The sequence below is a fragment of the Calonectris borealis genome, chromosome 9 (genome assembly GCF_964195595.1).
Source record: "Calonectris borealis chromosome 9, bCalBor7.hap1.2, whole genome shotgun sequence".
Classification (NCBI taxonomy): domain Eukaryota; kingdom Metazoa; phylum Chordata; class Aves; order Procellariiformes; family Procellariidae; genus Calonectris; species Calonectris borealis.
Genome location: NC_134320.1, coordinates 11,945,532 through 12,233,889, shown reverse-complemented (window position 1 = coordinate 12,233,889; position 288,358 = coordinate 11,945,532). Strand labels below are relative to the sequence as shown.

At 37.5% G+C, this 288,358-nt stretch overlaps 4 protein-coding genes and 1 long non-coding RNA gene across 23 annotated transcripts in view; 4 read left to right on the top strand and 1 right to left on the bottom strand.

Annotated features, from left to right (window-relative positions):
* SLC16A14 (solute carrier family 16 member 14) overlaps positions 1 to 3,659 on the top strand; it is a 12,382-nt gene extending 8,723 nt beyond the window's left edge. Inside the window, exons 6-7 of the mRNA XM_075158254.1 lie at positions 398 to 1,393; positions 3,175 to 3,659. Coding sequence (XP_075014355.1) covers positions 398 to 1,393; positions 3,175 to 3,323 — 1,145 coding nt within the window. The 3' untranslated portion in view covers positions 3,324 to 3,659. The remainder of the gene's footprint in view (positions 1 to 397; positions 1,394 to 3,174) is intronic.
* Positions 3,660 to 6,914: 3,255 nt separating this feature from the next.
* FBXO36 (F-box protein 36) lies at positions 6,915 to 39,665 on the bottom strand. Of its 3 annotated transcripts, XM_075158256.1 has the most exons (5): positions 39,000 to 39,310; positions 17,924 to 18,032; positions 13,932 to 14,013; positions 11,172 to 11,344; positions 6,915 to 7,244 (listed from the first exon to the last, which is right to left on the bottom strand). In XM_075158256.1, the coding sequence occupies exons 2-5, from the start codon at positions 17,996 to 17,998 to the stop codon at positions 7,053 to 7,055; spliced, it is 522 nt and encodes a 173-aa protein (XP_075014357.1). In that variant the 5' UTR covers positions 17,999 to 18,032; positions 39,000 to 39,310; the 3' UTR covers positions 6,915 to 7,052. The 3 variants fall into 3 exon arrangements, 2 of the variants coding, with proteins under 2 accessions (XP_075014357.1, XP_075014356.1); XM_075158255.1 differs by lacking the exons at positions 13,932 to 14,013; positions 39,000 to 39,310 and adding an exon at positions 39,330 to 39,665; XR_012674839.1 differs by lacking the exons at positions 6,915 to 7,244; positions 11,172 to 11,344; positions 13,932 to 14,013; positions 17,924 to 18,032 and adding exons at positions 25,857 to 27,000; positions 31,159 to 31,233; positions 31,377 to 31,447.
* Positions 39,666 to 39,793: 128 nt separating this feature from the next.
* On the top strand, positions 39,794 to 122,955 carry TRIP12 (thyroid hormone receptor interactor 12). Of its 17 annotated transcripts, none has more exons than XM_075158239.1 (43): positions 39,794 to 40,000; positions 47,625 to 47,716; positions 67,315 to 67,461; positions 76,376 to 76,501; positions 77,472 to 78,271; positions 86,088 to 86,193; positions 87,459 to 87,595; positions 88,557 to 88,640; positions 90,018 to 90,113; positions 91,104 to 91,252; positions 91,588 to 91,623; positions 91,711 to 91,806; positions 92,234 to 92,326; positions 92,460 to 92,621; positions 94,252 to 94,320; positions 94,441 to 94,606; positions 95,313 to 95,430; positions 96,190 to 96,346; positions 96,657 to 96,810; positions 97,352 to 97,580; positions 98,317 to 98,435; positions 99,063 to 99,270; positions 100,383 to 100,483; positions 100,609 to 100,783; positions 101,188 to 101,329; positions 102,276 to 102,467; positions 103,187 to 103,338; positions 105,690 to 105,862; positions 106,311 to 106,384; positions 106,495 to 106,694; positions 107,529 to 107,656; positions 107,951 to 108,102; positions 108,550 to 108,692; positions 109,999 to 110,155; positions 111,337 to 111,435; positions 111,965 to 112,079; positions 112,372 to 112,526; positions 113,035 to 113,199; positions 114,400 to 114,564; positions 118,136 to 118,249; positions 120,057 to 120,151; positions 120,357 to 120,460; positions 121,571 to 122,955. In XM_075158239.1, exons 3-43 carry the CDS (start codon positions 67,364 to 67,366, stop codon positions 121,765 to 121,767), a joined length of 6,201 nt encoding a protein of 2,066 aa, XP_075014340.1. In that variant the 5' UTR covers positions 39,794 to 40,000; positions 47,625 to 47,716; positions 67,315 to 67,363; the 3' UTR covers positions 121,768 to 122,955. The 17 variants fall into 17 exon arrangements, 16 of the variants coding, with proteins under 16 accessions (XP_075014340.1, XP_075014339.1, XP_075014348.1 ...); XM_075158238.1 differs by having other exon boundaries at positions 47,625 to 47,756; XM_075158247.1 differs by lacking the exon at positions 76,376 to 76,501.
* An 8,603-nt stretch (positions 122,956 to 131,558) lies between these two features.
* On the top strand, positions 131,559 to 133,772 carry LOC142085839 (uncharacterized). The gene is made up of 3 exons (XR_012674837.1): positions 131,559 to 131,738; positions 132,755 to 132,872; positions 133,514 to 133,772. It is a non-coding gene; the product is annotated as an uncharacterized LOC142085839 (long non-coding RNA).
* Positions 133,773 to 139,949: 6,177 nt separating this feature from the next.
* Positions 139,950 to 282,733, top strand: DNER (delta/notch like EGF repeat containing). The gene is made up of 13 exons (XM_075157633.1): positions 139,950 to 140,328; positions 200,495 to 200,791; positions 211,993 to 212,087; positions 214,486 to 214,652; positions 229,356 to 229,501; positions 236,415 to 236,568; positions 244,123 to 244,236; positions 253,998 to 254,222; positions 263,883 to 264,005; positions 267,296 to 267,409; positions 268,508 to 268,639; positions 274,449 to 274,695; positions 281,645 to 282,733. Exons 1-13 carry the CDS (start codon positions 140,062 to 140,064, stop codon positions 281,754 to 281,756), a joined length of 2,193 nt encoding a protein of 730 aa, XP_075013734.1. The 5' UTR covers positions 139,950 to 140,061; the 3' UTR covers positions 281,757 to 282,733.
* Positions 282,734 to 288,358: the final 5,625 nt, after the last annotated feature.

Below are 288,358 nucleotides of genomic sequence, written 5' to 3'. Positions count from 1 at the left end.
CTGGTCACTGATACAGTCAGATGCAAGTATAACAAATGCAGATATTTCAAAATAGGGTTCGTTTACCTTTGTCCCCATATTAACTGTCACTGATTCATTGTGGGATATTTGGGGCTTTCCAGTGGTGTCATGCTGAACTGAGGTAAAGGTTTTCTCTTCCATGTGTTTCAGTTTTTCCAGCAGTTAAATAGCAGTATTGTATTCTCACTGGAATGAGTATTGCAAATTTTGGAAAATACTACAAGACAGAAACGAAAGTTAACATGAGAATTGAATATTTATTCTTGGTTTTACTACTATGTTTGTGCAAAAGTTAGGAATAAAACTGGTTCGGTTTTCACTGCTTTTTATCTTGTTGGCAAAAAGTTCAGATTGACTTCGGTTTTTATTTTCATAGGCGTTGGAAGTGGCATGGTTTATCTGCCTGCGGTGGTCATGGTGGGGCAGTATTTTCAGAAGAGAAGGGCACTTGCACAAGGACTCAGTACCACAGGAACAGGGTTTGGAGCTTTCCTAATGACTGCCTTACTGAAGTACCTCTGCACCGAATTTGGGTGGAGGAACGCCATGTTCATCCAGGGTGCCATCTCCCTGAACTTGTGTGTCTGCGGGGCGCTTATGAGACCACTCTCTCCCAAAGACGTTGTTAGTGAAAAATATGTTGTGAGAAGTAATAGTGAAGATAATCAGGCAAAAGCTCTGTCCCATTCTGCAGAGACTATACAATCTAATGGAGTCCTCAGTGAAGAACTGGAAAAAAAAGAAGAGGCAATAAATGAAGAAGTGCTTGACAGTGTTCAGCACACAGAAATTGGAGGTAAATCTAGAAGCGGAAGGAATATGTACGGACTGCGCATTCTTAAGACAGTGAGCCAGCTGACGGTTACAGTCAGGAAGGGCTTTGCAATATGGTACTCCAGTTACTTTGGAGCTGCATCACTGTTTACCAATAGAGTATTTGTGGCCTTTATAATTTGGGCTTTGTTTGCCTATAGCAGCTTTGTCATACCCTTTATTCATCTTCCAGAAATAGTCAAGCAGTACAACTTATCTAGTCAGAACAATATATTCCCTTTGACATCCATTATAGCCATTGTTCATATTTTTGGTAAAGTGATCCTTGGAATCATCTCTGATCTCCCGTGCATCAGCACGTGGAACGTCTTCCTCATGGCTAACTTTACCCTGGTCACCTGCATTCTTACTTTGCCACTAATGCAAACATATGTTAGCCTGGCTGTGGTTTGTGCTCTAATAGGATTTTCTAGTGGCTATTTTTCTCTAATGCCTGTTGTGACTGAAGATTTAGTTGGAACTAAACACCTTGCAAATGCCTATGGCATCATCATTTGTGCCAATGGAGTATCTGCATTGCTTGGACCACCCTTTGCAGGTAAAAAGTTCAAATCTCTAACCAACCAACGTTTGTATAATAACTGTGTGAGTCGTTATATTATTAAGATTTTTTATGTTCTGAGCACGTGTAGTTAAAATTACAGCTGCTCCAGAATGGACCGTCACATCCAGCTTTACATTGTACAAATTTACAGATCACATCTGCTGGGTATCAGCTCACTATTCACACACTACAAATTACCATCCTTGCAAATAACCCCAAATCTATTGCAAGCTATCCTTTCAGTTTCTTTAAAATATTACCATATACGTTTTTAAAACGGAAAGGTTTAACCTATTTTTATGTTTTGTGTAGTATATGGACTATACATACTCATGCCTTTAGATGAAAAAATGATGAATAGTTTTCAGGGTAGGCAGGTGTTTGTACCATAGTATTACCCCCAAGAACTATAAAGTGTGTTTGGGTGTCACCACTCTAAGCTGCCAATGGATGTGTTGATTTAACTAACTTAGCTTTGCCTTCCTTCAGCCAGAAATACCTGCTTTGGGGACTGCACTGCTCATAATCTCTTTACTGCCATCCACAGCAGAAGGTAGAAGTGTAGGTATGTTACCCCTAAAGTTATTTAGGTTTAAACAAACATTCATTATAAATTTTCTCATAGAAAGAGGCAGGGAAGTACAGGAGAGATATAGGTACTGATTGTCAATACTATAGCCAGACTACCTCTATCTTTTACAGATATGCAAATCAGAAGAAAGCAGTAAGAAACCTTGTGAGTAATGGCCGTGGTCAGCCAGGGGTGGCACTAGGCTGAACTGGAGCTATTAGCAGCACAAGCAACCCAGAAAAGTGGGCATGCTCTCACCTCTCCCCACCGTTGAGTGAGCTGACACTATTTAGAAGAAAGTTGATTTACTGCCCTTTGACAAGCAGCAGTGTTTTACTCTACCATATATTCCTTCAGCACCTCTCAGTCTGTGCTGAACATGTCTTTGTATTTGGTCATTCGTAACGAAGCAAACAGCATGCAATTAGTTGATGTAAAAAAAGCTTCTGGTCTTGAGGTTAGAACACAATGCAACCCGCATGACATGAGGGAATTTTGCTATTTTGCGTTCTCAAACCTTTTTGAAGTAACTTTGATGTATTTTTGCAAAGGAATTAAGGTTGGAATGAGAGTCATTGCAGTACTGAGATGGTATCTCTTGAAAAGTCTTTTATCAATATGTAAGTCTGAGAAAGCTATTGTGAATGTGTTTGGTTGCACAAGTATCATTTTCAGCACAAATCCAAAACATAGCCTCATACTAGCTTCTATGAAGAAAATGAACTCTACCCCAGCCAAACCAGCACAACAAGGCACAGCATTTGAACCAGCCTGCAGTATCGGGCATTTTACAAAGAAAATAGTAGGGTGAAAGAACTAATCGGTTTGGGATTCCAAAATGTCTATTTTAAAATCAGACCTGTGATAACTTATTTGAAAAATGTACAGTTTTAGAGAGGAGGTTGCTTGGCTTATTAGGATGGCACATAGCTAGAGCCCCATTTTAAGACTTCCATCATGCTTAAGTGAGGGCATAGGTTTTGCACTACTTTTGGATTTTGGTGAATGAACAAGAGATTTTGTTAATACATTTCTATTTGTAGCATCCAGAGGAGGAGACAATCACCACCTCTTTTTTCCACAAAACATCTATGGATTTTACTGCAATGCTGTAAGAGAAATGTGCAGTATTTTTCACATTTTCCCACGCAATGTACCTTGTTTTCAAGCTTTGTAACAAACATGTTTTGTCCTTATTTTGCAGGGTGGATCTATGACATCACACATAAATACGATTTTTCTTTTTACATATCTGGCTTGCTATACATGGTGGGAATAATATTTTTACTTATACAACCTTGTATTCAAAAGAAACAACCAAGAGAAAAATCTACGGAAGAGGCACAAGTATAGAACAAATTCCAGAAGTTTTTTTACGGAATTTTTTTGTTTTCATGTTTCTATTGTATGACAGTATGAAGCTGTTTTTCTTATGGAACCAACCACACTGAGCTGTATCTAAGTCAAAAGCGAATGTGCTCCAAAATGCTAATAAATTGTTAGAAATATGCTTTCAAAATGAGTTAAGATCTTTTACTTTAGAACTAACAAATACAGCGATTAAAAGCACCCTGCCAGTCTTTTAAAATTGTAACAATGCTAGGAGCCTTTACCCTTGCTTCTCTTTTAACTTTTCACCACTAACCATTGGTGAAACTCCATTGACTGCAGTGCAGTTACTCCTGATTTACACTAGTGCTACAAGAGAATTTGATCAGGATATGAATGGTTTATAAAAGTCCTTCCTACTATGTATTCTGTCTGATAAAAGATTAGTTACTGAGTATGAGAAAATGATTGTATTTCTCACCTGGCTAGTCCGGTAGTGTTGAAATGCTAGTACGATAATTCAGTTCCTTCACTATATTAAAAATACGATTTCTGTGATGCAAAACTGAAGAAAAGTTCTTATATTTTTCTGAAACTACTCTCTACTGCAAGGATTTTTTATTTTATTTTTTTAAAGTATCAACTGCATAATAAAGTAGCCATCCTCAATACATAGGCTGCATTATAAATGCTGTGGCACTTAATGCACCTGAAGTAAAACAAACATAAAAGCAAAACCGGGCAACATATGGAAAATATTGTTATTCACAAACTGGAAAATGTTTCCAGAAACAGTTTGAAGTTTCTGGCTGCTTTACCTAATTAGAGGTATTGTAGAACGTTGTAACATTGCCATTGACTCCTTCCATGGGACTTGTTTGTCAAGTAAACAGTAATAAAGAAACAGAGTTGGGCAAAGCTGGCCAAATACAGTTTTAGAAAGAACTGGACTACAGCACGCTAAATTTTGTTACAATTAATTTAATAACAAAAACTGTTACATTATGATCAATCGTGTTGCTGCTCATAATGTACACCATGAACTGTCTAAGACTGGTCACATTGGAGATGTTTATTCACTAGAAAATTAGATAATGCAAAACATGGAAGAGCTAAAGGCCATTTAAAATATTCAAATAAATTTTCTTAAAAAACATTAAGCGTCTGGTAATCAATGCAGAATGTTATGTGTGGTGGTAGAAGACACACTTCTTTTCAGCTTTTAGAGGTGAGTCTGATGTTAATTTTCCTATATCAAATAAAAGTCACTGTATGTTTTTTCCTGCTAGCTTTATGAAAGTTTTTTCATGACAAATCAGGTTCTTAGTTTAATACCGATACATGCTGGTGGAATTCTTTAAAAACAATCAATACTATTCAATTATATTGAACAAATATTGGGAAATAGTTCAGTATGCAGCAATATGATTATACAGATCTTTTTTATAGCTGCAAGGTAACCTCAACTTGTATTGTTCTATATTGCAATTCACCAACTTCTTAGTTTCACACTTCTACAACTGTTGGTAGGGACATACTTTAAAACAGATCACTGAAATGAGCCAAGTTAAAAAAGAAAACCTTAAGAAAACCCCAAACTACTTTAAGATTTAGATCAGTTAATTCATATAGGATAGTTATGTATGCCTTTAAAATTCATATTAAAACAACTGAGATGGTAGTGAACTGCAACACATGGTGTGAACACGCAGTCAGTAATTTCTTAAAATCAGCTTTTTTGTTGGAGAAAATGTTAATGTAAACTACACTTTCACATCAGTTCTTTTGTTACAGGTTTAATGTCTTCTTGGTGTGAATGCTGCTGCTAGCTTATTTTAACTGCGCTATCTTTTATTGGTGAAATGTATATATATTGAAGTGATGATTTCTCTCAATTTCCTTTTTTTTCTTTTTGAAAGATATATACCCTTTATACTTAGATCTTCACTTCGTCTTTTGTCAAAATCAACTTTATTTGCGTATTACTGTAATGAATAATATGTTGTTCACTTATGATATCTGCAATATACCTTTCTATAGAAGTCCTTACTGGACCATAGATGGGAATAAACTTGCATTACCCAAAATTTCACTTTCTGTTCATTTACTAATTAAATTCATTTTTCTAAGCTTAAAAATGAAGATTGTCCTGCAAAATGATTGTTCTTATTTCTAGTAATGGAAGGGGCAGGTATGTGGTTGATCAAGGAGAAGGGAAGGTGGGCTGACAAAATCGAGTTAAATTAGGATTTTACATTAATATTCACTCAGTCCATATTGGCTAGCATGGGTTCTAGTTTTCCTAACCTGAAACTCCTAAATCTGTTATGAGAGCACAAGCTAAGAAAAAAATTCATTGGTGGTAAATTGACAGAAAGTGAGAAAAGAGGGTCTGTTGTTTAGTAGCCCTGATCACATACTGTAGTTCTTAAAATCATCTCTCTAAAGCAAAATTACATTTTATAGTGTTTTATTACACAACAGAAATTTTATGAATACAGTATTTTATGCACATCATGAAATTTTTATTTGTCATTGTCCTAAAAGGAAATAGTCACGAAGAGGAAAGAATATGCTTAGTGTTTCTTCATCTAAAGATCCATAATCACCAAATGCTTCAAGAATATTAGTATATAGTTGTAGAACAAAATATTCTAAATTAGCAAATATCTTGTAAGAATTAAAATACTGCTTTATAAAGAAATAGAATTATATAAGAACCCTGTATTCATAGTTTTTAATCAATTTATAAAATTCAAGTTTAATACTTGACACATTAAAAAATTGTAAACCTAATACACTCTTCAAATATTACACTATTATATCCAAATACTGCAATCACTGTTTTTAATACTCAGGTCTTAAGTCTAGTTAATGGCAAATGATACATTAATCAACTGGTACTTTCAGAGGAATATTGGGACTCTTAATTACTGAAGTTGATTGTTGGAGTAAGTCAGTAATGTCAGTAAGAACTGCCTTGATTTTACAACACACTTAAATAACCATTGTTACAGTCTTTTAGGATAGCAAATGTCTCTTATTAAATATGCAGCTCGAACAATGGAAGTCAGTTACTTTCAGAAGTTCCTACATCAGCAACATCAAGGAAAAATTTTGCCCATATACCATTCTGGCAGACTGCCTCAAACATGATTTTGAGGGATTGTCCGAGATGAGGATGATAATTTGATCCACACCCTCAGTTACCAAAGAAGTTTCTTCTGGGTGACAAAATTATTATTTGCTTGAAGTTTAGGTAATTAATTTAAAAACATTTTAACACACATCAAACTCTGGAACCAGCTACATGTGACTTGCCTGTAAACATTGCAAATTTACCATGGTGGACAGTAAAAACCTCAGCATTCATCAACAATTTTTGTAGTAAGAAATGATAGATGGTTTTCTACAAAGGTAATGATGACAATGACATATCACGTGATAGAAGACGTGGAGCATGCATAGCATATATACAAAATCGAGAAGTCAGAACGAAGAAGTACAAAGAAGCCACAACCTCTTCTATTGCTAGGAACTGTTATGATGCTGACTGTAATACAATTTAAGGATGCCCAACATGTTAAACTTTGTATTATTTACATGTTGCTCTGAGTAAGACATATTTTGTTTTTCCTCTTTCAATCCTTAAAATAATCTGCTTTCCCTAGTAAAGCAGAAAAGTCAGTATGTCTGACCTGATAAACAGCAAATCCACACCTTATACCAATTGCTTCAATGAAAAATGCATCTTTATTCAGTTAGTTTTTTGTTCTGAGCATCTTGTTTCTGCCTCCTCCTTCGGAGCTGCAGCTGTAGCTGAAGTCTGTTTGTGAAGAAGAATTGTTTCCAGCCCATTTCTTGTGCAAGTTCTTTCATTTCAGGTGTAATTGTGTCACACAAGTTCTCCACAATATTTTCCCATAGCGCATTACTGTTACATATCTAGTTGTAAGAGAAAGTAGAGGCTTAAAATCATAATTTGGCTTATTCATTGCTGATTATTTTACTACACAAAATGTGTTTAGACAACACAGATGCCTTGTATGAAGGTCACTTGCAGTGCAAGCTGCCCACCTATCTTGAAAAACACAGATTAGTTAAAACTCACAATGACATCAGTGGAAGTTTTGCCCAGTGTTGCCAACATAAGATATTGCATGTTCTGTGAAAAATTTGAGTTTTGTTTGGTATGATATCAAAGGCCTTTCTGCCACACTAAAAGCAGCTGTAATGCCACATACTTTCCTGGTATGTAATTCATACAGCCCCACTGAAATCAATGAAGCTGTATAAAATTATGCCAAAAAACTTGTCGGGATGTAGAAATCACATCACAAATACTAATCTGTTATCACGGTAAGTGAAAGAAGCACATTGCCTTTGGACTTAGAACAGAAATGCAATTTTAGGAAGCTTTAAGAACCACTGTAGGGATTAAGCCTGTTTCTCAGGAGATGCTTCCCTCTTTCAGAATTACTCCATAAATAGAATCAGGTGGAACTATTATAAACAGGAGGAAAAACTTATGTAATTTGTTAGATGACAGAACCATCACAAAAAAAAGAATTAGGAAGATGCTCTGTGTCAATGTATATTATCTGCCCATTGTAAGTTCTACCACAGCATACTAACATTTATTCTTCTCCCAAACGCTCCACTTTTCTAAATGTGTAATTGCAGGGACCTAATTGGAGCTGAACTGGATTACTCCAACGCAAGTGGCTGGTATGTCTGTCACAAGTAGTATTGGAAACAGAAAAGCAAAAGTCCTGGAATAACTTCTATTACATACTGCTGATGTAGCTGGATACCTTGAACTACTTAATTCACCACGGCCAAGCTGTATCAGAGTATATGTGGTCCTATTTCTGTTGTTCTTGAACTGTGAGAGTGATCGTACTGCAGGCACACACATGCTAGCATATTTTAGCAAAGGAAATGCTAAATGGGGAAAAATTGCTGTAGAAGTCCTGAAATGACAATATATGCATTTTTAAAGTTTTCTTTAAATTTCTGCTTGCTCTCTGCCTCTAACCATTCTGCTGTTCCTATGAAAAATGGACACCATTAAGTTAAAAATAGCGGAGACTGGTTTTCAGTATCATGTATTGGTATTGCCAAACACAGTGTTCTATTAAAAAAAAAAAACACAGAAAGAAAAAAGATAATCACTGTCATTATTGTGGTGGCCAATGGCTTCTGAACCGCGAAATGACGGCCAGCTCTCCCCTCCCCGGCTCAGAAGCAGCAGCCGCACGGCGGGGCAGCCCCCGGGGCGGCGCGGGGAGCGGGCTCTCGCCCTGCCTGGCAGCTGGGCTCCCTCTGGCGGGAGCGGCTGCCTGCAGCTGCGGGAAAGCGGCGTTCCTGCAGTTGGTTTTGCCTGGGTGGGCTATCTAAAGACCTTGTACAAAACAAACGAATCCTATCCTGAGCGTGCTGGGAGACATCACAATACCGAAGTTTGCTGAAAAAGTATTTGAAAACTGACACAGTGCTCCACCGGTGGTGTCCGCGTTAGGACTTCTGTACATTGTTTCTTTTGAGGTGGAGCTTCTTTTACGATACTTAAAAATAGTACCTAGTGAAAATCTAAAATACTTCGAAACGCATATTGAAAGCATCTGAATATTCTGGAGAGCGGGATTTATGCTCAGTTCTACACAGTCAGAGAAATGCCATGCTTTGGGTAACAAATGAAGATACCTGTTTAGTTCAGCCTACAAAGTGCATTGCACAGGATGGACGTACGCAGCCTTTCACACTCCACTTTTCAGTCCTGAGTGCAGAGACTGTTCTGTTTTTCCCTGTTTGAAAATCCGAATATGCTATTTTATAATTCCACAGAGAGCAGCATTCCAGCCTACACATAAAGTAGTCTGGAAGTGAAAACTCATAGTATTGGGGCAAATTTTTAATTCCTTAAAAATATTGCTGAAATGAGAGAAAGAGAGCATGGCATTACTAGTTGTGCCAAAACCGTATCTTTATTATTATGCAACTTAATTCTTTCTAGGGTTTCCTTAAATTCCAGAATACCCAAGGGTTTGTGTTAAACTAGTGAAAAGTTTACTGCCTTGCACAGTACCTCATCCTACTCCACTCACACTCTGCAAATGACAGATGGATTCCAAATATACTAATGAATAATTTCCTGACCTTCCTTCTACCCATTCTCTTCCTCTCCTTTAGCTGTTTTTGAATAAATCCTCTCATCCTCTACGGGTTGTTTCCCAGTCACAATATCAACTGTTTCATCTTCTAACTGCAATAAAGCCCAGAACTCAGCAAGCTTATCTACTTCCATCTGCCCTTCATCTCTAAATTCATGACATGCTCTATTTTGCTATCTCACCATTTTCTCCTGTGCCTTCTTTACACCCTCTCCTATTTCTTGTGCTCACTTGAGCTCACTCTCGCTAAAGCATCTATAACGTCTTTGTAGCCACACCACAGGAACAGCAGTACGGCCATGTCCTCTTGAACTGCCAGCAGTCTTCCACAGAACTTTTCTTGGAATCTTGGGCCACATAGCCTCAAAATAATACAAACCCTGTAAGCAATCTCATCCTGATACAATTTGGAGATGTACTCTGTACCAGACACGTCCTTTTCTCCAAACTAAAAGGTTAATCTGTCTCTCTGAAGTCTTTCAGAGAGTATCTAGCTGTAACGTCAGACTCAAGATGACTAAACCTGTTTTTATATTCCTCCTAAGGTCTCACCATTGCTTTTGTTTTCGGTAACCGTATAACCCATGATTTGACAGGCTTCATTCTAGGCTCCTACAGTACCCCTGGGGATAAGAATCAAGTTATTTTTCTCTTTAATATGCTTCTCTTCCTATTTTTCATAAGCTAAAACCCTTTTCTCCCCTACTTGAGTTACCGCAGCAGCCTTTTCTCAGGCTCTGACTGTGACAGAAAATGCAATTTTGAGGTATTCAGACCCACAAAAATAAGCTCCCTAGATCACAGCTCTGAACATATTATCTTTCCATCCCCCCAATCACCTCACCCTGCACAGACCAGGAAGTTGGAATAGACGACCTCTCAAAGGCCTTTCCAACACAGCCTAAGTTACCCTATGACTTTTCTCTTTTTGCACCAACAGATTGGCCCTCATTCTCCTGGGACTCCTGGGCTATCCTTCCCTATTTGTTACCCCTCATTCAGCACTGAGAGGCTACCCTTAGCTCCAATCAGCGAATAGTGGCAACTTCTGTTATTCACTCTTTAAAGTTTCAATTCAACATGTTCGTACTATTTCCCATACTTTCCTGATAGTTGTAAAGAGCTTCCTAGCAAGCAAGCATAATGTAATCTCTTTATCCTCCTGTGTTTCTTACAGTTCCTTACTGTGACGTCTACAAAAATCTTGAAAAAAATCTCTTTCCTTGTGCTCCTGTCTTTTGTCAAAGACTTAACACATAAGCTCTCTAGGAATGGCAATGATTTGTTGTTTGTTAACGAGTCTAGCATAAGGGGATCCTGGTCCGTGGTTGAAGTTTCTAGACATCACAATAATACAAATCATAATGCAAAGCACAGGTTTTACATTTCAAATACTTAATCCTGGAAGTAGTGCATAACACTCAACCATGGGTTACAATGGAATTATCTGGATCATTGTGTTTATTATCTGCAACAAAAATTTGCAGGATAAGCACAGTCTCTCTAACAGCCTTTCTAAGATCTAGTTTTTATTGCACCCATTCAGTTGTTCGTACACAGATGATTAATTTATTGTCTCAAACTCTAAGTAAAGCAGATCGATGATTATATCAAATGTGAGATGAATCAAAACCAACATGCACAGAAAAGCTAACAATTTTAAAATAATTTATATTTTTTTTTTTTTTTTTTTTTTTACCATTTCAAATCTGCGTGAAACTTGAGAAAGCCTGGCAATATCTTCAAGCTCCAGAAAGGAAATGATGTACAAGAGCAGTGGGACAGGAAGCCGTTCCAGGAAGTCATAGTTACCTCGGCACAGATTGAGGACATGTTCCAGAACTTTGGCACCAAACACTATAGCAATCTGAACTGTGATAAAAAAAAAACCAAACCCAAGAGACAACAGATTTGTAAAAGCCCGAAATTTCTTCCCAATAATCCCACATTATTCACATACACCTTAAAAAAAAACAATTAGAAAAGCCAGCTCAATTTTTTTTTAATGTTTTCTAGAGAAAATAACATATAATATCTTATATTGAACATTAGTAATTTATAGTATTTCAATGAATCTTAAGAGTTGCTAGTGACATCCAGGAAGCCTGAGCAGTAAAACAAGGCTTTAGTTAAAAAACTGTACATTGTCTAGTATACAGCAAACTCTTGTCTCAGCCGAGGAACATTAAAACAGCAGCAAAGCTGAACTGAAACTTGTCCAGATCCATTTTGTCCACTTTTCCACACACATATGTATTTATCTTCATAAAGACTGTGCTATTTACTCAGGAGGACATTAGTAAAAAAACTGGAAAAAGTACTTCAGTTGGATGCTTTGGGGAAAATAATGATGGCTCTGACATAAAGAGTCCCTGTAGTTCTGCTTCTTATCTTACGTAGTTAAGTCACTAAAATGAACATGAAGACAGTTATCTTCTACAGTGACATGACATTTATTGACTCGTTCACTTTGTGATCCAGTACAGCGCCAAATTTTTTTTCTATAGATCTTCTATAGATTTAGTGAGCTACTCCCCATCCTGCATTCACAGGCGATTATTTCTGCTTCAGTGTCCAACCTGGAACTTGGCCTTTTGAATTTAACACTGTTTCTTCAGATCATTTATCTATTTGATCAAATTGCTTTAATAAAAATACTAGTTCATTATAAAACAGGATCCTGAATTCAATTTGCTACACTTCTAATGAATGGCCAGTGGTAAATTTTGGAGCTGCACGTTGTTTCCTAAGATCTGACAACATGAATGCAGTCATCCAGGTTTGTAAAGGACTTTTTTTTTTTTCCTCCTTTTCATAGAGGGACACAGGGGTCAAAATTTACATTTAAAGCAGAATTACTATTTTTTGTGTTATGAAATTATTCTAATGCATCCAAAATGGTTTTTCTTGTTATTGTTGTTTTGGGGACTTTTTGTTTTGTTTCATTTTTTTAACCAACTAGAGTCTATCTTCTCATGTATGTTAAAGTAATAAAAAGAGAGAGAAACAGAATCATGGAAGTTGAAACTATACTGCCTATAGGCAGTAAGTGCATCCAACTTTGATGCAGCAGTTTTCCTTCCAAAATATTTTGTAGGATTAGTTACAAAACTCAAGCTTATGTGAATACATTTGAAAGAGCTTTCCAAATTACAAGATTTCACTGTTAAAATGTTAAGACTTTTTTCTTCTCTTTTTGTTCCAAATATTCCCAAGATAATTATATGGGAGGAAGCTATCACCTTCATGTCTTTGGGTAGATGGCCCAGTACTGTTCAAGCTTTCTTTTCTGTTGCTGTATCATACTGCAAGCACAAACAGTTTGCTGTTGGTTCTCATTTGCTTTTTTGCTTTCCAAGCATCTCAGTTCTATATAGTTGGTAATTTTCCTCAAATTCCTTATGCAAGTGCAAAAATGATCTACACAGTCAACTAAAAATTGTTTGGCTGATCTAATTCAAGCTGATACGTAAGAATGATCCAAATCTTCACATACTAGGAATGACGATAATAATGTTTGTAGTGTGCATCTATTTCATGTTGCATGATTAAGCAGGCTACCACATGAATATTTGCTGCTCCTTGAGTTTTGCTTGAAAATTATTTATTATAACATGACCTGGTTTGGCTATTTTAAAATATATTTAGCTGTATTTATGTTGCTTTATAAATGTATCTGCAGCTAATGATGAACTAACTGTGAAAGTATATTGAACTTCACGTTTTCTGCGAAATTTTCATCCTATGAGTGCTGGATACTACTTGATGACTTGTACTATTTGTTCACTCAATCAAAAATGTAAACAAACCCCTCTTCTCTTGACCTCCACTATCATCAATTAATTTCCCATCTTTGCAAAACCATAATGAAAACCTAGCCATATACAAAATCTTGCTCTTCCCTCTTAGCTCTATAGAGATTATGAAAATAAACTAATGATACCTTATTTCACTGTCCAAAAAGAAAAGAAAACATTTCAAAACAAACACGCATGTTTACAGCTGTATGGTAGTTAATATAAATTTACTAAAATGTAATGTTTATTATAAAATGTTTACTTCTTCCGTTTTCTATTGGATGCTTCAAATGCCTGTGTGGAATATTGATAAAATGTTTCATTTGCAGGGGGATCATTCTTTCTATGCCCATTAGAAATAATTTAAGTGCCCTTTTTTTTTTTTAAACAAATTTTCTCTAAAAATCTCCAACTGTGTGAAAACAGATAAAATCCTAGGAATGAGAACTAGGAGATAACAACAGGAAATACTAATACTTAACAACAGATAAACATTTTGCTGGTAGGGGTGTACCAAATATTTAGCGGCAAACCATGGGTCTGATGAGTATTCTTTTATTTGAGCCCTCATTTGACAAAAAATTCAATAAGGATAACTACAATATTATTCCAGTGTATACATTTGTGGAGAATTATTTAAAAAAAAAATAATTTGTGAACACTTAGGAGAACAGCAGCAAAGCTCCTCTTAACAGGAGGTGAGAAGGAGGTGTAAAAACATCTGATTGTGTAGAACAGCAAGAGCTATGGGCAGAAATAATATCAATATAACAATACAACTTCTCACAAACATCGTAATTTATATTCATAATACTTCTATTTATGTTAGCATTTTTCTGAAAACAAAATTTTACATTAAAATTTTACTAAAAACCAGAGGGAAAATCCCATTATGATTTTAAAGATAATTTTAGAAGGAGGAAGAAATGATTAAATGACTAAACATTAGGAAAGAATGGCAACTGTGGCTTTCAATACTTTCTATGGGATACAAACCAATAACCACCAATAACACTTTTCAAGAAAAAGCAGGCAGATCTTACTCGTAACCTACTGAAAACATACAGGATAGCAGCAGAAAACTGCATGTTAATAACAGTTTAACTATTATTTGAATCATTGTATCCAGGTAATGTAAAACAGATGTTTTATTGTGACATTATATTAATATCAAATGCCACAGGAAAATCTTACAGTATAAGCAGTAAGGAAAAAACCCAAGCTAAAATCCTTACCAATATATATTCATATACCAAATCTACTTTTATGAGGTAAATAAAAAAATAAATTAAAATTAAAATTTGAAAACAAAACCACTAAAACCTATTGCTAAAATTCAGCTATAAATTCTATGTAATTCTTGGCAAAAAAAGTATAGAAGACTACTTCTTTGAAAGCTCAAGTTTATAAAAATTCATAATCAATTTTCTCAAATTAAAATGTGGTGCAACTCTTTGCCTCAACTAAGGGAGTGATTAAAAACACCTACTGCAAAAAAGCATAGCAAATTTAAAGACTCCTTGAGCACTAGCCAAATTCAACAGGCAGTCCATTTTCTATTGGTTCATGATATATTCATTCCCCTTCTAGTCAAAACAAGTAGTAATAACTGGAATTAAAGATCTGTTCTGTTACAGACTGTGAGTGATGATTGAAACTTTTCCATGGTTTGTGCATATATCCAGTCACTTGAGCTCAGAATGTGCAGTCTTTCCATCGGTGGAGCACTAACAGCAGTCACTTGCAGTCTCCCTACCCAACTGCCTAAGGAAGTGTTATTATTTCAGTCAAATTCACTTGAAATTGGTCACTTGCAAAAGTTATAACGGGGATCAGAAACACAAATCTAAACACAGAAATGCAGACCACGTTAACTCACCAGGGCTAAAAATCTCTTGATTGTGCTGTAGGAAGTGTTAGATTTTAATAAGCAAAGCATAGGAAACGTGTTTGTCTTATTTCAGACCCTAGATTAAGATACACTAAAGTTTCCTCTTCAAAACAGTTATATTCTCTTGAGGAAAGTTTTACCCTCTCCCCTACCATCTGAGATTCATATACTTCTTGGGAAAGCAGTCCTCCTCTGCCTAGGTATAAATAAGATGATGTCTACCAAAGCGGTTGATAAGGAAAACAGGACTTCATTTGGAAATGACATCTTTCAAGTTCATCATAAAAATAGGGTAAATATGAAGTCACATCTGTAACTAATTTTTTTAATGCCTATACATAATCAGAATACAAAAAAAAAAATCTCAGTAATGCAGGGTATTTGACTGCTACCTAGTCTCTTGGGCTACAAAAGCCTCAGATCTCAATTCAGCCCCTGCAAGTGCAGTTCTGAAGTTCTCCATTTTCAGGTCATAGCTCAGACCTCAGCTATTCGCTGCAGTTGCTGAATTAATGTGTCTTTGGCTTAGTATTTTCAGGAGACTGTTTCCTCTGTGAGCCATGACCAACCATATCTTGTGACATGACATCTTTTAAAACTAATCCATTACTGAGAACCAAGATCATAAGAAAATGCAGAACAATAACTACTTGGGACACATAGTCCCATGGAACTTTGGCTCAGTGGCCAGTCTGTCAGGAACAAGTTGGAAAACAGCTTTATAAATCTACATTTTGAGGTTTATTTAGTGGTGTCCTCACTGCCTTTCTTTTTCTGGCTGTATGCTCCTAAAGTCATGCTGCACTTGTATAACTTGTTTATGGGGCCAGATGGGATCCACCCAAGGGTTCTGAGGGAGCTGGTGGAAGCGCTCACCAAGACACTTTCAATCCTTTGTCAGCAGTCCTGGCTAACCAGGGGGGTCCCAGTTGACTGGAAGTTAGCAAATGTGACGCCCATCTACAAGAAGGGTCGGAAGGAGGAACTGCGGAACTACAGGCCTGTCAGCCTGATCTTGGTGCCACGAAGGTTATGGAGGAGATCATCTGGACTGCCATCACGTGGCACATACAGGACAACCAGGTGATCAGGCCCAGTCAGCATGGGTTTATGAAAGGCAGGTCCTGCTTGACTAACTTGATCTCCTTCTATGACAAGGTGACCTGCTTAGAGGATGAGGGAAAGACTATGGATGTTGTCTACCTAGACTTTAGTAAAGCCTTTGACACTGTTTTCCACAGCATTCTACTGGAGAAACTGGCTGCTCATGGCTTGGACAGGCGTACTCTTTGCTGGGTAAAAAACTGGCAGGATGGCCAAGCCCAGAATGTTGTGGTGAATGGAGTTAAATCCAGTTGGTGGCCGGTCACGAGCGGTGTTCCCCAGGGCTCAGTTTTGGGGCCGGTTCTGTTCAATATCTTTATCAATGATCTGGACGAGGGGATCGAGTGCTCCCTCAGTAAGTTTGCAGACAACACCAAGTTGGGCAGGAGTGTTGATCTGCTCGAGGGTAGGAAGGCTCTGCAGAGGGACCCGGACAGGCTGGATCGATGGGCTGCGGCCAATTGTATGAGGTTCAACAAGGCCAAGTGCCGGGTCCTGCACTTCAGCCACAACAACCCCATGCAACGCTACAGGCCTGGGGAAGAGTGGCTGGAAAGCTGCCCAGAGGAAAAGGACCTGGGGGTGCTGGCTGACAGCCAGCTGAACATGAGCCGGCAGTGTGCCCAGGTGGCCAAGAAGGCCAATGGCATCCTGGCCTGTATCAGAAATAGTGTGGCCAGCAGGAGCAGGGAGGTGATCGTGCCCCTGTACTCGGCACTGGTGAGGCCGCACCTCGAATACTGTGTTCAGTTTTGGGCCCCTCACTACAAGAAGGACATGGAGGTGCTGGAGCGTGTCCAGAGGAGGGCAACGAAGCTGGTGAAGGGCCTGGAGCACAAGTCTTATGAGGAGCGGCTGAGGGAACTGGGACTGTTTAATCTGGAGAAGAGGAGGCTGAGGAGAAACCTCATCGCTCTCTACAACTACCTGAGAGGAGGTTGTAGCGAGGTGGGTGTCGGTCTCTTCTCCCAAGTAACAAGCGATAGGACAAGAGGAAATGGCCTCAAGTTGTGCCAAGGAAGGTTTAGATTGGACATTAGGAAAAAATTCTTCACCGAAAGGGTTGTCAAGCATTGGACCAGGCTGCCCAGGGAAGTGGTTGAGTCACCATCTCTGGAGGTATTTAAAAGACGTGTAGATGTGGTGCTTAGGGACATGGTTTATGGTGGACTTGGCAGTGCTAGGTTAGCGGTTGGACTTGATGATGTTAAAAGTCTTTTCCAACCTAAATGATTCTATGATTCTATGATTCTAATGCCAAGTACCCGTTGCACTTGGTGTTACTTACATTAAATGAGATTGGGAATCCAAGTGGCTCATGACATGGCGATAAAAACAAATGTGCTGGCACAGAGCATTATAAGGACTGAATTATCAGCAATAAAAATATTGCTTTCTGGCCTATTTTTGTTGCTAATACCTCTGTCATTGTCTTATAATGAAACTATCAATGTTGCTGGGATTTATCCTGTATTTACATTTACTATCATGTCTTTTTGTTTTTCCAGTATTCATATATTAATTTATATTAATAAATTAATACAAAAAAGCCTGTTAGCCAAAGCAATCACATCTTTCATGAAAGTTACTAGAGATCAATATTGCTATATTATTCCATTATATGCCACAGCAAATTTGTAATTATTATTGTCATCTTACTATGAAGAGATGAATCATCCAAAAAATCCTCCTGGGATTCTTTAATTTCTCCAGGTCTTGATTCACGAAATTCATTCCTAAGTGAGATTTTCCACCACCTGAAAATTACCTACAATCATGGAAGAAGAAAAAGAAAAATAAAAAAAGGAAGAAGAAATGAATATCAAGTACCATGAGATAAGTATGTTGCTAAGATTCAGGACTCTGGTTATGTAAATATCAATGCATTCCCAAAACAAAATTATCATAAGAGATCAGACCACAGTTACGTTACCAGCAGCCCCACAACATGCTTCAAAGCACAATAAACATCCCATAATGCACGTAGACAAGTGTGAAATGTTTTTACATACAAAGAAAATGTTCCCAACCCCTGCGTGCAAATTGTTCATAGAAATTAAAACACATTTAATGACATCTCAACTTGCAAAACTATAAACATTCTCTTTTTGTTTTTCATTTAGTCACAGAAACACAATTCATCAGGCATTAAATTATGTGGTTAAGTAGAAATACCCATTCAACTGCTCAGGCATTCGAAAGTGGCAGTATTAGAAGTTAAACTGTCATTTTAACATTTTGTTAAAATCAAAACCAATAGGACAGTTCAAAGCTCAGCACTTAGACTGCCTGAAAACTCTGGAAAAGGCTCTCCAGAAGTACACATTCCACTCACATTTTCAGAGTCAGAAAAAGAAAAGAAAGCCTGCATTACAAAGCATGCAACTGAGACAAAAGATTAATATGAATAGTAAGTTATGTAGCTATGAAATGATGGAGAACAAGGAGCTTTGGCTATTAGTAATTTTCCCAGAATTCTCTTAAAACATTACATATGTGCTTGAACAGTGTGTCAGCTTTTAATATTGACTTTTGTTGCTGTCACAGCTGGGTCTACAGGAGAGGAAAGTCATAATCATGTCTTTTCCTTCACACAAGTTGTTAGCAAAGATCATACTCCAAGCCAAAAGTAGGATTCAGTTGCTGCTGAAGGCAAGGTTAAAAAAAAAAATCTTATAATCTTACTAATATTAATCTTACTAATACTTCCTTCCATTTCATTGAGAAAAGTGAGGTTTTTACATTGTTACATGCATAGGTGGATTCCTGACACACTGAGCGATAAAACTGACAAATGAGAATATTAATGAGGTGTACATTTATAAACACACACATACACTCCACAGAGTCTTACTTTTCCTAGTGGTATGTAGAAAAGAAAAATTAAAATCAAGCCTTGAGTTAACTGTCAATAAGTCACAGAATACTACTCACATATACTGACTGAAGAACAGAGTTAAATTTACTGTTACAAATCTTGGATCTGATAAGAGTGGTTTACATCTCTCAATATCAAATTTAACTTTAGATCTCTCTGGTATTTCAGTGTCAAAATGTAGATTTTAAAGTTGAAAAGAATTAAGTATTTGTAACTCCCAATGAGTTGCATTCATTTTCATCATTAATTTTCAAATTAAAGCTCAGATTCCAGACTATCTGCCAAGGCAGGCCCACACCAATCATTTCTTTATTTTTCAAGTCTTGCTTGTATCCTGTTGGTATCTCATATACAGTAACAATAAATAAGTTTGAATAAAGGCTTAACATCTACATTTGAATGTCAAATACAGCCAGCTAAAATTTATCATTTTGATGTTTACTGTGGCTAATATATCATTATAGGAGGTAATCGGAATATTTCTGATAGCATACATACAAAATAGCTTCGATTAACTCTCAGACATATCCGCAATACTCTGTAAAATAACCCTTATTATGTGCATAAAAGAAAAAACATCCTACTCAGTTGCATAAGTTCCTCCTATTTTACAACGACACACACAATCTTTATTCCTTTGCAGTGAAACAGTTGCCTCTTTGAAGGAAAAAAACCCCATTCATCTGCATTCTAGAATTTAACATATGAAAAATAAATTGCATCACTGAAACCTTTTATAATAGCAGAGTTAACATTTCTGTAATGTACAGGCACAGTATAGACCGCCACATTGCTAAATAACACCACTTAATATACTAGTGGTAATAAGAGGATTCAATGCAAAAGAGATTATAAACCATTTGTCATTCCGTTTCAGTGATGATCTTACTACCTGGGAAGGCTTTAAAACTAGTATGTTTGTAGCCCACCGTGGGGATAATAGGACAGTGAATGTTGTACTGTACTTCCAAAAGCTCTTTTTATCTCTAGCAATGTGTGGAGAATCAGCATGTAAGGCTACTTCCATTCTTATTTGTGGAACACATGAGCTGAGAACAAGGTCAGAATAAAACTGATATGCAAATGGAGAAAGAAAAGACATCTTTCTATATGTTCCTCAGGTTGCACACCCTTCAAAATGGTATGCAAGAATACAGTATATTATAGGGGAAAAAAATAATTGTTAAAGGAGAAAAGAACCTGGTTAATATGCTTTCTCTCAGCCTTTTCATGTTACTGTTGGAAGTGACATTTCTTAAAAAAAAAAACCAACAAAAAAACCATTTCTCAGCACGGAAATGCCAAGTGTAACTGAAAAAGAAAATAGCTACCTGCCCCAAAACCACTTACTAAAAATTATTAATGATGACTGTTGCTTTTCAACTTTTGAACCTTAATACCTAACATCATTCCTCAGATTAATTTCCTGTAAAACATTACAGATTTAACTACACACAAATTTAGAAGTCTAATTCTTAAAAAAGCAGAACTATGTTGCACAAGATTACAATGTGTTGTGATCTGTTATAAAATACATTAAGAAATACTTTTCAGTCTGGGATATACATGGCTTCATCAAGGGCAAGTCCTGCCTGACCAGCCTAGTGGCCTTCTATGTTGGAGTGACTCCATCAGTGGACATGGGAAGGGCTACAGATGTCATCTATCTGGACCTCTGTAAGGCCTTTGACACGGTCCCCCACAACATCCTTCTCTCTAAACTGGAGAGATACAGATTTGATGGGTGGACTGTCTGGTGGGTGAGGAATTGGTTGGATGGTCGCAACCAGAGGGTAGTGGTCAACGGCTCAATGTCCAGATGAAGATCAGTGACGAGTGATGTCTCGCAGGGGTCCATATTGGGATCAGTACTGTTTAATGTCTTCATCAATGACACAAACCGTGGGATCGAGCGCACCCTCAGCAAGTTTGCAGATGACACCAAGCTGAGTGGTGCGGTCGACCCACCTGAGGGACGGGATGCCATCCAGAGGGACCTGGACAAGCTCGAGAAGTGGGCCCTTGTGAACCTCATGAGGTTAAAAAAGGCCAAGTGCCAAGGTCCTGCACCTGGGTTGGAGCAGCCCCCGGTATCAATACAGGCTGGGGGATGAAGGGATTGAGAGCAGCCCTGCCGAGAAGGACTTGGGGGTACTGGTGGTTGAAAAGCTGGACATGAGCCGGCAATGTGCGCTTGCAGCTCAGAAGGCCAAACGTATCCTGGGCTGCATCAAAAGAAGCGTGGCCAGCAGGTCGAGGGAGGTGATTCCGCCCCTCTATTCTGCTCTGGTGAGACCCCACCTGCAGTACTGCGTCCAGCTCTAAAGCCCTCAGCACAAGACAGACATGGACCTGTTGGAGCAGGTCCAGAGGAGAGCCACAAAAATGACCAGGGGGATGGAATGCCTCTCCTATGAAGAAAGGCTGAGAGAGTTGGGGTTATTCAGCCTGGAGAAGAGAAGGCTTCGGGGAGACCTTATTGCAGCCCTTCAGTACTTAAAGGGGGCTTATAAGAAAGATGGGGACAAACTTTTTAGCAGGGCCTGGTGCAACAGGACAAGGGGGAACAGTTTTAAACTAAAAGAGGGTAGATTTAGACTAGATATAAGGAAGACATTTTTTACAATGAGGGTGGTGAAACACTAGAACAGGTTGCCCAGAGAGGTGGCAGATGCCCCATCCCTGGAAACATTGAAGTTGGACAGGGCTCTGAGCATCCTGATCTAGTTGAAGATGTCCCTGCCCATGGCAGGGGGGTTGAACTACATGACCTTTAAAGGTCCCTTCCAATCCAAACTATGATTTTATATACAGTACAAGAAAATTAAGTGTATACAGATAGCCGATGCTCGCCCAAATTCTGCACTGCTATAAGCAAGACGAACTTTTCACAGTAAGGATTCTATATATTTTTTGTTTAGTATTTCGTGGGTATGAGTGTATTTATCTATAATATAAGTTTATATATACACAGGTGTAGAAGAACATATTTAACCCAAATACTAGAGTGCGCATATGTGTGTATAGACTCCTGAATAATATTTTATCTTTATACAATCCAACAAACCCTAAAATGTAACACGAAGTCAATGCTCTACAAATGAAATACCTCTGTCCTGTTTTTAAAGCAATTACAGTAGATGTTTTAACATGGTTATAAAAATTTACTTTCTTGTAGTATTGTTGTACAATTATAAATTCCAAAGCATTTTAATACTAACTGAAACTGCCAAAACTTCAAAAAATTACAGAAATACATATTTCAATAATCTCTCCTCTTCTTAATTGTTATACTAGGAAGCACACTGCAACAGAACTATCTGCCAGAATGGGAAGATCAGGCCAACACGCAGAGGCACAGGAAAAGTAAAATATTCAAGTAATTATATTAAACATCACTGTGTATTTCCTAAACATTATTCTTTGATTTACAGTGGAACAAACTGTCAATAGCACTATTCCATTTTAAAACTTCCTTATGTACAACTACCCAGGACAAACTACAGTTACCTTGGTAATTTGTTAGCACATGGTTATTTCAAAGAAAAACATTGCATAGATTTTGTAATACCTATACTTTTTGCATAGATTAAAAAGATGAGGAATGGAAAGTATTATAAATGTATCCTGGTTACCATGGACACATTTCATTCTCGACATTATTTGGAGGTGCAAGTGTTAAAGCAATTCACTACCACATTGCTTACTCCACTGGCATTTCTTCATGAAAAAAGAGAGAAGAGGAAAGGAGCAGAACCAAATCTAAACAGCAGCAACCAGCCGAGACTTTAGATAAAAAGTCATAGCAATTTTTTAAACAAATAAAACAACTAAAATATTTAAGTGAAAATTAGCAACAAATAAATTATTTAGGAAGTATCTATTGTCAAAATTAATCTGAACTGTAGATTACCAGAAGCATAGTACTATCTACATTGTATGAAGAAAATAATATTTGAAGTTTGTCATATGGTGAGCCACCTTTTAAGGATGCTGGGCTCAACCTTCCCTTAATTTAATCGATTTAGGAAGTTATAGAACTAGAGACAAGTCTCACATGACAGACTCATACTGTATAATGAGAAACTTCTGGGGGAAGCTGAAGAAAGATGGTGTGAATTGTGAAGCCCTGTTATAAAGGCACTGTTTCCTTCTCCAAAATACATTTTTAGGATTTCAAACTTCTCCAGACTCAGCTTTCTGCTTTGCTAAAACCAGTAACTCAAAATATATTTTCTCAGATTACAGGTTATTTGGAGATTAATTTCCCCTATTTTTCTCTTAAGTTGTTCTACTTTAAATAGTTAAACATTCATTGGTGACTCTTTTGTGTAGAGACAGTGAAGAAATTATTAGAAAAAAAGTTGCTATGTAAGTGTGCCAAGATCATGGTATGAGTATTTGGTAATATTTGTTAAATGTCATCTCTGTAACTATCAGTTTCTTTAATTGATTAAATTGATTTAATTGATTGAAGGAAGGTGACTCCAGAATCTAGAAAATAGTGCTTGCTGAGATCTACAAGATCTAGATTCAAGTATTCTCCTCTGTCTCAGATGAATGCCCTAAATCCCCAGTCTTTATTTTTGGCCTTGGATTTGTCACTGCAGTCCAAGCTCTCATTCCCCTGTGCAGTGAAGAAGCCATTGTGTCTTCTACTGAAAAAAGCAGTCACATTCTCAGTTAGTCTTAGTGACTCTACTAAATCCCTTCTCCCAGGCTGTTTTATCCCATATTCTATTACTTTTCCACAGATTTAAAAAAAAAAATCTCTGCTTTTGGCTGGGTTTTGTGGATTGGAGGAGACTATAAAAATGTATGTTGCCTTACTATTTGATTTCAAAATTAGAGTATTCAAATGCTTCTGTCCCTCATTTTATATAATTTTCTCTTGCAGAATATTGTTGCATTTTTGCTACAATTTCAAATAAATCTATTTTTAAAGCATTCTATTGTCATGCACCTCAGTATAGAAATCACCCATTTCACCCTCACATAAATCTTTACAAAACAGAAGTGCAGTAAGTATCAGCTTTACTGAAACATCTTCAAGGAGATAACTGAAAGATAGATGTTTCTAAAGATATGATCTGTATACCTAAATATCTTTCAGTTAATTGATAGCTTGAAGCCAGTATCAGCTAATTTGTTGCCTAAGAGTTTGTAAACCTAGGCTCAATTTCCAAGCCATGAAGAAGTCAAACACCTTCACTAGATATATAATTTTTTTTTAATTCTGAAATTAATTAGCACAGTGAAAACTACCAGCTTACCCGCTTCCTTCATCTTTGCAGTCCCTGTTAGTGTAGATGCAATTTTACTTATGAAAAAGCACTCCTCCTGTCATAGCTTTTTCTACTCTTATTCTAACATAGCCGCATCTAATTGAGAAGCTGATACTATAGAACGGTAAAGTTTTTCATGCAGTTGCAGCTACATCCACACTACAGCTTTGACTGCATAAGTAATAAAGGAAAATTTGAATAGGACAATAGAAATCTTTAGGCTTAGACAGAGCTATGCTCATTTTGCAAGTGAATGAAGCTTTAAAAAATGCAAAATAGGTATCTTAAAATTTTACTCACTTTTCGCCACGAAGAGGCAACTATGTATTATATCTAAACTATGGAACCAAGTAGCACCAACAATGCACAGGTATTTGCAAAAGAACTAAAATGAAATGTTAAATAACTTTATAAAGAGCTAGAGTGAGGCTATCCTTAAGCATTGACACTGATGCAGCTAAAGCAAATGCTATTTTGATACCTGTGGGATAAGCTGTTGAAGAGCGGTAACACACGTTGGCAATTGTTTCATGTAAGGCTACTAATGGCATATTGTGATTAAGTTAAAAGCAAGAATGCAGATCTTGTGGAACTGAAGAATCTGGAAGTCTCCTTTTTTCCTCCTGCCTCCAAAACCAGTTAGATTCTTGGCAATGAAAAGATACCCTTTGTTTAAATAAATATTCCCACTGTGCCTGCATACAGCATAACAAGCAACATACAGGTATCTCACAAGATGTTATGAAACAGTTAAAGAAATTGATAATTACAGAGATGACATTTAACAAATATTACCAAATATTCATACCATGATCTTGGCACAGTTACATAGCAACTTTTTTTCTAATAATTTCTTCACTGTCTCTACACAAAAGAAAATGGTACTCACTCTCATGTTTAAGTGAGTTAATGATGGTTACACAAAAATCTTGCAAAAATTAAGAAGCTCTTTCATATCCATTGCTTGCAGTGAGGTTTTTTTTTGTAGCAGGGCCTAAGCCCTGCAATCAGAGAGGCATCTTTTGCCAGTTTTATGAAATTCCATCAGCATCTCAATCTGTGAACACTGAGGTTTCTCTTTTGTGGCCTACTACTTGATTTTTCAGAGCCTTGCTACCATGTTGTATGGAGCTTTTTGGCAAGTATGATCACCTGAGGACACTTACCTGAAAATCCAAAGTTCTGCCTAACCATGCTTCTATAATATGTATGGATATAAGGTAAATGCTCAGCTGGCTATTTCAGTCCTTTGTAAATATAAGAATATGGAGAAGAGCCAGCAGAGGATGAGGATGGATGGCCTACTGTACACCATCATTACCTCACAGCGTTTAGCTTGACCTAGATTGTAAAAAGAATTCACGAGGAATTCACCATCCATCAGGAAAAACAGTTATTTCCATCTTCCTTATTCCATGTAAGAGTGAGATTTAAAAAACAAAACCCAAACAAAACTCTTAATATATATTTTTAAGTCTGCCTTATTTTGGATATTTTGGGTTGCTGTAATAAACATCAGAGCTGAAAAGCAGTCATAATCACTCATTGCTATTGAAGACGGATATCTTCCATCTTTATCTTCCAAGCAACAATAGAAAACCAGCTTAATTTTATAATTGGGCTTTAAGATCATAAACATGAATAGCTTAAAAGAACACAAAATGCTCCAAAACTATTGCTAAAATATTTATCTAAACACTTTAGATAAAGCGAAAAATACTGTTTGCACTAAACTATTACTTCCACATCATATAACTTCACCAGTACTATCCTGAAAGTGATTAATGCTCATATCTGATTAAATAATTTGTTCATTTACCAATGAAAAACAGAATAATAGAAGACTCCTTATAACACATCGTGGCTTTAGATCCATCTCCTTAACCTGATCATTCTGCTATTACAGAATTTAAAAAATGAATTATGTTTTAATGGACATACTGGTAAGTCTCATAAAATGTTCAGAGAAAAAACAATACTGTATGAGACAGGTAGAAGGAATAAGAAGAACAAATCAATACAGTAATATGTAACTCTGCTTTTCCCAATGGATATTGCTGTGAAAATAGTTGTAACTGAAGGGGATAAAATACAGTAAGTTAAACAACCTAACGAGCAAGACCACTCTCCCTCCTAATTACACTACATCAATAGAAAGACTTAATACATTCACCGATTAAAGCAAGTCTCCAACTGTGCTAGGCTAGTGAGCAGGCAAGCTTTTATTGCTGCTATGCAGTCACTTCTTAAATATTCTTTTACTTTCTGACTGGCTACTCAGGGACAACGTCCCACCTGTCCTCTGACTAATTAAGTAGTATCAGTATCAGTAGTATGTTACTTGTATATATTTGTGCCTCCTGCCATTTATAACAGGTTTCTATTAAAAAAAAAATCAGCACTCTAAAGTTTTAGATAGTAATCAGAAAACACAAGTGTATATAAATATGGATGTTAATATTTGCATAATAAAAGTAGTTCTTGTAAGTTAGCAGCAATTTAAAGAGAAGACTGGTTTATCTGGATTAAATTACTGCCTTCACAGTTCACCGTTATTTCTTCTTCTTGATATACTGAAATTCAAATGTAATAAAACTTTTCAGTTTATTGAAGTATATAGAATACATTTGAGTTAAAATTAGAACATTTATAATGCACTTAAAACTTAAGACCTACTTAAATTACTTTTAAAGTAAATCTCAAGGCAGTGAGGAGTAGTCACATAATGCTGTTAAGATACAACACATGTACAAACTGCAGACCTGCATGTTTCTTTGGAAAGATCTAGAAAGTAATAATGCTTCTCTAGCCTTTATAGCTTGCAGAACGTAACAAACCAGCTGTGCTACTTCCATTGCAACTGTTTTCTTTAACAAACATCCAGTGGTCTTAATTACAAACTCCACAAACTATTTCATAACTATTACAATTTATAGCACATTTCCTACGGTCTCAGAGAACTATGGATTCAGGAAGGGTTGTGTGATTTGAAGTTTTTAATCATCCAGAGAGATGGAAGTACAGAAGAAAACAGAGTTAATTGTTATGATTGTTTTGACCTTTTTTGTTTCTTTTTTTTTTTAAATAAAGCTTTTATTTTTCTGCTTGATTTTGAACATTTGCAGTTAAAGCTGTTACTTTTTTATGATTGGCCAAAGGAGATTATTTTGAGAGTCTTGATTTGGTTAATATGCAAGAACGTGAACAGTGTTCACTAGCAAATGCAGCCTGGCAGAATGAACTGGTTTCAAAGGGGGGTGTGTGTGTGTGGGGGGGGAAATACTACTTGTGTACCTCAAAACTGCTGACAGGTTTTGACCTGGATAAGAAGGTAAAATGGTTGCAGTTAATGAAGCCTTCATTTATTTAGGGTTCCCAGAAGTCTTTGAAGGAAAACTTTCTAGGAGTAAGAACAAAAAATGAACCACATCTGGTTGCAACAGTGCAAGAATTCATCAAACTGAAATTAAACTCAACTCGTACACTGATGCCATTCCACATTTCAGGCATGCACAATATGAAATCAAATAGGTACTAGTTGCTGCCTGTTATGTCTGTGTAATTGGATGCTTTTTGCTCTTCTTCTGGCAAATTATTATCTTTTTTCAAATTTAAAGTAGGGCTTGCAACACCTGTGCTTCATTTGACAATTGCTACAAAATTCTATGTTTGCATTTGCTATAGTACAGGAAGTTATACAAATTACTATTTTTTCTACACTGATAGGATCACATCTGTACAGGATAATAGTTTCTTTCTCATGTGCGCTCATGAGAAGAGGAAAAAAAAATCATGTCTCTCTGGCATTTATTAGACATAGTCTATTTTCCAATCTTTCTATGGGATGTCCAGTTCAGATATACCAAAGAGTCTGAAGTGCAAAACCTAATAAGCTGTGCTAAAGAAACTCTTCTACAAGAAAAAACAAAGTTCTCTCAGACCATCAGGTTGAAATTTTGGACAAGAGTGTGTACTTGCAAGTTTGTACAGATTCTTCTCAGGATCACAATAGTCATCATGCAAGCCCACATACTTCCCTCCCCTACATCTGCTTTGGTTTTGGAGAAAAAAAAAAATTACTATTAATAGCAAGAAAAGATAAAACCATTTAGTTAGCAAACAAAAATAAAACAGTGACTGCAGTAGAGTACAACTGTAAAGACAATGGCATATGGAAAGAAATATGACTTCCTGGTGTCAAGGCAAACTGTTTCATGAGTTGCTATTAACAAATATTTCAAGAGAAGAAGAGAAAAGAAATGTCACAATTCCAAAATTTCATATGTAGCAACTACGAAGCTTTTCATTTTTCCCTCTTTTTACTCATGCTCAGAAACATAACCCACTTCAGCTAAGGGATTAGCTCTATGTGTGTGTGTGCGTGACTACCAAAGGCTTCCACTCTCAGTTACAGACCTGGTTTATTTCTATATTAGTATCTTTCCTCATTGGTTTTCCCAGAGTTTGCAAGGGGAAAAAAATACAAATAACAAGGCAAGAAAAGAAGCAAAAAAAAAAAAAAAAAGCTAAAGATCTTTATCGCAGATGCTTACAGCACAGGTGCTTTGGAGCCTAACTTCTACCTTCATACAGACTTGTGCACACACATGAGAGGAAACAATACAAGAGCAGAAGAGTGAGAGACAATGAAGAAGGGAGCGGGGTATGTGCTGAGGGGAAAGCAACACTCTCAGAGGGAATAAAAAGTTATTCTTAAGGATCAGAGTCTTCAGTTATGAGCATGATACTTGCCATTTATTAACATGATTTAACAGGCAGACCTAGATAAGACTGCCACAAAAAGATTATTTCACTATTTAACAGAACAAAGGATGCTAGCTAAGTGCAAGATACAACATTTCTTTCTAGATGACTGAGACACTGACAGGTTTCATTTGAAACCATTTCTTTTAGTTTCATCCTCTTTACTTCAGTTTCAAGGTTCTCCTTGTTACAATTTCAGGTCTAGTCTATGCTTTAAATTCCTCCTCCTTTTTTTTTTTTTCTTTTTTTTTTTTTTTGTCTTCATTAGAGTAAAAAACCCAAACAACAGAACAGTAAGACTCCCTGCTATATATATAAAAGTGCTAAAGTACAGCAGTGTTACAATGGAAAATCCTTTTCTAGGGAATCTGCATCTTCTTTAGCAGGGTTTGTGCATATATCTGGCAGTCCTTTTTATTACAGATGAAGTCTTAGTTCAATCATACTACTGCTCCTCTCTTGAATACTTCTTATCATCCTGATTTGTATATATCTGCAACCAGTCTAATATCTACTGAAAACTGTTTTCCTATATTCTTATGTGGTCAGCTCACTTTCAGCACTGACATCTCTTACTATAAATTCTGAGAAACATCTATTGTGCTGGCCCCTAAAATCTCATCACAGTTTTTAAGAACAGACTAACACTCTCAATGTGTTTTTCAAAGTTCCCTTGCTGTCTATTTACAGCTTTAATTCCATCTGATCAAATGACAGGAACATTAAAGAATCCATCACATTGTGCATGCATTCTGATATACTTGATTCCCACCTGTGTCTCCAGTTTTCAGAAAAAGCTGTGGTGACAAGTATGCCCTTTTTCTCTATCAATTATCAACGCAGTACTACAGGTAGCATGCTCTCTGAAAAGGTTTTTTTTTGCTTTCTGTTTCTTCAAACACTAGTTCTGTCCAGTCCAATTTTAATTACTTGTTTTACATTAAACTTAACACTTGTTACCTGTAGGTTTCAGTCTCATTGTAAACTGCATAGGAAGACACAACTGCACAATTCAGCTCTAGCACCAACTTAGTGAATGCTGAAATCTATCCTTTCGTTATCAGCTGTCATGATAATTTGATGTGCATGTATATTAAAAACATATACTGCATTTTTTGTCACAAGTATCTGCTTGCTCTTTTGATGCTTTCCAGCTACACAGCTTCTCTTGCCTGCAATTCCCATCTGTTGTCATTCCTTTCACTCTATTGTTCACTATCATCCTATTAAGTTATTTAGAACTCTAGCTTCAGATACTCTTCTAGGCTTCTGCTTCTACAGTATCATTTTGCCTTTTGATTTTGATCATTTTACTGTGCACTAGCATTCTTTCTTCTAGTTACTACACTTCTCCAGATAATTTGTCTAATTCAGGTTTCATCCAACAAATGACATTTACACTGTTTGCATCCAGTGCACAATTTTAATCTAATTTAGTGAAGTCCATCCAAAAACTGCAGGCACTTTTACTTTGTTTTAATTTAGGCTTATTTCAGTTTAACATAAATTGATTTAGTTTATACCCAATCAAAATCAAGTAAATCTTTACAATAAGCATCCATAGAGCAGTTTAGACCAGCTTTAGCAAGTTTGTTTAAAAACAAATTTTAAATTACGCTGGTGCATCTTTACATAAGACATTCCATGGCCTAGCACACATTGAGATAAAAATCCGATCCTTTTCTAGCTTTGCCTTCTACTCTTCTTTCCTTCTTCCTTCCCTTGAACACATTACTGAGTGCATTTAATTGGTTTTTGGTAAATGAACAAAGTATAAATATATGGTACACCTAGTCAAGTAAATGTATCTAATAGTTCTTCATGATGAATGCTGCTGTGTATGTGGAAAATGAAATAAGGAAAATTGCTCTTGGTTAATAAAGGCAACAGAAGAGAAGAAATAATTATTTTCCTAACTTGAAGCAGGAAGGAGGGAAACAAGACAATAGATAGGAACACAAACTTACCTTGGGTAACACAAAAATAGAATTACACCTGAGGCTTCTCAAGACAGAGGGCAACAGGGATAAGGGCTGTAATACCTAAAGTAAGGCAAGTGAAGAATACAACTAAATGTTTCTCTGGAAGAACAAGCACTGACAATAATGAACATGTAAACAACAGACACGCAGGTACAGCAGGAAACATTTACTTAATTAAGCAGATGATAATGGTGATTGCTTACCTTGAGAAACTATTACACCTTCATGACCTGAAAATCATTCTTGGCAGGTAGAACTAGATCGAACATGATACCTTTGAAGAAAGCCATAAATATTAAAGCCATGCATAAAACTTAAAATAAAATGGGAGCTTAAACATTGCAATTCAGTGTGATACTGCTGTCTGTACACTAAAGACTAGTTACAAGTAGACAAAACCCAACCTAGACAAAAGAAAAAATTCATCTCTAGGCTACCAGTGATACAGAAAACCAGATTAATAGCAAATAATAGTAACAGAGAATTAACTAAAATTACTTTATTATCTTTAACATAGAATCACAGAATAGTTTGGGTTAGAAGGGATCTTTAAAGGTCATCTAGTCCAACCCCCCTGCCATGGGCAGGGACATCTTCAACTAGATCAGGTTGCTCAGAGCACCGTCCAACCTGACCTTGAATGTTTCCAGGGATGGGGCATCTACCACCTCTCTGGGCAACCTGTTCCAGTGTTCCACCACAACATACCTTAATTGAAATTGATATGACAATATTCTAATGCATCTTGAAATAACAGCTCAACCACTATTGAAAAAGGAATTTTATAAGCCCACATGACAGTACTGAATTATCATAGGCTCACAAACAATTGAACTTCATAAGGAATAACCACTTAAGGACTCAATATCAGTCTCTCTCTAATGTCACATTAATAAATTAACGTTTCACAGGGTTAAGCATTTAGTAATGTTCGTGGTGAAAAAAGCAAAACAACAACCCAAAAAATGACAGAATTGAGTCTTTTGGGAAGGAAAAAACCACCACTTATATTGCTGTATGTGATGCCTTCTGCAGAGAAACCTTAATCCACCAAGCCCTGAAATGCCAACATTGCTACTGCAACACATCACAAATTGCATTTCAATTGTTAAGAGTCCAAATTTTCCTATGTCAGCTGGGTTCTTGTGCTGGATTACATCTTCAATATTGCAGCATGATCAAAGAATTCCCAAATCTTCCCCAAAACCTTATGGGTAACATCTAGCAACTGCATAAATCTGGAGGTGGCGCATTATAGAAGAAGTGAGAGATACTATCAGGCATCCAAACTATAATACAACATTGCTAAACCAACATATTTGAGCTTTGGACAGAAACACCCGACAACAATATACAGTTTTGTATACATATGATGCTTTGGACAGAAACACCCGACAACAATACAGCATTATTTCCCCAGAGAAACCGTTTCCATTTTCCAAGCAGCTCTACTGTTTACTTAGATATCTGAATTAGAGACAGCAAAAAAGCAAAGGAGATTTCCGTATGTATTTTAGGCTTAACAAACATTCTCCTGATAATAATTGCTTAATACTGTGTGATACCATTACCATGAAAGTGTTGAATTATTTTGGAAATACACTTTTTCAGCATAACAGAGCATTTCCTGACCTGGAACAAAATGGCTTCCTTCTCCTGAAGTCATCAAACTATGCTTGAAATGATTCTAGTTTAAGACAATAACAACAAAAAGGTGCTAGTTTTATGCAATTAAAGTACTCTAGGCAAATAGCTCATAACAAAACTATCTGTTTTTAAACCCCCTTTTGAGAAATTTATGTGCTTTTTTGGTTTGTTAAGAACTAAAATTCTCTGTTTGAAATGTCAAAGAAGAGACTTGAATAGAATTGGTCCAGCTAGGCAATAACTGGTATGGCATCCTTCAGGTTTCAAATGCAAATAAAATAGTGTGACTTTGAAAAAGGTTCATCTCCCACAGATCTTTACTTAAAATCAGACTTATCTTGCAAAAAATTGTTTCGTATAACATGAAATTAATTTCAGCTTAATTACTATAACAACATCTGTTATTTTTTTTCCCCCAATCCATCTGGCTTAAGCACTTCAAATGGCATCTTCTGTCAATCAAATAGGTTTATATTAAGTGTCATCATTAAGACTTCAAAACAAGCCCAAGATACGAAGGCAACACTTAGTTAACTTTATAGTACCATTTTTCAAATGGAGGAACTATCCTTGCAGATTTCAATAGAGCCTGAAGGTACTCACAACTGAAAAACAACCAGCCCACAACGAGTAAAACAATCACTTATTAGTGTCTTCTAAAATTGAAATTTTATTGACAATGCAAGATTTATGTGCTGTAGGTTCCGAATTTTTACTTACAGCTAAAAAAGCCAGAAAACAACTTTATTTTTAAAATGAAAACAATTAATTACAGGATCTTTTAAGAAAATATTGTAGTTCTCAGCATCCAAAATAATACACAGTGATCAGAATATATTGATTTAATCAGAAACTGATTGAAGATGTGGAAGTGAACACTAAACAATAGAAGCAATGATGGATAAAGAACAAGAACAGTCATCAGAACTGTTTGCCTAGTTACTTACGCTATTTGCTCATCTAAATGTCCTGTATTTATTTGTTAGAGAATCTAGCTGCTGATCTCTGACCAAACATACAATTCTGCAGTTATGTATTTGACAAAATTCAATTATCCTGACTGTTATATGAGCAGATCATATATGGAATATTGCACAGGATGACATTAGTTTTGTATACATATGATGCCTGCCTTTTACGGGTAAGTAGCTAAACATTTTACTAACATGACAAAATCCTCTGATTAGTGCAGCATTCATTAAATGGTGACAGATGCTAGCATTAATTACACGTTGAGTGGATCATTTTCCCATTACGTTTCTTTTGTTACAGCCTCATCTTTCTAGTTATCAGCCTGTCCTATAAGCAGATTAAGTAGCAGACTTTTTTTTTTTGGGGGGTGGGGTGTGTGTGTCTATATTCCTTGTTTGACCAAAATGAGTGATCGACCTTTTCTAGACTACCCCACCATACGGATTCCCCTCTTGCACTTTTCAAAACCTGTACTTATCATCTGTTAGACAATTTATAAGAAATTTTATTTTGAAAGGGTATTTGTGTGGCTATCTCAAGTCATCTTATGTTTAATGTTGGAAGCCATATGATTTATTGCTTGCTTCATACAAACAGATAATGTCTATTGTTTGTGACAAACCTTGCCAAATTATACTTGGCATATCAAATATTAATTTGGCATTTCAAGAGTGATTGAAAAACATGCACAGTGTAAGGTAGATGGAAAGGCATATGTTAAACAAGTTGCCATCCTTGATGTCAGTTCTTGAGAGAAAAGAGATTCCCATTCTATGTAATATTACGTGCATTCACATAAAACAAAAACTATCCACTGTTCCCATGAATTCTAGCAGAATTCCTAGTACACATTTTATGGCCAAGCATGTTTTTCTATTTGGTATGTTTATTGTGACATGTACACCAACTTCTCCTCCAACAACTCAAAGCACTCCTGGAGGGAAAAAGGAAAAAAAAAAAAAAAAAAGAGAAATTGAAAAGTACAAATGGCAAAATCATTCATTTAGAAATAATTTGTCATAAACCAAAAGGTTATAAATTGAAAGTTGACAGAGGAGGAGAAAGACATTGGAATAATAATGACCAAAAGATGATCAAGAGTCACTAATGTGATTTTGGTAGAGAAAGATAAATACAATCCTGAAATTTAAATCACAGACTTTTCCAGAAGACACAGGGAAGTAACAATGCCTTTGCACATTGCACTCCTAAGACTTATTAAGAACAAAAGTTCTAATGGGAAGAAATGCAGCGAAAAGTTACTGAAGTTACCAGGAAGTAGAAAGTCTGTTTCACAAGTGGAGACTGAAAAAACAAAACAAATCCTATCAAGAGGGCATATTTATTAAATATATATAACATTTTTTATATATACACACACACATATACACACAAGGGCAGTATTCAAGCTAAAAGATATCCACACACAAAATAAGCTGTAAATCCGTCTGTATAACTGCATTTCTAACCACCAGAGAAGTGATGGTCTGGAGCAGTTGTTCTGTGTGAAGTAGCAAGGCAAAAAAAGCCTCACTACCTTTGAAACACATCAAGTCCCATTTATACTGTGAAGATCTATTATGTGGCTGGATGAAACAGCAGGGACTAGAACTTGATGACCTGAAGAAGTCTCTTTCAGTCTTATATTTCTGCAGTGGGACTGGTAGATGCCCACACGGGGGAAATATGTGGGATAGTTATGATTAGTTATGATAGTTATGAAAGTTATGATTGCAGCCTTAAAATAGCTACTTGAAAAAAATTCTTTTCACTGATGGTTCAAAAGATCTCTCCTTCTACACAATCCAACTGGTTGAACTGTATTCCGTGAATACTCACTAATGCATCTGTACCTCCGTACAGTCTACTTTTAGAAGAGTTATTTGCAATGAGTTACAAGGCTCTCCCCTTCTCCTTATGCTTCCTCCTTGAAGTAGCTTATGCAGAAACTAATTGGTAATCTTCTCTTCCTAACTTCTCAATGGAAGTGCATGCTTGCTGCTGAGTAGTCAATACCTTTGTTTATAAAGTCCTGATTATCGGCTCTAATTTTGAAATGTAATTGAAATTGAATTTGTATCTGGGATGGAAGCTGTCTCTTGCTGCAAAACGAAAAGTTAGCATCAGGGTCTCCTTGTCACATTTTGGACACAAATACATCCACACAGACAAATGGGTGTATTTCTAGTTTTTTTTTTCAACTACTGTTGCATTTGATTGGTTAGAAGAGTGCAAAGTAGCCTCTGCTTTTGTCTGCTTCCAATACCTTGTTTGCCCACAGCTGGCCTTGCTTTCCTTTTTCCAGGTGTCCTAGTTTCTCTAGATTTGAGTTAAACACAAACAAGCATGCTGAAGTATACCTTGCTATTATTAAATTGACAATATTGAAAGTAATAAATAAATATTTTCCAATTTATTTTACAGTAATAGAATAATTCACATGCTTACAGCTGAGGATGTGTGCCCTTGTAGTATCATACCCTAGGTAGTCTTTTTGTCTGTCTTGTCCTCTTTATTTGACTATTGTCCTATACTTAGCTTCAGCAAACTTCTTAGTGTATGCTTAAGTCTGCTCTCAGAGACGTCCTTTCTTTTAATTTACAGCAATTCCAGTTTGTTTATTTTTAGTTATACAATATACAATAGTTTGGGCCTACTGTACTGATCTTGAGGCAGTAACAGACTTTAAAAATGCATTCTGAAGAACATCCCTAACATATCAGGTTGCATGATGGAAGAAAGATGTCAATTCCCTAGAATGAGGGAAAAAGCTAAACAAAAGCCACAGACATTTCACATGGCTTGTTTGAACACAAAGCCTGCTGCCATGGACTTGCTTTCCCCCCCAGATATGGCCTCCTTGTCCAACTAAATTTTCTGCCCTAACACATTCTTAAGACCACCTGTATTTGTACAGGATTTCTGGTTGACAGTTTGACTTGATAGTCAGCTGATACCTGGAAATCCTGGCCATGACCACAGGTACATGTACTCTGGAGCTGTATAAGACATGCCCAGTAAATTAATAACTTCATCCTGAAGGAGCTGAATTTACTGCTCATGTAAAGCCCAAGTAGACCCTTCAAAGTAGGGCAACACTCACAGAAATATGGGACCCATCATGCAGCCACAAACTCCCTTTTTGTCTTTAAAGAAAAACAATGGACTGTTTTGAAACCATTGACTCTGAAGAATGGGACTATTCAAAGTAGCAAACTTCAGCATTCATGTAACTATGTGCAAGGTTGGAGGCTTAGACTGTAAGGTCTTTGAGGCAATGACTATTATTTATTAAGAGACTGTAAAATAGCATACTGGGAATGTGAACCAACAACTAGGCCTCCTAGATGCTAACATAGTATGGCTAAATATATTTTACATGATACATAACTTGGCACATCAGTGATGCATATACCTTCAATTACTATTTTTGACACAGATCTCTTCTCAGGAGACTCCATAGCCTGCAGAAAAGCCAACTAGCATCCAGAAGTTTTACATCAGCTTCAGAGGATATAGTGATATATTCAAATACATATGTTCACTGCATTATACTCAAATGATCTTACCGTCATAAAATCAAAATCAAGTTTTTCAAATAATCCAAACCAGTTCTTTTTCAATGACGCTAACTTCCTGGTAATGTTTTTGTACAATAAACATTTACAGAATAATTTTAACTTACTTCCACTGACAGTTACAAAGCTTTTTGCATAGTTTATGTTAACTGACTTTGGTTTGTTTTAAGGGTATATTTGGGCAGCTGAAAACAAAACCAAAAATAGATATCTGAAGTGTTTGACAGGAAACCGATACAAGAACCAAAAACCTTAAGATAATAATAATAAGAAACATCTTATTTTTATTACCTGAGTGCAAAAATGAATGGTAAAAACTCCATAACACTCAATTACATATTCCATGAACAAGCACAGCATTGATATGATTCCCATAAGGTCAATGGGACAGGCCCATTACAAGACTCAGCTACAGAAAAGCACGTATTTCCCAGCTATTGTGCAGCACCATAATTACTCTCAATTTTGGTGGAACTCAAAGCTCCCTAAGGTTGCCTTGTCAGTTCTACCTTAAAAAATTTTTTTGAGAACGAAACCAAAACCCCTTCTGAAACTGCTAAAGATGCTAGCGATTTAAAAAGAAAATCTTGGCACCAGAGGGACCAAAAGAAGGAGCATATAATATACAGAAGACAGATCATTTGGAATTGCAGCTGAACGTCAATCTGTCACCTCCCGCTCCCTCTAATTTCTCAATTACAAACCTGACAATTCCCTCATCCCTGGAAGAAAATATGTTCACTATTTTGGTTTACTTTGGGAAAACAAAACAAAATCTTCCCCCTAGTTTCAAAATATGTTGTTTTTTTGTTCCAGTGAGACAAGCATCTATGTTCATCTCTTATACATACAAAGTCAACCCACTCAAAAGAGGTCAAAATGAAACAAAAATTATAGATTTGCATTTTTATTTCATATCCTTATAAACTCATAATCAGATTTGTTAAATCTCATTTGTTTACTGTCAAATATTCCTCATCAATGATTACTATTAGATTATTCTGAAAAATGTTCATATAGCACATTTTGCAGTATATTTCCAAAAAAGTTCAAAAAAATCTCTTCCAGGATATTTAGCATTGCTTATTTCCCTGATTGGAAAATCAGTTACGTACACAGCCATAAGGCAGGACACCTAAACACCTTCAGGTACCATATGGAAAATACACAGTCTTCCCATTCCCATATGGGCAGTTTAATTTTATTTTCCTGGAATGAGATGTTAGACTATCGTTTCCCCCCACCTTAGTTACTCTGAGAGTGCAGTTAAACTTGTCTTTCCTCAGGAGAAATACAGTGACATTACTTAAGGATTTGTTATTTATTTAAATGTTAGTATCTCATTTATTTGTGAGGCATTTCTGAGAGTAGACTTAAGTTTGTTTTAAGGTTACAAAAACACAGATGTGTATATACTTTTTCCCCAAGGCTACTAACTTACCGTTTTGAAGGATCTTTTTTCCCTCCCTTCCTCTGGTCCTCACCCAAAGCCCCTTCCCACAGCCTCGGGATACTCTGTGTGGAATGAACCTCCCACATACAGAGGCTCCTCGTCCAGACACACTTTCACCTACGCTAGGAAATAACCCTTTTTGGCAGCAAACCCTTACCTGCTCCCCAGCTACTTACCAACACCACATCCCAGGGCTGCAGCGAGGCGTTCCCAGCCCTCAGGAGGCCAAACCACCAGCACTTGCTGGTAGCACCTCCCGGGTCGGTACCTGGCGGCGTTCATAGGCGACCCCCGCCCTTCCCCGGCATGGCGCTGCGAGCCCCTCCGTTCCTCACCAGCCCTTCCCTAAGGACGGGCCCTCACTAAAGCCGCTGCTGCCTCAGGAGTCGGGGCAGGCCCCAGCTACCTTGCTTCCCGGGCGGAGGAAGAAGCGGCGACCACGAGGTGAGGGGAAGAAAACTGCGGGGCAGACGCCGCTCTGCGCCCGCGGGCAGCCCGACACCCACCTCCCGCCGGGTGACGAGCAACTGGTAGAAGTCTTTGCTGGGGGCCGGGGCCTGCCCGCGCGTCTCGAACACCTCCTCCCGCAGCAGCGACGCCATTTTGGGACGCTGGAAGGCGGTGTCTATGGCAACCAGGAAGAGGCGGACATCACGCGGGGTCACCGGGAGCCCAGCCCCCTCTTAAAGGAGCAGAGCGGGCAGTAACGCGGTGGCCGGGCAGGGTCTTCGCCCCCGCCGCCGGCAGAGCCCCGCTCCCCCGCCGGCTCCACCCCCCTCCCGCGCCCCCCGCCCGCACCTGAGGGGAGACACTCACGCGGACCCAGGGGTGACGACCCCGGCGGAGGGATACTGACCGACGAACGCCGGCCCCGCCGAGCGCAGGGAGCGGGGCGCGCACACGGCGGCAGCGGGGGCTGCGTGGGGGGCGGCAGCCGGGGCAGGGGCCGCCCGTCGGCCCAGGGGGCGCGCAGGCCCCGGCGGGGCCCCGGCGCGGGGAGAAAGTAGTCCCCCAGCCTCCCCCTCGCGCCGCTGGAAGGGGTTCGGCGGCGGAGGCGGCGGACGAGGCGCTGCTCGGTGCTGCGGCTTCAGCTGATAATTGAAGGGAAGAGAGGCGGCTGCTGCCGGGAGGAGGGGAGGCACGGAGCGTCTGCGGAGGCCGCATCGGGACAAACTAGGTACCCGGGGCCCCTCCGCTCTTTCAGGGGGCGCCGGGGAGGCGGGCGCGGGGCGGCGTGGCGCTGGGCCCCTCGGCAACCGCCGGGCCGGGCGGCCGGGCCTGTTGTGTCATCTCCGGCATTAGCCGAGCTGCCCTTCCCGGCGGCCCGGGGCAGGGGGAGGGGAGCAGCGCCATCCCGGAGCATTGTTGCGGATGAGGGGGGTGGGGGGGTGGGGGACGGGGACGACACGACGCCGTACTGGTGAGTGTGTGTGTAGGGGGGCGCCCGGAGGTGTGTAATGGGGCGAGGGGAGGGGGCCTTCGCTGAGGAGGGAAGGGGTGGAAACGGAGCTGACAAAATGGCCAGGCAGTCACCGGAGCCCGCTCGGGGGACATCCCCTCTCCCCCCGGCGCCGGGCAGGGCTGCTGCCCGCCGCCTCGCCTCGCCCGGGCTGCCCGGCGTGTGGGGGGAGCGCGGCCTCCCCTCTGCGGGCCCTGTGTAGCTGCTGATACAAAAGGGCAGTGTCAGTGTTGACACTGCCGTACCGATTTGTATGCCCTTCCCCGTCTTCTCCCTCCCCCGCTCCGGTTGGCCCCCTTTTCCCTCATGGCTCGCTCTTTCTTTTTTCTTTTTTTTTTTCTTTTTTTTTTTTTTTTTTCTCTGAGGGAGCTATCGAATTTCTTAAAGGAAAAAATTGAGGATACTCCTCTTTCCTTCCCCTCTGCCTGGCTCGATAAAAATGCTAAATAATCGGCCGACGTCCATATTTCACAAGCTTTTGGACGGGGGGAGGAAGAAGGTGGGCAGAGAATGGAGGCGCCTGCAGGGTCAGAGTTGCAGCGCTGGCTACCCACAAGAGGGGTTATTTTCGCAGTTAATGCTTTAGAGCTGATGTTTTTCTTGCTTTCAGTCAAGAAGCAAGTTGCCTGGTCCTTGCGTTTGCTTGCATAATGCGTCGTACTTGGAGGCTGATCAAACGCTGGGTTCTGCCTTTCCTGCCTGGCTCTTCCTCCTTCCCCTTCCCCGGCGGGCGGGGGGGGCTGGGGAGTGGGAGAAGTTTTGAGGTGCTGGTAGCACTGACGCCAACCGCCTCCTGGTTACTGCCCTGGTTATCTGGGGCTGGGAAACAAACCGATACCGCGGCTTTCGCCAGACCTGTAGGCCCGTCTTCCTGCTGTTCAACTTTTTTATTGTTCCCCCTTCCCCCCCTTCCTAGTGCACTGGCTTTCGCGACAGCCAGGGGTTTTCACAGAACGGGAGTCCGAAAGTCTAGACTGTGAACCGGAAAATAATAGGGGAAAGAATGGAAAGTTATGTCAAGGGCTTTGGGGGAAAAACATCGACGTATCGAACAAAGGTCCTGCCTGTATTGGAGAGAGAGGCCTGCATGTGAGGCCTGATTGTGTCGCATTTACACACGGGGAAGAAATGAGTGCTTGGTACTGGCCTAAATTTATTCTGTAAGTCTGGCGTGCAACTTGGGAACATTTTTAGAGCATGTGCAGTTTGTTTTGAGGGTGGTTTTATTATGTGCAGCAATCCAATAATAATTTTAATTGGAATTTTTTTTTTCCAAAAGACTGTTTAGTGTGGGTTTTTATTTTTTTTCTTTCTGCCTTGCTCAGCAGACATAATATTGATCCAGAGGTTCTAGCACCATAACACAAAACTTTACTCAAACAGGATAACTTCCACAGTTTGTGTTGTGTGTGTTATGAATATTGAACTTCCTGGTGCTTTAAAGACTGTCAGAAAGAGGAGTTGAGTAGTTACCACCTGACAAATATGAAGTACATCCTTCACAATAAGAAAGAAGAGGAATTCTGATGACTTTAATTTTACAAGCTTTTCTTAGGGGAACTGTCATTGTGGATATACTTTCTTTGTAAGGCTTTAAAAGCTAGCAAGCATTGCTGTGATTACTTCTGTTTATCTCTGGTATATTCTCTTCTCTCCAGTTCTCTCTCTCTTTTCCCTCCCACCTCCAAGACTAGACTTCTAATTATACAGGGGTGTTTTTTTGGTATTTGATTTCTGCTCAAACAGATTTGTGAGGTTTTTAAGTTTTTCATTATGCTAAAAGTTTTAAAATGTATTTTATTTTATATATATTTAAAAATACGCATAATGAACATGGAAGCAGTACTTGAAAAAGAACTACCTTTCTACTGGTTGGTATCCTATTTAATAAATATTGATAGGAATGAAATGTATTTATGAAAATATTAGTATTTAATTTTTTGCAGCTAATATTTTAACAATTAATGTTACACTTGAATTAAGAAGCTTAAAAGCAGTGTTCTGGTGAGTAAATATTGTAAATAATAGTTCTAGTTTTCAGAAACTTACATGTTTTTAACTTGTAGTAGTTTCTATATTTGTAAAATGTAGCTGATTGTGAATTGCTTGGTTCTGTATATACACTGTTTTTGATCTTAAAATGGAAGGGTATTTTTAGTTTTTATTGTTTGTTGTATCCTGTTGTTGTGGTAGAAGTATAGGTAATCTTTTTTTTTTTTCCCCCCACTCCTGTGGTGTCTCTGAAAAAATTGGGAGTAGTAAGCTTGAATTGACAACTTTAAGTCTGAATGTTCTTCAGTCTCCAGATGGCTCCATAGGTAGGAGCCTAAACAGGTCTTAGCTGTTACTAGAAAAATTGTAGGTCATCCACAGTGTGACATTACTACTTATTAATATAGCAGATCTACTTCAGTAGGAGTGCCGACCTGTTGAGTAAGAGGCTTATGAAAATGGAGTCTTTTGATGTCTTGCAAAAGTTCTTCAGGCCAAAGTGACCATTAGGGAAACAACTTGTATCTTCCCAGTAAATGAATAATCAGAACTGTCATTCTGAATCAGGAATCATGCACAAGTTCATTTTTTTATTTTCTTTTTCATATTGCACTTTGACCATTTGTCTTCAAACCCAGAATGCAAATATTATAGGAAAAAAAATTGTAATGAAAACTTGTTCTTATAAAATCGTTCCTAAATTTGAGACCCAAAGCTATAGGCAACAAAGACACTGTAGTCCTTCTGCAGCAGTTTACCAAAAACGTAATACAACTGACTTTAATGTCATGAATGAAGCCATGACAAATTTTTGTGTGGGTCCTTACATCACTGATAAGTACAGTTACTTGCTTTGAGACAATCCAGGAAGGTAACCTGACTAAATTCCTTTTGTTTCTATGCAATGAAGCTGAAGCATGAGTAGGAAAGTTATTGTTTGACTAACCTACATATTTGTACTTAATTTGCAGCTTAAGTGAATCTCAGAACTGTCTGTGTTAATCTTACATTTATAGGCCATGCTGTATTTTCTAACAAGCTAATTAGTAAGCATCATGTAGAACACTTCTGATCACAGGTCTGTCTTCTGTAACACTGAAACTAAATTATTGTGAAAAAGTATAATTAAATCCCAAAGTCGTACAACATGGTGTATTATCACGTTGTCAAAAACTTAACCTGGAGTGTTTCTGGGATCTTCCATTGGCCTGTTGGATGATCTGTGCCCTGTTCATCGCCTATCAAATTAGTAACACTCCCTATAAAACACTTTGTGGATTCTATGACATTCTTAATAGTGGAAACTTTTAATCAAGCTGTCACTGCCCCGTTCAGTACTGACTGAAGGTAGTAGTACATCTGAAGTTTTTGGTAGGGTAACCTTTTTTGGTAGGTATTACCTTTGGGTCAGTTTGTTCTTCTGAAGAAGTAATGCTTACTTTGAATTTGCTCTTAATATTTTAATCTCTGTATAGTGTCATAGCAGATTTGTGGCAGTATATGAACCCAACTTCTTGCTGAGCGTTTTCATAGCCAAGTTTTAATTCGGGACACGAGGTTGGTAACTGCAAAACAAAGACACATTGACTCTTTCTTTTTCCCTCCTGATATTTTTTTTGATTTGCATGAAATAATGTGTTTCTCAAGGAGCAAAACTATTTTCAGACTTCTCGACTCTTGGTGGTCAAGTATGACAAAATACTTTTATGTAGCTGCTTGTTTCAGGATGTCTTTTTTAACGAAATGATTAACTTCAAAACATGAATTCAGCAATCTTCTGTAAATAGAAAATTTCTAGCTGCACATGATGTCAAGTGTACAGTCAGTGTGAAAGACAGCACTAAGTCAACTAGCTTCTCCACTGCATGCTTTCGGATACCAGTGACAGTTACTTCAGTGCGGAGGTTAGTTTTGAAGAGCAATTGTTCTCCTAATCCTGCCATGTGATAACATTTTTCTCATCAAGTTCGTAGAATCTAACTGTGTAAATATGCAGTCATATTCTCCTTTAATTCTGTCTGGCAGCCAGAGTTTGAGCACACATAACCAATCTGTTTACTCTCACTGTCTATAATAAGGCTTGTCTTGCAATGTACTGACTGTTGCCAGTCTTACTTGACTCATGAACATACTCAGTACAAATATGGCTGAAAACTGCCATGTATAAGAGCAATAGATAGTCAACTTTTGAAGTGAAGATTTTTATATAGGAAAAACTGGAAAAGTTAGGTGGTATAATCAACAAAGTTAATCACAGTGATCTAATACTGGATGTGAGAAGTACTACCAATGGTGTTCAAGCCCTACTAGCCTTCAGTTGCTCCAAAAAAGCCTCTCTTGTCATGATGAATAGAGTAAGCCGGTTTGGAAAGGACCTCTGGAGGTCACTTGGCCCTGCTCACCACTTGACTTCATCTACCCTTGAATAAATAGTTTTTCATTGGTCACTGTACTGCTAAAATAGCTCCATCTTCTTGAGTGATAAGAAAGGAAAAAAAAAACAACAAACCTACAAAGGTATGTATAGAGAGGAAACTGGAAGGATTCTATAATGGGTAGCAGTACAATGCTGTCACGTGGAGCAGGGGGAAATCACAGTTTCTCAGTTCTGAAGGGATTGGTCTGCTTTGTGATGGTGTTCACAATGAAGCGCACATGCTGAACTGCAAAGATTTGACCTTCTTAAAAGGTATGAAAGAGTCTGAGTCATTTCCTGGAATGTGAACCTTGAGTTGTAGGGAGCAATTTGGTATTTCAAAATGGAAGCTGAGGTCCCTGGTACTTCGTGAACAAGAAGGCTTTTTTTAAGCTCTGAAAGGCAAGGTATATTTCATGTTTATTCTGCTTTCAGAGCAACTTGTTGCTGACAACCGCTGTTTTATTGCATAACATCCAAATAAGTAAACTTAGCATGAAGAAGGGCAACTATTTGCTAGACTTTTGTAAAGGTGGAAGTGAAAGAATACAAATATGTTCTTTATTTTCTGATGTACATGTGTTATTTGGGTACAAAGGTGTTAAACTTTCAGAAGGCTGTCTAGTCATGAGACGGGCATTAGACTCAATACGAGCAATGTGCATCTCCTTCAGATTTGTGGCTGACTACTGTTGTGTGTTTAAAGCATGGTTAATATCAATCGTTATTAATGCAAGAGCAGTAACTATGATGAAGAATTTTTACTTTGATTGATTTTTAGGGATAGTTTTAAAGGTAAAACCATTAGGAAAAATAGGCCTGGAACAAACCTTCGTAGGTGATCTAGTACGTACTTACGCTCCAAGGTAACTAGGTTTAGTCTTACGCTATCTTTGCTTTTGGAAAGCATGCATGCTGTCTTGTTCTCCCTCATCTTTCTCCATGTCTAACTTCTATCTTATTTCCCTTGCTATGAGCTTGTTATGGTTTGTCTTGTCCACTCTGGATAGCAGAAAGGATCTTCTCTCTGTACTGTGGGTTTTATGTGCTTGAAGTCTGTTCTGTGCCTCCTCCCTTAGTCCAAGACTGCTTAGATGTAAAAGTAGGAGTACAGGTAAATAAACGTGGAAATCAGAAGATACTACATAAGAGTGTATTTTTAAGTTGAAAACATGAATTTTTTAGGAGCACTATAAATGAGTCGAGGCACCAAAAAAGGAAAGATGTAAACAGTGCATAGTAAAACTAGTGATGGTGGACTTCAACATCCCCCATGCCTGCCTCCCTCTCTCCCCGCGCCCGCCCCCCCCCCCCCCGCCCCAAAGAAAAAGAAAAAGCACACACACATACACACACACATTCCCCCTCCCAAACAATCAAGGGACTTGCATTAAATGTCCTTGATGCTGGTATAATGATTAAATGCTTACTTTAACTCCTGGAGTTAGTGAGGAGAAGCTGCGTTTACATCATATACCTTTGTCGAATATGAATCTGTGGTAGATGTCTATTTTTGGACAAGATAATATTGTAAAATGTGTTAACGTCAGGCTGGAAGATGGCATCTTATCCATATTAATAATTTTGTGTCTTCTAATGTCAAACCTCTTATGTAATTAGCTTATTCAGTATAGAGAGTGTCCCTTCCTGGAAGGTGTGTGTGATGTAACTGAGCCTTCTGACCACAGGTGAGATGGGGCTATGCATTTAAAGAGAACTACTGAAGAAAGTGAAGGTGCATATTAATAGGCTATATGCTGAACACAAACTTGGAACTCTTCTTTCCTTAGAGAGTGAATGTTCTCTTCATTTTGAGGATAGATTCCATTATAATCAAGTTCCTGACTGGGAACTGTAATTTCTCTTTAAAACTTCACTTGTTTTGACTTTTGCAGTTGTTTCAGGTATAATAGCCTGACGAACTCATCCATCATAAAGCAGTGAGGGGAAGGTGGGAAATTGCTAACTTGAACAAGAGCATGCAAACAGTCATAGTCTGTGTGAATAGGCCTGAGTGAATAGCATCTGAGAAGAAGCTGCATGGCTAGGTTTCAGATCTTTAACACCAGTAATGGCTTCAAGTAATGGAAGGGGCAGGAATACCATTGGTGTACATAAAAATGCAACTTGATTTGAAGTTAATTAGAAAATTTCTGGAGAAAACACCATTTCAACTGTATCTCATTTAAAGAAAGTGATGGAAGCTGCATAACTTTAGCAAACTTTAAGCCAGGATTCCAAGTGTTAGAAGTTGTGCTTTAAAGATCTGCTACGGTCTATTCCACAATGTTTTTCATGTTTATGTAATGACAATGCATGCTGCCATATCTTAATCTGGTAGTATTCTGCCTGATTTATTTAGCAGATAGCTTTCTACAGTAAACAGTGGTAAGAAAAATGAAGACCTGCATTATAGCATAAGATTAGGGATTAAAGAAGTTATTTTCATTCCCTTACTCAGTTACGAAAAACTTGGCAATACAAATATATTTCTTTGCCAAAAATAAGATAGCAAATATGCTTTCTCCAAATTTCTTGTATGACAACTTTTAAATTGATATAGTTCTGCTGCATACTCCTTATTTCTCATTTACCTCAAGTATTTGTAGACTTGCAACTGAACGTAGCTATGTTTTACAGTAGACTCTTGATAACAGGACTCCAGCTCAAAACTTTCATCAGCACTTTGTAACTAGAATTGGAAGAAGCATTGTTAAGAGAGATGCCGTTGCACATGTCGGTCTGCTAATTTAAATACTCTATGGAGAGTGGAAACTAAGGTCTCTTCAGGTTAACTGTGAAGAGGAAAGATGAATTTTGTGGAATTTAGGATGTGAAGGAACGGTACTGCTTAAATGCCTTTAATTGAAGTTTAAATACTCGAGTGCTATGGTCACAGTAGCAAGGATGGGAATTTTTTTCTTTTTTTAATAGCTTAGGGGTTCTTGACATACTGCAGAAATGGAAGTTGGAACAAAATGAGCACTGAAGATTCTGACTAAACTGCTGTATGCAGATGAACTCAAGTAAGCTAGAACCTGAGAACTGTATATTTGGAAACTTGAGGTAAATACAAATGTAGTAATGAGTTAATTTTTGAAAGCACACTTAAAATAAATGTAAAGTTGCCTATGAGACTCCATTGAAGTGACAAGCAACGTAATCTCAATCTGTCACTTTCAAAATACAATGCAATGAACACACTTGTTGCTATACTTAATTGCTTCCAGAGGTTGTTTGGAGTAAAGTACATTCCTTGGGTGCATCAGGCTTTTTCCTCTGTCACAGACTTAGCCAAAAGCTGTTAAAACTATTCTTGTAGTTTTAAATAAAGTAGATTCCTATTAGGTAACTTAAGTCAATGGATAAACTTAATGTAGTTGTATCATGTATCTTTCAAAACTCCTTACTTCATGTATTTTGTTCAGATGAAGTCTGAGTTTCTATCAGATTGAGATCTTGCACTTAAATTCTACCTATACTTCTTGCTGGCAACATCTGTAGTGTCACCACAACCACTTTGTCAACTCCCTCGACCTGTTCTTAGCATTCTGACTGCTCTAAACTAGTGTTGCTTCTGTATGTGGTATCTGTTTTGTTGTTGCAGTTTGACAGCCACTTGAAATTACTGGAAACTCTATTAGAACTCACCTGTACTATTAATGCAATTAATTTTAATCTTGTTTTAGTGGTGTAGGAACATTTTAAAAACTTAATCAGAAGTAAGCCAAGTAGGTTGCTGTGCATAGCAAAATTGCTAATGTGTTTTCATTTAAAAGCTGTTACCCTTCAACTAAGAAATAGTTTCTTCCTTACAGATTTTTTAGATTTGCAATATTGTTTTGCTTCAACAAAATTATGTCAGGCTATTTGGAAAGTCAGCTCAGTAAGACGGCAAATCAAAACTAGATAGCAGGTGATATTGCTAATTGATCTAACAGAGTTAAATTAGTATTTTGACTTTCTCTGTTCTGTAACCCATTCTGAAATATCAGTTGTCTTAAATGTTTTAATAACTCAATTACAAAATCTCTTGTTACACTTTTATAGTGTTCCTATGTTTTTGTCTGCTAGTTCTACATGGAGCTCTTCCCAAAAAATCAAGTAGCTGGTTTGGTTTTCTGAATGTATTAATTCTGGCATATTTCCCTCCCCCCTGCCCCGCCCCGTGCACACACATTTGGGAGATATCAAACGTGAACATATGGGCACAGGGTGACACAGCAATAGAAGGATCAAGCTGGATAAACAACCTCTGCATAGAATAACTCTATCCAAAATTGTGGTGTATGGTTTGTGGTTTTTTTATTTTTAAATCCTAGAACTCACTGCTTACTGCAATAGCTTGCTTTGTGGAAAGCTATCTTCTGCCTCCCAGCAGAAGGTGTGGGGACAAGTTTTCTTTCCTTAGTCACAACAGAGTTTCAGTGATAGGTACCATGGGACAAGACAAGAAAAACTTCACAAACTGCAGATAATATAGATTTGCTTCCTTGCAGTGTCGTCTTAGACTTGTTTTACCTTCTGAGGAAGAATGGGTGTTGTGATAACAAGAACGGTGTTCCAGTTACTTCCCTAGCAAAAAGATCAAAGCAGGGGTACTAGCCTTTTCTAGGAACTGAGCCTTTAAAGTACTTTTTGTACCTGAGTGTCTCAGTCCTGAGCAGCATGAGCATCTTGTATCTCTGGTTGGCCTAGTAGAACAACAGAACTTGGTATTTGTCAGTTGTCTGTAAGGACAGTGAAGTACTACTATCTAGGAATGAGCTTACTGAGAGACCTCGTAATGTCAAAAGTGTAATTTGCTAATATTGTTGGTACATCACTTAAATCTCTAACTTGCAATCATCTAAAAAGCAGCTAAGTGCATGCGTTGGTTTTGTTTTCATACTTGCTTTTTTAATTCTTCAGTCCTCCTGGGAGATTCTTTTGGCATGTTGTTTCTTGAAATTTAAGATCATCTAATTTCCAGCCTAAAAGTTTCTCATAACTATTTTGCCTGCAAACTGTATCAATGTTATTCTCTCATTTTAAGTAATTTTCTTCTCTTGGTGTTTTGCCCTTGGTACTTACAGAAAGCATTTATAACCTTCTTGTTGTCTGGCTAAATAATACAGGTTTTATTAGTCACCCCCTGGAAGAGCACTTTTCTGTTCTCTCAACTGGAATTCATCTCTCTTGACCAAGGCCAACTGTGTCAGGGTAGAGTATTCCAGGTAAATACTTGTTGTACAAAAGCACTGGAGAATTCTCAGTTACTCTGTAATGGTATATATACTTATGCATTGGTTCCTCCTCCACTCCCTGCCCTGCGCCCCCCTCCATTCCCCTCCAGTATCACTCTGTGAGTAACTGGAACATGTAGTCACTAATGCTTATGTCAACTGACGAGGGCTTGGCTTATAGCAAAACTTCTTGTTTTTAGTACTGAGGTATAGGATCTCTGTGCTGCTTGGTACTATTGTACTTCGTAGCATTGCAAGTGTCTCATTAGTATAATTTACTGTTCCGTATTTTTGACGCATACTTACTATTTCAGGGAAGGGAAGGAGGAGAGGAAAGGGAACTTGTAAGTTCTGATAGTTTTGGAAAAAATGGGAGGTTTGAGGGAACAGCTCTGGCTTTAGATAACCGTATCACCTGAGTAGTTATGTTGAAATAAGCAGGACTGTAACAATAATAAAGCTTTCATCTTATTTCATAGTTTCCTTTTATGGGTAATAGTCTGTTCATCATTACAAATACTTTCTGCTAAACTCATATGGTGCTGTATTCTATTTGGATGCTACTTAGCAGCAATTGGTTGTTTAAATAGCCTTGGAGTTAACAAAACAGAAATAAGATAATGAATGACCTCTCTTCTATAAGCCTGAAAATAGTAGCAAGTGTCCAGAGTTCTGCTGTGAAAAAAGTCTTTCACTTCTGGAATCTACTGATGTCCTGTCATTACTGAATTAGTGTTTCAAGATTTAATTCCATCACAAGTTTTAAGATTATTGTCTGCCTTCAAGTGTCACAAATGTTTAAGCACCCATAGTTTACAGAAACTGTCATTTCCAACTTTTTCTCAACACTGGGCCTTCGTCTGCACATTCATGTAGCTGTGAATACTTTAAGTCCAGCTATGTGTAAAAGATGGAAGTACTTCAGACTCTTGCTGTAGTGTTTGCTGTAATGCAGCTTTGAAACTGACGGGGTGGAAAGCTGTAGTTTAATAGTCCTCATCAAGAGTACTTGTACTCTTTTGCTAAACAGTGAGAATGTCTATATACATACATTCATAGAGTAAAAAAAATAGAAGTTCATGGCACTACTGACATAGTGAGGAAAGGTAGGCAGTCCTGTGAAAAATATTTGAAAGAACCAGTCTTAAATCTTAGTTTCTTGGGAAAGGAGAGGTCCTATTCCTGGAAATACTGTCAACACTAATGGGATCTCTTTTTAAATAGTAATTTGTCTTTTATTTTGGTTTTTTAAAGCAAAGGGACAATTCTTCCTTACTGTGTTTTTTGGATCACTTTTGATTGGAGTACTTCAAATGCCTGACTTCTAGCCTAAAATATCTAGTTGCCAGCTAAAGGCTAACAGGAGGAGAAAAAACAAGGCATGAAAGTATGTGTAAGTGTTCAGTTTTTATACCACTGACTCTAGCTGTATTATCATAAATGTTATAGCTATACCATGAAAGGTAGTTGCTCCCTGGGGGATCTCTATCCTTAGTTCCCTTAAGGGAAGGTGTTCTAAAGATATTAACCTGGCATGCTTAAGCTTTGAACAGCTGAGGCAAGGAATTCAGGGACCCAGAGCCTTGTGCCTGTTGACCCATTAATGCTGCTCTGAGATCACTGAGTGTGACAAGTAGAGAAGATGCAAACTACTGTATTTCCTCTGATTCTCAGATAGCTTGTGTGAGACATAGCTGAGCTGGGGCTTGTAAGCCCCTATCTTTGCTTTATGTGTATTATCTAACTTGTTAAAAAAGCCTACTTCAGAAGGGTTTGGTCTTTCTGTTGACAATATCAAAAGCAGAAAGTGGCTAGTGCAAGTCCAGACGTGTGGCAGCTAGAAGCAGAAGCTTAACCTATAGTTAAATATAGTGATTTAAATGTCTAAGTTTAGTTAGGTCAAGGTGCATCCAAAATCAAGGTAGTTTGTTACTACTTAATAGTATTCCAGGTTAGGGCAACAAACTAGTTGCACCTATTCTTGGTGTGTGTTTGCTGTGTTGGTGGGGAGGTTGGGAAGGCTGGTGGCCTGTCTTTGAAGTGGGAAGAATTTTAAAATACACATTTGTGACTGGCTGTCATCTAAGCTGCTTTGTTCTTTACACTTGCATAGACTGGACTAGCACTTGTGGTGGGAGAGTGGAGGAGAAGCTGATCTAATTTCAGGTTGCTTCGGCAGAATTTGAAAGCTTTGGTGACAATTGGTGATAGTTCCAAGTGTCAGGTTTTAAATTGTCTATATAAACTTGTACAGATGCAATTGTCTGTATTTTTAACCATCTTCCGAAGTTTGATGTCCTGAATTCTATCATAAAAATGGCCTGCACAGGCATTAGAGTGAAACTAACAATTGTATTCTATACCTTCTGAGGTATTTGTGTAAGAGAAGGGGCTTGAAATAATGACTTACTCAAAAGTAGTAACTTTGGATAAATATGTAGTAGTTGGAAACTATCTTCTACCAAGTACACGAGACTTTCACTTAGTTTCTGGATTAGAGGAACTAACTTTCCTTTCTAATTTATTTAACTCACCACACAGGGGTAGGATGTCTCCCAAGAAATCTTGTTGGGTTTTTAACTTCCATCAGTACTGTGGTACTCCTTGGAAGATGTAGTGGAGTTCGGCTGAAAAACTGCATAGTGCAGACTGATAGCTCTAAGGCCCTAAAGACTGGCTTGTTTAGGTTTTCTCTCCTTAGTCTGTACTGTAACTTTAGTAGTAAGTTAAATCTTGTATGAAGAGTATACGGAAGTGTAATCATTAACTCAATTAAGCTTAGAGTTAATGGAGTTATAAAAAAGGTGTGTTTGGCTCAGAATGTCTGTCATACTTGAATAATGTGTACAGAATGTTTATGCTGTCATTTTAATTAGAAAAGTATCCATTGTAAAACACACACTGCTATACCATATCTGATATCTTTTTCTTGAAAATAAAAAGAACATCCCTGAAACTTTCAGACTGTTACCATGCAGCAGTTTAATGTAATATTGTCGTATTAGTATATGCTAATGGCATATGCTGTCCTTGATTTTTGAAACTACGATACCAGACTGCTGATTTGAAAATTCAGTGTTAGAAGCTTTATACCCTCCACTTTCTAATTAGTCAAAATAGACATTTAATAGGAAATAGTTGAAAGTATTTCTTAATAGTTACTGCAAGTTTGGTGAGCAATGTTTTCAAACTATTTAATTTTGAGTTCTGTGGAAGAAGTTCGTGCTGGACAGATCAGGCTGTCTTCAAATTGCAGTACACAGTATCTATGTCTCAAAACTGTTCTGCCAGGGGAGTCTTTAAATACAAAGAAAACATACAAATAAAATTTGAAAAACATAGAAGAAAGACCCCAAGTTAGTACAATTAATTCGGCATCTTTGGTAGCTAATGGGTGTTGGAGGTGCTAGGAAATAATTGATGGGAGAAAAGATTTATTTCCAAGACTTGAAGTGTGGAAGTAGAGGTAGTAAAGATACTGTGATTACTAGAGCACTTCATTGCTCATTAATTGTATGTGGGATGGGGAGGTGCATGCTCCTAGCTGAGTATCTTTGATTAGCAAAACAGATGTAGGATTAAGAGAGGCTGCAGCCTTTATGAAATACCTACATTTTGCATTTGATATGATAAGATACTGTGCAGAGGGGAGCGAAGGAAGAAATTGTGCTCACTTCTGGGCCTACAGGTATTTTCCCTCTTCCTTCACGTCTACTTCATATTCTTTCTTTAATCTTTCCCTGAAGCCACTCCATTCCCTGTGTGTTTTTTACTCAAGTGTTGTAAAGAGAGTTGTTCTATCTTGCATCGTGATGAAGCTGCCCTCTCCAGTTACATATCCTTTTGTTTGTCTTGTCTCCCTTACTAGTGCATTTTATTAAATGGCTTAAAATAAATAGTAAAGAGGATAACATACGGAGTAGTTCTGAAGTTATATGAGTGTCTTGCGGATATTTTTTAAAGAAAAACAAAACAAAAAGACAAGACATCTTGCATAGGAGTTTTTAAGTGAAGTTTGCTTCCAGTTCAGTGTCGTCTTGATGGTATGGGATTTTTTTCATGTTTGCAAAAATATATTTCAGGAGCATAGCAAGATGGATGCATAGCTTTGCTCCAAAGTGTTCTATCTTTGATGTACATGCAAAGTACTTAAAACAAACACTGTCTTCCTTTCTTCTCTTCCTCGCCATATTCTCTTCCAATCCTAGACAAGACTAGAATCAATATGTGTTGTTTGGGGGTGATAGGTTGTAGGTTTGCTTGTAAGGCATAGTTGAGCATTAGTGTAGGTTAAAAGGTCACCCATATAGGAGGCAACTCCTGAATATTCTGATTGGGTCACAGAGCAAATTGCAAGAGCAAAGACTTATCAAATCAACTATTGTAATACCTAGTTCTTAAATAATAATTTTGGTCCTAAGATCAAGCTATAGAAAGCCTACAGCTCTGCTTATTCTTTTGTAAGTATCTCAGAGCTGTGGAGAAACTTTGTGTTCTTCTGGTAAGTGTTCTGGTAGTCTGTAAATCCTTTCAGTACATTAGAGAGCAGTAGTTTAGCTGGGAGGGTAACAAAAAGCATTGAACAGATTTAGGCAGCATCTATTGGAACACCGCCTTGCCAGGAAGGAAGTAGCCTTCCTTCCAACTCTGAAGTGACTGACTATCAGCAAGGAATTCAGGCTTTTGGCAAACCTGGCCATGCTATGACCCTGAGTAAAAATACCTTGTTAGTGTCAACTTGTTAATCTACTATAAAATATATTATTAATAATAATAATATATAATATATATTATAAACTATAAAATATGGTCATAATTACAGTTGTTGCTTGTGCAAGGAAAGTGTGTGGGTAGGCTGGGAGAGAGGAGGTAAGAGTCATTAGTGAGGTAAAGCAGGAAAAAAAGGGCTGGTGGTACTTGCACATATGGGAAGGAAAAGAGGAATTTGTCATAGACTTTTTTGTCTATATTAAAGTTTGTGATGGTGAGATCTTGTCTAGCTTAGAATTAAGACTAAGTCTGGCATCCTGCTAAAAAGCATTTGAAAGAGCTCTAATATTTAGATTTGCTCAAGTTCAGCATCTTAACTCTCTCTATTCAGGTTGTTGGGACACTCATTTGCCATTCCCATACTCTGTGATCCCCATGTACAATGCCTCGTTCCCACAAACTCGTTTTATTTGTCAAGTACTGAAGTACTGTACGCTGTGAGGAGTAGAGTAGACAGTCTCATCAATGAAGTGTGCCATAAAGTTGTTTAATTCTTTCATATATCTTGGTACTGTGGCTTTTGACAGCTTTTTCCGTGACTGTGAAGGTTGGAACCTTCCTAAAATGCAGTTGTGGAAGCTAATATTATATGTACTTCGATGTAGTTACCATGAAAGAATAGCTCTGAGCACTGTAAAGTCCTGATCCTACCAATGATAGGATCAGCTTAAAGACAGCTTAATCCTTAGTGTTTAACAGGTGTTTCTTCGGGTGTGACTTCCTTTTGTTCAGCTTTACACAGAACTTCTCTTCTGTTTCTCTATACAGATATTTGGTAGCAGTTTGGTTCATGATTTCATACAAGGTAGTTGTCTTTAATTCTGCCTGTGTCAGTAATTTGGTATACGTATTGGAGCTTGCTCTTAGTTACATCACTGCAAGGTATAATGGTGATGTATAAATTGTTTTTCTGTGGTCGAGAAGATGCATCTGTGGCACATAATTGAGCACTACCCAGTTTAGAAACCTTAAATGTGTTTTAATCCCTTTGTTTGTTGTTGCAGTATCCTTGTGATAGCTAAAGATCCATATGCAGATCCAGTGCTGAGGAAGCCGGAAACTTAACCTGTTTTAATTGGATTTCTTCCTCAACAACGACAATTAAACCGTTTCCCAGATTGTATCATGTGGCGTAGGAATCTTGCTATGCATTAGGCCTATGACCTTATTTGTGTAACATTTGGGTAGAAGTCTTTGTTCAGGAGAATAGCATAACCTGCTTGAGACAGCCTAGGAAAGGAAGCCTCAACAGACATCAGCTTGAGTCAGTGCTAAATATCAGCAATTAGAAGAACAAAAGGAAAATTCTTGGGATCTTCCTGATTTGTCCAAAACTTTTCTAAATGATATTTTGAAGATGCAAAAGCTTGAGACCCATTCTAGTTAAGTAGGTAACAAGTGAATATTCCCCCTCCCCCCCTTCCCCTGGAAACATAGATTATTTTTAAAAATTTTTTCTTTTAGCTTTAAAGTATTTCTCTTTAAGACATGCTAGTATGAGTGAACAGGCTTCTCAACTTTTGGCATTTCTGTATGTAAACTTGTTTCAAGCTGAAGCTGAATATTACCAAAATGAAGACTCAGTCTCCTCCCTCTTTACTTTGTTTTCAAGGTAGATCTACATAATGCCCTTAGACCTGTAATCTTGGGTTTATCTATGGCACTTGTGTAATCTGCTTGTACATGTCAACTGTTTTTTGTTTCTTATTCCAGCAGTAACTTCTGTAAGATCTAGTCTCTGAACTTCTTCATTCTAGTGGCTAATTAAAGTTCTGTCCTTTTTTGTTTCTACCTCCCCCCTGAGTTATCTGGAAGATTGCAGAGATCATCTTATGTTAATTTAGACTTTGGGTGGCTAAACCATGTTTTACTAGCCACTGAGCTCACTAGGTCTCTCTGTAATTTAAGACAGCTTGGCAAAAGTTGATTAGGAACTTGGCAGGGCTCAGGCAACCTACTGTGCTGCAACTAGGGGCATGTATTGTCTAACAGGCTCTGCAGGTAGGACATGGGTATGTACCATATCAGTATTTGTCTTGTAGTGCTATTGCACTTAATTTTACTTAAGGGCTGTGTGTGCCAGATGCAGGTGAATGGCAAACTGCAAATAAGGCACCATCTTGGCCTATGGGGTTAGAATAGGGAAAAGGCTTGGTGTTGTAGCAGTAGGTTCATAATGTTGAAGTAAATGGAGCTATGCAGCTCAAAGGCACCTGTGCATTAAGCATTGGGCAGGGCAGACTTGGAGTAGGTGACGATCTTGGGTACTTCTTGGTTCACTTGCATGACAATACTGAAATCAAGCTTCTAAATTGAAATTTGCACTAATTGCTCAACTGACTTTTTTCTTCACTGGTGATAAATGCCCCCTGCCCCAACTTTGCCACACCTGTTTACTTGGTCTTAATTTGACCATCTACCTGCTGGCTTGTCTTCATTTCTGGCACTGATCTGTACTTCATGAAGGATTCTGTGCTTTTGTTAATGTTGTCTCACAGAAGGTAAAAGCTCCTCATTCAAATTCATTCCTCTCTTCTGAAGAGAATGTTCTCCCTCAAGCTTGCCAGGCAGAATGTTTTTTTATAATGTTAGTGAAAGCTTAAGCCGCCACACAGATAGTGAATTTTGGCTCCTACTGTACAAGGGTTTCTAGAGAAGCTGAAAATGAAGGACAGATGAGATTTTACTTCTATTGCTTGTAATGATTTTTTGTTGTGAGTATGCTAGAAACAAAGAATTCACATCAATTCACTCTGGGTACAAATAGAGTTTTGGTCAGAATTTGGCTGCTGAAAAATATGTTCTTTTCCCTTGGAGATACCAGGTGCTTCTATTTAATTTAAAAAAGAAAAAAAAGTATTATTTCCATTGTTGCTAACAAGTTGGAACCACACTTGCATTAGCACCAGGTAACAGAATTGCATACTGAGGGTCTCATAGTGTAAACTTCCCTGTCTAACAGCTTGTCAGTAACAGTAAGTTTAAGGTTCCTGTAGATGTGAAGTCAAGCTCTTGCTATAGGATCTGGTTTGGCAGAGAGATTTTGCTCTGTGACACAAGTGTATAGAACAATAAACTTTGAACACACCTGTTCCTTGCTTTTCCCTTCTCTTTCCCATTGCTGTGCTAAAAGGGAAAAAGATCTGTCAACAGAGACAAAAACTCATTCAGTATTCTGCAGCTAATGTTTGCTATGTTTGCATGTACCTGTTCTCCATGTGGTATAACAAAACTTTCATGTTACTGAGATGGCTTAAATATCTCTGGGCTTCTCCTGAAGCTGAGCTGTTGCTGGCTGACTTGCAGCTATCCAGATCAGACTATTCTTTTACTGAAATAGATTGAGTCAGAAGTTTGTGGGTTCTTATGCTTTTGTTAATCTTTATATTTGTGAGCAGAAAAAAATTAACTGCTGCAGAATTGACTGAATTACACAACAGAACTTAATGTTTAGCTGGTTAAAAAAACAAAACAAAATAGAGCACTGAAGACTGAGAAACTACAGGTGTTGTAAACATGAAAATATTTTCTTGAAGTGTTAAGCCCTGGCATTCTGTCACTGAGAGAGCATTCCCTTATACACTGATGGCAAAACTTATATTGAACTAGTTTGGACGTGTTACAAATGGTGACAGGGAAAGGTAACAAACTTGGTTAATTTGGAGAAGAACAACTTAATTCTCTGAATTTTTTTACAAGGGCAGATTCTTTGAATTGAGTTGTGATCTACCCATGTAAATAAATGTTCTAAGAGATTGTTTTTTATAATAAACTCCATTGCTGATGCTCTCAAAAACGAGAGGAATAGTTGCTGTTGACAACACTTTTAATTTCCAAAGATACAGAATGCTAAACTATAGAGAAGCAAGAGAATAAAATTAAATGCTTTCTATTTTTCTTAACTTCTCTTTTGGATGAAGATCTAAATGATGCTTGTGTACTTTTGTGAACCAAAATGCAGTCCAAAGAAGAGTGACACAACTTGTAATATTTCTGTCCTTGATGAACATAAGAGAAAAAAAGCAGTGAGGTGGCAGAATTGAAGAGGGATGCCCTCAAAATTGCATTATATTTGTTCCATGCAACTCCTCTACTTTTCCTCCTCAGACTGCAGCTTCTGGTCTTCCGGGGGAAAGGAGTATAAGAGAAAAAGGCTTTTACAATCTTAACATTAGCTAGCCCCCTTAACCAGCTCGCAAGAATTTTGTTAAGCTTTAGTCCTGGTTTAATTTCTCAGTGCACCAAAATGGTGATTCTTTCTTCAGTAATGAAATGAAGCTATGGATTCCTGTGTACCATGAGCTGGGGACCCTAGTCATACAAACAGACCTGAGACACCTGAGCTCACCTTTGTATCCTGTACAACCATATACAGAATAGAACATGAGCAGTGTTTTGTTGGTTCCTTTAAGCTCTCCAGATGAACAGGAATGTTCTGCTGTCTAACTTCTGCAGGTGCTTTTTCTTTTTAAGCTAATTTGTGGCCCTCCCCTCCATCGATAAGTTTCTCTTGTTTCTTGAGCTGTTTAAATTCTTGAAAGTTAGTTGTACTGTTGACTGGTTGTAAAGCCACCTACCAGCAGTACCTGTGCTTCTCTATAGTTTTGAGTAGTGCCCCATTTGCTATTTCAGTTTGACTTTCCACAGCTCAAAAGGACTTGCTAAGGTTCTGGCTGAGGTGTATAGGCCAATCCACTGTTTTCTTTCTAAACCAATGATGGGTGCCAGGTCTCAGTAGTCTTTATGGAACACGGTTTTAAGCTTCTTTCAGGTCACTGAAGACATCTTCAGTTTGCTTTTCTGTATCAGGCCCAGCAAAAGGTCTCTGCAGTCTCAGACTTCAAATTCAACTGACCTGCTTGAAGCAGGGGAGGCTGTTCAGCTTCTGCAACTCAGAATGTCTTCCCACCATCACAAAACTGTTCTTATCAACACTGGAGCATGTGATAGCATGTATTTAGACTTTGCCTTAAATGATACTTGACCTCTGAATTCCCCAGACTACATACACATGTATCTTCCAGTTCTTTCACTAAATAGAACTCAGTAGGTAAGGGTGCTACTTTGCTGGCTTGGGGTCATGGCATGTATAACCTGTTGGATTACACAGTCCTAACAACCTGGGCATTCCTCTAGTGAGCAGTGTTGTGCATCTTTTCAGAGGCATTTTCAGTGTTCTTATCTCCTGTGGGAACTTGTAAATCTTCAGTTTGAGGCTGCCGATTAGCAGTATAGTTCCCCTAAGTCTGAACCATGAGATCACAAATGAAGATATTTTTAGCTCTTGTCCCTTCCTCTTCCATGCCAAGACTTTCTCTTCCCAATCCTTGTCTATAGGTCATTATAGACATATATACATAGATTGTGGTAGATAGATTCCCGACATAGATACAATCTACAGAATCTTAATCTGGTAGTTACATCCTTTCAAGTTCCTAGCCACTCATTTTGCTGATTCTGTGAAGGTAGCTTTCTGCATTGCCACTATCTCAGTTAGAAGGCTAGGCAAGGTCTAAGCTCTTGAAAGACTGTGTAAGGGAAAGCTGACTTCTTCCTAATGTAGTAAGGCCCAAAGGTTGCTATAATCTTCTGATGGCTGTCTGTTGCAAAGTCGGTGGAACAGGGGGTAACTCCTGCTCATTTACTGGTGTGTGTTTTTTTTTTCTTTTCCCTGTGGAGTCCGTAGCTTGAGTGTATTTATGGCCTACTGGTATTTGTGAAGTTTTCTGCAGTATCCATACCTCTTTTAATATATGGGGTATTTTTGAAATGGTTAAGAAATGCTTCCACTCTTAATGATTACAGAGTAGCTGAATTAAAAAGAACTCTTCCATTGTAAATTAATCTAAGAAGAATATTGTGCTGAAGCTTTCTTTTTTTGTCACCAATGTGGAAGAATCTGTCTCAGGTTAACAGCTTATGTATTGTCTAAAGTTACCCAGTGTAAAAATGGACATGTGAGTCTGTAATGTCTTCAGTGACTGGACTCCTTTGATATTTGCAGGTTACATGCCCATTTTGCTTACTTCCTCATCTTAGTCCAGGTTACTGGATTGTGTTTTTGAGGAACTGAAAGGGAGGGAATGCTTTCAGAGCTATATGTGATTGCAGTGAAGAACAGGCCCAGAGTTGTTTCTTCTCAGAGAGGTTGTCCTTAGGAGGGATGGGGAGTCTGTCCTTCCACACCTGTACATCCACACAGATCTGAGATCTCAGGTTACTTGAACTGACATCTATTGCATGACTTTTTATCAAATGCTTCTGCTGAAAAGACTACTTCCTGATAGTCTGTTAGTGTCTTCTCTGCATGCCTTTATATCTGGCATGATGTTTTGATATCTTATTTAATTTGGGATTTTTTCTTTCCCCTTTCTTCAGGGTATCTCTCATGATTCACCTTTTGCCTTTCTGCTCTTGCTCAGAACTCAGAATATATTTTGTCATCATGGTTGGAAATTGTCACTTCTCAGAATGAGAGAGTTCTAACATAATCTAAGGTCTTGCTTTCAACAGCAGGTTGGACCAGATGATCTTGACAGGTCCTTTCTAGCCAAGGCTTTTTTTAATGATTCTAAGTTAACTCTTGTACTCCAGTTGAACCCTGCATCGAAAAGGCATCAGGTCTGAAGAGGAGTTTGCCTCTGTATGCTGTTAAACTCTGCTTGTCTTCCCATCAATATCTTATTAATGTCTTCCAAGAGAACTGACAGAAGTGATGCAACATTAAGTTTGTAGAAATTCTGTGCTGGAAGAGGTGTAGAAATCTGTTTCCTTACCATGCTTGTTTTAAGAAGAAACTTCCTTGATACGTACTTGTCTGTCTCCCCAGCAGTGAGGTAATGTTACAGGACTAGGAGGCTGTAGAATCTTGTTTGTCCTGAAGATTTTTTGTATGTACTGAATTTGCTCTAGTTAGTGTGTCTGTACATGTATTTGTGTGTGTGTAGCTTGGTTTTTTTTCTTCAGCATTGGAGGGGGAGAATACAAAAAGAATATAGTCCAGCTTAATGTATGATTCAGTGCAATTTTGTGTGGTTTCTGTATCAAAAATAGTTAATCTCACAAAAGTCACCGTATGAATTTTGCATCATTAGATACAGTCCAGCAGGTAAGCCTTAGTGTACTCTAGCATCTTTAAGTCATGTATACAGCTTATGACTATTAATGGGGAGAAGATAGAAATGGAAGCAGATAAGAAAATAAGCAGTAACTTGCTCTTCCTATGTTGGAAGAAGAAAAGCTTGTCATTCCTTAAGGCTCAATGCTTTCATGCAGCTGAATAACCCAGGATTTGCATGAACGCCGCCAAAATCCATCCACCTTAATATACCTTACAGCACCTTGCAGCTCATGGGACAATATCTTTTTCCCTTGTTTGTGTATAGAAACTTGCTGTCAGGAAGAAGGGAGAGATGATGAGAATTTGGGAGATGTCACAGAAAAATTTTCTGGGAAATCTTCAGTATGTTGTTGTACCTACTCCCTAAATTATTCCATGAACTATTTCTACAAGCAGAAGGGACAAGAGGCTGCTAAACTGAAAATACAAGCTTCTGCCTGCATGGAGCTTTGACATGAAATTTATGTTTGGAGGTGAGGACTGCAGTGGAAAAAGAACTGGGGGGAGTGGATAACTATTGAATTTAGAGAGTACAGTAAGGAGGAGTATTGTGTCAAAATCCGCTGCACAAGACTCAGTTTAAAGCAACTAACTGGACTAAAAAGTTGTCTTAATGAATTTCTGAGTCAGCTGAGGAAGTAGTAGAAGTAATTGAATGAGTGCTTGCAAGTGCTTGCTTGCAAGGCAAGAAAATAGGTGTGTATGTTTGCAGATAAATGAGGAGAACCTTGTGAGCAAAAATGAGGTGCAGCTATGAGATCAGTTTAAAATGAAGTAATGTAGGTCCAAAACAGTTCAGCAGTTACTGAACCATATGCAGTAAGTTCTTCAGTTTAGTTGCAATTGAAGTTTCAACTCTTAAATGTGTTGTATGCTTGTATATTTAGAATGTTGCTTCTACCTTAACTGACTACATTTGTCACAGATACAGCTGATAAAGTAAGTGAATGTTAGCGACATTGAAGTGAAGGAATACAAATCTGAAGTCTTAGACTTAACATTTTCTGATAAGTATGCTGAACTCTGGGTTCTGGCTGGCAAGATGTGCAACTTACTGGAAGAAAATGTTCTGAAACAAGGCATATAAACATCCTCCTGTCTTTTTCTTCTCCCCCCCGCCCCCCCTCCTTTTGCCTAGTACTGACTTCAGGGCAGTAAGTCTTTGCAGTTTTGAGAAGCTGGCTTGCTGCAGCAGCATTAAGTAAGGCACTGTATTTTTGGGCCGAAGTACAAAAGAGAAAGTATGCTGACCAGTGTACTTAACTCCAAGCAGGTAACAGGCATTATAATGGAGTGTTGTAGGCAGAGGTGCTAGGCATATCCTTAAATATTCAGGAAATTGGAGTGCAAGAGCCTGAAAAATTCTTGTACTACTCTTGCAAAGAACTTAAAAACTCCCAGAAACAAACCACCAAAAAAACCCTGAACAGAACCAAACAAGTTCTAGAGCTCATCCAAGTAGACGAAGGGAAGCCCTTTTATTGCGAAAGTGTTCAATTCCATTTTTACAGGGTTGTTACCGGTTTGCCTTGTTGTGCTATTAGTGGCCCTAGAGCCTGTTGGAGTGCTTCAGTTTACTCGTTCTCTTTTCCTCTCTGTAGGCTACATCACAGTTCACAGTATCCTTCAGGGAGTGCTTTTGGGTGTTAAGTAAAAGCCGATACAGGCTTGTTCTGTAGTTTCCTCTGTTTGCTTCAAAAATATGGAAAAGTGTCAGTCACTTCCTGTTGACTTTTCCATGAGAGGAAAGGTAAAGGCTTCACTGCCAGTTGACAGGTGGTTTTTGTATCTTGTGTTCCTGTGGAACCTCTCCAAGTAGTATGTTGGCTATACATTAGCTACAATGTTTGTAATAGGTATGTTAGGTCTACAGAAATTAATTCTAGTTGCTTTCCTCTACAGTAACAAAGATGACTGTTAATGGTAATCAAACTGTTTACTAAAACTCAAGAATACTATGCAAGATAATAACAATTAGATGCCAGTGCTGTTAGATGTCTTCAGAAGATATGTTGTGGGTTTATTTGAAATGCTGGTTTTTAGTATTCATTCTCAATCTAAAGAGTCTGCTTTTGAGGAGAGCATCTGTGAGCCACTGCTTTGGCATCATTACAGCTAGGAATATGGAGTTGTGAAACACTAACTAAAATGGGTTGTTAACAGAAAACGTAATGCTAGAAGAGGACCTGAACTTAAAATTCTCAAATCGCAAAGCCTGTCAACTGAAGCATGGAGGTCTGATGTATAGTTGTAGCTTTTTCTTACTGTGGGGAAAATGCTCAATGTAATTGAGGAAATAGTCTTAAAACGTGACAGGACTGCACTGGTGCATTCAGCTGATCTACTGGGTTGCGCATCTCCTTTAAATTTAGGTATCTAAAGAGAGGGAAGAATAAGCCAAGTGCTGGGAGTGAGGCTTACAGATGGAGGGCCAAGTCTGAATGAGAACAGTTCAGTTTTAGGAACCTCAGGGCTCTTTTCTTCTTGTTCTAGCATGTGGAAGATACGTTGTGACCCACTAAAAAGATCTTTTCCCTACTGGACTAACTGAGCATGTGGTACTGTATGGCTTTAGATACTTGCAGTGAGACTTAATGTTTTGATGTTAAAGGTCATAGCCGAATCATGAAGCAGCATTGTATCTAAAGGCAAACTGGGAGTCATATGGTAATACACTACACAATAAGAAATGCAGTTAAGGTGAGAGGCTTCAGAACAGAAGGTAACTCTGGAGATCATCTTGACTTGACAGATGCCTTACAGGATAAAACAGCTGCCATTTTATTCTTCTACACAGATGAAAATATCATGTGTATGACAACACACTGCGCTGCATAACTTCTAAGCACAGACTACTTAAAGTGGCTGGCTCACCCAGACAGGTCAACATTAAACTAAAGTTTCCCTAGACAGCACCTGGATTGCCCATGTTCAGCTAACTCTTCTGGTATTTTGTGGAAGAACCCATGTACTGGCTCTAGGTGGGAAAGCATGGGGCTGACCTAGCAGAGCTCTAGAGTGAGCGCAGCTCCTTGCAGAATGAAATCTGCTGGAATGCACGTTCTTATAGTCAGTACAAGGTGATACGCTAGATCTATGGCAACCATTTCGTAGTATGACTGATAGTTTGACACTAGTACTCAATTTCAACCTCACTTGACCTTTGTACAGGAGGGGACACTACTCCCTCCTTTCAGAAAATGCACACAACATGCCTCCTTGCTGATGTGTGTGAAAAGATGGTTTTTTTCATTTGGTGTTTGAATACAAAGAACGGCATTTGACACTGCCTGTGATTGACTTCAGCTAGAACCCCTAGGTAGTGCTGGAACCTTGGTCAGCTTTCAGCCTGGTTAATGCTAGGCTCGTTGTCTTGCACCTGCAGTGTACTCTGCAGAGAATGCTACCGCTTACGCTCTCCTCAACCTGACTAATGTGGCTGCACCAGCAAGCTGGCATAATTTCCAGCTATAGCAGGCTTTTTCTGTTCCATTGTAAATCTTTTTGTGCTCTAAAGTATAAAAAGTTGTAGACTGAAGGTGTCGTGTTACTTAAAAGCTTTAAACCTTTCTGTTAGTGGGAATACTTGCTATGATTAAGGAGCTAGGATAAGAGAAACAATCATGAAGAAGGGAAAGTCAGCTTCGGAGGAGTAGGGTTTACAGTTTTCTCAACTTCCCAGTCATCAAGACTTCTAGCTATGAGGTTCGTTGAACAACTGTATTTTGTGGGATTGTGTATTTTGTGCTCTACTGATATTCTTTCAAGTTCCTAAGCAGAAGGTAAAAAAACAAGGTAAAGACAATAATTTGCTAATTAATCCTTCTTTCTGCTTTTGCTGTCTGCTGCTATGTTGGACCTCTTAGTGGAAAGAACACGAATAACTTTCAAAAGATGCTTTTGACTCCTGTGATGTGGGGATTAGGATGGGGAGCAATTCTTCTGCCTAACTTGTATTCTTATTTGATTCCTGGAGCTTATTTAAAATATTTCTGGCATGCTAACCAGGAGCTTTTAGTACTAGGTTGTATCATTACAGTGTAACAAGACTGAATCTGAGCCAGCAGAATCCTGATCACTAATTTCTTGTGCTGTACAGGTGTCTTGGTCATATACATGTTCCTTTTGGTATTGTACTAGGTATGTGAGGTAATGGTTTGCATAATACCAATTTATGTGCCTGATTTCTTATGGCCTACAGTAAAACAGAATAATTTAGAATTCTTTTTTTTTCCCCTACTCAATTTTGTTCACTTCTATAGGCTCTTTCACAGGAATAGATAATTATAGTCAAGTATTGTCTGGCTTTACTGACAGGTCTTGAGAGTTATTTTATTGGAAGCATTTGAATTTGAACTAAGCCTTAGTTATCTGCAGTTGAAATGTTTTAAACTTTTTTTCCTGGCAGACTTCTTGCTTACTGTGCTATAGATATAATAGATACTGAATCAGCATATAGACTATTGTATTCTTAAACTTTGGTTATTTTCCTTCTTGTGGCTTTTTTCACTTGCAAATACCTCTTTTACCAGATTCCACATGATTAGAAACAGTAAAACTGGATTTGCTGGTTGTGGTCCTGTTGCTATGCTCTCTGTATAGAAATACCAATTTAGCACAGGATACAGAAGTTAGCTCTCCTCACTGAGGAGCTAAGTGAGGTTTGATCTTGAAATACCTCTGCTTCTGAGGACTGCAGCTGGGTGTTATTGTGGACTTCTGTAAATAATTACCAAAATAATATCTGTAGACCTCTAGCAGTCACAAAGCAATTCCAAAAGCAGTAATACAAAGCCATCATATTGATTATTTTTTAAAATAATTGTGTACACTCATTAATTCTTCTGTTTCAAATACCTTTTCCCACTAATAAAGCTCTCATGAGCAAGAACTTCTTGCTTATATAGCTACATCTTTTTTCCTGAATTACTATGTATCTTTTTTTATGCAAATGGCAGTTGCATAAATCTGACTAGAGAAGGAAGCTGTTTTAAAAGCACAGTAGTTAAGTTACTTCTGTAATCTTGTGGATACTGCTCCTTATTCCTGAAACTGGCATTGTCATCTCTCACAATGAGAGTTAAAATATTTAATTACTATTGCTCTCTGTTAAGCATTGAGTTTTACTAGTTAGTGTGTTGTTTCCCTAATGTTGACAAATACAGGTTCTCATAAATTGCATTTGTTGTGTCGTCTTAACATAATTGTAGAAGCCTGGCAGAAAAGAAGCATGTCATCATAGAATCATAGAATAGTTTGGGTTGGAAGGGACCTTTAAAGGTTGTCTAGTCCAATAGGTCATCTGTATGCCATATATACTGAAAACTGGTTGCTGTGTATTAAGGATCTAAATGCTCTTGAGAAGAATCTTGGTCCGTGTGCCTTTTAACTAAAAATTTTTTAAAGGTTATTGTCTTAAGTTTTTGCTTAAACAATAGCATTTTACATTTGCCTCTTGAGGCATGGCTGTGAGTCTTCATGTCTCATGACTCTTTCTCTTGTCTTTCAGTGAATGATAGTGTCTAGAAAGGGTATGTCCCTTCAGGAGAGAGGTGCCAATGTCCAACCGGCCTAATAACAATCCAGGGGGGTCACTGCGACGTTCACAGAGGAACACTGCTGGGGCCCAGCCACAAGACGACGCAGTAGGAGGAAGGTATGACTGTTATCTATGAGTGTGTTTTAATGTATAAAAGCAAAATGGATGTGATGTAGTTAGAGAATGAAGCTTTCCACCCTGCAATCCAAGTACTGAAACTTGGTGAAATCTTTTTGCCCCTGAAATGTTATCTGTTATTGCATGGGATGAAAATCATGCATGTTCAGATAGAATAGCAGTAGTATATCTATGGGGGAAAAAGTGTAACTGAGCAATATTCCACAAATCACAGGTAGTAACAAATTCCTTCCCCCTTTTCCTTCCCTGATAACAAAAGTATGTGGGGGGAGACAGGGAGACTGGTGTGTGAAATCTAGGAAAATCTGTTAGAGAAGATTGAATAACTGGCACCTCTCTGTTCCCTTGCGCTGCATGTTAATCCTTGGCAGCTCTTGAATAATTCAAGAACAAAAGGTTTGCCATCCGTTAATATACTTGTACTAGTGAGCCAGTGGACCAGGTTGTATGTGTTCTGTAAGTGGTTGCCTCTACAATGCAGAACAAAGAAGATCCTTGAAACTTTTCTGTGGATGCTGACTGTGTAATTATTGCCGTGTCCTTTAAGGAGTGAGTGAAGCCTATATGGATAAGCCTTCCTTTAATTTTGTTAAAATATTAGTCTAATGAAAAAAGGTTATAGTATCATGGTAGACAGCATCTGTCTGTATTCTGTGTCCTCAGAGGTGTTACTGGCTTGAATATGTGTATCTTGGGCTTGGGATTTTTGGTATGAGAGTATTAAAATATCGCAGATCAATGGCACAAAATAAAAAGTTTTTTACTATGAAGGAATCGGGCTATAATGTGTAATGAAGACGAGGTGTATTTCTAACTAGTATAAAGTCTAACTGAGAACAAGGCCAGTGTTGAATGGATGAAGGAGGCTAGCTGTTCTTCTAAGGAACCTTGAGGGGAATAATTCCATCTGCAAAATGCAGCTTCACTTTTTCTAACATAGTCTCTACTGTACAAATGGAAAAGCAGGTGATAAACATAAGGCTTCTCTCCTGGGCTTCTGTAGCATAAGGAGGGGGAAGTTGATGCCTTTTGTAGCTTATTATTTTGCAGGCTAGAATTGTTTTTGGAGAATACTCGTCCTTTAACTGAGGCATGGTGAATCCTTCATTCCATTCTGTATTATCTCTACCTCTGAATGGATGTTAAATTAGATATTGCCCTACCAACTTTTTCCTTTTACACTGAACTTGTCCTGGGGTGAAAACCCTCTCCCTAGAATAAAGAACTAGAAGCAAGTTAGTTGGACATGGGGGATTCTTCTTCAGATATCTATTGTTTTTATTCAGATTTTATAGTAGAATGCTAGGGAGAAGCTCTTCAGTGAGTCAGACAAATTGAAGAATTTTAGGGGTAGCACTATTTTCTTATAAGAAAGTTCCTCATCTGGTGTTTTGGTGCATTGTGATCTGTTACTTATGCTATCACACAATGATATCACACAATGATTCAAGATGCAACTTGTCTTAAATGACTGGACCTCTTCCACCCCTCACCAAGTCTGTGTCAGTCAGACTTCCATGAACAGGAGTGTATTGCACTCCTGAACTATGTTAGGCCTTTATCAGAACCAAAGCTCTTTACTTAAGCAAAGAAGATGGAAGCTTACAGTCCTCTTTGAAAATGCGAGCTCTTTAGAACAGGACCTCCCCTGCCTTTCTACCTCTGAGCAAGCATTTTTGGCTGGTAAAGCATATAAAAAGGCCTGGATAAAGCATGCTGGTTAATATAAACTTGATAATTAATTCAGTTTCTCTTACTGTCTTGTGTGCCTCCTCTTTAGTAAGCTGCTGGGCAGAAATGGCTATTGTACAAGGAACAATGGAAGACAGATCTATCATGTCCTTGAAAAACTTGCATATTAAATGGAAAGAGACAGGCTCCCAGATAGCAGTTGCTTTTTCTTTGGTTGCCTGTCTTTAGACGCAAACCTCAGGACTCATCCTTCCATGCGTCTAGGATTCAGTGGGATAGTATGTTCTAGTTCTGCTGCTGAAAGTACATAGGAGGGTCTAGAGTTCACAAGTTGATGTATCTTCTTCATTATGCCTTGCTGCACTGTGGTGATACACACCGCTTTGGCTGATGAATTTCTTAAAAAAAAACAAACAAACAAAAAAAAACAAACAAAAAACCCAAAAAATCCCAACAACAAAACCAAAACCAACCAACCAACCACAACAACAAAATCCCCCCAAAACCAAGAAAAAAACCACAAACAAACAAACACCCCCCAACCCCCAGAAACAAAACAAACCAAACCCCACTCCCCAAAAAACCCAAAACCCCCACACTTTTTCTTACATTAGTTTTTTTGAGACACTTACTTCCAGTCTCTTTCTCGCATTTGTCATCTCTAAAGTGAAACTCTGCAATTTCAGCTGTAAAATCATTTAAATAGAATGAACAAATTGTGGAAACACCAGTTTCAATAATATGCTCATATTGTGCAAATAACTGTGAACTTAGGATGCATCTGTGTTAGTATTTTAGTTAGAGTTGGGAATGTTCTTTCGAAGCAAATCTGTTATCCTCACCTGCTGTGCTTTGGCTAACATCATGGAATGGTCTTGGAGTATTGGAATATTTGGATGAAGCTAAACTGGAAGTTGTGCTCTAGGAAAGCAATTCATGCATCCTGGTCACTTGTGGTTGTCATCTGGTCTGCTTTGAAGTAGAAATCATGGACATGCATAGATGGTGGACGTTGGTCCTTAATGGCAAGTACCTTGCTTTACAAATTTTCTTCTGTTGATCTGCACTACTTGTTGATGTAGTTGTACAGATAGTATGAGATTTTATTCAGCCACTTTATTAGATCCACGTGTTTCTTAAACAAAACAAAACCAATGCATGAGCACCTCCCCAAACCCCACACAAAACAAAAAAAATAGTATTGCAGAGGGAATTAAGCAGTTATGTGAGTCTGTAGGGGGTTGTTGCTTCATGCCTAAAATTAGCCACAAAGTTTATAAGCAAACTTAAGGGCCACACCTTCTAAAGTGTTGGAGAAGGTTACTTCACTTTGGTCATAGATATGCAATCATAACCCTTCAAGCAAGGACAAGTTTCGATACTGTCTGAACTTGTGTACTTGGTTACATTTCTGCTTTGTACAAATAGCTTTTTAAATGCTGGAAACGCAACAGCTTTTTTTCCTTAAAGCTTTCTTGTGGCTAAGGTGCATGCATTTTCAAAATAAAAATAAAGTGACAAAAACTTGAAGAGTTTGTGCAGCTTGTCACTTGTACTATAACTTCAGACTTTGATGTGAAGTCCACTAATCTATATAAGCAAGCGGTGGTATAGCTGTTGGTAGTATAGCCAAATGGCTTTGTAATAGCCTTAACTTTGCCTTTGTCTCTTGTGCTCTGACTGGAGCGAGCACTACAATAGACTTCAGTTGATGGAGGTGTTAAAAAGGAAAGAGCCTGGAGAATGATACCACTTCCAAGCTGAAATGCTAATGCATGTCTTCTGTAGTCTTTCACCCTTTTGCAGCTTGAAGGTCTTTTGTTAAAACTTTATCAATTTAGTTTGCTGAGCAGCGGCTACTGTTCACTTGCATGAAGGCTTTGGAAATTCCAAACTCCTCTAGTATGTAAAACATAAATGCAGAATCTTCCTCCTGTGACATATAATACTGGCATATTTGGCTTAACCTGGAAGCAACAATGCAAACCCATTTTCCTCTAGACTGGGCTTATTTGATGTCACCCTAATAACACCAGTACTTGCAGTCAAAGTGAGGAGGGGAAGCCTGTGATGTATTTTTCTGCTGGAGTTTTACTAGCAATTTCACACTCAACACAGTAACTTCATATGAGCTTTGAGTGTTTGAGTTTTACAGTTGCATTTTTTTACAAAAACACACCCCCCCGCCCAAAAAAAAAAACCCAACAAACCAAACCTCCAAACGATGCTAGGCTCACAGTGTAGAAAGATTGTTGCAGCACAAATTGGAAGTAAACTTAGTATCTATGATGTGTGCTTTTCTCTAAAAGAAGCAAGGGATATGTGTTTGAAGACAGATGTGTGAGCTGTTTTCCCCCCTGTGTATGCACATAACCAAACTGGCCTTGGTGAAGTTACAGTAATGTGATTGTTCACTTTCTTTTGTCAGTAGTGATGTTGAAATAACACTGTGCTTTGGATGACTTTCTGCTCCTGTGGATATTAGAGTTCTTACTGGCTTTACTACCAGATTGAAAAGTATTCAGTGTTATCCTCCTAATTTAGAATTACTGTTATGATGGCACCTTCCTAATTGTACAGCATGAACCCTTGTCTGAACTATCTCTTCCAGCACTTTCCATTGAAGCATCACTCTTTGCAGATTTGTAAGGAAGCAATAATGATACTAAAGCTTCCCTTTGCAGCAATAAACCAAAGAGGAGTGGGAAGCAGATGCATTAATGAGCACGCTCTTTTCATGGGGGCAGGAGGAGGGGATGGAAGGTACTTACTGTCACTTTCTTAACTCTGTATCCACATTGTCACCGTGTGTTGAAGAATTGTGCCTTTGTGTCTTAAGTTCCCAGCGATGCCATAGTATTTACTTTGAATAGGAGCAATTTGGAAGTGATACTGAGGCACACATAAGATCTTTTCTGAAAGTGGTACAGTTGACTGTTCCTTTCAGTTGTGAGTGATGTTTCAGTATATTGGTATGGAGTAATGAGAGTGGTCCTATGTCCTAGAACTACTTACTAGTGCTGCAAAAATTTTTTTATTAGTGGCATGAAATGACAGTGGCATTTATCTTTTAATCTGCCTGTTGTCACTCTGAAATCTTTAGGAACAGCAGTATTTAAGTATGATATCAATTTGACATAAGTCACTGCTATGCTGTTGTAGTTGTGTATGAAAGTATTTTACTTTTACAAATTTTAAGTTTTTGGAATATAATATATACATGTACTTGTGCATTTGGGATTGAAGGCTAAATGAGAAAGAAGAGACCCTTGTTAGCTGCATAGAGGATATTAGTAAAAGCAGAATCTGGAAAACACTTTGGGCTGACCTTTTTCAAATACTAAAGCAAGAAGAATGCTTTTGTCAGTTATACTACTATTTGTTCTGAACAGGATTTGTTTTTGGACCAGTCTTGTTAATATGTTAACTATTAACATCTTACCTGAGACTTGTGTAAAAACTAAATTTAATGTTTGAATCGATGGGGAAGACAGGTGCAATATTTTGGAGGAGAAAAGTAGGGTTTTTTACACAACTTATTTCATCTGTGCTATTGCTTTTTTTAATTTCATTTTTGACAGAAGTAAAAGGTTGTTTAGTTTCGTAGACTTTGTATTTGGAAGCATTTAATACCTCACTCTCAGCTGCTGATGAACATGACTTAGATGGAACACTGTGTTTATTAACTAACTTCAAAAGGTGTGTTTTTTTAATATGCATGGAGTAACTCTTTGAGGACAGGTTCTAGTTGGTTCTTTATTATGGTTTTGCTAAGGAAGGCTGAGGGCTGGCAGTCTCCATGAGATTGTTTATATAAAAACTGTAAACTACATGGTGGGTCACTTGTCAACTTCTGTACCTGTGTTACTCTAAACTGAGTGTCTGGCTGTGAATTAAAATGTGTGTCAGCAGACAGCTTTACCTAGTTGAGTGAAGCCTTGGAGTGGGTTATGAAACTGTCAGGGCGGGGGGGGAGGGAGGGCAAAAAAAAACCCCAAGCAAACAAAAAACCAAACACCCCACCAACACTTGAAGGTGCAGCAAGTGCCAAGTCTTCCTGGACCTGCCCCTGTGAATGGAAATGGACAAACACAGCTCATAAATACTTGCTGTATCATTTTTCATCATTAATGAAGAACTTATTCTAGCAACAAGTATTTTGAGAGGTTATTTGTTTAAATGAAGCTTCTGAATGAATGATACGTTAATGGAAAAGAATAAGGAGCTTGTAACTGGGTAAGTTACAAGTTAAAAGCCTTGAATTATGGGCAAAAGTACAGGTAGCTTACAACCTTTAACAAGAATCAATCTTCCAGCTGCCCATGTACCTTTCATAGCACTTAATTCTCCAAGCGTTACTCTTCTTGTTTCCAGCTCATCAAACTATTCTAACTACTTTTGTATGTAAGGTAACTTTTAACGAGACCTTAAGCAAGTTGTCACAACCTTAATATAAATTGGGACAATGATACTTGGTAGTTGGTGTATGGTTGAAGTTCTTTTAACTTAATCCTGCAGTCCCTCCAAATTGTCAGTCTGCTTGCCATTGTATAAATCTTAGAGGAGAGTTAATGTTATGCTCCTTTTAACTGACATGCTACTGCATGTACAGTTGCTATTGTCTTGTGTACCTTCTCTTTGCAACACATGCAAGGTGAATGATTAAACTCAAAGAATGAGAAGTGAGAGCACAGTAGGTCTTTAAAAGTAAAATTTAAAAAAATCCGTATCAGTTTTGACTCCCCATTTGTTAATGTTTCTAATGTAACCTTTCTACTCTAGCTATGAATGTTATTTCTACTGATAGTTTGATGGATAAAGGAAATAAAGCAAACGCAAATAGTCTGCGCGATACAGTATTCATGATCCCCAGGACATGGTTGTAGCTTTATTGGTCCACATAAATTGGACATTGGTATGAAATTATGTTTGTAAAACTTGTAAGAACCTCAAGGGTTTAAAGGTGGAAGAGGGGAAGCCTGGACCAAGTGGAAACTCTTCAGTGCGTGATTTAAATATTTGATGTTTTGATGTATTGCTTTAGCCATATTTTAGTTGAAAGGATCTACAGTTATTTGTATTCTATTTAAGTGAATAGTTAAAGCACTAAGTTGAATCCAGTTCTAATTAAAGCAAAACAAAAATCTTTAAGAGAAAATAACCTTTTAAAATATACTTCAGAATAAATGAAACCTGATCAGTTGGCTTACATAAAAAATGAGATTCCTGCCAAGTGTAAATTATGTAATAACTTCTGTTACTCCCGTAATAAAAACATTTCAAGGGGAAAATTAAATTTCACACTTTAATCTTTTGTTGGGAAAAGGAAAATCCAAACACTCAGGATTAGGTGAAACATTTCCAAGTTTACCTTGATGGAGTTTGCTGTTGTGAGCTAAAGATCTAACTCTTTTATTTCACTTGCTTTTGATTGTAAAATAATTTCTTCTAGTATGAGAAATAAAAACAAATTACTGGAGCATGGAGAGGATGCTGTTAATTTAATCTTGTCAGACTGTTATGCTCTTAAAAAGGTGAGCCACAGAAAATGTTTGGATATGTGCTGTCTAGGTGCATTCATCAGTTTGAGTAACTGACTAAATTAGAATACTTCGGAAGAAAACAGAGGAAGGAGGGTTATCAAGAAAAACAGTCATATTACTGAAGTTTTACCATTTTTACTCTGTAAGCAAACTATCATGTGGTTATCACTTACATGATTAGACTTGGTACTTTTTTCCTACTAAGGTTTATGTTTAAGTTTGTGTTGAAATCCTTAAGAGGATGGTGAAGCTTTCTGGTCAATAGCAGGCTTAGCTCTGCTTTTGCAACTAGATTTCTGGCATTTGATTGGAAGAAGCTATTTGAAAGCTTGTGGAACTCTTCTATCTCTTCCACTTATTCTTTTGGCCTAAACTTTTTGATGTTTGGCGTCATGGTTGGGTTTGGGGTCATGGGTTGGAGCAGGACATTTAAATCTGAAGTCTACATTTCTCCCCTTCCCCCATGTGATTCAAAGATGTTTGCATAGCTTAACTCACAGGACTAGATAGCCTAGGTTCTAGGTTAATAGCATATAAGCATATAATCACAGTTCTTTAACTTTGAAACATTGCTTCTTCCAGCATTAATACTAGGCTAGTTTGAGGTTTCATAAAGGTTAGTGGTGCGTGGGGTTTCTGTATAGATAGGATATGAGCAGTAGAGTTTACCTGGTGACAGCTGAGTCAAAAGTGTGTTTTATCCAGGGAAGTACAAGTGAGATATCTCTTGCCGTAGCAATTATTTATACTATGCTGTTTTAAATGCTGATGAGCTGTCTCTTCTGAGTCTTGCAGATGGTAATTCTCATTGGTTTTGAAAATAGACGTGGAATATGCGAAGATGTAACTTAAGTCTTAAATTTTATCTATGGTATAGTATGATCTTTGTCCTCTAGTCAGAGCTCCATACAATAAACCATTTTTTGCATGCAGCTGAAACCTGCTTGGAAGACCTCTTGTAGCTTATCTATGTGAAACTCATTCCTTTCTCTGACATCACAGGTTTCCTGTCTCATCTGACTGGCTTCATTGGTAGCATTTCTTCATTCCTCTTACTTCAGCTGTTACCAAACAGCTCTCAATCCTTGGAATTGATGGATCTGCAACCAGAAAATAACTGGCAGGGTTGAGCTTCCCTGCTGAGTGGAACTAGTTGCATTCCTATTCCGAGCATTTGATTTTCTTAAACTGAAGAGCAAAGAGACAAACTTGTGAACGCTGGTAACTGGATAAAGTCTTAATGCATAGAATCTTGAGGTTGATGAGTATATATCTATTCCTGAGAAGAGGTCTTTGACAGGTGCTGTAGTCTTTTGTCTTACTGTGCTAGCTTAATGCTTAAGTGAATAATTCAGTAGTCTTGCACACCAGAAAAATTTGAATTTATCTGCACAGCTCAGGTGTGAGAAGATGTTTTATTCATTTAAAATGACTGACTAATTGTGTGCTTTACAAAACAGTTACACTGGTAGTGATTTGTAACTGCACCAGGTGATTCTTTTGGAATATTGCTTTAATCTTAGGGTTGATATGGAAAGGTTTGAAGCTGTAAACTAATATTTGTAAATGGTCCAAAAAAAAAATAATAATTCCACCTACAGGTTTGTATCTCTATCTTGGAATCCTGATAGCTTTCTGTTTTGACTTTCTGCTAACAGGTCACATTTAGGGCAGGCAAAACATAAGGCACATAGCCCTCCTGAGAGTAGAAAATCTATTTCAAAGACACCCAAAGTGCAGTCTAATACTACTTCTGAGCAGTCCAAGGGACACTTTTCTAAAAGGTAATTGCACTTCATATTCATATGTTAATCAGTGTTATCTGCGCTTCACAACTGTGTATGATATATCTAGTTATACAGAGTTCTTATAAAATGTATGACTAATAGATTTTAACTAATCTAGGTATTGCATTCAGTGGATGTATTTCAGCGTTTCACATTCTGTTTGTATTTTGTTTTTCTAATTCACCAACTAAGAGCATTCCATCACTGATGGGGAGGAAATGATTTCTGCATAACTAGTCCTGGAATACTTGCAAGGTCTTTCTCCCCTTTTCCTGCTTCATATTGGGGGAAGATTGCCCAAGGAGTTCTGAGCAATGCCCAATATTCATTGAAACATGTAATAATCTAAAGTATGCCTGTGTTCAGGCTAATCATCTCGGTCATGTTTTGTCTGCTCTTCATACACTTCTGCTGTATACACACTGGAACAGTGTTCTATCATGTAGAAGAGAATTTTGCCATTTTTGTGTGTGATTCATTACCTCAATTTCAAGATTGATGAGAAACTATCCTTTCATTAAGAGCCTTATATGAACTAGAATCCAGTTATGACTAGTTATGCATTACTGAACACTCCTTACTCCCTTGTGGAACTTAACATTCTCAAACATTCAGAGAATAGCTTCATGGCTTGAATTCTTTTTTTAATTAGTTCAACATATCTATTAAAAAAAAAATCAGATAGTAAATCTATCCAAGTTACCTCATATCCTCCTCTTTAAAAAAAGTGCACTGTGCTTTTATTTTGTAATTTATTTTAGTTTTCATGCTAGCAAAGATTTGCGGTATGACTGTTCTCATACAAGCATGCTTTTTTCTTGTTTCAATGTAAACTTAATGATCAACAGTGTTTCTTACCTGCAATTTCCTTTATTATTAGAGAATGCTGACATTTATCTTGCAAAACTGTTGCAACTGTGAGGTTTCTTGAAATCAACACTAACACTGTTCCTGCTTACTTCTACAGAGGCTGTAGTTCATCTGCTGTTTTAATACCACAACAAGAAGATCCAGAGAGAATCAATACTTCAGAAAAGCAAAAAACGGGGCAAGTGCCTAAGAAAGACAATTCTCGAGGAGTTAAACGCAGTGCTAGTCCAGATTACAGGAGGACCAATTCTCCTAGCTCTGCTAAAAAACCCAAAGCACTTCAACACACTGAAACTTCCTTGGAAACTAACAAGCCACATACTAAATCTAAGAGAAGACACTTAGACCAAGAACAGCCGAAGTCTACGCAATTGCCATCAACAAGCAAGGCTCACACCAGAAAGGGTGGAGCTGCTGGTAGCTCCCGAAGTCAGAAAAGGAAAAGGACAGAGAATCTGTCTTGTATAAAGAGTGGTTCAGCAGTTGAATCAACTGGCGCTGAAGAGAAATCAGCAAAACTCTCCAAGCTGGCTTCAAAATCGGTGACCTCAGCCAAAGCTGGGTGTAGCACCATCACTGATTCTTCTTCTTCAGCTTCCACATCCTCCTCCTCTTCTGCTGTTGCCTCTGCTTCTTCTACTGTTCCTCAGGGTGCTAGAGTGAAACAGGGAAAGGACCAGAATAAGGCTAGACGTTCCCGTTCTGCATCCAGCCCCAGTCCAAGAAGGAGTAGCAGGGACAAAGAACCAAGTAAAACAGGTGGCTCTTCAAAGTTTGACTGGGCTGCTCGATTCAGCCCCAAAGTCAGTCTCCCTAAAACAAAACTGTCTCTACCAGGCTCTTCCAAGTCAGAGACATCAAAACCTGGACCTTCAGGACTACAGGCTAAGCTAGCAAGTAAGTTTTTCTTTGGTGGAAGAATAAGCATGTATGTTTTAAAATCAAGTCTTCTAAACCAATACTTCTATTGTTTTCAGGTTTCTTGGGATCTTCTTAGAGAAATTAACTGTTAGTGTGTTCTGCTGAGTTCTTAAATAAAGCTGTGACTGAAACTATTTACAGCTAAAGCAAATGATTTAAGTACATTCAGTGTTCTATAAGTTTAATTTGTTTTTCTGTCTTGCAACTCAATTTTAAAAATAAAATATATGCAAAATAGTTGGATCTTGTGATGGGGACAAATACGTTATAAAACTCTCTTGATTATATTATTCCTGTCTGTTTTTTTTTTTTCCTCATTTTCTTAAGCTTTCTGTCCCAAAGTGGGAATGATAAATGCTGGAAAACAAGTAGATAATATGTGGTTTCTTGTTTTAAGCCCACTTTCCTAATTTTTCCTTACTGTGAGAATCTCTGATGTTACTTAAAGAACAGTAATCTTTTAAACCTAGTGTACCTAGTGCCTGGGACGTTAGTCGCTTTTATCTTTTAAATTGTTCGTACAAACTATGTCCTCTCTCTGGTGCTGAATTTGAATAGCAGGTACCATTCTTGGACATTGTCCCTAAGAAATACAGGCTGTCTCCAAGCAGAGCATCTGCTTGCTAGTGTGCAGATATGCTTCTAGCTCTGTTGCCTTGAACAAAATTTTTTTGAAATGCATTACGCTGCCTTTGTGTATTGTATGATTTACTTATAGCATGTATTCTCTAAAACTTGATTTAAGAAGTTGGATTCCTAAGCTTGTTTACTGTTGTTCCTTTACCTAGACATGATCACCAGCAGCCTGTCCCAACTGGGGCATGTCTATAGCTAATACTAATGCAGGAAATATGTGAAATAAACAAGAGCAACTGGATGTCTTCCTATATAATCAAAATAGATTTAATTGACTTCACAGGCTTGTTTTGGATAACTTGCATGACTGGAGTATTGATTCTGGAATGACTTAACCTAATTGGGGAAGGGGACAGGAGTTACTTTCTTTATAGCAAGGTTTTGTCTACCTGCTCCATGGTTCAAGACTTACTGGGCGATGAATTCCAGAGTTAAAAACTCTGAATTTGCATAGGGTGGAGTGAGGGGGAAGTGGGTAGGAAGCAGGCAAGAATGGGACTGACCAACAAGTTCTTAGCTAAGTCTGTCGTTGTTACAGGCAGCTTTTTAGCAATGAAGAAAGCAACAGGGAGGAGAGAGAATTTTCCTCCAACAAGTAAACAATGAGAAGGTGAAGGCAGAGAGTGATTTCTGTGACAAGTTACAAAACTTCAGCAAGGAGTGAGAAGGGGAAGGGTGGGATAGCACAATGTAGGGGGGGCGTGTGTTGAGTAGCTTGAAAAACAGCATTGAGAATATAAGCTTAAACTGTCTCCACAAAGAATGCACTGAGAAAGCCAGCTTGACTAGCTTTAGCTCTTCCATTACCTGAAAGTCATATTTTGCAAAAAGATAAACTTAAGTTGAATTAAGACATTCACGTATATGTCACAAAACCAAGTTGGTATGGACTGTAGGTGTGTGTGTGTACGTATAAAAAGTCACTGGTAAGGGGCACAAAGCATGATGAGAGACATTTCTAGACTCAGTAGAGGTTAAAGTTACTTTCGCTACATGGCGTCCCAATTGCGGGGGGCGTGGGAAGTACTAACAGGTGATACTAGGAAGTCTAAAATGTCTAATGCCTCTTTATTTTACTGTAGATTACAGCAAAACTTATTCCGATGGTTACTATATACTGAATATCATTAATCAGAGTAAGTGATTATACTGAATATCACTAAGAGTAAGAACTCAACCTAGAATAGAAGAAAAGTGTTAAACTTTATGATATTTTCAAATAGTCTCAGCCTTTCAAATAGTGCATTAGAGCTCTTTCACAACAGATTGAAGTGATCTTGGAATCAATAGTAACTATTGTTAGCTTAGCCCTTTTTTAAAAAAAGAGAAAATAACTTGTTTGTCATACAGGTTCACTAACTTGAAAATATTGGGACAAATTTGACCTATTTTAGCAAAATACGCATTTTGGATAATGCTGAGAAGTGTCAAGAAAATATTAAGAAAATAAACCTCCAGGGTAGGTTTTTAAGGAAGAATGGGTAAGTTCAAAGTTACTTTCTGTAGCAAGCTAGTACCCTTAGAGGGTAAGGGAGCAGAAGTAGGTGATTTTTCACGCAAGTATTAACACCCCTAAAGCTTTCTAAAGCAGTAAGGCAAACAGTGATCTAGATTAAATTATTGAGGTGTACACCCCTCTGCCTGGAAAAATGTCCTTAGAAGTCATAGTAATTCTTTGTAGAAAGTGAAAGCTAAAACTCAGTAGGCTTGTATAGAGGTATAATATGAAACAGATGTTTTGAAGAAGTTTGAAATAGGGCTTATAGAACTAGCGGGAGATAAACAAAAAACAAACATGCAAACATAACTCTAAAGAGCTGCCAAAACTTCAGGGAAAATGATGGGAGGGGAATGGTTTTAGGAAGAAAAGTGGGAGGAGAGAGGAGATTATTCTGGCTAACATATGGTCAGTCATGTCTATATAAATGCAATGCTATTCACTTCTGGGTATTGCAGTTCAGGAAGTACAAGAAGAATTACTAGTTGTGATCTTTGAAGAAAAAACTAGAAGAGCTGAGCTGGCTTACTCTACCGAAGAGAAGAATGAGGAGAGACATGATTGCCATCTCTGCACAAGCTTTTCACATATTGGAGGGGAATACCCTGAGGTTTCTTGTCTAGTCCTCACTGGATAATTAATAGGTGTTAAATGCAGCCAGGGTGACTTTCAGAGTCTTCAGCTACACAGCAGTCTGTGTAACTGAGCAGTGACATCGCTGAATAACAGCTATAGAATTTGATGGAAGAATAAAAACAGGCTAGACTAACTGCGGCTATTAATACTGGCAGCCTTCTCAGAGAGAGTGCAGGAAAGAGACAAAGGAGAACTAATCTAAATTTCTGTCTTGTAAGATAAGTAAAGCTTTAAAGTTTTTTAATAACATAAAATTCGATGATCTTTGCAATACAACTGTTCTAAGGCCTGCTTCTTGAAGACTTTTGTACACAAGTTAATTGCCATGAAAAAGTTTTCTGCTGTTTTCTTTCTGCAGCAGATAAAACTGGAGATACCTGTTCATGTTTTAAGTTTGCTGGGACAGTTTTGTACTCGCACCTATTTTTGTAGCTAAACATTTCTTGATGGGGGCTGGGGGAGAAGCAAGTTTCTTGTTTTGCTCTCTTGATTTGACTTGATTTGACTATTTTTTCATCACTTTCTAGCCCTATATTTTGTAGGGGCTTTTAAAATGTTGCGAATCGGGTCATCTCACTGATTAACAATATAAAACCAAGCTTAATTATGTTTCCATTACTAGGGAAATCTCTATTGCCCTTTGTGTAGTGTCTTGTGGCCCTTAAGTAGGAAGAAGCTGGCAATGATGGCTGAGAGCAAGGTAACTTAGGGTAACTGTCCCTGACTGAGAAGCCTCTACTTAATACTTTAAGATTTGGGGGGCTGGAGAGGTTATTGTGATACACTGAAAACCACGTGAAGGGGAACACGGAGCATGAATGGTGTGTAACTCCTGGCTTCAAGAGATTTGGCAGAGGTGAGGGAGAAAAGAATCTGAAAAATAGCTCTGAATTAGTTTATTTGGTATTGTGGGTGACAGTGCTGTCTGCGTGATGATCATTAGAGCCTTAGAGTTGTGGAGTTAGGTTTGAGGAAATAAGATGGCTAGCTTGGAGATACTTGGTTTAATTGTGGTGATGGGCTGTGTGGGGCTATAATCGAGCTGGGGATGTCTGGCTTGATACTGAGGGAGGGGAATAGCGGAGTATTAGAATGACAGGAGGTTATCTTGCCTTCCCCTGCCACAGCTGTTTTCACCCTATCTTTATTGCATGAGGAGGAGAGCAGCCCAACACAGGAGCCAATCTGAAGACTAAACTTCCAGTCCTAACAAGTAAATCTCTACTGATTATCTTTCTGAACTGCATATAAAGGGCTTTCCAGGTTATGGACTATGAAAGTTTGACTAGCTTTGTTTTGGCTTGGATAATACACTCAGACTTAGAATAAGTGAATGCAGTACAGCCGCATTCAGAACTTGTTTCTTTCACGCAACAAAAAATGCCTTAAAAAAAAAAAATGCTGACCAGTAAACACACTTAAATGGGAAGATGTTCTTAAGATTTTTTTCATTTGATTTCTATTAGGCTGCGCTGTTTCAGGTTTAGCCTGTTTGGGTCTATTTTCCTTCAGAGTCATCAACGTGAGTGACATGCAAATAGGATGTCAGGGCATAAAGCAATATATCTGTTTGCCATAAGGAAACCTATACCACTGCTTTAATTCTGAAGTTTACATCTGAAGTTTTTGCAGTTGCTGAATATGAACTGTTTAAACCTGATTTTCGTTTGGTTTATTGAAAGTCCATCTCTGTTCATAACTTTTGCTAGCTCTTTGAAACAGATCTCTTGGTGATAGCTCTGTATATTACAGAAATAGTGCTGAATAAACAACTTCTGGAAATGAACATCAAACCAATTCCCCTGAAAGCCCTTGCTGTCTGTCTATGGCAGCATGACTGGTGTTTTCCTTCGTCAGGCAGTCTCAGGGGATCTCTAATCCCATCTCTGTGACTGCTGGTTGTGCCCTATTTACCAGTGAAGGCTTGGGGTTGTTAGCCTCCTGCAACTCTTAGAGATACAGGACTAATGCTCAGTTGGGAGGCCACGCTGGCAGTGTGTTAAGGGAGAGATCAAATTTTGATGGCAATGTGAGTGAAAAGAAGGCGGCTTAGTCCTATGCTGAAGAAATTGGCAGTCCTGAGCTTACGGTATTGGGAAGACTCAAAGGATTTGTGAAAGATGCAGGTGGTAAGATTGACTTAAGAAGCCTTCTTAAACAATGAACTTTAAGGGCAGAGAGTGGCATTGAACAGCAGGAAGGGAACAAGCTCTGAGAAGTCTTTCATTGCTTCCTTTTTAGCCTTTGAAATTAATAGATGGAGGTGGAATCTCATATGTGCCCTGGTACATACATTAGAGGTAGAGAAATAAAGACTTGGGAAAAGAGAAACATGCAAAAAGATCTGACAAGTAGAACATTCTTCCTTAACAGCAGGAGAAAATGAGCTCAACTCTTCTGGGTGCTCAGGCTGTGATGTATTCTGCAGCTCATCCACCAAGGGGTAACTGGGTAACTCTTCAGATTCTCTAAAACCCTCTTATTGAGGTAATTCAATTTAAAGATATAGCTAAGCTAATTTAATGCCTCTTACAGAAAAGGACAACCCATTTCACAGCTTCATTGCCCTACTGCTTCATGGTGTCTGTGCTCCTCTAACCCGTGTTAAGCAAGCTCAGTTCACCAAACTGGCGGAATACTAATGGAACAAGAAAGTGTATCAGGTGTGCACTTTGTGCATCTTGAGATTGGTCTGGGGACAAAAGACATGAGTGAGTGTGCCATACTATTAAAGAACAGTAAGCTGTTAAGGTAGCTCTGCTGGTTTGGGAAACCTTTGCCCTTAGCAGCAATCCTATTTTTGATAGAAGTTAAGTCAATCTTATTTCACTTACAGTGGATGTGTGGTGTCTCATTGATAGCTCATTACTAAGCTGATACGAAGTTACTTACTACTCGAAAATGAGTACCCTCAGATTTGAAGTAGTAAGTAGTGTGCTGACATAAAGAATTAAAATGTATTTCTTTATTTTGCCAGGATGATTAACTTATTCTTCTAAATGTAAAGCAAAAGTACATCTCACTTTAGAATTTCGCCAATCTCTTATAGGTACCGAGTAGCCTCATTTTCCATATATGCAATATGAACTCAGAGTGGTAAACACACTTCATCTGTGGATTAATACTGTGCTATACCTAGTGTCACTTAAAGCATGCATTTCCTATTGTAAAATATAACCAGCTGTGAGGGGAGTTTTGTTGTATCTGTGCACTTCTAGTACCTGAAAAGCTTAGATAGCTATGGCATGGCATCCTGCTACAACTGTTTCAAACTGGTTTTGTCTTGTATCTCTACTTTACAATACACTCCTCTCCCCCCTTCCCCCCCGAGCGTCTTACTGTATGTAAATAGGGTTGGAGTCATCATATATTTCTGTTGTAGCAACTTCAACTTAAATTTTTGTTTTGAAAGCATATGTAGTAACAATGCCACTGCTTTTTTGAATATTTGAAAGTTATGTATTTTTTTCTATATGTATAGACCATCTGAAGATTCAAGTGGCTGGCCTGCTTCAGTTCAGTGCTTGGTGGCTGTTAAATACAGAACCTTGTTGTTTTCTTAAGGTTGCCAAATTTCTTGAGTCAGTAAGCCAGGTGTGTTAACCTTCATCTGCATGGAACTTAACTGCATACAGCATTGTATTCCTGCATCAAATATAGTATAGTCTTTGAAAGGACAGACTATTGACCAAGTCAGTAATAGCTTTTCAGATCACTTTCTCTTTTCCATTAACTATCCAGTCAGAAGCTGCATAGTTATCACTTCATCCTTCAGTACCACAACTCAGCATTCCTGGAATGTTTTAGGATTAAGGAAGTAGACAGGAGCCAGTTTGATAGGTACTGTGCTCAAAAACATTGCACATTTAAATATGTTTTATTTCTGCTTTGTTGCCAGAAGAGGGAGCAGTGATTTAACTTTCTCATCTTTTCAAAACTACTTATATCTGTTCTAGTAATAGTATGTCGAAATTGAATGTTATGGGGTTCTCTTACTTTATTTTATTTATTGTAGAGGTGCGGGGGACTGAAATGTAAAGCTGGGCCTGATAAGGATTTTTGATTTTCAGCACTTTTAATTATCAGCCTTCTGGTTTGGAAGCTGTTATAGGATATTTCAGCCTGATAGTAAGCTTGCTCATCATCTGAGAATGTTATATTTCATGTGTTTAAGATTTACCTGGTTCTGTGGTGGGATGTGTCATCAGAACAATGGCTTCATAACCTAGAGCAAATTAGTATCAGTTGGGTCAGTTTTCAACAGTGCAAATACTTCTAAATGAAAAGCTTGAACTCCTTTTCTAAAGCTGTGAAGATATGCTTGGTTATTTGCCTCAAGGAAGACCTTATGTTAGTGATAAGGGTTGAAGGAATGTAGTTGAAATAGGAACACAAATAATACTTATGACAGATCTCAACACTGGCAGTGCTTGACTCCTGGAGGGGAGCATGGTTTTGATTTAAGGCAGTTATTCTTAAGCCATACTAACGTGAATAAAACTGACTAAAATTATGATTCAGCTAGTGAAGAAGATGAAGTTTATGCTGCACAGATTTACGCAGAGGTGGGGGAAAACAGATGCAACCACCACTGCCCTCCCCGCAACGTAATTTCTTTTTCTCTCTTTATGTAAAGCTAAAGCATCTTCTTTTAAGTGTTTTGAACATCAACATGTGTTAATAATAAACTTGTATCCCGTAATGTGATATCTGTTTAGCATGAGAAACTTACAAACTCTTCTATAACTGTAGTGTGTAGCTTAGGAAAAGGTGTCTAGGTAACAACTTTGAGTTTAGTATTACTTAACTCCAAAATAATGAGTAAAAGTAAATATCTGAACTTTCCTTTTACTGGTATAGCAATTCAGTGTAAGGTGACTAAAAGCTGATGTGGGCTTGTTGTGGTTCTTGTGTAGAAGCTCTTCTACATAGAAGTTTCCTGTATGCAGAAGTTTCATTTCTTTGTAGAACTGCTGTGTATTTAAAGACTGATTTACTCTCAATTCTTTACATATTACATAGGTCTAAGAAAATCTACAAAGAAGCGCAGTGAATCACCACCTGCTGAGCTCCCCAGTTTGCGGCGGAGCACACGGCAAAAGACCACGGGCTCCTGTGCTAGCACCAGGTAAAAATTAAGATAATGAAACATGATTACTGTAGTGGGTTGACATTAATGTCACTTTCCTGCATGAAAACTGACCTTGTCTATCTCTTACTTTGCTATTGTAGAAGTAGCTGTAGCTTTTCAGGCCTGCTGGGTTACTCTGTACACCAGTGTCACGGATAGTGCATAGAATTTGTCACCATCAGACCTTCAATAAGTCACTCAACTGTGGGGGTGGAGGAAAAGAAACACCTAAAGCCAATATTGCAAATTTAAGTAATCCTTTCCTTAGGGAGGTGTTTTTTAAAAAGATACTAAACACTAAGAGAGTGCCAAACTACTGTCCATCATAAATAATAAAATAGATGACTCTTTTGAAAAATAAAAGACTGCATGGTACCACACAGGACTCTGTTTTAATAGTGTACATTGTTGAGCTGACTCAGCTTGTCAGCAGCTGCATCTGAACAATACTACAAATATCTATGTACTTAATATACTTTCTGATGCAGGGGAAAATTAGTCCTGAATTAATAATTTTAAGCAGCTGGTAGATGAAGTGGGAGGGGAGAGTAAATGTGTCCTGTGATGCAAAAAATTTTTGTAGTTGCATATATTCTGAAGCTAGACTTACGAAGCCTTAACAAGCTTTATTTTTTTTTTCTTATGCCTAACTACACTTTGTAGTTCCAGCACAACTTCTTTTCTGTCTTCTGTGCCATAAAAAAAAAGCTTCTGAAGTCTGATTCTATTGCCAAGTGTGCATTTGAATTTGACTGTTTACTTTGTAGGCATATATATTTGTAGTGGTGATGACAGTAGTGCTTAAAAAAGCAAATTTAAAAAGGCTTGTGCCCTCACACTTGTTCTGGCACTGAAAACCAAGTTGAACATGAGAGTTCTCTTTGTGCTTTCAGTAGTTCAGAAGTTCCTTTAAAGATAGTTACTGTCATTGGACTTCTCAGATGTGTACGTGAGTTGTAACTAACAGTCACTTTAATCCTGCTCATTTTGAGTATTATATTTTAGTAGACTGCCTTGTCTTGAAGGGTATAATGTAAGGACCTAGCTGTAATGCGTTAGTATAAACAAATCACTGCCACGGTGCAGGGCAAGGAGGGTAAAGAAGAGTTGGATAATTTTGTGAAGACTGATTCTTACACAAATCTGATAGTTTGTGTGTGCTAGCGATCTACGTAACTGTTATGTGATTTTGAGTAGTCTCACATTAATAAATCTCTTGTCTTAGTTCATAAGGTCCTAAACTTTGTTTTTTGAATCTTTAGTCGGCGAGGCTCTGGCCTGGGCAAAAGAGGAGCAGCCGAAGCTCGCCGACAGGAGAAGATGGCTGATCCTGACAACAACCAGGATGGAGTTAACTCTTCAGCTGCACGTACAGATGAGGCTCCCCAGGGAGCTGCAGGTAAGAAGAAATTCCAGCTGAAGCATTTTTAGTATAGTTGCTGATTATAAACTTCTTCTTTGCATTTAAAAATAATTAAATGGATTAAGTTCTTGGGAGAAGTTATTGTTTAAGCTGGTACAGCTGGTAAATAATTCTGGAAGGTGAGGGGACCTTTATTTTTTGAATCTGATCTCTTGGATATCTGGTACATGTTTCAGTTATGCTTTTTTGTAGTCTCCAAACTATGTCGAATAAAGTAGACTCCAGTTTTCAGGCATCTACCTTTTTTTTTAAAAAATGTAACTTCAGCTGATGCTGCATAAATTACTGTACTGCCAGCCGAAAAGACACCCAACTGTTCAGAATACAGAAGGCATGCATTTACCTGTAAAAGCACTTTTGTAACTACTTATAAATATTCTACAAGTTTTCTGTTGAAATGGCAAGCGTGTCAGTACTGGAGAAATTTGTAACCAAGTTATATATTTTTACTTGCACAGTCCTATTAAATAGTACTTTAATTTTATCATGTGGTCCTAATCAGTAGTGAGTTCAAAGGAGCTTTCCAGCAATTATGCTGGATTGTAGAAAATCTCAAATGTTCTCTGCTTAAAGCTAGCTACATCAGTACAAAAAGACAAAATTAACAGAAGCGAAGTGCAGCATAACACTCAATTAAGAAAAGCATAAATTTACCAAGGATACAGGTAAATCTGTCTGAAAGGTAACTTGCTGATCTAGCTGTATTTTTTTTTTGTTATCTTGTGCAGATACAGCCTCTTTATTCAGCTTTTTGGAAAGTATTAGACCTGTAGACTGGTCTATTTAAAATGACAATTGTACAGAAGTATGATGGTGGCAATGTTAAATGCAGAGCACTCTTCTGATGGTGGACACTTTTCTTGATGGCGGAATTGATGCGAATTTTGTAGCTTTAAAGACACTTTAACTTGCATTAATCTCTCTTTTATTCCTTTAGCTTCTAGTTCTGTTGCTGGGGCTGTAGGTATGACAACCTCTGGAGAGAGTGAGTCAGATGATTCTGAGATGGGAAGACTACAAGGTATAAAAGTTGTTATTAATTTACCATTTATTTTTTGTTTGCAGCCTATAAATAGCCAGACCTACCCAAATTCTGTATTATATGTAGCGGGAAGGCTGTATTTTGTTTCTCTGTCTGTGAATGTGTTGCTTTGCTTACTGTAGTTCTGAAGTACGGAGTTACAAGCTTTAATTCACTAAAGATGCAAGAATTTGGAAGAAATGTCTGGAAAGGGTGGTATAGTGTCCTTACTCATTTACATGGGGTATAACACACTACTATTGATGATTTTTCAAGAGGAAGTGGGGGGAGAGAATTGAGAACTCGGTCCTATTAAGTGTGTAAGCTCAAATATGAAAATAAGTCTTTGCAAGAGTGTTTTCAGTTGACAGGCCAGGTTAGGCCTGCTGTTACTCTGCCTGCTTCTGTATAACATTTTTTTGTGTGCTTATCATTGATACCCATGTTGCTGTAAGCTTTGACCAAACAAAATCTGAATGTTCTTAAAATGCTTGCTTTTGTGCTTGGGCTATAAAGGATTCAGGTCTCAAAACCTGAGAGTACAGACAGGAAGAAGCTCAGTTTGCATGTCCTGCAACTGTTTTAATGATTTTGCCGCTACATTGCAAGGAGTTCTGAGATCATGATCTCCCTTGTAAATGACAGGTTTTGGTTAATCTGGATATTTAATGTGGAAATGAGTGCTGTGTCACTTCCAGTTCACTTGCTTGTAGTCCTCAGTAAGCGTAGGTATGCATTAGGAATATTGAGCTAAATTGGTTTTTACTATTAATTGTTACTGTATTGATCAGCAGTAGTCATGCTTGTTACAACAAAAATCAGAATCACCCACTTAGTCTAGCTTAAGTAAGACTACTGAAAAGTGTTCAAAAACAAAACCAAAAAACACCTAATGTCTAGCAGAGTTCTTCCTTGTCCTGCTCATCAACAAATAAAGCTGTGAACTTTTTTTCAGTGTCATTTTTTCAGACTAATAGTGCCACTCAGTTCCTGAAAATGTGAAGATAAGCTTAACCTATTCTATGTAGTTTTGAGTTCAGATTTGAAATTAGTCTGATATATCTGCTATTCTCGATCTAGAATTACAGCAATTTAGTAGACCAGATTTCTTCTGTAAAATATATAACTCTGGAAACTCAGTGGGTGACTTCTTAAAGTCTTAATGCTCTGATGCATACAAAAATGATCTATTTGTTCCCTAAAGGTCATCTTTTTGGTGTTTTTTGGAAATCAAGGTTGCTGCAGTCATCTAATCCTAACTCTTCTTTCTTAAAGTATCAGAATTCTAGTAGTCTTAAATTATAGCATCGTGGAATTTAAGCTTTTAAAAATATGTAGAAGCTTTGACAATGGCTGTTATCCTCTGTTTGCTTTTAGCTCTATTAGAGGCTAGGGGTCTTCCTCCTCACCTGTTTGGCCCTCTTGGTCCTCGGATGTCGCAGCTCTTCCACAGGACAATTGGAAGTGGAGCTAGTAAGCAAAGTTTGTCTAATTTGACTTAATTCTTTCCACTTCCAGACTAGTAGAATTCAGCCACTAGTAAATTCTAATATTTGTATTAGCTTTGTAGTTTAACATAATATTTTACATGTTGGAGATTTGTGTGTCATGATAGTGCTAGACCACTGGTCAACAATATTAATTTGCTTGCCTTCCTATAAGGAAGAGAAATTTGCTTTAGCCATATTTCTTTTCTTTTCTTTTTTGGGGCATCTTTAATGTTCCCTTCTAGGTGGGGAAGGGAGGGTTCTTGCCTTTTCACCCCTTCCTTATCTTTTTCTTTTGCATGATGGGCTGCTTAACAAAAGACCTCTCCAACCCACTTGGGGTTTTTGCTAGCTTTAAACAAGTGCTTAAGCTAGCTTTAAAACTGTTAGTAGATGTCAGTTCTAAGGTATTTTGTTTATAGTTTCGAAGGTGTCTTAGGTTACAGACAGAAATAATTTTCTTCAGGCGGTGTGTCAATGAGAGCATGGGTCCTTAGTCTTGTTCCACCATCTCTGCATTATGCAGCTGGATAAGATGCATACCTTCTAGTCCAAGTCTGGCTTCCCAGGAGAGCCAAAGGCAGTCTGTTACACTGCCTGCCAAGAAGAGGATGGGGTCTCATGGATACTCCATGTGCTGTATTATCCAGGGGGTGTGTTGAAAAGTCCTTTGCTTTATAAAGGTGTGGGTGTGGGTTCTGGCACCCGCTATAGGTTGGCAAGATGGCTATGGTGAGCAGTGTGGTGGACTCCCTGTGCTGACCAGTCTGCACTGGAAAGACAGCCAAGAGTGAGATTTTTGCCTCTCTTTCCTATCCCGCCCTTTTTATGACAGGGAAAGGAAATGAAACTACAAATACAGAGGAAAATAAACTATCTCTGGTCTTCCACTCTGGCAGAAGTATAGCATAACAGTTCCCTTGAACACTTATGTCTTCTAATATCTTCTTTCCTAATCTTTTTTCTGGATATCTAGGTTCTAAAGCCCAACAGCTTTTACAAGGTCTCCAAGCCACTGATGAAAGTCAGCAACTACAGGCAGTGATAGAGATGTGCCAGCTGTTGGTCATGGGAAATGAAGAAACATTAGGAGGATTTCCAGTCAAGAGTGTTGTACCAGCTTTGGTAAAGATTAATTCTCATATTTCTATTGGAGGATATAATACTCAATATCTTGCTTAAATAAAATATTCTTAATTTATATTATATATTCTTAATTTTATATATATATGTATGTGTATCGATCTATATATCTCATTATTTGGTTTTAAGGACATGTTTTGCTAAATTTTGGTAATTCTATTCTTTAATAGCTCAAGAATAGGTAGTGGCTCTTTTGAAACTTTTACCAAAATTCAAAGTCCTGAGTCAAAAGCTACAATACTGATTTCTGCTCTTTATTTATGTTGATATCTAGATACTTTTTACTAAACTAACAATACTTTTTTTCTAAAAAACAGATAACACTGCTGCAGATGGAGCACAACTTTGACATTGTAAGTGATTTGTAATGTTTAAGAAATTTTTTTAAATAGAAAAATGTATCATTTGAACTTAAAAGCAAATACCTATGTATTTAACAGATGAACCATGCATGTCGGGCCTTAACATATATGATGGAAGCACTTCCCAGATCATCTGCTGTAGTGGTAGATGCAATTCCTGTCTTCTTGGAAAAGGTAAAATGAAATCAAAACAGTGCTAAACTAATCTGAGGGGATTTTATCTTTTGTTTTAACTTTAGCATATACCATTAAGATAATGGCTTCTTTTCATAGCTTACAAGATAATACATAATGCATGAGAAGCTTTTAAAAACAGGTTTACTCTTTGTTCATACCCTTACTGAAAAGCACTACCTGCTTCACTGAGAACTTTTTGTCTGATTGGTGCTGCAAAGATACTGCGTAATTATACAAACTGGTAACTCTTGGAGTAGCTATATAGCTGATCTAGCCTTAAATTGTCTAGCTTGATTACAGCTAGCAGTGCAGCTGCATTAGTATATGTACTTAGTACAGGCTAACTGTCCAAATGGTAATGAAGATGATTATTTTTACAAACTGGTTTAGAAATTAATCTACAAGCTTTCTTGTTTTCTTGTAGCTGCAAGTTATTCAGTGCATTGATGTGGCAGAGCAGGCGCTTACAGCCCTGGAGATGTTATCACGCAGGCATAGTAAAGCCATTCTGCAGGCAGTAAGTAAAAAAGAAAGCACTTTTACCTCTACCAGTTCTACATTTTGGTGGTCTTCTGTAAAGATGAAATAAGAAAAAGTTTCTGTGACTTTAGCTGTACTGAGAGTGAAAATGTTTGTTTATTTTATTATAGGGTGGGTTGGCAGACTGTTTGCTGTATCTGGAATTCTTCAGTATAAATGCACAAAGGAATGCACTAGCTATTGCTGCCAACTGCTGCCAGAGTATAACACCTGATGAGTTTCACTTTGTGGCAGACTCTTTGCCACTGCTTACACAAAGGTTAACCCATCAGGTAAGAAGCTGTTATAAAACAGAAAGTTTTAACTTTGACCTGGAAGTACTATAAAGTTGCCTCCAGATATCTAGTTCTTTACTGTGTGTTATTTGCCTTTGCAATATGGTAATTGCTTTAAAGTTTCTATACTGTCAAGTTGTGATATTCTAACGTGCATATGGACCTTTTGTTTTTTGTAAATGTGCTGTAGGGATTCATGACACCCCTATTAATTTTGTAAAATGGAATAAATAAGGTACTTAACTTAGAACATGAATAGTAGTGGGTTTGTAGTCCTTACTTGTTGCCCATCAGTAAGAGGATATCCAGTAGCATTACTGCTCTTTTTTCTTAACAAATGAGTTGCAAGGTTCCCTCTCACTTCAAACTCAGAAGAGCTTCAGTTTCAATTTTTGTGGTTTTTGGTTTGACTTTTTGGGAGGGCTTACGGCTTTGAAAAAAGAAAATTCCTACTCTTGCACAGTAGTTTGAAGTGATGAATCCTAAATCATGGGGCTCCTAAGATCTGCCTATCCTGCAGTGCTCATAATGAGTTCATAAATGAGCCCTCACAATGACTATTGCACTGAAAGAGATTTGGACATACTGCTTGGTTGGCAGATCTCTGTTAAAAAAGTGAAAAGGGAGAAATTATGTTGTTCCTTAACAAAATGGAAGCTTCCAGGTAATGTTTTTATGTATTCTTGTGCTATTCTTAATTTTGCCAACATCTTCTTGCTGAGAGACCACTTGAATCTTTGAGGCAGCTTCACAGAAGTCAAATGTCAGCTTTAGATGGTGCTTTGGAAACAGGAAGCACCACTCTCAGCAGTAGTAGGGACAAGTACTGACTCCTGCTCTCTGAAGAGAAGCTACAGCCCACAAAAGTAAGATTTCAAGAAATTTTGCAGTGGAATTTTTCTGGCAAAGAAAATCTTGAGTTAGCTCTTAACAGAATAGCTGAGGTTGGAAAGGACCTCTCAATTATTTAGTCCTAACCCCCTGCTTAAGCAAGGTCAACTAGAGCAGATTGCCCAGGACCATGGCCAGCTGATTTTTTAAAAACTCCAAGTATGGAGACTTACTCTCTCCGGGCAACCTCTTCCAGTGTTCAACCACTCTTACAGTAAAAGTTTTATTATGTTCAGATGAACTTTTCTGAGTGTTTCAATGAACTTTTAACTAGAGTTATTTTTAGAGCAATCTTTACTATCTTGGTGTCTTTGGATTTGCTGTCTTGGCTGCGCTGCATGATACAAAAATCAGGCTTCACGTAGTCTGTACAACAGTAGCCTTCACTCCTGCTTATTACCTATATCTCCTGTTGCTTTGGCTTTGTAGCTCTCTTCCCTTTTGTTTCCTCCTTGTAGAATCCAAAAAGGATATTATAGACCCATTTATTCATCTCTAAAGATCCCTTAAAGGTATTTGTGTTGCAAGTGTGAGGTGTTTCCCAGGGAGTATGCCATATCAGGAGGTCAGTTTAGACTGTGTCAATGAAATTAAAATTCAGAGCTGTGATATTCTGTAAAATGTGATTTGATTGGCCTTTTTGGAGAAATGTTATGAATGCTTCAAAATGAAAGGATAATCTAATGCAAGTTAAAATATTTTAATTCAAACAAATACTTAACTTTTTTTACAATAGGACAAAAAGTCTGTTGAAAGCACTTGTCTCTGTTTTGCACGGCTAGTGGACAACTTCCAGCATGAGGAGGTAAGGGTGTGGTTTTTTGGGTGTGGATTTTTGTTTCCTTCTTCCCTCCCTCCGTTTCTCCTAAGGGCTTACCTTTCAAAGTCAGACTAACGTTTTTAATTTTGCTGTTCCCTCCTGAAGAACTTGCTCCAGCAGGTTGCTTCCAAGGACTTGTTAACAAATATCCAGCAACTCTTGGTAGTGACGCCTCCTATCCTGAGCTCAGGAATGTTCATCATGGTGGTGCGCATGTTTTCCTTAATGTGCTCCAATTGTCCTACACTTGCAGTCCAACTTATGAAGCAAAGTGAGTTCTTGCTCTTTCATATTCTGGGAGACCTATTTAAGTTAATGCCTACAGTCAATATGAAACTCTGTGCACTTGATTATACAAATACTGTGTTCTCTTATTTTTCTTTCTCTTACTATGCTTCTCCTGGGATACAAAGTTCAGTTAATCTTGTTGAAAGTTTTTTCCTGAGGGGTTTTTCTCCTCTTTCCTATGTCTAGCTGTTGTCACTGGAGCGCTTGCCTAAATTTCAGTCTGTATTAGCTGGACAAGTTACTCTCATTTCAACACAAGTTGAATAATTCTTTTCGTAGTCTTTACTAGGTGAGGGAAACATGTGATTTAAGGGCTTTTTCTAAGGGAAAACATGAAGAAAAGTAACCGCTGTGTAGCTGTCTTAATTCTCACTTGTTTTCTTATTTTCATCTTGTAAATTTTAACTTGTTACTTCAACTGCCCTGTATGTTCCCCTGTTTTCTTCTGTGCCCTGTATATTGGTGATATTCCCCCTTTAGATGTTCCTAAAGGAAAAAAAACCCCAAACGAAAAAAAAACACAAACCCCAGACCTGAGAACATTTCTTACAATGTTCGAAGAGATGGCTTTTGTCTTACTGTCTACTGACTGACTGCTTAGGGTATGACTATCTCTTCTGCATAGTGTCTAACACAAAATGGAGTCCATATTCTGATACAGGCAATCTCATAAATAATAATTTTTATAGATATTGCAGAAACGCTTCACTTCCTCCTTTGTGGAGCCTCAAATGGGAGTTGTCAAGAACAAATTGACCTCGTTCCACGAAGTCCTCAAGAACTTTATGAGCTTACTTCTCTTATCTGGTAAGTTCTGCAGCCTTGGGTTTTGGGTCTGGTTGGTATCTTAAAATCTATAACTTCTCTAAAATGAAGGCAAACAGGTTTCAGCTGTTGTGGTTTAACCCCAGCCAGCAACTAAGTACCACACAGCTGCTCGCTCACTCCCAGCCCCAGTGGGATGGGGGAAATAATTGGAAGAGTAAAAGTGAGAACACTTATGGGTTGACAAAGAACAGTTTAATTATTGAAATAAAATATAATAATAATATGTAATTAAAAAGAAGATAACAAAAAGAGAGAGAAATAAAACCCAAGAAAGAGAAGTGATGCAAATGAAAAAAAAAAAACAACTCCAAAAACAATTGCTCATCACCAACCCACCAATGCCCACCCAGTCTCTGAGCAGCAGCACCCCACCCAGCTTTCCCCTAGTTTATATATTGAGCATGACATCATATGATACGGAATATTCTGTTGGCCAGTTTGGGTCAGCTGTCCTGGCTGTACCCTGTCCCAGCTCCTCCCAGCTTCCTGTTTATCTCCAGCCTTCTGAGTCTGTAGAGCATGAGAAGCTGAAAAGGCCTTGACTCTGTGTAAGCACTGCTCAGCAATAACAAAAACATCCCTGTGTTATCAACACTGTTTTCAGCATAAATCCAAAACATAGCCCGGTACTAGCTATTGTGAACAGAATTAACTCTATCTGAGCCAAAACCAGCACATCAGCTTAGGTGGACTTTATTTTATACTTCTAGTAAAATACTGTTTTAATGTTCTTTACAGCGAACTGATGCCTTGCCTGCCAAAAGAGGGAATTTTTGCTGTTGATACTATGCTAAAGAAAGGAAATGCGCAAAATACAGATGGTGCAATATGGCAATGGCGAGATGACAGGGGTCTCTGGCATCCCTATAACAGGATTGATAGTCGAATAATAGAGGTAGTAATTCCACACATTTGTGTGGTGATGTTTTTTAAATATGCGTGCGGTTGTATAAGGAATTGAGTGCTTTCTTTATGGTTTTGAAAATATCAGCCTTACTCTTTGAGTAACACATGAGTTTCCTCAAACCTCCTGCTGTAATATTGCACTATTTTGGTATTGAATAGTGGGTGAACTGCTTAATCACTGTTCTAGTTGTATTTCTGTCAGTCATTGTTTTTTCTACTGTGTTGCCCCTCTCAGCACCTTTCATATAGCTTCCTATTTGTTAGGGACGTCTTAACTTTAAACTCTTCCTTGTTTTTAGGCAGCTCATCAGGTTGGTGAGGATGAGATAAGCCTGTCTACACTTGGGCGTGTCTATACTATTGATTTTAACTCTATGCAGCAAATAAATGAGGATACTGGAACAGCACGTGCCATTCAGCGAAAACCAAACCCTTTAGCCAATACAAACACTAGTAAGTACAGCTTAAGAGACACCTGGTGTCTCTAGCTATGGCTAACATATGCTGGATTATACAACAGTCTACTACTTAGCTAATATATTTCTTGTGGTTTCTGTGGAACATCAAGCTATTCTGACTTATGTGAATGAAGACAGCTTTACAATAAAACTCAACAGTTGAAATGTGTTCTTTTTAACATGTAAACTCTTTTCCTGGGAACTGAAAATGCATTAAATTGGGGGGGAGGTGGGGGTGTTCCTGGCTTGGGATTTTCTGAAACAGTTTTGTTCATACAGCTCTTTTATTTAATGAAGACTGTGTGAGGACTTCTTACTATCGTAGAGAAACATATAAGAAAACTGAAGAAAAAAGATACGACTCCTTGAAAGAGGAGGATTTGTGCCTACATTTTTGCCATCAGTTTGGCTTCTGGTTCTTAAATTATATCTTTTCAATGCAAGAGCTAGACTAATTCAGCTTTAAAAAAAGAAAGCAATCATCAGAGCAGAGATGCAAAGAACTATGCAGTGATTTGTTGCACAATTTCTCACAGGTGGACATTCAGAATTGAAGAAGGATGATGCTCGAGCACAACTAATGAAAGAGGACCCAGAACTGGCAAAATCCTTTATCAAAACATTGTTTGGTGTTCTTTATGAAGTATATAGTTCTTCAGCTGGACCTGCTGTTAGACACAAGTGCCTTAGAGCAATTCTTAGGATAATTTATTTTGCTGATGCTGAACTTCTGAAGGATGTGCTGAAAAACCATGCTGTTTCAAGGTGGGTTCGTTAACCATTGAGCTTACAACTCAAACTTGTCATTACTTTTTTTGAATCATCTTTTTCAGCGGAAAATTGTACTTGTAAATTATTATGTATTTATTTTGCAAAAGCTGAGGCTGCCAGCTCTTCAGGAATTTTTTGCATCTTAAATTTTTCAGTAGGTGCCAAATCTGGGTGTTCTTATTAGAAGCTTAGATTACCTATACGGCTGTGTGTACTAGTAATGTCTAATATTACCATTTACTGTTTTCCTGTTTTCTAAAACTTAACTTATAAGCCTATAAACTTTCCTGAGGGTGAGATGTCTTTTGAGGTAATACTATGTGAACAATAACAGACTCTCATGGTATTCAACTGGTAAGTTCTATTCATGAAACCTCTCCTATGTGATACACCGTAAAGTTAGGGATCTAGAAAAAAGGATGCAATTAGAAAATAAACTGACTAGTTTTTCAAAGGCAGTACAAAGTTCCACGCCACCATGTTCTTTAAAGGAAGAAAACTCTCTCTCTTACCAAGTTTTAACATGTGGCATAAAGGAAAAGTGATTTAGGCGGGAAGAGGACTTTTTCAGTCCTTTTATTTATAGCTTTTACAAAAGCACAATGAAATTTGTTTGCTTTCAGTCTCTAGTACTAGGTATGCAAGATGAACTGGCTTGATTTTATTTTTCTTTTTTTTTAAAACAACAAAAATGAAGACAAACCTAATTCTAATAAATTATCTGTTTTAGTCATATTGCCTCCATGCTGTCGAGTCAAGACCTTAAGATAGTAGTTGGAGCCCTGCAGATGGCAGAGATTTTAATGCAAAAGTTACCTGACATTTTTAGTGTTTACTTCAGAAGAGAAGGTAAATCTTGCTTTTTTTTTCCCCCTCCTCTCCACCTCCTTATTCAGTATTTTGAAAGCATATGTGTGGAGAATCCATATCCTTTCCTCCCCACTCCATTCCTGCCAAGCTGTAAAAAGTTAATACTGTTCTTGAATAATAAAGGCAAATCCATGCAAGCTATCATCATATGACTGGGGAGGAGCTGACCGAGACTCTGGAGGAGACAAGCTTGTTTTTTCTGAATCTGAAACAAGTTTGTACAGGCTTACTAGATGCTAGTCAACTTACATTTAGGCTGAAGGTGGCTTGCTGAAATTACATGGGCAGTCTTACTGGACAAAACTATTGAATCTTTGGCAGGAACTCTTTGTTATAATCTACTAGGGATTTTTGGGTTTCTTTAGCTACTGTTTGTGCTGCTGTCTTTTTTTTTTAAACTATGTAGGTTAACTTTTTCAATAAAGGGTTGAACTGCTTTTAAAACTTAATATTGATGGGTGGGGTGAGCCAATGCTGCCATAGTCAAAACAGAGGTTCTAATAACAGACTTCTACCTTTTCAAACACCTTTGTCCCCACCCCCCCTCCCAAAAAAAACCCCACAACTAAACCAACCCACCAAGCAAAGATTTCTTCTTTTACCAAGGGGTGATGCACCAAGTGAAAAACTTAGCAGAGTCTGAGGCTTTGCTGACAAGCCCACCGAAAGTATGCACTAATGGATCAGGAACACTGGGTACCACTACAACAATAAGTACTGGAACAGCCACTGCTGCCAGTAATGCAGCTGCTGATTTGGGCTCTCCCAGCTTACAACACAGCCGGGAGGATTCTTTGGATCTGAGCCCACAGGGGTAAGTGCACTACTTGTTGTGAACAAACAATTTGTGTTTTTTTTTTTTGTTTGTGCTTTGTTGTTTGTTTGTGGGGTTTTTGTGTTGGGTTTTTTTTAAAGTCTTGAGTGACATGGGCTGCTGCAATGTCATCTGCATTTTGCTGTGATATTTTCCTCTAAGGAACTAAAATGGAGTGATGTTAAAGCTATCAATGGGCAGCAGTTTTGATTCATTTTATATGAAGTGTTTAAAAAAAAAAAAAAAAAGGACTAGTGACCTGATAATTACGAAGTAATGGTATGAAACAATCCATGCTTTTTGGAGAGAGGCTGGAGAATGCCAACAGCAACAGGTGTAGTTTCATGTAACTCTTAAGGACAGAGTGATTCTTTCAGAGAAATGATAGCTATGGTGCATGGTTCCTTTCTGCTGGAGACTGGAGGAAAAAAGTAATCCTTAAGTTATTTTGTTGGAATGCAGCCACTTGGAACACTTGTAGAATGACTGTCTCTTGTAGGAATAAATTATTTTAGTGTTACACAGTTTGCCTTTATTTTAAAGGTGAAATGTTTGTCTTAATGTATTGGCATAATAAGGAAACTCACCTTAAACCAGAATTGAAATGCGTGAACTTGCGAAGTGTAGGGCTTGGTGAGTAGAAACTCCATAAATTGTTGAAAAAGTGCTTTCTGGGCTTTAATAGGGGAGGCAGGTCAAATACTATTGTCTTTTGGTGTTGATTCAGTAGAGATTTGTGGATTTTTTTTTTTCTTTTTAACTGTATTCAAACAAATGAATAACCAGGTGGTTACACAAACGAAAACATGAAAATTATGAGAAACCTTTATTCAGTGGCCCTTCTGGCTGTGTTTGGCTGCCTGCAGTAGAAGGGTGACAGCAAGCAAAACCCCTTTTTTCTGGATGGAGTAGTCACTTTGTCCTTCCAGTTAAAGTAGAATTGAGGCCCCTTCTCCCAGGGCTCATTATTCCTTTGTGTCCTCCTTGTTACGGGATGGAACTTTATTTTAATTCTTGAGGAAACAGCTGGCAGATGCATCTTAAACTGAGGGATGGGTATGTGTATAAATATGGTGGATGGAAGCGTGTTACTTATTTTTAAATTTGGACAGACGACTGAGCGATGTTCTAAAGAGAAAAAGACTGCCAAAACGAGGCCCAAGGAGACCAAAATACTCTCCTCCAAGAGATGATGACAAAGTAGACAATCAAGGTAAATCGTTCTTAAAATGTGATACTCTATCTCCTTTTAAATTTAAAAGTAAGCTTATAGGCTGTCAAAAGTACTAGCTGTAATAAACCTGTTGATTCCCTTAATTTTGTCTTTGCTTCCTCCAGCTAAAAGCCCTACAACTACTCAATCTCCTAAATCTTCCTTCTTGGCAAGTTTAAATCCTAAAACATGGGGAAGATTAAGCACACAGTCCAACAGTAATAATATTGAACCAGCACGAACAGCAGGAGTAAGTGGTCTTGCAAGGGCTGCTTCCAAGGATACCATTTCAAATAACAGGTACACACAAAAAATCAAAATACTTCTAATATGGTGTTGACTTTGAGGTGCAGCTACTTTCTTATGATAAACCATCAGATGATTAATTAGCACCTATCAAAGAAGTTTGAGCTTAACCACTGTGAAAATAACTCTGGAAGAAGAATTAAGAAATTAAGGTAGAGAAAATAACCTCTTAATAGTTTACAATGGCATGCTGGGGAAAAATTGGAGAATTGGGAAAAATGGTGCAAGAAGTATTCTGTAGAGAATAGACCTTTACTGTGTTGGAGTAAGAGGGAAGGGTTTTTGTCTGTGACTGCCGTTAAACATGGGGAAAATGATACTCTGGCTGTGTTTACTTGTAATATTGGAGTATGCAAACGCTAAGTGTGGCCGAATGCCTTTTGTGTGCTTCTTTACAGAGAAAAAATTAAGGGCTGGATTAAGGAGCAAGCCCATAAATTTGTAGAACGTTATTTTAGTTCTGAAAACATGGATGGAAGCAATCCTGCACTAAATGTATTACAGAGACTTTGCACTGCAACTGAACAACTCAACCTCCAGGTTAGAAATGGCAAACTTACTTGGAGTGGGAGTGGGAATGGAAGCTGTGGAAGTATTTAGGAGGAAGCTAGAGGAAAGCTGACCATTTTAGACAGTATGGCCAATATTTTAAGCATAGTTTTTGTTATCTTAAATGATAATACGGTGTTTCTTAACTTGCAGTGGTTTGCTTGGGATTTTTTTTTAGAATTAGTATATAAGCTCTGACACATATAACTTATGATAAATGATTAGTATTAACAAGGGTATTCTTGATTCCTAGCAATGTGTCACTTGCATACCATTTTATTTGATTTAAAAACTCTACAGTTAAGTGTTAGGAATTGACTTTATACCTAAAGAAGAACACAGTTTGTAATAAGAACTTTGGAGGTGGGGACAAGACAGAAGTAGCATTTTGTTGAAAGGGTAGAAGTAATATAGATTGGGCCAAATCTATTAGCATCTCAAGAACTTGAGCCTTGCTTCTCAGACTATTGCGATCCTTGATAGATGGTCTAAACCTGTAACTTCCAGAGTAGCTGAACAGTTGAGTTATGTTCTGTGCTTTGATGTAAGCAATCATTAAAATATGAAACTTTCCCTCGTGCTCTCTCCCACAGAGATGTCATGTAAAATATACCAATCTGAGGTGTTTTTTTAAAAACAAAACAAAACCAACTTCTGTTTGGAGCTCATCTTTATGTTGCAGGAGACAGAAATGGGATCTTGTGTTTCTCTTAAAACAGGGAAAATGTAGATGTTGCCTGTAATGTCTCTTCTTGAATAGAGAGATTGCTTACCCTCAGATTATTTGCCCTGTCAATTTTGTATTGAGTTACTATACACTCCAGACTTTCCCTTTTTTTCCCCTCCCTTTACAGCTGTTCCATGCAGTAGGAGGAAAAATAGTATTTCTTCAGCCCTTTACACCTGGGTAGTAAAATACTACCTTCATATTTTTCAGGTGGATGGTGGAACAGAGTGCCTTGTAGAAATCCGTAGCATTGTCTCGGAGTCTGATGTCTCCTCCTTTGAAATCCAGCATAGTGGGTTTGTTAAACAACTGCTGCTTTATTTGACATCTAAAAGTGAGAAAGATGCTGTAAGCAGGGATATCAGATTGAAAAGATTTCTTCATGTATTTTTTTCTTCTCCAGTAAGTTTTCTTGTTTATTGTTTTGTCATTCTTAGTTGTCTTTCGCTCAAATTGTACTTATCTGACCATCTGAGAGGTTCAGCAATGACCTTGACTTAAAGATGGAGTACGGAAGGAATGTTTTGTTATGCCTAAGCTGTCGAATACTACAACTTTCATGGGGTTCTGTGTCTTTATAGGTCATAAACTTTTTAGAATACTTTGTAATTACAGAAAATTCCATACAACATTGGAAAAAAATTCCAAAATGGCCAATTGTCTGAGTCTTGAACAACTTAAAAGTTGTTCCTGACTTTTAAGAAGCTGATATGGAAAGAGTTAGGATAGTAGTCTTATCACTTGCTTTCTTTAGTCCTAAATACTGCAAGAAACTAGATTATCCTGTTCTTAAAGTAAGAAATTTAAAGTGGAAGAGAGGAAAGTAGATAACTGCAGCTTCCATGAAGCTTCCTGCTCATGGTTAAGGGTGAATGCTTAAAATCTGTACGGCTATTCAACTGAAACCAGGAGAGAAGTGTGTTGTTTGAAAAAAGTATTTAAAAGTATTTCATAAACTTGTTATGTGTCATCTAGTAATCCTGATACTTCTGCTACTTCAAGGGAGAGCGGTGATTCTTAATTTCCTTTTTTTTTTTTTGTTTAAAAAAACAACTTGAGGTATAAATTGTTTAAGATGGATTAATTCAAGCACATAACTAAAAGACTGGAATATATTTTAGCTCCCTGGAGAAGAACCCCTTGGAAGATTAGAGCCATTAGAAAATGCACCTTTGTTGGCATTAGTCCATAAAATGAACAATTGCCTCAGTCAGATGGAACAGTTTCCTGTCAAAGTGCATGACTTCCCTAGTGGAAATGGAACAGGGAGCAGGTAAGGATTAATGCTCAGGTAATGGTTTGTTGGGAGCTTTTGTTTTCCAAGACTTGTCTCGATGCTAAAAGTTCCAAGAGGTAATGGAAACTTCTGACCCTGTTAAAGACAAAAGCAATTACACAGTTGGCTTTTTTATTCAGTGGAAGATTGAATATTTAATCAAATGTTTGCTTACCATCTTGAAACTTCTCTTGCTTAGATTGGGGGTGGATGTGTAATTTGAAATGCAGTTTTTAAATTTAAGCTTTAAACATTCAAATGTCTTCCTTGTCCCCATGTAACAAACACTGGAAAGAAATAATCTATTTATTGCTGAGACACTGATATTTTTTAGTGAAGTAATTAAGCTGCTGAGAGTTTGTATTACAGCGCTGAACTCTGTTATTCAGATAGGTTTTGTTCTCTAGGATGATAATGGATTGAGTGATAACTGTTGGCTGTCAACATGGTTTAAAATAACTGTAGATCTGCCCTGTGTCTTAAGATAAATTAAATTTGGAATCCAACTTGCTGTTTGCATTTTAAGTAACAAATTGGAGTGACTGAAAACCTATTTCTAAAATTTCTTTTCTGTACTTTTCTTTAATAAATCAACAACACTATTTTTCATTCAGTGTATAGCAGTTAGTAAGTCTATTTTAGTATAAGTTGCATATAAGTTTTGAAAGTATTTTTGAAAGAATGTGGTGCTGGCTAGAAGCTCAATTTGATTATAGTCATATTCTTGTGACTATGTAGAAATTAGGAGGGAAGGAGCATTGAAAATGAATTTTTGAAAACTATTCTTTAAAATTTGAAATGCCAAAATCTTTTGTCTCTCAGGTAGTAAGATAGTGTGGATTTTTTTTGTCACTAATTGTGACACAACATCTGTTATAGTAGATGTATTAGAGCCTCACACTATAGCATTAATCTAACTTACATTAAAATTCAGTACATGTTTTTCGTGAAAATGTTAAAATCCATAGGAATGAATGTCATACACAGATTTCTAATACTTGAAGGAATTAATTGTCTTGATACCGGCTTTTGCAAATAGTAATCTTAAAACGCTTCCTAATACGCACTATTTCTGTAAAAAGTGGGATAACTGCAAAAGTTATAAAGCTGCTAATCATAGAAGCAAAATTCTGCTATTCTTTTTGATAGAAAATTAAACATGGGAAGTCAGACTACTGCAGCATTGTTTGACTGCTAGTCTTCCTGTGGATTATGTCAATGAGGATTTTGAGGCATTGAGATTTGGTAGTCTTTCACTAGCACCTGGAAATAGAAGCAGCCCAAGACAAGAGGTTTGTGTATAAAAACGGCTAGCTTGAGTATTGATAACTTGGTGAGATGGAACATGTATATAAACTATACTTGGTGTCGTGGTTTAACCCGGCAGGCAGCCAAACACCACACAGCCGCTCGCTGTCTCCCCCACGCCCAGTGGGACAGGGAGAGAATCGGAAGGGTAAGAGTGAGAAAACTCGTGGGTTGAGATAAAGACAGTTTAATAGAACAGAAAAGGAAGGGAAAATGATGATGATAGAATATACAAAATGAGTGATGCACAATGCAATTGCTCACCACCCGCACTGGCTGATAACCAAGTAGTGATCACTACTTCCTGGAACACGCCTACCATTCATATATTGAGCGTGACGTCATATGGTATGGAATACCCTGTTGGCCAGCTGGGCCAGCTGTCCTGGCTATGCTCCCTCCCAGCCTTTTGTGCACTTGGCAGAGCATGGAAGCTGAAAGTCCTTGACCAGGAGGGTACTTAGCAACAACTAAAAACATCAGTGCGTTATCAACATTCTTTTCATACTAAATCCAAAACACAGCACTAAGAAGGAATTTAACTCTATCCCAGCTGAAACCAGGACACTTGGCAAGAAAAAACAGAGGAGCTTTCAGGTTGTCTCTTTAGGTTCTTACTAAAAACATATGAATCGATACTTGCATTTTCCACCTCCGATTCTGATCCTTATGATACTGCAGGTAAACACAGTTCCAAATCTCATATGGCATCAGCTGATCACTGAACAACTTCAGACATCAAAGATTGTCAGTATAGACCATATTGTAATGAGACTTCTGACTGGACTTTCTCTTAATCTATGTAGCTTCCATTGGAAATCTGATTTTGTCCAACTTGGATTCTGGTGTTGTTATAGAATAAAATTTTTAATCTCTTTATCCAAATCTTAGTAGCTTATTTTTAGAGAAATAGGCTGAGAAATAACACTCTGAACAAGTGAATTTGTAAACGCATGTATAAGCCTATTTTAATGCATTTTTAATGCAATTATGGTTATTAGATTCTTTGTGTAGCAACTTTTTTCACAAATTATTTTGAGTTTTTCTCTTAACAGAGGATCCCAAGCTTTAAAATTCTTCAATACACATCAATTAAAATGCCAACTGCAAAGACATCCAGACTGTGCTAATGTGAAACAGTGGAAAGGTGGACCTGTGAAGATTGATCCTCTGGCTTTGGTACAAGCCATTGAAAGATACCTTGTAGTTAGAGGTATATATATATTATACAGTCACATGTGTTTTGTTTCTTGGGATAGTCACTATTGTCAGTAGTGTAGAGTCTAAAAACCTGTGAGGATTATACTGAAGACAAATGGGAGGTACCTATAGATGTATCTTGCTCACAGGAGCAAGGGGAGGAGACTAAGGCTGCAGAGAATCTTCTGTTTTCTGGACAAACTCTTTCCTGTTGTAAACAGTTCAGTCTGAATACTAACAGAAGTATAATCTAGTTGACTGTCAGATTGGCTGTAACTTGGCATTTTTGATGCTGGATGTTGATACCGAAATTTGTTCTAACATGTCTGAACTTTACTTTTTTTAACTGATGTATTTGGGAACTGTTTTAAACAGTGGAGTTTATAAGAGTCAGAGTACAAAAGCATTGCTACATTTCATGTAAAAACAAATAAGGATATCTTTCTCCTCTCTTGCCTCAGGCTACGGAAGAGTTAGAGAAGATGATGAGGATAGTGATGATGATGGGTCAGATGAAGAAATAGATGAATCTTTGGTAAGCTTTTGCTCTGGGGGTAAAGGGAGGGAACAGTGTGGGGAGAGGCTTAAAGAAAAGCTAGCAACAAGTTTCCTAACTTGTGTGTGTGGGTGTTTTGTTTTGTTTAGGCTGCTCAATTCTTAAATTCAGGGAATGTGAGACATAGACTGCAATTTTACATTGGAGATCACTTGCTGCCATACAATATGACTGTGTATCAAGCAGTTAGGCAGTACAGTTTGCAAGCTGAGGAGGAGAGGGAGTCTACAGATGATGAAAGCAACCCATTAGGAAGAGCTGGGATTTGGACAAAAACGCATACCATTTGGTAAGTTGGCTAGAGAAATCAGGGGACAACTTCTCTGGTTTCCTAGATGTATATACATAAAAAAAAATTGGAATATATCTGTCTCTTTTTTTTAATCCCTCCAAAACTGTGAAGCTTTGAATTTCCTGATGTGCTTGAGATACTTAAATCTTAGTAAGAATTCATTGTTAGCTACTGATGTTCTTTCTAGCTCATGAGCAAAGCTGATGAACAAGAAATGGGGAATCTTAAATGACACTTGCTAGGTAGAGGGAAATCATTCTTAGTGTTAGATAACTAACCACAAACAATAGAGAATGTGTCTGCAGTCTACAAATAATGGTCAACTTCATACTAGTTTTCATAGTTGATTGCTGTGCAGGTATATGTATTCTCGGGCCATACTTTGCAAGGAGCAATATTGACCTATGACTGTGTCAAACATCTAACGTTTAGGAGTGTCATTTTCTTTCTAATATTTAAATGTGTTATGCAAAGGCAAAAAAAAAAAGAAAAAAAAGAAAAACCCCAAACAAAAACCAAAACCAACCAAACAAAAGCAACAAAAACCAAAACCACCACTTTGGTTTTTTCTCTATACCTTCTGCTTCTCTTCTTCCAGTTCATGGAGCTGGAGGGTCCCCATTTTTTTCTCCCCTATGACATACTTTACTTTTGAGGGCCTAGCTTCAAAAGCTGGATCATATCCAAATGCATTGTTCTTGTCTTTCTGCTTTTAACTCTCATTCCAAGTAAAATTCTGGTAATCAAAGAACTAACACTTTCATAACTGCTTTTGTTTCCATATAAGTTAGTATTTCACAAACATGTTTTTAACTTTTAATTACTTTTTAGGTACAAACCCGTGCGAGAGGATGAAGATGGTAATAAGGACTGTGTTGGTGGTAAAAGAGGAAGAGCACAAACTGCTCCCACGAAAACCTCCCCTAGAAATTCTAAAAAACATGATGAATTGTGGCATGGTGAGTGTGTTACCTTGCTAATATGTTATATTTGTGAAATTTCTGAAAGGATGGGGAGGAAGTGTGTTTAGAGACACCATAGTGCTTCTTCTAAAGCAAGCATAGTATAAGAAAAGTAAGCATATATTAATGTGTGTATTAAAACTAAACATAAGATACTTACTGAATTGTCTAACTGAACTGTTATAGTTAAATGAATGCTGTAACTAATACTACCTACGCTCCTGATAATTAAATCTTGGGAAGACTTCTAATTGATTTGTTTTGGTAACATAATTCTTTTTTTCCTGCTAGATGGTGTATGCCCTTCGGTATTAAATCCTCTGGAAGTTTACCTCGTATCTATTCCACCTGAAAACATAACATTTGAAGATCCCTCATTAGATGTTATTCTTCTTTTGAGAGTTTTACATGCTATCAGTCGATACTGGTATTACTTGTATGATGTGAGTAGAGCACTTATTAAATCACTTTCATACTTCATACAGACAACTCTGTCCTGAAACACCTTAAAATAGCCACCTTCCCCGTGTCCGCAGTCCCCCACCAAGACAGAATAATACAAATATTACCATCTTCCCCTACCTGTTTCTCTAACTTCTGGAAGATGAAGGCTGTAAATTCTTAGTCAATCATATCTCCTCTATAGTGTGTTAAACACATTTTCCATGCTTTTTCCTTCTTTAAGTTCAAAGAGCAACGTTATTCCTGAAAAGAAAATGAATAGTAAAAATCTACTCGGTCTTTCTTTCATGGCTTAGACTCTGTATGACCAAAGTGACAATGAAAGTTTTTTTCTTGCGATGATAAGCAAATTAGAAGCATAAAAAGACCTCTTAACATTTCTTCCAGCATTTCTTTAACTAGAAGTACATTGTTTTTATTTAACACAGAATGCAATCTGCAAGGAGATAATTCCAACCTCAGAGTTTATCAACAGTAAACTGACAGCAAAAGCAAACAGGCAGCTTCAGGATCCTTTGGTAATTATGACAGGAAACATACCAACTTGGCTGACAGAACTTGGAAAAACATGGTATGAATGACTTACTGTATAGTATTTCTAATTTGAGGTCCGTAGGCCTCTTGGCTGGGCAGCCCAGGTGCATCATATGTTACAAGGCTTTTGAAAGTGCTGAGGGAGAGTAAAATGTAGTCACAGAAGTCTTGCTAAGTTACATGGTGACACATGGATGAATGTTTACACCTATATTGCATAGTTTAAACCAAATACGGAGTGATAGACTAGCTGCAAAGTTTGGGCCACTTCTTACAGGAGTTTCTGAGCAATTTGAAGTTTTTTCATTGAAATAATAGTACTTGATTATTCAGGTCATTTTTTTTTCTCTTGTTAAACTGCTTAATGGCATTTTTGTCATACCACTACATTTATCTTAGTATATTCAATATGGTACAAAGGAAAATATTTTTTATAATTACTGATAAAATATTATAAATAGTTTTTATAAAGTTATATTCATAGTACTTTGTAGTATCTTGATACAGAGTATAAGCTGTAAACTCTTGCACTTGAAAGAATGAGAAATCAGAGTTGACATTCTTTGGATTTTTCAAGTATATTAATTGAAGCAACTTTGGTGACAATTGACTGGAAATACATACTCTAGAGAAACTATTTGGTTTTTCATGTTTAAAATAAGATCTCTAAATTTCTTCATAAACATTCGAGATAACAAATGATGAGTATGAATGTATATTCTTATACAAACATCTGTAGCAGTATTTGTTCAGTAAAACTGCCTTTTCACTTAAATGTCAGTGGAGGACTACACTGTTAACGTGCATATGCCTTTGAGAACAGTACAACTGGTAAATTAAAATAAGACGTTTCTGTGATAGTCTCTCACAGATTATTTAGTGTTTTTTGAAAATGGTGGAAGGTAGAATGCTGGTGCTGCTGTAGGCAGGTTCTCTCCCCCCCAAATATGGGAGCTTGAGCCACCTTCTCAAAATCTTTGATCTAAGTTAGATTTACTAATTGTAAAACAGGTGTGAACAAGTAAAAAAATATTTATTTTCTGATACAAACTTTGCATAGCCAAGGCATTCAAGTATTTTGAGTTATTTTTCTGGAAGAGTTAGAAGTTTTTGGAATTTTTTGTGTTCCTTCTTATATTAAATTCCATTTCTAGACTTTTGCTCATAAGCATTGTAACTAAAACTAAAGTGCATTCTGGAAGGCTTCCTTTGGAGGCTGCTTTTACTACAGTGTTTAATAAAGCACTGATTTCAGGCATACTACATTTCTACTGTATTTTAAACTAAACTATAGTCATAGATGCTAGTTGGAACCCAGCTAACTAATCCAATGCTCTTTACAGCCCATTTTTCTTTCCATTTGATACCCGTCAAATGCTGTTTTATGTAACTGCTTTTGATCGTGATCGAGCCATGCAAAGACTACTGGATACTAATCCAGAAATCAATCAATCAGATTCTCAGGATAGCAGAGTGGCACCGCGACTGGACAGGAAAAAAGTAGGTATATCTTGTTTAAAAATGGAATGAATGATCTGTTTGTTTTTATATTGTCTTTAAGAAATATCATTGTGAGCAAGATTTACTTGTAAAACTTAAGGTTTTGGTAGTATACTGACGAAGGGGAGGTTTGTTTTTAATCATTTAAAAGCCCCCGAGTAGAAAGCACAATGTCTTCTAGGTGTCTGCCACTAGGTGGCAGAAGGGGCTAGAGTATGCTACACTGCTTTCTCACATCCTGCTTAATTTTGAATTTGGGTCTTGACATAATTTCTGAAACTATAAGAATGAACTCTTAAGTTTTAGGTTACATTAGTGATATTTCCATATATTAGCTTTGTAAACCTCTGTTTTGCTTAATGTAGCATTTCAGAATAATTCAAGCAATAGATTTTAGACCCTGAAGTGTTACCTGAATAAACAAAAACGTTGTTGTATCCTGGGAGAGTATTAAACCTCCTGTCACAACATAATAAAACTGAGCTGTGACTGTTTTAAATTGAGGGAGTCTTGGGTGACTGCCCTGAGTCTGGAGAGATGTTATCTTAAACTAAGATCTGCTGTATCATGTAGATTTGCTATATGATCTTGAATACCTCTAGGGAAAAAAAAACAAGAGACGTGAGAATCTAGTTCAACTAGAATATAGCTTCCAATATGTAGGAATCCCAGTGCTGCTGCGGTGGGTTTTTTTTTGGTTTTGGGTTTTTTTTGTTTGTTTGGTGTTTGTTTTGTTTTTTGAAACCTGCCACTTTCCCTACTAGAGAATCTGCAAGGGCGGGGTTTAAGATTATTCCTTTAGGTTTCTGGATTTTGGCATTTTTATTCTGGGTTTTCTTCTCCACATATTATTTTGACGTATGTAACATCACATGACAACACTTCTCTGCTATGTTGTAGTCCTACTGCCAGATTCTTGGCAAGAGTAGTACCTATTAGTTATACTCATACAAATGTAAGCATTGGTTTTTCATTTTAAATTGAACACTTTAATTCTAGTCAGTTTTCATATAGAAGGAAGAATTATTTTATCAAAGTATAAGCTTACAAATTGTTGAACTGTGGAATTATTAGCATGGGGTGGAAAAACTTGCATAACTAATTCTTTTCCTGTTGTAACTGCCTTGGGAGCTGGGACTTACAGACATAATTTCACTACTTAAAACTTCTCTAATGTGTAGCGCACTGTGAACAGAGATGAGCTGTTGAAACAGGCAGAATCTGTGATGCAGGATCTAGGCAGTTCAAGAGCCATGTTGGAAATCCAGTATGAGAATGAAGTAAGTAATATCAATGCAGTCTAATTTAACTCCTTTTTACTGAAGATAAATACAAAAAACCTACAACTTTCATAGAATGACTTGGGCAGACTCTTGGTCCTTCCCATTGCTGGTGCCACAAAATTTTATCTATTAATTATCCCTAATTGTGATTTTTAGTTGCTAGGAGAAACTTTCTGATCTACTAAATTTCATAATCAGTCTTACTCTGCAGAGCACATTTTTTTCCTAACTCTAAGCAAACAGCTGTGTGTGTTTCTTCTATAATGTGATCATTAGGTGGTTAATACTTTTATTCCACTACTATTTCCTCTGATACGTGGTCTTTCCAAGCTGTCTCAGTCGTATTGTAAATGTTGGCGTAGTTAGGTTCTCTAGATGCTTTTTGCAATGCATTCTTCTTTATAGCCAATAATGTACTATATTTCTCAGACTAAGTGAAGATTTTGATATTTAAACTGACCTAATGGACTCATTTATTTATTTATCTCATTCCCCCTCCTCTCCCCACACCCTCCCTCCCCCGAAGGTTGGCACAGGCCTAGGCCCCACACTAGAGTTCTATGCACTTGTATCTCAGGAACTACAGAGAGCAGACTTAGGCCTTTGGAGGGGAGAAGAAGTGACTTTAGCCAATCCAAAAGGTAAATGTTTTAATACCTAAACTATCAATGTTGATCTAATATTGAATTGATTCTCAGTTGACTTTAATGACGTGAATGGCTTTGATTGAAAGAGCACCTCAGTTTGTGGTCAGGTAATATGCCTCGTGACAATGTGTGATTATCTTTGTGGTTTGTTTGGTTGTTTTTTTTTTTTTGATTTTATAAGAAGCTTTAGGTTATGGTTATCTGATAGCAGCTTTCAAACTGGTGTCTGGAATGAAACTAGCAGTGTATGTAATTGAACTTCTGTTTTTTCTTTCTTTTTCAACAGGAAGCCAGGAAGGTACCAAGTACATCCATAACCTTCAAGGCCTTTTTGCACTTCCTTTTGGTAGAACAGCCAAGCCAGCTCACATTGCAAAAGTTAAAATGAAGTTCCGCTTTCTGGGAAAACTAATGGCCAAGGCAATCATGGATTTTAGACTGGTGAGAATAAAAAGGAAAATGCGATTCTGAAGGGTTAAATGAAAATTCTAGTTCTGGCTGCATTGGGGAAAAAAATAGCATTAAGAATTGCATGGAATTATTTTCAGCTCTAGCAGTTTGGACAGGGTGGGGGGAGATGCAGCTGAGCTTTTGAGGGGAAAAGGGTAGTGTATGTTGCAGATCTTTACAGTGGATTTTGAGACCATAGTGAAAACAGGAAAAGCCATTGCCTGCCGTGTGTTGCAATCTCTCTCCAATGTTCTTTCAAGAACATTTTGGTCTTACTATTCCAGCTGCTAGCTTGATGATTGCTCTAACGTATATGCACTAGGCAGTCAATTGTGTTTTCTCGACTGTAAATTTCTCAGGTAAAAATGCTCAGACATGGTGTTTTGGTATGGGCCAGAACTATGAATTAGTAAATAGTATTCTAGATCTAGTCAAGAGATAAAATAGCAAAAGATACAGTTTTGGAAGACAGTTCAATACTAAAAGTTTCAATTTCCAGGTGGACCTTCCTCTTGGACTTCCTTTTTATAAATGGATGTTACGACAGGAAACTTCCTTGACATCGCATGACTTGTTCAGTATTGATCCAGTGGTAGCCAAATCAATATATCACCTTGAAGATATTGTAAGACAAAAGAAAAGACTTGAACAGGACAAAACACAGGTGAGGAAGTAATGCTAAGAATGGAAGAGTGCATCTTCACACACGTTTGGATTTTATGAAGTAGCCGTAATTGAGAGTGTATGATAATGCATAATACTGATGGTAATAGTGATAATGACTTCATTCTAATAAAAGGAGTAGTTCTAATGTTATTAAATCATTGTCTAGTAATTATAACACGATCTTTTTGTAATGTAGACTCTAACATTAGAAATTTATCATGGGATTCTTCTGTGTGATTAAACACAGGCTAGAAATGGCTAAAACTGCCAGATGTTTGCCTAAGGTAACTTCTCTTTTTTGTTCACTTCGAAAAGACTAACCAACTTCAATAGCAGAGGAAAAAAAAAATCTATCCTTGATTTTTGAACATTCAAAAGGTTTGGCTTTTTTTTATTAGTTGGTTTAGTAAAATTTTCTGGTTTTCTTAGGAATGCCTTTTGTGAGTTTTTTCCTCCCCCACTGAAAGCTGTATGCAGAACTGGTGTAAAGTGGCTTCATATGTGAGCATACAGGTTCTTCTATAGATACAGAGTCTTAATTTTTCAAGGTTATCTACTCTTAGCTAAAAATAGTACCATTCACTGTTGCAGAGTAGTGATAAAAGGTCTTTGGCATGCATGCTCTTTCTAGCATCCAGTGTAATTTATACTCTTAATACATCTGCTTTGTTACTAGTGAAGTTATTGCAAACTTGTGGGCCTTTGGTCCTCTTCACCTCACTGTCTCACTTTCTCTCCTTGATCACCACTTTTAATTTCCCAACAAGAGTTTGAAAAACCTGAAACCTGGTGGATGAAAGCTGAAAAATGTCAGTATGCATGCCAAATATGAATGCCATTAACTATTCTAAGGAAAAAACACAGCCTAAGAGCCTTACCATATTACACATCTCCTTCTCTTGCAGTAGTGTTTTCTAAATAAATAATATGCAGGAAGTTAAAGTAATAGCAAAATTGCTAGGAAAAAGTGTACTGTTACGATCTTTCAAGTTTATCCATTAGATAGTTTAATTTGTTTGTCTTGGATTACTGTTATGTATGAAAAACATAGAAGGAAAGCAAGGAGTACTGTAACAATATTAACAGTAATATTCTTATAGAAATGTTTACTTAGTCAAAATTGCTTTAGAAGTCATAACTTTTGGATAAGTTAATGTGAATGAATTATTCTCACTGGTTTTCATTTCCAATTTTTTAGACCAAAGAAAGTCTACAGTATGCGTTGGAGGCTTTGACTATGAATGGCTGCTCGGTGGAAGATCTGGGGCTGGACTTCACACTTCCTGGATTTCCTAATATAGAACTGAAAAAAGGGGGAAAAGATACACCAGTCACCATCCACAATTTAGAGGAGTATCTCAGAGTACGTAAAAGCAAAGCTAGGAGTAAAACTTTCTTTATTCTTTCTCACCTTGCTCCCAAGTAGTTTGTTTCCATATATATTTCAGTTCATTCTCGTGAACTGGGCACAGCAATAACTTTCCTACTGATTGCTTCTGTTCTGTACTAGCTTACTACTACAGAAAAACTGTTTGAATCCTAGTCAGTGCACCTGACTTGAAAATTTTATAGTACAAAAAAGACTGGTTTACATGTAATGAAGTCGTCAGAAGTACGGTTTTCTGGATAAAGAGTGTTGTAGTAAGTGGAGTAATTTGAGCTGTGGACTTTCAGAATCTTTTAACACGTTCCCACATCTGTGTATGATAACTAATTTGTTTGCCATAGTGATTTAGCACCCACACTTCAGTGGGCTTTGAACTGCCATAATAATAGTGAATTTTTTTGGAGTCAGACTTAAGAAAACATCAGCTCAGTTGCAAGTCAAAACCCAAAAAAACCCACAAAACCAAAACCAAACAAACAAAAAACCCAAACGATTAAAAAAAAAAGGTAAGGAACAGAGAAGAAAATAGTGCCATAATAATTCGACAGTATACCTGCATATTGATTATTCCTACGTCAGAAGGGACATAAAACCTAGAAAGACAAAAGGGTGATACTGCTGAACAAAGGTAGGAAACTGTTTCCGCATAAGAAAGCGTTAAAGGGAATAGCTTAAAAACAGCCTGGAAAAAGAGATGAGGAAAGGAAGGAAGAATGCAATATTATCATATGAAGTCATGAGTGGGGTGGTGGGGTGGAGGTAAGAATGATTGATTGCATCATGAAAAAGCCATTATTCCAATTCCTAAATAATGCATTTTCTGACAGGTTAGTCTGCTGCTAATTTCACTCTGAGGACTGTTAAGATTTTCAAGCACTGATAAGAAACTGATATCTGATATTTTGGTAGAAATGATTCAGTAAGGGGCATATAAGCTCCTGGATATCAACTGAGAACTTTGCAAAGTTATTCCATAATCTTTACAACTGAATATTGAGCAGTTGCTGTTCATCTTCCTAATTCAAGCTGTTATGCACATACCCGGTTCTCATATCTTTATTTGTTGAAAGCAAATTCTGCTAGTCAAGAATCACTTATAAAATTGAACATATTTGGACATAAAGCTGTTTGCAGACTTGCAGATGGGCAATGCCAACAACCATAGCTTGTTAGAAACAGCATTTGCAGTCTCTGTTTACTGAGGAAAGCTGAGCTTTCAGGTCTGATTTTCGTACAATTTGCAGTCAGTTTTTTTCCTTCTAGGTAACACGTATCAGGTATCAGATATGCTGAGAAAGGCTTGCAGACATCTCGGATGTCCTGTAGTTGTCCTGTTGCAGGCCTCTGGCATTGTGAAGGAAAAGCAGATCACTACAGAAAGCTTGCTTTCCGCTTCTTTCTAAAAAACTTTTGGGACTATTTTCTTTAAAGGACACTCGTGCAGTTTTTCTATCCTTGTTTTTATATGCCTTATAGAGGAGATTTAAACTAGATCCCAATGATTAGCATTGCAGATGATGTCAAGGAAATGGAAAAGATTTCAGAGAGAAAATCAGCGTCCTCTGTATCAAAAGTATGATGAATTGCAATTTAGAAGCAGTGTGTTTAACTTACCAGCTAGCCTGTACAGCTCCCTGTGGGTCAGCTGCCCTGCTCTGAAAATGTCATTTTCATTAAAATCTTGTGTGTGGATTACCATTAAAAGTAGTTTATAAAGCTAGGGTATCTTACTGTTACTCTTCATGCCTCTCCTGCAGTCATGTCATTCAACCCTCCACCTCCCTTTTTTTCCCCAAGGATGGTTCCCACAGGAGCTACTTTTATCAGAAAGTAGAACTATTTCAGCTACCAGTATAGTGAAAGTCTTTATTCTCTCTTTTTTTTTTATTTTTTTCTTCCCTCTTCTCCCCTGTACTATAAAGAAAGAGGCCAACCTGCTTGTTCTAAATTTGTGGACAAAAAGTTTCTGGAGTGCATTTTCTTGCCTAACAACTTGATCTCCTCTTTGAATCTACAAGAATACAGTGCAGCTGATTTTGCCACATGCTCCTGGTCATAAAAAGTAATCACAGTCCTAAGTCAGAAACTCTGCTGCTAGAACAGCCATAGAATATTCTACGTTATAGAACGCAGTAGAACAGCCTTCTGTGCTGCTGATGCTTACCAGCTTGCTCTTCAGTATTACAACTTGATGTGTGAAAGTAGGGGTATGTATCTTATCTGAAATTCAATGCCTGACTCTTTTAGGAAAGCTTATCGACAGATCCTAATAGGCTTTCATACCTGAGAGCTTTCTGGAACAAGTAACCCTGGGACAGGGTTAAATACTTGCTTCAGGAGCCCAGCAGTATCAGTGAGGTTTTTAAGCATATTCAGATGCATCCTTAAATGTCTTTCAAAGCTTTTCTCAGCATTCCAGGTGAGAGCTTCTAACACATTTAAAAACTAGTAGCTGTGTGTTGACAACACATCTTTTACAACCAGTCTTCATTTCCTGCTAGAGTTGAGGGTAGCCAACGCAAGTGTAATCATTGGTAGCACTAACTGACAAAAGAATCTGAACTTGGCATGCAATCTGCCATGTATAATATATTTTTTTAATTTAGTGGAGAAATACTGGCTGCAGGAGATTTAAAAGAAATTTGGTCTTGTTCGTGTCATGTCCTCTTCCCTCCCCCACAGTGATTATTGTTTCAGTATGTGCTGTCCACTTTGGAAGGTGAATTTAATCCTGAGAAGGTAACTGCAGATACAAAAACAAAACAGAAAAACACCTAAAAAGCCTAGACTATTGTCTTACTGTCTTTTGCCTTATGATTCTTACCAAATCCCAGAAACATGAAATGAAGTTACTTCTTTTTTTTTTTTCCAAGACTTTTATCAAGTCTAAAGTTACTTTTTGTAACTATATATTAGAAAAGGGGACCAATATGTTTCTGTGGGGGTAACTAATGTAATACCACCAATGATGCCCTAAGGACTTCTGTTTCTGTTGCTGAATTTTAAATGGATATCAGTGTACAGAGAGAACATCTAGGTTAGGCTTCTAAAAATATCTAATAAATGTTCAGATTTGTTTTAAAATGTTTTGTTAAATAGGATCAGTTTAACCAGCTATTCTGAATTCCATGTATTAACCTTGTTTTATCAAAAATAAAGGCAAATAAGTTGTTTAAACTCTGCATGAGGTGCATGCTTAGGTTGTTCTAAATATGGGGTTGTTTGAACTCCAAATTACTTTTGCTAATTTGAAATGACAGACCACATGAGAAAGTTGTAAAGAAAAAACCCAACAAAGTCTGTGTCATTGCAGCAGCACTGCGCTGGCACGCATGCAGCAGTATGAGCTTATGAATTACGGCAGAATGAGGCAATGCCGTAGAGCAGCTCCATGAATCAAAGTTCAAACTCTGCCACAACTACAGTGAGCATATGGCTAGGCTTCTGTAGAGTTTTTTTCTGCAGCTGTAGTCTTTTGTACAGTAGTGATCATTCCATGCTTCCTTTGTTCAAAGGACTTTTTTTTTTTTCTTTTTCTTCCCTGCAGTTGGTTATATTCTGGGCACTAAATGAAGGTGTTGCCAGACAGTTTGACTCATTCAGAGATGGATTTGAATCAGTCTTCCCCCTCAGTCATCTTCAGTACTTCTATCCTGAGGAGGTTGGTAAAGCTGTTTTTACTGATGCTTTTATAACCTTGTATCTATACGTATGGACAATCTGAACCTAGGTATGCACTGGATGCAGTGCAGTTGTGACAGAGTCTGATTACATTACGTTTCTGATGCATATTAGTAAAACTTGGTGACCTTTAAATTGCATACTTAAATGTTAAAGATTTCTGTGTTCGGCGGTCATTTATTTGATGCTTTTATTATGAACAGCTCAATTTTCTTTTAAGCTGAGTGTATCCAGCTTTTCTGAGAAAAAGTGCTTAAATTTATATATGCAGGCTCTCTATATTGGTATGGATACTTTAATTAACTCCTTGTATTGCAGTACCTCTTAGTAGCTATAAATGTGGATGCAACTTGGATGTTCTATAAAAACAAGTAGTCAGCTCTTTAGCAAAGCTTTAGACAGTAAGAGGAGTTTCAGATGAAGGGGTAAAGAATAAGGATAGTTGGTCTTGCCTTGTTCTCGCCATCCACCGTATAAATTTCCTTGTAAAATTCTTGCACTCTTAAGTGGCCTGAATTGAGACACAATTATGGTTGTCTGGACTAGAAGAAAAGAATGTTTTATTACTCTGCCTTTAGGGAGTTTATTTGAAGACTGTGCTTCCAAGGGTTTGTTTACCTTCATAAACTTACACCTTTAACTTCACGAAGAAATGTTAAGCATGCTCTGAAGCAGTGTGTTAACCAAGCCTTTGTGTTACACTCTTGTTCTTGGTGCTTTGCAATGGAGTGTCTTAAAGCTGAAATCTGTAACTGCTCATAGTGATTCTTCTTCATGCCTCTCTGTTGGTACTACTTTCAAAGAGTACCAAGACCTTTTTTTCTGCAACAAATTTAAGGCTAATAGAAGTGGCAGATTATTCTAGTTTCTCCAGTGTTTTACCGAAACTTCTCTGTTTTGTAGTATATGTGATGCTGTTTTTCTGTCTTGTCGTTGTTTGGCATGGTTTGATGCTTGCTTATGCTTGGAAATTTTAAAATACAGACACTAGTCTACTGCTAATCTACTAATGTAGTTGATCAAAGTTTAAGCCATAGGAGTAGTGTGAGATATAAGACGTCCTTTCCTTAATAGGGTATACATGTGTTCTGTTGCTGATAGCTATACAGCCATTTGAATCTTTTTACAAACCATTCCTAAATTATTACAAAAAACTTGTAAAATTCTTTTGTTCACGGACAGAACAGATAGGTGTGTCAAACCTCTGATTTTACTGATATTGGGTCTTTACAACTCCTCCTGTATCCTAGAAGGACGTCTGTAGAAGCTTTTAATGTTTTGGCTGTAGCCTGTCATGTCTGCTTGCCCAAGTGCATAGGAAGAATAGGCAAAATAATTTACATACAAAACTGCTGTCTGACAGATCCATCTCTGTCTAAGGACTTTTTTTTTTTCTTTCAAAGAAGAGCTCAGAGTTCTAAAAAGCAAGTGTAAACACACTATTCTTCCCATTCCCCTAGATTTCTTTAAAAATTGTGAGATTTCCAACAAATTAAGGCTTTTTTGGTTCTCCAGTGTAAATTGCTTATTAGGACCGTCTCTGTTCCAAGAGATATATTCAGCATTTCATGTGGTAGTGGATTGTATGCAAAGGCAAATGAGGCTGTCACTGGGACGAAGCTATTGCATTCAAAGAATTTGGGAGGATTGCTTGGGGTGACTGAGGTTGTTTTGCAGCAAGCCATTCCAGAAAGTAGAATGCTCTAATAGTAGTCAGAATGGACACTAATTGTTCTACCTCAAGTTCTAAAGGGGAAAATTTCCTTCCTTGTTTTTTAATTTTATAGTTGGAGCAGCTCTTGTGCGGCAGTAAAACAGACACTTGGGATGCAAAGACTTTAATGGAATGTTGCAGGCCAGATCACGGTTATACACATGACAGGTAATATGGTGTTGGTCTTATTAAAAAATAAATAAATACTAGCACTAGAAAATACGTATTTAAATAATTCTGACATACTGTTATTCAAGCTAAAAGAATTATATGAAATTTATTTGAAAATATTCATACTGCACTGAATATGAATCTGATGCAATTATTTTAACTATAAACAAAATAATAATACCTTGCTCTTTTCCTTCCTTAGTCGAGCAGTGAAGTATCTCTTTGAAATTCTCAGTAGCTTTGATAGTGAGCAGCAAAGACTGTTTCTTCAGTTTGTGACAGGTAGCCCCAGACTGCCTGTAGGAGGTAGGTTTTGTTTATCACATACTGCTATATATGAAATCAGTATTATTAATACATTTCAGAATAAGTGGATTATTTCAGTATAGGAAAAAATTACCTATCTGTATATTTAAGAGGTTCATACTTGTTTGACATTCCTAGTTTCAGAAGTGGCTGGGTAGACTTCAGGTAGAATTCTCAAATTTTGTGTTAATCTCATGACATTTCATTCAGTTGACTCTCTCCAGGTTTAATTTATGTTACCAGATAACCTACCGGAAGGCAAAAAATAGTTCAAAATTTAAACAAAACTGAAAACCCTTAATATTGTATTCCTTGGCTAGAGGTGCATTAAGCTATGACAACAACAAAATGATGCATTGCTACCTGGAAACAATAATCTTTTTTTCTAGAAAGGAGACAATACTAGCATAGTGATAAACTTTAATTTCTCCCCCTTTTGAATTTCAGAATTTAGATGAGAGGCAATGAGGAAAACTGAGGAATTTGCTGTCTTTGCTAGGGACCATTATAGAATACACATTTTACCGTATTCTCAGCTGAACACTTTGCAAGTAAAAACAGAATTTATGCATCTGTTCCATTACTTACATTCTTTGGGGTTTGGGGCTGTTTTCTAGTTAAAGAATTGACATTATAAGAAAGAGTTGATTCTTTTTAAAAAAATTTTTTCAGAGCTCTTTTGGGGAGAGATGGTGCAGACAGGATTGAGGGTTAGGAGTATAAAAACCTTAGCTGGAGTAAAAAAAATAAGGTACGACAGTCATAGATAACTTCTGGGAATCTTAGAAAATGTGTATGAAACCAACAAACTCTTAAAAATATTGGATTGGAATAGGTTTTTTTACAAACACAGAACACAATTAAAAGTTAGATGAGTCTAGCTTATTTCTTTTTTTTAATTCATCTTGGAAAACTAATCTACAGAAAGGATTTTAGGTGTTTTTTTAGCTTGCTACGTGGCCTTACAAAGCCATATTCTAAACTTTTAAAAATGGAGATTAAGTCATCAGTTACGAAATGCATGCTTCTGTCACTGTTAGATGTCTACAGTGTTAATTGTGGGTTTTCAAGAGAAACAACCTTATTCTGAATGTCTTTTCTCAATAATAGGCTTTCGAAGTTTGAATCCTCCGTTGACAATTGTACGCAAGACATTTGAGTCTACAGAGAATCCAGATGATTTCTTGCCCTCAGTAATGACTTGTGTGAACTATCTCAAATTGCCGGACTATTCAACTATTGAGATAATGCGTGAAAAACTCTTGATAGCTGCAAGAGAAGGGCAGCAGTCATTCCATCTTTCCTGATCACAATGACAAATGCAATGTCTGCCTGTTACAGCAAAAGAGAAACTCATGATTCTTTTCTAAATATATCACCTGAGTCAAGGAAACGTGTTACGCCTTCTTGTTGTAGAAAAACGGCTTGCAGATTATAAACAAAGACACTTGGTTGATATTCGTTAAAGGCCCCTATGGACTTAAAGTGATCAGGCCCTAAAAGTTGTTGTGACAAGGTTTCTTTAGCAAGTTCTTGTTTAAATTATCATTTATTTGATGAGTGAAGTTTTTAACTTGCTTTGCTGTGTGAAATTTAAAAAGGGATGTTTTTCCAGGCTGGAACAATAAATGTCGCTGTGCAGTTTAATACTGGGCTGTGTGTATCCATCTAGCTAAGTCTGAAGTTTTTCCTCCAAAGACAACTTTTGTACATAAGTACAGAAATTAAAATACACCATGTATTTGACGAATCTAGTTTAGTAGACTAGTTCTGTGTACCCTCACCTGCCTCTAATTTTACCCATCCTCCTGTATTGTCTGATGTGCAATTCACTTGGTTCTTTTTGTGTGCAACATTCAACAATTGTTATCTTTTGGTTAGCATGGGCATTTAACCGCTCCATGCCTCTTTCTCTGATTAAGATAATTTAAATTTTACTGAAATCAAATATATATTGTCAATATAATTCAGCCTTTGTAACTAGGTAGAACCTTTCTTATAGCATAGTTTTACTGTAGTGGTAGGATATAATGGCGACAGCCTTTACCAGTCGACGCTCTAGAGCTGTTTACACAGTGATTCAGGCAGCAAAAGCCTCTTACTAGAGGCTAGGAAGAATTACTTCTTTCATGTAGTGGAAGTCCAACAGCTTGGGCTGGCCAGTGTGTATTGTGGTAAGGCCAGAGCATTTCGAATTGATGTAAAGTTTTTTTAAAAGACAAATTAGTTGTTTCATTCCCTGTTTGAGTAAACAGTTTTCTTGTTCTTGATCTAAGCTCCTGGTTACTTTTGTAGTTTTTTTTTCCTTTTTTTTTTCCTTCCCCCTCCAGCGCTAGCTTGGAACAAACAGTTCAGCCTTTGTCTTTTGACACAGATAAAGCACCTGTAAGCAATGCTCTGTCCAACTGTTTTATGTGCTGATTTCTCAAATCTGCAATAATTTACTTCATCAGGTTAATGTTTTTACCTGAATATAAATAAAAAAGTTTGCTTCACCTTTTTGTTCATAGTTTTGTACTGTATGCATAAAGTTCAATTGTGTAAATTACTGTAATGCAAGTAAATCATCCTAAAATCTACTTGGCTAACAGCCTACAACTTGTGGATGATTTGCTACTAAAACAAGGCCTTTTAAGACCTCCAACTTAGAGGGAAATTTTTTCTTTCTATGGGTTCAAAAAACGGGCGATTACAAATATTCCTGAGATGTACCTGCTATATAGCTCATCTCTATGAAAATGTGATAGTTACTTACTTTTATTCAACTTTGAGAAATCAAAATTAATTTCAGTGCTTAGAAATTGTTAAATTCTGGCTAATCAGGCTAGTATTTCCCCTAAACTAACAGTAACAAGTTTTCTTTTATCTAGCTGAAGAACTTGTACTTCCAGAATATGTATTTCAGTACATGTAATGGACATTCTTCCAGTGAACATTCACAGAATTACATGTGGTTGCTCATACCAGTGCCACTGAAATGTAATGCAAATCTGTCATGAGCATGAGTAGAATGTGAAATCCTTGCACAAAGAACCTGATAACTGAACAGTTTCTACTACCGTATTAAAACTGAAAGAAGGTGCTTCACACTGTACATATAATAATGGTAGTGCACAGTGCGGCATAGTTTTCATAAAACTTCAAGGCAGTGTTTAAACTATGGACTGGTGTTTAAATTGTTCTGATAACTTGATCAAACTGAGCACAAAAAAGTGTTTATAGTGTGTGGATAGCAATTTGTTCATTTTTTTAAGGTTCTATATTTTAAAAAAACTGACTTGTGTAAAAAAAAAAAGAAAAAAGCTAATATTTTGTATTAAAATATCATGTGTATTGATATTTTTTTACCCATGTTGTCTCCCTTTAGAATCTGGCTTTCATCGACTTTGAAATTTTGAGGAGTTTTCAAATTTGATATATAGCCATTGTATAACTCTTTCAGTGGGGAAAGAAAGTTGTTGGTTGCCTGTTCAAAATGGAAGGAAAAAACCAAGTACCTGTGGTGACAATTGATTTTGGTTGTGCTGGCTGTCATTTTCAGCACAGACCAAGGATGCAGTTGGCCTGAAAAGTGAATGAAACCCTTTTGGGTGACACTTTCTTCTTTTTCCCCCTACCGAGCTTTTGGTGTATTAGAAGAGCAGTCTGGCTTAAAAGGTAAAGATAGTAAATTATAAGAAATTGAAGAGTCACAGTTCGGGTGACTGCAAAGAGAACTGTAGTATCTAAGAGTAGTTGAGAACAAGTGGAGGGGTGGGGCAAGATCCTCCTTTTCAGGAACTTTGGATTAAGCAAAAAACTCACTACAGTCAATCGTAGGTGTGTGCAGATGCCTGTTGAGGACCATGTAGCCCTCAGGAGAACATGTAGTCATCTTAGTACTGAACTGTTTTGTGTATCTTTATCAGGTATAATAAAAGGTACAATAAGAAGTCATCTTTTTTAAAATAGAGGCTTTTTTTAACATGGTAAGTTCCACTGGTTTTAGGGAAAACCAGCCATCAGTTACTATTTTGGATGAATTTCATGTCCTAAATTAACAAGAGCAGCAAAAAATCATTCATGGAAAAAAGTGCCATCCAGGCACTGATAGCTGCTATTGAATTCGTGCAGTGATTTTTTTTTTTCTTTTTTGTTAGATGTTTGCTTTATACAGAAATATTTTGTGTAGGGAACATTTAAGTAGTATCACATCCGACATAAATTAGTAAGTTTAGTGCATCTTTACTTCATATTTTGTAGGAAGATGTACAAGAATTAATTACAAGTATGTGTAAAATCTTCATGAGCATTGCCAAACTTTATCAGATATTGAAGTTTTCATGTGCAGACTGCTCGCCTAATTTAATTGCCTAGATTCTTCTTTCTTTCCCTTCAACTATATGTTTGGTTTTATTTTTTTTTCTGTCTCCTTTCTCTTACTGAGCTCTCCTATGCTGAGAAGGTGGGTGCCTAAGGGCAGGGACTGATGAAATTCCAAGTGCCTGCATCGTGTGTGCCCTCTTTTCTGGCCACTGCTGGAGGTAGGTCTGTCATCTGTAGCATTCCTGGGCCCTGTCCCACCTGTTTTCAGCAACCTATCTTCAAATGAGTAAGACCAGTTCCCATCGTCCGAGAAGCCTGTACCTCTGCAGAGGGCTTTCTAACAGGAACTGAAAGTCTACCTGACTTGAGGGATAATGCCTTGTTTTTAATGTGAACATGCCCCCCCCCAAGTCAAAATGCTTTTCTATAAGCTAAAGCTGTTGGCAGAATGGGGAAAAATAAAAAGCTTTGCTGAGATGGATTACAATAAAGAGTTTGGAAGGGGTGGGGAAATCTTACTGGTAGTTGAGCCTTTTCAGGGCTTTTTGCATCTCTTCCTCCTACTTTACTTTCCTAATCTCTTGATAGCTTGAACTGGGAAACCCCTGTGCGGTGCGACGCCTTTCTGTGATCTTGCAGGAGTGTCACAGCTGCATGCTCTCAACCAGCTGTATCTCTCCCATGGATTGTGGTTTTAGTAGCTTCTTCTCAGATGAGTGTAGTCGGTGGCCCCAAGGGTAGCAGTCGTCACCCCACCCCAGTGTCCTCAGCACAACAGCATAAGCTGCACAGTCACAGGTATTTTAACAGAACATTAATGCATGTTTATACAGCAAATAGGAAACAAATGTCATAGCTCTGCTGCCTGTGACTAACAGTGAATAGCTGAAGGAATAACTGCTTCAGTGGACTGGGGTAGAAGATGCCTTTAGAGGAATGCTACGTCCTTGTCTCCTGGTGCTGAAATGTGCCTGTGTTGATCAGACATCAAGCTGCATTGGGGGTGGAGGAGCAACAGGTCTTTGGTCTCTCTTCCTTTGCTGTGTGTGCCTGGGGAGTCATGAAATATTGAACCATAAACAGGAGAACTAAGTGGAGGGGAAACGGTGAAGATACATCCAATATTCTTAAGGCACTAGATTAAAGTTCCTGCTAGCTCTAAATCTGGTTCGGCAGCAACTTCTACAAACCTGGTTCAAAGAGGAAAAAGAAAACAAAAACTCCCAAAACAATAAAAACCCACCCTAAAAGGAGAAAGCGTGTGCTGCGCCCTCTTCTCCCCCCCCTCCCCCCCCCAAAAAAAGAGGGGGGGAAATTCCTAACTGATATCTTCCTGTGGTTAAGAAGGAAACTGTCCAGTTCAAGCTGTAAGCAGCATGTTGGGGTAAGGCAACAAGTGTGGTGTGGGTGTGGGGTTCTTTAGGTTGGTTGTTTTTTTTTGGGGGTGGGGGTGGGTTTTTTTGTGGCCTTGTCTCTCTCCATCCCCCCACCCTTCTAACAGTAGTCTGTGGCTACTGCTAAGACCCCACTAAAAAGACTGACTCCACTAAAGACACAGATAGATAAGCCTGAGGGAAAATGATGTGAGACAGCAACCACCCTGCCCTATTGTCTGAGAGCGGGAAGAGGTGGAAGGAGGAGGTTTCCCTTTGTAAAGGTAAGCTGAAACACAATATACTCTTATATACTAAAAACCAAGGCAGGTTGATGCTATGGAGATTCTTAAAAATATTGCAGTTACCCATCTCAACAGCTATTTCCCAAATATACAACTGAGAGAAAGGTAAAGAGAAAAGATCATGAGATTTCGTGAGCTGTCTACAGAGCACACCTAGCTGCTACCTGCTTTTAAGTGTCCTGGATGGTGGGGTCCTGCAGAGAGGGAAAATACAGGATTTCTAGACTTTTGCCCTAGTATAGAAAACTACTACAATAATTAGCATCAGAATTGTGATAAATAGCTATTCAACCATATTTTTTGTGGCATTTACCTCAGGAGCTACACATTATGGGCTCCTGCTTCATTGCTTTGCCTGTCCTCCCATTCTTTGATTCCCCTCTCTTCCCATGGCCTCTTGTGGCTGTTTCATATGGTGGATGAGGTTAAACATTGAGAGCATTTAGTATAATCGTTTCTGATAGAATCAGGGTACATTTCATAGATCTTTGGTAAAGTAAAGCCTATGCTTTCAGGGAAGACAGCAACCTTAACTGATGCTGTGTAGTGAGGTAGTGAAATGGGTCACAGGAGTAAAAACAGAATTTAGTTAAATGTAGTCTGTTATAGGAGGCCTCTGAGCTATAAGTGACGGGAAACAGAATATTTAGGGCAAATATCGTGTATGTGGCTTTACTCTTCTTTTAGCTGCTATCCAAGGTGTTCTAGGCTAAATATAGGCCTGGTCTGACTGCAGCTCTTCTGTTCTTAGGACTTCTTGTATGCAGAAGCCTCTGGCAGCAGTGATCCAGAAATAGTGAGCCAATCTAGGAGGTGGCACTGTATTTCCCAGCCTCCTCTTCCAACCTTTTTTCACAGATTACTTCTATGTATCGAAACTGTTGAGACATTGGCTAAAAAATGAAAATTTTCTACCTGATTATTTCTTTCGTGGAGCCAGGGTTTCCTGCAATCCCGTTAATCTGTGCTATGCTTCTCAAACCAATGGCGGTATTTAACTTTTATGTCTTCGCTTGGTAGCTTGGCATGCTTAATTTACTTAAAGTAATCAAGTAAATTTACTTAATGTTACTAATAATTCAGAAAGGTTTCCCACAGTTTTGTTATTTCTTTGGTATGCAAAGGAGCAAGCCTTATTCTGGGACACTAGAAGTGTAAATGCTATTCAAACAGAAAAAAAAAAAGTCGCTTTAAAATGGTTATCAAACAGCAAAATTATCCCACCTTTGGTAACGCTGAATTCTAAGTTTCCAGCTTAGGGCCAGCAGTATCAGCTGCTTCTGCTAGGCCAGAAATCAGAGGTAAAGGGAGGAGCAGGCTGGAGAGCAGCTCTGCTGAAAAGGGGGGCAGGCAGGCCAGCGGCGCGCCCCGGCAGCAAGGGAAGGCCACAGCATCCCACGCTGCCTGAACAGGAGCGCAGCTGGTAGGTCGAGGGAAAGGATTATTCCCCTTGGCTTCATATCCCTAGAAGAGAGATTGTGCAGTCTCCCTGGGTTTTTCAAGACCCAATTGGATAAATCTGTTCGTTTTACTACAACATGTTGCAATTCTAAAATTAGCTATCTTTAGAATTTAAAATCAAAACTGCTTGCAGGCATTTACTAATGACTGAGAATCAAAAAAAGTCGATATGCATCTTAAATAGTCTTGCACTGTTTTGCGCTACATCAGCCCTATCAATTTCAATAAGTTCAATAGGAGAAATTTATATGCAGGGAGAAAGGTTTTCTGAATTTTTCCAATAAAATGAATGGAAATGACAAGGATCGTTGTTGCAGCTGCAGATTATGAGTAATCTCCACTTGAGAGGACTCTGCTTCAACTGACTGAAAATTACAGGCCTTAATTACTTCTTTTCTTAAAAGGGTTTTAACTTTCAAAAGTTTTTCTGGTATCTTATTTCTGTTTTTAATATTGAGTGAATTGGCATTTACCTGTGTTCAGAAGCTGTGTTTATCTCTGTCCCAGCAGGTAGCTGGGCATCTCCGTGTTCTTCTGGAACAAGTAGTTAACATGATTTGACAGCAATTATGGAGAGATGCCATAATTCCATACACAAGAGTTTCTAGAAAGAGCAGTTCTCGCAGGTATTAACCAAAAATAACATCCTGAAAACTGCTTAAAAATTGAAAGGTTAGGTAGAACTAGGAATGTGAAATGCAAAAGACGGGAAAGTTCTTCCCCCATCCCATATAGAATTTGAAAAATGAGTGCTGATAGGTGAGTGATCAAAACAGTGCTGTGGATGTCCATGGTGATGCTCAAGATGTTTATGATCATGTTATGTAACTGACCTTCTGCTCTGCTGTGTTCTTGCTAATTTTTAGTAATATGTACCTGCAAAATACATTTTCTACAAAGAGCTCGCTGTGCAGTTTACAGATTATTTAGCCTTGATCCTATGAAATGTATAGGCAAAGGAACAGAGAATAAGATGCCCTTTGATATCAGATGCATGTTTTTCTGAGACCATTGTGAATTCCAGCTGTCAATAACATTTGATTTTTTTTGACAGCTGTGGGATGCCTGATTTTGAGTTGATACAGGTCTTGCATGCCCCTAATAGTGTAAACAGAAAAAGGTGTAGCAAGCAGCTACCAATTAGCTGAGATCAAGTAGGATTTCACTTTGTATATCAATTATTTGGCTAGAGGTATTTATAGATTCACCAAGCAATCTTTAATGCAGTTTCATAGAAAAACATTTGTCTTAGGAATGACAGTGAAAAACAATGATGGGAGTTAAAGCTAGAAAGACAGTGTGCTCTAGGAGGAACATCCGTGCTTCATGACCTAACAGAGTTGACGCTTGCAGATAGCTACTGTCTCAGTCTCTTCTCTAGCAGCATTGATCTCTTAGGTACGATATTTACCTCTTTCAAAAGTAAGATTATAAGTAATGTACAAGAGAAGTTGCATTAGGTAGGCAGAGTGGACAACTTTACAACAAACCTTCAACTTGAATGTGGAAGCAGTGTTGGTAATAAAATAGGGGGAGACTGTACAGTACCAACTTTATATAGCTAGACATTACTTTTATCTTCTGTTATCGTTTTATTGTTGCTACATATGTTATATGTTACAATTACTATCCCCATTCTTGGTTTCCTATTTTTCTCCTTTCACAACTTATTTTTCAATAATCTTACAGCCAAACACGTTTAACTGCTACCTTCACATGAAGGATGTACAGGTTTTATCCTTCTGTGCTGGAGCAGACTATTTCTGATCAAATTCCAGTCTTGATGTAACACCACTGATGCTTAGATGTTTAATATTTGTAAATTCAAAATAAGGCTTTTAATGATTTTTTTCCAAGAGCTTTATCTTTTTTCTTTTTTCTTTTTTTTTTCTTTTTTTTTTTTAAATTTTTTAAATACAACCATCCTTCCTGTCAGTCTGGCCTCAAAAATAGATTCTTGCATCCATACTGGATCTGAATGTGCTGATGCCTTCTGCTTAACAGGTCCTCTCCTGTCCATATACATCTTTCAACAGATATATCATATTCATTACATAACTGGCATTTTTTGTTTAGGTTTTCATTTTTTTACTAGTAAAGACAACTTTATTTTGCTTATTCCCATTCAAGGGACAGATATGCAGACCACTTTTAGTCTCTTGCTTTGCTTGTGTCAACCATCTCTTCTCCCCATGTGTACCTCTTAGCTCCCTTTTCTCCACCACGTTAAAGTTCTTGTCTTTCGATGCTCCAAAAAAGAACCTTTGTTCCCTCTCCTGTTCTTCATCTCACACCTGTACGTATTCTTAGGTTACCTCAGCCACATTAAAATTAATCTTTAAAAAGTTTCTTTGCCATACTGTTTACCCCAAAAAATGATCATGATAAATGACAACTGCTGTCTATGCTTACAGCTTGTTGTGATGGTTGATACTGTCTCACTGTATCTTTTGTGCTGTGTTGGCTTTCTGTAATGCCTGGCTTTGCCCTCTCTTGTGCGTTAATGGTAAGCTTTTTATAATGGGGAGCTTTTTTGTCCTTTCTATGTACAGCATCAAACAGAACATGTAGAGTACCTCAGAACTGTTGCCCAATCTGGCAATAGGAGCAAAAAATTACCAGCTGCCAGGGATTTTCTTTTTAATCTTATGTGAGAAAAGGAAAAAAAAAATCTAACTATTAAACTTTAATTTGATTGTTATCTAAGGGAAATAAATTAATTTAATAGCAATAATTCTAACTCTTTAAGAACTCTCAAATGGAATAAGGCAATTCCAGTTAGTAAGTTAGTTGTCAATATAAATGCTCTTATCAAAGATATTATGGCTCTTTCTGTTATTTCTTTTAGGAGGCCTACCTATTTGATTCTTAATCATGAAAATGCATCTGTTCACACCTGAATCAATGTGGAGATCAGAATAATATATAATGCTATGTAATAATGTCTTTTACACTTCGTGTTATGTTTAGGTAGTTTTAAAAGATGTTAAGAAATTTGGACTATATTTGCTTTGTATTACACAATATCAGCAAAACAGCTTTCCAAAGGGCAAATCTGCACCTTTCATTCAGTTTTTTTAGTAAAATTACTCTCAGTGCAGTGTAGTCATCTTACTTGGTCAAGGCCATTTATGAAATGTACTGGCAAATTTAAGTTAAGCGCTCTTCTATGGAGCTGGCCTCACTTTTCATTTATTGGAGCTTTGTTTAAGTGTACGGCTTTCCCCTCCAGAGCAGCAAGGATTAGGTATTTTCCATTTGCTGCTAGGCGGTACGCGGCAGGGACACGCACTGTACTGCTGCTTTTCCAAACAATGTGTCATTTGCCAGAGAGACTGAGCTGCAACACCTATGCACGCAGCTGAAGCTGTCAAATGGATGACAGATTATTTCTGCTGTATGCTTTTTTTGTAATAAGTAGTACTTAATATCTTGCCTTTTTGACTACAAAGAATAGAAGAAATTCATGAGACAGTGGAAAACCAGACACCATGAGATTTATCCCTTGCTCTATATGAAATCAAAGATAGTACTTTGGTTTTCAAGTTCACGGTTTATGTATCTTTATTTAAAAATCTTCAGTAAACTTGCTCATATCAGTAACTTTGTTCCTCTGGTTTTTCATAATTACACCAATTTTTCTGCAGAATTTATAATCCCAGAGGAAAGAAACAGTTTGCTTTAAAGTGATCAACACCTTGACACTGTCGTCTGCAAAACCAACCAGCCATCCTCCCAAAAGCAAAAGCTTCATTCACAGAGGTACCACCTAATGCAAAAATGCCTGCCCACCCGATAAAGGTCATTTGTAACACTGCAGCACACGCTAAAAGTGTATGTACTAGATGTTGAGACAACTAGACGCATCTCATGCCAAGTTTTTGTTACTTAGATTTCTCATTACTTGAACAAAAACTTATGCTCTAGGGACTTCAGTATGTGCCTCTCTCCTCTGGAGAATCCTGTAAGCATACTTTCTTTCCTTGTAGTTAATAAACACACATATACTTTAAGTCAAAAACAAAGAAAAAAGAGGTAAAGCTGAATGTGGAATATAAATGAATGATTCTGCATTTCCTATTTTGAATTATTGACTTGTTAAACCATGTAAGAGCGTGAACTTTATAGCCACTTATGGAGCTAAGCAAGAAGACGTTAATTAAACAATTTGCTGTTGCTCTGTTTTTATATTAGACAGTAGGATAGTATGAGTAGTTGTGACTGCTGTATGAATGTCTGGTGTGTAGCCATAAAGATGAAAGTAAGCTATTTAATGTTTTTAGTACTGTAGATTTCTATAATTTTTGTAGTAATTTCAGAAACATAAAATATTAATATAGAACTTATTCACCCAGAACTAAAATAAAGGGAGTAATTCCACCCACTACTGTGTTATATAGGATCTGCCAGGCTGATAACAGCCAGGTTGGCATATTCAAGTCACTCCCGAAGATTTTTGAGTTGAGGTAGGATATGTCCTAAATCACTTTCTGTCTGATGATCTCAAAGACTGAATCATTCTAGTACTAAGGCGCAGATTAAGGATGTCTATATTTTGTGTTCCCAAGTCCCCAAAGACATTCAGGGCTCAAGTGATACAGCCATGTTTGCATAAGACGGCAGCTGATCTAGAGACCACTTACCAGACAGTACTATCCTGCTGCGATTACTGAAAGCAATTAAGAATCTTTATTTATATTTGCATTAGTAATACATTTCACATCAGGTATTATACTTACTTGTTTATTGTAACTTATGTGCATGTGACATTTACAGTCTGGCATTTATTTCTGAAGATTTTTATGGTATAAGGAAAAGCCCAGGTAATTTTTGGCCTATTCCCTATGCAGTTTTTACAGGCCCGCAGTAAGCTGAACATATTGCCTGTTTTCTCAGAAACCGATAATTGTTAATAGGAGATAACTGCATGAAGAAAATGTATTTGCAGTGATTATACAAGAAGAAATGGTGAGTATTCAACTCTTGTTGCCATGAAATGTCCATGTGAGCTATAGCACATTAGTCTTAATAAATAGTGACCAAAAGATGTTCAGTTCATCTAAAAGCATGCCATCAAATGCATGCCATCAAATGCATGCCATCAAATGCATGCCATCAAATGCATGCCATCAAATGCATGCCATCAAATGCATGCCATCAAATGCATGCCATCAAATGCATGCCATCAAATGCATGCCATCAAATGCATGCCATCAAATGCATGCCATCAAATGCATGCCATCAAATGCATGCCATCAAATGCATGCCATCAAATGCATGCCATCAAAGTTTAGAATCACCTACAGAACTAAAAATGCTATGTAAATGACTCTGATAGTGTATAGCTCAGCCTGTGAGAAAAAAGTAAAACTAGATCCAATGGGTGACTGATGAAACTAGATTAATTCAGATTAAAATTATGATTTAAATTCTTGAGAAAAATATACCTAGAGTCTTCATCGCTTGCGGTTTTTCAAATAAAGACCGGATACTGTAATTTATGCATGTTTCTAGTATTACATAAAATAAATGAGAGGTTCTTTATGAGGGAGGCCCAATGAAAATTGCCCCAGAACTGTCTTAAAATATTACCATTTTGTTTTCAAAAGGTCAGTGGATACAATGTATAACAGGCTGTCATTAACTCTGACCATGGACTACTGCGGAATGCCAGCACACATCCACTCCCTCTGCAAATGGCGCTGACACCTTGAATCTGTTGAGTCTCCTTTTCCCTAATTTTCAATTGATGTTAACAACACATATATTGCACAGTGCCCCCCCTTTCAGTATAAGTGCTTGTCATACTGGCTTCACTGCTTTCCCATAAATTGTTCATATATGACATTTATTCTTAAGTTTTACAGAATTTAGAGCCTGATTGTTTTCTATAGTAATCTTTATTGTTGCTTAAGTCAGTAGTTCAGAGCTATAGGATGAGTTTTCTACTTACCACTGGTTTCATGGTAGGATGGTAGGCAAGAATCCAACTTGTTGGTTAGGTGTCTAAATAGTTTAGGATCTGGGCTGGAGCTTGAGCTGTAAAACTGGGATAATATCACTTCCCCACCTCAGTGGAGGGCGGTGAGGAAGTGGCGAGTCATGTTTGGCAACGAGTAAGTTAAATGGGAGCCTGAAGATTCAACCTATAAAGGAGTTAAGGTATTTTGTGGATCCACATTTACTAAAATACAGGTATACATGTCTTATTTGAAAGAAATGCTCGGGGAGAGAACGATATTGAAAAGACAAGCTTGGACTGAGCCATAACCTACTACTTATAAATGATGTGTAAGAGAGCACAGATAGAAAAAAGGTGACATTTACTTGTGAATTTTAAATCTAGTGAGGGTGACGTTACTGAACAATAATAAATTGAAAACCTTGAAAAGAAATGAATACCTGAAAAAGAAGGCTTGAAAGAATAATGGCATGAAGGAAAAAAAAACACCCACATAAATTCAGTTTTGTATTTGCTGTGAAATTTCGTGTTGAAATTAAAGCAATAAAAGCTGTTCTCTATTTAGGATATTTTTACTGTTGGCTGCTGCTTTGAGAATCACAGGTGCTGGCCCTTTTGTGACCACAAACCAAACAAAAGCATCACCTTTTTGTTTACTGCTCAGGAAGAATAACGAAGAGAAACATTAAGCCTTAAAACCTCTCACTAGATTACCTTATGACTTGCCTTTTTTTTTTTTCTTCATGTAAAATGTCTGTTGATATTTTATTTATTCTTCTCTTCTCCTCTGTACAGCTTCTGATGTGTCAGGTTTTCCAGTCAACCAGAATATAGACATCATATCCTCTGCCATATGCACATTGAAATTCATAGAAATAAAAAGTCACTTACTGGATATAAAAATAGCTCTTCTTCAGATATAATACTTCAAGTTCTCATGGTCAAATACGTGTTCTGATAGCTGTCATATTAAGCACATCATTTGAATTAATGAAACGTTTATGTAAATTCTAAGATAAAGATTTAAGATAATTCTAACATAATGTTTAAGATTCCGTGCTTTGCATTTGCTCTGTTTCTTTGACTAAAAATTACTGTCTGTATGAATGATATATTATAAATTTTTTTTTTTATCTCTACTGAAATTATAGTCACATCAGGTCATTATTTGAAAGCCTAAGTCATGGCCTAAGAATAGAGCAGAAGACTGTAAATGGCAAAACCTATACACTTTTCTTAATTATTTTATTGTATCTATGTCATAGGATTTAAACACCCCAAGCTACAGCTGTGTTAATTTCAACATTTGTTTTGTGGTGTTACTTTCTGAGAGATTTTTCAAACAAGCTCCTTAGAAGCTGATTCAAACTTGGTATAAATATGCAGGATTTTACTCAGTGTAGTTTTATTTGCCTAAAGGTGGGTCCAGATCAGTCTTTCTGTAAGATGAATTTCTCATTTCATGAAGTACAGTAATACTTGCTGTAGTGTCACACAGCATGGTGGTAAAAAAACATCATTATAAGAGTATAAAAAGCACATCTTTGCTGCAAAAGTGTCTATTTTCAAATTATGTGTACAGTTTTTTGGTGAAAGGGGCAGCAGCTATTGAGACAATTTTTCTGGCAACTTTTAGAGAAAGATCTTTCTTAAATAGCTGACAACCATTTTGTTTGTGAAATATCTATACTGTGTAGAGGTATGAATAATTTAGAACATTGTTCTAAAAGTATATTAAAAATACATTGGATGATGAAAGTTCCTGTGAGCCAAGCAAATAGGTGAAGACGTGGGAAGTCCTGCCACTCCTGAGTTGTCTGCCTGCCACTGATAAAACTGGCATCACGGATTTTCACAGCACAGTGTTTTCGTGCTCCCCAATATAAGAGTTTAACTCCTGCTCTGTGGATTTTGTCTTAGAACATGATTTATGATTCCCAAGATTTTATGGTTCCCACAATGAAGAATGTTTCTGTACTCAAGCTCTCTCTTGATACTGGTTGCATCAACACTCCCTACTTGTACTGCAGATCCCCTGAAGAGCAAACATTAAATAACAACATATACTTTCACTGTTGACAGTGGTAAACAAATCAGCATGATCATCACCAGTTTCCTATCTCAAAGTTAGCAAACAAAAAGAAGAAAACATGCAGTTTCGAACAGCTTAATACAGTGGAGAAAAGTAAAACAAATATAAATGCAAGAGCTGGGGAGGAAAGCAGATAAAACCATACACATTGTTAGGGAGCAGGGTGTTTGCCAGTCTGCATCAAGATAAAACAAAAATAGCAATTATTCAGGTGCATATGAAAATAAAGCAACATTTCCCTCTCATCCACCTATAGCAGTGAATTATGTATTTTTTAAAACTTTGTCTCTGTTCAGCGCCTTAAACTGACGTTCTCCTGTAGCCAAAAACTGCCCTCACAAACCTGTGAAGTCAGCCAAAATAAGTTCCAATGTGAAGCATCTGAGTATGCAACTTTTGAGGTGAGTGTTTTTACTGAATCCTGTGGGCTGCTTACATGTTTAAATGTGTATTTCAATATTTTGATAAATTGAGGCATGGATCATTCAGTTATAGAGTTTGCTGGAATAGAAACTATGTGCTTGGGAAAAAAGTTAAATACATGTAGAAAACATTTTGAATAAATGCCTTTTAAGCCTTATGAAACACAACATTAAACAGCAATAGTTTCAGTGGTTGCAGCAATGATTTTCAAAAGGATTTAGCTTTAATTTTGGCAGCTGTTAGATATGGAATTGGGAACACAATGGGCAATTTTGGAAATCTGACTCCAGTTGCATGAGTTGGACCCTTCTGAAATTTCTCAAATGAAATTAAAAACCCAGTCCTTTTGGTAGATTGGAAGTTAAACTCCTGAGATGCTTTAAAGCCGGCACAAGCTGAGGGAGAGATGAGGAAAATGTCAGTTCTGCACTCTGCAAACCAGTATCATAAAGACATGATTGCAGCCTGACCCAAAACATGAAACAAAAAGAATCACAGTCCAGACACTGTTCAGAAAAGGCTCAACACAGTAACTGTCTCATCTAAATTAGCTCCTATATTAGTAAAGAAAAATGTAACTAATAGTAGGTGGTTTAAAGGAATTCATCAATATTTAGAAAAAAGGTCATTGTTGTTATGGGGGACATATAAAGCATGTAACTTCCTCTTAGGAAATCACAGAGATTTTTATTCCTCACTAAATATTTAATCAGAGCAGATAAAAGAAAATCTCTGCAAAATCTCCTTCAAGCCACCAGAGGATGAGTACTTCTCCATCAAAATAAATAGTTAAGCTGTAATGTAGCTTATCTAAGCCACACTAATAAGTTATTAGACTGGTAATACAATTCAAATTCTAGCAAGTGTAAATGAGGCAGACAGCTGGAATCCTTATTGAATACTAAGATTAGTAATTTGTTTTATGGAAAGCTGACTATAAAATTATTTAAACTATGCATATTGGAACATTAAAATGCATAAAAAGATACAGCATTTTGGAAAATCACTAGCTAATTAGGTAAGCATAATATTTTCTGTTGTACAGTTAAATATTTCCTTATGAAAATGGCAATTATAATGCAAACATTGCTTATATAGTCTGTAAAATGCTAAGGAAACTCATGCAATATAGTTATGTCCAATCTAACTCAGAACACCGTGTAATGTCCTGCTCTGTTGGTTGTGTTGGTTGACCCGCTTATGTTTAAAGTTGTTCTCTTCTGCAAATACCATGCTACTACATCAACAGAATTCATTATCTGATCTAGCTGTCAGTCTTGAAACTATCTCGTCCAATACTTATCTATATTGTCTTATTAATAAAAAGCCTTAGACATAGAAGAGAATTCCACCAGAATTACTGAACCCTTTGGGGGTACCAAGAACAATTAAAAAATAAGGGCACTACATAACCAGTCTATTCAGGCATCCTGTTTGTTATGAAGGTCTGTCAGCTAGTTAAAACAATTAGCATTAGCCAGGACAAGAGCTTGAGCAAAAAGAAAGATGGGTCAGGTTAGAGAGTAGAATATCTTTTCAGATCGTCTGGTTCTGATGATTTGTTCTATAAAATGATTAGAGAACTGGCCAAAGCTATTTATTAACAACTATCTTTGACAACCTGTGTGGAAGGATGAAGTCCTAGGAGATTGGGAAAGGACAAACATTTTCATTGAGGAGGAGGACAGAGAGAATTACAGCCCAGCTGCTTTAACATCAAATGCCACAGAAACCTGGCATATACATAAAAGTTATTTCAGAGCACTTGGAAGATTACAAGGAGATGAGTAGCAGCCTCTGTGGACTTATCAAGAACAAATCATGTCAAACCAAATTATTTTCTTGTAGAACAAGGCAACAGATTTTGTGAATGGAATAGAATGAACAGTTATTGTAACTTGACATGGGCAACGCCTTTGGCATGGCTTTCCACAACATTCTTATGAACAAGCTTAGCAAATTAATAAGAATATGTTTCTTACAGTTGTAAACTTGGTTGGAAGAAAAACATCCTTAAAGAACAGTAAGTAGTATTTCAGTTTCAAAGTGTAAGAACATCTTCCAGGTTCCTGGATTTCACTGAGATAGGGCATTTGATAACGATCAGTAAAGAAAAGATGATGATGAACTGGTCTGATAAGTACAGCAGTTTTTTTTGTCTCAACGTGTGAAGGGCTCTAATGAACAAATATTGGTAGAAAAAGTAACCTTAAGGAGAAGATAGTTGTAAAATAAAGAAACAACTTAATTCAAATATATATAACTGAGATTGTTTTTTTTATTTGTATTACCACAATGCTGTAGTAAACATCAGAACCCACCGTTGTCTGGGGTTGGGGGGAGGTAAATCAGCTCAGTGTGAACGAAGGGGTCATTCCAGGGCTCGGAGGCAGCCGGAGCAGAAGCAGCAGAGGGAGCCGGTGCGGCACCGAAGAGGCCGTCTGCGAGGGAGCGGGGGGCAGTCGGGGCTCCTGGGGTGATGGAGGAGCTGTGACAGTTCACCTCAGCCGGATGCGGGGATCGAGGATCATGTTCAGGCTGCTAGAAACCCTGGTGAATTTTCAGTTCAATTAGCATCACCGGTTCTTTCTGCCCGAGATACAGATTTCAGCCGTACGTGAAGTGCAAAGGTTTATGAAGTGTAGCACGCTACTGCCATCAATCCTCCTGTAACCCTATGACAGAGATGTGAAAAGGCGTTAGATTTCAATACTTCACTTTTGCAGAAGCAAATGAATAGAAGGTCAGAGAATGTGTATTATCTTCCTGCTGTCCGTTAACTGATTTACAGACCATGTCTCTTAGTTCTAATCAGAGGCAGTAAAAAAAATCCACAAAAGACTAGCAAAATATAAATCGATTTTTAAAAATCAGCCATGGATAACCTCAGTTGAGAAAACACTGCTTTTTTTGCAATATGAGAAGTGACAGGATTAATTTTTACGATTTCATCTGTCTTTACGTTGGTCTTAATAGAACTTTAAAGTAATTATCAGCAGATTACACTTGCGAAAGAGTAACTAAGAAGCTAAACGCTGAATTCTCCTCAGCAAGGAGTTTCTCTTCCAGGGTGTTTGTCCGACCCAGGACAGCGCTCAATCCCGGCGTGCGCTGAGGTGCCAAGCGCTATCGCATTCCCGTTTGCACCCTTCGCGCGAACAGGAGGCGCGGGCGGACCAGGAATGCCTGTCGGGCAGTTTATTAACGCACTGCTCCCATGTTAAACCAGCGTGCTCTGTGCCCAGGGCCGGTCCCCGTGCCCGCACAGCCCGGCTGCCGTTCCCACGCCCGGGGGAGATGAGGCGCGGGCGCAGCCCCGTCCGCTCCGACCTGAGCTCAGCCTTGGCTCCAGAGACGAAATAAGGCCGGGACCTGCCCCGCCTCCCGCTGCGCGCCCAGCCGGCCGGGGCCGGGGCCGGGGCCGGGGCCGGGGCCGGGGCCGGGGCCGGGGCCGGGGCCGGGGCCGGGGCCGGGGCCGGCGGCGCGCGGGGGGCGGGCGCGCGGGCGGCTGCCCCCTGCCGGGCGCGCGGCGGCCGGCTCCTCCCCGCCCAGTCCCCGCCCGCGCGTTGCCCGGGGAACGGGGGTAGGGAGCAGCCGGGCGACCGCTGCCTCCATCCCCTCCTTCCTTCCCCGCCGGTGCCCGCAGCGGAGCGGCATCCGCACCCGCACGCCCCGCCGCCATGCCCCGAGCCGCCCCGCTCCTCCTTCTGCTGCTGCTGTTCGCCCTGGCCCAGCGCCGCGCCTGCCTTCCCGGGCCGGCCACCGCCGCGCCCCCCGCCCCCGGCCGAGACCCCTGCCTCAGCCAGCCCTGCCGCAACAACGGCACCTGCTCGCCGGTGCCGGCCCGGGGCCCCGCCGCGCCCCGCCGCCTCCAGCTGCTCCTGCCCCAGCCTCCGGCCGCCTACAGCTGCGCCTGCCCCGCGGGGGTCACCGGCACCTCCTGCCAGGTAAGGGGCGCGCCGAGAGCGCCCTGCGCGCCCCCCTCGGCCCCTCCGGGGGTGCCCCCCCCTCAGCGCCTCCCTCCAGCCCTGCGTCCTTGTGCCCGTCCCTGCCCTTGGGTGTCCCCGCTCGGTGTGCGGCTGGCTCCCTCCCGTCCTCGGTCCGCCTCACCCCACCCCGCCTGCGGGCGTCTCTGCCCGCCCTGCCTCGCTCCGCACCGAGCCATTCCGGTGCCAGTTTGCCGGCCCGTCCGCCCCGGGTGCCCGTTCCCCTGGCGGGCGGCGCGGCCGCTCCCTCCCGCCGGCTCCTCGCGCGGCAGCCGTTGGTGCCGTTAACGGTCGCCGCGGGCACCCAGGGCTGCGGGCGGCGTCGGCTCTGTCCCGGGCGCTCCGAGGGGCTGGCAGCGCTTCGTGCCGGTGGACGCGTAAAGCGGGTGCCGGTACTGCGAGCGATGGGCTTGGAGCCGCGCCTTGGGCTGGCTGCCGACCCGCGGGGAGAGCCGTTACCGCCGGGCATGAAACGGACCGACGGCCTGTGAGGGGCTCGGTTAGAGGTGAATGAGGATGGGGCTGAGCTCAGCCAGTGCCTTCCAGGTTAATCTCGGTACTATAGCCACCCCCCACCGTCCAGTCCTCGCAATTTATTTAGTATTGACTTATTTTAAGGTGAAAAGGATGGTCCTTGAAAGTGGATGCTGTACTGCATTGAATACTAATCATTAAATCGTCTCTCCGGTGATAATTTTCATAGGCTAGGTGTGCTTGCTCCCACGTTTCGGGTGCTTCTTGGGTTGATTTTGAGTTCTGAAAGGTCAGAATGCTCGGAGTAGGGATAATGATCTAAAATACGGAGAGGCAGTAAGCAGTATCCTTCTAATGTGCTTGGTCACATTGGGATTTAATGTAATAATACAATCTAATTTAATTATTGTCATGTGAAGATTGTGATTTTTTTTTTTGTCTCTAACGTTAAGGATGAAAATCTTTGTTCTCATGTTCAGAAATTCACAAAAACTTAATCTTCCATATCTTCAGATAAGGAAAAGCAGGCGCAGGGACAGAGAGGCTTGTTTCCTGCATATGTATATGATGCTACGGGTTACTTTCTGTGACAGCAGTGTACAAAAGGCTATATGGATTGGCTACCATTTCTTTGGATAATGTTCTCTGTTTTAAGTGGATTTGACATAGAAGCAAATGAATTCAGGTACATTCAGTCTGCTTTTTAGTTTGGTTTTTTTTTTAATTTTTCCTTCATCAAGTAGTACCCAAACTATATTGTTGAATAGATAAAAGGGATAATACATTTACTGAAGACTTAATGTACGTGAGTATAAAAGTGATTGTAAAGTAGGAGCACTATGCACAGAGTTCTGTCCTTGCCTTGAGATGTCTCAGTCGATTCAGTGTAACAACAAAAGTGAAAATATTTACACTAATGAGATTCAGTAAAATCAGAGAGATGAAAGTGGATTAAATAGATTTCTCTTTGGCTAATTTTAGCTGTTGTCCTCTGAAGAGTTTACTATGTTTCTATCAGTACAAAGAGAGAAAGAGGGTGCTGTGTGTTTGCTTCTGCTTGTTGCTGTTAGACCTAAGTGTCTGAGGTGCATGACTGAAAGATTAATGACCCTTTTAAAGACTTAGTAAAATGTAACGCTTGCTGGCATCATACCTCCTGTGAAGTGTTGTGCCTGGGGAACTGGATTTAATTGTTTTTCTAATAAGAGAGATAGGCAATATTTTCATAGCACTTACGCTTTTTATTAACTAATAAAAGGCGGCTTACAGTGTCATACATTATGTTTCTTTTTGTAAAATACTGATTAATGACCCTTGCAAGGGAAACTGATAAACAAATGAATGCTACTTCTAGCTTATCATGTCAGCAGTTGAAGTTAGCTATGAAAAGTTAATGTGGTTTTGAAATGTAACTTTAATTAACTAGAGAGCAAGCAGATTGTTTAAAGGGGTAATATAAACACAATATATCCATAGCTGAGGTTTTGCTCACTTTATTGAAATAGGAAATAAATAAATATTGTACAAATGCATTAATTCTTGTGTTGCTCTGTCATTCAGATGCCTAACAGCTTAACAGATGCCTAATGGCTTAAACTTCTACAAAGAAAGGTAAAAACAATCAGGTTTTCCAATTCAATGATAATAAATAACTGTAAGGATTTAAAAATAACTATAAGGATTATTTTCTCATATGCCTTAAGGATTATGAGAAAACTATGGACTAAATCAGGGGATCATGGGATATATCTAAACAGGGGGTTTTCGACTTACTGCTGAGGTTGTTATTGAACAGTTGGACTTGTAGAAGGGAATATCAAGAGCCGAAAAAAAGAATAGGAGTCATTATGTTTAAATACCCAGATCATGGAGGGTAAATTTGTGTTTGTGGAATTTGTGATGGAGCTGGAGTGGGAACGCCACTTCCCTAAAAATATAGATTTACGTTTATATTACTTCTTGTAGTGAAGGCAACATTTTGCCAATTCTGCTCAGATGTGTTGAGATGTAGAACGAAGGAAAAATGTTCTAAATGTGCCTAGGAGTCAACTGGGCACAGTGAAATTGATAATGTAGAAGGATTGCTAATGGTCAAAGTTGAAGATTACCCACAAATTTTGTTACTGAAGTTTTACTGTAACTGGTTTTGATGCACTTCACGATGCTGGTGCTCGCATGGGAAAAGTGGCAAAGAATAAAACTGACATCACATACACGTGAGATACTTCTAAAAGCCCAGAGCTTTCCTATCACCAAGTGAAGTATTTAACTTGGACTTAAGCCAATTCCATGATCTTATGTTATAATTGCTTTAGTAACTCATTATTTATTTAACAACAGAAATTACAGGTCCTCTTAGTATATCCATCCCATGAATTATGCATGTGTATATATCTCGCATTACTTACGGTTTGAATATACTTTGTTTTGCAAACTTCAGGTTTGTTTTGTTATGGATTGTTTGGTTTCACATTGCGGGACATTGCTCTAATTTAACTCAATTTCTTTTCACGGTTGTGAATTTTTTCCCACTTCTCTTTACAGTATTTCTAGTTTGTGTAAAGAAGAAATAGAATTAATGTGTTCAAGTATCTTAAACTTTAGTCTGAGCAAAGAAATCACATGTATTCCCAAGGAAATTGTACAAAAATTGTAATGAATTCAACTGCTGTTCTGCAGGAATTTGAAATTGGACAATTCTCAGCTTTACACTGAAAGAACTTGATGAAATAAATTGGAATGTACTGAGTGACAGATATTAAAGTTCGCTAAACGTTATATTCCCTAAATTTTTACTTATATTTTACTTTGAAAGGCAAACTTTAACCTTTATTTCTAACGACTGGTCTAATTAACTCTGTTATTTCTAATGACATGTATAATGCAATAACAATTGTTTTTCTTGATCAGGAAAGTTTTATGTAAAAATTGATTTGTGTTAGTGCCTTATGAAATAATCTTAAGAGATTATTTCTCTTAAGATAATCTTTTAGATTCCTACTAAATAGGAAATGAAAAATTTCATGATACATTTGGTCGTTTGCTTAAAAATACAGAATCTGAACTTAGTTAATTGCATTAAATTGCATGATGTTTAGTTGATTCCATGCTAGTGCTAATTTCATTAAAAGACTATCATGTGAAGAAACATTCATTTATTAATGTATTTTTAAATACTATCGTACACGCTTCATTTGTTTTAGTTGCTTCTCTTGTTTTTGTTTGTGTTTTGTTTTTTATTTTTTTTCTTCTCTCCTTTGGTTGATAACTTTCCCTCATTCTTTTACTTTGTAGCTTTGTAATATGCTTTTAGTTATTTAATAGATTGTGTCTGTAATCAAAACTAGAAAACAAGTAGGGTGCAAGCATACTGAACCAACATTCTGACTTTGCAGCAGTTCTCTTCTACGTAGTCTGATTAGTGATGACTGGATGTTCCACTTACTTCTGAGAGTGACGTGGTAGCCATTGATGTAATAGCATTTTTGAGTTGTATTGAAATTGTTATTTTAGTAGCAAAACAATCTCTTTGGTCTTGGGGAGGATTTGTTGTGTTCACTCTGATGGCTATCTTTCCACACCTATAGTAGAAAATATTTTTAAAATGTAATTGCGGATAGCTTATTTAAAATGGAATTTTAGAAAGGTGTAATCCGAGTTTTAAAAAGTCAAGGAAGGAACTGATATTATAAAAACTAATACAGATGGAGAGTAGTTTATCTTTTACATTTTGTTCTTAGAATGATTCCACCCCACCTCCCCCCCTTTAAATTTCTGCCTGATTATGTTTTTCTTCATTCTCTCAATTTTTGTACTTTTGAATGCCAGGTGAATTTATTCTTGTCTTTGATCATGGTGTTTGAACATTCATACACTGTAATGCAGTGATTCAGTTTTTTGTTCTGTGCCCCCTGCTTCTATTTTTTATCCTGTGTTGGGTTTTTGTTTCTTTTTCTTTGAATTTATTTCTGTTCTCAATAGATTTCTGATAATGTGCTGTTTATGCTGAATGCAGAAATCCAGGGTTAGCAAACTGCTACACAGAGAAGGATTATGATTATTGTTTCTTGACTCAATGGTCTAATACTTCAGAGTAAGTGGTACAAAATTTCATTGGCCAGGTTATTTCAGGCTGCACTGGACAGTGCTGTATAAAAGGACATCCTTTGATCTAACTGCTAAATCACCTTCATGTGAGTATCCTGATTAATTCTTCACGAGATCCTGTTTTCTATTAAGTGCTGACGTCCCTTCTGAAAAGTCTCTAAATAATCCTTGAATTCACAATGAGTTCTCTAGCGTATTTAAAATGCTGGTTTTTTTCCATTCTGTACTCATTAATGAAGGGTATATACTTAGATTATGTGGTTATTGTGATGCAAGTATTTTGTTATGTGACCATTCTGTTTGCTCTTTTATCTTTAAAAAGAGTAAATTGTATAGTTAGCAGATGCCCTGGAGTTTTTTTATTTTATTTGGATGTAGTTTAGCTTGAGTTCTGAGGTACCATGTCATTTCCTGCTGACTAACTCTGCTAACTCTTGCAGTGCTTTAAAGTTGCAGAATTTAAATATTTGCATTGATGCATATATGTGTGTGAGAAGAGGCTGCAGTTTGTTTTTCTTGGAGAAGAGGAGGCTAAGGGGGAACTAACTGCCATCCTCAACTACCTTAATTGGTGGTCATAGAGAAGATGGAGCAAGACTTTTCTCAGATGTGGTCAGTGAAAGGATGAGAGGTGACATGTGTTATATAGTAGGGGAAGTTCCAGTTAAATCTAAGGAAAACATTCCTCATAATGATGGGGGTCAAACACTGGAACAGGCACTTAGAACAGTTGTGGGATCTCCATCCTTAGAGCTTCGGGGCTTGAGTGGCCAAGACCCCAAGCACCTTGGCCTAGCATTAGCCTTGGCCTGAGCAGGGGTTGGACAAGAGAACTCCCTCAGGTTCCTTCCAGCCTAGACCATTCTATGATTCTGTTCTGTGATTCTGTATATACACACACCTGTATATATATTTTTTTCCCCTAGATTTTTGCCTATTACTCTCGTCCTGTTCCTGCCTCCCCTTTGTTGGATATTCTGCTAAATTATTTCCATGTTATTATACGTATATGTTTTACATCAAGTCTAGACTGTACCTGGAAGCTGACAAACTTGTGTGCAGGGCAAGCAGGAGTTCTAAGAGGCAATATTACTATTAGATAAGATATCTGAAAAATCTTTAGTATTAATTTCAAGCCACTTTGTTTACAGCTCTTTTAGTCACAAATTAGTATATTCACATTTCATAGGCATTGTTGAGTTTTTTTACTTCAAGTAAAAATTGTATGTCCCACAGGACTGATGGGTATTATTTGTTTTCTGTGAGTTTTTGTGATCTGTAAGTGAAGTGTTGTTCAGGTACCCCGTGAACTTTTATCTCCCTGGTTGCAGTGGAACTGATGAAGCTCTGCAGTATGGTGATATGAGGTGTCAAATATGGGGAATGTTAGCACAGAATAAAGGAATGTGAAAAATAGTTTCTCTGCCCAATTTATTTCAGCTATTATAACATCTGTTTTCTCTAAGTGTAGTAGAAGTATATTTCCAGTCAGAAATTTAAGCTTTTCAAATTAGCATCTTGCCTTGAAGCATATAATGTGAAAATTTGTGAGCGACAGAACTATAATTCCGCAATTTCCAAAGCAGTCAATAAAGAATTGTGCTGTGATTTTTGCCATGGGATCTAAACAATCTATTCTAAATTTCTGTAGAATAAAACTGGAATAATGTAATAACCCAAACTGTCTCAATTATATAAGAGGTTATTATCTGGGTATCATCTGCACACTGACCTTTGTGAATCTTTGTATTCTCTCTTTCAATGTCATGAAATACTCTCTTTAAATCTGTTCAAAATAGTTCTTTTTAAATGCTAGTCAGGTCATTACATAGTGCAAATTATTTGGTTCTTGTGCTGGTTTTGGCTGGGATAGAGTTAATTCTGTTCATAGTAGCTAGTATGGGGCTACATTTTGGTTTTGTGCTGAAAACAGTGTTGATAATATAGAGATGTTTTCATTATGGCTGAGCAGTGCTTACACAGAGTCAAGGCCTTTTCAGCTTCTCATGCTCTGCAGACTGAGAAGGCTGGAGATACCCAAGAAGCTGGGAAGGGGCACAGCCAGGACAGCTGACCCAAACTGGCCAATGGGATATTCCATACCATATGACGTCATGCTCAGTATATAAACTAGGGGAAAGCTGGCTGGGGTGCTGCTGCTCAGGGACTGGCTGGGCATCGGTCGGTTGGTGGTGAGCAGTTGTTTTTTTTCTTTTTTTTTTTTTCCCATTTGCATCACTTATCTTTCTCGGGTTTTATTTCTCTCTCTCTTTGTAATTTTCCTTTTCATTACATATCATTATTATTATTATTATATTTTATTTCAATGATTAAACTGTTCTTATCTCAACCCATAAGTGTTCTCATTTTTACTCTTCCGATTCTCTCCTCCATCCCGCTGGGGGGAGGAGTAAGCAAGCAGCTTTGTGGTGCTTAGCTGCCTGCCGGGTTAAACCACAACAGTCTCTTTTGGCACTCAGCGTGGGGCACGAAGGGGTGAGATATCGACAGATCTGACCCAAGCATGTTAAAACAAATTTGTGATAATCATTCATTATATAAGTTTAGTAGTCACTAGTCACAATGTTGATTCATTTGCTCTCAGAGTTGTTGTGCTTCTTCTCAGAGTTGTGCTATGTGACACCGTACTTGCTCTATGCACTCCCTGTGGTGCTGTTTATTACCTCTGGGAGTTGGATTAAAATTACTGCTTTGCTGTACTGTGCAACACTGGCTTATGGTATGATAAAATTATTGGTTGTGAGATTGTACTCAGCACTGCCATCATCCCCATACTTTGGCACCTATCTCTCGGAAACTATTAATAATTACACTTTATACCTCTTCTCCTTGGAGAGCCAGTCTACGGGAGAGACACCTTCCTTCACCTTCCCTTTTTCCTCCAGGCTGATTACAATAGCTCTTGAGAATTTTGAATATCCTTGGGATGTTCAAACCAGCATGTTCCAATTGCTATGTCTCTTGAATGTGTTTCAGGCCTTGTTTAAGGTTAAACAACTATCTAAGAATACCACCCAGAGATCTGCCCTGAGGCTGGATAGTTATGAGTGGCAGGGTGTGTGGGATAGTATGGGCAAGTACCTAGGACAGCGGTCACCTCCAATGTTTTGGAACTTCACCCCTGAACAAGTGCAGAATCCTGAAAAACTAGTAAAATATTTGGAAAAAGTATGCTGTCACCCTGGCAATTCCAGAGAGACCCAAATCACTGCAATGTGCTGGGGCCTGGCCCATGCCTACCGAGCCCTGTTCAACACTATTCAGAATCCTCAAGGGGAAGAGAAGGTCTGTGTATCTGATGACAAAGCGACAGGCACCGCGGCTACTCCAATCCCGGTGACAGGCACTGCAGCTAAACCAGAGAACCAACCCGTGCCAGTATCAGTTGCTCCTACACAGAAGAAGAAATCTTGGAAGCGGAAGTCAGCTCGTTTAGAAAGGGATGAAGAAGCATCTCCTAGGAGGGAGCAGGAGGAAGAAGCATACTATCCTGCCAATGAGGAGGCAGACTACTCTAAAGCAGGGCCATCATGAGAACTGGAGGAGAAAGAGGAAGAATTACCCACTCTCCCCTGGGTGGGGGAGAACTCGGCGGGTGGGTTCCTCCTCTTCCTCAGAGGGAGAGAAAGAACTCATAAATGAGACAGTAACCACCCGATCTCTATCCCGGAGTGAGCTGCAAGATATACGAAAAGATTTCAGCTGTCATCTAGACAATCACATCGTCACCTGGCTGCTCTGATTCTGGGATAATGGGGCCAGTAGCCTGGAATTAGAGGGTAAGGAAGCCAAGCAGCTGGGATCCCTTTCTAGGGAAGGGGGCATTGACAAAGTGATTGGAAAAGGGGCACAAGCCCTCAGCCTCTGGAGGTGACTCCTATCAAGCGTGAAGGAAAGGTATCCCTTCAAGGAAGATGTTATATGTCACCCAGGCAAGTGGACCACCATGGAGAGAGGTATGCAGTACCTGAGGGAATTAGCCATGCTAGAGGTGATTTATGATGATCTGAACAATGAGCAGTTACCCAAAGATCCAGGTAGTTACCCATGCGACCCATGTAGTGGAAGTTTGTATGGAGCGCACCATCATTGTATGCCAACTCATTGGCAGTAGTGACCTGGAAAGATGGAGAGGGATGAACGGTGGATGAATTGGCTGGCCAACTCTGGCAATATGAAGAAAGCCTCTCTTGCTCCCTTGTTTTGGCTGTGGAGAAACTGGTTCAGCAACTCAAAGAGGATAGATCATACTCCCCACCTGTACGGACCAGTGTCTCAGCTATTAGGAGTCAGCGTTCTACTCAAGAGAGAGGATATAGAGGGTACACACTATGGGGCACCCTGTGGCTTTACCTGTGTGACCACAGAGAGGACATGAGGCAGTGGGACGGAAAATCTACCTCGACCCTAGAGGCACAGGTACGTGAGTTGCAAGGAAAAAAAATCACAAAAGGGGGTTCTCCCAGGAAAATTGCTGTTTCCAGTGAGCAGTTCCCCAGCCAGAGTAGAACTGATCTTAATGAGGGGACTTCTGATTCATACTTACAAGAAGTGAGTATTGAATACTATAACCACGACTAGAGGGGCCCTGCCTCTGGCCAGGTGGAGGAAAGGGTTTACTGGACTGTATGGTTTCAATGGCCTGGCACATCAGACCCACAGGAGTATAAGGCTCTAGTAGACACCAGTGCACAGTGTACCCTGATGCCATCAAGCTGTAAAGGGGCAGAACCCATCTGTATTTCTGGAGTGACAGGGGGATCCCAAGAGTTAACTGTGTTGGAGGCCGAAGTAAGTCTAACTGGGAATGAGTGGCAGAAGCACCCCATTGTGACTTGGCCCAGAGGCTCCGTGCATCCTTGGCATAGACTACCTCAGGAGAGGGTATTTCAAGGACCCAAAAGGGTACCGGTGGGCTTTTGGTATAGCTGCCCTGGAGACAGAGGAAATTAAACAGCTGTCCACCTTGCCTGGTCTCTCGGAGGACCCTTCTATTGTGGGGTTGCTGAGGGTCGAGGAACAGCAGGTACCAATCGCTACCACAACGGTGCACCGGCGGCAATACCGCACCAATCAAGACTCCCTGATTCCCATCCACAAGCTGATTTGTCGACTGGAGAGCCAGGGAGTGATCAGCAAGACTCGCTCACCCTTTAACAGTCCCATATGGCCAGTGCGAAAGTCTAATGGGGAGTGGAGACTAACAGTAGACTACCGTGGCCTGAACGAAGTCACGCCACCACTGAGTGCTGCCGTGCCGGACATGCTAGAACTTCAATATGAACTGGAGTCAAAGGCAGCCAAGTGGTACGCCACAACTGATATCGCTAATGCGTTCTTCTCAGTCCCTTTGGCAGCAGAGTGCAGGCCACAGTTTGCTTTCACTTGGAGGGGCGTCCAGTACACCTGGAACCGACTGCCCCAGGGGTGGGAACACAGCCCTACCATTTGCCGTGATCCACACCGCACTGGAACAGGGTGAGGCTCCAGAACACCTGCAATACATTGATGACATCATCGTATGGGGCAGCACAGCAGAAGTAGTTTTTGAGAAAGGGGAGAGAATAGTCCAAATCCTTCGGAAGGCCGGCTTTGCCATAAAACAAAGTAAGGTCAAGAGACCTGCACAGGAGATCCAGTTTTTAGGAGTAAAATGGCAAGATGGACGTCGTCAGATTCCAATGGATGTAACCAACAAGATAGCAACTATGTCTCCACCAACTAGCAAAAAGGCAACACAAGCTTTCTTAGGTGTTGTGGGTTTTTGGAGAATGCATATTCCAAATTACAGTCAGATCGTAAGCTCTCTCTATCAAGTGACTTGGAAGAAGAACGACTTCAAATGGGGCCCTGAGCAACAACAAGTCTTTGAACAAATTAAACGGGAGATAGTTCATGGAGTAGCCCTTGGGCCAGTCCGGGCAGGACAAGATGTAAAGAATGTGCTCTACACCGCAGCAGGGGAGAATGGTCCTACCTGGAGCCTCTGGCAGAAAGCACCAGGGGAGACTCGAGGTCGACCCTTAGGGTTCTGGAGTCGGGGATACAGAGGATCCGAGGCCCGCTACACTCCAACTGAGAAGGAGATATTGGCAGCATATGAAGGGGTTCGAGCTGCTTTGGGAGTGGTTGGTACTGAAGCACAGCTCCTCCTGGCACCCTGACTGCCGGTGCTGGGCTGGATGTTCAAAGGGAGGGTCCCCTCTACACATCATGCAACCGATGCCACGTGGAGTAAGTGGGTCGCACTGATCACGCAATGGGCCCGAATAGGAAACCCCAGTCGCCCAGGAATCTTGGAGGTGATCACAAACTGGCCAGAAGGCAAAGATTTTGGAATATCCCCAGAGGAGGAGTTGACGCGTGCTGAAGAGGCCCCACTGTATAATAAACTACCAGAAAACGAGAAGCAATATGCCCTGTTCACTGATGGGTCCTGTCGCCTTGTGGGAAAGCATCGGAGGTGGAAGGCTGCTGCATGGAGTCCTATACGACAAGTTGCAGAAACTGCTGAAGGAGAAGGTGAATTGAGTCAGTTTGCAGAAGTGAAAGCCATCCAGCTGGCCTTGGACATTGCTGAATGAGAAAAATGGCCAGTACTTTATCTCTATACTGACTCATGGATGGTGGCAAATGCCCTGTGGGGGTGGTTGCAGCAATGGAAGCAGAACAGCTGGCAGTGCAGAGGTAAACCCATCTGGGCTGCCGCATTGTGGCAAGATATTGCTGCCCGGGTAGAGAACCTGGTTATAAAAGTACGTCACGTAGATGCTCACGTGCCCAAGAGTCGGGCCAGTGAAGAGCACCAAAACAACCAGCAGGTGGATCAGGCTGCCAAGATCGAAGTAGCTCAGGTAGATCTGGACTGGCAAAATAAGGGTGAATTATTTATAGATCGGTGGGCCCGTGACACCTCAGGCCATCAAGGAGGAGATGCAACATATAGATGGGCTCATGATCGAGGGGTGGAGTTGACCATGGATGCTATTGCACAGGTTATCCATGAATGTGAAACATGCGCTGCAATCAAGCAAGCCAAGCGAGTAAAGCCTCTTTGGTATGGAGGATGATGGTTGAAATACAAATATGGGGAGGCCTGGCAGATTGATTATATCACGCTCCCACAAACACGACAAGGCAAGCGCCACATACTTACAATGGTGGAAGCAATCACCAGATGGCTGGAAACATATCCTGTGCCCCATGCCACCACCAGGAACATTATCGTAGGCCTTGAAAATCAAGTCCTATGGCGACATGGCACCCCAGAAAGAATTGAGTCAGACAACGGGACTCATTTCTGAAACACCCTCATAGACACCTGGGCCAAAGAGCATGGCATTGAGTGGGTCTATCACATCCCCTACCATGCACCAGCCTCTGGGAAAATCGAACAATGGATTGCTAAACACTACGCTGAGAGCAATGGGTGGTGGGACATTCAAGCATTGGGATACACATTTAGCAAAAGTCACCTGGTTAGTCAACACCAGGGGATCTTTCAACTGAGCCGGCCCTGCCCAATCAAAATTTTGCGTACTGTAGAAGGGGATAAAGTCTCTGTAGCACACATAAAAAAATATGGGGAAGACAGTCTGGGTTATTCCTGACACAGGCAAAGGCAAACCCATTCGTGGGATTGCTTTTGCTCAAGGACCTGGGTGCACTTGGTGGGTAATGCGAAAGGATGGGGAAGTCCGGTGTGTATCTCAAGGAGATTTAATTTTGGGTGAGAATAGCCAATGATTTGAATTATATGTTGTTAATTGCTATATAATACTGTATGGCATCACTACTATGGTCACTATATGCCAACTCAACAGTATTACAGTAAAAATCACCCAGATTAATGAAGAATGAATTTTGATGAAAACTGAGCAAAGTGCAGTGATGATAGAACCTGACAAGTGCAGTGGTGATGGAACCAGAACTGGCTTCAGCACGCAACAATTCAACACCACACACCATCTCTCCTGCCCTGAAGGACTGTCGTGACAGATGGAGCCCAAAGTCATGGACTAAATGAACTCGGTGGACATTTGTGGACATTCTAAAGACATCTTACAGGGGTGGTCCATAGACTAAGGGAATGATATCTGTGTGTTATATCAAAGGATGGGCAGGGGGGTGGTAGTTAATGAGATTGTATTGGATAGTGTGGTACCTGAGCATGATGTAAATGGTATGGAATAAGGGGTGGAGAATGTGCTGGTTTTGGCTAGGATGGAGTTAATCCTGTTCACAGTAGCTAGTATGGGGCTACGTTTTGGATTTGTGCTGAATAGTTTTTGATAATATAGAGATGTTTTCATTATGGCTGAGCAGTGCTTACACAGAGTCAAGGCCTTTTCAGCTTCTCATGCTCTACAGACTGAGAAGTCTGGAGATACCCAAGAAGCTGGGAAGGGGCACAGCCAGGACAGCTGACCCAAACTGGCCAATGGGATATTCCATACCATATGACGTCATGCTCAGTATATAAACTAGGGGAAAGCTGGATGGGGTGCCGTTACTCAGGGACTGGCTGGGCATCGGTCGGTTGGTGGTGAGCAATTGTTTTTGTTGGTTTTCTTTTTTTCTTTTTTTTTTTTTTTATTTGCATCACTTGTCTTTCTTGGGTTTTATTTTTCTCTTTTTGTTATCTTCCTTTTCATTACATATCATTATTATTATTATTATATTTTATTTCAATGATTAAACTGTTCTCATCTCAACCCATAAGTGTTCTCATTTTTACTCTTCCGATTCTCTCCCCCATCCCGCTGGGGGGAAGAGTGAGCAAGCAGCTGTGTGGTGCTTAGCTGCCTGCCAGGTTAAACCACAACAATTCTGAAAAATTCCGTCATATAAGTGAAAGTGTTTAAGTGTTGGTTTTACTTATTTTTTGTGATTAAAGATTGTAGAGAGACAGATCAGGTGTGAAGTAACTGAATAACAGTAGAAGATATGTCATGCTAAGATGCTTCAGCTTTCTCATATGTCATATTTCATTGCAGTTTATGTTCTTTGATCCAAGAGAATTACTTTGCAATGATATCTATTTAAAAACTAGCGTTGTTTTACTTTCCTTTCAAATATCTAACTTGATGTTGTCATTTGTAAACACATGGCTCTGGAAATCCTCTTTAATGGAGTGGGTTCCCGATGTACTAGGAGAATACCTTATCTTGAGTACAAGATAAGAAACAACAGAATATGGATGGGAAAACAAATAAACAAGAATATTGCTTAAAATGCTGTAATTATATGAATTGATTTAGTATTACAGAAGATAGAAATGCTCCTGTTTTTGAGGGCTCTCACGAAATCTTCTACATACGGCCCTTCTGAGAAGTACTTGCTTGAGATCAGTAATTTCGGAGGTGGCAGTTAGCAGGATTTCAGGTTGATCATGGGATCAGGAGACCAGATATCTTAGAAGATGATGCAAGAAATTCCATTTTAATAGGCAGACATGAGTCTGCTGAAAATAGCGTCCACTTAACCCTAAACACAGGTTTAGTGGTTTTTCATTTTTGGGTTTGTTTTTTTTTTTTTTTTGGTACTTGCTCTCATAGCTCACTTTGTTCTTGTTAAATATCAAGTCCCTTATTTATTTCTAGTAATTCTCTCTGGCTGTGATACATTTGTGTTCCAATGAATCCCACAGATTATTGCACGGAAAACATAACTTTATTAGTTTTTATTTTCTGTCTTTCAATTTAATTGAATTTCCCTGTTGTATTTTTTTTCCCTTTTAAAAGTGAGTTATTCCACTCTTCCCTCCCTACATATGTAGTCAATATTGTTTTTCTTTTTTGCAATGTCCTGTCTGAGCTGAATAGTTTGCGCTAATAATAATATTCCTGTTGACTGCTGGTTAATCTAAGTATAGTCTGTTTTGTACAATGCTAAATTCCATTTTTTATGCATGCTGAGAGGTTTCCTGTTCTTTTGACAATTGCATTAGCAGGAAGGCTTCAGGAATATCCACAATTTAAAATTTTTTTTTAACTTTTGGTTGATGTAGGTGAACTGAGCTCAGTAATCTACCTAGAGGCGTCTGATTGTGGTGCAGTGATCCCAAAATGAAAGCATCCATATTTAAAGTGCGTCTATGTCAATTGAAAGCACTGTGTTTGGCAAGAGTAGGGTTAATTTCATTAAAAATTTCTTAGTGGCATTTAGGTCAAAATCTGAAGGTAAAAGCAGTTTAGTATGTACATTTGACATTGTAAAGTATCATTTATTAAAAGTCTTTAATTAGTTCGCATTTTTTTAAGCAAAAAAAGTAGTTTTGTTCAACTTTTTGTTTCTGTATGGTTTTGTCAATTTATATTTTAGAGGAATAATGTAAACACTGAAATAAATCTGCTCTGGAGAGAAACTTGAGACTCATCAATATGAGCTACACAAAACAGAAATTATAATTGTATTATTAGGAAAAAGATCTTAAACTGCAATACAATTGTTGCAGTTTTCCAACAGTTTTGTAACAGTGGAAATGCACATCAAGATATACATTGAGAAAAGTAATGTTTCTTGATAAGAAAACTCTTTGTTCTATCGGTTAACTGTGATCTCTTACAAAAAAGCACTCTTGCGTTCAAAAGCTAATTTGTATGCCCCGTATGTAACCTGTTTGAGTTCAGCAATACATATCACTGCCCTGCATTGTTTTTCAAGTTTTCCTTGGTTTGTTTTACAGTTATTCAGGCCGTAGTAAGTGTAACAATTATGCTGTATTATTTAGTATTATGTTCTGCTGTAAGCCTGAAAAAATAGCTGTAAACTCTGTAGAGAAAGGTCTGAAAGTGATACATCGTGACTAGGAATGGGAATACCGGGGCTTGGTGCTTGGAATTCTCACTGCCTTGTTGAGTCACGCTGGGCAAAACTCTTACCACCTTCTTACTCCGATTTCTCCTCTATAAATGCAAATAATTTTGGGTATTCAAAAGGTTAATTTGTGAATGCGTATGAAGATTTTAAGAATGTTGAGTGAAAAGCACTTTATAAGGAAGCATCATATTGAAATGCCAGATTCTGAATTAAATGTCAGTAGCCTATCAGAATATATTTAAATTTTAAGAAAAAAAGCCTCCTTATTAAAAAAAAGAAAACCCAGCCGTTTAGACTACTTTGTCTGGCAAATATTCAGGCTAGCAGTCTACAGATTAATTTAGCTTTGTAATGTTCTTTCCCACTGGAAGCAGGGGCAATAGATCAATGATCAATATTTCAAAGACTTCTGTAGCAAAGGTGTTTGTGAACAAAGTGCTCTTGAAATAAGGTAAGAGCAGGATTCAATCTGACTGTGAAAGTAGGGTTGTTATACTGAGATAAGGTCACTGAATGTTAATGATTTTGGGAACTTTGTTGTACTTCATGTATTAGTTACAACTGTATTGTCAGTTTGAGAAGACTTTTGGGTATCTTCAGGAACAGTAGCTGTAGAAAGAGTAACACGATATGATTCCTTTTATTAACAAGCCTCATTTTCAGTCTAGGTTGCCCTTATGTGGCCCTTTGTACTGGACCTAATAAAGCTGAAGCTTGTTGTTGACATGCACTAGAGAAGGAATAATTTCAGGTAACCGTGCATATTCTAAATAAACTGATTATTTGGGAGGAAGACCCATATGTTCTGGTGGTGGTATGTTGAATAAGCCTCACTGAGCCTGAGTGCTCAAAATGCAAATAATTTAAAGATGTGCAGATAATGTCACAGGAGAAGAGAAGCTGTTTTAGAATGCTGTTCCCTTCTATGAATGAATAGTACTTAATCCCCTGAAATCAAGTTCAGGTAATTTACTTACAAGATAGAGAGGGCAGAAATAGATATGACCCAGAGAAAGGGCAGCAGAAGTGATTAGTAGATGTGGAGAGATTTGAATAACCTGGGGGAAACAGCTTTTTCACTTTTAGACAGAGACAAAAAAGAAGAGTCTGAATAAAACATAATCTTGTGACAAGGACAATGCTTTAAAAAAAAACAAAAACAAAAAACCAACAGGAATGAGACAGTTAAATTCTTCTGGGCATCAGCTAGTCATCAACTAACGTGGCTAAGGAAAATATATGGACAATTATTTTCTGTAATTTTCCAGACCTGGTATGTTACTGTGATCTCCCTTTGAACTATTTGGTAGTGGTGTTTGTCAATAAGGACCGTAACTATCACCATGAGCTATACGGCAATTCTTACGTTTCTTATTCAGCCCTAACGATTTGTGCTTTAAATTCAGCAAATCTGTAAAAATTCATGCAAATTTTATTTGTGTTTTTGTTTTAAAGGTTTTAACAGGTGTATGGTTTCTTCTGCTGAAGAAATTAAACAAATTGCTAAATACCTTTTATCAAAATCAAATTAATGAATGAATCTCAGTAATGGCAAACTAAAATATATGGCTTAGGTTTCATACAGACTTAGCAGTCTCTTAATAACTTGTACATATATATATAGACAATCACTTCTATTGTAATCTAATTTTCAGGCAAATATAAGTGAACATTATTAAACAGAAGGAGGTAAAGATGGCCATGTAGAAGTCTAACAATTTATGAGCTAAGTGCCTTTTGTGTTGAGACTCCTAATTCTGCTGTCTGGTGGTGAGAGAGTTGTTTTCTGGCATTTTTTGTCACTATGGAACACCAAGGTTGTGTTCTTGTATGTAGGGATCTGAGAAACTTTGTCATCTGAGTATGCCTTTGAATTTCAGTGAGTTGTTACATGAGGTTTACTGACATAGGTAGGGTCTGTAAGACCAGATACTTGATTAATTCTTTTTAAGGCTACAGCATGCTGTGTGATGATGGCATACGTGACAACTGAAGAAAATGGTGTTGAGTCCCCTGGGAAATTAACATGTTTAATTGAAGTAAGGACAAATTGACTTAATTTACATAACTGTAATAGGACTCTAATGTTAAAATTTGGCTAACTATTGCCTCTTAAAAGTAGTGGAAAGGTACTGGGTTGATGTTATAGAAATTCTTGTTAATCTTTCTGAGGGTGCAGGGTGATCTGGGTTGTATAGAGCATGCTAAAAATGTGGAGCATCTTCTTTAAAGGGCTGCTTGAGACTCCACTATGACATCTCTTAAAGGTCAAGTAAACTCATAGTAATTTCTTTGTCTATAAAAATAATAAATGTAAGTTTAGAACTGGTTATTTCAGTAACCATTTGAGTTTGGGTTTCTTGGTGCTCCTGAAATGTAGCAAAGAAATTCTCTAAGGTGAATGAATGCAGGAGCAAGGTCAGCTGTGCCACTTGCTTTCAAAACATCTTTCTCCCCAATTAAACATCTTCCCTTGCAATACCAGATTTTAACTCTTTCTGCATATGAGTGAGAAAGGACAGATTAATTGTTACAATGATCCTGTCTTTTCACAAAGGCCTGCTTAAGAACAGCGTGATTTATCAGGTATGCCCTCTGATTATCAAGTCCTGCTAGTAGTAGCATGTAGCAAACTGGGGTATGGGCCAAAACTTCACTATATTTAATTTAGGAATATGGATGATTTTCTGCTAGCATTACGTATTAGTGAGTGATTTAACCGTATTTTATATTTATATGAGATAATCAGTTGAAGGATACTCTGGAATGACAGCTGTGCTAGCAAACCTTATTGTGTGACTGACATACAGCAAACACAAGTGTAGCATCTTAGTTGATTTATGCATGATGTATATAATTTTCACTTTGTAATCAGTACTGCAGCAGCTTCGAACTTGGGATTTCTAGTTCAGGGGACGACATTTTTCTTTTTCAAAATATACTTACATCTAGTTCTATTCTGTATTCTCAGATTTTCTAAGTTCCTTGCCTACAGTGTGAAAGTAGACCCCACTTGGAGGTGGGCCCTTTACTGCAAGCAGCTGTTGAGCCCTGAGAGCTGCTGGCTGGTAGAAGCTCTTCTAAGCTCCTTGACACTAGGCAGGGCAGTTCTGTGAAGCTGAGAAGTCTTGAGAGCTTCAAGTTACCCTGGCAGTCTTATGGCTTTTAAACTCTCTTCTGTGACTTTGAGAGCAGGGCTGCAGCTCAGGGCTTCAAGGTGCTGGGTTCCCAGATCTTCGAGCAGAGCATTAGTGCTGCAGTAGGGAGGGTAGCTTCACCAGAAAGCTTCCATCAGAAACATATCTGTGATTTGGCCCCCTCAGATCGGAGGTGCCAGCACAAAACTCTTTATATCCAATGAACTGGCATTTTCTGATAAACGCTATGTTCAGTCAGAAGTTTCTACCAACTGTAAGAAGTGTGGTACAGTGGTGTCTAGTGGGAAAAGTTAACTTGTAATTAATTGTGTATTGATTTAGATGTTAACATTGCCATTATCTAATCTAATTTTGGAGATAACTGTAAGACTTTAGAGTATCAGTTGTTGATCTGCACAGTTTATTTTTCCTCTGTCTTTTTAAAATAACACAGATGAGGTTCTCTGTTTTTCAAGGGAATTGTAAAGATGTTAGGTTGATTTTGGAAAACTTTAATATATGGATGCATAGAAGCAAGACTGCTAAGATCTGGGTGTAAATTTGCTACCTATGTTTTTATGTTCATGCTATTAATGCTATTAGAGTTAATGCTACACTAAAAAAAGTTGGATTGAGATGGTTTATGTATGTTTACTCTGTGGTACAACTATGTAAATATGTGCACATAGGCAAGTGTCTTAAAGTAGCTGATGCTCTGCAAGCTCATCTCCTGTTTCATCCTGTAGTAACTTGCTTATGTGCCTGTATGTTTATGGAAATATTTTATCCAGTAGTAACTTGCTTATGTGCCTGTATGTTTATGGAAATATTTTATCCTGTAGTAACTTGCTTATGTGCCTGTATGTTTATGGAAATATTTTATCCTGTAGTAACTTGCTTATGTGCCTGTATGTTTATGGAAATATTTTATCCTGTAGTAACTTGCTTATGTGCCTGTATGTTTATGGAAATAAACATCAATGAAACTAATTCCTAAGACCTAAAAATGTGGCGAGTTGGAAGCGGGATGAACAACAGGTTATCTTTCTGACAGAACTGAGATGATGTAGGTTTTGTGTATTTCTGACGTTAGAATCTGTGGTTTACTTTGTTTAATAAAACATTTAGTTACTTTTTCCATACTCTCTCTATATCCAAAGCATCTTCCTTTTTCATTGCACCGAATTCTTTTTTGTTCTATAAATCTCAAGCTACCTTAATAATCCAGTTGGTTTTCAGTTACTGACCTTCACTGTTCTCTTCTCTCTCTCTCTTTTTGTCTTCCTAGTGTATTAACAAATGTGGGAAAGTTGCTGATGGAGCTTGTATCCCTTATTTTAGGAGAATTTACTTTCCTTCTTTCTAAAGACAATCGTGTCAAACCCAGAGGAAACAGAAGTTGATGTAAGGATGTTTCAGTGCAGAAACTGATTTAGTTGCAGTCATTGAATTGTGGGATGAGTAGAATAATAAGTCATTCATAGTCCCTTTAGACCTCATGAAATAAGTGGGATGAAGAAGAATATAGAATATGATGCTGTGTGTTTGCATTTCTTTACTTAAGACATGAAATACAGGCAGCGTCAGGAAAAAAAGGACAAATGTTAAACTTCATGGGTTGAATATTAAGCTTGTATAACAGATAAGCTGAAATATTTGCCATAGATATTCATAATAGAATGAGGAAATCAATGCAGTCAGGCTTAATCATAGAGCACTTGTGGCTGTGTTCTGGAATTTGGCAGTTATAGAAGCTTTGATTTAATGTACAAAATATACTCTGAGCAAGGGATGTGTGCATCGCTGTGTTTGCTAGTTTGGAAAGGAAGAACTGGGCTGAGATCCTAGTCTGTCATCCACATCTACAGCAGTGCTGCTCCTGAACCACTAAGCTGCCCTTGCCTTTGACCTTCACAGTATTTGGAATAATTTTGAGGATACTAGCTAGATGAGTAAATAGATACGATGAGCGACCATTAGAAGGCAATCTATTTGAAATAATTTCTGCATATGTTTTCCTGGTTTTGTTCTACCTTTATAAGAATAACATCTGTTCAATTCCCAGTTCCTTTGGTGCTTAGGCACCTGTTCAATGCCTAAGATTTTTTGCACTGTAGTTGCAGGAATGTAATTGATGTCTTTTAACTCTGAGTTGCATAAATAAAGTTAACTTCTAAAAATAATTTTTATTTTCTTTTTAGACAAAAAGGATTCAGATGCTGAAAAAGCCTGATAGCTTCTTTTCTTGCTTGAATTGCATTTCAATGGCATTGTGGGATTTTCATTTCAGTACTGACAGTTCTTTACAGTTCTTTAGGTATAAGTAAAATGATAGTTGGTTTGAGTTTTCTTTGTCTCAGCTAGATGAATTCACATAATGTATCTCAAAGAATTTGACTGTTGGCCTTTTCTTCAGCACCTGCCTGTATTCCAGGTCCGAATAAATGCATTGATGATGCTGCATAGTGTTCCAGGTGTCTTACTCTCATGGGTATGAAAGGATTATGAATTTCTGTATGCCTGTTATATATTATGTACCATTGTGCAAGAGGATTCAGCAAGCCAAATTATTTTTACAGTCATCTGTATGGATTTCTAAATTTTATGTCCTCTTAAAACAGCATTGTTCTATAATACAGAAGCAGACATAGACATCTGCCATAGGATTTCACAAGAATAGAAATAGTAAGAACTGATTTTTGGTATCAAGGTATGAATCGGAATATACAAGAAAGAGGTAGTTTAGAGGAAAAAATAATTAATTTTCATTGCTGATGACTTTCCAAATATAATAACGATATTTTATTCTCCTTTCCTTTTTTCTGTAGCAAATGTGATTTGCATTTCCATAGTGAATGCTAAAGAACTAACTAGAGGGATCCAGTTAGTTTTCTTTTACTCGTATTAGACAAATTATGGACTTTTAATAGGTAAAATATTATTGCTCAGCAGTAGTAATTACAGCAGTGACTTAACACTGTTAGAAATATTTTCCAACATTTCAGTTTTGAAGAATTTAGTAAAACTTGCTAAGCACTTGACAAATTGAGTAGATTTCCCTACTTTTGACTAACTTCTTAACCCTGTCCAATTTTAAGTAATGCTGTTATTTCAGAATGGTTATTAGATCTTTATATCTTTTAGATCTTATTTCCACTTTGGCCAGTAACTGATGTAGAAGTTGCATACCTTTTTGGTAAGGTCATAGTGTGTAGTCATCTGCATCAATTTGGAAGTGGGAGTGGATTGCATCTATTCTTATTCCAAATCAAATGAGATGATTCTTCTAGAAAAGAAGTTGTTCTAGTTGCTCTAAAATTCTTTTCTGTGAAATATGCTGGGGTTCAGTCTTTATCGTTCTTCACTGCCAATAACTTTTATTGATCAGATTGAGTTTCTGTGGGACTAAGGCCTTTAATGAGTTTTTTCCAGATGTGGTTGCAGCTTGGTAATTGTTCTACTGTTCCTGTTTTCTTCTGGAAAAGTATTTCTGGAGCAAGTAGATGGCTCCCATCACCAAGTTAGCTGAGGAGGATGGCTCATACAGGAAAGTGGGAATTGTACCTGCAATTCCTATGAAGCACAGAGGCGTCATTGTGAACAAATTTGTTTTCAATATTTTATTGTTAAAGTAAAAATGCTTTGTGGAAAATCAGATGACAAAAATACTGTGCGTCTCTTACTAGTGTCGCAATTCAACTTCTTGCTCTGTTTTAACTAACTAGACCATATAGCAGCTTCCTTCTCTTTCTATACTTGAGATAACTCAGTGTACCTTGGTAGTGTAAGTAAAATCTGAGATTCAATTTTTGTATGGTTTTTGGAATAGATTTTGAATAATTGTTGAAGCTGTGTAACAGTAACTTCTTCCTAGGAACATTTTAAATAATTATTATCTACAATGATACATTTGAGCTTAACAATTATACTAGACTCCCATCATATATAAATACACTAAAAATGGTGAGCAGACTGTGGTTTAATTTTTTGACAGTGGGTAGTGGTGCTACTGACATTCTTAAAGAAGGTTATTTCTCATTAACAATCAGTTATGCCCAGATTGTCCAGTACTCTGAAATGACTTGATTTCAGCAGTGCAGCTCAGAGGCCTTGCTCTGAAACCTTGAGTCATTTGCTGTGCTGTGCTGTATAGATGTGGTAAGCACAGTTTGTCCTCGCTATCCTTGTCTTTTATGCTTTCCCTGTGCATTGCTATAGGATGAGTTCTATGTCTGATTCTATGTGAAGATGGAAGATTTGATATGACTTGAGATGAATGAAGGAAGAAAGAATCATAGAATCATAGAATGGTTTGGGTTCTAAGGGACCTTAAATATCATCTAGTTCCAACTCCCAAGAGTCTGTTTTGCAGGCATATGTAAATTCATAATTAAAGACTGTTTCCATTGCCTTCAGCTGATTGTGGATTGGAACAATAGTGTGCAATAGTGATCGATAGCTGCAAAATCACATTATTGGTCAATTCATATAAATAGTTCTGGGTACAAATAATTAATAATGTAGCAAAAAATCCTGCCCCCACCCTGCTTTTTCTTCCTTGCCTCCTGCCTGATCTGTTAACCTTGTCTTTTTGATCTGAAGGTTTGGAAACTTGGTATTGCAAGGCTTGGCTTATAATCTGCCCCTAGAAAGTTTCTCAAAATTTTCTTCAACATCAAAAATTTCTGTATCTCTATAATGTTGGAAAAAAAATGTTCACGCTTCACTCTGCAAATCTCCTGATACTATGAGAAAAATTTAGATCTTCAGACCACAAAATGGGCCCTGTAATTTTTATTTCAATTATAGTACAAACTCTCTTGTACAATCTAACAATATGGTGACCTTTTAGAGCTCATAGGGGTGCTCTTCAGAGCTGGTAAGTACTGTATTTTTTCGCCTGCTGATACTAATTTATTTTCATTATAGTCCATTTCAGATTTATTCTAGAAGTTTTTTAGTATATGGTCTAGCAATCTCGTGGATTTTGGTCCTGTATTTAGTTGCGGCAAGGTCTTAATTTGGTCACCCTTTTATTTTCACTTTTCCCACTTTACCTTGTCACAGGATGTTATTCTAGTGAATTGTCTATCTAGTTTGTCTTAATTTCTGTGGAGTAGTTCTGTGTCCCTGGAAATGTTCCCTTCTGTAGACTGTAAACTTCTGGAATGCTCAGTAATGGTTAAAACTCTTCTCATTATAATGAAACATTTTCCCTCTATAGTAACAAGCACACAAAATGCACATTTTATTTTTTATTTTATTGCGGGTTTTTATTTGTGCACCTGTGACAATGCAAAGGGTCTGCTTTCTTCTACAAGTTAATTTGTTTAACCCCCTTGTATGTGCTTTGGGGGAAGGGAAGTATATACAGAAGGGCTGAAACTGGAGTGGGGCATCTTTGGACAAAATCTTTCTTCTGCTAGTAGTCGCTTTCCATTATCTTTATTATTGGGGAAATAGCATACTCCACATGGAAGAAAACTCCAGGATACTGATGAGGATCATGTGGAGTCATCTACATTTGTCTATGTAGAGCTGAGCTTTATTTAGAATGGCTAAGGCTGAGCAGGAGCTAACAAAGCTCCTGATTCCCTGCCAGCCCCATGCACAATTACTCTGGTCCCTGGAGTGTGGTGCTGAGGCACTGCAGCTGACTTGTAATGCAGCATCATGCCAGAATTAACCCTGCTGAGCCAGCTCCAATGTTTTCTGCTTCTGTAGTCTGCTTATTTCCCACCCTGAAAAATCTGCTAACAACTGAAAGTCGAATGTAGTCATCAAATTGTCCACATGAAATTCCTCTTATTTTGTATGAATGTGAACCAGTTCTAATTTTGTGTCCTAGGAGATTTCACAGAATGCTTTTTACTAATTACAGTAACCTACAGATGCAGAAATCTTTTTCTGCTCGTTGTTCCCTGGCTGCCAGGTCAGCTCTCTATAAAGTTCGATGCACATCCAGCTTTCTCCCAGCTGATTGCCTACAAATTACAAAAGTCAATATTTGAATGTTGGCAAATCACCTTTTCTGGATTTGGTTGAAATCAAGAAAATTTTCTTGGCAGTTGGGTTTTGCAAATATGAAAAATGGAATTTTTGGAAATACGAATCTGTATTTGTGTCTGTTTCTCCTTGCCCCCCAGGATCCCATGCCATCATTGACTTCTGTAACTTGGTCTGCTACACAGAATGAGCCTTTTCCAGGACAATCTCCTTATAGATCATGTGTGATCAATAATCAATTTGGTCACCCTTTTATTTTCACTTTTCCCACTTTACTTTGTCACAGGATGTTATTCTAGTGAATTATCTATCTAGTTTGTCTTAATTTCTGTGGGGTGGTTCTGTGTCCCTGGAAATATTTCCTTTTGTAGACTATAAATTTCTGGAATGCTCAGTAATGGTTAAAACTCTTCTCATTATAATGAAACATTTTCCCTCTATAGTAACAAGCACACAAAACGCACATTGATCATCTGAAAAGCAATCAATCTTGGTGTGTGACTGCTCTAACAGCTTCACTGTTCGTAGATCAGAGACACGGTGTTTATGGAAAAGGTAGATCTTGTTCAATTCTCCATTCCTCTGCAATTAAACTTATTGCAGGTATCTGGATTGTTGAAGTGTTTTGGAACAAGAATTTTGAATGAGCTGTGAAAGCTATCATGTAGATTCACAAAGTGTATCTTAACATTTGTTTATTAATTAACAAATTAGAAATGCTTCACAACTTTTAAACAAAACATGCAAAACTTAGGAATCAGAATATGTATACATAAGATGTAACTAATTAGACAAACAATTTTGTATAGGTATAAGGGGTCTGCCTTGATAACAAAAGGTTTTGCCCTTGATGTAATAGCTGTAGTAATAAAAAAAAATTATTCTTAATGGTTATCAGCCACTGAATGTCATCTGTTCTTTATGAAAACATATTAAAACTAGAAGTTAAAAATGCAATTCAGCACATTTTTAAAATCATGGTTTCATAATTGTAGAGTTTTGCAACTGATGTCTTCTGATTTAGAATGTCTATACATCAGTCACTGTCATGGCAATGTGTCTTGGACTACTTTGACAGGGCCTCCTACTTCACCACCTATGTCAGTTCGGTCCTTTGTCCAACTGGTAAGACCAATAAAAGTGGCCATTAATATCAGTTTTGAGGCTGGTGCTCTGATAGACTTTTAGGTGTCTATCTGGCAAAATTACCCTCACATTTCAATAACTTTAAGTGTCTATGGATTGTGCTAAAGTATGTCCTACTCATTAAAGGTCTTTGTCTCCTTTAAAATATACCTAAAAAAATCAGGATTCATTCTGAATATGAGTAGCTGATTATTTACAACTACTTCTGTTTATCTGGCTTCTAAAATTTAAATGATAGTATTAAATAAACTGTTATTGCATTATAGTGAAAATGTTCAGTGAATGAAAAGCATTGTTCAGTTTATCTTGAATCATAATTAAACTGTTCCTTAGAAATTCAGAATCATCTTATTCCTGTGATAAACATACTATTTTATAAATTTTTTCCATTTTCTGCGTATATGTAATTCTGAAAACCAAAGTATTGCTTTTGCTGTTGGAAATAGATCCATATGGTGATAAAAAGTGACAAAACCTGTCGGATTTCTCCAAAGAAATCCTTCTGCACTGGACAAATAAATAATGGACACTCTGTATTGTCTCACACCAATTTTCTTTGGGGAAATTATTGGTAGTGTCTCAACTGAATGGTTGAATGCTTAGTTGTTTTTTTTAGGAAGGAAGTAAGCTTTCTCAGTTGTAATTCATCATTTGGGAGAATTGCTTATAAACACTCTGGGTTATATAGCCGTCCATAAAGTAACTGTTCTTTCAGTCTTAAAATATGCTTAAAAAAACCTTTAATTTCATATTGATAGTCCAAAAGTATAAATGTGATGGCTTGTTTGTAGGTGTATTTTAAACCCTCTGATCAAAGGAATGTTAAAAAGTAAGTTTTACGTGCTTTCTTTATTTTAGAAGACAGACTGCATGATTTCAAACTGCATGAGTCCAGTTGAGAATCATTGCTTTATTTCAGTAGATTTTCCTGGGTTCTGAAAGAAACCTTTGGTTTCTGGGTCTTAATTGTTTGAATCGTCCATGCATTAACCAATGCACATGCAAAGCAATTAAATGCTATCAGTGTGAAGTCTGTTTATACAGCTTTGTTGTAAGATCCAGAGAAGAACCTAACATAGTAAAGTCTAATAATAGAGAACCTATAATAGAAAGATTTAATAATGTGGAACAATTCTTTACGAAGAGGGATTCCCAAACTGCACACAAATGTTTTAGTATTACATTAGATAACTGCTAAATACTAATATTGAACAGACTCCCATCACTTTTTGTAGACTCACCTTTATTCAAAATTTAGTTAGGCTATGGTCCTTGATGCTCCTCAGGACTGGTACTCCTGCCATACCTGCCTAAGCTCTCTGAAGTAAAACTGTTGCCAGCCTGCTGAGCAGCGGACCTTTAGTTGATACAACAGCAAATTAATTTCCATGGTTGAATCTGTCACCTATCAGCAAAGAAGATCCACGACAAAAATCCCACTGATAATGGTTGGCAAATGAACTCTTCCCCTCATCAGGAGAGAATTACGGCGTTAAGAGCGCTATCGATTCCACACCTATCGTGGGAGCGAGCGCCAGCCTGCCCCATCCTGTTCCCTTTGTCCTTCAGCCTGGGCCAGGCTGCTCGTTGCTAAGCGACTGTGGGTGAAGTCCCCTAACCTTGGCCTGCTGCTGCTGCACAGCTCCTGTCCCGGGGATAAAAATACACTGCTGATTGTAATACTTCTATGATTATCAAAAGGTCTCAGTCTAGGAAATGTTTTCGTCAGTAGAGACAAATTCTCAGCATATTGATTCAATGCCATCTGCACACCTTCTTTCCAGTCTCCTGAAATATCCTTACCACATTATTTGCATTTTACAGCTGTTTGAGATGTGCACAATTAGTAAAGCAAATTTAATGTGAATTTTTATCTTAAAATACAATGGAAAAAGGTTTATAAAATTGGGAAATTTGGTGTTAGAACTGAAGGTTTCCTAATGTGTATGAGTAGGAGGAAATGTGATTTTGCCAAGTTTCTTTAATTGTAAAAACAGTAACAATAGGTCATTCTGATATTGCTGCATGCAGGGGAAGGAAAAAAATATTATTTTCCTTTTACAAATGGGTGAATGATTGAGATTTTAAATGTTAAACCATTTAATCTTCAATCTGCCGATTTCAGCAACGACAGTAGTTTTTGGCATATGCTTGATTCTGCACAGAGATTGTTTATTTCAATCTTCCATTCATCTGATGATCTCTTGCAGCAAAGAAAGGAAGGTGGAATGAAAAAAGGAGAACGAGAGAGGGAAGTTCACTTGCATAAAGGGCTTACTTTACTTACTATAGTATTACTGCAATGGATGATAGCAGTCAAGTTAGACAAGGAAGAAATGTTAGTTTAAGAAGTTATATTGACGGCTAAAACTCAAACCATTGATTGATTTCTGCAACAGTAAATAATACTCTGACAGATATGTACTTTTTGGTCTCCCTACCTTGTGACTAGAGGGCTGAGCTGTAATTTTTTTGAACTCTACTCACTGAACATGGATGAGGCATTCTAAAGCGATACGACACACAGTTCAGACGAGGAAGTTATTCTTAATAATAAATGATATTACCAATTAAGAAATAATATAAAAATAGGAAATTGGGGGGGGGTGAGGAGTTGCGTTACTTTTACTTGTGGTTTCAAGATGCTATAGTCAAAGTGTATTACGATTGTTGCTCTTCTTTTGTGCCAGTGTGGTGGCACAGTATAGTGTCACTTCTGATATCTCCTACCTTGAATGATTTTTGAGATTTCATTTGTTCCATATTTAAGATGGTGTTTGGTGATAATTCCCCATTAGTCTCAGCTTATTTCTGGATTTGCTTATCCACTTTAATAATACTTCTCAAACTTGCTCCATGTTATATAGCAAATAAAAAATGCTAAGAAACATTCCTTGCTTAGTATTATAGCAATGACGATACTTCTAATAATTCTAGAAGTATATTATTTTACTCATCTCTTTCTGCCCCCCCCCCTCCCCGAAGTATTTGACTCTCCTTTTTGTAATATGTGCCTCAATGTTACTGAGGTAGCAAAATTCACCTTCCCCCCCCACCCCTCCCCCAGTTCTGGATGACTATCAATGTCTTGATTGCTTCAGGCTTTTGGTAATAATGTGTTGTTCTTCCATTTCTCTCTTTGCTTTCTGCTTTTAAATAGAAGGGCATAGGATTAAATTTTAACGTTCTTTAATAGACAAGTTTGTCAAGCACGGAAGTTAATGAGATAGTGACAAATGTTTTTAATAACTTTTTAACAAGGTATTTACATGTGATTTGAGATCTTGCCAGTTACATTAGACTTGATTTTAATATCATATTTGTACTTAAAAATGGAAGTTTAATGAAGGTATGTTTGTAACGTAGGGAACATTTTCTGCTGTGGTGTTTTGTTTTGGTTTCGTTAAAAAGTAAATGGTCCTACACATAAGATTCAATAGATAATGAATTCTCAATTGTAGGTTGTAATTTGAATAGAAATGGGGAAGTCTGGCATTATGCATTATGGAAAAATTGAATCCAATTGTATGTCAGTCATAGCTAGCCTGTACTCTGTTCAGTAAAATGTAAGTATTACCGTTAATTATTTGTAGTTAAAAGAAAAAAAAATCTCCCTCCTTTTTCATACGAATCTGTTTGAGAGCTCATTATTGAAAAGAAACTTCATGCTGACCAAAATACTGCCTTTTAGATGATTTTTGCTTCTTACATAATATTTTAGTAGCAGTGAGTATTGTTTCGCATTGAAATCTGGATAATTTCAATGGCATATATTTTTTTCATACTCTTAAAAAAACAATGAATGTTTACTTTACATAAAATAACAGCACCTGGATAGACAAAGTTATATGCTATAGTGAAAATAGAAATAGTTTTATTGTCAGGATGCAAATGAGAAAATTTAGATTTGTTTTCTGTTCCTTCATTTGACCATCATCATATGGATGACATACGGGTTTACGTTTATAGGTGAATTTGAGTTTAAGTCTATTGGAGAAATCATAATAAATGATGTATAACATAATTGTTATGACTTTGTTGAATCTTTTGTGTTGGGCCTTTTTATTTCTAGGAGAAACTGATGGGATGCTAATTTTAATGATGGATTTAAAAAGGCAACCTTCTAAGTAGCTTTGTTCACTAGAAGATCGGTGCTTGACAGAGGGGGAAAATAAGTACATATAAAAAGATATTTCTCAAACATTTTTATTCTGTAAGTCATACTCTCCCAATAAGAAACTAAACCCCCTTTCATCCAGTGATTTTTATGTTGATGTTATTGCTTTTTGCACATAGTTCCACAACCGCTAAAACAACTTTTAAAGTCAGACAGTTTTGTTACTGTCTTTTTATGCAACCTTTTTTTTTTTTTTGGTAGGAACATTAAATAGTGTCCTGATCCCAATTCAAAGAAGTGGCACTGAAAAGACTTCTTGGTCTTAAAACACCAAAGAGCTTACAAGTAATGTATTAATATTGGGCTAGTGAAAATTTAATTTAGGAAATTAATCTAATCAGCATTGTGGTGATTAACAATGTTGAATGTTTGGATAGGAGTCCAACACAGTATTGATATTGCAGAAGGTAATGTGAGACAGGACTGAAGAAGTTGCCGGAAATTATTTATAAGAAAAATCTTCAGAAGAAATTGTTTTCCAAAATCTTGTTATATGCTGTCATAATAAATTTATTTTCATTTTTATTGTTTCAGAAGGTGTATGCACATTTTAATTTTTTTGAAATTGAATAAAATAGCATCTTGTAACATAGCATATTTTCTGAAAAACTAAGTTCTACCAGAGGGGAAAAGTTAACGAGAAGTTTCTGAAGCTGGTAAGCTCGTGACCGGAGGCTGTTAAATGCAGTGTTGTCTTGTTCTTGCTTACAAAGCATGCGGATTCTATTAGGAAAAGTGTGTCTTCAGTTACCCCTTCTATCAGATTATCAGGATTTGATTTCTCCTATGTGTATGGGTTCATATATCCAGATCAACTAATTAACTGAATGGTCTAATAATGAAAAACCAAGCCCTCAAAGCAATATTCACCAACCTTGGCTAATGTTGGCTAGAGTTGTGGTTGTTACCACATATTAGTTGAAAAGTAGTAAAAAGAGGGGTTATTTTGTGAACTTTCAGACATCAAAAAGGGGAAATATAAGTTTTTATATATAAGAACTAAATGTGACAGTAAAACTTTTGAACAGCTTTTTTCCCAACATCCATTAATATTAATCTCTACCTTTTTCTGTCAGCTGGCTGTTCATTCTGGCTATCTATTTAAGATTTAAACACTGTGAAATGTAAATAGAGGAATAATTTTAATTAGATAAACTATTGGCTGTAACAAAGTGTGCTTTTAAGTGCTTGGTTACTTCTGCATTTCATGTAGGCTGCAGCAATATTTGGTTTCAAAACAGGATTTATTTTTATTTTGCCTTCTAAGCTACTGACTTTTCTTTTCCCCTGCAGATTTTTCATAGGTTACCTGAGGTAATTCTTGAAACATTTAAGCTCCAAATATAGAATGGCCACAATAGAATTCCAAATGAAAGCTTTGAGTGTGTTCCTACATGTTTTATTTAACAGCTTCTCAATTTAGGGTCACATGTTTTGGATTCCAGCTAGTTAAAATTTTAGCAGTCTTTAAGGATGTAATATAACATACGAAGCTCTTCCATTTTGGCTTTCTTTGGTAGATATTCTCAGGTATAATAGCTGAAAAGCAAAATGTAATTTTTGCTAAGCTACCTTCAGATAGAACTTTTGAGTCATTAAACTATTTCTCTTGGATGTAGAATCCCTTCCAGTTAACAATAATCAGTGAAGTATATCCTTCTTGGGCCAGATAGTTTTAGCCAGACAGTATAAAATATGCTCTAAAATTCTTATGCTCATGTTGAGAGCTGTTCAGGCTGATTTATCAGGGGTGAAGGGGTGGGGTTTGCATAGCCCATCAAATTTGGGTCATTTAAGCTCACTGGCATAACCTCCCAAATAAGATTCTGAACTTGCAGCCATGGTATCAACCAAGACCATCATTTGCTAGTAATCCTGCTTGTAATAGTTCATATATGTTTTTGTAGCATCTAGAAAATAAGCCATGAATGGGGAGCCTGCCGTACTTGCATAAGCACAGAAGGAAAGAATGATTCCTGTGTGAAAAAGATTCCAGTTTGTCACAAAAGAAAATGGATGGTGTGACATGGAGACCCAGCAATGTTTGCTCCATGGCTGGTTTATCATGACAGTGCATAAAAAAATACAGTTAAAAGCTTGGTTAATATGACATGAACATGAGATATTTTGGGCTGTCTTCCAAAGTTACTGGGAAAGCTGCCTGTCTCCAGTCTAGTAATCCTCTTGTCCTATTTCCTCTCTCCCTGTCTTTCCCCAGCAATAAAAGCATAGGATTTTGAAGGTGAAAGTTCTTTTTAGTAGGATTATATAAAATTCTCATACCGTGAGAATGGCACAACTTTACAGACACAACTTAAGTTGAAATAACTATTTGAAAATCTATTATAGACGAGTCCTTGCACAAAGGATGTATTAGTTTAACAAAACCTATTTCAGTTAACCTGGCATGACTTCTGAGTATGGCCAGTAACCAGATTCCATGGGAATTGCATGCATTCTGCTAACCCTGTGTCAGTGATTCATGGTTGCTGTCTAAACATTGTTTTCTAGTTAGTGTATTTTTACTTCTGAAGTTCTCAGAGTTGAAGTTGCTGTTTTTGGTCGTGCTAAACACTGAGGCTTACGTTTATTCCTTTCTGACTGACATGTCCTCACACAGATATGTGCAGTAGCCCTTTGCAGGTGCTTTCTCTGTCGTCTTACTCTTTGACCAAAGTGAAATAAGACTTGGTTTTTAGATTTATTCCACATCTTAATTCAGGCAAGTGTGACTTTTTATTTTCCCAGTGTCTGCTCTTTATTGTCTTATTTGACCTGACATCTGACCTTATCTGACCTAGAACTACCTCTCTATAACTACCTGAAGGGCGGTTGTAGCGAGGTGGGTGTTGGTCTCTTCTCCCAGGTGATAGGACGAGAGGAAATGACCTCAAGTTGCAGTAGGGGAGGCTTAGATTGGATATTAGGAAAAATTTCTTCACCGAAAGGGTTGTCAAGTACTGGAACAGGCTGCCCAGGGAAGTGGTTGAGTCACCAACCCTGGAGGTATTTAAAAGATGTGTAGATGTGGTGCTTAGGGACATGGTTTAGTGGTGGACTTGGCAGTGCTAGGTTAGCGATTGGACTTGATGATTTTAAGGGTCTTTTCCAACCTAAATGATTCTATGATTCTATATTTTTTTTCCAGATATATAGTACTTGATATGCTCTAGGTTTTGTCTGGACTCAAGAATTTATCGTAAAGAAGAATCAAAGGATGCAGTGTCCCAAGCTACCTGTTTACTCTGCACTCTTCCAAAGAATAACGGTCTGGTTTGTGGTTTAGCACTAAAACGCAAGAGTGAATGTGGGATTATGTGTTAAGAAAGCATGGGGTGAGGGAGGCTTTGCTGTCAGTCAGCACTATTTCCTACTTGTTTCCCTTGTTGGAGAGGTTTTTGGTCCATACATTACATGCACAATGCAATATGTTAGATTAGTTATTTTAATAACCAAGTTATTAAAACTATAATTATTAATTACTAAAAAATAACAGGTTAGTTTTTTTATATTTCAGATGTTATATAAGTTCATCTACAGTATGTTGCTCCAACTATATGCAGCTTGACCTTATAATCCCACTTCGTACAATGATGATGTGAAGACTGATCCAAGTTTGTGAAGGCAAAAGCCTGTTGCTACCCAGGGAGAAAAAGATATAAAAGTTTGCTTTTAACTGTCAAGAAAGCATTTTTCAGGTCATTGTGTGTATACTGTCCCCAGAGTCATGGGATCTTGGGCTTCAGGAAGAGTCTCTTATTCTGAATACTGACTACTTCAGCTAGTAATGTGTGTATGATGCAGAGCTATTTTATCTGAACTGGTTGCAGAAATACAACTTGCATTGAACCCAATTCTTTAATTAAAATATTGGAGGCAACATATGGGGAAAAAGGACTTTTTATAGGTAGACTAAGCTTTTTATTGATAAGGTTAATCCAAGTTGTTGTAGACCGCTAAACAAATTTTAGTAAACACTTCTCTTGAGTTTCACAAAATGAAAGAGAGTTTTATTTCTTGTTGTTTGTTAATTTTGTAGTTCCCTTGATTTGATTTCTTTAAAGAATTTTAAAGTGTAACAACATCAAAAGCTGTCTATGTTAAAGATTTTATGTAAAAGCATTTATTGGCTTTATTGTCCATGTTTTGACTTGCAAAATACAGAGCAAAGTAGCTGGCCCATTGTAAATGGGTATCCTCTTTCATTATTTCCTTATTCACCTCATTGTTCCCTTCAGTATGTATCCTTAAATGAAACCTTTTGAAAGTATCTGATTAAAAACTTCAGTTAAAATACCTATTTTATTTAAAAATACGCATATGCTTTTTCTTTTCTACTTTTACAAAGTGTAGAGGTGTGACTGCTTTGGTTAGTTATGGCAATTCAGAGATAAGTAAAGTCTTATGGGGACATGAAATAAGGAACCAAATTACACAGCCTTGAAATATGACAAGGTAGACTTATTTCTACTGTAGTAAGGTAAATTTTAAAAATAAAACCCCAGAATCCATTCATTTTTTTCTTCTATAACAGATGATATTATTAACTTGGTAAACTTTCTTAAACTTTGCAGTAAAAATTTAGGGAAATTATTTTTAAACAGCCTAAGCTTTCATATATTACTGAAAATAAGCTGCTTGCTAAAGAGGGCAGCTGTAGTTTGTGAGACTTTTTTCATATTGCCTACTTTTTTTAAACTTGAGTGCTTTTATTTCATCTTTCTTACTCACACACACACCTTTGGTGAAAATCATCCCTATTTTTGGATCATGATAGCATCTTTGTTTTGGCCACTGTTCTTGTTCTCTGAGAAGTGCAGCACTCTCAGCACACTACTCTCCCAATGTGAAACATACTTTTGCTGCTTTGGAGACGAAACACAGTTCAATAAAGATTACTAATGATTTTTGTTCCATTACTACATGAGAGTATGTTGAGACAAGAGATCTCCAAAATGTGCCAGATCTCCAAATGTTCCATGAACACAAGGAAATGGGAGAAAAAAGAAAAATATTAAAATTCTTGAAATATGGTAGAGAAATTTCATGTTTGAATACTTTATTCAAATCCAAATACAACTAGAGGAATATGACTTCTAGAGTAGGAATCAATCTGCATGCTGTCAGTAAGGTTGGGAAATAATGCATGGTTGGTATTAATGAACTGAACTTACAGCATCTGTTGTCTTATATCCATTTCCCGCTGTCAGTTAAAAGATGAGGAGCCCTAAAAGAACTCATTTACAACCACTGTTTTTAATTTTGAGCTGTTGTGTTTACTGCTTTCCACATGGGAACCTAATGATCTGCATGCAAACTGCAGTATTGCTCATTAAATTTTAGGAATGTTCATTTCTTAAGATAAGTATATGTATTTATAATAAGTAGTTCCTGTTTATAATACAAGACAGCGTCATCCTCAATATAATCTTATAAGGCAACATGGAAATGAGCAGTTCATATCTTGAAAACACAAAAATATATCTGAGTGTCTTCTAAGGATACGACAATTTCTGTTGGAATATGGTTTAGGCCTTGTTAGGAAAAGTAGTCAGGAATGTATTTGCTGTTGAAATCAGTCGAATTGGAGCACATACCAAAAAAGGTACATGCATTTTTTCCTGAATTAGGGCTTTGATATTTGGTGTTAAACAGGCCATTTCTAATTAAAAAAAAAAAAAAAAGGGTGTGGTGGTGCATGCTCCAGTCCTGAAAAAGTTCCTTCTGCATTACACTGAAGTATTATACTTTTACATCTGCAGATGAATTTGGAGGTATTGGTCTATAAATATATTGGTAAGTATCTTTCTTTTGGAAGGGATGTATTTCTGAGAATTACATATACAGAGGCAGGAGGGTTACAGCTGTAACTACAGTTATTTATAAAATATATGTACTGTGTCCCATAATAATTTTTGTAAGTGTATGGATACACTTGTTCTAAGGAACAAGGAAAGGTTCTTCCCACATGGTTTTTTAAATTATTTTTTTATTTTTAAACACTTACTAGAGTTATGAAGGGTGCTTCGGCTGTGATTGCAGCAGAAGTAAGGAACAAACAGATTTCTGGATCAAGTTAATGAGTTAGCCGAGGTTAATTGCTGCAATCTAAGATGCTGACCAAGTGTATTCTAGTAGGGTTTTTAAAAATATTTATAACAATTAGAAATTTCAGTGTGAGATGCAGAAATACCACCCTCTTGTTTAAGCCTTCTTTTCTTTTCTGTAACTACTGAGTCATTGTAGTCCAAATTTTTTTGAAGGGTTTTATACCTCTAAGAACATTATTAGGGAAAAAAATCACTTCTTGGTCACAGAGAGTAAAAATTATATTACTTTATTAAAATGAAATTTTTGAAAGGTAATTTTTCTGGACCAAATTTTTATACCTGTAAGTTACAAGTAGTAGCTATATCTAGAATAATTTTTCTAGGACTTTTTCTAAAAAAAAAAAACAACTGTAGAGCATGTTATGAAACCTTTGCTTCCACGTGACACATGCAATTTAAACTATATCACGTTTTTTGTAGGCCAGCTTACTAATATTTTATAAGCAAAACAGCTTTTAAGTGGGAAAATACAGATAAAATTAATCTAATTTGATACATTTTTTGAGGCACAAAAGCTTGGTTTTCAATGTTTTATGACAGCACACATGTAGATGACATTTGTATTATATGGTATAAGGCTATGATGCAAAATATGTGTTGTGCCTGTTTTGGCTGAAGTTTGATGTTTTTGGGTTGTTGCTGTCACTATTGTTTTGTTCTGAAACACTGAACATGTTCAAATATCCTTCAAGTAATTTTTTTCTTTTAACCCCAGTTATTTTCTTAGATATTATTTAGAAAGAATGGAAAAGATATGAAATACACATTTCACATGCTTGTATAAGATGTAGATGTGGTCCTTAAGCATAGATTATAGAGGGGGCTAAGAGTTCTACCTAAGTCAATGTTAGATAACAAAAATCCTGCTGTTTTACTTTACTTACTGATAACCTCAAGTGTTTTGACATGGTTGAGCTTTGTGATGGCTTATGGATGGAAATGCATGAAGTTGGAGATTTTGCTGTTGGGTGCAGTCAATTCATATTGATGCACGAATAAGAAGGCTCATATATGTAGACACTTAAAATGTTGGTAGGTAATATAAGAAAATCTGACAAATGGGTCACTGCTGTAGCTAATCAAAGCCCTGGAGGTCCGTTAGAATTGCCAGTACTGGGAGTACATAGACTTTGAAACCGCAAAAGTCATTTCTAAGAGATAATGAACAAACCTCTTAAAGCTGTGATACCTGTTTCTGTGGTAAAGTTGTGTTACTGCTCTCCTCTTAACACAGAAGTACCAGTGTGTAGGGAACAGTGTTTCATTTACCCTAGAGCTGTCAGAGAAGTGCAATTTTTAGTGTCTTTTACACAAAAGAATAAATCTCAGCCTAGGACTGTAAATTGGAAGATAAAGTAACAATTAAAGCTAAGTATTCCCAAAACCAAGGCAGGGCTAGAACAAAAAATTGGAAAAAAGAATAGGAAGACATGTATTGATCCTTTTCTCTTTACCTCAGGTATGCTTAGAAATGAGAAGTTTGGAGAGGTTTCATTAGAAGTTCGTAAGTTTCCTTCACTTGAATTACAGATGGAGGAAAATTATGTTTGGGGTGGCCTATTACAGAACTCTTCATGTTGAAGTTCTGTCAAGACGGAGAGAAAATGTAGGCACTAAGACTGGGTGGTTGTGGTATCATAAACTCTTGATCAGCATGTTAGATGCATTCAAGAAAGTAGTTTATGCACAACGCAGGTCCCAAGGGTACTCCAAATTTCAAGAGAATGGGGGAGCATGACTGAACTATTGTTCTCCCACTTTTCATTCCGTTAATAAGATGAAAGTAATGCTCACAGTTTTCAGTCTTGCTGAAATTTTCTGTGCTCTCAGACTGAAAATATTTTGTATTGTGCTTTCCTTGTTCTGCTGAACAGTGTTGGGCCACTGGAATATAACATCTTGTTAGAGGATATGTAGAGTAGTAGTCTAAGATCATTAGCTATTTTTTGAATGATGTCTGCATTTTGAATGATGTAATTTCTAGAGTTCTAGGAATTCCATGGATTTTCCATGACTAGACTTATTAATTTTTTATATGGTGTATGAAGTATCCCCTCCTGTATTCACAAACAGAAGTCAAGAATGTCAACAGAAGTTACTTCTCCCCCACTCCCCGCCCCCAGCTTTGTAAGCACATGAAATCTGTAAGGAATGGTGCTCCTGAATGACTGCCTGGACTATAAGTGATTTTTCCACATTTGTATGGGCACAAGAGGTTAGGAGGATAAAAGTATCAATTTGAGTTTTTTTTTTTCTAAATCCTCCTTATTTCTGTACAGTAGAACTTCACATTTTTACCAACCCCTGTTTTCAAAGCCCTGGTGAAGACAGCCCATTTCTGTCTTATTTCAAAGGAACACTTTTCTGCTTGGCGTTAAAACTACAGGCTCTTGTTACAGCTGTGGCTGCAGTTCATCAATTACAGCCAGTTCTGGGTGCTGCAGAATTCTGATAATGAGAATTTGTCATTTTATATAGGTCATCACAAGGACCCAAGAACAGAAATCAGATAACAGGAAGTAATTGGAAAGAAGATGTGAAAATCCAGTAGCTATATCTTTTAACAGGGAGCTAATTGGGTAAAACTTTTATTCCAGAAGTTTGATTAGCAAAGCCTCAATTATAATTTAAGACATTATAGTCTATGGCCTTCCATTTCTGGATGGAAGACATTTTGTGAGGTTCATAGATTCAAGCACTTTCATCGGAGGGATACGATTCCTTTAAAATGCAGAGGTTCACTGTACATGCCAGGTTTTTTCATATAATCCAGGTGAAAACAAATGTTAGTGAATATTTAACATTTCTGCAGGGATAATCACTATGCAGAAGACTGCATATTGGAAAGGTTCTCTCCTCCTCCCCCTAATTTTAAGCATCTTCTGGTTGACTTAGAAATGTAGTATTTAGCAGCCAAGGATATCCTGCAGTGTATGAAATCTCTCTGGAGAAACAAGGTCTTTTTGTGTAGCAAGTGGATTAGTATCATTCATTTGTGGAGTTTTCTTTGATCCTTGAGAAATTCCAAAATAGTGATGATCCACTTAACAGAGGATCCACATATAATTCAGCAGATCATTAGTAAAATAAGTATTGGTGGTAGCACTAAAAGGCCAAGTCAGGCTTGGATTAAACTATGACTTAGCATTATACGAATACAAAAAGAGATACAGAACATAGTTCAGAAACTTAGTCCAGTGTAAACTATTGATACACCAACAATAAGAGGGGAATTCTGGTAAGTGCATGCCTGTGTGAATAAAACTTACAATTAAATGTTTGTGTTCGTTCATTGAAAACAAACCAATCTCAAGAAAGTACAATATTTCAACAAGAAAACAATGGGGATGTGTGTCTATGAATATCAAGTTTTGGATATAAATGTTGGATGCAGGGGCCCACTATCAAGCCCTTGCTTTGCTTTGTTTATACCTGCAATTTAAGAATGTATGGTAACCTACAAAGCTATGTATGACTGTGCCCTTTCTGTAGGAACATTTCTAGTGCAGTAAAAATTAAATATCCTGCTGGAGAAACTGAGACTGAAGAACTCCATACCTCAATAGGAAAGGCACTTGCCTGGGTTTTGGTAAACTTAGTTTAAGTGCTTACTGTAATAGATACATAATCACCAGTCTGAAATAAAACAGTGTTAACGGATGAAGCAGAGATCTGCTCCAGAATACCCGTTATGCTGAAAGCCAGGACATTAATGTAGGGTATGTGAGTGGGATTCAAGTCTTCAGTCTCAGACCTTACCAACACAGTAGATAATGAGAAGATTTTCTTTTTTGAAATCTTCTAGTTATTCTGGCTCATCCTTCAAAAACTTACTGTATCTTCACAGTAAGTGGAGAAAAATGTAAATCCACTTTTATTTGTAAAGAAGTAAATATAAAAAAAAATCTTCTATATTTTTCTATGCCTTCAAAGATTAAAGGGCTCTGAGTTAAAAAAAAAAGTTAAGTTGAAAGTATTTTAAAATGGAATACATTTTGGGAACAGATAGACAAAAAAATATAACTGAACATTTTTTTGCTTTATGTGTGAAGTTCTCTTAACCAGTGTGGAATTTACTACTGTTCTATCTTATCTCTAAGAAAATGCTTAGAAGATTTAGGCTGCATTTTCTTTAAAAGAAAAATGATGAATGTAAGCCTTACATTTCAAGGATTAATATGATGAAGTAAAATTGTGCCTAAAAGTTGTTATACACAATCAAAAGTTGTCAATATTTAGTTGTGGAGTTATAGCGAATGTGTAGAAAGCTACATATTTCTGCTAAGACGTACTTTAAGGATTTAACTTTGGGTGGTAGTGGAGGAGGAGAGTCGTCTTTGGCTAAAATAGGATCAAAATTGTATAGTGAGCTGCAATGGAAGCTGTCTGAAAAGAAGATTTCTGAACTGAAGAATGAGTTACAAAAGCCTTTGCTTGAGAGTGACACATTCCATAATTACCAAGACGCACTATAATGTATTCCGTTGATATCAAAGTATTGTGAATGGAGTAAATTCCTATTTAGTTAAACAAGCACTGGAGTGAAAAGTGACATTCTCTCATTTGATCAAGGTGGGAAGTGTTGTGGTTTAACCCCAGCTGGCAACTAATTCCCTCACAGCCGATTGCTCACTTCCCCCCGGTGGGATGGGGGAGAGAATCAGAAGAGTAAAAGCGAGAAAACTCGTGGGTTGAGCTAAAGACAGTTTAATAGGTAAAGCAAAAGCTGCGCACGCAAGCAAAGCAAAACAAGGAATTCATTCACTACTTCCCATCGGCAGGCAGGTGTTCAGCCATCTCCAGGAAAGCAGGGCTCCATCACACGTAACGGTGACTTGGGAAGACAAACGCCATCACTCCGAACATCCCCCCCTTCCTTCTTCTTCCCCCAGCTTTATAAGCTGAGCATGATGTCATATGGCATGGGATATCCCTTTGGTCAGTTGGGGTCAGCTGTCCCAGCCGTGTCCCCTTCCAACTTCCTGTGCACCCCCAGCCTGCTTGCTGGTGGGGTGGGGTGAGGAGCAGAAAAGGCCTTGACTCTGTGTAAGCACTGCTCAGCAGGAACTGAAACATCCCTGTGTTGTCAATCCTATTTTCAGCACAAATCCAAAACACAGCCCCATACTAGCTACCATGAAGAAAATAAACTCTTTCCCAGCCAAAACCAGCACAGAAGGGAGGGTGAAAGCAACAAGGGAAGTAAGATGCTGGAACAATGAATGGAGCAGATGCAGTAAAAGGCCAGCTGTAAGATAGAGGCATCTATTTCAACTACTCTTGACCCTGGACCAGTAGAGAAAGCATCTCATCTCTGACATTTATGTGATTCAGCACGTTTTTTCTTCCCCCTCTTGCATAAAGATAAAGCCACATTTCTAAAGCTGTAAAGCAGATTTCCACTGTAAGTGTATGAGTGCTTTTATAGGATGGACCTACACTCTAAATCATAGACATATGGCTCATTCCCCTCAGCCTGAGACTGTTACAATCTTTTTTGAATTCCATGTGTATAAAGAGAAGATCTTTTATTTTGTATTATATATAAGTAGAGGGGCATTACACTATGCGTCAAACATAGGCTATTTTTCTCTAATTTAAAAAACCCCAACCAATCTTGCTATCTACTGTGTTATTATTTTGGAAATTATTGGAATGGTGGTTCTGAGACTCTGAAATACATTGCTGTAAGAAATAACAAAAAGGTGTATAAAAGACCAAGGAAGTTTCTGATGCATTTTTGAAAATGCTTACAATTTTTAAGGCAGGTGATGGTAATAAACACTGAACAAAGTGATCTATGGAACATTGTATTCAGTAGAAAGTGCAGTCTTTTTGGTTCTGAGTAGGCTATTCATGTATTTAGTATTTATACAAATAATTTATATTTTGACTGTTTTTCTTTCAAATTTTGCTTTTCCTCTCAAATATTTTTTGAAAACAACCATAATTGTTATCTTTCAGTTTGCTTATTCCTAACCCTTCCATCCCTAATGCAATTTCATGATGCCCATGCTCACTAACTGGTGCTTGGCTTTTGGCCTGTGGATAAATATAGATTGTAAGAAAAATTAAGGGTGATGTCCTGTTCAGTTTCAGTTTTTCACTGCAGGGATCAGAGAATCTGTAGTATTTGCTAAGTAGTGTGCAAACTGATATATTTCAAATGAAAATTTCTGTGATTCTGTGATTTACCAGGTGTTTTGACTTTTTCATATCAATTTTGGGAGACTGTTACTGTTTTTAAATAATGTGAAATGTTATTGACTAGGATTTTTTTCCTCAGCCTTGGGGGAGTTGCTTGCATTGTTAGATCATTTCTGTACTGCTAGCTGCTATGGGGTGTAACTTGTCATATTATTGATGCTTCTGAAACACTGCTGTTCATTTCTTAGTGTATACTAATCATCTATCTGTGTCAGAAGTGTTTAGACTGCCATATTAAAAATAATAAAACCGAGAACAAGAGCTAGACAATCTAACAAAATTTGCTGTTTGAACATTCATGTGTGTGTATGTATGAATTAATTAAATTAAACAAAGTTTTTTAAAGTTTTCATCCCAAATTTATTATTCTATTAAAAAAAATTTTGGAGAAAAGATTTTCGATGTTGAATCAAGAGAACTTCTGTCATCTAGTTATGCAGATGCTTTTGTATTAAAAATGTAGGTGTCATGCATTGCTTCAGTTGAAGGGTGTCTATTTCTTAAAGAATAGAAACTCTGCTGTCTTGTCACATTATTAGGTATCTTATTACTTGCTTTGTTAATGAATAGCTTATTCTGTCTCAGGGCTTGGTTGTGTTTTATGGTTCTTAACTAGCAAGTTAATTTAGTTCATTTTCCTTCAATATAAAAATACTTGATACTAGTTGGTTTGTAAATAAAACTAATACATTTTGCTAGGTGGATTGATATAGTTGGAAAATCCAGATAAGCTAATAAGTGCATCTAATAGTAATCATTCAATGGATAAATCCTATAGTTCATTTATACGTAATATGGAGCAATATGCATTTTTTTCCTCCATCGCAACTTGGCAAGTTTTATCATCTTCATGATAAATAAATTTTATCATCTTCATGATAAATAAAAATTACAAGAAGAAAAGGTTGTAGTCGTCTTTGTGAGCAGAACAGGGAGTTATAAGATTAGTGTAAAAAAGTGTTCAGTGCACTGGATTTGCTCATCTGGGGTAATACAGCTTGGCCATAGAAAGAATGATGAAGATACAGAATGTGTCTACTGGGGTGGAGATAAAAAGATAATTCTATCTTTGGAAATATTTCTATAATAAGCAGAGCAGGCTAAATAGGTGGAACAATTTTAGCAACGTGGTGGTTTTTATCTAAAAAAAAAAAAAAAAAAGAAGGAAAAAACCCCCAAATCCAACCCCAGTATGATAGTGCTTTGTTTTGCAAGGTCATTGCAATTTGAAATCTAGTAAGAATTGGTGATGAAGAGCAATAATAAATCAGCAGGCAGAATTTTCTACATTAAATAAAAGAACAAGTACAGTTGCAGTAGGGTATATCCTAAATTGTGAATATAATTCTAATTTCAGCACTCTAGAATGCATTTTTAGTTCAAAGATGATTGTATTATGGGACAAGAAAATATGGGTAGTTACCAACATACGCAAAGTTACTGAAAAGGAAACAGAGTGATTATTTTCGGCATTTTACCAGATGGTTTGTCATCTAAAAACTGCTTTGCTTTGCTTTTATTTTTCTGACTTTGCAATCAAAGTGTGGACAGATGGAATGTATCCTAAAGAAATTTAGAATAGGATAGTGCCATGCTTCAATCTGCTTGTAATACTGGCCTTCCAGTTTCCAAATATTTACCTAGCAGATCTCTGTACACATTTGTGGTGGAATATGGCTTTCTTTTTCATGTGGTAGATGCCACAGCAAGAAGTTATAGGCACACCTACAGCACTGCTTGCTGTAATTCTACTGGCTTATGAGGGAGGTTTCTGTGGTTAGTTATTCAGTTAAGATAGCCAAATTTTTTTTAGTTGCGTTTCAGACATAAATAACGTTGACTGTGTTCCGCACAAGACTAAAATAATTATTTTGCATGATGTGTTTCTGTGGAGTTAGGAAATATGTAAATATTTCAGTTCATTTTTTACAAATCACAATGCGAGGAAGTCATAAGTTAGGCAGTCTAAAGGTTGTTCCTTTCCTTTTTATGTTTTCAGAAGAAGGATTCCATGCTTTATCAAGATTCAAATCCTGTTTCAGATCACAAAGTAAAATGAAATTGCTAATTATTTTGTCCTTACTTGGCATTTTTGTGTGCAAGAAATTATTCCAGAATGTCTTCATAAAATATGCAGTCTGTTCCAGTAAAGGCTAACAGAAAAGTAACAGAAGTGTGACAAATCAAGCTGGACATTGGCAAAGTGATGTGACAAAGCTTGTGCAAGAGCCACCTGCTTTTTTCTTACCTTTCAGTCTCTCACTTTTTCCAAATTCAATACTAATCTTCAAGCCCAGGGAGACAAATATCTCTTAAAATTTCTCTGGCTTGCAGCTTGAGGGCTTCTCTTCACTCTCTGAATCTATTGAGGGCCAGTGTGACTAGCCAGAACTGAACTGACATTTAACCTGACTGTACATAGTCCCTAAATTCCAGTAAAACTGTCTTGGGCACTAGTTCATTCTTGGCAAGCTGTTTTTTGAAATTAAAATAATTAAATAAAAGTGAAGCTGTTGGGGAAATGACAGCTTTGGGTATAATTAAGTATTATATATTGTGTATACCTGTGTTTTAAATACATTTTTTCTGGCTAATTATTTATGCAGGTTGACACTTTGATTTGAAACAGTACATTTTACTGCATGCATTGTGTTAGGCTTTCTAGTGATCTGTCCCTTTGTTCCATTTGATATGGCAAAAGCAGATAGTGAAGCAGAATTCAATCTTGCTGAAAGCAGTAATGAACAAAACGGTTTATCTGATTTAAATGGGAATTTAATGTTTCATTTACTCTTTTTTGTTGTTGCTGTCACAGGAAGTCAATGATTTGGCAGAGGAGACCATAAGAATAAAAGTAACTTTTTATGTACTCCTGTATCCCTCCATCCCTGAGGCTTTGAACATTGTTTCCGTACCATTTCACAAATCCAGACCTATTTTCTTTTAAGGACGAAGACCATGAAGATTTAGATTATGTCTGGTTGTGGTGGTCTTTTTTTTTTGATTTTAAGACCATAAATGGTATTTTGCTTATGTCTTTTTTCTTTTTTCCTTGTTCCTTTTTTTTTTTTCCCCTCTTCTTCCCTTTTTTTTTTTTTTTAACCTGTATTTGGTCCTGGAATTCCAGAAGGTATTAGTAGAGGATGCATGTGAGGAACAATTAACAAAAATTGACTGGAGTTTCTCCTAATCAAATGCAGGAACGTTAGAATAATGAATTGGTTACTGCCAAGAGATATTGATCCTTCCAGATGAGCTTGTAATTAAGCAGCAGATCATTTGAGCAGGGAGAGAAAATTGTATGGATCTGGTAAACTAGCAAAGCAGACTGTAAGGTTGTAAAGGAGGGATGCTTTTTCTTCAGCTGTTTTTGGAGAGGAGAGTGGGTTTTACAAGCCTAAATATATTAAGAAAGCTTCAGGACTGACTTGTAACCCAAGTATTCTAGTGTAGCCTGCACAATGGAACAGGGATTTTGTTCACGTTTTGTTCACAGTTTTTCCACCAACTGTATTTCTTTTCTTTCATTTTCACCTAGTAAAGTGGGTGCATGTATGAAATCTCAGTGTCTGACTGTTAATTGACTTCGTTGTCATTTCATTGTCAGAGGTAAGCGATGCGCTGAAGAAGTCCACAGTCGCCTTTGAGGACATATGAGAAAGTTTCTCCTGAAACAAATGCATGGACATTTGGATGATGGTGTCCTCCAAATAAGATATTAAAGGGATGTTGGGGGTGCATTTGAATGTGTGCTTAAGGATTTGGACCCAGAGAGACAATATTAAAGCTGGACCCAGCAAATCAAATGCTACTGAAATCCAGGCTTCGTTATGAAGATCAGCATGTTTGCGAATATCCATCAGAACTGTATGGAAAATATCAGAGTTGCTGACAGATTAATTCCTAATACCTATTAGGCAGGGTAACAGTATTTTCTAGGATATTTATTTTTTCTCTAATTCTGAGTCTTATTTTGATTTTGCAACTGACACCTCTTTACTCAAGGATGCAAATATATGTAAATGCCCATTGCTCATCAGTGGCTCAGTTCCAATGTATGTTAGATCATCAGTTGGATAAAAAAATATAAAAATAGGAGGGTCTAAAAATGTGTAGTCGTTAAGGTTGTAATTGGTGTAGATGTCCCGTGATGGTACTGCAATTATAACATATTTTAGCATTTATAGAGAACTTACTGAAAATTTGAACAAGAAGTAGTAGTGGTATGCTGGAATTTCACAAGAAGGCTTTTTGGAAGGTGAGCAACAGCCTGATTTTTCCAGAACAGGAGAGAAATGGGACTAGATCATTATCAGATTGTTTCTGTTCCAAACTATAGGTCTCAATAGTTTTAAAAATTCTTTCTGCTGTATGCCGTGCAATAAATGGATTTTTGTATTCCTCTTACATATTTATCTTGTAAGGAAAAGTAATAATGGAAAGCTTATATGGTATACAGGCATAAATAACATTTTTGGCTTTAACGGTTTAGAATTTAACTTTTTTTCCTCTTTGTCTCTTTAGACTAACATTTCAGAAAGTAGTACTCGTGCTACTTTTCTTTTTGTTTTAACGTAAACGATTGACATTCTATGAGTATTTTGCAGCTGAGTGCTTCAAGAATACATCTGTAGGTGGAGATTTCAGGTTAAAGATACAGTACCAAGTCTAGCAAGTATTTAGTGCTGACTCATTTTTTAAATGTTTCCATATGCTTATGTAAAATACTTGTATTCTTCTGTCCTTGCAATACAAATCTATTTCTTTGGGCTAAAAACTGTAGCATTAGCCTATCTCTCCCTCTATTTCATCTGTAACTCGGTGTCTTGTTGCAATAGAGAAAAGAATCCTGAACCCATGATTCATCATCTTTTATATTAGAAAATCAGACTGATTCTGTGACTAGATGTTTTGATTAATTAATACTTCTTTCTCTTGTATTGTCAACATATGTTTTTGTCTCTCCTGGTCAACTTCTCTTAGCTTCTTTTATTCTTGCTCCAGACTCTCTCCCCCAGTGTTTATTTCCTATCCTATTTCAGAGTTGTCTCTCTTCTACATTAAGTGAGAAATGACTTGACAAAATAACTTTTTAGTTAGATTTTTAAAAAAATCTTATTTCTCAGAAGAATATTTTATCTGTGTCTTTAATTCAAAAAGAATTTCTGTAAGGCAAAAGGCAAGTATATTAATGGGAAGAGGTTTGCCAGGATTATTGGTTAATCACATCATAGTTTTCAAATTTTCAAACTTTCACTGGAATCTTGAAGGAACACTGTAAATCTGAAAGATTTCCTGGGCCTAAGGAAGCAAACCAGAAGCAAGACAAATTAAGAGAAAATTATTTTAATGACTTTTCTTTTTCTTGTCCATATTTTTGTTATCCTTTTAACTACTTATCCTAATTAAAACAGTTTTTGAACCAACTACAGTGAGGCAACAGGGACTAATGACAAAATTTATACTGCAATTAGGTTATGTTGTGTTTTACCATTTTGCAAGTATAGCATTAAGAAACCTATCCTACTCCATTGCACTTTCTATCCTCAGAGGGAATGGCAGTTGTGTAGTGTCTTAAAATATCATGTAACCTGACACAATAAGATATGCAGGATATGGTACAGCAGGGGTTTAATGAGCCATTTTTTTGTCCATCACCAGAAGCTTCCTGCAAGGCATGCTCATAGCAGTGGTTTAAAATTGTTACATTTCTTTTCCTATTTTTCCTATCTTTTTTTTAAAGTTTGTTTTCGTATAAACTTATTTGCTGAAGGTCAATGACAAAATACTTCTGCAAGACGTGTATGTGTAGCTTTCAATAATTTTAAGAAATACTTGACACTTGTCAAAAGATGCTGTCTCATCCTGAGATACACGCATGTACAAATTGAATTTTTTGTCAAGTTGGATGGGCCCCCAGATATATACTATTGTGCAAAATGTACTATACTCTTCTCCTATTTGTAGACTCAATGTTTGGCTGCCTGTTCAAATGTTCCCTAAATCACCATCTTTCAATACAGTTACAATGGGAAAAGTAGCATTTTTAATATCGTAACTAACACTTATATCAGAGCTAAGCATTATGAGTGACAGTATGCAAGTGCCTCACTAATGCATGACTGAGGCAATACGCTGGGTGATAACCCCAGAAATAACCTAGAATTCTTTTATAGTAGCAGGAAATATTCCCTTGAATTCTTGTAGCTGTTTCAAAAGGAGATAAGTGCATCAGCCCCTAAAAACCTGATAATCTAGAGGAAAGGAATATCCATAAACACTTCTCCTTACCTCTGGAGTGCTGTCAAACACTTGTCAGACAGTGTGTCTTGCTACCTGTTATATCATAAGTCAGTATGGGAGAGTACCTTTCAAGAGCCCTGACGTTTGCCACTGAAAATGAATGTTTTGTTGTAAGAACTAATGGAATCTTGCAAAAAAATACACAGAAAACTATTAAAAATGCAAGCATGCATACAGGACTCTGATTAATAAAAGACTGCTAGAGCTATCTGCAAGAAATAGAATTCTGCTGCTGTTGTCTTTGTATTCAATACAAAGCTTCCCAGCATGATTGTGATCCTTGCAGATTTGTGTGGGTAATCACCATCGTGTGTCATACGTGTGTGCAGGAGAATGGTGATGTACAGAACCTCAGAGGGTCTGTGTCTAAACCAGTACAGGCAATCAATTTTGTCCTTGAATAGAGTGAGTAGAGAGAGAGTTATGTGTCATATAGATAGGAAATGACATATAATGGCAAAACAAATGAGGATCATTGTAAGAGTTGGTTTTAATATTTTGATTACTATGATGAAAGCACCAGAGAAAAAAGCAGGTAATACCACTATACCAGTATATAAATCCAAGGTATACCCACATCTCTGGTACTCTCTCCCCACCTCAAAAAGAGACAGTGAATGACAACAAGGTATATGAAACAACTTCTGAATATCTAGGACTTTTCTTGTTCACCTCTTTTCCAAACACAGTTGTGACAGGAGTCTCTAAAATCACGAGTCATGTGAAGAAAAGAGCAACATATTTGCTGTCATAGGATAAGGAGTAGGGACCTATAATAACAGAAAATTTAAATCAGATGAAAGGAGTATTTCCTCATTCAGCACAGAAGTTCTACAATTTAGTTATTGCCATAGAGTTTTTTTAGATGGCATGAAGTATGGCTGAATTCAGAAAGTGATAAATCTAATTCACAGCATCGAAACACTATCTATGCCAATAGACATAAATCAGTATTGGGATTATTAGCTTAGACAACAGATTTGAAGTCATTCAAAGAGAATAATAAAGGATTTGGAGAAGTAAAAATATATGGTGAATAACCCATGACATAAGTTTCAACTTGTCTGGGTACAGACTAATTCATGAGGGTAAACCATCAGAAGAGAAATTTGTATGAGTGAGAGAAATTGTAGAATGGTATTGCCTAAAAAAATACTCGTTTCTAGAGTTTATAGTGGACAGCAAAATGACAGTATGCACACAGTGTAGTTTGATGACAGATATAGGGTCATTTGATATATGACCTCATGAACAAAATTCATAGGAGAGCTTATTTACGTCACAGCTTTACTTTCTACAGTGCTAGAAAGATGGGCTGTAAAGTATTGTATCTGATTTTGTAGATTCCAGTGTTTAGACCAACTGAAAGAGAGACTTAAGCAAAAAAAATCCCAATAATAATTTATGGCCTAAAGGGACAGGGCCCCTTCATTTGTGCCCTTTCATCTAGAGGGGGCACAAATCCTGTCATTTCTTTCAGGAACTGTTCATTAATGTTTAATGCATTTGGTAACAGCTATGGTCTTTAGGGCAGATTTAAAATGATAGATGAGTTTATTGCTGGGTTCTAGTTTACTGAAACTCGACTCATTTTACCATTTCTACATGTATCTTTCATCATGTTGAACAGTGAGTATGTATGGCATCCTAGAGACACCAGTAAGATCTTACAACAAACAACTTCCTGCTTATTATTGCTGACATGACAGAGAGAAAAAAAAACTAAACACACTGAGGAGTAATTCTCCTATCGGTAATGACAGGCTCCCTGTAACTTGCTGCAGGAGACCTGAGATTGCATACAACTGCCCCAGAGAGGTGGGCTAACTCCAAATTTCTATTTCCCTAGACCTAGGAATTTTAGAGGTGGTTTCCTGTTTGAATTGTCCTAGCAGGAAGGCACAGTCCCCTGCACTAAAGAAATGAAAAGTCTGTGCATATAACTAGAAGTTGTGAGAGTGATCAAGAAGCTGAAATTACAAGAAAATAATCAAAACCTGACATTAGAAAAATTGTATTGGCATAGGCTAGAAAGATAAACCCCTGAACAATTGTTACTGTATATGTCATGGGAAAAATGATCATCCGGTTTATTTTAATACAAATTTTAGAAGGTCTTTTGGACCACCAGAGAAATTTGGTTTTAAAAAATAGCCCCCAAAAGGTTGTTCTACTGACTGGGCAAAACAGCTCTTTCAGATGAGGTTAAAAGAAGCACTGCTTCTAACCACTGAATATAAAGACCTATTTTATGCATCTGAAGATTGGCTTATTCTCAAGGTTCAGGCATATGCTGCTGTTGTCATACCTTAACAAGTTACTGTGTGTTAGCTGCCATGAAGTAACTGAGTTCACTCTTAGCCTGTCATAAAATGTGAGATAAAAAGTTGTAGTTTAAACTGCTTTCACAGAGCAAAAATCACAGGGGCAGAGAGTGTGACGATGGGAATGAGTGTCAACATGAGTGAGTGATGGTGTTTAAGCAAGGAGGAGCAAAGAAATTTTGGGCTTTTATCTCTGTTTCCAACATTTTTCAAATATTTAATCCAATTACTTTTTGCAGTAAAATGATAAGTTCTTCAGGGATCAGGAACTGCATGTTGATCTGAAACTCTTCGGTCATGTGCAGGCAGGTGCTTTGTTACGAGATAAAGATGCTGACTTTTCTATACAGACTCTGACCATGTCTTAAAAGAAAAAAATCACTTGTGATCAGAAAACTCTTTCAGTTCCTAATCCAAGAAGGAAGGCTGTGAGTCCTTGTCTGCTGGAACAACCAGAGAACTGAAGGCAGCTACTGCACACTGGCATCCCTTTTCACCGATTCCCTTTAGATGTCAGTTCTGCTCAGTGTGTTGATTATATTAAGTACTTGATGTGTAACCCCCAATAACTATATTAAAAATGTAGCTGGGTCTTGGAATTCTAATCCTAAACTTGAATGATTAAAATCAAGTATATATTAATATAAGAAGGAAAGAGTTTTTAAAGTAGTGATCATGGGGAGTAACTTAATCCAACACAGCAATACAGAGAATGCATACTGAGAGAATGCATTCATGTGTTCGCAATTTTTTTCATCTTTCTTTCAGTATTTCTCCAACTAGACAATATTTTAACTTTAAATCTGGCAGGATGTTTAAGTATGAGAAATAAGAAAAAAATCAGGAGACCACATATCTGTGATTTACTGTGTTGTCAGTAGTACTGGATGGAGTGCAGTAATGTTGGTTGTAATGCTGGTTGGTTGAAAGCGCTGGAGGACCTATATAGTGCTCGTCTATTTGAGGTGCCTAAGTGTTTTTTCTTTTATTGATTGCCAAATGTCTCAGCTGGCAAAATGTCTCCTTTCTGATGTATTGTGGCTTGAAATTATAACAGCTATTTCTTTTCAAACTCCCCAAATTTTAATTGTTTTTTCATACTTGATTTGGAAAACGTGGCATCAGTTGACTGCTGATTATATCACAACTCCTAGATACCTTATGGATGTGTTTATTATCTTTTCCTGTTTTCACAGCCTCTTGTGGGCAAAACGCTATGAAAGTAGCCAGTTGTCATATCTATTGAATTTTTCAGGATTTCGTGTGGTGTTGATGGTTCAACTGCATAGTTTTACTGCACAATACACTGTGTTACTCAGTCTTTCTCTTGTTCTTACAAGAGCTGTGTGCCTATTTTGCTGTATCTCATCTAGAAAATGCCTCAGACTTCTAAACCAAGAAATGCCACGAGTACTTGAACTAATGAAGTCTTGTTTTATAGGAATTTGTGTCTTAGGTTGATTGATGTTGATGCTAGAGAAAATGAGAATGCTGTTCCTGTTGTTGAACTTTGTAAGAGTGCTCTGTCTTGTAGCTAGCTTGCTGTTATAATAAAGTGTGAACTTATGCTGTGGTCTTTTTGCCAGTTAGAGCAGTTATACAGGCTTGGTCCTCTGTCTGGTTGCTTGTTCATGCAATGTAAGTTTAATTATTTCTGAGATCTCTAGAAAACTACCAAATCTGGTTTGTTCACTGGGGTCAAAATTTGTAAGGGTAGACAGACACAGAGATTGTGTAAAACTTGGCATACCTGAATAGAGGCTATAGCATGCTTTTGTTTTTAAAACAGCTAAGAATTTAGGAATTCAAGATCTTCTTAGTATTCAGTAGGATAAGTAATTTCTTTAGTCAGTTTTGAAAATCCCAGTAGCAGATTGTTTGGGATTTTTTGTTTCATAAAGATATTTGAACTGTATTCCTCCCTGGGCTAGTCCTGATCTCATTATAACTCAGAGTATTCATGGCAGAACTTTAAGATTTTGAAAAAATATTATTAGCCTTGGATTAGACTGCGACCCATATGCTTAACTTCAAATTAAATTAATCAGAATTAATTAATCTTTTGTTTAAAAAATCTTTTAAAACCTTTGGCATGTAATTTGGAACACTTGCTTGTTTGTTTTTTATAGAATACCACATGTCATTTTTTAGGTCAATTAATGATTTCTATAATAATATAAGGGACTGTATTTACTTAATTTCAGCTTCTCACAAGTGAATAATGTATTTGAAACTAGCAGAAAGTTCATTCTAGAAATAAAAATGTTATGACTTTTCATATCATTACATATCTTAATATCCTGTCATAAAAATATTTTGTGCACCCTACTGTTGCTCAAGAAAAAATACTTCTAAAAAGGGAAAACAATATTAAGAATAAAGACACTCTTGATAATTCTTTCACTGTGTGATGTTTTCATAATGAAATAATAGCATAAGATCTACACAAACAAATGTATTGTGTTACTGTAATGAATTTAATGCTTTGTCTTCAGAATTACCCCCTAGTTTTACCACCAGTAATGAGTGTGCCACTGGGGTCCCATTTAACAATTATACTGTAGGTTGCCAACCCTTACTGAGAGTAAAATGAGATGATGCTGTGGTAGAAAACCTCAGTGCTAATCTTCACACATCTATTGGTATTTCTTAGATCCTTTCTGATAAGTAGTTGACCTATCTTCAGGATGGATATTCTGACTTCATTTTGTTTTTAAAAAGCATCTTTGCTAAGTATGGGTGTTGCTTAAAAACACAATAAGTTGGTTTAGCTTGTCTACTTGAAATGTACTATTAAATCCACTATATCTAGACAAATATCAAACAATTTGAATGGTCTTTCCCAACAGGATAAAGGAAAAAAAAAAAAATCAAAGGTATTAAAAATAATCTGATGAGAAAAGCTGAGGAAAAACTGTAAGGTGCTTCTCAATAATTATTTATGTACATGCTCACATCTAGCAGTACTCTGTGGTTAGTGTGAAGTAGATATTTTCCTTTTGTTGAGGGAGAGGGAAAGTGATCTCAATTTATTTTGTAGTTATTTCAGTATGCCTTGAGGTAAGAATGTGCCTGAGGATAGGTAGAGCAAAGCAGTTGATGTATGGTAACTTATTATGCAAGGGTAACTTAGCTATTTGCTGGAGCTCTGTTTTTAAAATCTATCATGTTTTTAAAATTTGCCTTGTTATGTTTGCTGGTTTTTCAAATAGATTTGGGCAGCCATGCTTTGGTTCTCAATTAAACAGACAATTTCTTTAGGCATTTTTTTGCTGCTTCACTGAAGTCAAGAAAATGTTTTATATCCATTTATTACATTCACTGGCCGTTTCATTACTCTGAATATTCAAAACTCAGAATGAGAATGGCAGCTTGGAAGCAATCCAAAATGCTCATGGTTAACAGTGTTTCAAGGAATCATGTTCTGAATTATCTGATATAGGTTGCACTTCTTTATTAGATTTATTGATGTCTTTCCTGATGGATTGGGACATTGAGTGGAATTGCTAAAGGAAAACAGTAAATGTTTACTTCTAGAAAGAAGTTGCTTACATTGTAGTTTCAGTATAATACAGTTCTTGGCATTAGCCTTCTAAATCTTAGATTTTGTATTGCAGCTTGTAGTTAGTTTCTAATAACTGAAACTTATGTAGCTGCCATATTAATGTTTCATGTAATATATAAACGTTTTGTCCTACTTACATTGTTTTGAGGGATGGGAAAGAAAGCCCTGATTGCTCTGGTTTCCAGCACCTCTGTGTAGAGCACTTTCTAATACTTCGTGGCTTGCCCATTCTTTAAAATCGTTGATACCCAGGGCTCAAACTGATGTAGCTCATAGCATATGGATACTTTTTAGTATGGAATAGCACCATACTGGCACATTTTTTTTCCTTCTGGCAAATTGTGACATTCCTATTCCTGTATGGACTGGCTGGTGTCTGATCAAGGTGCAGGTGGTCACTGCACCCTGTGAGGCAGTGTTTCACTATGGCATAGTACTAGTTTTCCAGATGTGATAGAAGAATTACTTTCCAAGAGCTTCCTTAAACACATATGCAAAAGTAATTGCAGGCGGCTTTTCAATAACAGCCATTTAAGGTGGAGATACCTATGTGCACCATGGTGCTGATACTGGTTAATTTTTACATTCTCATGGGACAAAAAAAATCTCATTCATCCTAACTCTCATAATCACAGTGTATTAGCCACTTTTTAATTTCTGTTATGTTTGGTCACAGTTGGAAAATAAATATATTCTTCAACTTACTTGTTTTGAAGCAGCTCTTGTTTTGATGAAGAGTATAGTGCCTAAACATGCAATATCAATAAGATTTTGCTGTCCTTTATGGGTTAATAAGAAAAAACAATATAATTTAGGAATTTTTCTTAACTTTAAAGAGTCTTTGCTGGGTATTTCTCTGAACACTTCTGTTCGTCTGAGCAAAGAAGTGTTCAGAAGAAACCTAAAGAGCCACAGAAAGAAACAAAAGGGAAAGAGAGGAAGAAAGAATAACAAAGAAACAAACCTGAATGGCCACAGGTTACAGATTTAGCCTTGCTGTACAGAGATTTATTTCTTTATTATATTTATTTGTATTTCACTGCTGCTTGAGAGTTCCTATCTACATCTGGCTCTGTGCTTCCCATCCTGAAAAAAATTGCTTTCTAACCAGACAACACAGGCAGTGTGAGAAAGGAATGTAATCTCCATTTTACAGTTAGGAAAGAGGCAGAGAGACTGTTTGCAGGTCACGCAGGATGTCTCTGGGAGAGCCAGAAATTGAACCTACATACGTTGCTTGAGTCTCACTGAGTCACAGGACAGTCTTTTCTCAAAACAGAAAAAAAATGCATTTGTTTGATATACTCATCTCAATGCTTTTTCTGTGGACACTTTTTGGAACATCTGTTTTTTTTCCTATTTCAATTAATCCTGTTTTCTTGTCTTTGTTTCCAGTTGGCATTAATATTTACTATGTGATGGAATGGGATTTAAAACTTCACTGTGTGAAGGATTGAATGAGGCTGAGTTTAAATAATAATTTGAACATAATTAAACCATTCTTTCGAAGAGATTACATTTCTAGATAATCTTTATTGCCATTGCTATGTAAAAGATTTAAATCTGTTTCCATCTCTTTTTCATAAATTGATGCATATGCAAAGATAGTATGATATTTCAGAGGTGCTTATAAAGAAAAACTTTTTTTTTCTTGCTTTATTAAAAACAAACTGATAATAGCTTAAACTGTAGGATTTAATTATTTTCTTTCTAAAGTATTCAGAAGTTGATAATTTTTAATGTACTGTGCATAGCCTGAAATTGCTGTGTCTGATCCCTTTTCTCTGCTGGTGATATGCGGTGGATCTTCCCATGATCTTTTCCTGGAGAACAGTTGTCTGCTTTTATCTTGGGGAATTTCTTCAGCAATGTAGGTGCAAAACCGATTTTACTTTTACTGATTTAAATTTCTCCTAAGATCTGTTATTACCAGAACATATGAAGAAACTAGCTGTCTAAATCCCAACCAGCTAAAGTCACTTTACATATTTGAAAATGACAACATTTTATCCTGTAACTGGAAATATTATCTCAGGAAGCCATTGAAGAGTTGGAAACTTTTGGACTATGTTGGCTTTTAATATCTGAAGACTGTTTCGGGGGTTGTGAGGGCTGCTGGACACATATGTAAAATATGCATCTTTGACATTTTTGTGGCAGCTTGGCTTTGTTAACAGGTGGACATTCACTATGTAGAATGGATTTAAACAATCCACTGAATTCCTAATATGAGGACTGGATTTACTCTGTTTTTTCTGTATTTTACTGAAGTTGCAAGCTGGTATAATATTGTCTGTGATTGTAGGCAACAGCAATAAAAACTGAGCCGAAAGTTAGTTTTGTACTAACACATCTAAGAGGAGAGTCGCAGGTGGAAGACAGGTTTTGCATAGTGTTTAGGAGCTCATCTATAGCCTTCTCTTTAGGCTTACCATTCTATTTTTTGAAGCTCTCCGGAGGATCTACCTGGACTGTCTCCAGGTAGAACAAGTAGAACCACTCTGAAGAGATGCGAATGAGCATTAAATGACAAATTGGTGTCACCACAAGGAGTACTGGCAAAAAGATCTTGCAGATTTACATCTTGCAGTGTTTTACCTTATACTGAAACCTTAGGAAACAATTGGACTGGCTGGCAAAAAATCCATGTTTGTGAGTGTGATTCTTAAACAAGCCTAGTGTTTATACCATATTCAGTCTGCCTTTGGAAAATTAACTGCAATATGAAGGGCACCTTGGTATGCATCTATCTTAGGATTCTGTTGGAAATATACTCCAAAGATTACAACTGTCCAGGCATATGGAATAGTAATTGCATGCAAATACATTTTATGATATTTAGCTCAGCTTTGTCAGCTGCAACTGCTGACTGTGCCTATTTAGTCAGTGAATGTATTATTAAAACAGACTATTAAATGGAGAAATGGGGATAAAAACAAGAGACCTAGATACTAAATATACTTTCTTAATCAAGATTATTAAAATTCTACACCTAAAAAAGATCTGGAATTTTTTCGCAGTGATTATATTGTGTTCTTATTTATTCATGGGCTATATGGATACATATTACTTGCTTCGTCCTTTTTTCTATGCAACAGTATTTTAAAATACTGTGAACTTCACAAGGAATGGCTGAAAAAGGGCTCCTTTAATTGTTTACTCACAGTATACTTATGTTCAGCTCTCAGTTATGAGACCAAGGATGTTTACTTTTTTCTGTGAGCTTCAAAAGTTTGTTGAAGGTTAAACCTTGAAATTTTGCTACTTTTTAATTCTGATTGAGCCATGCTGTTCACTGTGTCAAGATGTTTCTCAGAGCCCTTGCTAACCATTGCTGCCACCTTGGAGAGGACTAGAGGAACCACAGAAACATCACAGCCAACACAAATGAATCAATTTTATTTCCTCATCTCTTTTTAACTGCTAATGAAAATGTACTTTCTTTAGTTCAACAGAAAACTTATCACACAAAGGACATATTGATTTGTTTTGATAGGCTTACTGAAAGAAAAATGAGCTTTAGAATTAATAGAAACTAAGAAAAGGAAATGATAAGTTAAAATCCTGTGAAGTACTTCATAAAACTCAATTCTGAGAAAGTGCATGCTGAAGTTCTACATCTACACTCATCCCTTTTTATTTTCATCTAGACCAAACAGTCTTAATTATTTTCACTTCCACTGTGTGTGGAAGATTAGTGGAGATTCATAAGGCACAAGGTGTTCTTCACTGTGTGGCATGGGCAGCAGTAAGCAGTGCTTGTCATTAAGCACATCTGTTTCCAGTCAAACAAGCTCAAAACAGTTTACAGCATATAACATGTATCACAGAGCACTTTTTATTATTTTGCTTGTAAAGTGAATGGATGTATTCATGTATTATTACAAATAATAACCTTAACATTTTAGGTGTGATGAAAACAATTAAATTTCCTCAGAATAGAATAAATGCTGATTTATTAATCAAAAATGGGTTAATGTGAATTTGGATTCATTGTGAAAGAATGAGTAAAGAGCTTATCCAACAATAAGGGTATGCAGGATAGCTGTATGTCTTTGAAACTCAGATCTAGTCCAAGGAACTAGAACATGAAAATGTTGCAAACAATTTTTGAACTGGGCTTTGTTCACACGTCAACAATTTTTCTCTTCAACACTCTTAAGGGAAAATGAAATTTCTGTGAAAATCTCTGCTGCTTGGCAGTGGGAGCAAGCTTAAAATGTAATTGACAAGCCATAGAACAGATCTGGGTTTTGTTCCTTCCTGGAAATTGTTCTTTTCTTTTCTGTCACTTAAATATTATTTTGTGGAGAAACGATCTAGAAATTTTTCTTTGAGAACTTCTATATTCTGTTGATTTGCAGGAGAAAGAGACTTTAAGGAGATAAGCACTTGATACTTGATATATTAAGTATATATAAACTCGCTATATAGCTGAGTTTTAAAAATGCAGAAGAGTCAGAACTTGACTGTGATGTCTAATGTATCACCTGATATGTATGAGATGTGTCCCCATGCAAAGTAAATAACATTCAGAGCTGTAACCGAACCACAAGATAAATGAGTAGACCATATATTTTGGACTGTCTTCCATGGCCTCTAACTCTTCTGCATCAGTCAGTTCAAAATCTGACATTCACCATTAACTGTCTCCAAAGTTAACTTTCATAATAATGTTTCTTCAGTTTTCTGTCCAAAAATGTTACAGAGGTTAGGGAATAAAAAAATTCCAGCCAAAGAAAGAATTCTAGCTGAGGTCAATAATAGCACTGTTACTATTGTTACACTGAAAGTGTAATATTAGGATTTGTTGCCCCTGACACCAGGCCTTTGAACTGATGGAAAGGTAAAATCCCTAGTGTAGACCCAATACTTTTTTTTATGGCATTAATGATATATCAAGTTTATGTAATTCTTATGATAATTGAAACAAATGTTCAATAATAAATAACTGTGGTGCTTTACTGAGAAATATAAGAAGCAGCATTGCTTATGCAGGGAAAGACTGGAATATTGTACAGGGAAGAACTGGGTAACCTTTAGGACTGGAGCACTTGGGTGAAATTTGCATTTAAAGTCTGAGAAAGTGTCTGTTTCCAGGGATGGGTGTGAAGACAAATCAAGGGGGCTGCCTGTCTGTCTTAGTTGGTCAAACGATGACAGTGAGTCAGCAGTGTGATTTAGCTCTGACTAAGGCAAGCATTTCTTAAGTAATATCAAGGAAGCTATTTCCAGGACAAACAAAATAATTGATGCATTTGCAAAAGGCAGTGCTACACTTTGTAGTCTGGGGTGCAAAAATGAACACAGAGCTGCTTCATGACCTGATGATCTGTATGAGTTCTGTGCCCCATTCCTATTTCTGTGTTAAATTTCTAGATGTTTGTTGTCTTCCCTGGATGGGTTACTCTTTTAAGACTGTTTTTGAAAATTGCTGATTATGAACAGTGGCCATGTTACTACTTCATGTTTATCACTTTGCTTGTATGTGTCAACAGTGAGTTAGCATTAAATGGTCTGAGAAAAGTGGTTAATACAGATTAATCTATATTATTCTTTAATCCTTTGAATTTACTTCCTTGAGGATACATCAAAGATGAGCTTGGTTCATAAATATGTTTAGAAGATAAATACAAGCAGGGAAAAGAATCCTGTTTTATGGTCTTTGTAAAGCTCAGAAATAAATCCTTTATATGCAGTAATTGACCTATATGATATGTTTTTCCCAGTTTGTTTCAGATCCTTGTGCCAGCAACCCCTGTCACCATGGTAACTGCAGCACTAGTGGTGATGGCTACCTCTGTCTCTGTAGTGAAGGCTATGAGGGAACAAACTGTGAACACTCATTTCACAGCCTTCTGGTCTCTGAACGGACCGAGTCGACGTCACCAAGACAGAGCAGACCGATCTCATCCACTTTGGAACCTGACATTGTTCTTCCTCGTTCAAGAGCAACCGTGACGTTACCTACATGGCAGCCAAAAGCGGGACAGAAAGTTATAGATCTGAAATGGGATGAAACAGAGGTGAGAATATTCTGTCTAAATGAAAATGCACAGAAAAGAACTTTCAAGTGTTATCATTGTTGGGTTGTCATTTGTGCATGATTTCATGGGTGTCTGCATGAGAGGACTGAAGATATGATCTCTGCCCTGAGTTAATATGCTAGTAAAATTAAACGCCAAAAAATTTGATACTTGTTAAAAGTAACGGGCTTAACTTGGCCAACATATTGTATTGGGTATTTCTTTGAAATGGGATAATATTTGTTTCTTCCAGTCATTTGTTCGACACCGTATCTCCAAACATCAAACAAATTTAGCAAAATCAAAAGGTTAAAGCAATACCTTTAATATATTTTTTTGCTATTTGCAGTTATAATCGCATGTTGTTTTGAAAAATACGTGTCCCTGCAGCATTAAGAAAACACAGCTATTTGAGGATTAAAAGTATGTTACACAGTGCACACCTCTAGAGATGCAATGATGGTGGAGGAAACTTTTAAACATTTCTTATATCTCTTAGTAAAATGACAAACTTAACAGTATCTGGCAAAACTACAACTGGAAAGCACACAACATACGATCCTTAAGAAATGTGATCTTTGCTTTCTACTGTTTTGTACATTGTTTTATTAGTAATTCTTAGATGCCTTGCATTGACTCTAGTATCTGCAAAAATAAAAATGTATCAAACTTAACCCAGTTACCATTAAATATTAATCTTTACCTGTGAAAACCAAATATAGATAGAAAGTATGTTTGCTTGCAAACAAAGAAGAATTGATCTAGCACGTGACCATCCTCCTTCCGTCTTCTTTGAAGTCCGTTACTGCAAGGATGATTTGTAGTTCTCTTCATTGTTGTTCTCCTACTTGGAGGTGTGAGACCACTACTTCTGCATATGCTGTGCTTACAGCAGTTGGTACTGGAAGTCTCCAACACGATCCAGAGATCACCCACCTATAATAATGCTATGTATGTGCAAAATGCATCCCAAAGAACAGCCTGCCATAGAAGTGAGCATCTGTTTTGGGGGTGATGGTAGTGCTTTTTTTTTTTGGTTTTGTTTGGATCAGCTTAGTACCAAGCACTAGGGGTAATGAAACTTGTTGGTGAAGAAATATTCTAATTTCAGTGGGCAAAGGATTAAAATGTGACATCTTTTTCTTAATGAAAAATGCATTGTAAAGTCATTTAATTTGAGTTCATTCAGGAATAAATAGGTCAAATGTCAGCTGCATCTGTTTTTGAAGTGTTTCAAGGAGCGTGATTCTTCTGAGGTGTTTTCACACACTACATAATGCAAAAATGAACAGGCGTGAGTTTAATCCTGGAAAAAGTATATTTTTCATAATTCTTTGCTAGCCCAAACAAATTTGTTCATGTTTTTACTGTAACTTTTATTTAAATCAATTTTTGCAAGTAAAATCTACCTATGTAAAATATATGTTTGATGTGTTATGACTCTCAGACCATCTCTGAGGTACAAGTAGTTCTAGGGCTGTATCCCATTTCAGTGAGAGTTCTGGTGGGCAATGTCTGGAGAACAGAGCTTTTTTTCTTGGAATTCCATCTCCCATATCTATTATTTTACAGTAGAACATACGTCAGGCATCAAGTATGGAGTTTGGAGAGAGCATTGAAGCAGAAACAAACAATCATCTGCTTTTATTACTTAGTTTAAAAGCAGTGTCATCTCTGCATGGGTGCTCCATATGTCCCGGTCAATTAAGGGCATGCCCTTCTCTGTACCAGATTTCCCTTGTGTGTCTTCCTCAATCTGTGGTCTGCTATTGTGTAAGTAACGTTTCTGCCTGGTTTGCATACTAGGTAGATTCACTAAGCATTTCAGCCAAACAGATCATTCACAAGTGGGTATTTTAATAGCTGAAATTCACGCTTCTGTGTGTCTTCTGTTACCTGAGAAATACTTACAGGTTATCAATTGCGATTGCATTATTAACACTAACATGGAAATCACTTGTTACGCTATTATGAAATTATTTGTGTTGATATGCTTTTACTATATTGTGGTGGGTCTTGTATTTTTCACAATCTTTCTAGTGCAGCATAATGACCTTCTGTTCTTGGGAATTCACAGTGAGAGAGATGCTTATTCGAAAGAAAGAGATTTCAGTTGCTGGTTCTAGACATTGTCTCTGATCTATATTAAACTAAAGAGAGTTGATTTGCCTGAAGGTCTGTGTTCCAAAGTCTCTTTGGTGGAGGCTTCAAGACTAAAGAGTTAAATGTTGAGCAGAAAAATACTACCTTTCCTCATCGCTTTAAAAGCTTTACAAAGCTTGATCCTTTCTTGCTCTCTTAGAAGGAAAAAAATAAAGTAACTCTAGGTTTTGTATTGCGGAAATCTACTGTTTTGACCTTCCTTGAGATTCAGAGGCAACAAAGGCTGCTATTATTATGTTGTTGGTTTTTTTTTGTTTTTTAAATCTTCCAAGTCAGCCCATTTTTCACATTATTCTATACTGATACTGCAAGTGAACTAATGTTCTTCATACTCTTTTGTCTCTCTGCTCAGAGAGAAATTTTGCCAGAATCTCTCCAAATGAAAGCTCTCACTATCTTGCAAGGATGAAGTTTCCATGGAAGCTTTTTCAGGAAGTTTGGGAACTCAAAAAATGAACACCTGAGAGAAGTAAACTGCCTAAGAGAGGCATCATGTATGGTTACAGTTGGACATCTTTTGTGCATTCCTTAGATACTAGGGATATGCTTGCTTGACTGAACCTTCTCGGTCATGTCTGCACCAGTAGACAACATACAGATGTCTTTGGATACAGTTTCATTTCTTAGAGAGCTCTTGCTATAAGAAATCAGTCTTTTCCTGATATGCAGATTAAGGGCTACAAACACAGATCATTGAGAGAAAAATATTCTTGTGTATTGGTTTGTTTAGTATAATAGGAATTTATCTTTGTGCTCAGCTGTTGAAAGAGAACTTTTTTCCCTACTTTGGGCAACTAACTTATTCCACTTGCAAGAGAGATACAACTAGTAATCCACATTTCCCCAGTTCAGTGATCTTTTGTGTTACAGTGTAGGAAAGATATATATTAGCCAATAATAGAAGAAAAAAGAAACAATATCTCATTAATCTTACTCAACTAGTGGATCCAACAAAGGTTTCTGTGTACAAAATCAACTGTAAGAATAGCAATACCATACTCTTATATATTACTTTTCCTTAATAGCGCTCAAATTTTTTTCAAAGGAAATCAGCAGTATTATTCACGTATTACAGATGGAGACACTGAAGCACAGAGCAGTAAAGTGATTTGCCATGTGCACAGCCAGGAATTAGAATACTAAGCACGTGAGTCCTAGTCTAACCTTTTATTTATACTGCAATACTACTGCTGGGATTCAAGCTTTTGGAACAAGTGATTAGAGGCTACAATAAACTTGTAATTCCCCTTGCAATGGGGACAACATTTGTTTTACTTGTGTTCTTAGTCAGTAAATTATAAGCCTTTAAAAGGAGTATGGCTGGGTCAGATGGAAAATCCTGAAAGAGAGTGCTGCTGCTCTGCAGCAGTGGAATATTCTTAAGGAATACTTCTGCTTGAAACAGAGACCTTTGAATCTTTGACTGCTTTATGTGTTGCTAAATGTTCATGCATTTTTACCAAAGTATGCTATGGGTGCAGAAGGAGGCTGAACAGAAGCATGGAGGAGAGATCCATTTGAGGTTGCTAAATACATAGTAACTCCATCCTTAGAAATGACAGCTTTGGAAAATCTTTGACATGGAAATGGGTGGAGGCTGGAGGAAATATGCTTGCCCTTTTCTTATTCTATTTTCTTGGCATTCCCTCTTACGATTGCTGTTGGAGTTAAAGTACTGGAATATGTATACTTTTGGTTTGACTTAGGCTAGCTCTTCTTATACCTGTATATAAGATTTGTTTTGGAAGCCTCTATTATTTTTCTTTTGCTTTTAGAAAAAGATACCATACAAACAAATCAGGAAACTGAAGGAAACGTAGATTTTCCTAGAATAATCTTAACTTTCTTCTAGGATAAATCTGTAACTAAATCTCTTCTTTACAATACCTGTATATGGAACTTTCTGTACAAACGCCATTCTGATAGACAACTTGGATAGTATCTCTGGATAGGTGATACCCTTTATTATATTTATTTTCAAAACACAAACCAAAACATCTCTAAAAGCTCAATATGCTCGAACAAAACTTATGTGAAGTTCACGCAAATCTTAGTTTAGTATGTTCCATTGCTAAAAGATGTTTAATGGATAGTCATAAATACTAGCTTTCCTAAAATCAAAACTCTCACATCCCCTTTAAGGACAGTAATACTCTATAGAGAATTCTAGTGAGTGCAATTATGTCAAGATACTGAAGCCCTGCTTGTCTGAATCCATATTGGTAGATGGGCTCAGGACATTTGGTTATCCAGTGCTGTCTTTGAAAACGTCTTAACTACTCCTTCAGGAATCATTCCATCTTGAAGTCTTTAGAGTCTGAGCAAAAAAACCACCTGATGTGCTTACTGCCTCTCAGTGTTTTGGTGTAGAAGTATCTATGGCTGACTTGACAGACTTGGGTTGAAGTTTACATCCTAGCTCACTCCAGTGACCTGAGCTCATACACTGCATGTAAAGATTTGAGTATGTGGAATTTTTGCTCAATGAGCTTGTTTCCACAGTGTTTATCTTCATTATTCAGAACAGCTCCATACACTCTGGAATAGGAAATGACCATTATTTGTTCAAGGAAGTAATATTTATTGAATGACTGTGTCATGGTTTAACTAGGGGGTAGGCATCTAAGCCCCACACAGCTGCTTGCTCACTCCCCCACCCAGTGGGATGGGGGAGAGAATTGGAAGGGTGAAAGTGCAAAAACTCCGTGGCTTGAGATAAAGACAGTTTAATCATTAAAAAAAGGGAGAAAAAGAAAACAACAAAGAAAAAACCCAAACAAAAAAAAGAAAAACAAGTGATGCAAAAAACCCCAATTGCTCGCCACCAACCGACCGATGCCCAGCCAGTCTCTGAGCAACAGCAGCCCTGGCCAATGTCCATCCCCCCCACCCTCGTTTTATTGCTGAGCATGACATCATATGGTATGGGATGTCCCTTTGGTCAGTTGGGGCCAACTGTCCCACTGTGTCCCCCCAAACTTGTTGTGCACCCCCAGCCTACTTGCTGGCAGGGCAGTCTGAGAAGCAGAAAAGGCCTTGATGCTGTGTAAGTGCTGTTCAGCAATAACAAAAACATCCCTGTTATCAACACTGTTTTTATCACAAATCCAAAACATAGCACTATGCAAGCTACTGTGAAGAAAATTAACTCTATCCCAGCCCAAACCAGTACAGGCTGATTGTCAGATTTTATGAAGTTGACATTGATTTCGGTGGCCAGCTTGAGACAAAAAGGCATCTGGCTAATATGATCACCCAGGTAATCTATCTGAGAAAGCGTCACTGCGCAAGATAACCTACTGTGCCTGCTGAAGCATCTACCTCTTGGTGTAATGTTGGCATTGCTAACCCGTGACAGAAATAGAAAGTTTTAATAATGATCTAGAGGATTGCCATCATCAGAACGTACTGGATTCTCTTGGCAGTGTGATTGCTGACTCTACAAAGTGGCTTTTGCTCAGATGAGCAAAGAAACACAAACTGCCAGTGACAGAATTCACTGGGTGGATATCGCATTTCAGTGCTACAATAACTGGCAAGCCTTCTTCATTTGATACTGTTTTTGGATGCAGTCTCTCAGTCTTCCCTTGGTGTTCTTCAGAGAGGCACTACTCCCACTCTAAACACTTTTGCTTTTCTCTCCCACTGGTGAGATATGTTAGAAGAAAGCCTTTATTTTCTTTCTGTCTTTCTAGTTTTCTTTCAAGCATTGTCCCATATGAAACTCTGGAGGGTAGAAACAAATACACTCATGTGGAGGTTAAGCTATGTGACACTAGATTTTCAGAAGCTGTAGTTTTTCTATGCTACAAGGCAAAGGAACTGCTTTTCTTTCTTTCATAATTTTGTTCTATCTGAGTGGGATTTCTGTGCCAGAAGCGATCCTGGTTTATTGCTTGGAATCTTGACTACAAGAAGATAATAATTGATCCCGCTTTTACGGTTCTATTATATTGCCTTTTATTTTCCTACTTTTCCCTTTTTAATTCTTTGCGGACAGCTGTTCAAGATCTTATAGTCAGGATCTAACCTGTTTTATTTCTCTCATATTATTTTTCCTTTGCATAAGGAAGGCTGACAAACATGTTATATTTCTTAGAAAATGAGAGATACCTCTTGCCACCCTTAGAGGGTTGGAAAAGAAGAAATCCTGCAGGCCTTATCCTGATGGAAAAGTAGTTATATGTTCAGAAAAGACAAAACTGCATGTTATCAAACTTGCTTTATTGAATTGAAAGTTAATATGTAATCCCTTGGAAGAAGATTTGAAAGAGTTAGCATTTGCAAGACAATTCCTCATAATGCATTCATTATGCATTCTTCGGTAGGACAGTTTCTGTCCTACCGAAGAAATGAAAGGTTATCTTTCTTAATGACCATGTCAATTTTCATGGGAGACCACCTCAGAACATAGCCTTGTTTTTCTCAAAGAACTCATTTTCATACTCTTTCCATTAACATAATGTCTTTTCAAACATGTTTAAATTTTTAAGCATAGAGATTTTTCTTTTAAGCATTGATCTTTTCTTTAAGAGGAGTTTGTTTTCATCTCTTTTATTTAGTTCAAGAATGATGTGTGGAAATGATGTGTGCATTCATGTATTCTGTTTAATTCCAGACTAATTTGCCCCACTTTGCTTTGGCTGCAAGACCATGCGGATTTCTTTGTTGCCCCATTAGGAGATAAAACCAGGAGAACAGCTTTTTGAGATGGAAAGACAAGAGGCTAACTAAAGAGAACCTTCACAGCTAGCACAGGAGGAAAGCGTCAGTGAAAAATACACAGGTGTCCGTGTGCGCATGTGTGCACACATGCACACATACTTATTTGTGTAACCTTTGGGGATATTTTCAAAATGAAGCACTCTTTTTGTACGTTAGAGTGGGGTTTTGTGAAAGTCATCATGTCACTAAAGTTACAATGGCAATTTACAGGAAAGACTTAGTAGGCAACTGGCTCATGGGGTGAATTTTTACTCACAGAATCATAGTGTAGGTGAGGTTGGAAGGGACCTCTGGAGATTGTCTAGTCCACCCCTTGCTCAAAGCAGGGCCAGCTAGAGTGGGTTGCTCAGAACTTTGTTCAGTTGAGTCTTAAATACCTCCAAGGATGGAGAGTCCATAAGATACCTGGGCAGCCTCTTCCAGTGTTTGGAAGTATCTGTTAGTTTTCAGAAATATTCATTAATATCTTGTTAATAGGGTACTGTGGAATTGCTAAGGCTAATGTGAATCTGGTCATTCCACTTACAGACCACTTTTAAGTTTGAGGAAAGTGTGGCATGTTTTGCAAGAAGTAAAAGCCGTCTGCAATTCTTTAAACTCAGGTGGCTGAGATACAAAAGAGATGCAAACATGTATCACAGTAGCAGAATGGTTGTCTTTTGCACTGCTCAGGATTAGTCTGCCCATGTTGATAAGGCCTTGTAGAATTACAAATGTCTGGTCAGCTTTCCAAGAAACATATTATGAAATTTCATATGCAACAAATATCTTCAGAGAACAACTTTCAGTAGTGAGAGGCTGCGTATATGTATCCTAGCATAAATGTAGACTTAGAATCTGTATGTTACTTTTCTTAGCCTTAAGGTAGTACCCTTAATTTATCAAAATAATAAAGGCGCTCATGTAAAAATATTGCCTTGCAATTTATGTATGTATTTCAGCACTTGTTGAATTAAGTGTATACGTCGTTATTCTGGTTGGTGTGTAAGGCAGGACAGTATCTATATAATTCACTCCATTCAATTTTTTCAGAAAAGTTGTAATATGGAAGAACAATCTGTTGCTCTCTTCTTAGGTACCACACCTGATTTCCTTTGCAATCTCATCTGTACTACTGCGATGGCCTAAGGTAATCTTCTGGCCAAGTCACTGCTGTCTTGTTAAGGTCCAGGTAGAGATTGTAGGAATAGGTACTCTTCTGGAGATTTCACTCTTGTTTTCTCAAATAATGCTCTTTCACCCATGTAAAGACTCAAAAAGTTAAAACATTTGAAGCAGAAATGTAGTTTTATATATTATGTTCTCTTTGAAAAAACAAGAACATGATTTAGATGCAAACTTATGGAACATGTATTGTAAAGAGAAATTCTGTATTTCCTATCAGCAATTTGATATTTAAGTATTTTAAACTCTAAGTAATATACTGAAGAGCAGCTTTTCAGTATATTCTGTGCTGATGTAGGAGCTTATCTTTGTAAGCAGCTCCTAAACATACCTTAGCTCTGGCAGGTGCATGAAGATTTTGTTTTCTTTGGTGACTATTTTTAAAGTAGCTGCATCATTTGTGTTGTATCTATAAGTCTGTTCCCCCAGGAGCTTCCTTGCTGGTTTCAAGATTCTGTACTATTGAGTGCTTCAGGGGAATTTTGGAAAAGTTTGATGTCATTGCAGTTATATGTAATGTTTTCTTAAGATTGTCTTTAAATGACTTTAGATGGTCTGTTTGTATATTTTACTTTAGCAATCTCACTTTTAAACTTTGAGGAGGAATTAGGATAGGAATGCTCTTTATTTTACCTTCTGAAAATAATTTAAGTATATTTTCCAGTGTTCTGTTTTAAATATCTCCTTCCAGTTCTAGCTTTTTTTTTTTTTTTTGAGTGAGACTTACAGATTGTTTTCATCTTCTGAGTGTCCTTTCTTATTGTAAGGTATTGGTCGTCTTTGCCCTCATTCTTCAATCTTTCAGTTTTGCAGAGAGCTCTGTTAAGACAGGAAAGATACATACTTAAAAATCTTCATACAAATTTCCCACACCTGTGGAAAAACTGTGTAATTTGTTTCCTAATTCAGGTGTCAAAGCTGTCATTTTTGTCTCCATAGTATTTGTCTGAAATAGGACACTGCTAGAACCATTTTTTGTTCCTTATAAGAGCTGCTGCTTCTTCTTGTGTTTTTTTTTTTCTGATCCAAGTACCATTTTTTCAATATTAAAAAAAAAAATCAAATTTCGCTGCTGTAAAATCCTGGTTTTAGTGTCCTACTGGTTTAGATGATTATTTATCAGATTCGTAGAGCATGAAGTCAGGGCCAATTCAAATGGAGTTCCTAGATAGAGAAAGACATCAAACATTACAGATCTCTTAACAGAAGAGTCAAAATCCTGCATTTTGCCTTTCACTCTTCTGATTACCATTGAAGTATTTCCTACATATGCTTTTCATGCTAAGTAATCCTTAATTCTGATGTGTTTGCAAACCAAAGTCTTTTTGGTTTGTTTTTTCCATTTTCAGAAGGTTAAATCTCAGCTTTTGTTATGCAGCCACTTTGTTCAGCTCTTGCTTCTTTAATTTTTTGTTGTTTTTTTTAATTCTAATTTCAAAGAGATCAATACCCTTTACTTTACAAACTTCTAATATTGAATAGTAAGGTAAATGAAATGCTGAAATTACATTTATCCCCTTGTGTTCCAAGGTAATAGATGCATGAAATTCTAAAACTATATAAATACTTTAAAAGCGAGTGTATTTTTAGATGTAGTATAAGACTGTGTGAGAATAGAGATGTTGATTTCTTTTTTTTTCTTTTGTTCCAGTAGGCATTTAGATTCCTAAAGAAAATGAAAGTTTAAATGTTGGCAAATATAAAAGGAAGAGTGTTAACCAAACTAATTTTGGATTCATCATGCTTTGAATGTTGACTCCATAATTTTGATATCCAAGATTGAAAAATTGTAATGGATATATTATCTTTTTTCAAAATTTATTTGAACAAATACAATAAAATTGCATCTCACTTTATTTTCATAAACTACATGTATTCATATTATATGTGCCAGAGAATTCAACAATGAATCGAGTAATCTAGACATTTGTGGGAAATGTGAATACTGACTATTTGTCTTGCCTGAGTCAAAATCAACTCTGAGTCTTCTAAAAATTATTACTTGCATCATATTCTGGACTTCTGTTGTTTATGTTTTTACAGGTGTTTCATAGTACTGTTTAAAATATGAATTTGAATTTTACCTAAATTTACAAATTAGATTTTGGCTTTTTCTTTGATGGATGATTAATTCATGGAAGTGTGTCAGGTTGCATTTTCACTTTGCCAGTAAGGCTGACTTAAAAAGGTTGCACACACGTTCTAGATGACTGAAAAAATAACATTGCAAAATCTGCCTAGCAATTTGAAGATGACAGTGACTGACTTTTTTACAGTGTTATATTCCATAGGCAAGATGATGAAGATACCTGAGAACCATTTAATTAAAAATATGATGATGTTAATGTAGGCAATAGAAAGACTCAATTATGCCACATAAAATATTACTTATTTGAAATAAAGGTATTATTGGAAATGCTAATGGTTTTCAAACTGCCTTTATGAAATTACTACTTTACAAGATATGAATAATTAAGGATTCTGTCTGTGATTCCTCTGTGTTGTATGGCATCCTGCATGGTGTCTTGATCTAGTTAATACAGTAACTGATTTCTATGCCTACTAGGCATCACAGGTTTGGCAAATACATCCTTTCACTCTCAACTGTGCTTATAATTTTTTTCCGTCTGAAAGCACTGCTTGTTCAAGCAACTTTAATTGGAAATAATAGTAATGGGCAAGTGGGAGAGTATTTTTTTTTAAAGTAATCTGTGTTTGGAAAAAAACATATTTCAATATAGTAGAAAGACAATATCAATATTTTCTATTATAAATCCTCCAAGATCACCTAAATTAATGATGGAATATTTCTTGGATGTGGCAAATGTTAGAGCTTTATTTATTATTTTAAAAGACCAGAAGCCTATTCATCTTTTTCTAAACATGATCACTTTTAAAGGAAGATGCCTCTAGAAGTTCACATTTATGCACAAGAAGTTTTTGTTAAAACAAAAACCTAAAAGGATGGTTATGTGAATTTTCAGAACATTTGTTGATAGCATAAATGTTTTGGTGAATGTTTTGGTCCATCCTGATGATTTTTCAAAGATGACTACTGGACTGTTAGTGTTATTTTAAAAAAATTCTTTCATGTTTTCTTTGGTCAGGTTTTCTGGTTTAGTGTTAAATAAAATTATTTTTATTTTCAGATAACCCCAGATGTGGCTTGTGGAAATGCCAGTTCCAATACCTCTGCTGGAGGCCGGCTTATCTCCTTTGAAGTTCCACAGAACACATCAATAAAGTAAGAATATTTGTCATATGTGATGAAATATAAAAATGCTTTTATTTAAATTTGCCTGTATATTTTAGACAACCATTTTTCAGATAGGAGGATTTGTCAAATGGCTAAAAGTATATGAAAGAACTTCAGACAGACTTCAGGCGTCTAGCAGTGCCACGACAGCTCTTGGTGTAATTTTCCCCACATATTTAATGTTTTAGAAGATGTAAGCATGTAAACTGTCTCTGGGCTATCAGAAGGCATTAGAAATTAGGGCAGACATGCTGAAGATGTCAGTTTGGAGAAGATACGACATTTCCTTTCTCCTTCATGCAGTGAACACTTTTTTTCCCCCTTTAATCTCCAGATGCACTTGCTGGTAGAAAGTGTTATCATTGACTACATAAATGCATGTATTTTGTGCATTTGTATTTGATTTCTGGATTATTGCTTTGGATGTCATCATCAGCTGTGAAATCTTTACGTATGTCCTACAAACCACATTTCTCAAAAATTTGAATTTATTCTGTGTTATTCACTTTTCAAACTCATGCTTTTTCGATCAAATATTTGCTTTGTTACTTTTAATTAACAGAACCTGACTTCCTAGAAAGATCTGATTCTGTCAGCTGGGATGAGGCATTTTCTTATTGGAAATTTTATTTCAAACAAAAAAATCTGCCAACGTAGTTCTCTGGCTCACAGCTTTACTGCAATTTTAGATTTAGATTTTCCCAAAATAGCCTACTTTTCTCATACTGTCATCTTATCTTTCAGAATCCCAGCTTTCAGTTAAAAAAGGCCATGCTTGCAGGAAAAAACAAACTGATGCAAGCAGACAAGCTGCAGACAGTTTGGAGCAGTAACTGTTAAACGTGGGAGCTGTCCTACTCTTCCCACGGGACTTTGAATCGTGCTCATTCATGAGCATTAAGCCTAAGTCAGGAAGAGATCTGTGAGTGTGGATGCTCTGGCTGGCTGGAATCTGTAAGCAAACAAATGTCTTTTCCTGAAATCAGGAATAAGCTGGCGTTTGTGGATTCTACAACTGCATTTAAGACTCTTGATGGAGGGATCCCATTTTAAAGGAGGTTGCAGAGTACACAGTCATTTTTGGTCATTTTTTACACTGTATATCTTTAGTAGTGTTTTATATTTGGGTAGATTAACGCAGGTCAATATCTATCTTTATTTCATTGTATTTTCTGTGTTAAAGGCCCAGGTAACATCTTTGGTTCAATGGCTATCTATGAAAGGAAAATAACTTCACTTTAATAATTTTATTTTGTTTGATTGTCAGGTGTGACCTAAATTGTGAAACTAGTTGCTATCGTGTTCTAAAAGTGAGATGGTCAGCTTTGGGGATAGCGAGGGGGGTTGTTCTTGAAGAGGACCCAAAATAGTGTCAAAAATTTGCTTCTTATGATGTCTAGTTGCAACATTTTTTCAACTTGTGTCAAACATGATTACAAAACTTTGCATTTCTTGTTTTGAACTCAAATAAGAAGTGACAAGGGAGAAACTGCCTTGTGTTTTTAGCAGGATTGAAACAATTTCAGCACAGGAAACTGTGGAACAGAACTTCATCTCTGGGTGTTTGGAGGCCTGTTTTCAGGAGTTGGATGCAGTTGTGTTTGAATTTTTGGAGGATTGTTCAAACTCATTTGGGATTCCTTTAGAGGAAATTAATGCAAATATTTGGGAACTTGCCAGAAACATGACAGGGTTTTATTTTTTCTTTATGGAGGTGAGTAGGGAAAAAAGTATCCTTAGAGGAAAGAAACACTGACATAGATACAGTGCTCCCTAGTGGAGCAGTTGTAGATATTAGTTTATCCAATCTGTCAATACTCAGGAAGGGACCGTGGACTCAGTGACCTTGGGAGCATTACATGACTCATTTGATTTACAAGAATAAACTGTTCTGAACCTTCGATCTGGTATGTCAAACAAATGAGGATTTCTACCAGGATCCGTCTCCCTGCATTGAATGAACATTGAATGTTCTTCAGTAAACAAGAGGGCTGGATGTACTTCAGCTGCAGAAAATGATGGCATTGTAGACGTAGAAAGGAGGTATTATTCAAAAAGGCATAAATACAAAGACTGAATAAGGATGCTTTACTATTATGTAATGTTTATGTAAAATTCTTCTTGGGCACTAAGGTGGTGTCCTTCAAGTACTAGAAATTGAGACTTTGTGTGATTAAATCTGCTATTACATATACTATTATGCAAATCTTATTATTGAAACATTTTTTATTTTTGTGGACATGCTAAAAACCTGCAGGCCTTTTCCTGATTCCATACTTGCTACATTTAAGTTTTCCTTCTTGATAAGCTTTTGTTCTGCAGTGATGTACTTCCTAATAACAGCAATTTCCCTCAGTGTAAATATTCTTATAATTTCTTTTCTTAGAATAAGGCAAGATGCTACTGCTTCTCTTATCCTGCTATGGAAGGTCACAACCACTGGATTTAAACAGTGTTCACTTATTGATGGCAGAAGTGTCACTCTTCTCCAGGCACTAGGTGGACTTGTTCTTTCTGAAGAAGTGCTTGCATTAGGAAACAACTACTTTATTGGTGAGTAACATGCTGACTTTGTTTATCACCTCTAGGTGACAGTCAATGGTTTACCCAACATTTAGAGTAACAAAGAGGTAATTCCCTTAATTTAAGTGCTGCTGAAAGATCCAGATGTGATATTGGGACCATGTTTTAGACATTGGTTCATTCAAAGCAGACAAGAGGTACACTAAATGGTACACAGGTGGTACCATTCAGTTTAAAATCTAGATGGTGATTTTTGCCTGTTACCTTTAGATGATCCAAGGTATTTTATATGTTCTATTTTAATCAACTGTAAAGCTTTTGGTAAATGCTCAGTAAATAACTCTGAATGTTTGAGGTGTTTGTCAGACATTGTATCATGGGATATTTTGTAAAGAAGCTTAAGCCTGTACACAGTAAACTTGAAAAAATATATTAAAATATAGTAGGAAATCTGATCTTCTAACAGTGTTTACTTGCACTACTTTTTCTTTTCTAGCTTTGTCTCTGTGAATACGAAACCTTAGAAATATACTATATGTTTCATTGGGCAATTAAATGTTAAGCATCTTTGTGGAAGGGCTGTAATGAAAATAGGCTGATATGTTATTTTTAAGTGTATGGGAAATAATACTGATTTAATGCAGTATTTATGCATAGACACAATAGACTTAATTAAATTGAGCTTTCTGGGCAGATGGTTTATTATACCAATGACATGAAACCAAAGTCATTGTAATAACAGCATTCATTGTAATCTGCTTAAAATGCTCAATATCTTATAATGAAGTATAAGCTGCCACAAATTGTTATTCGGCAACTTATCATGCTAATAAATGTAAAATTAAAAGCATTCTGATGCAGAAACATTGGGCCAAATTCTAAGTGTGTAGCTAATACAGAAAAAAACCCCAAATGCAGAAGTAGTGCCATGTTCTCTCCTTTTTGAGCTGTCACTTAGCAAAGATAATGCTTGAAGGTTGCTAGTATAATAATTTACCTACTGTCAGCAGTGGTTTCTTTTAGTGATATTTATTTTCTTCAAATAATTTTCCAGTTCCTTATATTTTCTTTATTATTTAGTTCCTTCCAAGATAATTAGTTTAGGTTTTTTTTTCTTTTAATCTAGTTTTGCATTTAATTTATCAGAGTTAAAACTCTCCTTACGTGTCTTCCTCAGGAATAAATTCTTGCATTTGCCTTGTGGTAGTTAACGTATGATAAAAGTAAGTAAAAACTTGCTGAAGACAGGATAATTTGTAACTTTTATGCACTCATGAAAGTACCTAAAGGCATAGCTTGGTCTATAAACTCCCAAATAGAGGGCCTAAGTTGCTCTGTGAAGATTCCACTTAACTGTACATGTCATACAGCATAGGCTATTAATTTAGATAACTAAAATGAATATTGTCTTACTCTTTCATAATTTGTCTTGTTGTACTTGTCTCTCTGTGGCTGTCTTTCTGTCACTGGGATTTTCACTTTGAATTGTTTACCGTGTGCTAGGTAACATGAGGTGAAAATATACCTTTTCCTTGATGAATATAAAACAAGGTTTAGTCCATAAAAATTGTACTAATGATCTTGCTTATTTCATGCAGTACAAGTTTTCTGAGACCTCTTATTTTACTTCCATCTGGTTTTTGATACTTTCTTTGGTCTTTCTTCTTAATTTCCTGATAGTGAAATTCTTTGTAGAATTTTCCAGTTATTGCAGTGTAATTTGATTTATGTAAAGAACATGAATCATAAATGCATATGCATGGAGCAGCAGGGAGACTCCAATAATACAGTGATACATTCATGAATAGGAGCATCTGAGTGCTTAGTAAAGATGAGTGCAGATATAGTGCATTTGAATTTTTATAAATCCTATTTATTTTAGCAAATGGATGGATTACCTGTAGTGCTTTTGATAGAATATAATATGAAACATTCCCTCTGCATATCTTTTAGTCCTGAGGCATTGCAACTCTATACTATAATATAATCAAGTAATGAGATAACTCAACCATTTTCTCGAGTAAATTATTTTACGTGGCCTTAATTTAGTTATAGCTTTTCCTAGAATAATTTCCTTTTATTAAAACACTTGAGCAGAAAAAGGGTGAAATACTAAAGGAATAGGGAAGCTGAAACATGAATTTGTTAGTTTAAAAGTGTTTGTGACCTATCAACATTTAATGTAAGAAAGAGAAAAGAGAGTAGCCTCTGGATTTTCTTCTCAATTGTATAGAAATATTCTGCTTACTTTCCATCATCAGTTCTCGTCCAATAAAGTATAAATCTTGGGTGTAAAACTTAAAAAGGAACTCAGTCATTTGGTGTAAAAAACGCTGAATTTTATCTGAATTCAACTGAAATACATAATTCAGCTAAGGTCTTTACTTCAGGTTTGATCCAGATGTATGGAAATGGTCTGTGAATCTGACACACCTCACTTAAGTTTTTAGTTTTCAATAGTTTAGCTTTCAATAAGATCAGATGAATAAACTTTTTCTTACAGACAACTTTCCATATGTTTCTTGATATACATGACAAACTTATTCTAAGGCACCATAAATTAAAATGGATACTTTTATATAAAAAACCAAAAATGTATCATGTGCTTTTATTGATGATATTTAAGCTAGAACAATCACAAGGCCACAAGATACTGTAGGATGCTGTAAGCATAGAATCACACTGTAAGGCTGTGGACCATGCCAGTCAATATATTTACTTTATATAATTTCCTACCTTCTTCCCCTACTCTTTTTCTGTTTATTCAAATGAGTTTTTAAAAGGATTTGTCTCTTAATTGGTGAATTCTGTACAATGCAACTTTTTTGACCTTTTAAAAAATTTCTGATTAGAACTGTAAAAGAAAAATGGGATAGATCTGTGTTTGGGGTTTTTTTGTGTGTCTTTTGATCTACATCTTATTTGAGTCACTTTTCACTGTGTCCCCTCCAAGTTTTGTTACTCAGCTAGGTACTTTAATTACCTCTTGCAAATCTTTCTGAATAAGATGGTTATGTCAAAGATAAAACAGTTAGGGAAATATTAATTGTTTTGTGTTACCTTATGGTGACACAAGTTTAAAGTTGTTTAGACAAGATTGAAAAGACTCAAAAGTCGGCAGTAATGTACTGGTTTGCTGATCATGTGATTCAGGGCACAATGTCTAGAGGTTGGAAAGAATGCTGTCTCTGAGATCTAAAAATAGACACCTTGATCATAGTTCTGTTTACCCCAGAGACAGTACCTGCACTGTATGAGAATGAAGGGTTTGAGTGAAGGAGAAGAGTATAACACAATTAAACAAAAAAGAGCAGTCTGTTTTCTATAATGTGATTTATAAAATGGCTGCTGCATCTGCAAACAGTCTTTTGCAGTGCAGGAAAAGAGTTATCATGCTGTGATTATGCAGCATGATTATGTTGTTAAATTACACCATTTCCCCCATTAAAATAAACCCCAGTAGATGGGGAGGAGTACTAACTTAAAGACTGGCTTGTAGCTTCTGTACCACATTCTTACCATGACTGCTTTGCTTAGTGTATTTTTAATGAGTTTGTCTGTAAGATTTGAGACTACACATGTGCCAGTCTTCTAAAATAATTTATTATGTTTTATTAGAAAGTATACTTATTAGCCAATGGGGAAAAAGATGAATATGGTTCAGGTTTTGAAGTGAAAAAGCCCCTGAAAGTACTGATTCGCTCAGGGTAGGTGGGTTAGGTGTAGGATGAAGCACACAGCATATCCCAAGGTGCTGGTGGCTTTTAATGCCAAGTTACTACTAGACAAAGGTAATCACTAGATGGTTGATCTGTAGTGCAAGCCAGGTGAACTGTTGATCTCTGCTCACTGTTTCAACAAAAATGCTTCATTTAATGCCAAGAGAATTTCCAAGTTTTGTGCCCAAATTCAGGGCTTTAAGGTAAAAAAAAAAAGTATTTTGTTGAGGGCATTTCTGAATAGCAAATGTTTTTAATATCTATACAGAAAAATATTCTGTGGAGTGCTGTGGGTGGATATCGAGATTTGCCAAACAGATAGTTGGGAAGTGAAGGAGGAGGGAATTAATAATATTTTTAAATAAGAGATGGCAATAAAGGTATCAACATTTAAAACATATTAATTCATGGAAAGTCTGCCTTTTACTTCAATAGAGTTATAGCTTCATGCTATATGATGATGATATTCATCATCCCAATGTTTTTTGAAGTTAATGAGTTATTCTTTTGTAAACTATTTATCATATTTATAAAATGTCTCATCAGTATTTGTTTTAATTCAGGATCTTCATGTCTTCATGCTAGCAATAATGGTGCTAGAATATTTGAACATGAGTAACTGCAAAACTTTACCTTGTTACAGTCACACACCTATTCTTCATTGCAATATATCTTGAAAAATTTAAATCAGATGAAATACAAATACAAACCCTGAAAAAATGAGATGAGTACCCTGATGCACCATCAGTTTGTGCATGAGTCTTTCAGACTGAAGTTCTCATGAATGTTTATAGGCTACAGCTAAGGATCTCTGTGGTGAACTGAAAGTGCTGCTTGTTATGTGGTTTGGGGGGAATCTAATCCACCCAACATTGTGCACTTCTCTCTTTCAGGGAGTAATATACTGGATTTGGGAACATGTACATAGAATCATAGAATCATACAGGTTGGAAAAGACCTCTAAGATCATCGTGTCCAACCGTCAACCCAACACCACCATGCCCTCTACACCATGTCCCTAAGGGCCTCATCTACACGTCTTTTAAATACCTCCAGGGATGGTGACTCCACCACTTCCCTGGGCAGCCTGTTCCAAGGCCTGACCACTCTTTCAGTAAAGAAATTTTTCCTAATGTTCAATCTAAACCTCCCTTGGCGCAACTTGAGGCCATTTCCTCTTGTCCTATCGCTAGTGACTTGGGAGAAGAGACCAACACCCACCTCGCTACAACCTCCTTTCAGGTAGTTGTAGAACGTGATGAGGTCTCCCCTCAGCCTCCTCTTCTCCAGACTAAACAGTCCCAGTTCCCTCAGCCGCTCCTCATAAGACTTGTGCTCCAGGCCCTTCACCAGCTTCGTTGCCCTCCTCTGGACACACTCCAGCACCTCCATGTCCTTCTTGTAGTGAGGGGCCCAAAACTGAACACAGTATTCGAGGTGCGGCCTCACCAGTGCCGAGTACAGGGGCACGATCACCTCCCTGCTCCTGCTGGCCACACTATTTCTGATACAGGCCAGGATGCCGTTGGCCTTCTTGGCCACCTGGGCACACTGCCGGCTCATGTTCAGCCGGCTGTCAACCAGCACCCCCAGGTCCTTTTCCTCTGGGCAGCTTTCCAGCCACTCTTCCCCGAGGAAGGGGAAGATATACAGGAACATGTATATCTTTTTCTATACAAGTTTGTTGCAAGTGCATAAGATTTACTAACTTGATTGAATAATATCTCTCTTGAGAAAATAATGCATTAATATTTTCCTTTAGAAAATAAAAAAGGCCTTGCTGAAGGACATTGAAGGACATTTTCAGCTTGTGTGGCAACTCTCTCAAAAATCTTCTGTGATTTGTTGCATGCATATTTTTTGTCCAAACGTGCAATCACAACTCTAATTGAAAGCCGGAACATTTATTCTGAAAACACAGTCTGCTATTGAAATAGTGAAAAAAACAAAACCAACACATAACAAAAGCATTCAAATCTTTATTTTTTTAATAGTCACATTTTAGAAGTTTTACAGTGACTCTATACCATCTGTTTCTTCATGAGTCAGTTAATTTACTCTGGCGCTAGATTAATATGCCTGTTCACTAAGGCAACAATTCTGTGCTTCATGACTCAAAAGATAACACCCGTGGATGTGAGTCTTATAGTCAGTTGTAATTTCACACAGTTTCCAGTCTACTTGGTAAACTAGTATAGGTATACCTATACTGGTATACAGTTAGCAAATTATATTTAACAGTCCAATTCTGCTAGTAATCAAAACCACCATAGCTTTTTTTTTTGTTGGATGAATTTGGAAATTGGGTAATAAAATTGCATATTGTATGATTATCGCTTCAGTTTTAAGAAGTGTTTATTCTGAGGTTTGGGCATAACATAGAGCATGGAGTTGGCAGTCCTGACTCTGTGAGCATGCAACCTATTTCCTTCCTTTCTCCCAACAACATAGAAAAATGCAATTATGTTTTCATGTCTTTATCATGGTTATTAGGATATTAACTCTGTTGACAAAGCCTGCTTCTTATCAGCTTCCATGATAAAATGTTGGAAAAATTGCTTTTCTGCCTTGGTGTGCCCACGGCTGAAGCTGTGATGATGGGAGCTGTTTCAGAAAAATAGTAAAACAGACAGTTGGACATTAGTATTTTGCCTCCATTTCCCCATAGGTAATATGATAGAAAAGTTTGTGTATCTATAGTTGTTAAAAAATGCTTGTATATAGCTTTAAATTACTTGCTTTTTGATTTTTTGCTTTATTTAGCACTTCCATGATGCAGCTTAAAAAGCAGCTTTCATGAAATATTGCTACATTAGCTTTTTTAGTTTATTGTCTGCTTATAAAATAAGAGGAAGAAATTTATGAGCAAAATAGCTATTTCTCAGATAAGACCTTACAGATAATAAGGCAGAATGTTTAACACTTAGTATGAATGAATACTTTTATCTGAATAGAAAATAAATCCTCCAGCACAATCTTTAAATTATAATGCTTATTTTCATCACAGCAAAGAAAAACTGATGTAGACCAGGTGTGTAATCTGGTTTTCTGCAAGATGCCCAGCTCTTTTAGATCAATACAATTTAACTAACTAATTACAAAATATTTCAAAAGTATTTCCTTAAATAAAATCAGTAGCTGTACAAACTCACTTGAAAATGGATGCTATAGCATCTTTATGGTGCAATGAAGAATACTGATGCTATTCAAATGCCAGCACCTATAAGGCAGCTTGCTATATTTTGAAACAAGTCAGTCTGATTTTCTAGCTCTTTTTATCTGGCTATAGAATTTCAGATTAGGAGGCAAGTTGTAACTGTGTCTTTTGGATGGTGTGTTTTGTGTTGTTACATGTCTTTAAAACATGCACATATTTCCATTGAAAGAAAGCAATTTGCTGCATGTTGAAATTGTTTTCAATGAAGCAAAAATGAAATAGGATAATTTTATTTCATAATAGGAGATGTGTGAATTGAATTCACTGAAAGCCATGTAATCAAGTTACTCTAGCTTTAACAAGTTACCACGTGTCAGCTGAGCATCTGTGTGAGCTCCTAGCCCATGGCATATGTGCAGTCATTTGACTTAACCCTCTTTCACTCCGGACTAAATTAAATCACATTGCTTTGCACATGCCGCAGTTGGAGTGTTCACGCAGCCCTGCTGCTCAGCCGACATGCAGTAACGTGTGTGTGTGTGTGTGTGTGACTATTGAGTTACTTTTGTGCAAGTCAGCCTTGCTGGTGGGGGAATTTGGTGACAACTGCTCCAGTTAATGGGGTTTTCATTTTTATGTGTGCAATTTGCCTAGAAGGGCCCAATTGTAGGCAGTATTGAGTATTGTGCTGAACAGTGAACATTTCCCTGGGGTTCTGGGCATAAGAGCTAACCTTGCAGAAAATGGCCTTTTGATAAACAATAGCAGCAGCAGAAGTGTGAACAGCATAAAAAGTTCAATGAAGTGTTAATTTCAATGACTTTTTAAAAAGATGGCCTTATAAGACATAAAGTTAAGCATTCATCTGAAATCCAAACCATTCTGAAGAATGCTGTTAGGCATAAGAAAGAGTATCTTTATAAATATGATAAAAATCAATATCCTGCCCTGGCCTTCATGATCAAGTTACGTGTACCTCATCTCACATATAAGTAGATGTAAACATTAGACTATTTACTTTTTTAATACATTGTATTATGTTTTAAGCTAGCATCAAAATAATTTTTATTCTTTAGAATAATCTTTAATTAATCAGTAAATTATTCAAAATTAATTTTTATTCACTGCTACTTCTAGCAAGTAACAGTGGGAAATTATTTTTCTAGTCTATCTTTGGAGGGTCACCTGCTTTAATTTGTAATGCTTGACAAAATACCTTTTATTTGTTTGTTTATTTTTAAGATTTTTCTTTCTTCAAATATGACTTTTGTGACCAATTCACAGTCAAGATATTTACATTCACTTGATCACTTGGTTGTTTGCACCATGAGATCTTGGACAGACTGCTTAACCTGACCTGTAAAATAAGGTTTAATTAATGCACAATTTAAAGGAAAATGTGAGGCACATTTCAATAATGCTTGTAGAATGCTTTGAGATCTTCAGCTAGTAGTGTAACATACTGTACAGTGTATTTAAAAGTAGGGTAGCTGCTCATAAGTCTTGAAGTTGAACCAGTCACTATAGATAAATCCTAGCTAACCTTGCCGTCGAATCTACTGCAGCTCCCCATTATCATGGTCCCAGCTATGTCATTTGTATTCCACCACACTTAACTGCTTTTGCGAAGTGTCGTATCAGAGATTCTATATGGTGGTCTATATTTGTACTCAAAATAGTTCACTGCCAGCTTGGTAGCATTGTGGAGATGCTGATAAAGAAGCACATAATGGGGAAATTGTGATACAGGAAATCTATTAGAAGATTAGTCTTGTCACCCTTTGCTGGGCTTTCACCATTATTTTGGACAGTAAGCAGAGTCCTTGAAGCCATGACAGAAGGTCACACTCTAAGCTACTGTCACATCTCCTTAATAAGCTGTATGCAAGTGGTTTCATAAGTGTAAGTGTACTCTTGCTAGCTGACTATTTCATAACCCTAACATGGGTTTTGGTCCCGTCAAACTATTAAGTTGGGTAATTGTTTAGTAACAGTGAAATTCAGAAATTGCCATTTGCTATAGAGGAAATGTAATGGAACATGTGTTTGGGGATTTTTGTATGCTAAGTGAATCCAACTGGTTTGCTCAGTTCCTAAATATACTTTAACTGTCAGTCCTGCAAAACTGAGCTCCAGCTTGAAAGCCAAGTTGTGTGCTATTTCTTCCCAAAGTTTCAGTATTAATTTTCTGACACCGAAATTTTGCTTTCTGTTATACCTGTGTAACCCTATCGTTGTCAATCTGTCTCTGATAGCATTGCAGAAACGTTACTGAGAATATAACTTGACCAGCAGCACATTTATCTTTATCACTGTAATGGTGATTATGTCTGAGAAGAAAGTATATGTTTGATTTTCAGAGCCCAGGATGAATTTTCAATGTTGGTAGTGAAGGAAGAAAGCATATCTATTTTTAAACTGACTATGATGTCAATTTGGAGAAGAAAAAAAATGCAATGAGAAGTTTTAAAGTCACTTATCAACACAAAAAAGTCTTTAAATTGCTGTTTCGTGTGAGTTTTTGAAAAATAAAGTATTTGAAACAGTTTGTGAACTGATTCTCACTAAAATCTCTATATACTTTCAAAAGCAGTATCTGACCAAGGCTTTTGTGACAAAGCACAGTAAGCATGCTGATCTATATAGAATTTGGGAGAGTTGTACCACTTATAAATAGTGCTATTTGTGGGCAAAATAGCAGTTTTGTTATTGCAGCTGTATTTTTGTATCCCCAGATGCTATGTTGCCTAGCAGTATCATTAGAGAATGATCTCAGATGTTCTGTACAAGTATCCTATGGTACTGATGTCACAGAAGTACTGCATCAAAGATTGCGAATGTCACTGACTACCTGTTTCTCACTTCTTGTTTTCTGCTTATGTATGATAATCATCCTCGGGCAAACTAGGAAAGGATTTCTGACCCATTTTTTCAAATTCAGTAGAACAGTATTAGTGTCAGGGTGCTGAGGGTACTGATAGGCCTTAATGACCCTGACCATTAGGGTCATGGCAAAGGTGATAAATGATTGTCTATTTGTAAATCAAAAGCATGCTTCTACTGTTTCAACATGTAAAGGTAAATTTTTACAATCACGTATATCATGAGAACATCTTGTTATGCTTTTTCAGTTGTTAGGTCTCTAAAATGAGTTGAACATGACTTCCATGAATGAGTGGAAGGATTGAGCTCTCTTAGATTTGCTAGATGAATAATCACTATTTGAGATTGTGATATACAATGCCATTAGAGAGGGAAATTGGTGTGTACAGTTAAACTGAATTTACTACTTTATGCTTAGATCCAAAAAAGCACTTAAGCACATAAGGTGGTGATTAGTATAGACCCCTGTAGTGGTCTTCATAGTCTTGAATGTTAGCTATACCATATGATACATGGACACTGTGAGTGTTATGGACATGAAATAATCTTTGGACATAAAAAATTTTAGGAGAAAGGACTAGAATTCAAGTTTTTTCTTTTTCTGGTGAGTACTGTAATCAAAATTTAGTTATCTTTTTCTTCCTAGTTTCCCTTCTTTAAATTATTCTTATGTCTGCAAAGTTCAGTGGCCACAAAAGAAAAGGTTGAGCATTTTGACCACTCCTGTTTAGCTTGCTGGATAACATTTTCTCCTTTGATGTGAGATGTGGTCAAACAGAAAATTCCCCTTGGATATTTTACACTTTAGGTTAATTCTATAACTTTCCATTATCTATGGATGAACTAGGAGACATATTTATGTAGCTTCTATCCTGGACCACTAAGGCTTATAAACTATGGTTCAATATGCTCTGATAGCAGCCATATTGTTCCTGGAAGCTGAAATCAGGTCTGGAACTATTATAGCTTCATTATGTTACTACGTGACATCAACTGAAGATGGGTGCAGGCACACCCAATACTACTGCTTTGCTCCTGAAGGACTGATACTATCTGTTTTTCTTCCATTTGTATATATCCCAGTTTCCCATTTTCCAAATAATGAATAGCTGACTGTACTGTACACCAGGAACGGGGTGAAGAAATGACATCACTTTATTCTGGGGCCCTTTTTTGTTTTCCTACCCATTTTGACTTACCAATGCCCTTAGTGCTGGGGCTATATGCTGTGTAGAGAAGCTGTAGGCACTTAGTGTCTTTGAGAACTCCACTGCTTTGCAAAATGTTAAGTTGGCTACTGACCCCAAAAACTTTTGGTGTGGGAGTGTTGAGAGAGAAAAAGAGAACAGATGGAAACTGGTAGACATCCCACTGCTGTCTCATTTCCTTGGGAAACCAGACTAAAAATAAGTTGAAAATTTGGGGACTGATGCTTCATTGTGAGTGAGTGCCCAAACCCCTTGACAGTCATTCTCTCTCATCCAAGAAACCTTTAGGTAGACTAAAAGACCTATACTTTTGTGAATTGGAACTTCAATGTAGGGAACTATTACTGTATTTCTGCTGTAAAATGATCTGTTGTTTCAACCGTAGATGAATATATGTTGGAATACATATATTCACTGTGTGGAACACAGAGAAATACACTTGAGTCAACTGCAATAGGCAAGAGCGTTTCTGTGTGTAATAGCATTGAGTGCATACCAAGAGTTAGTGACGATTTGTAGTTCAGTCTTATGACTTCCACTAGCATAACATGCAATAGGATAATGTTCTGACTTGGTGAGCTCCTAGCTTCAGTCTTCCTTATTTTGGCAGTCTGCTATGGACCAGCTTGCTGACCTCAGTCTGCTGTGCATAGAAGGAAGGTATTGTTCAGAAATGGGGCTTGCAAAGGAAGCAAATCAGTTTGTGTAGTCTAGGAAATCTACAATCAATTAATGTTTGAGTAGTGGTAATCTGAATGGCATGATATGATCTTGCTGAAAGCATCTGGACACAATGATGACACGTCATCTTTTATTTTGACTTTATTCCTTATTTTTCAGTCTTAACTTTCTTGATGTGGGAGAAACAGGAGCACAAGTACTTTGTGCTCCTAGGCACAAGTAGGTGAAGCTACCAGCGTGGAATGAGCTGTAGAGTATTTTACCATGCGTACTGCTAATGAAATCATGCACGCATTTCTCAGGCTATCAAATGTGTGCGCACAAAATGCCTTGAAAATGCCTCTTCTGCAATCTAAATGACTACTCATATCATATTATGATTTATTAGGCTTTAAAATTGTTTCTGTAATATTACTGTAAATAGCTCAACCCTGAATTCTTCAACTTAAAATGCTCTGATGTCGTCATGTTTTAACTAGCTTTAGAAAACCAGCAAGGTTAAACTGAACAAAATTACCTTTTGATATAAACAGCTGTAGATTAAGGGAGCTGTAAACAAGCTTCTGAAATTATTCTCTTACCTAGAAGTTAAAAATAGAACTTAAAACTCACTGTAGTTCAGTTGCTGTTATGGGAATTGGAGAAGGAATTAATTGAAGTGCTATGACCTGAGTTAAGCAGAGAGTCATATTTAGATGATCAGACAAGCTTCTAGCCTTAAAACCTACAGATCTGAGAAAGTTGTATGCAACTTCTATAGAGTGAAAATAAATAGCCGTGTTTTTATTTTTCTAGTCTTTGGAAATTAGATGAGATAATTAGAAATTACAGGAAAATATATGGCATTCCAGTGAGGAGAATAATTTTTTTCAGTGGTTTGCCTAAGGGCTTTTGGTACCAAAATAGTAACAAGATTGAAAGTACAAAGAAGTTTGATTTAATATTCCTTTAGGGAACTGTCCTGAAGAATATGTAACAATCTGCTTTAGACAAGCAAATGTGAACTTAAAGACATTTTCTAAATACCACATTCTTCCAAGCATTCACATATAATTGCATGACTGCCAGTGACAATCGCATTCAATTGTTAAAGGAAATAATTCTGGCTGCATCTTTGAACAGATGGGTAAAAATGGGGTGTGTATTAAGGCCAGAATAAATTGGCTTGCTTTGAAGAGGTCAGCAGATTACAATAATCTCCACTAGCCAAAACAGACCATTAGACATTTGGAACTATATCCAATACATTTTTTTTTTTTTAAAATCTGATCTTTTAGAATATTTAGCTAACTTGTAGAGGCTATACTTAAGCCGATGACATCTGTATTGGACATGAGATTTTCTTGCTTTGAAGAAATGGTTTAGGGATCATTGTTTCTAGCATAAACAACTAATTGTTCAAAGGACGCAGCATTTTAAAAAGTGAAATCTAACAATGAAGAACAAAGAATGGAAGTCTTCCATATGATTTTCTATGGAATTTTTAGAATTAGTCATGCTTGACACTTTCACATGCAGAATCTAAGTAATGTTTAGCAGCTGTTCTGGAAAAAGAATTCCCTTGAAGTTCAGTGTGTTTCATGAAACTTTGGTTTATTACTGTTCATTATACATATTATCTTGTACTAATTTCTTTTTTACTTGACTAAACATTGTGCTATCTCCAGTCTGTAATGCAAGAAGCTAGACTGCGTCTTTGAAATTCCTTTGAGGTTTAGGCTGTAAATGGATTGTAGAATAACAGAAGAAACTTTCTGTGTCATACACTTCCTGCATCCATTTACAGTCATTCTTTTTAAAATTAAGGATATTTAGATTTAAAAAAGCATCCATTTTTAATTAAATTCTCTCTCTATTAATTTCTAAAGAAAAATATAATCCTGCAATGGTTCTATGTCTCTAACTTTCCATACTGATACTACAAACAGTCTTAGACCCTTAGGAGTCTACCTACATTAAGGATAGTGAAGTCAAATTTAAGTTGGACAATTTATGGAAGGATCTTTGGTTTTTTTTTTATGCATATATTCAGCATACAGTGTATACACTATACCAAACCCATGCTTTTTATGTCACTGCACATTTATTCTGTCACAAGCTCCCAGAACAAAACAGCTAACTCATGCCACACATGGAAGTGCTGTAACCCAGGTGTTTATTCACTGTGGTGGAACAATGCTGTTTGAGTACAAGTGAAGTATAGCAGCAGGATATATGTATTTTGACATGAATTCTGACTTGACTGTGTATGTCATGGGCTGCATATGTGCCTCATTTTATCTTTCCTGCTGTCCTTTATTTTATTTTCCAGCTATATCTGTTAGAAGTATGGGTGATAGGGATGTTGTTACGCTCCAGTGTGCTTTAATAGCTTCCAACCAACTATTTTTTTAATTCCATGCAATTACAGGTGCTAGCCAGAGATTCATGAATTTTCATCTTCCTTGTCAAATGTTCCCATTTTCATGTTTTGTTCGTCTATACCTGGTATATCACTTTATAGAACAATCAGATCAGACATTCAATAATACTTGTATTGCAAATATACAAGGAAATGTTGTCGAGCTGTGTATGTCTTTTCTTGCAAACTTCATTAAAAATGCAGCCAAAGGGACTGTCCATCTGTTATCAGTGTAATGCATTTTATGATCTGTATGCTTTTTAGCTCTGAAGTAACTTCTAGAAATTTATTTAAACATTTTTCACCACTGAATTTGATTTTAATATTCCTTGTCATTGAAAAACTTAAGGAAATATATTTTTAACTTATCAAAAAGATAGCAGGCAAAAGCATTTGATTATTAGAGACCTAAAAAATTATAGCAGACTAGAGCTCTGGAGGTAGATCTGTTTCACCAGCCTGCCTTCCTTTTGTTAATCAATATAATGAGTGTTTGTTTCCAAACGATATTCTAATTTGTATTTACATGCATTAAATTTAAATAGGTGTGTATGAAATATGAGCAATAATGTTCTTAGTTGACAGTTTCTTTCAATTCAGTTTTATTTATTTGTCTAGCAGTAGAGCATTAATATGTATTAGCATATTTTCTCACATAGTAAGAATAATTTTTTTTTTTTTAAGGTTTTTTGAATGATTCAGTTACTAAATGCATTGTGGCCCTACGCTTGACTGTGATAGTGAAAGTCAGTACCTGCATGGCTGTGGGAAGCCATTCAGATAACTTCCAGTGTTCGGGGAAAGGAAAATGTATCACCAAACCAGATGAGGTAAGGTGAACTTATCAAGACCTTCCTGTAGTGTGGAAATTCCATGATAATATAAATGCAGGGTAAATTGTACGTAGTCCTCTGAGTGTGTGCATACCTTGCTGCTGCGTTATAGGCTTCAAAAGCTCACAGATGTTACTAAATAATAACAATGTATTTATTTGCTATTCCTAAAAATCAAGAATTTAAAAGTAAGAAAATGACTGATATGAGATGCAAAGATTCATACTCTGCCCTGGCAATAAAAACAATTATTCAAATTAGGTATAAGGTAATGCGTACTGCATATTACTGTCACTATACAAGAATATTTCTTTGTTAGATGAGGAGCATGTGGTGGGCAGTTGGGATCCCCAATCTCCAGACAAGTGTGTTCCAGTTTGTTGAGTCTTCAACCTTCTTTTGGTTTTAGGTCTGATTTAATCTAGTACTTATCTCTCCACATCTCAATAATTGCTTGCTCAGAAATCACTGATCAGTGCAATGGAATTGTCTGAGCATAATTATGAGAAGAAACAGAATGGAGTAATTTGGTAATGCTTGGAAGTTTTCCTGTATGGCTTTCTCCTTTATGTAATACTACACTGAGAGATTACAACAGCGACAGCAATTCCACTGGCCACTGTGAATTTTTTGTGCGATCTAGTAACATGAGAAAATAGAACCAAATGTGTTAAATTTGCAGTCTGTATACAGCTTCTACAAAACCAGACCGGCCTTCTGTGGATGAGATCCTGTATTCTCTGTTACCTTCTATACGTGTTGATTTTATTTCATGGATTAAAAGTCATTTACAGCACAAATATGCACAGTTAATCTTTGGTTTTATTAATATTCATTTGGGAGATAAAAGCAATAGTAACTGTTGAGTAAATATTAACAGCTGTGAGCCTGCTGTGAGCACAGAAAATTTGGCATATTTAGGGAATTCACTGTTAGTTCATCTGCTACCATTTTCCGATTTAAATTCTCAATAAGCATGTTTGATAGAAAAATGGCGTTTTGAATTGTAACAACAATAATTAAATTGCTACAGTAATCTATACATGCATGGCAGTGCTAACATCTGGAAGAATTAAGCATCTACTTTATTTCTGAAAAATGAAATTTTAAAATGCTTGAGGTAATGTGTGAACACAATTATTGCAAGATGCATTTAGAAGTAAGTGCTACTCTACCATACCAGCTGGCTGGTATCCAAATAAATTATTCATTCAGATACAGTTCCTATTTCACAGTCCAGTTTAGTTTTTCTGCTTTCCTATATTTAACATTTTTATTTTATAAATTCAGCATCTTGAATTTGATTTGTGTAAATAATACGTTCAAATTTACTGTATAGAACAGCATATAAAAATGTTGGCTTTTTCCATTTTTTGTCAAGTTGAGAGTTAAAGCCTTTGATAGTCTTATTTGCTATTTTTTCATGTTGTTTGTCCATTTTTGACTCCAATTTTTTTCTCTTATTGCATGTCATATGTCACAAAATAAAAATAAATTACTTCCGGTATCTGTGCAGAAGCATTAATGCTTTTCTGTCTTAAGAAAAATGCATATATGGCCTTTAATAATTATCCATGTTTTATAAATCTTTGAGACATGGCAAGTAAAATAAAATAATCTTTACAAAGAAAGACAAATTGGCTTCATGGCAAGAAAGAGGAGCTATTATGTCACTCAAAAAAAGAGAAATCGGTACCTGTACGTCCCCACCTGTAATCTTGACATTCAAAGTTTTATATGTTAAAACTAGAACTGTTAGTGATAAATGATCCCCTCTCATGCACATGTAGTGTGTTGCTTTCCCTGGAAAATTAATAGAAAAATTTAGGATTGTTCGTATCTTTCCACCTATTCTTTCTTTGAACCTAAGAGTAATAACAGGAAAATTTATTAAGGTAGTGTTTTTGATGTAACAGGCACTAGGCTGTAGTTGACCGACACCTGTGTGGCAGAAGCTGTGGGACATAGAAATCATGTTGAAGTCTGTTTCTGAAGAGGCGTCTATCAATTCATGGTAGTCAGAGAACTGGAATTAGCAGGATTCTCAATATCTCTTATCTTCAAATAAAATTTTAACTTCAGAAATGTAATTGCTTTTATTTTCACTGTCATAAACTGCTCCTGAATTTTCTAGAACTTGAACAAATGAGAAATGTCCCGAGTGATCCTCTCGAGTGCCATCAAACCTATGCCAGGTAGCCTGCTGGGCTGGGGTAACTCATGAAAACCTTAGGTACAGTGTTTCCAAATGTAGATAATTTATGTCCAGCTTCCTACTCCAGGGAGAATAAATATGTCATGTTGGCTGTTCGTCCATAGTGTTTTTTAAAATCTGTCAGTTTTCCTTATGCTTTAGCCTATTAGTTGCATGATAGAACTTCAGCCAGGAATCTGATTCAGGCCCAGCATAAGCAACATAGGTAAAAATAGAAGGTGCATATTTCATTAAGCAGGGTGTTTTTGCCATTGTTTAACTCAATGAGGTGAGATAGGCCCTAAAATATCTTGGTGATTTCCCTAATGATGGAGCAAACAACCGCCAAAATTACATGCTTGACATGTACCGACCGTTGTGTCCGTTTCCCACAGGACGTATCTTCTGCACTTCTTTTTGCAGAACTGAAACTTTCATTTTCTTTAGGTTTACAACATACCCTATGTGATTTGCTGTTTGTTTTTATCTGTAATTCATTCTGTTTTGCACAATCTAGTCTTGCAGAATGCAAAGCAACTTCTTAGAAGAAAGCTTATTCGTGATATTAGGCCTTTTGCGCAAAGAGCTCTGCTGGCTGTAGTCATTGCTTCCAGTGCCAAGAAGATTAATGATTGACTTTGTGTTTTTATGTACTTCATAGTTTTATTCCAAATCTATTTTAATGTAAAAGAATGTAGTAACACATCTGCTTAATGGGAAAGTTCAATGTAATTAACAATCTGCAGTGATATATAAGTGCAGTGGCATACTGTTACCTATGGAGTGCATAAAACTAAGCAAATGAATTTTGGTCTAACCTGGAAGTCTTGGCCAGTTTTTACTCATTCCTCACTGATATATAACTTAGCTTCTACTCAGCTAGATGCTTTTTATAGAGTGTGAATATGAAATGGAAGGCTTTTAATGGCAGAGTTTCTTTTTTAATTATTGTTGCTTTTAATTTTATGAAAGGAACATAAAATTCACCACTTTGAACAAAGTTCTGTGAAGTGAGGTGATGCTGAGTCAAAGTGATACCTTTTCCTTCGTTTGCATGAGCTTTGTACCCCTGCTTTTTTGCCATGCTTGTCATTCTTCCACAACGGAAGTGGGAATGTGTCAGAAGGATAATACTGGTCTTGGCATCATCACAATATAAATACCAGTTTCACATTTATATACTCAGCTTTACCCCAGAATAAGTTGTCCTCAAACCAGTTAGCTGTGAATGGAAGAGAAAAATCGTGATATTAACCCAAAGAGAGAGATTTGTTTGGTGTGAATTTCTGATTCCATGTAGGATTTTAAAGTGAACTTTGGCCATCCATTGGATTTGAGAGCCACAATTTTGCTTACATATGGGGATAAACTGATTTCTTTCACAGATTGCTCTGTTCCGTAACTTCGGCTCTCCCATGTAAAATATGGAAGAACTGACTGTGTAAATATGAAATTTTATTGCTAGAATTAGAACCCTCGAGATTTACACAAAAATAACTGGCCTCTGCCTGCACTGAGAAATAACATATTGAACTGAATACTGATGTTTTCCATGTCTTCTATATGGGCTGGAAGCTTTGGAGTAGTCCACTTGATTATATTTGTAGAAAGGCTAATTATAATAAAGCCTCATGTATACCTAAAGGAATGCTCTCCTGCATGTGGACTTAGTTTCCTAAGTACAATATACTCGTAAATACAAAATATGTAATTATCGTACAGCAATGTTTTGCTCAAATATTATAGCAACTCACTGTGAGTTGTAATAAATACTGAAAGTCTTTCTCAGCAAGAGAAAGAGTAGACATTCATTTTGTTCTGGTCATCTTAACAGCTTCTTTACTATAGTGTAAAAAAAAAAAAAAGAAAAAAGGTGAGCTTTTATGGTCTCCCTAGTCTGCAATGTTGGATCTAACGAGCATGTTATTACTTACTTAAAATAGTGGAAAAAGTACTATATTCCATCTATATTTATAATATGATACTTACAGACAATTGGATTGGGTAATAGCAAATTATTTTAAAGAATTTATTTTATCGCCATCCAAATTGATATAGGATAGATTTGCACTCCTATAATCAAGTAAAATACACAGATGAACTGCCTATTGATGGTAGATTGTTTCGGAATTCTTAGATAGTGACTTTAATACTAGCATTATGGCAGGGTGTAGCTTCTTCTTGACTTAGTTTTCCTCAAATATGCTAGTACATGTCATCTATTCAGGAAAAAAATTAATAGTATCATTTGGGAAAAGTGAAGATGACATGCCTAATAAAAATGATGACACCTAATCTTCTGTACGGAGTAACTTGTCTGCATCTCAACTGTTATCTGTCATTAGATATTTCAGTTTGAAGTGTTACAATGCTTTGCTTTTCTGCTTTCAAAACCCATTTTGTTAACTGCACTTTATGGTAAATTGATCCCTATATCATACTCTTAGAGAGATATCAGTATTATCTGAGCTTTTTTTAACTTCCTATTTCATTAATGTTGTTAAGGCAATGACTGACTGGTGCATTGTTTAAAAATACTAATACTTACATTATAATGATCAGCTTCCATTGCTTCGAAATGAGATTGTAGTGCAGACAGAGCCATGCTGCTTACGTCTGTGTGGACAGTACAGACATTCCCTTCCTCTCCGATGAATGGTTCAGGTGGTGATGTACTTTTCATCTTACTCTCAGAACTAGCGTAAAACAACCATGAACCTGAGCCTAACAAACATGGTACCTCTCTGTTCTGACAGAGTTAACTTTGATGGGATGGTGTACTTCTTGGCTCTCTTGCTTAAGAATGTCTTTAGCATCAGATAGACGTAGATAAGCCTGTTCTCATTTTCAGTGCATACGCAAGCACCAGAAACATATTTAAATGAGATCAAGACTCCGATCTCTTCAAAAAGGGTACAGAATCTAAGTACAGTGCCTATATCTTTCCCTGTGCTCTATTCATGTCCATTTTAAGAAAAAATGACATTCTTTTCATAGTATGTTATCTCACTTTGTTCATCCAGAACGGGTGAGTTATTGAGACAGGCAGCAACCTTGATTTTGTATTAAGTCTAAACTCAACACTCCACTCCAGGAATGATAACAAACACTTTAAGTCAATAACATAATTTAGTATCAGTAAGAGTTAGAACAGCTGTGAAGGATGCTGCAGGCAAAATGTTTATGTGCACTCTTTACCTGGGTCCTGATCCTATATGTGCACAATGGTGCTGCATGACTCAGATGATATGAGATGTTGAGGACAACACTAACTTTGAACCACTGATCACTGTTGTCTTTAGGACCAAAGTGATCCCTGTGCTGGTGTGTTTTCCAACAATGCTATATGGAAATGTGGAAATACTTACTGTGTATTTAGTTAATTGCTTAGTTCTTAAATAAAAGTGATTATGTTTCACTCTGTTAGCCACTTCCCTGTGTAGCTCATGTGAATTATCTTCAAAGTAAGTTACTGTGCTCTGTGATTATAATAATTTTTGACTGTGTTTTGCTTGCCTGTCTCTCCTTTCTGTTGAACTATAGCCTTGTTTGGAAACCTGTCATTGCTATGTGTGAGATATTCAGAGCTGTTTTGTGAAGAGGCTTGGGCAAATATCAGACCATGTATAGACCATAGGCACTCCAGATAAATAACATACCCATCATTTCGAGTTTTGGAGATGTATAGTATTAATCCTTGTTTAAACTCTACCAGTGTAATATTTTTAAGGAAGAATGAAATCTGGGTTTTACTGAGTAAAGTGTTTTATTTGTATGAAGATGATTATTTTCTTTTCTACTTAGGTCACAGCTGTTTATTCATATGAAGCAAACACAAGTAAAAAATAGAAGATAAAATATTAACCCCATCTCTTTGTTTCTAGTTCCATGCACGTTCTGTACTTTGCATTACGATGTTTGTGCATAGGACAGCTGCATTCCAGTCCTAATGATCTGACTTTGAAATGTATGAGAGTGAGTGATGTTGCCATCTAGTGTTTAGTGAACAAAGAAAGGAAGATATTTAATCTAAATATATACTACAGATGAGAAAGCTTTCCTTGCTTCCATTCTTTGAGACTTCCTTGGCAATCTTAGTGACCTAAAAATTTTTTAAAATCTAATCTTAATTATTTTATTGCTAACAAAAATGTGCCATGTCATGCCTACTATAGGTATTTAAGATCTTTAACAGGTGTAGTATTCTTGATCTTTTATTAAGGAGCAAGGTTTGGAGAAAGTAACAAAAGCGTTCAGAAGAAGACCTATTTTAACAGAATTGGAGGGGCATGTCACTACTGAAGTACCACTGAAGTGAGCCTCTGGGACCCCAGCCCTGCCCTTCACATAAAGGGTGCATCTTTGTAGTAGGATTTTGTTGTGGTAAATCTGCACATTACTTATTCTGACAGTTATTCCAGTCTATAAATGTAATTTCTGGAATGGAAGTAAAAAAATTATAGTGATTTAGACATTATGGATCTGATCCCAGCCTCCTCATCTAGATGAAATTCCCTGACATTATTAAAAATTTTAGCTGAAGAATTGGTGCAGGTTTAGTATTTCAAAGAGTAACTTTATGCAGTTTGTGTGTTTATGGCAGATACCGTTGTTATGAACAGGAAAACAACAAAACCATCTTTGTTCAGTAGACTATTCAATGAAAACATAATCTTTGAAAATTCTTTGTGAAGTACATATCCTGTTTGTTTTTAGGCAACTTTTTTCTGTGACTGCGAGGATGAGTATCGGGGTTCCTTGTGTGAAGAATTTGATGCTTGTCAGAGCCAGCCCTGTCAGAACAACGCAACCTGCACCGATGTAGCACAGAGACACGACGGGAACAATTTCACCTGCAGCTGCCTGGCTGGTAGGTTTTGTATTACGCTTTGAATAATGCATTTTTGTTTTAACATTCGGAGCATATCTTTTGCAGAGCAGTGAACTGTGCAACTTCAGATACTAGGAAAGAAGGAAAATACAAAAACAGCGTAAGGACAGTTTTTAAAAGGCTGTGGAAGGTTCATCACCTGTGAACAATGCCATTGAAAGCACACATCCGAACCATAACCTGATGAGTGAATTATTCATAACTAATAGAACTTTACCTACTAAGAAAAGATGACCAAAATTTAGTTTACATCAGCTTTTTCTTAATTTGCTTTTTTCTTTTCAATATAGATTTTAAGTATGCATTATAACTAACCTTTCAATAAACATGCTTTTGTAACTAGTAAACTCTTTTCTTCAGTTGTACCAATCACATGGAAGAAAATTCTCTCCACACTATGCGATTGTTGGGTTTTTCCTTAGAATCAACTTAAATTTTGAAAACTTTAAAAATGTACAAACTAATCTGAGTAATTTGTGGGTTTGATTAATGAACAAGTGTCTGAGTTCTCTGAAGTTATTTAGGAAAATTTGCTTTCAAAATTTGATCAAATGAATATAGACATCTTAATCGAAATTAAAATTAAACTAAATACAATGGTCATCTGCTGGAGGGCAAATTAAACATACATGCTGATGGAAGAACCTTACAAAATGGCTGTTATAGAAAACTCTGCTACCTGAACCTTACATTTCAAAGACAAACTCAATTATCATAATAGAACATTTACTTCAATGTGTATTTTCTGAAATTATTTAAAAATAAAAGTTGGCTAAGATTAAGATCAGTAGCAGGTAATTTATTTTGCTTCCTTACAAACATTTTACTGTACATTTCTGTAATGTATTGGCTGATAAATTATGAGATCATTTACTGGTCAATCGATATTAAAGAGAAAGGGGACTTATCTGAAGAAGGGGAAAAAAAAAAAAAAAAAAAGGAAAGAAAAAGGAAGATGCTTCCAGAACAGGCCCTACGATCTGAGGAATATGAAAGCTATATCATAAAAAGCAGATAGAGAAATGAATTATTTAGTCAGGTTTCTAGTGGTTGTGTCTAAATGGTTATTGACTGGCTTTAATGCTGGGTGAGTATTTGTGTGTAAATGTAAATGTTTATAAAAGGCACATGTAGCAATACTTCCTTTATTCTACCCCAAAGCAGGATCATGGAGCAGGTGTTCTTGTATTCCCTTAAAGATGAGAATATTCTTATTCTTTACCCTAATGCATGTCAGCACAGACTAGAGAAACTCCTAGCTGCTCTAGATATGTTTAAGTACCAGCCTGAAAAATGACTGAGCCAGAAGCAAGTGGATGCAAGTGATGCTTTCATGTGGCTGCCATGTACTACCCTCTGCACTGTTTTGTGAACGTCGCAGTTCAGAAAATCAGCAATGGCAAATTATTAAGGCCCCTTCATTCTTTCCAAAGGCCAAGATGGTTACTTTTAATTATACTTTTTCTGCACCTAGGACTTCCACATTTTCTCTCATTGCTTAAAGCCACTATAGCAAATGTGCAGCAAGAAGGGATTTATATTTGGATTTTTATATAATGACCTGGCTTTATACTGCTCTGAAAATACAATGTGACATTATTATCCATGTGTACTCTGTTCTATTTCATAAATTTGCCAAAGGATCAACTGTCACTTGACAACTGTAAATACCATTGAATAATGATTTAAATTTGAGAAGAGAAAGATCAGAGTGGAACAAACTTCAAATGTTTGAACAATCCCTACTGTTACTGTCATGTTGAATATGGTTGATTCAGAATTCTTTTGGCTTTTGACAAATAGTTTCTAATTACAAAAGAAAAAATATATTTGTTTGTGTTTTTTTCTTTTAGTGACTTAGCTATCTTGGAAAAGGTTCTATATCAAGTACTATTAGGCTAAATTTCTTTTTTCAAATTCCCTACCTCAGAAGAAATACAAGAACAATTCTAAAAAAACCTGCCCGAATTTAATGAAAACAAAATTTTTATCAGAATATAATTTTAATATAAAATATTTTTCACATACTTCAGAATTCTTGGTTTTAGTTGTGTAAAAAAGCTTTAGGGGGAATATTTATGATAATTCTGATGTGCTTATTCATAGAATCATAGAATAGTTTGGGTTGGAAGGGACCTTTAAAGGTCATCTAGTCGAATCCCCCAGCCATGGGCAGGAACATCTTCAACTAGATCAGGTTGCTCAGAGCCTCGTCCAACCTGACCTTGAATGTTTCCAGGGATGGGGCATCTAGCACCTCTCTGGGCAACCTGTTCCAGTGCCCACCCTCATTGTAAAATATTTCTTCCTTATATCTAGTCTAAATCTTCCCTCTTTTAGTTTAAAACCATTCCCCCTTGTCTGGTCGCAACAGGCCCTGCTAAAAAGTTTGTCCGCATCTTTCTTATAAGCCCCCTTTAAGTACTGAAAGGCCGCAATAAGGTCTCCCCGAAGCCTTCTCTTCTCCAGGCTCAGTAACCCCAACTCCCTCAGCCTTTCTTCATAGGAGAGGCGTTCCATCCCCCTGATCATTTTTGTGGCCCTCCTCTAGACCCGCTCTAACAGGTCCATGTCTTGTGCTGAGGGCTTCAGAGCTGGACGCAGTACTGCAGGTGGGGTCTCACCAGAGCAGAGTAGAGGGGCAGGATCACCTCCCTCGACCTGCTGGCCACGCTTCTTTTGATGCAGCCCAGGATACAGTTGGCCTTCTGGGCTGCGAGTGCACATTGCCAGCTCATGTCCAGCTTTTCATCCACCAGTACCCCCAAGTCCTTCTCGGCAGGGCTGCTCTCAATCCCTTCATCCCCCAGCCTGTATTGATACTGGGGGCTGCTCCAACCCAGGTGCAGGACCTTGCACTTGGCCTTGTTGAACCTCATGAGGTTCACAAGGGCCCACTTCTTGAGCTTGTCCAGGTCCCTCTGGATGGCATCCCGTCCCTCAGGCGCGTTGACCGCACCACTCAGCTTGGTGTTGTCTGCAAACTTGCTGAGGGTGCGCTTGATCCCACGGTCTGTGTCATTGATGAAGATATTAAACAGTACTGGTCCCAATACTGGTCCCTGTGGGACACCACTCATCACCAATCTCCATCTGGACATTGAGCCGTTGACCACTACCCTCTGGATGCGACCATCCAACCAATTCCTCACCCACCAGACAGTCCACCCATCAAATCTGTATCTCTCCAGTTTAGAGAGAAGGATGTTGTGGGGGACCGTGTCAAAGGCCTTACAGAGGTCCAGATAGACGACATCTGTAGCCCTTCCCATGTCCACTGATGGAGTCACTCCATCATAGAAGGCCACTAGATTGGTCAGGCAGGACTTGTCCTTGGTGAAGCCATGCTGGCTGTCTCGAATCACCTCCCTGTCCTCATGTGCCTTAGCATAGCTTCCAGGAAGATCTGTTCCATGATCTTCCCAGGCACAGAGGTGAGACTGACTGGCCTGTAGTTCCCTGGGTCTTCCTTTTTTCCCTTTTTAAAAATGGGAGTTATGTTTCCCCTTTTCCAGTCAGGGGGAACTTCACCAGACTGCCACGACTTCTCAAATATGATGAATAGTGGTTTAGCAACTTAATCCGCCAGCTCCCTCAGGACCCGCAGATGGATCTTATCAGGTCCCATGGACTTGTGCACCTTCAGGTTCCTTAGATGGTCTCAAACCTGATGATCTCCTACAGTCGGTGACTCTTCATTCTCCTATTCCCTGCCTTTGCCTTCTGCAGCTTGGGTGGTGAGGCTTGAGCACTTGCCGGTGAAGACTGAGGCAAAGTCATTGAGTACCTCAGCCTTCTCCCTATCCCGGGTAACCAGGTCTCCCAATTCATTCTGGAGAGGGCCCACCTTTTCCCTAGTCTTCCTTTTATCACCAACGTACCTGTAGAAGCTTTTCTTGTTGCCCTTGATGTCCCTGGCCAGATTTAATTCTATAAGGGCTTTAGCTTTCCTAACCTGATCCCTGGCCACTCGGACAATTTCTCTTCCTCCCAGGCTGCTTGTCCTTGCTTCCACCCTCTGTAGGCTTCCTTTTTGTGTTTGAGTTTGTCCAGGAGCTCCTTGTTCATCCATGCAGGCCTCCTGGCATTTTTGCGTGACTTCCTCTTTGTTGGGATGCATTGCTCCTGAGCTCAGAGGAGTTGATCCTTGAATACTAACCAGCTTTCCTGGGGCCCTCTTCGCTCTAAGGCTTTATCTCATGGTACTCCACTAAGCAGATCCCTGAAGAGGCCAAAGTCTGCTCTCCTGAAGTCCAGGGTAGTGAGCGTAAAGCCTAAGAATCTTTCCGCTAGGAAAACTTAATATTTTGAAGTTGTACAGCTAAGTTTTACAGAGTAATATAAATACACTTCCCGCTTACGTACAAGACTCCAAAGATGAGCGTTACTGCCGTTGTTACACTCAGATAAAGTTTGTGATATTTCCTGTTTCTACTGTGAAGTTACAAATTATAGTGCCTTGACAAAGCAAATATTATTTTATCTGCATAATAATATAAAATCCTAAGGGGTTTTTTGGTTACTATGATCCCAGATATCTGCATCAAGTGCTTACTTTTTTTTTTTTTTTTAAAATTTGGTCTCTCCACTTTCTTTAAAAGCTCCCTATGAATTAAAACAGGAGTCACTATTAGGGATAGGCATTTCAATTTCTTGCTTCAAAAAGTGTTAACACGATTGTAGAAAAATTGATACCATGAGATGCCAGGAAACAATGACTAAGATAATGACAATTTCTTGAACAAAATGTATTTCTCTTACATATTTTGGAAATATAATATATTTCCATTGATGTCTTTATTGTCTTTTAACTTTGGTTTTTATCCTTCCCATTTAAATACTATTTCTCTAAAATATAATTTATGCCTTGTTATTTTCATAATTGTTTCTTCTCCTTGTGTCTAGAACAATTGTTAGCTCCTATTGGGGGAAAAAAAAAATGTCAAAATTCTAAATATTTCCTTCTACAAACCCCCTCCTACTTCTCATGGTATAAAACAAAGCTTACAATAGATGGAATGAAGTTATTTGGTTTCCATACGTGAAGGCTTCCCTTCTGAATGATAGCGTGATCAAGGCCCTCTGTAAATCCTCAGTAAGCCAAAAAAGTTAACTTCATTTATTACATTCTGGAACTTGCAAGGTGTGCTTCATGGCCTCAACACTTATGTTTAGATTTAACTTTTAAGTTTTTAAAAATAATTTTCCTTAATTTTTTTAATAGCAAATGTCTAATGTTATTCAGGTGGGTTAACCATTGTTAACTTAAGTGGCTTGTGTTTCTACCCATAGTTTTTTTTTCCCCAAATTCGTGCCCACACATCAAAAAATAGTCAGGAAACTAGCTGTTTTCATATAATTATGACTTTCTAAAAAATATTGCATATGGAAAAATATGAAAGAAAACAATAAACAAGAATTTAATTATCGTAAATGTCTCCATATACAAGTTTCAGAAACATTTGTATGTGAACAGGATCATGTTTCCCAAATCTTGATAGAAGGAAATGTTATGGAGATAAGTATCAGCACAAAATGAATAGGTGTAATGATTCTTAAAGTGTATCTCACCAGCAAACTTCTTTTTTCCCCCCTATGGTGATTGCTTAGCACCTCTTAATTTGTAGCAGTTGTAACATATTTGCTATGAAATTCCCGAATCATATTCTCTTTCAGATGGACAAAACATGCCCTATAGATAATAATAAGATGGGACATAGTTATTTTTGTAAAGCTGCCATAAAATATTACCTCTGATGAGTTTTCCCACAAGCTATAATGACAATTGCAGGAAGTCAGATTCCTGCAGCAAGCTTCAGAGCAACACAATGATTTCTGCCTTTCTGTGCCAACATTCTTTTGGATACACATTGAATTCCAGTGTAATTTTTAGCTTTCACAAACTTGGTAACAGTTTGAAGATGGAAAAATGTTTAAATGAGTTAAGCATATTCAATACTGTATTATGATTCATAAAAATAATCAGCTGAATGTGAGAACTTGAAAAAATATGAAGCCTATAGATGAAAAAAAAAAGTTGATGAGGTCTTCTGTAATACTTCATTGCTGTTTTTGTAAATTTTATGTTAATTTGAGACCAATTAGCATTACAGAAAATCACGTTATCCAGAGTGAGGCTGACGTCCCTCCAAGTGCCTCAATCTGGTTCAGAGGAGCTACCTCATGAGAGCACAGTTCTGGTTTTCAACCTCATTATTTTTCTCCAGTTTAGGTGATTTATGGGCATTAGTCCAGATACAACATACAACAAAGTTTCTTTTTCCAGGTTTTGCATTGCAGAAAATGGGATCATAATTTATCTCTCTATAGCATATAAAAGCAGTAAGGTACACATCCTATTTTATAATAGTGCTCTAGCAACTCCAAATATCACAGTCTATGTTGAGAACTATTTTATGGTGACATCAATAGGTTTGACAGGTATAAGTAGTAGCCTGCCCCAAAGACTTATAAATGTTAATTTTGATTGCATTAAAAAGGATTATTTAATCAAAATAAGAATATTTTTTTCTTCTTTTTTTCTTTTTCTCCCTTGCATAAGCAAAATCCTAGTCCAAGCATGTCCTCTATCTCACCTTGGGTCTTTGTCTTATACCTGTTCAAAGCAGTGTATTAACAGTGTCACCTACTCATAGCTACTGGTCTTTAACACCAGCCATTGTGTTAAACATGCTTGTTATGGAAGATATTTGCAATTTTATGTAGGGTTCCTTTTAAAAAATAAAATGCCTCTGTGTGTAGTGTGTAGTTTCTTCTTCAGTCATGCATCCAAGATAGTTTCTTGGAGGTAAATACAAATTAGAAAGGGGAATGTGTGGTATTTGTTAAGGAATTGAAGTTTGGAGTGTTTAATCATTTAAATTGTATTTTGTAAGTTTGTTCATTTTTTGGGGATGTGTTGTAGACATCAGACATATGGAACACAGCATACTTATGGTCAAATAGTACAGTACACACAATCTGTAGCTTGTGAACTTATAGGAGCTTATTTGGAAGAGTTTGCAACTGTGCTGAGCAGTTCTTCACAGCTCCCACTTAAAATAAACACTCTTTTTGAAGCCCAGAAGTAGGAGCAAATGACAGTCATTCAGCATATGCACAAATAATTCATAATGTCAAGTCTTGTTTAAAGTCTTGCTAACGATTATTGACTTGAGATTCAAGATGCATTTGAAAACCATTCAAAAATGACTTCTTTCTTGGTTATATGGGTGCTGATGAGGACCCAGCACCAACCTCGATTATAGTAGTGCTATCAGAATATTGCTGCTGGTAAAATACAATTGATATAATATCTAGATTTCCACTACTTATGTTTTTCCAGTGAAGTATAAGTTCTAATTAAATATCTCATTTTATAAGAAATTAAAAGACTGTCCTGGATTCTATTTCTTACTTTGGTTAATTTTATTCAAGAAAACTAATGTTACGGTTTGAATGACCTAGTAATACATTTCATGATAAAAACCTCATTTTCACTATATTTTCTGAATGTTGTGTGCTGTTTTTTAGGTTACACCGGAGAGCTATGCCAGTCAGAGATTGATCATTGCATCCAGCAGCCATGCCAAAATGGAGGTACCTGCTCATCCAACATCAGTGGATTCAGTTGTCAGTGCCCGGAAGGTAAACAGCAAAGACCTATCTAGTACCTCATACAAATTGATGTTTTGCGGGGTGTACTTACTCTAAATTTTCAGTTATATTTATATATATATTTAAATATTTTTAAAATTGTGCCTTAGGCCATAATTGTAAGCAGAAAAAAAATCCAGATGAAAAATCTTTGTGTAATCGGCAATAGTATATGAAGTATGGTAGGAGCTTAGTGTTTCAGTGTATATGTGGTGCAGAAATGTTCTCTCATTCTCTGGCACCTCTACAGTAGAAATCAGGCTCCAGCACTGCGAGAAAGGTGCATCTGAGAGACTTATGGTGTGGTCTGATTATTGTGTTGTCCAGTAAATGTGTGAGAAAAAGATGCCTCCCTTGTAGTATTTGCATATTTCTACATATGAGTCAGTTGGCTAAAATGTGTGTAAGAGCAATAATTCAAAACTAACGGAATGATTTCAATCCCCCAAAGTTTTAATTCATGCTCCTTTCTATTTGGACTTACTCCTTTCTCTACATGAAAGCCTTTCAGTGATTCTCATTGGTAAGCACTGTAAATGTCACTATGTGAGATGAGGACACCACAATGCTGAAGTGTCTGCTTTCGTAACAATTTGCTGACTGGAATGGCAGATGCCTAAATTGCTCATAAAAAAATTATCAGAGTGAAAGCTCTCAATTATGAAGCCTTCTATCAGTTATTTATAATTAAGATTAGAACCTTGAACTAATTGTATTTCTGTTCTTACTTGATCTGTGGATGTTGTTTTTATTCTGCCAGCACCTTATGCTTGCTCTAAGGGTACAAGTCTTTGATAACTGCTCTGATAATATATACTTGCTTAATAATGAGGATTATTTGTAATTTCTTTAGACTGATTCCTTGCTTTTCTAGAGTGTTATGCTTTAATGAGCGACCCACTTAACAGCTGTGTTGAAACACAGACACTGGCATTTTGACAGCAGGGCAGATCTTGCATTTGGAAGAATTTTGAAAATTGTCTTATAACTAGAAAAATTCAGTGAGAAAATTATTAGATGTTAGACTTGGTGAATAATTTACTTGCATTTTTCTTAGGAAATCTGTTCGAGAATCTTTAAGGATGTTTTGCAGGAAATGATCTTTCCAATAATAAATGCTTGGAAAAATAGCTACTGGGATTTTTGGTTGTTTTAGAACTGCCATATTTGTTTCTCTGTGTGGCATACCTTAATTGCTTGCTCCTGATGACCTATTAATGAGTATGCTGACCATCTCTCAACTTCTCTCTTACCGCCATTTGAGAAGCTGGCCACGGGCAGGTTACTGGTGGGTTGAGGTCCCTACATGGCCACATCACCCATCCTCTGCCGTCGTGTGCTGTGGTGCTGCGGCTGGGTACGGTGCTTGTAGCGTAGCTCTTCAGAGCCCTGCTAAAACGTATTTATGCCTCGGTTGCTGTGCGGGGTTGTGGCTGCTCTCCTGCTCAGGGAGCTCATGCCAGCGGCAATTAGCCCGTGAACAGGAGCGGGGCAGGCTGCCAGCTCCGCCCGGCCCGCGGGCCCTGGCACAGCCGCAGGCGGCAATGCTGCTCTTGCCAGTGCGCCAGCTGGCCCCGCCGAGGGCCCCGCGCCATTCCCCGGCGCCCTGCGGGAGGCCTGGAGCACAGGAGAGGAAAACCTTCCCTTCATCTCCCTCCAGAGCTGCTCCCTCCAAAGAGGGTGATGGAGAGGTTACCTGCCACCGCTTGATGTGTAGCATTCTTACTGGCAACGGCTTTTCTGCGGCAGGAGAACCAAGTTATCTGCGCTTCTCTTTTCTCAGTTGTACTCGCGTTTGTCTGTCTCTGTGTAACGCCACTTGGTCCTGCAGTCCTGTTGCCTGCTTTTTTCCCTGAACATTTCTCTTCTGCTCCTTTCTTTGCCACTGATCCATATTTGTCTTTGATACGTTTCCAGTTGTTTCTGTGGTACGCTCTGCTTTAAGTAGGCTTATTTTGGCACTGTCATTGTACTATCTTAGTAATTAGGCTGTATGCTTTGCTCTTTTTCCTTCTGGGCACATTGGTACCATTTTCTCAGTATTCTGGTATTTTTGTTTGTTGGCACTTCCATTCTTATTATGTGTTACAAACCTGTGCTCCTTTTCTGCTTGGAGTCTTGAGGCTTCCTATGGTTTCTGGACTTTCCTTAAAGATACAATGTGCTTTTTGACCCTTCCAGAGGAAAGAAAAAAAATTACAATTACTTAGCAACTTCAAGAAGTACCTCTCTGCCTAAAGACTTTGTTGATAGGCAGACATGCTCTTTGGGTCACCTGTCTGAAACTTTCTGTGCAGAGTTACCAGTTCCAGTCTCCCCATATAATTTCCATGTTTCCAAGAGCGAGGATAGAATTGGGGGAAGACCTGTTACTCTGATTGCTTATTTATATGTCTAACATGCTCACATGGTATAAATGTTTTCAAAAAGCCCTGGGGCAACACAAGAAAAAAATTTTACTGAAATACATTTACAACTCTTGTTAAAAACAGTTTTCGTACATTGACCTGTATTATTTCCAATGTAGAAAAAGCCTCTGGAGGTGATAGAAAGTTTCAGGAACCAGTTTCTGGACTGCCCAGGGTTATTTGCCTTAGAAAGAATAGTCTTGTACACACCATGTCTGATTCTCAGTCCCTTGGACATGAGAAAATCGTTCTTAGATTTGCAGGAACAAATGCCATCTTGTGTGCATGGTTGCTCTTCTTGAGTGAGTCTGTGATAACTCAACAGCAGCCCCGAAGATTCTCCCTGACTCCCTAGTAATTACTGTTGTTTCAAAGAGCTCCATGCTTCCCATGAAGTTACGTAGCTGTGCTTCCTACTCATGTACTCACCGTAAAGAGAGGAGAGCGTTGGTGCAGAAGTGACACAGTCTGTCTGCAGGGGCCAGTACTATTGCTCTGGAGTAGCCTAATGGGCGTAGCAGGTAATAAGGTGTTGCTTTTCCATCTTGTTCTGGAAGATCTACTAATGCCAATGAGCTCAGGAATTCAGATATTTTGTGGAGGGAAAGAAAGGGTTGATTTAACAAAATCTGTTGTCTAAATTTACTAATGACTGCCTTTCCCATGATTCTTTTTTCTTCTTTTGAGGTATTATCTTCTCATAGATGCATATTTTGAGAGCATTTGTTTGGGTTTTGAAGAGATTTGGTTATTTTTGTGAGTACAACAAAGGATAGTTAACTGAAAATTGCAGATGCAATAACTTGCAGATTTGCTATTTTTAGCATGTCCTCAAATTTTCCATTAAAAAAACCCCTACCAAAAACCCATGATAGGTTTCTAATTTAAGTGAGGTCTCTTGCTCTGCTGCTATTCTCCTGCTGTGCCTAATAGTAATTGCTTGTTGAGAAGAGGCCTTTCTTTCTGTAGTGCTAATTCAGCACAGTGGGGGAAAGGTAGCCAAGGAGTTATGTATGTGTAAAAACTAAAAGACTGGAGATACAATGTGGTTAGGCAGAAAAGGATAAGAGAACATGGAAAGTATCACAAAGGGAAAAGAAAAAGATGGCAGAAAAAGGAATGAGATGGAAACAGTGAGGAATGATCTCGAGATTGTGCATATCTTTTACACATGAGATCTGTGGTTCATGGAAGAAGCATGTGATAACTTACAGAAGGTGAGATCTGAGGCACTGAAAAAGCAGCCTAGATCAGATATGAACATTTCATAATTATTCTTTAGACAATTTTACTATCTTAAGAGTCCGTTAGTAAAGAAAACTTCTTTATGCTTGCAGATTCCATTTTCTGTGTAACACATTGTAGATTTTAATGTCCAAAATATGTCAGAAAATGAACGGCTATCTGAAGTTGTTGAGTTACCTGTACTAAAGAGAAAATTGGATTTTATACTCAAATTTATAGTGAAGAAGCTTAAGCAATACTAAGGGCTGAAGAATTTGTTCAAAATTTTGTCTCTTTATTATTGTGAAAAGGATGTTTGGGATGTTGTACTTACTTACAATGGGATAGGGATTTTTGATCATCTTCATTAAAGTTTCATGATAACAAACATACATTTAGCAAATATTACCTTCATATGATCATGCAAAGAATTTTCTAGACATTCTAAAAACCCACACATAGTAAACATCTGTCAACCTGAACATGGATATTTGAAATTTACGTTCAGAATGATTCCATAAATACCCATATCACTCTTAAATATCTCCTCTGATTTTCTCCACTTATTGTAATGTATAACATACTACTGTATTGACAGTAATATTAATTAATTCTGTTTGAGTTGATTGGGGTACTGCTCATCAACTTATAAATTTGGTTACTTCATTTTCTTTAGGTCACTGAGAAGTTATGTAAATTCCCAAAGCACCCTGAAGTGGAATTCAATATACAAATAATAATTAGTAACATAAAAAAAGCTGATTGGAAGAAACAAATGTAATTACAATAAATGCTTTAGTGATGGAGAAACTTACTTATGTAGTTATTAAATTCATTGAAATCTTTGTCAAAAGTTTAAAAAAAAAGTGTATGGAAATTGTCTGATCATGTAGTGAGGAAATACAAATCACTAATTTGTTCCTTACACATGCAAATTTTGTAAAGTTGATAAAATGAAAGACTTGGTACTTTTGTGTATATATATATATTTTACATATTTTAAACATTTGGAGAGCCTTTGTTAATTTTACTCATAAGATAACGTTAAAATAAATTAGTAGTGGAATATGGTTTTGAACAAAAACAGATAATAATGAGCAAAGCGCAGATCAGTTATTATAACAAAGAAATAAACTTCTGTTGGAAGATGTTTCTGAAGTTCTGTTACATGCAATTTTAATGTCCTGATGATGTGTACAGATGAACTACATTCAGTATTACAGGAAAACATTAATCTTTGATAAAAATGGCAAGCATTCAGCAGGCCAATCACATGAAACTGGCTTGGATTCTTGGGATTTTGCTACTTTCTCTATGCAGAGGTCACCTGCTCTGACAGAAATGGCAGAAATCTTTTCATTCAGATTAATATATTTCTGAAAAATACTCCTCAGCAATAATGGATTTCATAGCCATCCTGTAGAAGGAGATAGAGAGAAAACAATGTTATGATTAGGAGTTTAACATATAGATTACTTGAAATTCACATTTCAGGACTGATTTTATTTTACTATTGACAATTTGATTTGACTAGCTGCAGGTAACTACAGCTACGCAACACGCTGAGCAACAGTGCCCTGAAATACCTGCAGGTATGTCTGGAAGTACTGGAAAGCAGCAAATTTGTGAATGCTCCTATTGTGGTTTCTGTGGCTTAAAAAATGAAGAGTTTGACAGCTATAGAAGATGCTAAGTTGTGATTCATATGTGTTGATTTGCAATAGCAGCTAGAAAACGTACATTGTCACCATGAATTTTAATTGACTGGGAGAACAGAAGTTATTTGCCTAGATTAAGAGTAGTTTAAGTTTCAAAGTCTTCACTTTTTCTGGGCTTCGTTGTTCATGTAAAAGCCTTTTTCTATATTATATCTTGCAGATGTGATTTTAACTTCTTTAGGTTTACATAAAATAAACCTATTTATTATCTTGATTCCAGGAAAATAGGTCACACAGCTGTTGCATATGGAAGATTTCCCAAGGCTACTGGTGATTAGAGAATGCAGAATTCTTCATATTACCATAAGAGAGTTTAATTTACCTGAAGAACATTTTGTTGTTAATTAAAAATTTTTATGGCTGTTTAGTTTCTGGTACTTTCTGCTAATCTAATGTTTTTACCTGGCGTCTTCCCAAATTGCTACTGTTTTTAATAGACTTCTCCTTAATGCCTTTGTTCATCTTTATCTGTTAAGACTTAGCTAGGGTGAATCTCAATAAAAATCTTACAACTAAATTTTAATGATTTCTTGTTTCCTTATGATGAGTATCTTTTTTGCCTTTACAGAATTCTGGTGAAATTCCATCAGACATCTTGTATTTCCTCATAGAACAATTTTCTATAGGGAAAATAATAAATTGCCTTTATTTCTTTTAATATTTATCCCTGTATTTCAAATCTAAAGATTTTGTAATCCCTAGTCGTAGCAATTCACAGACTTAATTTTTCACGTTTGTGTAATTCTTGGAATTAGGTCTAACATAACATTCAGACAAGTTTGTTGTTCCACAGACTGTATAAAAAGCAGTTGTACAGTATCTTCAGATAACGTTTAATTTCCTTGATTTGTACATGGGTCTTTTGCTTTCGTTAGCCAAGTAATTAAAATCCCACTATGATGAGAAATCTGGCTTTTATCCAGAGCTTTTCTATCTCTGAAAACATTTTCTGATCTAGTTTTTATCATTGCCCTGGAGGACTATAGCAATATATGAAGAATATCACCTGACTTACCACTTTTATTCTTCTTGATAACTAGCCAAATAGTCTGACCCATGTAAGCACAAATATTGTATTGTGGTTTGTAGCAGTATAAATCTTTTCTAATATTGCCTTTCCCCTTTATCTTCTGTGTTATTCCTTTGGTAAATTTTGCATTTAGATCTTTCAAATCACAAGTAGTCTTTACCTTTCAGTCATGTTCCTGTTGCCCCAATAATGACCTAGATCCAGAGTTGGGGTTGTGCTGGCTGGCTGAAAAACAGTTCAGGGGATATCTATTCGCAGATAAAATAATCCTGATTTTTTTTTCCTACAGCATTTTATTCTGCTTTCAATCAACACACCTCTGAATTTGATTTTTAAATTTATTATTTGCATTATTTGTTTTCAACAATTTTATTGATATGGACTTAAATATACATTTAGAAATGCCAAAATAATAGATCTTCGATTTAGATGTGTAACTACTGCTGTTTTGAGTATTGTCAGATATTTGACTCATACATAAAATTTAAACTTCCAGAATCAACTAAACACATTTCACAGTGGAGTCAAAGATAGCACAAGGGCAACATGTTTTAGTGTATTTTAAACCTGCATATGTTCTTGAAGTGCTTTGTCACTTGAAACACTAGCCATCTGCCGGTAAGGTTCTCTTTGTAGGGAAGATTATTGCAAAGGTTGTAGCGAAGCAGCATTAGTGTCATTGTGGGACCTCAGATCTCCTTGATCCTTTTTAATCTGGCTTCAGAGTTAGTGTAGAGATTTCACCGGACTCATTGGCTGATATCCTCCCAGTAATGGTTAAAAGTCCTTGCAGATTCTTTTAAATCTGTCTGGGATTTTATGATAGCAGTACAGGCTTTTTTAATTTGTCAGCAAAACGTTGCTGGAATTAGATTCTTGATTTTAGGGTTTCTGTTCTTTTCAGTTTCTGATGGTTATGCAGTTATCCTCTACAGGAGGGACCTCTAATATAGGATTCTACAATATCTGTTTTTAAGCTCTCCCTCTTCAACACTGGCATGCAGGTGGTCCTGATAAAGCTCATGAAGCAATCTGAGCCATAGGATAGCAAAATGGAGAGGGCAGAAGGCTCTTGCCTCTATTCTTTGTCTGTGCCCTGCCAGACTTGCTTTTCTTTCCTGGCCTGTTGCTGAGTTACTTATGACTCAACTGTTAAAAGTTCAATCTGTTCAGCTGTAGGTTGTTTCTTTTTTAATGACTTTTTTTTTTCAATTGGATTATTTTTTCTTTGTTTTTCATTCCATAGGTCTGGCATAAGATTTATGAACATACGAGGGAAATGTGGCTTTTTAAGTCATTTGTCCAGGTCCCAATATTATGAGGATGCTGCCAACAGTACCCAAGGATATCCTAGTTTTGTCTGGAACTCACAGGGCAGTTGTGGCCTTTCCATCTTTTTCTTAGTTACCATAATCTAAGTTCTGGTTAATTCTCTGAGTAGATCCCTGTGTGGGTTACTCACCTTTATTTAATATCCCTTTCCCCCTTTTCCTGATGCAGTTCACTGAGCTTTTGTGGATCTATAAAACATGGAGTTTGTCTCCCTGAGGAAGCCCTCAATATTTAAAATTATTTGCCCAGGTTTTCAACAAATCTAATCAATCATGAACAAATTAGAGTATTTGAACATTTTAGTAAATGTTTGGGGCTTTTTGTTATGCTTTAAAATGTAAATTAATCTATTTCTTATGTGCTTGTTTTCAGAAATGCCAATTCCTTGACAGTTAAATAAAGTTAAAGTTTAACTCACCTGAATGTGAATCATGAGTAATTAGAAAAGAAAGAAAATCAAAATGCCCTGAAAGTAACACATCTGTAAAAATTAACTGAAAACTATTTCCTGATGAATTTTACCTTGCTTGAAATGTGGAATGACATTGTTTATAACAAAAATATTTAATGAGTCCGTAAAACATAATGAGATGCTATAAAGCATGTATTGGATGTGGTATTTGGTCTTCACCATAAGCTTTATACAATATAGGCATTCAGTTCTGATACATCAACTGCTTTTAATCCAGCAACGAGACTTTATAGATAAAAAAACTATAGAAATAAGGCCAAAAATCGGCTTCATTCCATCAGGGATAAGTTTTCAATATTAAGTGTTAATCCAAAGTGTCACCTGTCATTATTTGTTTTCATGCTCTGAGTTGTTGGCAGGCTGCTGTGTAACAGAGACATCTCCTCCATCTTGATCCTTTCTCTCACCATTGGGTACATTTTGTGGTTTGCTTTTTTTTTTGCAATTTTTTCTTTCTTTCTTTCTGATTAAATATTTTTCAAATCCTAGAACAGTTTTTCATGCATTTACTTGTTTTCTTTGCTGTCTGAAATGTTGATACAATCTCCTGGCTAGCAGTGGCGATGTGGTCTGTTCTTTGTCTTTTAGACTGGCACAACTGCAATGGTTTACTCTTCCTGTTAGAGTAGATTGGTAAAGCTGGCTTGAGACGTCTTGAGGGGAGGCTGGCCCGATTTGCTCCTAATTTCTCATTCCCAGTGAGATTAGTGTATTCTAATTTTAAGAGCTGTTCTGCAATGTAAGATATTCCAGGGAATTTTAAGCCTGAAAAGTGGTGGTCTGTACGAATAGACCAAATACTCATCAAAAAATATGCGTGTTGAATGGAAAGCACAGTTTGCTCTTTTATTTGGAGGGGTGCTAGAATTTGAATGTTCTTTTCTGACTTGCTTTTGGGTACAATAACCACGCTTCACATCGCAATGTATGTGATGTATGTGTACGTGATAAAAATTATAGTTAGTATACTACAATCTGTTCAAATGTTATTATTTTCTACATTTGATTTAAACAACTCCTTTGCAAGGATATCCCTTTCTTTATGTCTAATTTTTATACGGTGTTGCTTCAATAAATCATTGTCTTTCCTGCTAATAAGAAGTATGTTCTTGTAAAAGGTAATCTTTTAAATTATTGAAGCTCAAGTAAACTCATGTGCTGCTTTAGAGGTTGTTATTCTTAAGAAACGCATTAACAGAAATGAAAAAAAGATCAGTTTTGGCTTTTCTTTTTTTCCAGGCTAGTCTGTTCCTGATCTTTAGAAAATGTCTTCTGCTTTTCTAGCCAGATACGCTTCGTAAAGTGCATAAACACTGTCAAATTCAACAAATATTTTTGCACTTTACTGCCTTAATCGTATGACAGTATGATTCTACTTGCAACGTCTTATATCATACCATGTTAAAATTAGAGTTTAATATATATAGGAAGTCTGTATTTTTGGAATCTTCATAGGATAAAAAAATAGGAGTATAAATATGTCAGTAGCTTACTTTTAACTTGCTTTAGTTATTAAAATTGTATGCATACCAGAATGCTTACTTATCAAACCCATTTATTTCTTCTAGGGTTTCTAGGAACCTCTTGTGAAGACAAAATAGACCCTTGTGCATCATCTCCCTGCCAGAATAATGGAACCTGTTATGCAGATAGACTTGCCTTCTCCTGCAGTTGTAGTCCTGGATTTACAGGACCTACATGTGCTCAGCTGATTGACTTCTGCGCTCTGAATCCTTGTGCACATGGCATTTGTCGCAGTGTTGGAACCAGCTACAAATGCCTCTGTATCCCTGGTTTGTACCAGTTACATATTTTGTAAATCTTCTAATATTTTTATATGTAGATTCCAATATATAGTTTAAAATTACTCCCTCTTTTCTTTTCAGTATATAAAACACATTGAGCAGATGTTCTATCTGTTTAGAATAATGATAGGAATCTGTACATTACACTTGGAAAATCAAAAATTGCAGAGTGAGCACTGAAAATACCCACTGAGATCCATATGGCTTGGTTGCTATCTACAGCTGTATTATAAAACCGTAGTCTGGAGGATAAATCTTTTTAAGGTGAGGTATCAGTGTTATTGAAATTACAAAATTTGCTAGAGAGAATGGAAAATGTGACACGGATCGTTTGGGAAGGAGTGGAAACAAACAAGGTAGCTGAACAAAGGTAGAGAAGGAAAAAAAATTGCTTACCCCAAAGGGTGTAGTTCTGCCGTCCATGTTTACATAAATTATCTCTTTTCAGAAGTTCCAGTGATACTGCTTAGGTGAGTATAGCTAGTAGACTCAGCGGGTAACTCTTTGATAATATAGCCTAACCGTGCATGGTGTCTGGGTTGCATTTTGCTTACCTCTAGATTTTTTGCTTCATTGTACCAAGGTAACAAAATATTGGGGTGCTTATAGCTCCCTTTAGATGTTTTAGCAATGACAATTAATGGGTGAACTAGCAGGTAGAATGAATGATATGTACTGTACACCCACTACTGCTTAAGCGCTTACAGTGAAAACCAATAATCTTTGTTTTCATTTGAATAATTTTGGCACTTTTTTTTTTTAAAGTCTGTTCCTATAAAGCTATAAACTTGAAGGTAAAGATGATAATTCTTTCATTACAAATTTTCAGTCTTCCTTTTTGAAGCATTTAATTGCTTTGCTGTTCATTTGCATAATAGAGGAATCCTTAGAGAAAAGGATTGGGTATTGAGATGAAGAGCAACAGGCCTAATCATATTTAAATAGAGCTAGCATATCCTGTCTTATCAAGAGCACAAACTAGAATTCATATCAGTTGATAATTAGTTCCATGTCTGACAAAATATCTTTTTGATTGCAGGTAGTTGAAATTGCCAGGTGCTGTTTTCTTAAATTCATTTTTAGAACTGAGAATTTAATAGTTTAATATTTACCCCTTCATTTTGGATATTATTCTCCTCACCCAGCCCCCAGAAGGACTAAATAGGGGAAGGAGTGAACAGGAAATAAAGGTTTGAAGTTAAAAAAAAATCTGGAAAGACAGGGAAAAAAGCGCTCAGCAGGTAGGAACGTGAGAGTTACTTCGTAGCATCAACCTATTCCTTGATTGACTAGCGAGTATCTTGTTAACTTGTTTGGATTCGTAACAGAAAACTGCTGGTTTTTTAGCTATTGAATGGTACAAGCAGTTAGGGCATGGTCAAGAAAAATCTGTACAGAGGATGAGAAGCTATTGAGATGAGGAGCTGCCTAACACCGGGCAACAAGGAAAGGGATCAAAATGTATCAATATGTTTTGATCTTTAAGTGGTTTTTAATATATGACTGAAACCACAGTTGACTGAAAAAAACAGAGATTGATGAAGAGCTTTTTTGAAGAATACCCGTGCTGTGTACGCTCTGGGAAGTTCTGAAAAGAATTATCAGGATTCAGATGCTTTGAGTTGTAGAAATTGAAACACAAAGACAGATATTCTACCCTTGTATAAGCGATGGGAAGATATGTCAAGTCAACAGAAATCTGAATTTCCCAATTAGTGTAAAAAAATTGTCTTCTAAATTTCTGGTATAAAAAGGGATCCGATTTCCAAACTGGAGTATCGGGAGCTGTCCAGCATGAGTGCCCTTTCCCTGAGTCGTCCATGGTAGGAAAAACTAGGCATTTCTTTTTCCACGTAAACCAGGGAAGTTTTAATCTTCTTCAGAATGTTCTTTGCCTGTGGTTCAAACAACAGAAAGCGAGTTAAATATTCTTGGACAAATAAAAGCTTTTTTTCTGAAATTTGTCACCTAAACCTGATTAGAAGTTGTTGGTTAGGTTTGTTCAAATTAATTCTGTGTCACACAGGACTTAAGTAGTCTCACACATCTCATGTTATGGAAACTTATTTTTATTTAAATAATATTTGTGCATTTAAAAGTTAGCCAGATGAGAAGCCATAGAGGCTGCATCCAAGACCATATACGGTACTTCTTTAATTGAACTCTTTTGTGTTGCTCCATGTGTGAAATTTAATGGGAAATATTTAAAAAAACAATTTCTTCTTTCAAAAAATTTTGTAGACTGCTGTAAACTTCACTTTTAAAAACGACAACTTGTTTTAGAAGGAATTACCTCTACAAATAATATTACTTGCTTCATATCAAGGTGGAACTACAGGCCAAATTATGAGTGCTTGTCATTAATCTGTCAATAATTTAAAAACTTGGATAACTTATTTCAAAAGATCATTAAAGAACTGCACCTAAGTGGTAGCAAGGTAGGAATAGTCAGAATTATTTGTTTTCTTCTGTTATGCCTTTTCATTGTTATGACCGTACCATTATGGTTTTTTTTTCTTTTATTTTTTAATCCTAGTAGCAGGATTTGAACCAATTACCTTCAGAGATTTTCCTCATGAGTTAAAGGCATAGTAGGTAAATGGGAGTCAACTTCTTTGTAGATCAGTATTTAGAAGGCATCATAATACACACTTTGCCAGTGGTTTGAGTAATTAGTGTGTGTAAGGCAGATGAGCAATTAAACTTGAGGATTCCTATGTTCCAATTCCTAAAAAAACCCCTAAAGTAGTGACTATGGAGCATAGCCTAACACATTTTTTGTATCTTCATCAAAATCAGTTTGATAGAGTGGATGAATTACATCTCTGGTATATTAAAAAGCTGGATTCTATTTACAATTTTGCCTGCAGAGACTTTGACGGTCTCTGTTACAATTACTTGTAAAGTAATTTGTGTGTAGTTTAGTAGCATTATCAAGGGTTAATAATAAGCATACTGAACTACATAAAGATATTACCATACATTAGTAGGAAAGAAATGATCTCTGCCTCTTATCCCTGAGGCTTTCTGGCTTGCAGGCTCTCAGCATCAGCGTGCCAGCTCCTAGACTACTGAATTCTTTGTACGGGAGTCTTTCACTTTCAGACATGTCCCTGAATTCATATACGTTTTTTTTTTTAGATATGTTAATGGTAAGTTTATTAAATGACATTTTAGAACTCTCGTCTATATTGGTTGTATGGTATATCGGAAACATTCTGTTTTAAAAACTTTAGAACTTGCCACTTATTTTTTGTCTTCGGTTCTAGGATGCCATGTTCTTTTTTTTGAGGTATTTGACAGAAGATAGAATTTCTTATTACAGAAGCAGAGTGCTGCAGAGTTTTGGTTATATGTGTGACCTGAATGCCATCCTTCCTTTATGCCCTGTTTCTACTAGCAGGCATAGTGTCAGCTGGATTTTTGTCTGTGTTACTTCTGCCGCAAAAACTAAACAAGAGAGAAATTTTAAACAGTTCCAATTAGCCCAAGGTCTGTGAAAGTCTCCTTGCTTCATAGGCAGTTTGTTTTCCATGCTTTTTTGGATTTGAAGAATGATAAAGGATACTTATTATACTTGCATTTCCGCACAATTTGTGGAACACACACAACTAGGCATTTACTAAGAATTTTTTTGTGTGTTGGCTTTCATTGTGAGCATTGTTATTGATAACCTACATCATCTAATAGCTTGTATAGAAAAGCTAATTTGTATAAGTTAACTTGGAAAGCAGTGTAATACTTTTGAATGTTCCCATTTCCAGAATGGAGGGGAAAAAATGTGTAAGTTATTTCTGAGCTGAATATACTTCTCTTTCAAATGTCTGCTGAGAGGGCTCTGTGGAATTCAAAAGCCTATGCAACAAAACCTACTTTGTATTATGTGTGTGATTTTTCAATTGCACATGAAACCTTACCTTTAAATCTTTAATTATATGCTTACACACCCAAATTATTAATACTTATAACCTGTCCCTTTACAGGTAACAAAGAAATACCCAGTGTTCGGACATTAGATTCATAATTTGTGTTGTGTTTGCATGCTTAACAGTCATGGCCAGATTGTGTGGAGCGTTGTCTTAATGTAGAAGTGGAAACAAGATGAGGAAACAGAGGCAATAAAGGGCTCACAGACAGTCTGGAACTGGAATTAACCTAAAGTCACTTCTGCCAGAGCTTGCATTTCCTGCCCCAGTTCCAAAATGCGGGAAGGGAAAAGACAGAGTTAAAGAACTAATCTTGATAAAAATTATTGTGCTCATTTGTTGGATTTCTCATCTAGAGCCTGGTTCATGAAACTAGTGGGAACCCATTGTGTCTGTTCACAGAACGTTTATTTAGTCCCTGAATCCCAAAGCAGTTTCTTCCTCTTAAAACTTTCCCCCTCTTTACACTCCATTATTTTAATAGAGCTGCTATCAATTTCAAATGCAAATATTTAATATATTCTTTTTATTTTTGTCTGGCCCAAAGAGAAGAAATCTATCTAGAAATTGAATAACTTAATATCACAGCAAAGTTTTGCATTTGGCTTTCTTAAAGACATAGGGGTATGGAGTTTGAAACTGCAAAGCACATGTACAGACATTAACACCTGCCCTCTACTTTATAAATATATATGATAGCATATATAGAACATTTGGGGGGGCGGGGGAAGGAGTGTCAGAAAAAATTCCACAAGGTATGAAGAGTGGTGGGAACTTCAGAAGTAGTACCGTGGAGTATGTTTCCTCTGCACTTGATCTTTTGCTCATGTAGCTTAATAGATGGTTATAGGAGAGTAGGTTTATCTCAGTGCCTTTGCAAAGGCAAGTGCGACGTTTGTCTGTAGCAGTAGCAATTTTTCTTTTCTCTGTCTTTTCCCTTCCCACATTTTGGAACTGGGGCAGGAAATGCAAGCTCTGGCAGAAGTGACTTTAGGTTAATTCCAGTTCCAGACTGTCTGTGAGCCCTTTATTGCCTCTGTTTCCTCATCTTGTTTCCACTTCTACATTAAGACAACCCTCCATGCAATCTGGCCGTGGCTGGTAAGCATGCCTTCCTACCATCCTGCCATCTGGAGCAGCTCTTCTCTCTTTCTCTTTTTTAATTGCTATATAAGCTCAGACTTTAACTGAACACATGCAACTGTGTTAGTGAGCGGCCATGTATGAACTGATGCTGTTCCCTGCAAAATGGAGCTCTCTTGTGTTGTATCCCATTAGGCCTTCCCATAAAGCTGGGATTTTTCTCCTGCTGCCTTGATTTGCTGAAGCGTTAAGTGTGGATAAGTCCAGGGAATCACTCTTGAGGAGCTAGTGTTTAAGAAAGCCTCAGAAGCTTTCAACTTTGTTTTTTATTGATTTATAAAGGGAATAGTAAGCTTCTCCCTCTCTCTTTTGTTAACCTGATAGTGCAGATATTCTCAAGATGTTGGCAAGCACTGCCATATCTTTTGCTCTGTCAACTGCTCTCGAAGGCTTTGACAAAACCCGTGGCTTCTCCTCATCAGCGTGCGGGACACAGGTTGTGTGTTCCCTTTCACGTTTTGTCCCTTTGCAGTTTTTAACATAGCTGTGTGCAAAGAGAGTGCACCTCGGCATGTAGCTGTCTGAAGGCTATGTCAGAGAGCATCAGGCAAATATCCTGGCCTCTTCAAGGCAGCCTCCCTGTTGCTTAAGAAAGAGAAAGAAAGATTTGGGAATCCGGAGGAGAGTGGCAACAGATCTGTTCCTGCCTTTGTAAAGACCAGTAGCAGAAGGACAGTCACGTAGAGGGAGAAGAGGTAATGTAGGGACATCTTTATTTTAGGGTTTTTTTAGGTTCCCTGTCCATCCCCCAGCCTCTGAAGAGAGCACATCAGAATGGGTCCGTCATTGGCAAGTTCTGCTTGAGTTCATAAGGGTGCAGTTATTGAAGGCATATCCAATTTCTAGTGACCTGGAAAAAAGAAGTTTAATAATATTTGTTGCCCTTTCTGAAGCTGCAATGCCCAATGAGGCTTTTTCCCCTGCTCAGGACACAGCAGGTGGAGAAGTGTTGTTAATGTAGGTATTGTTTCTTTCTCTCTGAATATGTCCACAGAACTGTTATACACCACAAAAGATGCAAATAGCTGTATTTGGCATTGCTTGTGAACATAAAAGCAGCAGAATCGTAACGTTACTAGAAAGAGAGGAAGCAACTATACTAGCGTCTGTTATTCTGAAGTTGTCTATGAAAAATTTTCCTGTTTCCATCTAAATTCTTTAAAGAAAATATACCTTTTTGAGGGTATACGTATGAATTCAGTATATACATGATTTATATATCAGTATAATCTAAAAGCAGTAATACAACGAGAAACACTTGTTAAGAATGATATGGTGCCTCTTGGCTCCATGAGAAGAAACGCGCCTTTCCCTCGGGTGCCTGGTCCCACAGCAGAACTTCTCCACTCACATCAGTTACAGCAAGAAGGAAGCTGCTGGCACCAGAGTGAGGACGATGAGGGTGAAATCGTGTGTGGGCGAGATCTGCCCTCTCGTGGAGAGAGAAAATATCTTTCTCTCATTGCGTGCAATGTCTGACAGCGTGGGCTGTCGTAAACCTAAGGAGGCGATACGATAGTTCATACTGATTTTGGAAACCAGACAACTATTCAGTCATGAATTTCCCTCCGCTCCCTTTGCAAGGTAAGAAGTGTGTAACACGTGGAAAACATCACCCCCCCCCCCCCCCCCCCCCAATATCTAATTACATCTGTGTTCAACACAGGGAATTTCCATGTGTTTTTCTTTTAAGTTTCCTGATTTTGGTGGTTTGTATGTTGGCTACAGATGTCACGACATAAGGATATTTCTCTTTATCCTAAGCTAGATAAACTTCATCATAGGCTAATAAAAAACTCATAACATTTAGCATAATTAATTCTGTATTGCCTGGCTAACAGCTTTGGAGAAAGTGGTTCTGAAATGTTTCTTAATAACCTACTAGTCCAACTAACTATTTAGTACAAAAAGACAATTTTGTGCAAAATCAAATGGCTAATATTGCATATACATCTTGTGTAGTACTAACATCTGTTGTATCTTCATACAGTTTTATTTTTAATTATCCATAAGAGGGAGGGGAGATGGAAATGGTGTCTGGAGGTGGCATTTGTCGTATTTTCTATTGTTCTGTGAGAATTTGGGGGAAAATTTAGACCAGGAGAGTGAATATATGTTGCCACTTACTAAGATGAGAATCTGCCCCTCTCTGTTTTTTTGTTCATGAAAGATACCTGCTTTTCATGTCTATAATTTTTGCTACTAACTAGAGATTATCTGAAGAAGTAAAACCACACTGCAGAATCTAGTGGTTTTACTTTTTACAAAAAGTATTTGTGTTTTAGGCCTTCCTTTTCCCTGGCATGTTTATTCATGCCCATGGCATCTTTATTCATTATATGCTCGTTCATCTACTGCTTTTATAGCTGTATGTAATGAGTATATCAAGATTGTAAAAAGCATATAAACACTGTTCCAACGCATGGTATTATATTATAGAATACAAGTACGTATTCATGGTATTATATGACACTAATAGGAGGTTGAGGGGAGTATCGGCTATGATGAGTCAAGAAGGTTAAATGTTTAACTGATTTAACCAAAATTAATCCACGGTAGGGGTGTAGGAAGAGTGTCCTTATGTACTGTTAACGTATCATGACATATCTTCTCTGTATGACTGTTCTTTGTGAAACAATGTTTTTAATATGAAAGCATATTTGAAACTGCTTTTTAAAATGTGTAATATAGACTTTTATCAAATTTCAAGAACATTGAACAAAGTTGACAAATAGAGGAAAGATTTTGTTTAAAACAAATAAAAAATTTCCCAGTCTACATGGTTTTCAGTACCAGTCAAATATTATAAAATAACAAGCCAACAGGAAAAAGAGTGTGCAGTAACCACTGTGTACAAAGTCTCTCTGGATTACTCTGTGGACAACAGTATGGGCTAGAATTTCTATCCTCACCTTTTCATGGTCGGATAAAGAAGAAATGGTGCTATGGCTTCATGAAGCCAAACCATTTACTAAAACATCCAAAGCAGTGATTTGTGTTAATTATCCAGTCAATTCAATTGATGTTAACTGTGTGGTGCTTGAGAGGGAGGTAGGTTGTGTGGTGCCCCGAGTCAGATGCTCTGACTTGCAGTTATTAGCAGCACATAGGTAACAGCTGAAGAGATGTAGAAAATGCGAAATTCTGGTCACTCAATTATTTGCTGTAATTTCCAGGGAGGGGGTAAACATTATGAAAGATGCATGTTTTAGTAGAAATAGTTGTACTATTTGTATTTGTACTTTCAAAAGGGTAAGAACATATTTTGTTTAATATATTAAATTCTGAACCTTCCCCTAACGGTAATTTGGCTAATTATGAAGCACTCCCTGTGCCCCCAAAGAAGGGGGCGACTATTTAGAAAGACTCGAGCAAATTGCCCCATACATTGGTCAAACACATGAGCAGTTTGACAATTCTTCTGTGCTGATGCTTGTCCGTCAGGGAGAAAGCAGTGCTTATGGTGCATTTAAATGCATTATTTCTTACTAAACATTATGACCAATCTATTTTCTTTTTTTTCTTGTTGATGTATTAATTGCCTATAAATTTAGACATTGTTTCTGGAGTTTGAAAGCCCCTACCTTAAAAAAGAAAAAAGAAAAAGAAAGAAGAAAGAAAAAAAAAAAAAAAGAAGAGAGGAAGCTTTTCATTAACAAAAATATAACCTGGGTCTATTGAAGAGGAATTAAATAAGCTTCTTCATATCAAATGTAATAGTCTTCAAAATGACCAGGCTTATAATTCTTCGTATTTAATACTAAGCAACCAATATAATCAGGCAAACATATTTTAGAATTACAGCTAGTTTATTTCCACTGTTACACTATACTAGTTTATGCTGTTACTTAATATGAGTACTTTGATCTGATAAACTATATCTAGAAAGTCGTTTCAACTACTGTTAAGACTGATGATCGTATGACACACTAAATAATGAGAAAAGTGCTATTTCAAGTGGATTAACTCCTTATTTCTTACCTCATGATACAAATGACTCAGTGGCCATTAGCATATGGCCATACTTTTCTGTGCTCCTACTTTCTTTGTCTGCATAATCAGACCATAATACCTGCCTACGGCTTGGGAATACTGTAAAAATTAAGTATCTTAATGCTTCTGCAGTGTTTTGACATTGTACAGCATTAAAATTAAAATACATTATCATTCTAGCTACTGTTATACAATTATCACCGCTTTGATGAAAGGTGGCTTTGATGCAAGGATCCAAGAAAGCTAGGAGATATGTCGATATTAGTTTATTCCTTTTTACAATCAGAGTGTGCTTATTCGCATTGTTCATAGGGAGCTTGATCACCAGCCTCTCTGTCTACGACCTCGCTGTGGTTTATCGCAGGGGCAGTGGCTGGGGCTTCTCTCAGAACATTGTGCTTCCAGGATTTTTTTTGTAATTTCACCTGGGGAGCAGATGTCCTTAAAATTGATGTCTTAACATGTATCTGTCTGCACGCTATGTTTCAATTAGCAAGCATCTGCCCACAATCTATAGTTGCTTAATTGTTAATTTTTACTGGGGAGTGTTTCATAGCTTGTTTTATTTCCTCTTTGTGTGATTTAGGTTACCATGGCCTTTACTGTGAAGAGGAATATAACGAATGCCTTTCTGTGCCCTGCCAGAACGGAGCCACCTGCAGAGACCTCATCAATAGCTATGAATGCCTGTGCCTTGCTGAATATGAAGGTAGGAGCAGTTTTGCCTCTTGTTTTTTGAATTGTTCTATGTATTTTTTTATGGTAGGTTCTGTTACAAACAGAGATATACAATATCCTCCACTGAGCAGAAATAAATCCCACATCTAAAATTAACGGAAACAAACGTCAATGTAGATCCTGATCCCATAATCTTTATTCAAATGAGTAGTTCAGATTTAGCTGGTCTGTGAGAAATGTATGTCCTTGTCTGGGGACAAATGGCTTCTCTCTGTTCTTCTCAGGTGTATTTTTTTCTGCTGTTTTTAAGATATGTTAGAAAGTGGTGGGTTTTTAAAAGAAAACGTAACTATTAAATAAAAATTTTCATCAGTTGTTGTTAGGAGCCATTACATGGAGGGCTTTCCAAATTATTTGTTTTCCTCCAGTGAAATGAGTTAAAAACATAGTAATAAAAGATTAGTATTTGAAACATGTTAGCACAAAGGAGTAAAAATGGAAGTTGAAAATGAAAGTTCATGTTGATTCTTCATTTAGAAGACCATAAAGCCCAGAGACAGTAGTAGGTCTGTGACTGCTTTCCCGTGTTAACTGCAGCTATTCCTAGATGTGTTTGAATGGAATTGGTCTTCGGCATTTCTTAAGAAATTTATAAGCTAGAGCAGAAAAGTATGTGTTTTGCTATACAAAATCAGCTTTACACAGAGCAGCACATATCAGCTGTCTGCAACATGTCCCTCTGTGGAGGGCTAAAATGATACTTTTTTTGTGTATTCTCTTTCGAATCATGCTGTGAGACATTCTGAATGTAATTTTGTATGTTATTAGTATTAAAAAAAAAAAAAATATATATTACATAGAATGACTATGTTTTAAGGAACATTACCCCGGCATTTTCTCATTAAGCGTATCAATCCTTCTCTGTGTTGATAAGTAATGCTCACTTAACAGCTGCTTGAGGCTAAATATGTATTTCATGCTGATGATTGCACTGCTCTTTGACAATAGATACAGAATTCATCATTTTAGAGGCTTAGTGAGGAAATGACCCTCAGCTTTTCACGACAGTTTAAAGAGCACTTAAACATAACGTTATGACTTCATGTTCTGTTCTCATCCGACCTGTACATGCAGCTGAAAGCACTGTGTGCGCCGCATACTTTGCTTTAAATGAAAGCAGGGACCTGGTCCTGTAAGCAGTTTTTGCTGATTACTGAGCTTTCTTCATTCCAGTACTTAAGGTATTCAGTGACACTAATGAATAGACTGGGGCACCCAGCTCACGTTCCTATGTGGGCCGTTAGAGACCTCAGTTTTACCCCCACCAACCCAACCCCCCCCCCTACAGTCCCCCCTTCTGCCTCCCTCCCCCCGGCTGGCAAAGAGAAGAGCTGTTACCGCTGCTCTGGGCTGAAGTGTGTGCCAGCCCCTCCCCGGGGCTTCTGGCTCCGCTGGCTGCTGCTGCTTAGCTGCAGGGTGCTCGAACGGGAGTGCTCTGCCTTTTCGCTGCTGACAGACTGGCCAAATTATTTCAGCGGGTCTGTAGTGAGTGAGTACGTGTGTGTGTGTGTATATGTATATATATAAAATAGATATTTATTTAAAACAAGTTGCTCTCATATATTTCTTTAATTATCACTATTAACTTGAGATGATTGTTTTTATATAATTCATGTAAGCTTGCATTGCTGTACATTACCGCAGTGTTGAACACTAGAGAACTAAGTTCGTTCCTTTTAATCGTTCACTCATGAAATAAATTTGCTTGTGTATTTACATTTGATATGTGTCCAATTTCTTCCTTTTTTGTATTGATTTTTCTTTCTCATATTCTTTTCTCTAAAGACTCTATTTTCTCACTAACTTTACCTCTGTATAGTTCTGCATCTCAAACTCTCCAAATTCAAATTTGCAAACTGCCCAGTTCCAGTGCAACACAACAGTATTCATGAAAGAGGTTGGGAAGGAGTAAGGCAGGCTCGGCTGCATGTCCACTTTTCACATGTATGTGTCTAACCTCTTCTCGTCCTCCAGCTTCTTGAGGGTTCTGTAATCTCCACAAGCAACATAATTCCTTCACTGTCATTCACTACCTCATGATTAGAAACATTTTCCTGATGCCAAAGCTGTATTGCAGTTTTTATACATAATAAACAATATGAGTTTATGCTTCTATTGACTATGCATCTTTACAGTTTGCAGGGCAGTAAGGATTTAGAAACATGAACCACCTTAAAAAGTGAAAAATGTGTTTGTCAGTGTTATCACTTGGAAGCACTTAGAATCTGTCCTGCTCTTCAGTTTGCTGAAATTCTTGTAAAAAGTATAAGAACGGGAAAACTTGAAAATAACTTAGGATTTTAGCTAAGTGGTCACTTTGGATTCATTCCCAAGCAAAGAATGGTAATAAGACTTAGTTTTAGACTTAAAACTTACCCTAATGGATAAATTTCAGCAGGTATTTTAAATGCAAGCTAATTTCACTGTAGTAGATACATTATAAATGAAGTCCCACCAATCGTTCATTATTCACATATGTACATTTATTTTTTTCGTGTTTCAGTACCATCCATGCACTGATTAGATCATTCATGTATTGATTTTTCTAGTTTTATCTGAAAAGTAGATCCAGAGAAAATGATGCATGTAGCAGTGGCAGTAGAGCCTCTCTCCCCATCCACAGGTGGGAATCTGCTGTGCTTTATGTTCTGTATGCCAGGTACGGCTTGCACTGTCTCCTGCAAGGCCAAGCTGCTGAATTCATATAGCCTACACCTGAGAATGAAAGAGCGAAGGTAGTGGCATGAAGTTGAGCAGCCCAATTATTTACTTTTAGCTATATGTTTGAATAAATTACTTTCTCTTTTTATTGCCTTAGTTATACTCCTCATTTTCCTGCAAAAGTCAATGAGAGGCATCAGAATGCTTATGTATATTATTTAAGAAGTTATTACATAAAATTCTTACTGAAGACAATTATTGTTTACATTTTATTAAAGAATATTAGATAGCTGATCAGATTGTGCTTTATTATACCATTGGTTTTTCATAGACACTCCAGCAGTTCTTGTTAGCAGAAATTGCCCTACCTCTCTTATCCCAAAGCCTCAGTGGGTGGGAAGAGCAGAGAGGAGGCATGTGAGTAAAAAGTTTAGCCACCATAAAATATATGGCTTTAGTCTTCTGGCATTAGCCTAATAGGACAGGCTTGGAGGCTGCACATCATTGTGCTCATCCACGTGAAGTTAAGTCGTCGCATGTACTGACTTCATGCTGTCAGTATAGGTCATGTTAATGGCAATTACTAATTTACCTTTTCAGGAAGGCACTGTGAATTATACAAAGATCCTTGTGTAAACATCAACTGTCAGAACGGTGGCACTTGTGACAGTGAAGGTCTAAATGCTACATGTATTTGTGCACCTGGATATACAGGCAAGTAATTTTTACGTTACACAGAACATCTAGTTGTCAGCGTTCACTGTGTCCAAAAGAAGACAAATACCAAGTAAGACTGTGTCCCTTCAAGGAAACAAATTAATTTGGACTTTGCTGAATTGTAATCAGTCTAGTGAGAATGAAAAATTCTTGATATTACTTGCAACTGTTTTGAACTTTAAAAATTTTGCAGCAAAAAAAGCCTGTTACTAAAGAGAATTCAATAAGCTAACAGCTGTTTAACATGCCTTATGACCTTACTGCTTGAAACTAGATTGCATTTTAAAAATAACAGTTCGAAGACTTCCAGGTAAGCCAATATACTAATTGGACACTGTTAAAACTGAAAAATGTTTTAACATTGACCTTAGTTACTGCGAGCTGAAGAAACAACTTATTCCGTTACCTTAATATGCAATTGCTAAAAGCCCTAAAGTGCTTGTTATGAATCAATTTACACTTTCAGACTAATGGCAAGCAGCCCATTTAATCCTTTGGCCTTCTTTTTAAACTGACATGATTGGTGTAATCCAAATATCTGCTGTCAAGATAATTCACAACCTGACGTTGTAATATCCAATGTGATAGTAATAGATAAACCCATTCATGGTTTGTAGATCAAATCGTGCTTTTTGATCTGTGTTAATTAAAGGGCTTTTTTGGAAAAGAATTAGCTTTCCGTTGTACAGTGGCTGTTTCTCAGAGGCACCGATTATCTACATTATTTTATAGCACTTCAGAATATACATGATAAATTGTTATACCACATTTTCTTGGGATGGAACTTACATTGAAATGAGACACACATAATCTGGGTGAGGTTAGTCAAGTCACTTAGCCCTCAGACTTTGTTTTCACAACTTTGGTTGAATGAGGATAATATTTCCTCTTGGAGGAAGGAAACTACGTGAGACTGACTTCTTGAAAGAGTTGAACAGTTATAGAATACTTTTGATGTTCTGAGAATAAAGATACTATTGAGCTATAAGGTGTTTTGCAGCTAGAGAAAAATTAAATGACTGATGAGGTACCTGCTACACGAGGCACCTGCTATATAGAAGTTTGTTTTTTGTTGTTTTTTTTTCCCGATGTAAGGTGAAGAATGTGAAACTGATGTAAATGACTGTGACAGCAACCCATGTCACCATGCTGGGACTTGCATAGACCAGCCTGGTGGTTACATCTGCCACTGTCCACATGGATGGGTCGGTGCAAACTGCGAAATACGTAAGTTTTGTAGTTTTCTAAAAATTTCTAAAAATGATACATTATAATAAAGAAATTCATATTTGTCTCTAAATACCTATCTGCACAAATACTCTGAATCATCTGTACATTATCAAAATTCTGTTAAATGCATTTTATTTTAGGCCATAACATTTCAAAAGTGGCTATGAAAGTTAGAAAATTCTGTTTCTGGGCACCCTACTTTGAGATGTGTTGGGCTATCTCACAGCTGGGCACTAAGCACTTTGCCTTTTAATTGCACTTACACTTCAGAGCTTACTTTCATACTTACCTTGGGTAAAGTGTACTTCCATAGCGCTATAAGCACGGTCCTAAGAGACTTGTATTGACTTCTGAGCACCTGCAGTTCTAGTGATGTTTCAGCAAAACAATTTTGAACTCGCTTACCTAAGGAAACAAGTCCTGTGTAACTGTGCTGTGACTTGCGTGTGCATGCATTTACCAACTTGTTCAGGAATAACTTTTCCAACCACAGGCTGATTTCCACCAAATTTGTTAGAAAGGTAAAGGTCTTGAAAACAAAGTATTTCCTAAGCATTTAGTAAGACTTAGAAAGGTTCCATTGGTGGGTCTAGTGAAGGAACAGCTTCAGTGTGATCTCGCTTCTTAGCATAGAGAAGAGCTTTGGTGTAAGTGCACCCTTTTGGAGCAGTAGAGAGTCCAGGAGAGGAAGAAGGTATGAAGCCCAACTGTGGAATAGTTAAAATGGAAATTAGGCTTCATTGGTTCTGCTGCTCATGGAGCTGCTTTGTATTTCCCTGATGTCTTGTTCTTGGGCTACAGATGTTGTCTTTACTAGGGGGTTTAGCTGTGTATTTAACTGCTTGAATGCTCAGGTACTGTGGTCATAGATCCCTTTAAGTCATTATACAGATACACAAGTTTATGTGAGGGGATTTAGACCACTTAGCACAGCCAATGTTGCAGGGATAGGTGATAGATTAAAAAATAAACAGAAAAAGGGACTCAGAAAGATCCTATTTTACATTCATGAGAAAATACCTACACAAAGGCTGGAATAAAAAATGTTTTCTATATCTCATTTACACAAGGACCATATGAAGCTTCTCTCTTTTATACTCTTTTACTTAAACTTTACTTAAACACATCAACTGCTTTTTAAGTTGATTTCTATTCTTGACGTTAGTCCTTACTTCAACCCAGAAGACAACTCTGTTCACACCTGGACTGACACAAAAGTTTTATCTTGACAAGTTTTTGACCTTCTCTCCCTGTGTTGGTTGTGAATTCAGTTTCAGTGCTTTCTGTTGAAAGCAAAGACTGCAGAAGAGCATTGCTAGCTAGTCCAGAGATGGTGACAGCACTGCCTTTTTGTTGTCTCTGAATGGCACACACACCTCCCTGTGTGGTACAGAACCATCGTCACGCTGGGAAGCACGATGTTGTGTGCTATCTGTATGCCATATTCCTCATGCTAAAAGGTGCTCAGATGAGCTTTTACTGACAAGGCTCTTGTTAGTGATACCTGAAACATGCATGTCCAAGTTGATCAGCAAGGCAGTGTAATTCTGCCTGCCTAGGCTAATAAGTAGTCGGCTGACAGACAGAGGAGTTTAGTTCCTGGAGAAAGCAATAATCATCCTGGAAACATACTTCCTGGAGTACCTCGATGTAGTAACAATTGCATTTCTGTTACGTTATGGAATTAATAGCTGCCAAAGGGAAACATGCTTTCTGAGCCCTGCAGATGTGCTGTATGAAATCAGTGATGCTTGTTCTGGAGTCCTCCTTTGGCTGTCGTGCTCTGGTCACTAAGAGTTTGGCTGTTTGCACCACAGATACATACTGAGGTGCATATAAACACATGGGAAAATGAGAGAAGCAGAACAGAGAGTGGAAAGAGCCTTCTCTACTGTCCAGCTACTCCATTATTCCTGCCTTCCCCTGTGAGGGACACATACACCTAAGCACTACTATATCTGACAGGTAGGCTCAAGCATACATCTGTGGTTGGTCAATATTAACTCCTTTCTGACCTCATTTGTAAGTGTACAAGAGAGAGACATTGGATAAAATTCTGCTTCAACTTTGTTCTTTGGAGCAAGGGGATTGTCTCTGCTTAGTGCATATTTCTCTACACGTAGCATCTGTTTGTAGTTGAACTGCAGTGGCCTTGCCTGCTGCTCAAGAACTTGGATATTCTGCTTGTATTACACACTTGCAAACTGTGTAAGTTAAAATGATGGGAAGAAGCAACAGCATTTTGTTGTTGTTGTTTTAAGCCTTTTACTGACTGATTTTTTCTTTTATCTTGTGACTGCTGTGACAGGAGGCAGGGAATTATCTGAGTGTTAGCTGGCATTGATAACACTGCAAGGCTGATTCTCAACCAGAAATATTAGACCTTTTCCTTCCATCTCAACATTTAGAGAATAAATCATATAGTATTGTTCATGGCAATTGTTCTCAATTGAAGAGGTTGAAATTACTGTGTTTTATATCAATAAATCAGGATAGCTAATAGAGTGTATATATGTAATAATAATAATATAGGAGATATAAAAAAATGCAATCTAGAAAATTCTGGTTTGGATTGGTCTTAAAGGAACGAAAACAGGAAAAAAAATTTTTCATAGTCACATAAAGATACATTTTAAAGAACAATTAAGTTTAAAATTTGAGAGTTACCAAATAGTTTCTTCAATCAGCTTAACATCAGCAAATGTCTGATGTTCCCTTGCTATTAAAGTCACTTTGACACAGCATCAAAGTAAAATGATGTGTTGTTATGGGACACCATGATACTTCACAATAGTCAGGTGTAAGTATGGACATGCAGCCTCTCTAACCTGTGCAGTGGCTTACACACAAAGCTGTGGAAGCTTTCCTAAAGCGCTTGGATTTTAACAGGTATATAAAGGATTAGGCAAATAGAGAGGGATTGGGTTTTGAAGAAATCACTTTGCAGAAAGGATTTAAAAGCATTTTGATCTGCTGATTTTTTTCCACAGAACTATGTATCCATGGGAAGACCTTTGTGCTCACTGTCTTTCCCTGAGCTACGAGTTGACCAACTGATGTGAACCCAATTCTAATCACATCTAGAAAGGCCATATCCAGCTCTTTTATAAACAGGTGCAGCACTTCGGATCTCACTGGAGCTGAAGTCAATGGTGCAGTGGATTTCTGTTCAGCTCTAAAGACTGAATCTATTAATAAATCTGCTTCAGTTAATCTTTCCATATCTCCTTGTCCTATTTATCATATTGTTTCAGCAATTGGTACATAATGGTTAATAATGTATTGGAAATTAAATTTAAACACTGCATACTGACTTTCTTTGTATTGGACCATCCCTCAGAACGCTAGAAAAAGACATGATGAAGCCAGGCTTCAGGCTTCTCAAGAGGGGGACAAGCTGATGTTCAGGAGTCATTTGACTAAATAGATCACATTTCATCTTTTGTGATTTTCTGTTACTAGCCATGAAGGAGGCTGTTGGTACTTAGTCTTTTTTGTAGAACAACTCTCTATTTACTATTAATAGTTCCCCGTTTTTTCACCAGCTGTTTTATCTGCTTGAAGTGACTACCCTAACAGGATTTCAGGGTTATCTTCTTGTCAAACTGTACTCTTTAATTTTCAAGTGCTGTATATACAACAAACTAGACAAGATATATGTTGCCTGGATGAACTGTGATATTTATTATATCATCTTATGGTCCTTACCAGTGTTAGCAATTCCAATTAAATAGGATTAAAGTGGTCTTAATTATAAAGAGGATATTCTTCCTTTCAAAATGAAATGTATTTGCCTAAAAAGTTAATGGAGCATTCACTGTAAAAATGCTTACAAAATGTCTCATATGAATTCTCTGCTGGTTATTTGTTACTATCATTACCTTTGCCACTTTTGTAATTATTAATGTCATTTCCAAGATAAGCCAAACCATGTGGTTACTTGAAAACTAACATTATGAAGAATTTCTAGTACAGACTGTGTGGTGTGCATTGAAATCTAATTCTTAATTAATTTTATGAACATTACTATGACAACTAAGAATGCTGTGATTTTGAGCTGTCATATGTTCTTTCTAATCTTTGGAGCATAAGCTGTAAATCTTCATATTTTTATCGAGTGAGGAAGAAAGGAAGAAATTTCTCTCATCCTTATCATCCAGAGATGGAAGACATGGAATCTAAATCAGAACTGTCTTGTCATATATCTGCACACATTAGATCTGAATTTGGCCTACTCTGACAACCTGACAGAAACCACCATGTGTGACGAATGTGCTGCAGAACAGAAATAGAAACCCATCCCAAACTGCACAGAGCACAGCTGTATTCTCTCCCTCATAACCCGACTGGGCAAATTGCAGTAACAGCACTTTAGAAACATTAAAACACTGAATGATTCAGGCCGATCAAAACTTTACTGATCTCTGAGAAGATAACACAAACAAGCAGTCAGTCCTGTAAACTCAGCTCGCATTTGTGGACCAAAGGTCTAAGCAAGCCCAAGCTCAGAGGTGCTCCGGGACAACCTTTACTATTGTAAACAAAGAGCAACCATTTCTTCAAACTCTGCCCAGGTGAATCCCACATGTTACAGCTTCAGGCTTTCTCCCTACCTTCCTCTAAAATGGATTTTTTTTTTCTGTACTTATACATTCCCCTGTATTTCTACCATAGATGTATATTATATCCACAGATGCCACTAAACTTGTGATTTCAGCTCAGGTGCTCAAATCAGTTATCTGCCATCATCAACATCCTCGAGAGGTGGCTTCTGAGAATATAGAAGCCCTGTTTCCAGACTGTTTGTGATCAAGTAAAGGGAGTTTCTAAACCAGTGCAAAGCAGAAGTCCATTTGAAAAAGGAACAATCACTTAAGAAATAACGTCTGCAGAGTGTCAGATTTCTGTAGTCAGAATGATTCAAGTCTGTTCCTGGTTTAAAATAATTTATGAGACCATAGGCTTAAACGACTGCCAAAAATGAACCCTAGAGGGAAGTACAGGTTAATTAGAAATACTCTGACCCATGCTAGAGAAAAACACATCTGAGGACATAGGCAATTGATAGACAATTTGTTTGGCGTTGATAGACAATAGTTTGGGCATCAGGAATATTTATAAAGAAGGTCTGGAATACAAATACAAGAAGCCTCTTCCAGATTGGCTTTACTTTAACGTCTGCTTTGAGACCTCTCAAATTATGCTTGAGAGAAGACTCTAGTGGGCTCAGTACTGTAGCACCTATGAGATGTCCTTTTTGTCCTTGAAATGCTGGTTTTGAAGTCTCTGCAGTCTGGTGGAGATAGGCATAACAAAAGCCTGAGTTTAAAATTAAAACCCAAGCATGTTTAATACATACTAAATCACACATTTTAGTGGAAGGGCTCACTAACTATTAGAACAAACTGCACAGAGAGTTGATGGATTACTAGAAGCTTGTACATAAAAAGTGCCTGCCTTTAGAGAGCCTATAGTGTATTATAACATAATGCAAGAATAACTAGATGACTTTCTATGATTTGGGTTATACAGGAGATCAAACTAGATAAGTGTTCCTATACGACCTTAAAAGACAACAAATAAGATGGGTGAATGATCAAGATAGTGCTCTTCAAATTTGTTGCATGTTAGGCGTGGTGACAAATCCATAACAGAGCCTGGGAGGGTTCAAATTACATATCCCTCTAACTTCAAAAGTCTCCACAGAAATATTGAAAGTATCATAAAGAATATCATAAAAGAATTCTATTCAGCAGGAAGGATATAAATTGCTAATTAATGACAATCTTTTATTTCTTATTGGCAGATCTGCAGTGGAAGTCTGGACACATGGCAGAGAGTCTAACAAATATGCCCCGTCACTCCCTGTACATCATAATTGGGGCTCTCTGCGTAGCGTTTGTCCTGATGCTGATCATTCTGATTGTGGGAATATGTCGCATCAGTCGCATCGAATATCAAGGCTCTTCCAGGCCAGCCTATGAAGAATTTTACAACTGTAGAAGCATTGACAGTGAATTCAGTAGTGCAATTGCTTCTATCCGACATGCCAGGTTTGTTCTGGGGATGGTAATTTAAAAGAAATCTGTTACGATACGTAATTTCAGTCCATGCGTAGTGCATCTAACTGCTGTCGGCAGAGTTGGGCTGCTTTGCTGTGAAAAAACAGGATCACAGGCATTGCTTGCTGTTTGGTTTTTTTTTTTTTTTTGATCCCTATTCTGTTCTCATCTGAAGTGTGATAAACCAGCACAACTCCTTGAAAACAGAGGGAGTTATTTTGAATTTCTTTGGTGTAACTGGTGAAGAGGGACAGATGCAGAGCTCTTAGCCTGTAAGATCTTCTGTTTGGGATGTAAATACTCTTTAACTGATACACACAGGTAATTTGATTAGGTAGCAAAGGCACGTTGATTTTTGTGACTAATTTACCGGATTATTTAGTGAGACTCTCTACAAATCACTCATTTTTGTGCTCCTGTTTGCCTCAAAATTAGGATCTTACTTGCTTTCCTAGAGATAGTAATTTTTTGACTTTTAATTTTAATGGCGCTTTTTCAAGCCAGGGCATTGGGTGTCAGAATAATACAGCAGTAGGACTGTAAGGAATTCAAGAGATCAAGTGTAAGCCATTGCACAGATACAACATTAATTATACCTAGCTCCCTGCCAACAATTGTTTAAAAACCTCCAAAGGAGTTGAATAGAGTTAGAAAGGGCTTTCCTAAAATCTAACCTAGATTTTCTTTGCTATGAATTAGGCTGCTTCTTTCTTACTGCTCTTCAGGTTGTCATGAAGAATAATTTATCACTGTTGCCTTTATAGTAATCATGTACATCAGGTGTTGTGTTCCCCGCCTCTTTTTTATAATAAAAACAAACAAAGCAAAACAACCTTTTTCTTCCCTAGACTAACCTAACCCATTCTTCCGGTATCTCCTCCCCCTGCATCATGTCAGCTTCTTTATTGTCTCCCTGGGACACACTCCAGATTGTCTGTCTTTTTGTTTGAAGGGTGGTCCCTAAAGCTGGAAATAGTGCTCCGGCTGAAGCTTTACCTGGACGAAATGAACTGAATAATCACCTCCTGCGTCTTATTTATGGCATTCCTGTTCATACATCTGAAAATGAAACCGGCTTGCTTTTTTTTTTTTTTAATTTGCATTACACTAGCAACTGATGATTTAATTTTGTGACCTGTTAGACCTTTTCCTCAACCCAAGATCCTCTGTGCCATTTTGCTTCCTAGCCAGTATTGTTTCTTCTGTATTTGACATCTCTCTTAATAGAGTAGAACTTTCATTTTTGTGGTTTCTTTTTCCCATTTCTTCAATTTGTCAAGATCACTTCAAATTCCAACAAGAGTGTTCATGTGTGTTACCATTAAAATGCTTTTAAAAGAATGGAGGGAGACACATTCCTGTGCATTGACATGGCAAAATGCTGCATATTGGTTGGTGATTGCTGGTAATTCATTTTCCAAATACTCCAGTTCTGTTTCAGTGCAAATTAAATAGGTTAATTTGTACCACCGCTGAAGTCGTCAAAGTTATCTGAAATGGATGAGGAGTTCCCACAGACTCCGTTAATCACATCGCAGCTTTGGGCAGTAGCTCTTTAAACTGTTCTAACTAGATTTACAATAAAACATTTGTTCATTGTCAAAATATATTAGTCAGTAAATATTTTAAAAAGAAAGATGTGTCTCCTCGATTTAACATTGCAATAAAATCAGTGTTCTTTTAAGTCTTCCCTTGAAGTCTCCTTTGCCACTTAGCCTTGCATCTGTTCCAGCAGGAGCTCAGCATCTCCACACCACACACCCCTGAGAACTCCTTTTGCCTTTAGTAGTGTGTTGGGAGAGGAGGGAGTTGCTTTATGGCTCATAAAAAGCTTTATAGTTTTTTATTATCTGGCCTTCTGAACGTCTACTGTTGTGTACTACACATCTCCAAAGGTGGAGAGCAAGGTGCAAAATGATACTGTTAATCTTTCAAATTAAATGCCTCCCTCCCACTGCTGCAGCGGTGATAAATGTGTCAATCCTGTTCCATTACTACTCGCTGAAGTGGTACTTTGCACTTCCCTGAGGACTGGAATTGGTCTCCTGAAGAACAGTGTGAAACACCTGGGTTTTCTTACTTATTTCTTTAAGCAAATTTGGCAGCTTTCTATCTGAGGGTACCAAGGAAAAGTGTACCAGCAAGGCAGGATCTTTTTAATCTGAATTTTCCCCGCCTTTTACAGTTTCACGGGCAGGTAATGGAAATGGTAAAAGATTTCCTGCATGAAACCTTCCAAATCTTGGAAGCTGGGCTAGGTCAGGTCTTTATTGCTAGTGTCGGGATTACTCTGAATGAATCTAGGTTTATTACTGAAGGCAGAAGTTTAGAAAAACAAGTTTTCATCAGGGTTAAATAACCTCTGAAGAAATGCTTAGACTGGGATATATTCATGATGATTTTTCAGATCCATATTATGCAGTTGAAAATGCCATTATTGGAACCTGTCAATAAAGGGTTTCCCTGTCTTGGGAAAAGTGTTTCTACTTAATGCAAATGAAAATAAATGTTTTCATTCCAAATAATTCTCTGTGCCTCTCAGAGAATGGATGCCTTATAAAAATCCAAGATAGAGCTGCCAAGTCAGGTAATTCACAGAGGTTTAGTGTGAAGATTATTGTGTTTATTTTGGTTTCAGGAAGATATAAAATATCGCTTTGGTCATTTCAATCCAGGAAAAGGAGCACAACTTTTATAGTTATTTTTGCATAAACTCTTAAATCTGCATATTAAAAATACCAAGGTCTGAATTTTCAGAATTGCTGTACCTAAGAGATCTATTTTCAAATAATAGATTCTCAGCATTTTCTGAAAATCATTCCCTTTCCCAGTTAGATACCCAAACTTCTTAGTAATTTTGGAAAATGGAGGCGTGGGAAAAAGTTAGTAGATTATTTTCTTTAATGTGAGGTTTCTGTTAAAGTCAGTAGGTGTCCAAGGAGTGTGGATGCATATTCAGTAAATTATTTTAAAATTACTTGTTCATGTTTCTCAGCAGGTCTTTTTCTTGATCGTTTTTTATAATTTGATCTTTACTAATCAAGGTACTTGCTGTAAGAGAAAACGAATGTGCTCAAAGATCATTACTAGTAAATGTCTGCTTCTAGTGAATGTTCTTAGGATGAGCAAATCAGAACTAGATAGTTTTCTAACCAGGTGAAGCACAGCTCTCTTTAGTATTCATTATGCAGACAGTAAATAAATACTCCTTTTATGTTAAAACTTATACATTTTAAATCCAGAAGAGAACACTGTAATGAAATAGTTGACCACTGGCTACTGCCGCCGAAAGACTTTATTGAATTGGAACTAGGATCTGTTGTTGAAACTGGATCGTTTGCTTTAGAAAAGGATTCACAGAGTTCACAAAATACCTGGTTACAGAGACTTTACTGCTGTAAATTTTTTGTATGTCTAGATATCATTAGCATTAGACTTCATGCACTACTTACGGTGTAGTTTCTTTAATTTTTACTTTCATGTGCTGACTCTTGTTCTGTCTATGTGTGGGTTGGAGAGTCTGGTTCATCAGACTGATTAAGTCACCTTGTCACAGCAGGGTAAGCTTTTCTCCACTGCACATTCTCCACGTTCCTGTGTTCGAGTCGGCTGTGTTAGACTGCAACGTCCTAAGCTTCCTGAATCTGATGAGCTTCAGCACATGCTCGTTTCTTACCATTTTCTGACATAGGTTTCAGTGATGAGTTTCAGTCAGCTACCTCTTTGTGATCTACTATGACCTACTATGATCACATGCAGAAGTATTCTGGTCTCCACAGCACATGCCAATTGCTTATATACATCCTCTGCCAGAGTCTCAACTTTGTGGGAACTCTGGGATTATAGTTCAATTATACTAAGGAACACAAAATACCACTTGCGCAAATGGCCTTTTCTCTGAATAATGCAGAGGAAATTAATCTTCTCATTCTCTTCCTGTGGAGGCAAAAATAATCCCTTCCTCCTGGGGGTATGCTTTTTTTTTTTTAATTCTGGTCTCTCTATTTTCCTTCTCTTGTTTAAACTTTATTTGTGGACTCTTTACACCAGTTGCTGTTTTTGAACAGAGTAGCAACATGTAGTTTCTTTCTTCTGCTTCTGAAGAAACTCTGGACTCCAGCCTATCCCACAGAAGTTGGAGGATACCATTTCCTTGGGGTTCAGCCATCCAATGTTCTCAAAAGTCTTCTACTTGAAAGGAATTGTTGAGGTTAATGACTCTCTATGGTTAGCCATCTTTTGAAATGTCCTTCTAAGGAAGCGGGAGGGGCAACCCCATTCCATATGTGAAGTAGAATTTGCAGTGTCTGTCACGCACACACGCACGCACACGTGGAGCTTCCTGTGCCAAGAAGAATTCCTACATTGAGTATATACTGTCCCCAAAATTGTCACAGAACCCTCGGTCTCTCTTTGTCAAGTTACATAGGTCGCTCTTATTCAATGTTTCATTGCAAAATATATTTTCTAATTCTCATGCCATTTACTTGACTTTGTGATGATCCTTATGCCACTGGTAAGTATCTCTGATATACACATTGGAACATTGTCATCACTCATGAATGGACATGTCAATGCTAAATGTAGAGGCCATAGAACTTCCCTAGTCCTACTGATACACTTTGTTTACCGATTTAAGCACATAGTTGTTCATCAGACACAGTATGGCATTAAAGCTAATGTTAAACTGATTATCCATCATGTCCCTCGTCTTTTTCCAGATTCAGTGCTTCCCAGGATTGAGATTTCCCCACAGTGTATACTCTTTGTTAGATGAATAATCTTGTATTTGGTTGCACTGGAAGAGATCTTTATTTATTTGTTTGTATGTGCTTTCGTTGTAAGCAGCCTATTAATTGATCCAGTATGCTCTGTAGCAGGGACCTGCATCTTTTCACTGTTTATTACCCCTTGAATCATTGTCTCTTGCAGATTGTATTGGTAATTGTTTTGTGTTTTCTTTTATGTCATCAATTAAATGATAAAATAGCATCCTTGTGCAATCCTACCAGATACACGCCCATTGAACTAAGACTTCCCTCAAAACAATTCTGTTTTGAGACCTCTGAGGTTTGTGTTAACTCTGTTTACTGTTACAAGCAGGGACTGGCTTCTGAACCGCCTGATCAAAGCTATGTGGTCTACCAGCTAGATGGCTCAGCCAGGCCACAAACAACTAGCACATGTGCTGTGGTCTTTTCTCAGCGTTTTCTAATTAGGGGCACATGTCAACCCTGACCTACAGAAGAGAATAGATTTTTGTACTGCTTCACCGTGTGCAATAAGCCATGTGTTCTCTACCTGTCAGAAGGGGCAAAATTTGACTGAAATCACTGGAGAATGTTCATCATCGTTTGTATCTATGCAAAGCTCTATTTCCTTTAAACCCTTGAACGTGATGGAGAAAAAGGGTGATTCAGAATTCATTGCTGCCTCTGATTTAGTAAGATGCCATAACTTGATTCCTTCATTCAATTCTTGGAATTTTATCTCATTTACAGAAAATCAGGTTTATCCATCATGATGCTGATGAGCAAACATGGCCTGTCTGTATTTATTAAAGTAAACTATAGAAGAAAGCAGACATTCATGCATGGAAATGTATCTAGTGTGGCCTTATTGACAGCTGAAGTACTTTGAAAAATGAAATTTCCACCATAGAGATCATAATGCTTCCAGCCATTTTAATTTTGTCAACAATTCTAGATCACTGAAAATGGTCAAGAATTAAATTGGAACAGTCAGGAAGTTGCATAAAAATCTTGGAAGAAAATGAAGTTAATTTTGGTTTGGTCTAAATATTGTCCTCAAAATCTGAATTTTTTGAATCTCACCTTCCAGTGTGCATAACTTAAATTAGTATAGACTTAATACGGTACATAAGAAGGGAATAAAAAGAATCCTTACTGTGGATCACTACATAAATAAGTCTTTCTGTTTCTGTGTTAATATTTTCTCTGCATCGGGTCCTTAAGGAAAGCAGACTTGACCTTTTTTGCCCCATTTTCCTGTGATCCTTTTTGTTATTTAAAGCTCCTGTAATTGTAGTCAGAACCCTTTAGTCATTTTTCCACTTTCAAGCTGCATTTTTAGCACTATTTTTGTATCTTAATAAGTGATCAGAAGGGTGATAGACTGTCTATGCAGTGCAAAGGCACCTAAAGGAGTTCTGGATATGCCAGCACGGGGGCCACAATGCTACAGGCGCAGCGGTTCTCTGCACAGGCAGATACAGCCTGGTTCTTAGCAGTGGTGCTTGCCCAGGAGGAGCACGCTGCTGATGCAATTCTCTTGCTTGTGAACCTTTGCTAGACTAGTATGTGTATGTGGCATTGCAATATCCTAACTGCCATTAATTTTGCTAGTGTTGCAAATAGCGTGCAGCATGTTGATAATTCAAACGAGCTTCTCAAGTGGATGTCAGGTGACCGAAGACTTCAAGTTCGTTTTTTAAATGCTTTATCTATAGCTTATAACTCAATTCAGTGCACAACTATTGCATTTCCAAATGCAAATGTCACATAATTGTCTATTGTGTACTTTTTGTAAATATATATGACCTGACTTTAATATTGGTTGTTAGAGCAGGCTCTAAAATAAAATTCTGGCCTTGCTGAAACTGTATCAGTTTCCCTCTCGCCTTCCACAGTCTTCCCATATTCTGATACTCCTGAGTTCCGCAGCAGAATTCCTGTAGCCTTTAATATGGAATCTGTTTCTTGTTTGCAAGAAGATTTTTTTATTTTTTTATTTGATATATATATTTCAAAAGTCACAGTCCAGATATTTAACCTTCTGTACTTCTGTCATGTTGCAGTACAATTCAGAATTTATTTAGGCTCTCTGGGTTTATTTCTGACTGCATACCATAACTCAGTGGGTTGTTGCCATTAACTCATTCATACTTCTCTTGTCACCAAAAGCTTTCTTTTGTTTCCAGGTTTGGCAAGAAATCCCGACCTGCAATGTATGACGCAACCCCCATTGCTTATGAAGATTACAGCCCAGATGACAAACCTTTGGTTACACTGATTAAGACAAAAGATTTGTAATCTAGTGTATCTTTTTTGGATTATTTTTCAAAAGGATGGGCTACTAACCTAATTTGAATATTTTTAAGAAGAAAGCATAAGTAATTTAAACCATTAGATGCTTCAGAATTTTCTGTAGAATATTTAAGAACCAATTTTCTGCAGCTTTTAGTTTGGAAAAATATTTTAAAACAGAATTTGTGAACTTCATGAATTACATTTTAATGTACCTTGAGCTCTATAAACTATAAGCTTATGATAGTGTGTGCTTTTTTCTTGGTAGACACTATTACTACTAAACCCAGATGAGTTTCTTGTGGTTGTAACAGAGCAGAAGACAATAATTAATGAGGAGTTCTTTATGACATGTCAGTGCCAGCTTTCTCAGTAGAGGTAGGAAAAACGTGAAGCATAATATGATATATAATATATCCATTAATTAAAAAAGTCTAAAATGTTTGTGTTGTGAAAAAGAAACTAGTAAAAATTATTATTCCTAATCTGAATGAATTAGCTTTTGCCTTATTCCATGCATGGATAGATAACCTATTTCTCCATTATTTCCTGAAAGTTGCTGAAACATACTCTTGAGTTGATGTTTGACATTTTTGTAATAGTATTCAGGCTAGGCCTTGTACAATAATTAAAGTGCCTCTTGAGGCAAAGTAAGGGCATGATCCTTTAAACATTGAAATCAATGAGAGAACTTCCATTGACTTCAGTGGGCATGGGATTGGATCCTACAATTGGACTCAATCTATATTTTTCTTTAAAGGTTAAAGTTTTTTATATTGTGAGTAAACTAAGCATATGGTTTGAGTTGTTTGTTTCCTAAAGGTTGTTGATGTACAGTATTGTTTCATGAAATATTGTGTATTTCTCATAGTGCTTCTTATTTAGGATCAGTATGGGGGTTTTGTGGCTGTATTTGATTGCTTATGGGCTTCTTAAAATTCTTGCTTATTTCAGAAAATATTGAATAAATGTTATCAAGTGAAGATTGCAGCTGTTTCTTTGTTTTTCTTCATTTGAAAATGCAGCGTTGTCTATAAATTTGAAAGGACACGAGCATATAATGTGCTATAAAGAATGCCAAAAGAAGATATTCCAGCTGTTAATTTGAAACGGAAAAAATGGGCTTTATTATCAAGGTAATCTCTCAAAAGTGAGACAAATACAGCAACAGAGTAGAGATGCGGTCCAGGACATATGCACCACAACCTGTTCCTGAGTGGATCTGACTGCAAATCTGGGCTCTAAGTTATAGCAAGAGTAAGGTTTTGTCACAGAACAGCCTGTTTATGTGAGTAGGCTTGATCTGACTTTGTGTTTCAAAGAGGCCTGCTACTGGGGAAGCCGAGACTGCATGGTAAGAGGCAAATTGCTGTAGCTCCTGTAGATCCTGCTGCACGGTGCTGTGCTATGTCCAGTCAGTACTGTTATATTACAGGCTGATAAGCACTGAAGGCTAAGCGCCGGTTGATCTCTTGATGTTCAGAAATCTTGGAATGTATTCCAAATCTTCATATTTCGTATAAATAACATTTCCAGACTGAAAAAAGATGTTACCAGGAACTTTGATCATCTCTGTGTGAGGACAGCCATTGGCTCAGGCAGTCCTTCCCTTTGCTTGCAACCACTGACATCTCCAGACCTCAGAGCAGCCACTAAAGTCAAACGTAATTAAGAATTATAAAGATAAAAAAGCTGCCACTCGTTTTACTGTCTTGCTTAGGTGGGCAGAGTGCATCTGGTATGTTACTTTTAATTTTGAATTTCATTATTATTACGGCTTCTGGTTACAGTCATAGCAATTGAATTATTTTCCACATCTTGCACAATTAGTGCTGACAAGAGGTAGACAAATTATTGCAAATCAAGTTGTTAGAGTTGCTAAAATGTATTTTGTGAGGTTACATTCTAGTTCACCACCAAAAAAACCCAACAAAAAAACCCCAAACCCCCAAACCAAACAAACCAAAAGAGAGTAAATGCAGCAGATAAGGGCCAAATTTGAAATGTTGTACAGGAAAGCAAATGAAAACATCTTTTAGTAGAACTGTTAAAGGGAAGCACTGCTCAAAGGATTCTCTTACTGTTTGGAATGGCTGGATGGTGAATATGCAGGTTGGTAACACCATGCTGTGTTTGAATTACGGAAACACCAAATGCATTCAGAAATCCAGAATACCTTTCCTGACGTTCTGTATCTGCTACCCTGGGCTTTTCTCTCTTACCCTGTGGGATGAGTCTCAGGATTGGAGTGCTGCAATGGATGGCTATAAGCTCTTCAGAAGGGACAGGCGAGGAAGGAGAGGCGGTAGGGTAGCGCCTATGTTAGGGAGCGCTTCGACTGTCTAGAGCTCAATGGTAGTGATGACGAGGTCGAGTGCTTGTGGGTGAGGATGAGGGGGAAGGCCAACAAGGCAGATATCCTGCTGGGAGTCTGTTATAGACCACCTAGCCAGGATGAGGAGGCAGACGAAATATTCTACCAGAGGCTGGCAGAAGTCTCCCAGTCGCTAGCCCTTGTTCTCGTGGGGGACTTCAACTTTCCGGACGTCTGCTGGAAATACCACAGGGCAGAGAGGAAACAGTCGAGGAGGTTCCTGAAGTGTGTGGAGGATAACTTCCTGACGCAACTGGTAAGCGAGCCCACCAGGGGAGGTGCCTCGCTTGACCTCCTGTTCACAAACAGAGAAGGACTGGTGGGAGATGTGGTGGTCGGAGGCCGGCTTGGGCTTAGCAACCATGAAATAGTAGAATTCTCGATACTTAGTGAAGTAAAGAGGGGGGCCAGCAAAACCGCTACCATGGACTTCCGGCGGGCGGACTTTGGCCTGCTCAGGACACTGGTCGAGAGGGTCCCTTGGGAGACAGTCCTGAAGGGCAAAGGGGTCCAGGAAGGCTGGATGTTCTTCAAGAAGGAAGTCTTAAAGGCGCAGGAGCGGGCTGTCCCCATGTGCCGCAAGAAGAACGGGCGGGGAAGGCGACCGGCCTGGCTGAACGGGGAGCTCTGGCTGGGACTCAGGGAAAAAAGGAGAGTTTATCACCTCTGGAAGAAGGGACAGGCAACTCAAGAAGATTACAGGGATCTCGTTAGGTTTTGCAGAGAGGAAATTAGAAAGGCAAAAGCCCAGCTAGAACTCAACCTGGCCACTGTCATGAGAGACAACAAAAAATGCTTTTACAAGTATATTAATGACAAAAGGAGAGCCAAGGAGAATCTCCATCCTCTATTGGATGCGGGAGGGAACGTTGCCACCAAGGACGAGGATAAGGCTGAGGTACTCAACGCCTTCTTTGCCTCAGTCTTTAATAGTCAGAGCAGTTATCCTCAGGGTACTCAGCCCCCTGAGCTGGAAGACAGGGACGACGGGCAGGATAAACCCCCCATAATCCAAGAGGAAGAAGTTATCGACCTGCTGTGCCACCTGGACGTTCACAAGTCTATGGGGCCGGATGGGATCCACCCGAGGGTACTGAGGGAGCTGGCGGAGGAGCTTGCTGAGCCGCTCTCCGTCATTTACCAGCAGTCCTGGTTAACTGGGGAGGTCCCGGACGACTGGAGGCTTGCCAATGTGATGCCCATCTACAAGAAGGGCCGGAAGGAGGATCCGGGGAACTACAGGCCGGTCAGCCTGACCTCGGTGCCGGGGAAGATCATGGAGCGGTTGGTTTTGAGGGCGCTCATGAGCCATGTCCGGGACAACCAGGGGATCAGGCCCAGCCAGCACGGGTTCATGGAAGGCAGGTCCTGCTTGACCAACCTGATCTCCTTCTATGACCAGGTGACCCGCCTCGTGGATGAGGGAAAGGCTGTGGATGTGGTCTGCCTGGACTTCAGTAAGGCCTTTGACACTGTCTCCCACAGCGTTCTCCTAGAGAAGCTGGTGGCTCACGGCCTAGACAAGTACACTCTTCGCTGGGTAAAAAACTGGCTGGACGGCCGAGCCCAGAGAGTTGTGGTCAACGGAGTTAAATCCAGTTGATGGCTGGTCACGAGCGGTGTTCCCCAGGGATCAGTACTGGGGCCGGTCCTGTTCAATATCTTTATCAACGGTCTGGATGAGGGGATCGAGTGCTCCCTCAGTAAGTTTGCAGATGACACCAAGTTGGGCGGGAGTGTTGATCTGCTGGAGGGTAGGAAGGCTCTGCAGAGGGACCTGGACAGGCTGGATCGATGGCTGAGGCCAACTGTATGAGGTTCAACAAGGCCAAGTGCCAGGTCCTGCACTTCGGCCACAACAACCCCAGGCAACGCTACAGGCTTGGGGAAGAGTGGCTGGAAAGCTGCCCGGAGGAAAAGGACCTGGGGGTGCTGGTTGACAGCCGGCTGAACATGAGCCGGCAGTGTGCCCAGGTGGCCAAGAAGGCCAACGGCATCCTGGCCTGTATCAGAAATAGTGTGGCCAGCAGGAGTAAGGAGGTGATCGTGCCCCTGTACTTAGCAATGGTGAGGCCGCACCTCGAATACTGTGTTCAGTTCTGGGCCCCTCACTACAAGAAGGACATGGAGGTGCTGGAGCGTGTCCAGAGGAGGGCAATGAAGCTGGTGAAGGGTCTGGAGCACAAGTCTTCTGAGGAGCGGCTGAGGGAACTGGGACTGTTTAGTCTGGAGAAGAGGAGGCTGAGGGGAGACCTCATCGCGCTCTACAACTACCTGAAAGGAGGTTGTAGTGAGGTGGGTGTTGGTCTCTTCTCCCAAGTAACTACCAATAGGACGAGAGGAAATGGCCTCAAGTTGCGCCAAGGGAGGTTTAGATTGGACATTAGGAGAAATTTCTTTACTGAAAGAGTGGTCAGGCCTTGGAACAGGCTGCCCAGGGAAGTGGTTGAGTCACCATCCCTGGAAGTATTTAAAAGATGTGTAGATGAGGCGCTTAGGGACATGGTGTAGTGGGCATGGTGTGTTGGGTTGACGGTTGGACACGATGATCTTAGAGGTCTTTTCCAACCTTAATGATTCTATGATTCTATGATTCTATGATTCAGTGATGCTGGCCCAAGACAATAATTAGTAGTGAGAGACCTAAAGAAACTAGATTCAAGCCTCCCTTCAATTCTTTGGGCATGGTTTTCCATGACAAAGGTTGTGCATTTGCACCTCGTGGCTGTCAGACTAGCTTTTTCACGGGTACAGTTTGCTGCTGCTGCTTTATTCCAGGTATGGAAACTCTTGTTTATGGTGACTTCTAGGAATGTTTTAAGAACCCCTTAGAAAGAAGGGTCAAGAACAAGCTATACCCTATGCCATTTTTTGTAACTTGTGTGGAACAGGGGCAAATACATTGTTGTTATAATTGATTTGTTAATAAGATAGAAAGGAAATACTCATTCTTCAGAGTTTGGCCTTTTCATTTGTAAAATACTGGTTTATCTTTGAAGAACTGCAAATCTATATAAAGTAGGGAAACAAGCAACTCTGTTGTTCTAGGGACATACATATTCATAGTCCATATTTTACAAGAGAGACGTTGCAATGAGCAGCAGCTCTTCTGCATACAAATCACACCTTGGTAGTGATTCTTGACCATCGTATATTTCTCTCAAGTGACTGACCTGAAAGATAAGTAATTTGTGAGGAGCTATTTTCTTGTCAGCTTGCAGCCTCTAGCTTCTGTAAATCATCCTGTGCTTCCTGTGAATTCTGCTTTGAAAATTACTTTTGCTGCTTCCAATTTATTTTATTGAACTCTGATGGCAAGTTATGCATGCACTACGCCTGAATCCGTGCACTTCTGAGGTATTTGTGAGGCACTGCACTGCCTGCCAGATGGAGCAGCCCTCAGACCTGGAGGGAGCAAACCCATCCTGAGTTTTTATCCCAGCTCTGAAGCTGCTAGAACAAGTTGGTTACTGTCTTTATATGCCAGATCATGTCTTTCTGCGGGTATACGTGAATGTGGACAAAGGACGCTGGTTATTGCATATCCTTTTCCCAAACCAGAGGAGGTTTGTTCTGTATAGGGAGCAAATAGAGATGTATAGCAAATACCACCTGCTGTTAACATACCACACATGGGTTTTTTTGTGTAAATCATCCAGATGCAGAAAGGGGTGATTGTATGTGCTATTCCCCTGGCAATGGGCTAGCAGCCTCCAGCTCCTCCTGCAGATGGGGACAAGTGTCCGGGCTTGTCATTAACCTCCAGTACTTGTGCGCTCCCCAGGTTTGGCTCTTTTTTCTTGCTCTTTCCTCTGGAAATAGGAGAACATCCCTGAGTGTTTTCCCTCAGCAGCATGGACATCTATTCTTGCATGCTTCTTGGGGTGGTGTGAAACTTGCAGTTACAGCTCAGAGTTGTGATGCATGTGATAACAGGAGAATGTTGTGATTTACATGGATTCTGGATGGAGTCAGTCCAAAATGATGAAGACAGTGACCCTGTCCATGTGGTTGTGCTAATTGCAGTATGATATAAATAGAAGGCCTAAGGGAACAGTTGAGCGCAACTAGAAAACACGTTGACTAAAAACATACAAATTACCCCCATTAAAACCTACAGATGTAACCCTAACTTTAGCTGAGAAAAATCAGACCATTGCCACAGCTTCAGCCTTTCTTTGCATCTTGTCTCTAGGAGGTGCTTTGGGAACGTGCATGCCACCTGTGCGGGCTC

What these genes read in the sequence shown, in the direction of transcription:
- FBXO36 (XM_075158255.1), bottom strand. Translation starts at nt 39,425, where the DNA reads ATGGCGTCGCTGCTGCGGGAGGAGGTGTTCGAGACGCGCGGGCAGGCC. An exon ending in TGCTCGTCACCCGGCGGGAG is followed by an intron (nt 18,033 to 39,329) that starts GTGGGTGTCGGG and finishes CCATGATTGTAG; the next exon opens with GTAATTTTCAGGTGGTGGAA. An exon ending in GGATGATTCATCTCTTCATA is followed by an intron (nt 11,345 to 17,923) that starts GTAAGATGACAA and finishes TTTTTATCACAG; the next exon opens with TTCAGATTGCTATAGTGTTT.
- TRIP12 (XM_075158239.1), top strand. Translation starts at nt 67,364, where the DNA reads ATGTCCAACCGGCCTAATAACAATCCAGGGGGGTCACTGCGACGTTCA. An exon ending in ACTACAGGCTAAGCTAGCAA is followed by an intron (nt 78,272 to 86,087) that starts GTAAGTTTTTCT and finishes CATATTACATAG; the next exon opens with GTCTAAGAAAATCTACAAAG. An exon ending in ACAACTTCCAGCATGAGGAG is followed by an intron (nt 94,321 to 94,440) that starts GTAAGGGTGTGG and finishes TCCCTCCTGAAG; the next exon opens with AACTTGCTCCAGCAGGTTGC.
- DNER (XM_075157633.1), top strand. Translation starts at nt 140,062, where the DNA reads ATGCCCCGAGCCGCCCCGCTCCTCCTTCTGCTGCTGCTGTTCGCCCTG. An exon ending in CACCTGCAGCTGCCTGGCTG is followed by an intron (nt 236,569 to 244,122) that starts GTAGGTTTTGTA and finishes GCTGTTTTTTAG; the next exon opens with GTTACACCGGAGAGCTATGC. An exon ending in CAAATGCCTCTGTATCCCTG is followed by an intron (nt 254,223 to 263,882) that starts GTTTGTACCAGT and finishes TGTGTGATTTAG; the next exon opens with GTTACCATGGCCTTTACTGT.